Source organism: Callorhinchus milii, unplaced genomic scaffold (assembly GCF_018977255.1).
Source record: "Callorhinchus milii isolate IMCB2004 unplaced genomic scaffold, IMCB_Cmil_1.0 Scaffold4, whole genome shotgun sequence".
Classification (NCBI taxonomy): Eukaryota; Metazoa; Chordata; class Chondrichthyes; order Chimaeriformes; family Callorhinchidae; genus Callorhinchus; species Callorhinchus milii.
In genome coordinates, this window is record NW_024704745.1 from 63,262,382 (window position 1) to 63,509,697 (window position 247,316).

Here is a 247,316-nt window from a genome sequence, read left to right on the forward strand (position 1 = left end):
AGGGAAACATTCTCTGATTGGTGGGATGTGACAAGTGGTGTCCCCCAGAGGTCTGTACTGGGGCCTCAGCTTTTCACCATATATAATACATATATATACATATATATATAAATGACTTGGATGAAGGAATATATCCAAATTTACAGATGACACAAAGTTAGGAGGCATAGTAAATTGTGTAGATGGGAGCAGGAAGAAACAATGAGACTGAGATAGGTTGAGTGAATGGGCAAAAATGTGGCAGATGGAATTCAATGTGGGGAAGTGTGAGGTCATCCACTTTGTATCCAAAAATAGTAAAACAGAATATTTTCTGAAAGGGGAGAAACTAAGAACTGTGGAGGAGCAAAGAGATTTGAGTATCCACGAACACAAATCACTAAAAACAAGCTCACAGATGCAAAACGTTATCAAAAAAGCTAATGGGATGTTGGCCTTTATTTCAAGGAGTCTGGAATAGAAAGGAGAGGAAATATTGCTTCAACTATATAGAGCCTTGGTCAGACCGCATCTGGAGTACTGTGTTCAGTTTTGGGCACTGCACCTCAGGAAGGATATATTGGCTCTGGAGGGGGTGCAGTGCAGATTCACCAGAATGATACAAGGGTTTAAAGGGTTAAATTATCAGGTCTCTGTTCATTCCCTTGAATTCAGAAGGTTGAGGGGTGATCTGATTGAGGATTTTAAAATAATAAAAGGATTTGATAGGTAGATACAGAGAAACTATTTCCTCTGGTGGGGGAATCGAGAACAAGGGGGCATAACCTGAAAATTAGAGCTAGGCCATTTAGGAATGAAATTAGGAGGGAGTTTTTCACCCAAAGGGTAGTGGAAATCTGGAACTCTCTCCCAAAAGGCTGTGGATGCTGGATCCATTTTCAAGATGGAGGTAGATAAATATTTGTTACGTCAGGGTATTAAGGGATATGGGGCAAGGGCGGGTAACTGGACTACAGGTATAGATCAGCCATGATCTTATAAAATGACAGAACAGGCTTGAGCGGCTGAATAGCTTATTCCTGTTTCTATGTCTATGTAGATCAATGTGGTACACGCGGCAAGAGAAACTGTTTATTCCAGGTACCATTCTGAGAATTAGCAATATTGTAATTCTTCGCATTAGGAGTTTAGAAATTCGTCTGTAGAGAATAAACTTACTGAAACAGGTTCTTCACCCGCCTGGCACTGGGGACATGCTTGGCACATGCCTGTGGTCTGGTTTAAGTATTCATTTTCACCACACTGTAAAGTATAGTCGGCACGGATTGAAGACATCAAAGAAACCTAACATTAAAAGACACATACCAATTGTTAAGACATTTCCAATTGTGGTTAATATTCAAAATGTTAACATTAACTTAAATACACACCTGTATTACCAGATCAGAAAGCGTAGCATGTCTAGTCATCCTATTTTCTAAACATTGCTATATAATGCCATACCCCAAATCCCCATCAACATCTTAAACTTCTCTAAAGGAAGTAATAATAATAATCTTTGCATTTGATATAGCACTTTATCACGTCTTCATGACATCTCAAAGCGCTTCACAGAATATGAATATGAGTCCTGTAGCTCAGTGGTTAGAGCACTCGCTTGGCAAGCGAGAGCCCTGGGTTCAATTCCTGGCAGGGCGAAACCTTGGGCATGTTTCCTTACACCACACGCCTAATAATAATCCCTCCAAAAACCCAAAACAATAATAAATTGGTCATTTTCAATCTACGACTGTTTGGGGGACATTGCTGTGCGCAATTGGCTGCCGCGTTCGCCCACAAATATATAGTCAATTCACTTTACAGTATATTCTGTGAAGCGCTTTGGGACGTCCTCCCGACGTGAAAAGCGCTATATCAAATTCAAGGATTATTATTATTATTAATATGCTGTAAAATGAATTGACTGTATTTTGCGGGGGAAACATAGCAGCCAATTGCACAGAGCAGTGTCCCACAAACAGTCGTGGATTGAGGGAACCAAAGTATTATTAATTTTTTTTGAAAGAATTATTATCCCCAGAAAAGTGATCCACCAATCGACTAACAACAGGGTTCCTACTTACTGCTACATAAACAGAGGCATGTGTAGTAAGGAAACTTGCCCAATGTTTTGCACTGCATGGAATCAAACCCAGGTCCTCTTGCTTGTGAGGCGAATGCTCTAACCACTAAGCTACAGGACTTAGGAAAAATGTGCATTTTTATCATGCCTCAGTACATCAAAATGTCTCAAAGCCCTTCACAAATAAGTCCTGTCATTTGATGTGAATATTTTTTGCAAGCAATTGCATCTGCCCTTCTGCACAAAAGAAAACAGCAACAATTTATACTTACATAGCACTTTTCACATTGCAAGAATGTCTCAAAGTGCTTCACACAGTTAATTTGTGGCCCGACCTGGGGGAGAGGACAGGGATTGAGGAGGGGGAAATTGTGATCAAAAGTGTGGTCGACAAAATAAGATTTAAAGAGAATTGTGAGATGAATGTTCATTTCTACCTGGAGGATTGCTAATAATTCTCTCTTGAAATTCTCAATACTGTCATCCTTTGTTCCATTTCGGATGAGCTAAAATGTGCCAAAGGGCTTTCTTCATCTCTCATATGATCTTATTAACTGTTTCACATTCTCCCTGCCCTCTACTTCCACAAATAAATAAATGTCAGTATTAAAAGAAGAGACCTTGGCAAACAAACAGTGGTTTGCTGAATTAATAGTTCGAGCTATGTTCTCACTCGCCTAGACATCTGCTGACATAGAACTCCATTGGTTCGATCAGACATTCTCGAGACAAGTGTGGCCTTGGTAAGCACTCGCCTGGGGTCACAGACATCAATCCTAGCAGACGTAGAAGTAGGCTCATGCTGGAGTGGTATTCATCGTGTGACAATCATTTTTGGTATGAACGGTGAAATTCCTGTCAGCAATACCTCAATATCTTCCAAAGACTGCTGGCTGGTGTGGCAGCACTGAGTGGGTGGAGCCTGGATAACTTTTTATAAAAAAGGGCCCTAACTTCACGGATTGTAGTTCAGCAGAGCACTTTATTTGTAGAAACAAACAGCATCAGAAGCCCCCAATTCCACCTTAGTCTACGTCAGTAAGACTATTTAGTCTTAAAATTTAAGACTGTATAGAATTTACAAAGATTACAAAAAATGTACAGGCCATTTGGCCCAACCAGTCCATGCCAGGGTTTATATTGCCAATTAGTCCATACAAGGATGCATACTCCACCTGACTGAGTCAGTCAAGAACCTTGGTGTCTTGTTTGACCCTCAACTGGCCTTTCTACCCCACATCCGTGCTATGACCTGCTCTGCCTTCCCCCACCTCCACAACATCGCCCAACTCTGCCACTACCTCAGGTCACCAAAACCCTCATACACGCGTTCATGAAATGTAGGCTCAACTACGCCAACTCCCTGCTTGTTGGCCTCCCCAACTCTTCCCTCCACAAGCTGCAGATCATCCAGAACTCTGTAGCTCGTATCCTCTCCTGCATCCGTGATTCTATCATCCCCACCCTCGCCCAGCTCCACTGGCTCCCCATCCCCCAGAGGACAAAAGTTTGAAATCCTTGTCCTCACCTTCAAAGGATTCCACAGCCTTGCCCCACCCGACCTCTGTGACCTGCTAACATACCAACCTATTTTCTCCCCCCGCTCAGCCTGCTCCACGTCCCGCGCTTGGCCCGCTTCACCATCGGCAGTCAGGCCTTCAGCCTCTCTGCCCCCACACTTTGAAACTCATCCCTTAATCCCTCCCTTGCCTCCTTCAAGGCACCTCCTCTTCGACCACGCCTTTGGTCACCCACTGACCACTACCCCTACCCCTACCCTCCCTGCCCTCCACCCCCTGATCCCAACCCCCCCCAGGATTTATACCTCATTAGAAAGGTCTTCCATGGGCGAGTGTCATGGGGATATTTTTGGGGGAATCTCCTATCGTTCATGAACTATGACCTAAACAAGCTCATCACACATGTATGGCAGTTTTGCTTAGGGTGTACACACAGTGTTTATGGCATGTTAAATAATTTGTGAGTGGTATCACTGAAATCTGCCTTCCATATTGGATCCTTTGGTTGCAAGCTTTTCTGCAATGGGTACAGCTAGTCTTTATATAAGTGACGACTATATAAAGAATTATGGAATATTTTTAGTTTCAGTCTTGATTCAGAATTTCACAGAACTAATTTCCAAATAAAATTAATTATAATAATAGCGCCTTATCACATCTTTGAGACATCTAAAAGCTATTCACAGATTATACTGTAAAGCAAAGAGCTTTGAGACTTCTAAAGGATTTTCTGCAATTCAGCGTAATTTTAATATTGGACTATGGAAGTAATAATAATACCTTCACATCTTTGAGATGTCTCAAAGCGCTTCACAGAATATACTGTAAATTGAATTGACTTTATATTTTGTGGACAAAGTAATTGTTCTCTGACAAATACACAGTCACTACACTTCACAATATATCTGTGAGGTGCTTTGGGTCGTTCTTCGACGATTATTATTAATAATTGTTCTTTATGTTTCAAAAATGTCATTGTACGTCTGAGTGACAATGCTGACATGCCTCATCTTTCATCTCTCATGACAGGATTGAAACCACCAACATGACGCAGATAAAAAAAAATTCCTGGAAAATTGTGGGAAAGAAAAAAGTTTTAGAAGACATACAGGTTAAAAAAACACTGTGGCACAAATACAGAATTTGTTCTGTATTTGCAAGTCGGAGTTCTTTATTTAGATGCATTTTGCCTTTTGATTAGGTATGTCAAAAAAACACTAAGTAAAAATGAGGCTCTGAGTGTTTGTCAGCCGGATGTCTGACACATGTAGAAACTCATCACCATGCTTAAGAGTAATAACCCTTGCATTTGATATGGCATTTTTCACATTGGGACGACATCTCAAAGTGCTTCAAAGGAAGTTTAGTTGCTTTATATTTTGTAAGCAAACACAGGAGCCAATTTTCACCAAGTAATGTCCTATAAACAGCATGAAGTGAGTTCCCAATTTTATTTGGGTGAGCACCCAAAGCAGACAGAGTTCCGTATATTTGTGCCACTAATAGGTGGAAATTTCACATTCCCTACTTGGAGAGAGTGATAGACGAATATAATATGTCCCTTCTTAATGCTGAAGAAATCCCATTTCCTCTTGAAAGTGCAGATTGTAAAATGCTTTTTGTTTTTTCTTTGTACTTTTGCAAGGAAAATACATGATAACAGCAATAACTGGGCTATAGTGGCAACAATTTGACACACGGATAACGTGAACATTTAGCGAAACAGAAAAGAATGAAGTTATTTTTGTGTCTCTGTTTTCACAATACAGTAATTGTTGTAAAATGTTTCCAGCAGGACTTAAAGATATCAGGGACTTTTGAAGCACTTGCCTTTGATTAATGAAGATTTTCAAAATGACTCATGCTTTACAATGCACAATTACATAAGCGTATGTTTATTGTGCTGTCAATTACTATTTGTTTTCATCCCAGCCAAAGTCATTGCTTCAACGTTATTCCAGTGTTTTTACACTGTACACTTACCAACATAAAAGGAAAAACATGAATCCACACGCATTCTCCATGATATAACATCTTCCCGTGTTTTCCCCTGTAACATATTCAAAACACATACAGGATCAGCTTCTTTGCACATTTAACACGAAAACATTCTGAATCTTATTTGACGCACAACAACCCTACTATAACGTGATGTTTTGGATCCCAAAATTGTGTGTTATAAAGGGGGGATGCAAAATAAAAGACGCAACATGTTATTATCTTCTGGGTCATCAACTGACTGTTAATGTTACTTCTTGCACACCACTTGCATGTTCGTGATGTGCAGGAAACGCTGCTGAAATCACTTCCTGCTCACTGGACATGTACGCTTTGCCCACAATGCACTGCTGATGTCATTATGTTTCCAATAATCATCCAAAGAGAATAGTCATGCCCTTTAAGAGCAATATTTTTAAATAGCAGACGTGCAAAACTCTCAAAAACCTGGTGCCTCGCTTTTACTTAGCTTTTACTTTTACTTTTTACATCTATTTAAAGCCAAAACACCTTAAATACTATATAATATAGATAGATATTATGCTTACATTTGATATAGTGCCTTATCCTGTCGGACAAACACTTCACATGATTTTATTATAAAGTGTATTTAATATAATAATAATAATAATAATAATAATAATATTCCTTGCATTTGATATAGCGCTTTTCACATCTTCTAGACGTCTCAAAGTGTTTCACTAAATATGCTGTAAAGTGAATTGACTGTATATTTGTGGACGAAACAGGGCAGCCAATTGCAGACAGCAGTATCCCACAAACAGTCGTGGATTGAAAATGACCAATTTATTATTGTTTTGTTTTTTGGAGGGATTATTATTAGGCGTGTGGAGTAAGGAAACTTGCCCAAGGTTTCGCCCTGACTGGAATTGAACCCAGGTGTCTCGCTTGCAAGATGAGTGCTCCAACCACTGAGCTACAGGACTCCAACTGTAAAAAAAAACTGTATTTCTAGTCAGGATATCGCAACCAAAGGTCAACACTTCTGACAATGCTGCACACCCCAAGCATTGGAGCATTGGCCTTGACTATGAGCTCAAGTCCCAATGTTGGGGGTGAACCCACAAACTTCTTACTCAGAGATGAGAAAGCTACTAACTGAGCCAGGCTGACACCTAAAAAATGAACTATGCCATTAATTATATAATAAACCATGATTGCATGGCACTTATTTCATTGCAATATTTAATTTACATACATAGCGTAAATTAGTGTAAGCTCAAAGGAGAGACCTGGGTTCTATTCCTGGCAGAGTAAAATGTTGGGTAAGTTTTCTTACTCCACACGCCTCTGTTTACCTAGCAGTAAGTAGGAACCTAGTTGTTAGTCGATTGGCGGATCGCTTTTCCAGGGATAATAATCCCTCAAAAAGAACAATAATAATTTGGTCACTCAATTCATAACATTGCTGTGTGTAGTTGGCTTCTGAGATTCGCCCACAGATATAGTCAATTCACTTTACAGTATATTCTGTGAAGCGCTTTGAGACGTCCAGAAGACGTGAAAAGCGCTATATCAAATGCAAGGATTATTATTATAAGCCAAGTCGGAAAAATGGTTTTGTCATGAAAGGATAAGACTAGCCAACAATTGCCCATTACTGTTCAAAAACAGAAATTGCTCCTTATACAAACTGACACACAATTACCACAACATCATTGTACAGTGAAAGATTCTGTCAGCAATCTTGGCTGGCAAGTCACAGCTGCTTTCGCCACCTCAAAAGCATAATGCAGACCGACATTTTTAGCATAGCAATAAATACACACCTTTGTCTCACCTTTGTTTTGTAGAAGCATGCAAGCTTTGAATATGAGCAGAAAATTGGCAGAGTGGGGAACAGGAAATGCCTAAAGAGGTAATTTTGTGCTCACAGTTTTATTCATTTAATTATTTCTTTGATCCTACTTCCATTATTGGTATGCTTATTGTCCCTTCATGTGATTTTCCATAGCAATCCAAAACCAAACCCTATTTGGCACATGTGAAAATTACCAATAAATTAATAATAAAATCCTTGCATTTAACATAGCACTTTTCATGTCTTCTAGACATCTCAAAGCGCTTTGCAGAATATACTGTAAAGTGAATTGACTGTATATTTCTTGGGCGAAACGCGGCAGCCAATTACGCACAGCAGTGTCCCACAAACTGTCGTGGATTGAAGTGAACAATTTATTATTGGATTTTTTTCTGTAGGGATTATTATCAGGCGTGTGGAGTAAGAAAACTTGCCCAAGATTTCGCCCTGCCAGGAATTGAACCCAGGTCTCTCGCTTGCGAGGTGAATGCTCTAACCACTGAGCTACAGGACTGCACATTCACATTTCCTGGTAACTCCATGTTCCAAATATAGAGCGTACATCACGAAGATGGGCACCCTCACCAGAGGGGTTCAGATAATCTTGTCCTTTCAGAATACCCATCTTACCATCTTCACATTACTGCAACAACATCAACTTTTATTAGAGAGCCTTCACCTAGGGCAAGGTGGTCCGACCATATGGCTGCTGAATGCCTGATACCCTATTTGAGAAATGTTTGTGGGCCGCAAAAGCAATATTTTTCTGTTTACCTTACAGAAACATAGCAACATTTCTGGGTTAAGAAGGGAGCGGGCGAGTCAGATGAAATGGAGGTGGGGGTGGGGGGAGGGGTGCGATGGATGAAATCGTCCCATGGGTCGCTAGTTGGACCACTCTGACATGGGGTAACATTTCTGAGTGCTTGATAGGGATGGAGTTGGACACCGAGCAAGGAAGAGGGGCATTTGGCTACAAGCGTATTCAAAAAGGTAGGATTTGAATACTTCTCACATATAATAGAAGAGATTCCACCTGTGTCTAGATTTATGTAACATTCCAGGAGGGTGCAGAATTTGGCAAATTATTGAATTCAGTCTTAACTTTGAAGCTATTTTTTGTAGTTCTTAAAAGAATTTAACAGGATCCAAAAAACATTTGATGACTGACAAAAAGGAGACACATTTCCATATAACAGAACACAATGTCCTTAGTAACAATGAACATTTTACCACACATAATAAAAATTTATTGCGATTCTTAATACAAAGCTCTACAGAAATGAACTGACATTTCGTTTTGCAGTGATCAAACTACAGTATTTTATAAAAAAAATGATTTACTGTCGGTGCAAAAAATACCAATCCTTCAAAAGTAAAATGTGTATTTCCAAATATTAGGGACCATGTGAAATGTATTGAGCTTAGTCTAGGCTGACACTCCAACTTTACTGCAGATGCTGTCCTTCACGTGAGACATTATGATAATAATAGTAATAATAATAACTGTATTTGATATAGCACCTTATCACATCTTCAAGATGTCTCAAAGCGTTTCCCAGAATATACTGCAAAGTGAATTGACTGTATATTTTGTGGGCATTAATTCAAGGACCATTCTGTCTGTTCAAGCAAATGTTAAAAATCCCATTTCACTATTTGAATGTTGCAAAATATTGCAGGTTTCACCCAAATCCATTCACTTCATTTTCAAAACCTTTCCCTTTTTAGGTAATCTTAGAGTAAAGTCAATTGACCGTATGTTTTGTGGATGAAATTTAGAGGAATGCAGATGAAATATCATTCGAGAGGATTCCATCATTACATTATTCACTAAAAATAGCAATATTTACCCTACTTTTTTATAATTCCAACTCTCACACACATCTTGTGGAAAGACTAGAAGCTTAGTACAGAGGGTCAAAAATGGAAAAATGTTGCATTCTGTAGCTGAGAAGACAATTTTCATGTCCTACCACTGAGATCAAATAACTCAACACAAACCAAGAAGTACATATGAGACCTTTCTAATGCTTGTGGCTTAGTGATGTAACTCATGATGATGTACTGCTTGGTTTCCCCAAAAAGTCAATTTAATCCACCTGAACAGGTCTCTAGTTGAGCAATGCAGGGTGAAGTGAAATTATTTTACACAGCACTGAATCAAACCTGTGACATTCTGGTGTTCGTGATATGATGTCGGACTCAACAGGACCTTCATCTACTATGTCAGGCTCTCCTTTGGATCTTTCTAATTTGCTTTTTCATGTTTCTTTTTGGTGAAAGCTAAATGTTCCTAGCGTACTGCGCAATTCAGCCCGTTTTACAACCTCGAACTGGAGGACAATTCTCCACATATCCGGCTCAAGATCGCTAACCAGTGATCTATTGCTGTCAGCGGGTTTGTGTAGATATCAACAACAACAACTTGCATTTATACAGTGACTCTCGCTCAGGGTAGCATCCCAGAGCATTTGATAGTGGAGGAGCACTATGCTGAGCCAGGGTGAGGAGGAGATGACAGTAGGCACGGTTGAATAGGAAGGTCTTCAGGCATGACCTGAAGATGGAGAAGGAAGGGGCAAGGCAGAAGGGATAGAGGAAGAGTGTTCCAGACTTTCAGGGCATAGTGGCTGAAAGTGCAGCCATCAATTGTTATTAAAATTGTCAGGGAGGGAACAGTAAACGATCATCGTAGATCACTGTTCAGAACCAGGAATTATCCATTTTACAAATGGACACACAATTACCACAATAATATTGTACAGTGAAAGGTTCTATCTGCATCCTCGACTGACAAGTCATGGACCACTTTTACTGGGCCAATTCCAAACCTCTAGCATTAGTGTGATTGGCACTCATCCTTCAAGAGAATCTGTTTGATCTCATCCTTCCAGAATATCAACTCTATTGTCTTTCCAAATCAGCTTCACTGTCAAATAGTCAGGGCTTATATTTCAGCCTGGACACTATTTGGTGTTCAAACTAAAACATAAAACCAAGAGGTTTTGTAGGCAACCGTGGAACCAGACTTGAGTATATTGGACAGAAATAGCGACACTCCACAATTCTCTGCTCCTCAATTTCCTCTGAACATTGAAAACAAGGCTTGGATTGTCTGAAGAAGTGCAGTCAAATGTTTGACCACAATAACCACATTGGGCATTACATAGTCACATGGCTTAATTGTGCACATTACAAACAAACAAGTAAATTTAAAAATATCTTCAATAATTTACTGTACCTGGAAAATCTGAAACCAACATTGTAATTAACGGGAACATTCTATGATTGAAACAGACCAGAGTTTTTGCCAGAACCCAGTAATAACTCTACTAAACTAATCATGTCAGATCAATATGTTATTAATTTCAGTTCATACTGACCAAAATTTGGGAACATAATAAGAGTGTTTTAACCATTACACTCATCATAAGATTAAAATATCTTACTTATACTGTGGCATATAAAGAAGCACTGCAGCCCAAACCCACAAACTCTAAGTACAGGCATACTCTAAATGTTTAAAGGCTTCATCCGTTGAAGCTTTTAAAGCCACAAGCGACTATTAGAACTTGGGATTGTTCAACTTCAAAAATACACAGGCATTACACTTTGCAGTAAATCCTGCAAAGTGCTTTGAATCATCATCCTAATGTGAAAGGTGCTTTATTAAATGCAAGGATTACTTGTTTTAATGACATTTAAAATTGAATTGAATAAATACTCAATGAGGAAACTGTAAAAGGGTAGGGGAAAAACAGCAGGGAATTGGAATTTGAGAGGGTTGGCTCTTGTGAGTGTTGGAGCTGGCAAAAGCATTGCCTTAGCGGCCTCTTTGTACGCTATAATGTCCAAGTTTGTATGAGATCTATTGATATAGAAGTTTTAACTCAGCAAAATTTTGTCAAGAGCTGAGTTACCCAGGATGAAGTGAAGTAAAATGATTTAACTTAACACAAACCAGGAATCATACTTGTGACAATTCTGGTGTTTCTGATTGATGATTAAGGTAAGTGAACTTTGTCTGAATATAATTGGAAACCTTTGACACACACTATGGATTGGAGTCGAGTAGGTCAGTCAATCGACGACTGTTTGTGGGACACTGCTGTTCACAAGTGACTATTTCACCCACAAAATATACAGTCAATTCACTTTACAGTATATTCTGTGAAGCGTTTTGAGACGTCTCAAAGACATGATAAGGTGCTATAACAAACACAGGGATTATTATTAATATATCATGTATTATTATATTATCTATTATTATGGAGATATCACACATATGTAATGTAGAGAGACTTCCATTCCACTAATGTGGGCTTTATTTAAATACAGGTTTCAGACATGTAGTAGGGTTAGGTGACAACCTTATCAGCAATCTGTTCTCCAATAGTAGAGTTTTAAAGTCCAAGTACTTTGGGTTCCTCACTTAAGGAAATATGTTGAAGCCTTAGAGGAGTGCAGAGGAGGTTTGCAACAGTGATACCAGGGATAAAGGGCTACAGTTTGAGGAGAGATTAGAGTAACTGGGTTTGTTTCCATTGGAGCAGATAAGATCGAAGGGGGACTGAACAGAGACGTAGAAAATTATGAGGGGTTTTGACATGATAAGTAAGGAGAAGTTATTTCCATTGATAGGGGAGCCAGTGAATAGGGGACATATTTATTTATAAGATAGCCACAAGAGCAGCAAAGGGTGAACTGAGTAGGAATTTTTTCCCCTGGAGATTTGTGGAGATGTGGAACACCCTCTTGAGTAGGGTGGTGGGGGCAGAGTCTATTGTACCTTTCAAGAGAAAGTGGACAAGAAGGGGAGCTTGAAGGTTTATGGGGATGAGATGGGCCAAGCGATTAAACTGATTTCCTTGCGCTGTGAACCGCTGCGCACTCGATGGACTGAATGTCCTCCTGCTGTGCAGTAGATTTCTATGGTTTCTACCAATTCCAAATTAAATTACATGTGTGTCAGTACATTATAGTGACACCAAATGGTTAACTGTGCATTGGAAAATCTAAAACCATATGGCAGCTTTTTGAAGGCTATGCGCCAAACAAGAGAGCAATTTAGGACTTCGGTTACATCTCAAAGTTTTTCATTACTTCGTGATTTTACAATATCATGTAGACATACTGCCAAGGTCCTCCAACTAATAGAAAATCTTACAATGTGCAAAAAGCAACTACAGATGGCGCAGAATTCCTGCCAAAGAATGGAGTCAGTCAGATAAGCAGAACAAATTCTTAACACTTGAAAGAGATTCCAGGACCAAGTATATTGTCTGAGGATTCAATTGAAGAATGAGTAACGTTTTTACCAGAAAATCCACCTGACACTACCTCTTACTGCAACTGGACTGCTTGCAAGACTACGTTGGCCGTTGTCTGTTTGACCAGGGGCTGGGCAAGAATGTATTATTACTAAGCTATCAAATTCTTTCCACGAGGGGATCCCAAACGACAAGCAAACCATACAAATTTAGACAGTCTCCACCAGCAATGGCAAACAGAACAATTCTTTATCTCCGTGGGTGGTGCTTGTAAATGTAAGATGGTAGCAAGGCGATAGGAATAAAACAACACCTCTGAGCTGTAAGTGCAATGAACAACATTCACTGCCTGTGTGGCCTGCATGAATGAAAGGAATTCACACCTGGAGGAGTTTTTTCTCCAGTAGCTTGCAATACATCTAATTACTGTTTTTCTTCGAACAGAAGATGCATTTTCAAATCAGAGGTTCCTCATTGAAGTACAAGGAAGACTGGTGTGGGATATCTAAACCTTACACTAGTGCTGTCGTTGCTGAAACCCTGGTTCACGCCTTTGTCACCTCAAGGCTGGACTATGGGAACTCTCTCCTCGCCGGCCTTCCCGCCACCTCCCTCCACAAGCTGCAGGTCATTCAGAACTCTGCAGCTCGTGTACTGTCCCGCACCAGGCTTCGCGATCACATCACTCCCACCCTCGCTCGCCTCCACTGGCTCCCCATCCCCCAGAGGATTGATTTCAAGATCCTCATCCTCACCTACAAGGCCATTCACGGCCTTGCTCCCTCCTACCTCTCCAACCTACTATCCCCCTACCTACCTGCCCGTACCCTCCGTTCCTCTGGCTCCGGTCTGCTCCACGTCCCTCGCCCCAATCGCCCTACTATCGGTGGTCGGGCCTTCAGCCTCTCAGCCCCCAGGCTCTGGAACTCTATCCCCCAGTGCCTTCGCCTTGCTTCCTCCCTTTCCTCCTTCAAGGCCGGTCTCAAAACCTTTCTCTTTGACCGTGCCTTCAGCTCCCCTCTCGACTCTCTTCCTCCTCCTCGCTCCCTCCCTTCCCTCCCCTCACCCTGACCATTTCCCCCCTCCTCTCTCCCTCCCTTCCCTCCCCTCACCCTGACCATTTCCCCCCTGCTCGGGTCATGACCCAACTGTGCAGCGCCTTGGGACGTCCTCCTGACGTGAAAGGCGCTCTATAAATGGAATCTTGTTGTTGTTGTTGTTGTTGTTCGACTCAAAGTTCCACCTAGTCTTAGACTGTAACATATTTTTGTCTTAAAATTTCAAGATCATGGAGAATTGTGGAAAATTCTAAAAAATGACTCTAAATTTAGAAGCTGGTTCTTAATACAAAAACGGCAGAAACCAGCTTGCAAAATTGCACAACTTACGGATTTTCACAATTCACCATGTTCTTACATTTTCAAGCAACATGGTTTGACAGGCTCAACCTAGGTGCAAGTTGAAGCCTGTTATTTGGGTAGAACAGAGGGAGTCTACTCTTTGCTGACAGCTCATTCCTTTAACACCAGGGATAATCCATGTTGCTCTTCTCTGCACTGCCTGTATGGCCTGAGCAGCCCCTATATTCAAGATCCTCATCCTCACCTACAAGGCCATTCACGGCCTTGCTCCCTCCTACCTCTCCGACCTACTATCCCCCTACCTACCTGCCTGTACCCTCCGTTCCTCTGGCTCCGGTCTGTTCCACATCCCCTGCCCCAACCGCCCTACCATCGTTGGCCGGGCTTTCAGCCTCACAGCCCCCAGGCTCTGGAACTCCATCCCCCAGTGCCTTCGCCGCCTCCTCCCTTTCCTCCTTCAAGGCCGGTCTCAAGACCTTTGTCTTTGACGGTGCCTCAGCTCCCCTCTCGACTCTCTACCCCCTCCTCGCTCCCTCCCTTCCCTCCCCTCACCCTGACCATTTCCCCCTGCTCGGGTCCTGACCCAACTGTCCAGTGCCTTGGGACGTCCTCCCGACGTGAAAGGCGCTCTATAAATGAAATCTTGTTGTTGTTGTTGTAGTCAAGACAACCAGAACTGCACATTGGTCCTTACATTTAGTGACTGATTCTATTTAGGATAGATGACTTCAATGGAAGACAAAAATTATTTTTTTTAAAAATGTATCACTCCATCCACGACTGTTTGTGGAACACGTTGTGCACAACTGGCTAGCATATTTTGCCCACAAAACTCACAGTTACTCCACTTTAAAATATATTTGGTGAAGTGCTTTGAGACGTCTCAATGATGTGATAAGGTGCTGTATCAAATGCAAGGATTATTATTATTATAATCACCAATAGTGGACACGATGGATCTAATGGCCACCTACTGTGTCAAAGATTGTTATGGTTTCTATGGATATCTCCCCCCACCCTTCAGTACATTTACTAATTATTGGTAAATCTTCTCCTACGTGCCAACTCCTATGTACATTTTTTACTCTGATGAGCAAAGATCCACAAGACTGATTGCCACCCCTCCACCTATATTTCTGTCTCACTTCCTCTGGGACCTTTATCATTGCAATGATAGCCTGCAGTCAGATTTAGCCACTTTTCTTTTGTAAGTTAATATTTGTACTAACGTGACTTGTCTGAGGAGTGAGAACAGGCAATTGTGAACAAGCTGAAATTGTTGGAGAGAAAATGAATCGAACTGTTGTTCTGGCCATGTAAAGTAATTTCCTCCTTGGCAAACGCATTCTGGCAAAGTGATGTGAAAGATCAGAAATTAATTCCAACAATGCCTCCAAATGGCTGAGTGAGAAAAGTACCCTCTAGGCAATATAGATAAAGACATTGCAGGTTCAAATCTCAGTATGTGTTGTGATAACTATTCTCAATTTAGGTGCTACAATTGCCTTCAGTGTCCCTGAGTTGGCGGGTGGGTGGGGGGTGGGAATCAGAAATCAGCCAGGATTTCCATTCCTGAAGATCATCCGGAGTCCCCTGCAGAAGGTTTATGGATTTCAGATAAGTAATAATAAGACAGATAACGGAAAAGAAGTGAGAAGAGGGAGAAAAACAGGAACAAGGTAGCAAAATTAAAACATTTAAATGTATAAAAAATTGTGTCTTATGTGTGTATTTTTATAACTTAGGGACAATCTTACAGTAATTAAATATTCCTGAGATTTAAGTAAATATTACTGCAAAAGTACTGTTTAGTTCACCTACAAAATCCACAGTCAAATTCACACTTTATAAATAAAATAAATCTGGTGAAATAGTTTGAGATGTCCTCCCAGTGTTAAAGACACTATATCAAATGCAAGGATCATTATTATTATTTATTAGTTTAATGTCACAATTGTCACAGTATCCTAGTTGAAGATTTCACAGTGCTGACTGACTGGCTGTATCTGCCGGGAATTTAGGCATAGAAAGTACTCCTACGTGAGATGCAAGGAACGGGAAAAAAGCATTTGACTCATCACAAGATTGCAAGATTGGTTCAAATGAACAAGGCCCTTTGGCCCATTTGATCTCAACCTTCATTTGTATTTAAGCTAAGTGCCAGCTGTAAAACATGTCTTTGCATTTGAGTCTTTGGGATTGTAATTATTTTCCAAGTCAATTATTTGAGAATCAATTTCAGTTGGAAGATGGAATTCACATTAAGGCAATGACTTACAGTTTGCTTAAGCTAAATGTGAGTCCCTTATAAACAGCATTTATAAGAGATTTACATAGAATTACATTAAATAATGCAGCATGGAAATACGCCATTGGGCCCAAATAGTCAATGTTTGTGTTTATACTCTACACAAACCTCCACCTGTCCTGATCCCCTCTTGTACAAGCCTCTATTTCCTTCTCCCTCATGCATGTATGGAATTGGGTAGATACAGTATTTGAAAAGGAAGAATATAAAAGTGCTTAGGAAGAGAGCAAAGATTTGGCAATAGACTAGTTATCTCCAGTAAAGAAACTGATACCAGTTAATGCTTGATTTCTAAATAACCTCCTCATCGTCTGCAATTTCTATGATTCTATAATAACAATGGCAATGAAATTAGTATCTATTCTGGTGCCTATGAAACCTGAAGCTTCTTTTCAAGACTAAGTTTTTCTGCCCCAAAGCAATAAGTGAAAACCTTTGATGTCAAGGAAGCTCAAAGCTCACAAAAAAACTCTGTACAATTTGCCAATGTGGGCGGCGCTTATTAAAAGAAGTTTCTTTAATGTGTTGGGGAGATGTTGAAAAGCTTCAGCAAACAAGGAATAGGAAAACCTCAGGATTTCTTAAGAAAATCTGTATTCACCTCCAACTTTTTAAATAGATTTTTTGAAAAAAAACATTAAATATTTAATTCTTGATTTATATTTCATTTTCTTGATTGATTTTTGAAACAAGACAGTATTGTTTCCACCAAATACCACCCACAATGTATATATTTTATTTTTTAATCTGTTGGGTGTCCGATCCATGAGCAAACCCAACATCATACATAAGAGTTTTCAAGACAGAGTTCCACGTATCAAAAGATCACAAGAGAGGTTCAGATGAACAAGGCCTTTTGACTCATTTGATTTCATCTTTCCTACCCTACCATCCACCCAACCTTCTTCCCTTCACAGCATCAAGCTTTTTTTTAAATGAGTCTTGATCTCAATCAACCTTCCAGATAAGTTTTTCCAGTCGTTAATTACTCTCTGGGACAAGTAAATAAATAGTTCCCTGTGTCTGTATTGAAATTGACTTTTACAAGCCTATATCTATGTCACCTTTTTCTAATGTCTTGGTGCATCCAAAAGTATTTTTCTGGGCTTATTTTCCCAATCTTATTTAATACCTTGTACACCTCTATTATGTCGCTTCTGAGATACCTCCGTTCAAAACTGAAGAGCCCCAGCTTATTTAAACGTTGCTCATAGCTCATTCCTCTAACACTTGGGATCATCCTTATTGTTGTTTTCTGTTCTTCCTCTAGGGCCATAGAAGCCAGAACTTTCTGCTGGAATTGGGAGTGTTCACTCTCTCGCTGGAGGACAGGGTTTAGGTGCGTGTTGGGGCTTTGGATTCCAGAGTGTTCATGGTACATTGGGGTATTGCTGGAGTTTAATCATCGATAAGTGTGTAATTTGTTATCAGGATCAATGGTGAGGTTTCCATTCCTTGTCCTCTGTTGACAAGGAATGAAAACCTCACCATTTCTGGTGAGATGACGAACTTGTTAGGTCTTTGATTTGCAGAGTTAATAAAAATTGAATAGGAATAATCCCAGTTCTCAGTCACTGGTCTGGCCCTCCAAGTTCTGTTACTGGGCCAAGCTCACTGGTCCAACAACAACAGTGCGTGAAGTGCTGCAGTGCTGCTTGAACTATTGATACACTTGAGCAGAGAGCCCAGCAGCGTGAGGAGGGAACTAGGTGAGGTGGAACAGAGTGAGAATTCTGTTAAGGAATTTGGTGAAAATGGGAATTTGATGCAGAAGGGGAAAGAGGTGAATAATTACAAAATATATAATAGTTTTATTAAAATAATATAAAGCATGTCTGGGACTATGGTAGGGCAGCTGAAACCGGTTACATGCACAATGTGTGCCAGGATGCTTTGTGTGCCCTGGACAAACACGTGTGTAGTAAGTGCCTCCAGGTGCTCAAACTTGAGCTGAGGGTTTCTGAGCTTGAGGAGAGGCTAATGTCACTACATAGCATATGGGTGGCTGAAGAGTTCATGGATTGAATGTTCCAGGGCGTGGTCACCCCACAGCCATTGAGGGTTCAGAAGGAGAGTGAGTGGGAGACCACCTGGCATGGTAGGAAGAGGGGATGGGCAGTGCAGAAATTCCCTGAGAGTGTAGCACCCACAAATCGGTTCTCTGTACTGAATACTGGTGAGGGTGATGCCACCTCTGGGAAGGGGAGCCAAAAGCAAATGGATGCACCGAGGGACACAGGGAAGACTGTCAATGCAATTGTCATTGGGGACACAATGGTGAAAAGAGTAGACAGGCATTTCTGCAACCAAAGACATGACTCTCGCATAGTATGTTGCCTCCCTGGTGCCAGGGTTTAAGACATCACGGAAAACATTCTAAAGGCGGAAGGGAAACATCCAGAAGTCGTGGTCCATGTTGGGATCCATGACATAGGGAAAAAAGGGGCTGAGATCCTACAGGGAGAGTATCAGAAGGTAGGGCAAAAACTAAAGAATAGGACCTCAAAGGTGGTGATCTCTGGATTACTCCCAGTGCCTCGTGCAAGTGAGTATCAAAATAGCAGGATCAAACACATGGAGAAATGGTGCAGAAAAGAGGGCTTCAGGTTCCTGGATCAGTGGGACCAGTTCTGGGGCAGATGTGACCTGTACAAGGTGGACGGGTTACACCTGAACAGGGCTGGGACCAATGTTGACTAGTGCCATGGGGAAGGGTTTAAACTAATTTCGAAGATGGAAGGGAATCAGGATGTAGCATCAGGGAAGAGAAACATGGAGTTACGTGGAGGGCTGGGAAAGACAAATAGCAATGGAATAAGGAGTAGTCCAGAAAAAGGAAGAATTAGATGGGGGAGAAATGCAGAGCAAACTCAGTCGGTCTTGGAGTGCATGTACGAAAATGCACAGAGTGCGAAAAATAGGATTGGTGAGCTGCAGGCTCAAGTTGCCATATGGGGTTATGATATAATGGCAATAACGGAGACCTGGCTCAAACAAGGGCAGGAATGGGAACTGAATATTCCTGACTACAATGTATTCAGGAGGGATAGGAAAGGAAAAAAAGGAGTGTGTGTGGCAATATTGATTAAAGACATGTGCTAGAGGGATCAAAAGCAGAATCTATTTGGTTAGAGTTAAGAAGCTGTTACTCTGCTAGGTGTATACTGTAGACCACCAAATAGTGGGAAGGAGATAGATGAGCAAATCTGCAAGCAGATTTCAGAAAGATGCAAAACCAATAGAGTAGTGATAATGGGGGACTTCAATTATCCTAACATAAACTGGCAAAATAACAGTGTGAAGGAGGGGGTAGGATTCCTGAAATGTGTGCAGGATAACTTTCTGGATCAGTATGTTTCCAGCCCAACGAGGAAGGAAGCAGTGCTGGATCTAGTTCTGGGGAATGAAGTGGGGTAAGTGGAGCAGGTTTCAGTAGGAGAGCATCTGGACAAAAGTGATCACAGCATCATTAGGTTTAGAGTACTTATGGAAGGGACAAGGAACAATCAAAGGTGAAGATACTCAACTAGAAGATGACTAATTTCAGTGAGTTAAAAAGGGACATAGCCAAGCTAGACTGGAAAAAAAGATTGGCTGGTAAAACGGCTAATGAGCAAAGAGAAGCCTTCAAGGAGGAGATAGTTCGGGAACAGAACAAATACATTCCTACAAAGGGGAAAGATAGGGCATCCAAACCTCCCTGGAGATGACTAAGGAAATTGGGATTAAAATAAAACAGAAAAAGGAGGCATATGATAAATGTCAGGTCAAAATACAGAAGATAATCAAATAGAATATAGAAAGCATGGAGGAGAACTGAAAAAAAAATAAGAGGGGCAAAGATATTGTATGAGAAAAGATTAGTGGGTAATGTAAAAAGGGGACCCAAAGGTATTTTGTAAGTATATAAAGAATAAAAGGTTAGTCAAAGGCAGGGTGGGTCCAATTAGGAAATCTTCTTGTGGAGGCAGTGGGCATGGCTGATGTACTGAATGAATACTTTGCATCTGTCTTCACAAAAGAAGAGGATGCAGCCAATGCCACAGTATCGGAGAAGAAGGTAGAGAAATTGGGTAAGATAAGAATAAGCTGAGCGGAGATACTAAAAAGGTTGTTGGTGCTCAAGGTAGATAAGTCACCCGGTCCAGACAGGATGCATCCTAGGTAACTGAGGGAAGAAAGGGTGAAGATAAGTAAGGGTGGTTCTGGCCACAATCTTTCAATCCTCCTTGGACTCCGGGGTGGTGCCAGAGGACTGGAGGGTTGCAAATGTTACTCCCCTGTACAAAAGGGGGCAGAAGGATGAACCCAGGAACTACAGGCCAGTCAGCCTAATGTCAGTGGGGGGGAAATTTCTAGAGACTATAATCCGGGACAAAATAAATTTTCACTTAGAAAAATATGGGTTAATAAAGGACAACCAACATGGATTTGTTAAAGGCAAATCACGTCTAACAAATCTGACAGAGTTTTTTGATAATGTAACAGAGAGGGTGGATGAAGACAGTGCAGTTGATGTAGTTTATATGGATTTTCAAAGGGTGTTTGATAAAGTGCCACATAAGAGACTTGTAAGCAAAATAGAAGCCCACGGTATTAAAGGGACAGTGGCAGGATGGATACAGGACTGACTGGCAGACAGAAAGGACAGAGTGGTGGTGAACGGTTGTTTTTCTGACTGGAGGGAAGTGTGCAATGGTGTCCCCCAGGGGTTGGTATTGGGACCACTGCTGTTTTTGATCTATATAAATGACCTGGACTTGGGTATAGGTTGCACAATTTCCAAGTTTACAGATGATACTAAGCAAGGAAAAGTAGTAAACAGTGAGGAGGATAGTAGCAGACTGCAAGGGGATATAGACAGACTGGTAAAATGGGCAGATACGTGGCAGATGAAGTTTAATGTGGAGAAATGTGAAGTGATGCATTTTGGGAGGATGAATGAGGAGAGGCTATATAAGCTGATGGTAGAATCTTAAACGCGGGTGAAGGAACATTGTTAGGACATACCAGAGGAGTATTAAAGGTTGCTACATGTTATTTCTTTCCATCAGTTTGTCAAGTGAATTGGGTGTGGGTCAAAGGTTTGCTTAATAGCAGTAATACGTTAATTTGTTATTCAGACAGGCTGATCAGACAGATAGTTGGCCACAATGTCTGAAAGATGGTGATTAATAATAGTGTTTAGTTGTAATGCGGAACAGTTGGCCTAGTGGCCAGATAGAGAATAAACCGTAAGGTCTCAGGCAGGAGGCCAAGGTTGAATATGACAATAATAAGACCATATAAGGAACTGGTGGTCGCAAGGGGATAAGAAAGGTATCAGGCCTTGTGACTCTGAGAGAAGTCAGGTTGTTTTTATCCTATTATAACAGCTGTGCAGTAAAGGTCAAAACAAGATAAGGAACAAACACGTGAAGAACATCTTAATTGGGTGGGGTGGGGGGAAATACACGTGCTAAAGGAGTAATGCTTAAACACAGCAAAGAACGGTTCAACACTATAAAGGGTGAACCAAAAATCAGAATCAAAACAGTAGCTCGAGAAGGGACTACGTATAAGGAGAAGTAGTCCAGGCGCCATGTCATCTACAGTCTAGAGTCCAAGAACCGGGTAATATGGTTTCGATTCTGTAATTATTGCTTAAGATACATTTTGTATTGATGATTTTGCTTGTATTACAATAAACCTTAATTCCCACCCATTTGTGATTGTCACGTCCCGTTCATTAATTCAATGTTTATAAAGGGAAGCCTTTCCTAAATACCAATAGGGAGACCTGGAGGTTCATATAAGTAAATCATATAGTAAAGGACAGGTAGATAAAGCTGGTAAAAAGCACAAGGGGATACTAGGCTTTATAAATAGGGGCATAGAATACAAAAGTCAAGAAGTTATGATGAACCTTTATAAAACACAGGTTAGGCCGCAGCTAGAGTACTGCGTTCAGTTCTGTGCACCACACTTTAGGAAGGATGTCAAGGCATTGGAGAGGGTGCAAAGGAGATTTACCAGGAGGGTACCAGGAATGAGGGACTTCAGTTATCAGGAGAGGCTAGAGAAGCTTGGATTATTCTCATGGGAACAGAGAAGGTTAAGAGGAAACTTAATAGAAGTTTTCAAAATTATGAGGGGATTCGACAGGTTGAACAAGGAGAAACTATTTTCACTGGCTGATGAGTTGGTAACCCGAATACACCAATTCAAAATAGCTGTTAAAAGAATCACAGGGAAGGTGAGGAGAAATTTTTTCACACAGTGAGTTGTTCGGATCTGGAATGCATTACCTGAAAGGGTGGTGGAAACCGATTCGATAACAACTTTTAAGAGAGAAGTAGATAATTATTTGGGGAGGACAAGTTTACAGGGCTATGAGGAGAGAGCAGGGGAATGAGATTGATTTGGATAGCTCGTTTAAATGAGCCGGCACAATGGGCCGAATGGCCTCCTTCTGTGCTGTAGAATTCTATGGAGACAAACAAATAAATTACATTTATATAGCATCTTTCACATCGAGATGATATCCCAAGGTGCTGGACAGTGAAGGGTTTTCAACCCGAGCTGGGGGCTGGAATGAAGAGGGATGGAAGGCAATGGGGGTGGAGGTGTGAGGCACTGTTAAAAGTGAAGGTCGAGACGGGCCTTGAAGGATGCAAGGGAGGCGGTGAGGCAAAGGAACTCAGAGGGGGAGTTCCAGAGGATAGGGGCAGAAAAGGTGAAGGCACTATTGATGATGGTGGGGTTGGGTAGGATGGGCTATATGGAGCAGGCCAGTGCCTGTCGAGCGAGGGGTCAGGGAGGTTGGTAGGGTTCTAGGATTTCCCAGAGGTAGGAAGGGGCAAGACAGTGGGGTGGGTGGTGGGGGGGGTGGGCTTTAGAAGTGAGGACAAGGATTTTAAACTCAATCGCCTGGGGGATGGGGAGCCAGTGAAGCTGGGCGAGGATGGGGGTGATTGGCTAGCAGAGCTTAGTGTGGGACTGCCATATATATTTAAACTAACTAACCTTCCACAGAAAAGACATTGCCCAAGCAGAGGTAAGTAGTCTGTTTGTATCTCTACGTTGTTTGAACAGAATTATGGAAGAAATATGTGAAGACACATATATGAAATAAAACAAGTTGTCTATATTATTTGTGATTGTCATTAATTACAGCTTTGGCATAGGTGTACAAAAACACCCTGTTCTCTTTAAAGACTGAAATATCCCATTATTAAGCATCTTAAAATGAATCACATATTCTAAACAAAATGTATTTGTTTCCAAAAAAGAGTCATAGGAAATATGGATTTGTCCTGACTGCTTCACCATCAGCTTCATCCTCACTATCAACCATAGAGCATACAGCCATAGACTTTTATCATATTCCAACCTGAAAATTTATGTTGCAAAGGTAGAGCTTAACAAGTGTGGAATGTAACCCACTGTTTGAAGTTGGGAAGATTTATAGTTTCATAAACTTAGAGACTGACATGGTTGTTCAGCTATTTGCTGGGACATGTCTTTTTTTCCCTCAACCACAGATGAATTGCCTCTGGAAATAAAATTATAAAACAACCACAAGCTGGAAGATAAAGACCCAAAGTATTATTGACACTATAATTAATGGACATGAAATATTTACTCCCTAGGGAGATCTTAATGTCTCCCAACAAGATCAGCCACCATTGTACCAACAACAGTTTAAAAAACAGAGGCAGCAATTTCAAACAAATGCTCCACTGGTATTTAAAGCTGTGAAGATCTACTATCTGCAGATAATGACAGGCTTTTGGTCAAAATATTTCTTTTATTACTTCCTAAAATTACAGCATAGATGATAACCCCCATCCTAACGATGATTACGGAGTTGAAATGTTACGCTTTAGCATTCTAACTATTCACATGTTGTATTGACTGAAAATATTTGGGGAAATTGCTGCAATTTAACTTGACTGGTGATTCCTGTTTATCAAAATAGTACCTAACAGTGTTTCTGCCTGAAATCTTTTACTTCAAAATAACTGCTTAGAGTTACTGACAAGGCATGTCTACCTCTAACCACCCTGTCCTCCAGCCCTCCTGATCCCAACCCTCTGCTCAGGTCCAAATTTCTGACTGTCCAGCACCTTGACACATCTTGTGAAAGGCGCTATACAAATGTAATTTGTTTTTGCTGTTATTATTGTTGACAAAATAGAACCACAGAGGTTTACAGCAACAATGGAAGCCATTTTTGTTGTTGAGGCACAGCATATAACTTATAATAATAATAATAATCCTTGCATTTGATATAGCGCTTTTCACGTCTTCTAGACGTCTCAAAACGCTTCACAGATTATGCTGTAAAGTGAATTGACTTTATATTTGTGGGCGAAACACGCAGCCAGTTGTGCACAGCAGTGTCCCGCAAACAGTCATGGATTGAAAATGACCAATTTATTATTATTGTTTTTTTTTTGGAGGGACTATTATTAGGCGTGTGAGTAAGGAAACTTGCCCAAGGTTTCACCCTTCCTGGAATTGAACCCAGGTGTCTCGCTTGCAAAGCGAGTGCTCTAACCACTAAGCTATAGGGTTTACTGGTCTTGAAGCAGCGTACGCAGTGCTCCATGTGAGATAATCGGACAAACCTAAGTCCCAACCTACATGCAAATTTCCCGGCTGTAATACAGACGTACTGCATGTGCAGTACATAACAGTGAACAAGTACGATTGATAATTCAGTTACAGAGTTAATACTCTAGTCCTTTGGAAGAGTTTATATTCTATCAAAACTGTTGTTTCAAAACCTGGTTGGTTGTGCCATTCATTGTACAGCACATATTTTCGTCACATGAGGTGCAGTACTGTACATGGAAAGAATGAGCTACAATCGCTTTAATAAACATGGGTTAAACATACTACAGAAGCCTTACCTTACAGAAATATATATACTTATACTTATTTATGTGTAAGTCATGTAAAACCCGACTTAATAAATAAAACTTCTTTTATTACAGAATTAAATGCTTGTAAAAGACAAATATAAAAAGCTATGGGAAATGAGTAAGCGAATAGGATTAGACTCATGTCGAGACAAATATTAAATACCGTGTTTCTAACTCCAATGTTTTATGATTTTATGATTCAGCCCTTCCTTTCCATGCTGTTATTAGCTCCCATTCCCTGTTCTTCCCTATAACCTTTGATATTTTTCCTTCATCTTCAACAGTTATGGACTCATCTTCAACTGTAATTTGTGGTAAAGCAGTCCTCATTCTACAGCAAATTAGAGCCTTTCACTATGGGAGAACCTCACAGTGTTTTACACAGACTGAGTAGGAGCCTGAGCTGGGAGGGAACAGGGGAGAGGGAGGGGGAGGTGGGTGAAAGCACAGTCAAAGATGAAGGTGTTACATGGGATTTGAAAGCAGAGAGAGAATGAGGGATTAGGCGAGATAGTTCCAGAGGGAGGAGATAAAGTGACCGAAGGCTTGCCTCCAAGCACAGAACCCTCTGTGTAGAAAAACATTCTTCGAACGCCCACCTATTTTTGCCTGGCAATAATCCTCAATTTTTGGCCTTTTGTTATTCAGTTGCCAATCAGTTAGAAATCATTTTTTTAAAATTTATTTACCCTGCCAATATCATTCATAATATCAAAAACCTTTATTACCTTAACTTCCGGTGTCCCAGCCAAAATATTCCAAATGTTGAAATCTCTAAATACATAGAGATAACCTCTGAACCCTGGTGTCATCCAAGTGAACCTCTGCTGTGTCCTCTCCATGGTTGTGGTAACCATTATAATGGAGTCACCATACATTTAGCTCCCTTTCCCCCTCCATGACCAAAGCACAGTTGTAATCCCCAAAAGAATCTCAAACCAAATGACTGAATTGAGTAGATTCCTTTTCAGAATCATTCAAATATTTGTCTCCTCAACTTCAGACGCCGCTGGTGTTAGCACTGCAATTTTTTTGCGATAGTGCCGTGATGTTAGTAAAATTATAAGTCTTTATGTAGGTAAGCAGACGCCTTACCATAATAACTGAATGGTAACACATTTATGGCAATTCATAATACGTTCAATGTGATCATTATCAAACCCCACCAATTTAGCCCCATTCCCCTATTTCAATATTGACTGGATCATACAGTTGTATCCTAAAAAAAGACTGTCCTTGAGGCAGATTTGATCCCAGGAGTAGAAGAAACCTGCTTAATTCAGTTGGTTTCCTCTTCAGGGACATCAAAATGGCAATTTTTGGCATGAAAACAGTGTTGAAAACTTCATCATTGTGCCAAGGAGGAGGGGAGGAGTGGTATCCAACACAATGGTACAGTCCAAGGGAAGTTCCCATTTAAAACATTTTATTGTTGAAAACTGGCATTCAATGTCCTTAATTTCCTCCCCTTCCTCCGGTGAAAAACTAGCCCAAGAACAGCAGATTTAGGAAGAGCTGATTGCACAGAGTATCAAAGATAGAAGTTGTGCAGCCTGGGCGAAGTGCAGATGGAGGTGAGTCTATGTGGATTCAGCCTGTTATTAATTACAAACCTGCAGCGTTTCATAAAGCATTAACTGGATTAATTGGATAGGTATCTGGGGAAGACGGGTTTGCAGGGTTATGGGGAGAAAGCTGGTGATTGGGGTTAGTGAAAGTGAAAGTGAAAGTCTGTCAAAGAGCCGGCACAGACTCGATGGGCCGAATGGCCTCCTTCTGTGCCGTAACATTCTATGAATCGATGAATCTATGAAACTGTTAACTAACACAAACAGTAAATTATGAAGCGTCAAAAAATTTAGATACAACTTCAAATCATGCCTCATACAAATGTCATTGTCATTAATAAACATATAACAAGTAGTAAAGATGATGATTTTGCTTTTGCTTTTGCTATGATCTGATCAATATGACATTGCATGCTTGCCCTACGTAACATCTGTCAGTCTTTGATGGGAATGCATTATTGTGTTGATCAGTAAATCCTGTGATTTGATATAGCTAGCAGCAGTCATGCCTCTGATTCAGAAGGTTGTGTGTTCAAGCCCCATGTCTGGTAGTCTGTACCACTTTCTACAGTCAGTTGTGGATTCTCGGATTTTGCCCTTCCAGTTCAATAGTCAATGTACGGAGTTGTAATGTTGTTCTGCTCTATTAATCCCCTGATACTGATTCAAAGCTCTTTACACTTGCTCTCTAACAAAGTATGCAAATCACACTTTAGTACACCAACACTCCATCTGTGCAACGTCACATTGTCAGCCATCATCTTAACTCAGTTGGTGGCATTCTCGCCTTTGAGTCAGAAGGTTCCAAGTTCAAGCCCACATTGAAATTCTGAATTCATATAGGCTGAGGCTTGAATGCAGTGCAGGGGGTGTGGTGCATTGTCAGAGGTGCCGTCCTTCAGATGAGACGTTAAACTGAGGTCCTGTCCACCTTTTCAGGTGTTTTGAGACGTTCTCTAAATGTGAAAGCACTATATCAGTGCCTTTCACGTTTGATATAATGCCTTTCACATTTGGAGAACGTCTCAAAACATGTCATAGGATATACTGTGAAGTGAAGTACCTGTGTGTTTTTTAGCAACCACTGTTTGTTGGAAATTGCTGTCGTTACACTCATGTGAAGCGATTTGAAACATTCCCCTGATATGAAGTATCAAAAATACAAGATGTGTTATTGTTACTGCTAGGCACCACAAAATGTGTAAATGCTGTATTCGTGCGGGTTAAAAGTAACAGCCCCACTCAAGGGTGGATTTCGTGCCTGGACACATTTAAATACTTGGTATGAATTTCATTTCCAGTGCATGGAGAAGGCTGAAGTCAGCATACAGTTGTACGCATAAAAATAAAATAAAAATGTCTGTGTAAGCACTCCAGATTAGAAACAGTGCAATATACAGTATTTGGGATTTGATTTGTGAGGCTGGGCTTCAACACTGCGTCTCAAGATAAATACAGGAGAGGCCCATACAGCCTTTTGAGTGGTCTATATTATTAATCACATTTTATTTTCACCTAGCCTCAGCTCCCAGTAATCATAGCTTTGTGTAGAGCAAGCAGTAATGCAAGCCAACATTTACTGAGGCTATGTTTCCATATATATTCTGAAAATACCCCCAAGTGAGAGGCAGAATGGAGACATGAAGGGTGNTTTTTTTCCGGAAGAAAATCACATTGAAATAAATGTTTATTAAGTTATTAGATGTTATTCCCCTGCAATCTCAGCATTATTCACTAAAGTTGTGGTATCACTGTGTACTTAACAAATTTCCCTTTCTCACTAAATCATTTCTTCTGGCTGATCAACAAAGCCTTTGTCAGACAAGACTGATCATGACAAGTTACAAGTCAATGCTCTTAAAAAGAATTTGAGCACAAATAAAATGCTAAATAAAATCAGTTACTGAGTTTCACTGTTAAACATTGTTATTTTACCACTCAATTTTTCTTTCTCCAATTGCTTTTAACCTGATCCACAAAAGTGAAAACCTGTTGCAAAAAATTTGGAAATTATTTACGCTGATTTTTGTTGACTCAGCTTGGTGTCTACCACATGCAGAAACCTGTCAACATGTTAAAGAGTGTCCAAACCAAACTGAGAGTTCCATGCATCCCATCTACAACATAGAAATTCCCGAGACATTTATCGAAATGGAATGCACACTCTCCCTGAAAGAACTCATCCTGCTTACTTAATTACAGAGAGTACTAGGCACAGGTTGGCAATAGCCAAGGCTTGGGGACATCAGAGTGTGCATTTATTGATGCTGATTTTACTTCAGAATAAAGACTTCAGTTCCCTGCCCTAGATATTGGGAGTTATGTTGGGTAGCAGGGGAGAAACATGGTGATGGTTAGTGTAGCAAAAACTAATTTCCTATTGATTTGCCTGGGGATGAAAGACATGAGAAAGCATGTTATTCTGTCTAGATAATCCCTGATCTAAAATGGAAAATAATCCTTGTATTTGATAAAGTGCCTAAAACGCTGAAACATCTCAAAGTGCTTCCAAGGTAACTGTGAATTGCATGACTATATGAATAGGCAGCCCTCCCAAAAGTGTAATGTACTCTTGCACTTTCTGTGGTATGGACTCTCTCAAAGAGACATCAGGAAAAATCCCTGACACAAGAGAAATGTACAATTTTACAAGAACCTCGCCTCCCCTTGCAAGATCCAGTGGAGTCTTGCCAGACATGTTGGAGTGTGGTGAGCTGATCATAATGTAGTCAATAATAAATTCAAGGAGAAATAATGCTCTAACCCTCACAGTCCAGGCTGATGGTCAATAAAATGCTAATAAGTCCACTGCATTGTTGGAGGTGCCACCCCTTTGGAAACATTAAACCTGGGTCCCATCTGCATGTTCAGTTAGACGTTCACTTGTGAAACTCCAGCTTGGCGCTTAACCACATAATAATAATAATCCTTGCATTTGATATAACACTTTTCACGTCTTCAAAGCTCTTCACAGAATATACTGTAAAGTGAATTGACTGATATTGTGTGGGTGAAACACGGCAGCCAATTGCACACAGCAGTGTCTCACAAACAGTCGTGGATGAGTGACCAAATTATTATTGTTTTTTTTCTTGAGGGATTATTATCAGGCGTATGGAGTAAGGAAACTTGCCCAAGGTTTCACACTACCAGGAATCGAACCCAGGTCTCTCGCTTGCAAGGCGAGTGCTCTAACCACTGATCTACAGGACATTTCTGCGAGATGCTAATTGCATGAAGACGCTATATAAATGCAAGTTATTAACGTTGAAGAACCCATGGCATTATTCCAAAAGTGAAATTAGTTTTTCTCGGTGTCCTGACCAAGATTTCCACAAATTAAAATTGGTCATTCACTTTGTAACTATTTGTGGGATATTGCTGCGTGTACAAAATACAAAGGCCACAACACTTTACATGTATCCTGCAAAATACTTTCAGACACCTTCCTTAAGTGAAAGACACTATATTTTTATTGTTATCCTATCCCAGCCAAAAGTAAAACTGTATCTTTGCATTGTTTATGTAGAGGAACACAACAATGTGTAGGCACGATCGGAAAATCCCATTAGAAGCTGATGTTGCCAATGTTGCTCCTCTTAACAGTGGGAATTTTGGTAAATTTACGAGGGCAGCAGAGGGAATAGCATTTGCAGCAATTTGCGGAGGTGGAGGAACATAGACAAGTAGCTTTTCTGAAAGCTAATCTGAATCCAATCCAACGTCATTATCATAACTTCCAAAGATGATAAAGTGATACTCCAAGTGATCATGAAGAAGTCGATGTCCTCGCTCTCCCACCCTTGCAGGATAGATGTGGTGAACAGACTTGTATCTCAGAGGGCAAAACAGGCACAAGACAGTGAAACAGAAATACTTTGTTCTGGTGAATTTCCTTCTAAGTCCCTAATGTACAGCACCTCCCACTATTCTTCAAAGCAATAAAGATGCCTAAGGCAAGCATCTTGGCATTTATGCTTCAGAAATCGTTCGACCAATAATTTTATGCTTAGCTAATTTGTGTGGCTTCTGTACTGGATATTAAACTGTTTCTGATATAAATTTGTCTTGCAGTTACTCCAATTACCTGCACAATTTTACAGATGATCAAATAAATACAAAAATAAAACAAGTTTTAACATTCAATTTCACAATTGGGATATGTATTTACACAGTTTATACAATCCAAAGTGTGCCTGCTTAAATAATATTTAATGTCATAGAAAAATGATAAATCATTGAAGTGTCCACTTCCTCAAAATTCTTTCAACTGTGTTCTTCCCCAATTATTTTTTTCATATTTTAATTTTCAAAAATCCATAAGAAATGAAAGAGTTGCAAGAAAGTATTCAAATAACAATTTGGACTTAAATAGGATAGAACAATTCACATGGGAAAATGTCTTAAAGTGCATTGTAGAGACAGATTAGGATCTTGAGCAGGGCAAGAAAATAATAATAATAATCCTTGCATTTGATATTGCGCCTACTGACAACATTGAGACATCTCAAAGCGATTCACAGAATATACTGTAAAGTGGATTGACAACCTAATTAGTGGGCGAAACGCGACAGCCAATTGCGCACAGCAGTGTCTCCCAAACAATCGTAGATTGAGTGACCAAATTGTATATATTTTATAAGGGATTATCATCCCCAGAAAGGACCTGCCAATCGACTAATCAACAGGGTTCCTACTTACTGCTAGGTGAACAGAGGTGAGTGGAGTAAGGAAATCTCGCAGACTAAGTTGAAGCTCAAATTCAGTGCTGGGGGATTTCTGCATTGTTCACCTGTTCCTTGGGTGAAATGTTAAGCCAAGTTTCCAACAACGACGACTTGAATTTATATAGCACCCTTCTCATAAGGTAGTGTTTCAGAGTGCTCACACGTGCATATAAATTATATGCCCAGAAACTGTACTTGTAACATGTACAGCTTCTGTGCAAATCGATTTACACATGGATTTATACAGAGGATGGTTATTCAGTTCCAACACACCTGGAGTTCAGTTGATAAGTTAAGACATCCCCCGAAATGATACTTTTTTCAACGATTAGTTGGTTTTTGCTAAATGTGTTAATTAACATTTCACAGGGTTGCATATGATGATCAATACATCACCTGTTGCAATTTTCATCTAATATATTTCTGCTCTCCGTCAAGAGGGAACGTACTCTGAAAATAAAGTATTTCCTTTTGACTTTCCTTCCCCTTTAAGTCTGTTGAAATATTTGCATTTCAGTGCACTTTAAGTGGATCATTTAACCTTCCCCTTATTTTCATTCCTCTCATCTTCACATATGGTTGAGAGGAGGTACATGATTTGATCCAGACTTCCACTTATCCCACTCTCTAAATGGTGCCCAAGAATAACCCAGGAACAGCTCTTCTATTGACGTTCTCTCCTCCCACTTCCCAACCATTGCCTTCCCACTGGCACTTCTCACAACAACTCTGTTGAAATTGGTCAGTGAGGTGGGGGGTGTTGAATTTCCACTTCTAGCACTGCATGACCCACACATCAAAGCACTGAGCAGCTTAGCATTTGAGCAATTTTTAAAAAGTGCAATCCTAATAATATAAAAACCTCAAAACCAAGATCTCACAAGTAAAACAGTCCAATAGCTGGTTTCTAATTAACATTTGAACACTGTCGTCTTTGATGTCAACCAGAGGAGCTTTAGATCAAGACACTGCCTGTCTGTAAAGCTCCATCTAGTCTGAAAATACCACTTAATATTCTGGTGAAGTATTTAAACTTACTCTATATCCAATAATACACCTGTCAACATGTGTTTGTGAGTTTAAAAAAATGCACCCCCTCTCTGAATGAAAATCACTTTCTTTGGAAAAATTGCATTAAGTAACTTGTATAACCTTAATTTTCACAGTGTCTTTAATTTTTATAAATAAACTGTGCTCACGTGCTCAGAGGTGAGTTCTGAATAAAACCAAATTCTCCAATTTTAATTTAATTTGAAAAACTTTTGATATGTTTTGGAATTGGATCCACCTGTTATTATAACAACATCTTGGTAAACTTGTAGAATAGTTTTCCTCATTCTCTCCCCTCACTTCCCTTTTAGAAATAAAGTATTCATCAAATATTTGTGTATGCAGACTCCAAAAGTACCTGAAATTAAGCCGGAGTCACTAAGTAGCAAGACTGGTAACCTAAAATAATCACCAGGTTGAAAATTTAAAAAACAGTATAGCCATAATAGATAGTAAAGAAGGTATTTAAATTCATGTGTTAATGGGTTTATAAAAAAAACTTTGGGAACATGGTACAGTGAATTAGTAATTAACTAACTGGTCCTTCAGGTCAGTATACCTTCATCCTTGTACACTAACACATGAGCACTGTCTATTTTAGAACTAAAGACACTATGAAACTTAAGGTTAAACAAGCTACTGGGATCAATGCAATTCACATGGATAGGTGTGGGTCATGCAATAATACTGTATATAAAGCTCTATCTAGCGTCTGCTAATTCTGAGTCCTGCACTCAGGGTTCACAGGCATATTCACTTGAGTAGTAAAGTCTATCATTTGCTTGTCACACACCTGGTCTGAGGTGTGCAGCTGAGATAGCTATTTGTCTGATGGTGGAGTGGGGAAAAATATCCATGACTGTTGTGGGACACTGCAGTGCGCAATTGGCTGCTGAGTTTCGCTTTACAGTCAATTCACTTTACAGTATATTCTGGGAAGTGCTTTGAGACATCTAGAAGATCTAATAAGGCGCTATATCAAAATAATCCTTGCATTTGATATGCAACTTTACAGTATATATCAAAATGCAAGGAATATTATTATTTATGAGGAAGATATTGCCTTGGTAGCTTATTATAGTATCTCAGATAACTTTGATAATTCCATAAGGACTTTTCCATGATTGTATTTCCTTTGAAAAAATTAAAATCATCTACCACCATCATTTTCAAAGATAACTTTAAAGTCACTGAACTTTCACTGCCTTCATGGACTGTAAATGTTTAATTTTACTCTGTTTAACAACAGAGAAGTAGTTTTACACGTTCAGAGTCTGTTTCAAAAGAAGCTATTGTTAATTAAGCAACTCTTTATACATCAGTTATTTTGGTAGAGTAGTTAAAAATAAAACAAGACATTGTAATTTGTTTCAGAATAAAGCGTTAAAAAGAGTTCAAACGTTGCATGTCTGGGGTATGATCACAAACTAGAAAAAAAGTTATTGGAAAAGCAAAGTTTTGGGAGGGGAAAAAAAAGTATGGGTTTTATAAAGCTCTGTAAATAAAGGTATTCATGAACAGTTACCACAACACTTCCAACTCATAGCTTTAGACAAAAGAGCCAAACAGGTTAAGGTGTAACTAAGTGTGCACATCGTCTTAGAAAGTGAATAGAAAGTAGAATTAAATGCCTTTGCCTCTAAAGTCACTGTTAAGTGGTACTATTAAGAGCCACTGCATGCCCAGCTCTGCACGTTACAAACCTTTCTTAGCTCATCCTGAGCCACAGCATTCCAGCAATCGCACATGCGGATGAACGAACCCACAGTCTGACTTAAGACAAGAGACTAAGGCAGTTTTACCTGAAACAACACTTTGAAGTCGGCAGCTGTTTGTTGTTCACAGTATCACAGGTAAAAGCAGGCGAAGCAAAGTGTGGGACACTCAGAACAATGAATGGTGAGAAAGTCTCCCAGACAGCTTCTCTCCAGGGTTTTTGTTAACATGCATATATATATATATATATTATATATATGCACCGTGTTGCAAATCCGTCTCAGGGCTGCAATCCCTGTCTCTTCATCTCAGGCAAGTTCTGCTCCTTCTGTTGCCTGGGATCCTCCCACCCACCCTCCTTCCTCCCACTGAGCGTCACTTCACAGCATCTGGACACATCTGTGCAGCTGGTGAACAGTTACTAACCCACGCCCTCTGCAGGCAATGGCAGCCACACTCTGAAACAGCCCGGAGATTCACGATAATAATCCTTTCTTTACATTTGTTACAGCACCTTTATCACGCCGTCCAAGACATCTCAAAAGTCATTGCAGGAAATACTGTGAAGTGGAGTGACTGTGTATTTTGTAAGCGAACGTGGCAGCCAGTGCCTTGGGCGTCCTCCCGATGTGAAAGGCGCTGTACAAATGTAATTTTGTATTGTAATTTGGCGCATTATAATAATAATAATAATAAAATAATAATAATAATAGTATTATCCTACAAACAGCCATGATGAAGTGAATGACCAATTTTATCTGGAGGACTGTTGGCCAGGACACTGGAAGAACCTTCCTTCTCTTTTCAAAACGATCCTTGGGACGTGTTAGCCTGGCTCTATTAGTAGCACTCTTGATTCTTAAACAGAAGTTTGTGGGTTCAACCCTCACACCAAGACTTTGAACTCATAGCCTAGACCAACGCTCCAATCCAGCGCTGGGGGGGTGCTGCATTGTTGGAGGTGCTATACTTTTGATGAGATGTTAAACCAAAGTCCCAACTGCCTGTTCAGATGGACATTAAATATCCCATGACACTGTTTAAAAAGAAAATGGAGTGTCTCCTCGGGTCCAGGTCAACAATCCCCCAAATAAAAGTTGTTTCCCCAGTTCATGGCTGCTTGTGGGATGTTACTGGGTGCAAATTGGGCCATTTTCACTTACAAACCTACAAGGGGGAGGACAAATTTGCAGGGCGATGGAGAGAAATCAGGGAAGTGGGATTGATTTGGGCAGCTCTTTTCAAAGAGCCGGCACAGACATGATGGGCCAAATGGCTTTCTTCTGTGCTGTATATTTCTATGATTCTATGAAATATGCTGGTATTACATTTAACAGTAAAATCCTACAAATACTTTAAGATACCTCAATGACACGATAATGAGCTATATCAAATGCAAGGATTATTATTATTATTATTATTATTATTATTATTATTATATTCATGTGTATCTGTGGATCTGTATATCTGCATGTTATATTTCATAATTCATATATTTTATATTTCGCCCACAAAAGACAGTCAATCCAGTTTACAGTAAAACGCTTTGAGACAACTTGACGACGTGATAAGGCACTATATCAAATACAAGGATAATTATTACTATTATGTCTATATTTCTGTATGCATCTACTGTACATACATATTGGTGTATATATCTTTGTACCTACATCTTTATATGTGTCTGTGTATAAGTGTGAGCCTGTGTGTGTATACTATTTGCCTATTCAGCTCCCCTCTCGACTCTCTACCCCTCCTCGCTCCCTCCCTTCCCTCCCCTCACCCTGACCATTTCCCCCCTGCTCGGGTCCTGACCCAACTGTACAGCGCCTTGGGACGTCCTCCCGACGTGAAAGGCGCTCAATAAATGGAATCTTGTTGTTGTTGTTGTTGCCTACAAAATACATTGTTACTACACTTTATAATACAATTCTGTGAAGTGCTTTGAGATGTTCTCTTGAAATGAAAGGTAATAAATAATAATAATAATCCTTGCATTTGATATAGTGCTTTTCACGTCTTCTAGACGTCTCAAAGAGCTTCACAGAATATGCTGTAAAGTGAATTGACTGTATATTTGTGGGCGAACGCAGCAGCCAATTGCACACAGCAGTGTCCCACAAACAGTCGTGGATTGAAAATGACCAATTTATTATTGTTTTTGTTTTTTTGGAGGGATTATTATTAGGCGTGTGGAGTAAGGAAACTTGCCCAAGGTTTCGCTCTGCCTGGAATTGAACCCAGGTGTCTCGCTTGCAAGGCGAGTGCTCTAACCACTGAGCCACAGGACTCCACAGTATCAAATGCAAGGATTATTATTATTTGTGTATCTATGTATGTGTATGTAAGCTCTATGTATATCTCTGCACATATAACTGTTTGTGCCTGTGTGTGCCTGTGTGTATACTTGTGCATTTCTGTGTTAGTATGGTTCTCTCTCTCTAATTTCACACTACTACAAACAAATTCCTCACTCGATGGCATGGCATTTTAGCTGCAGTATTTATATTTGGATTTTACATTAAAAGATTCAAATTTTCATCATACAAAGGTACGCAAAGTCCCAGAAGATAAAAAATACAAAATTATTTGAACTTCAAAAGCTCACAGGCGAGGTTTAGAAGTTTCATGTGGCCCATTTGATCTCATACTTCCAGAACACTATTTCTACACAAATCTCTCCCCTTTCCCTCTAATTATTCTAGGGTAATGTTCATCTGTCCCACAGGATTTATTGGTTTTCAGATGCTTGATGTGTCAGCATTAAGCAGATTGTCTCCATCAATGAGGTTATAGAAACTATATGATTGAGCATTGGCAGATAACGAGTGTGCATGTTTTTTTCACAATGGTTATGTGGAGCAACATTTTTCCATTCACAGCATCATTTTCTAAATGCAGCATTCATCAAGTAGCTAAGCCAAAGAGGAGATGAGAAGCTAGGCCCATATCAGCAGTTCTTAAACAGCTCAACAATCCACTTAGCCATTGCAACCAGACAAAAGGAGGTGGCTGGTGCAGATCGGGATCGAAAGATAAAAGATCGAGAGGACCCAGGAACATTTGCTTTATGTTGGCATGGTTTGGCATAGGCATGCGTAAGTATTCACAGTGCTCCCTTGTACAAGCAGCATGTAACAAGCCTTTGGACATGCCTTTGTTGCTAACTCCAAATCTCACCCCATTCTATGTAAAGATGATATAGTTTTGTGCTGTCCAAAGATCTTTTATTACAAATAAAATCAAGGCAAATAATGACATGACATCAACTGTCATTGTGCTTAGTAACCTCACAAACACTGTACAAATACAGGATTTTCTAAAAGGTTAGGCATATTGGAAAACTCTACTAGTTAGTGAATACATAAATGCATAAGAGATTAAGGGTTTATTGGTTTATTGACATATTGGTATCTCAAAGACTAATTGTCACCAATCACAATTTCAGGACGCAGCATAGCAGCTACAGTAAATTTACACACACACACATATATATACCCATTAATGAGCTTCTTCCATGAGAATGAAGAATGGACCATTTGATCTCATCCTTCCAGAATATCAATTTATTGTTTTCCCATTGCAGCATCAAGCTTTTCTTAAGTGAGTCCAGTGTCCTAGTCTTACGTGGCTTGGTAATTGGTCAGGAGAAACAGAGAGTAGGGATAAAGGGAATATTTTCTAATTGGCGAGACGTGACAAGTGATGTCCCCCAGGGGTCTGTACTGGGACCTCAGCTATTCGCCATATATATAAATGACTCGGATGAAAGAATAGAAAGTTTTATATCCAAATTTGCAGACGACACTAAGCTGGAAGACTCAGTAAGTTGTGTAGATGGGAGTAGGAAGTTACAAAGGGACTTAGACAGATTAAGTGAGTGGACAAAGCTGTGGCAGATGGAGTTCAATATAGGGAAGTGCGAGGTCATCTACTATGGACCAAAAAAAGATAAAGCAGAATATTTTCGGAATGGGAAGAAATTAAGAACTGTGGAGGAGCAGAGAGATTTGGGTGTCCATATCCGCAAATCATTAAAAACTAGTTCCCAGGTGCAAAAAGCAATCAAAAAGGCGAACGGAATGTCGGCTTTTATCTCAAGGGGCCGGAAATACAAAGGGGAAGAAATGATGCTTCAGCTATACAGAGCATTAGTCAGACCCCATCTGGAGTACTGGGCACCACACCTCAGGAAAGGTATATTGACCCTGGAGTGGGTGCAGCGCAGGTTCACCAGAATGTTACCAGGCCTAAAAGGGTTAAGTTACAAGGCTGCATAAACTTGGATTGTATTCCCTTGACTTAATTGAGGTATTTAAGATAATAAAGGGATTTGATAGTGTAGTTACAGAGAAGCTATTTCCTCTGGTGGGAGAATCGAAAACAAAGGGGAATAGTCTTAAAATTAGAACCAGGCCATTCAAGAGTGAAATCAGGAACCATTTTTTCACTCAAAGGGTGGTAGAAATCTGAATTCTCTCCCTCAAAAGGCCGGGGATGCTGAATCCATCCACACCTTCAAGAGTGAGGTTGAGAGATTTTTGGTAGGTCAGGGTATTAAGGGATATGGGCAGAAAGCGGGAAATTGGAATGGAAGGATTAGTTGAGGTACAGATCAGCCATGATCTAATTAAATGGCGGAACAGGCTCAGAGGGTAGAATGGCCTACACGTGTTCCTATGTTCCTATGTCCCTAACCGTCCTTCCTGGCAATCTGTTCCAACTGTGATTAACTTTTGTGCAAAGAGTTTCTGTATGTCAATTGATCTTCTCTAAGTACATCATTGGAGCATCTGGATTTGTGCAGGATTATGAATATTGAATCCTGAACCAGTAACCAGATATGCATCACGCTGACTTCTGGAAACTCTATTCGTACACAATCTCTCTCCTTCTAGGTCTGTCAGAGTGAGGTTCGGTCAACGTGGAACACATCTGATTACCAGCAATTAGCCCATGCAATCCTGTGTAAATTCAGGTTTGGACTCTTACATTTTAGAGTCCAGTGTCTTCTCTCTAAGTACAAACTAAGATTTTCTATTTTAGGCACCAGTCATAAACATCTGGCACACCCACACCTTAGCAACAGTAAGAAATTATTACTAACAGTTGAGGAATGTGAATTGGGTGATTGAAGTCATGTTGTAGATTCTATTATACCAGGCACTTGAATGATCGGATATGAATTCAGGTATTTGTAGTCAAATCTTCAAGGCAAATGCATTTGTGTAATATCAAGCTATTCTCCGGAGAGTAGAATATTTGCACTATAACTGATTTCAAAGTTTCTACAATATTAAAGGATGTCTCTATATTCTGGCTCTATAATATTGGCTAAAAACAGCAATGCTTGACACCCAAAAGATATGACAATAGCAAAAAGGCAGAGCATTCCACACTGGTGAATAATTTAAACAATATATTGATTGCTTCATTATAATTTGTGTCTCATTGCATGCTGTCATTTCTAAAGCAAGAATAAAAGGTCCCAGGGAGGAAATATATTATCAGGAAGGCTATGGGGCTAATTTGCAATATTTGCAAAACAGAAATGTTATAATAATAATCTTTTTATTTTATATAGTGTCTTAAGTGTAGTAACTGTGTATTTGTAGGTGAACCTAATAGACCATTTGCATATAGCAATGTCCTACAAACAGCTATGAGGTGAATAATTTATTTTATCTGGAGGATTGTTGGTGATGGCAGGGATAATGCACATTTTTGATGTCCATTTAAACATGTAGGCAGCACCGCTCATCTTATCTGAAGATCGGCACGTCTGAGAAAACGGCAGTGCCCAAAGCAATGATTGGAGGAATTTTGAAGGAATAGATTCTGGCCGTTTTTTGGACTTTACTGACATATGGTTTTGTATGCCACGAATTTTAGTCGCAAAATAGAAGTTGTAATTAATACAAAGAATCACTTCAAGAATTGGAATTGGAACAGGAGAATCCATTCAAAGATCAAAATTATTCCACCATTTTATTAGTTCCATTTTTTAAAATCCTATTTACCCAACTTCTCTCCACATCCCTAAATATACTTAATTTCTAAATATCCATCTCTCTTTTAGATGTCACAATTAGTGGTGCTATCCCTGCAGAATTAGGTTACACAATAACAAAAAGCAGACTAGCAGAGGTGATTTTTAAACCTATCCTCAAAAAAGCTAAATTCTGCTCACTGAAGAAGATTTTAGTTGTTCAGATGATTGTACCAGTGTTTCCACAAATGTTATCATGCTAGTAGATTTCACAGCGAGTACAAGGCAGATTTATTCCTCAAAACTTGTTAAAAATCGACCAAAAGCATGTAACCTTGAAGATATATGTTTCCTCCTCTTCCATCCCTAATATAAAACAGATTAATCACGCAGGCTACTTCAACAAAACATATGGGTATAACAGTCCAATACTGCAATATTTCAATGACAGTCAGACCACATTCCTCTCCCCTCCACCTCTATGCAACAAAACCAAGCTTGAATCCAATTAATCACATATATTCAACACTCCGTTGGGATGGAAGAATCTACTAGTTCATTCTTAGATGGGTGGTGCTGGGGGGGGGTTTAGGCTTACAAAATACAGTTATTGCACCTTACAGAAAATCCTGTTAGTTGTTTGGAGATATCTTCCTGATGTGAGCGGAGCTATATCAAATGCAAGAATTATTATGCTATAAATGAACATTTGTAAATAGTTTAGAACTTGGGGGTGTCACACCTGTGTCTCTAAAATTTGGCATATGAGCTGATTTGATTTATGACCTAAGGCTTTAGATCTGAAGATTTTTAGTGTAAAGTATTCAGGCCCTGACAATCAAAGCTGTTGACCAAATCTTTAAAGCAGCTTTATTTGTATGATCTAAGGATTTAAGTACCAATTTACAGATGTTTAACATGCAGAAATTTGACTGTACAATGCTGATACAGTATTGGAAAATCATGGACTACTCATTGAGGGCATTCACCAACTTCAAATAGAAGAGACACAGCTTCTAAGCGAGCAGAACGTTCTCAAAAGACATTGTTTATCGCTCGAGGTCTTTTTAATGAAAACCACTTTAAGGAAAAATCACAAAGCAATTTGAGTCAAAAACAATCTGATGTAGGAACCCTCTACATCAGAATAATTCATCAGTTAGGCTCTCATCTGTCTATGTGGGAGCAAGTATTTAGCGACTGAATGAGCGCGCTGTCTTTTTGATCTATTAGACATAGGTTTGAATCCAACCCAGAGTAATATGGTGAGGACCTCCACTCTACACTGAACGTAAGGAACCTGCATTCAATTATATTTGACCAGGATCAATCCAATTCCTAGTGGGTGATGGCCCACTGCACAAACCTGCCCAATTTAGTGTTCAGTTGGCACCCTCACTCTGAAGTCCCATGAACATGGTTGAAATGAGAAATGGAAAAGTTCCAAAGTCGGAGGTTAAAATGTAATATTCATAACAGGAAATCCCAAATACTCTGAGATCTCTTGCCAGTAGCCAGATGTGCATCACACCAACCAGTGGGAACACCTCTCAAATGCTATCTTGTTCCTAGCAAATCAGAGTGAAGCTCAGAGTGATGAACATCCAGTTACCAACAGGAGGCAAGACTTGCAACATTCTGCTTCGATATAACATTTTCACCTGCAGTGGAGGCTCTTTTCTTGGTCGGAGGTTAAGATAACATTGTCATGGCAAAGTAGAGGGAGCTTTACTCTGTAGCTGGCTGTGTTATAGCTGCTTTTGGTAACATTTAATGCTGACCTGGGAAATGGGAAGATCTTTGATTCCCTCCCAGTAACATCTGGATGAGCACAACATTTCACTTAAAGAAAATGAGTATTCAATCTTAAATTACTCATTGATATTTTAAGGAAATAAAACTGCTAATACAATAAAAAAAAGGCCTTGTTTGTATTCTCCTGTATGAACACAATGGCAGAGGATTTACAGACAAATAGATTTCACTAAAGTTTACAATAAATCTTGTAAATCGCCAACATGATAAGGCGCTTTATCAAACGCAGAGATTAAAATGATTATTATTTTGCTTTCACAACTGTTGGCTGCTACTGAGGTCAGGTCACCATTATTCATCAAAGTTATTATACTGTATTGTAAACTAGCTCCAAAATTATCTATTAGCCTGCCTTGTCGCATGGAATACTGTGTAACAACAAACAATTCTCTGTAAATTGCATTACAATTCACTTATAGCGTTTGTGTGTCATGAAGAGAAAGGTGACAGATTTTTATGCAGCAACCAAAATAACATACATGATATGATTGTAAACCAGTTACAGTGAGGAATCAGTGTCATATTATTTACATAACCTGCTGATCTATATAATTTATTTGATGTAGATTTTACCACAGATCAATTCCATCAAATGAAAATAAATGTATTATAACATCATGTACACGGATCAACACCTGACTGCATAGTATCACAGCTCCAGACAGTGGGCTGTACCTTAACAGATTTGTTTATATGCTATGAAGGAACAAACATAGGAATTCCCTAACCATAAATAAACACTCCTATCAGTTGTGGCCAAGACATTTGTTCAGTAAACAGAAGCTGCTTAATGGTTCATGAGCACAGGCTTTTATAGGTTTATTACTTAATTAAACGTGTTACCTCACTAAGGTGCAGTGCATGGTGCAGTGGGGATGATGCTGCAACATTCAGTATAATATTGCCTTAACACGTGAGTAAAAACAACATGAACACACATAATATGATTTATTATATTTACATTTTACATAAACATAGTTACAGGTCTCACTGTAATGCCTGTAATTCCTACATGAATCTTATTTCTTAACATGATTCCTAAATTGTACAAATGGGGATTGATTCCTGTAACCGGAGGTACATTGCACTAACTCATAGGAAATTAGCTCTGAAGTGATGGACTTCCAGAGTAAAGTTCCCTTGGGAAGTTTGACAGAAATTTTTATTAAGAAAACCCCATTATGAAATACTGAGATATTAGACTCCACTGCTTGAGTTACTTTCCCATCAGAGCAGCATCTAGACAATTTTCCACAGGAATGTAAATGTGCAGAAATGTTATTCTGGACCTCTACTGAGGGAAACTATATAAAACGTGATATTTTGTTGTTCAATTCCTGCAAGACTTATCAAAATCTTTTTTTTAATACTTAGAAAGTGACTTAACAGAAACCCTAGCTCAAGAAACCCTAGCTCAAGAAACCCCAGCTTAATGTATTGGGGTGCAGTGAGTGCCAACACAATTTAAATCCCATCAACAATTCTGTCATGCTCCCCCTGCCCGAACATCACCCGTAGGGCCTTACAGCACTCACCTCTAATGCCGAGTAAATTAGAAAAAATAAAAAACATTTCCCTAGCCACTTGCCCTCGATTTGTAAGGTATATTTTGTGTCAATGAAAAGCTTCAGCAGCAGCATGACCACAGGTGAAATTTAAGTTCAGATGAAATTTGAGTCCAGAGATGCAATGCCATAGATTAGAATGGTTTAAACATAATCACGGTAGATGTGCTGTATTTGATCTTCCTTGGTTTGATGGATAGCTCCTCTTAAGGCTCTTTCACTCAAATCCTCCTAAAGCTTTAGACGCTACAGAAGCTTTTTATTACTTTTTCGTTGCTGAAGGCATTGGCTTCAATACAGCCCAGATACTTTCAGTGCTCTTCCAAAGTATTCTATAGTTTTCAGGAACTCCTTTGATATGCTGGCAATTTATGCTGGCAGTTTCAGAACTAACATGTCTTGCTTTGGGAAAGAGAGTCCCAGTAAGCATTGATGTGTAAGACAATGTTAGTTTGCTCCTCAATGCTCAATCAAGATAAGACTGTCGACAAGTTTATTTGGCGGTTAATAATGTTGCCTGTAATACAACAATTTTCACTTATCTTGTATTTTCACATAGTTAAACATCTCAAAGTGTTTTACAGAGATGGTGTGGCAGTCTGAGATGGGGGTACAGGGGTGTGAATAGGAGTGAGATGACTAAAGGTGCAGTGAAAGAGGTACATGTTTAAAAGGGTTTCGAAAATAGAGAGGGAAGATGCAAGGCAGAAGGATTTAGAGAGAGAGTTCCACAGGGCGGGGAGCAAAGTGAGTGAAGGCTTACTCATTAATGGTAGGGATTAGTTAATAGGAGTTGTGGAGTAGAATTGGCAGAGTGGAGAGAGTGGGTGGCGGAGATGGACTGCAGGAAGTCACAGTGTCTTACTCATTCTAAAATGTCTTTTTTTAATAAAAATATAGACTTTGATATCCTTTTTTAAAGTTGTAATAGTCCTGCTTGCATTTGATGTAGCTCTTCTCATGTCAGAAGGACGTCTCAAGTGCTTCACTGTATTTACTGTAAAGTGTAGTAATTGTGTATTTTTCAGGCAAACATGGCATTATGCTGGAATGTCAGTCTGGATTACGAGTTCAAAATCTTGACTCAGTGGTGAGTGTACTACAGATAAAGGCTGAAGCATGTCATGCTGACGTGGCAACTCTGATCTGACCCAATCTACATCTAATGTGTGCCATTGAAGATTTTAATAGAATTCATAATTAATAAATCTTATTAAGAAATATCACAAATTGGACTCCATTATTTCTTTAAAATATCACATTTGATGTGATATTATAATGTCGCAATTATATCACAAATCAATCAGAAATTATGGACAAAATATGTGATCTATTCAAAATTAACTACCTATCTTGTGTAATGATTACAGTTATCGTGAAATTTTCCATCCGAATTTTATTCAATGAAAGAAAATTTCTGTTACAGGATACAATTTAATAAGTTCTATGTTAGAATAGTAACAGAAGTTGCAATAAAGAAAAATGATACACTGAGGGAAACATCTTCAGAGCAAAGTATTAGCTCTTTTATGTGATCAGCAATTGTTTTTAAACAACTCTTCTGCTAAAATAATTCCTTGTTTTATTTACTTTGTAATTGTTTGTTTTGTTTGCTTGTTTCCCCTCAACCCTTTCAACATTGGTCATTTTGAGGCTAGGATGTCACTGGAGACAGTCAGTTTACATCAACCATGACTCGTTCAGCCAGCGTCTCCATTGACTTGACTGTTTTTCATTCCTGAAGTGTATTCGCTGAACAGTCACATTATTCTAATTTATAAACTGAACTTTATATAAGCATACTGGTATCTCTGCTGTTCAGTAAAGTTACCAACCTCAGCAATGTGGGGTTACATTGGAGAAATATGATTGAAAGCACACGCACACTTGTTAGTAACTATAGCAACTGACAAAATTTCACCCACTCAGTATCCGTCTTTTACATTTTGACTTTTAAACCCCAGTTTGCTACATGTCTGATTGCATTTTTTGGCTCAGCCCACATGGTTTGATCCACGTGAAAACCCTTCACCATACTTAAGAGTGTCCAAACCAGACTGAGAGCTCCACATGTACATGACACCAACACATGGACATTTGCGCTTGAATGAATCTGCCGATCTGTGCACTGGCTGAATGACCCAAGGTTGGCGTAAACTGATTGTTGCTCTCTGTTGTTGTTCTTCCAGTCTAAATTCTGTTAATGAGCCAGACTGGCTGATCTGTAATCAGCAATGATGTGAATAGAGGTTGAACTTAAGTACAGGTGACCTCTGTGCATTTACAGCTGAATGAATATGCACACACACCTCCACTAAATGGTGCTTAACACTGATTAATTTTTTTAAATGATTAAATCGCCTGCACTGTGACGGGTTCTCTAGTAATGTTGACCAGCCTAAGGCCATTCCAATTGAATCACTAAGAATTCTTAAACGTATTAGTTTGAAGTATTTTTTGCCTCTGTTGCAATAAACCTGGCAAGAAACTGCAGCTTTGCAAATCACTTCAGCTCTGAAATCTGCTGGTGGGTTTCAGGAGAAAGATTCTAATTGGAATCAATACTAGTTAAACTGGAGTTATACTATACCTTTAGAATTGATCGAGTGTAGGACCTTCATTGAATCTACCTTGTGCAGTAGAACAGAGACATTAGCTTGAGGCAGTTTGAGAGCAGACAATCTGTGTATCTATCCCCTGATGTGACATTATAAGTTCTGCTCTATTGAATAAGTTATGCTGGTCACGTCCCACTATTTGTATATGTCACATCATTAGAGCAGAACGCCATGGAAGAAAGAACTTGGAATTTTGTAGAGCTTTATTGTTTTGATATGTCTCAAGGTGTTTTATTGTTATTGGGGACAAGTTTATGGACTATTTTTGAAGATAGCCATTTTGCACACAGCGAAGTCCCACAGACAGAAAAGGAGCAACTAATCAATTTATCTGGGCGATGGTTGGCCAGGATATTGGGAGAACCTCTGTTCAATTAATAACAGTAAACCTTGCATTTGATGTAGCACCTTATCATATCGTTGAGATGTCTCAAAACGCTTCACAGAATATTCCATAAAGTGAATTGACTGTATATTGTGTGGGTGAAAATAATGGGTGGAAATAGTGCCATGGGATCTTTAACAGCCACTTGAATAAGGTTCTCAGTTTAACATCTCATCCAAAGGATGGGACCTTGGTCAATGCATCTTCCACCCCAACCTCCACCTCCCATCCACCCTCCCCCACTCTCACTTCCATATCGCACTGTACTGCAGAGTCAGTCAAGATTCTGAGCTCAAAAACCAATACCGGCCATGAGACCACAACTTTCTGACTCAGCAGCAGGAGGGATACTAAATGAGCTGGGCTACCAGCTATGGTTCTACAATTAATTTTCCAAGGTAATTCAAACAGTTAGTCTTAATCCATGGAATCAATAGATACAGAACGGCATTGGTAAATACACAATTATTCCCCTTTATAATATTTACAACAACAATAACAACAACTTGCATTTATATAGCGCCACTCAAGCAGGGTAGCATCCTACAGCGCTTGACAATGGCAGAGCACAACTGAGTCGGAGGGAGAGGGGAGATAACCTTAGGCATAGTCGAAGAGGAAGGTCTTCCTCTTTGACCTCTTTAGAATTAATTGTATGTAACAATTCTATAGAATTGTATACATTAGCACTCAACACTTCAGTTCACATAGATACACGGCAGTGATTAAAATAAAGAATTCATATTTTTACAGTTAAGACCTAATAGGTGGAATCAAACTATATTTTTAAGTATTCCCTCCCACAGCACAATTGCCCTTTGAAACAAAATAAGATCCACATTCCAGAACAGAATAATTGGGGGTTGGTTATTCTACATTGTGTTCTCTATGTAGGGCGTTCGTCCCTGTACTCTTATAAATAACTCTAATGCAATTTAAACTATAAATAACGTGACACTTAACTTTGGGAATAAAATAATACTTTTAAAATTGCATCATAATTAAGTGCACAGGGACAAATTAGTGAAAATTACCCAAAGAGAACAGTGCTTGATTCACATCAATGATGTGTTACATGGAGCAGAATAATTCACTTATAACAATACAGCTCTTAATAAGCAGCACAGTCCCTTTAAGAATACATTAAATACTGGCATTGGAACACAACTACACCTTTAGGCAGACCTTTAATAGTCTCAAGGGTAAAGGCACCAGCTGGTTCAGCACTTAGCCCAGTCGTGGCCAACCTGTGGCCCCTGGGCCGGAAGTGGCCCTTGGGGCCCTCAAGAAGCAATCCCCTGAACATTCTCACGAGTCTCTGTAAGTTTGTTTTCGATGTAAGTTGGTTTCAGTTTTTCTCTTGCTTAAAAATTCTTGATTTATGGCATTAATCAAGAAATATTCAATCCCCCAAAATATTTTCTTGGCCAACCATGAACATTGGCCACAGATTGGATGACTGCAGGATCAAATCTTGGTCTATGCTGAGTTAATTGATCTCAACAGGGACAGCAGTTGAGCTGTTACAATTGGCTTCAACAGCCAGGATTAGGAAGGATGAAATCAGCCAGGATTCCTGCTTATGATTGCTATCAGAGACTCCTGTTAAAGGTGCTCATGGGTTGGCATTGTAATGCCTCCCCTATTGATCATGCAAGGATTATTACTATTACACTCTATAGCCTTCCAACACACATGATACTTGGGACAGATACTGGGAGCATCCAATATCCTTGGAAATATATCAAGTAGAAAGAAAATAAGAGTCAAATGTCTTCAAAGGGAAAAAAGAATGAATTTATTGCTCACAATAAATTGCTAGCTGCCAACCAATTAGATTGCATAATTTTCAGATACTGTCCACTACTCCCTGTAGAGCAATTGAATAAATCTAAACACTGATATCACCTTTAACATTAGTAGATAGTTATGGCTATCGAGCAGTCACTTAGGCCCAATAGATTTGAAGATTTGGAATTCAGTTTAAATGTGTTTTGTGGATGTCAGCCAGGCTCAGTTGGTATCACTCTCCTCTGTGACAGAAAGTTGTGGTTTCAAATCCCACATTAGGACACATAGTCTGCAAATCTATGCAAATAGTCCCCCAGTACTCCAGTGAATACTGCATTGTCAGAGGTAATGTCCTTTGAATGAGACGTAATACTGAGATCCTCCTGTATCAGGAACGAAGAACTACTAGCAAACAAGCAATTCAACCTCAATTATAGGAACATGGCTATACATTTCTCAAGGCATTTGCCTGAAGACAGTTGTCATAAAATTTAGTGATGTGCAGGAATTAGGAAAATGTTTAAATTCTATAAAGATTTCCAAAAGAGAACTGCAGAAAATATGCTTCAAATTAAGACTACAAATAAGACTTTTCAGAATTCTGCACTGTATGACAGGGAAATTTCCATGTGTAAGTCACATACATATGTGGGATTCTCAGTCTGGATTTAAACTCTGAAGTATGGTAATGGGTTTCTGTATGTGTTGGAAACCCGGATGACCAGAAAAAAGACCATGAGCAATTTCAACATCAGAAAAATGAAAAAAAAATGATAACTCCCACTGCTTTGTCCCAACAATCCATCCTAACCTTGCCCTCAAAAGAAGATCTCTACCATGCAACAATGAAAACACAGTACAGTGGAATCTGCTTTTGCGGGACAGTGGTTAACCCTGGACGTCGAGTAAATCGACCAAAGCTCTATTTTCACTTTCCAGACTTCTAGCCTCTTTGGGTGAGGCAGGATGACAGAAATTAGTTTGTGTGCATCGACCTGTTGTGTACATTTTCAGCTCCTGTAGTATGAGAGATCTGAAGGCGTTGCTAATTCATCTATGGTTTTCTACAACAACAACAGCATTTATATAGCACCCTTCACACAGAGTAGCGTCCCTGAATGCCTAACTGTGCACAATCACTGATGGTGAAACAGAGGGCATGAGGGACAAATAGGAGGCCGGAGCCAGCCGAGCGAAGGCAGGGGGTGATGGAGTGGAGGTGATGGAGCGGGTCGGATAGATAGGGAGGTGCAAAGGCATGAAGTGATTTGAAAACGAGATTCTAAGAATATTAGACCACAGGAGTGACAATCCAATGTCTTCAGCTACTCTAACACCACGGTTCCTACTTTATAGTTTGTTTTCCAACAATTATGAGTATTCTTTATGGTGGCTCATGCTGAGTATGGTAGAAACAGTCTGGTATAGATGCTGTATTGAAAATGACAGTATTGGTGGATCCTAGATATATCACCATGGGAACACGACTATGATAATGCCATTTTATTACAACAGCAATGGGTACTAGAAAAAGGATATTAAAGCAACCTCTAATGTCATACCAAACATTGTTCACAACTATTGATTGCTTTAAAGAAAAAGAAAACATTTGGGAATACTGTACAGGAAAAAATGGAGTGTTTCCTGCCTCTCCTCATTCAAGGCACATCTCAAAACATCTTTGACTGCACTTTTGGTCATTTTGAACTACCTCTCCACCTCCCCTCGATTCCCACCTCAATCCAGGTCTGTCAAGCACTTTGTGATGTCCTTGCGACATGAAAGATGCTTTGCAAATGTAAATTGTATTGTACCTGTATTGCATTGCTGTATAATCCATCACATAGTGGCATGTGAATCACCAAATCAATCATTTTCCTATTCCTCCTAAGAACCGCAATGTTTGTGGGGGTGAGACTGTAGTGTGTGGGGATGTAGTGTCTATGTGACAGGTGTTGCAGTGTGTATAAGGGGTATTGTATTTGAGGAGTTTGTAGTGTTTGTGAGGACTACTGTGTGTGAGGGGATTACAGTATGTAATGTGGAGGGAGGTGCAGGGTGTGTGTATGGGGGGGGGGGGTGTAATGTGTGGGAGGTGTTGCAGTATTAATGCATGGGGGTAGGTGAGGGGGGGGTACAGTTTATGCGTGAGGAGGTGGTTGTGGTGTGTATATATGGGGGAGGGAGTCAATTACAGTCCAGCCCCTGCCACACTGGGGGGTGTGTGTGTGTGTGGGGAGGGGGGAGTTACAGACTGGCAGCAGTTAAAACATTTGAGACAGTGGTAACTGCATACCATTCAGCCTCACTTTCCCTTCCTCTGGTTTTACTTATGCTTCATTCTCACGGTTCCCAGGAGAACAGATCCAAATTCCTCAATCTTTGCTCATAACTTGGATTCCCAACGTAAGGAGCAGGAACAAGCCCCTGGTTCCCCAATTGCCGCATCCTCTCCAGGGCAATAATAATAGAAACAGCGTATAAACAGTGCAGAAACTGTTTACATCTCTCTCTCTCTCTCTCTCACACACACACACATACACACAAAGGATTTACCAGCTACTTTGCTGATGGTTTGTGACAACCCAGTTTGTGTGAGTGTGTGTGTGTGTGTGGGGGGGGGGGGGGGGGGGGGAGAGCTGCAATGCAGTGAGCACTTTCCTCCTTGAGAGGGCGATGCATTAAAACATTTCCCCAACACCCCCCCACTGGTTGCAAGTTTCATTGAGATGTAAGTCCATCCCTCTCTGACGTTGCCTGAGGGGCTGAAAACCACAGATCTACCTCCTCCCCCCCCCACCCCCACACCACCCACCCCCCCCCCCCCCACACACACACACAAAATGACATTTTGAAGGGAGTCAGGAGACATGGACTTGCAAAGCCACACTCACATCGTCCACAAGCGGCTCTGAGACTAACCAGCAAAGAGGGATCGCCATCAAACTGGCTCACCATTTGCTCAGGGACCAAACCAGAAGTGAAAGAGTTGTCCTGTTATTTTAATTGCAAGAGTTTGAAGCGTTGTGGAGGGGAGGGGGAGGGTGGTAGAGGAGGAGGAGGAGGAGGGGAGGGGGTTGGGGGGTGTCGGATCGCGGTGGGAATTTGCTGCTGGGGATCTGTTTCCAATTACATGGAAAGTTTATCGATATTCCTCCACAGTGAGGAAGGAGCTGCTGTGAAAAAATACAGCAGGAAAATGGAGCAGCGTGTTTAGCAATTTCCACAACACCAGGCACAGGATTGGCACTCAGTTACTTTGAGGTGGGCTCGTCTGTGTGTATATATATATATATATAGTGTATATATATATATAGTGCATCTATATATGGTGTGTATGTATATATATATATAGTGTGTGTGTGTGTGTGTGCATAAACCCCAGGATTATTGCATCTTCTTTTAAATTGAGGGCAATCCGGATGGGAACTGATTTGTTGCGTTGTTCACCATCATAAGTGCCTTGACGTTGGTCAGATTTGGTAGCAGATTGCATTTGAGAGAGAGAGAGAGAGAGAGAGAGGAGTGGGTAGGAGAGAGATTCTGAATATATATATATATATGTGTGTGTGTGTTTTGTGTGCTAAATGCAAGTAATAATCGTGTTTTATTAGAAAACGATTCTTGTGGAGTTCAAGCTCTTGGGGGGGAGGGGAGTGTCAAACCAGAATCGTGGTTGTGTTTGGACTGTGATTCTGTTCTGTTGTAGTATCAGATAATTCAGTGATCTGAAACCCATCAGCAAAAGCTACTTTGTGTTGTTGTTGTTGTTGTTGAGGCAAAATCGTCAAGGAGGTCTGGTTTGTGTGTTGAGAGGAGAGTGGGGGGGGGAGAGAGAGAGAGAGAGAGAGAGAGAAGAGAGAGAGAGAGAGATACATTTGTGTCTGTGCTGGATTTGCGGGGTTGGATGACTTGAAGTTGTTCAGTAAAGAGGAGTGTGTCTGGGAGTGAGCAGAGCAGAGCAGAGCAGAGCAGGTCAGTCAGTCAGTCAGGGAGTGTTGGGACTTTTCAGATGAATTAAATGCCTCAGAGCCAGCCCCCAGCCCCCAGCCCCCGGCAGGTTGTGTGCAACCCCTGGCCATTGCATTGACCTGTTTTATGCACGTCTACATATATATTATATATAAAAAAAATAAGAGAGGACGAGATTAGTTGAGCATGTCGGAAGAGAACCGAACCCATCGCCTGGGATTCTGCTCACTTCAGGGAGGGAGGGAGGGAGGAGGGGGTGTGATACAATGTAACGTCATGTAAGAAGCAATTACCCCCCACACACACACACACACCCCCAACACCCCCCCCCCCCCCCCCTCACACACACACACCCACACACCCACCCACCACCACCTCTTCTTAAAGAAAAAGAAAGATTAGGCGTTTGGACGATGGACGAATCTTCGCTGCTGGATCTGCTGGAGTGCTCCGTGTGTCTGGAGAGGTTGGACACCACCGCCAAGGTGCTGCCCTGCCAGCACACCTTCTGCAAGCGCTGCCTGGAGAAGATCCTCAGCTCCAGGAACGAGCTGAGGTGCCCCGAGTGCAGGATCCTGGTGGGCTGCGGGGTGGACGAGCTGCCGCCCAACATCCTGCTGGTCAGGTTGTTGGATGGGATTAAACAGAGACCCAGGAACGGCAGCAGGTCAGGGCCGATCTGTGCCCCAGGGTCAGCAGCAGCCTGCCCGGCTTCATCATCATCATCATCCCCCTCCTCCTCCTCCTCCTCCCCCTCCTCCTCTCTGGGGACAACTCTCAAGGATCACCCGGCAGCAGCGACCAGAGCATCCCCAGGAAAGGTATGTGTGGCTTATATAATCTCCATGTGTGTGTGTGTGTGTGTATTGTATTGCATGTGTGTGTGTGTCTCTCTCTCTCTCTGTGTATTGTATTGCATGTGTGTGTGTCTCTCTCTCTCTCTCTGTGTATTGTATTGCATGTGTGTGTGTCTCTCTGTGTGTGTGTGTATTGTATTGCATGTGTGTGTGTCTCTCTCTGTGTGTGTGTGTATTGTATTGCATGTGTGTGTGTCTCTCTCTGTGTGTGTATTGTATTGCATGTGTGTGTGTCTCTCTGTGTGTGTGTGTGTGTGTGTTTCATTTCAGATCTCTGCACTTAACGTTTCAGGGAATTGTGTGACCTGTGCCTTGAGGGGCTTGAGTCATTATTATTCCCTCTTGGGAAGGGCAAGGGAAAGGGGGGAGTTTGCACATTTTTGGAATATTTCACAATTTCGAACAGGCTCTACTGTTGAGCCTCCCCTTACAATTGATTGACTCATTCAAAGATGTTGGTTAAGCCCCTTGCTGTCAGCAGTGGATCTCATCTCTCTGCACTCCACCCTCATGTCGTCAGATATTCTCCCCTATCCCTTCACTCAATGTATTCACCTTCAGCCCGATAGTGTTTCAATACTGCGTTTCTTTTTATATATATATATACATACAAAGACTCGCCTGAGTTAAAGTGGCACCACTATCCCTTGTTAAATTGATATACTTGTCAGTACTGCAGTCTGTACAGATTTATACTCCGGTAACCACGTCTCTCTGGATTGATGTCGATTTTCTAGCAGGTCGAACGGAAAATTGCAATTTGGTGGATATTTTTTAAATTGATGAGAAGGTTTCAATGAACGGGTGCATTGGAGCTTCATACTGGATCATGATAAAGTGTTATGATTGACAGGGAAATGTGCGACTGAATACAGGTCATTGATCCCTTTCACTCGAGGGAACCCCAGATGTGTTCCAAAGAAACCTGGATGAAAGAAGAGAAATAGTCACAAGATAAAGTGTACACAGGATTGTGTGCAAAGGACTAATTTAACTTTGCACAAACCTTTATGTCCTTAAAATCAGCAACATTGTGTGCAATGAATTGCATTGGAGTGCACTGCATATGGTCTTATTAGTATCTGTGAACCAAGCTTTCAGAAATGCACAAACTAGAAGCCCTAAAACAGCTGAATGTCCACACCCTATGCTCTAACCCACATGATGCCCATCTGATTTTAACCTTATATATTCCTTGTTGTAGATCAGTAAAACATTGCTTTCCACTGTCAGCCAACTTGGTGTAGACTGCATGAGGTTAGGACATGGAGCATGGCTTGTAAACAGTCTTTTGGCTGTCTTAGGAATTTTAATTGGTGAAATTACTTACAAATTGATTCCTGTTTATGAATAAATGGGATTTAAAATTAACATGATAAGCTTCCACTATATATGAATATGTAAAAGTGTTTAAAATCTGATGTTCAGAGTCCATTTACACACCACACAACTCTCATTCTTGAATATTTATTTTTTGTTGAATATTTATTTTTTGACTATTAGAAGTAAGGAATCTCAGCAATATGAATGAAGCTGCACATCAATTTCATCCTTGAATTGCAGGGCGCGTAATTTTTGGTGACCGAGCTGAGAGCATCTGTTTCTAGAGCTTGTGATGTTTGGGCCATCCTGGCAACAGATGCATTTCATTGTACATGTCATCTGAGTCGTAGAGAGCAGATTGCCATGTCTGCAGGGATATTCAGACACCTGCCTTTGCTGTATTTAATTACTGAGCACTAATTTGATGTTTAATCTGATTTTACTCTTATATGTTTCTAACGGTGGACAGATGAGCATTTGCATTCCACTGTTTTTTCAAATTGTAGTTTGAAAATATATTCCTATTGCTGCCTTATTTGTTCCTTTCTACTCTATCATTGGCTGCTGCGATTCGCCTGCAATACAGTCAGTGCACTTTACAGTATATTCTGTGAAGCGCCTTTGAGATGTCTCAAAGATGTGATAAGGCGCTATATCAAAAGCAAAGATTATTATTATTATTTGTGTCTTCCAAATTCTTTTGAAAATTCTTTCTGCCATAGTCTGTGGTTTCCCTAACGTAAGGAAGGCGGGTTTAATTTGTTAAACTTATCCATGTTTATGTCTTGTGAGAAGATTAGCAGTTCTGTAATATGCAGTCTCAGTTGTTCATTGCTAGAATCATAGAAAGTGTACAACATAAAATAAGACCATTTGCCTGATTGTGTCTGTGCTCATCCTAGCTCCTCCACTGGAACTATCTACTGTAATCCCATGTTCCTGAATTTTCCCGATAACCTTCAAATATTTTTCTCCCAGGACTTACCAAATTCCCTTATAAATGTTGTTACAGTCATGACTTCAACATCCATTTGTGGTATTTTGTTTATATTCCACAAAAATGTCTTTGTTTACAATGTAATAACATGCCTTGCAAAATCGATGTACCATTGCAACACTACATTTCAGAGTATATTGATGGGCTGTATCTAATATCATCGCTCTTCTGCAAAGCAAGCCTTAGCTTACCATAATGGAGGGTGCAAATCAGTTCAGTACCATAAAATGCTAACATTCCTCAGCCCTTTTGTGAGAGAGATCTTTATTACCAGGATGGTTCATAGGTAAATTAACAGATAACTGTTACCAGTTCATCATCGCTACGAACATAAACAGTGGGATAAACTTGATCTTTACAAAGATGAGTAACCATGCCAAAGTTTTAATAAATACTTGTGTAATTCCATAACAGTTCTGTTTCCTTACTCAACCTTGATTTAAATGGTCACTTTACAGTATTTGAGACTGATACACTAAAGTGTTTTAACATCTACCCTTAGGGTATTAATGCTTACTTTTTCATCTACTGTATTAACAAGACACTTGTGACCAGACCAGCGTTACAGTGACTTTGTTGGTGAATCATTACCCATCAATTTGATTTTAATATCTGGATGCAACCAGCATCTCTGGGCCCCTTGTGGGTTGCTGGAATTAGTTCTGCAAAAGAAAATCATGAATGGCCTTCCGAAGGACTGTCTATTGATGACATGTCCTTTCAGCTGAGCAGAGAATCTTCCCATCCCCCACTCGCTCCCCCTCCCCCGATTCACATAACAGAAGAATTGCTTGTATTATGGATACATATAGAAGCTCTTCCTTACACAAAACTTCATCCTCTTCAGTATCACATACTGTTTTCTTTTGTCCTGTCTTGAATAACTTGGTCTAGTCACCCTATGCATTGATGCTTACCTATTCAATATGCCAATATGTAATATTTATCTGTAAATAATTCGACAGTTCTCTGATATGTCATCACCACTGTGTGACGCCCATCCCCCTCCTCCAGCAGGCTGTCTTGACTCTTAGACAAAGAGTGTCTCCTCATCAAATACTTCAGAGTGACTACTGCTTGTGATCCTCACACTGACCCCAGATACCCTCGAACAGCAGTGTGGGCTGGCTGACAGCAATGGTGTGTCTGTCTTGCACTGGTTTGATTCATCTGTCCACTGGTGAATTTCCTGAAATTAATGATCATAAATTCCACCTTCGTTTCTGTGTTTACAATTATTTGTTTGCAATTAATTCAAACCAAACAGACCGTGGATTAATTGTGATGTTGTCAGGAAATAGGATCTAGATTGTTCGAGGTTTTGAATTAATAAGATCATTATCCTGGGGCATATGTAGGTCAAGGCTTTAGGGGGTGAATATCAAGATGCTGGTGACAAAACAGGTTTTCTCACTTTGTGTATCATTTGCTTTGGAGCTACAGTTATATGATTCCATGTAGTTTTGTTAGGTTGTGATGATGCCTTCAGCAGCTAACAGAGCTTTTCAGGGCAGGGCAAGAAGGCCATATGTTAATTTAGAGTCCAGCAGAAATCAGTGCCAACATCCCAATTTTAAGCACAGGTTTATGTTTAATCAGTTTTCTTACCACCTTTGATGCAGTAAAAGATCAAATGGTGCTGAATAATCTGAGTAATGCAAGTGGATTCTGATCAAATTAAATGTGCAATGAATATTACAGAACTAATGCATTAAAATCGCATTCAATTCTGTCTGATGTCAGTCTGGCTCAGTTGGTGGAACTCTTGCCTCTGAGTCATAAGAGTATGTGTTACCATCCCTACTGCAAGACTTTGAACTCACAATGTAGACTACCACTCCAGTATAGCACTGGGAGAGCCCTGCATTGTTCGAGGTGCTATTCTTCAGATGTGATGTTAAACTAAAGTCCCATTTCCCTGTTTAGATGGACATTAAAGATCCCACAGCACTATTCAAAAAGAGAAGGGAGTTTCTTTCAGTGCCCTGACCAAGAGGATAAAATTGGTCTCTCAGTTCATGGGTGTTTGTGGGATGTTGATGTGTGTAAATTGGCTGCCACATTCTCTGACAAAATACACAATCACAACATTTTACAGTAAGTTTCTTTGAGACGTTCTCCTGAAGTGAGAGGTGCTATATCAAATGCAAGAATTATTATTGTTGTTATTATTGTTATTATTATTAACAACAAAGATTAATGTTATTGTTGTTATTGATGTTATTATTGTTATTGTTGTTATTATTTATTATTGTTATTATAATAATTATTATTATTATTGTACAGCATTGTATAAATCATCAAGGTATAACTTATTTTTTGTCCTTGCTGTTGAAGTCTGTAGTAGAGAACACAATACATCCTGCTGCAATTTTATTTTTTGAAGTCATTTCTGGTGCCAAAATGATTTAAAACCATTTTAACTGACCAAATATACTGTGACATTGATGCTGTTTTGCAGCTGAGCAGTGGTTGTACATGATGTGAAGAGACTTAAATCGATAACCATATCAAGGAACTACAGAGTGTGGACTTGGCTATGCTGTTCTGGGTGCCTGACTGTCATGTTGCTGGTTTTGTTTTTAATGCTATTCAGAACAATTTTGATGTCGAGGTTGTCTTAAAAAAGAATTTCTGTTATGTGTTAATCTGTCAGCAATTGTAATTGTGGGCAGCCCCTACTCCAACCCTCAAAAAGAGAACATGTAGATTAGATGCATGGATGTTAGCCATTCAGTCTGTACAGCCTTGGGCTGCTTTTTTAACAGAAAGTGCCTTAGAGTTTTGTCTGATTACCTTTGGGGATAAGGGAGTATTAATGATGAACATTCCCTCTAGCGATTAAACGGGAGGGTAGAATTCATGTTAAGGTAGATTGATTTGCAGAATGAAGGGGGTTTACGTGCTGCGTGGTCTTTTCTCATTCCATGCCTTCTTATTCAAGCTTTGGGCTTTTAGTTGTTTGAACTCCAATACACACTCTGGGGTCTCCAAGTCTGGGCATTTGCTAACCTGCACCGAATACTCTCCGGAATTAAGTAAGCAGGCTGCATCCCTCCAGGGAAAAAGTACGCATTGCATTCCAAACAGAGGGAAACTTTCATGTTTAGTTGGCATGTATTGGTGGGACTCTCAGTGTGGTATGGATGCTCTTAAGCATGGTGATGGGTTTCCACATGAGTTGGATGCCCGGCTGATCAAAATAGAGTACTTTCTTATATTCTTACGCACTTGAGGAGGAAGAACAAAACCTCTGAAGCTTGGAAGGAACTGGAGAGAAACGTTTGGAGGAGCAGTGACCATCATACTATTGATGAAATAGAGAGGGACAGACAGTAAAGGTAGTGGCTAAATGAGAGAGGCCAGCGATGAGGCAAGACCACTTGTCAGAAGCCAAGCCTTTCCTTGCATCTTGTGCAGCAGTGCAAGAAATGTGTTGGAAGAGCCTCACAAGATATGGGGGCAGCATTCAGATCTTGAATAGTAATAACAATCCCTGACTGTCCAGCGCCTTGGAACATCCTCCTGACATGAAAGGCACTATACAAATATAATTTATTGTTGTTGTTGAATGAACTTAGGCTTTATAGAGATTTAAGATGTGAGGAGAGAAATAATGTTTGACATGAATATATTTTAAGATTGCTTTGGCAATGTAAGGAGTAGGAAAATTCTAGTTAAGGCCAGAGGAAATAATGTATCCCAGAATGTTGACAGACATAGGTTTGAGGAAAAATGAATGAAGTCATTGATGTGGAGAAGAAACAAAGTGGAAACATCTCAAAGCGTTGGAGTTAACAATAATAGTAATCATCATTGCATATAATGCAACATCTGTGGATCAATCATCAACTACAACACCTACAGAACAATTTGATAGGAAACTAGATCGACACAACTATAGCTTTTCTCAGCTAAAAAGCTATAGATACAGTTTTATCCACAAATGTAACTTATTTTGTACTGCACAGTACCAGACTCTGTTAAAATCTTTGGAGTTGTCCAGGTCAGTGACAGATGAATCACTGAAGTATTCTGGAGCAACTCTGTAGAGGTGCAGAACAGATTATCAGTGAAGTGGCCACGCTGATAACCACCCTGGCAATCATGGATTAGGGTAGAGTTTGAGAGGTGATGGATAATTTGCATAGTTTTTTAATAGGTTTTAAAGATGGCCTATCTAGACTTATAAAATGAATATTGTCTGTAACAGGTTAGTGATGCGTATTCTTGAGGTGGATGTGAATCCCCCACCTTACTTGAATGGTAAATTTAACATTACGGTTGGATGACTGATATATAGTACAGAGTGTCTTGGTGAGGTTTGATACAATGGTGAATTTATACGATGTGCGATTTATTATTCACTTGAAACTTAATCATTCGAGGGAGATGGTCTCAAATCGTTTCACTGCTGCTATTACAGTATTGCCCTCTCCTGTGCTAATGACAGCCTGCCTCGACAGACAGTGTCCCACATGATTGGTTATTTCCCCTTTTGAAACGCGTATGGGGATCATGATTGGAATCAAAGCAAAATTCTTCATCCTTACCAGGTTCATTACAGCAAAAGAAAGTCTGTACTAATCTGCTTTTCCGAAGCAGCAGGGAAGAATAATCCTGTTTGGGAGCTGTTAGCACAGCTGTTAGCCAAGTGACCCCTTACATTTCTGTTGGGATCTCGCAAAATAATACTATTGAACGTCATACGCCCAATGTGAAGTTCTTTCAATTTATTTCAGTTTGTAGCTTTCCTGCCTCTGGGTTAGAAGATTATGGTAACAAGCCCCACTTTGGGTATTGAGTTTATATTCTGGGATAATGCTCCATTGCAGTACCACCAAAGGACTCGATTGTCTTTTAGATGAGATGTTAAAATCAAGTTTTTCTGTTTGCCTGTTCATTTGGATGTTAATGGTCTAATGACACTAGTTGAAAAGAGAAAGGAATTTCTCCCAGTTTCCTGGTCAACAATCCTTCAGGTAAATTGGTGTTTCACTTCAAAACTTCGAAACGAAATGACGTTTGCACAAGAAATCACTACGCTTGACAGTAATTGCTGTAAAACCCTTTGAGATATTTTGACTTAATAAGGTTCAACATTGGCTGTGAAATATCACTCTGATCAAATGTATTGTCTGAGTCATACCTGAAGAATAGTCGCATTGGCACCCAGCATGAGCTGTCCCCCAGAGAGAACGAAAGGCAATATTTATTGTAAACTGTGTTCTTCATCATTACAGGTTACAGAAACTCCCTGTGAAGAGCTTTGAGTATATTGACGTTATATAGCACTATTTCAAATGCAAAGTCTATTATTATTATTATCTTCCATACATTGTAATTGTAGCTGTTCATAAGCAACAAAAACATAATAATAATATTCCTTACATTTGATATAGTGCTTTATCATGTGTTCGAAGTCTCAAAGCACTTCAAAATATATACTGTAGAGTGAATTGACTGTATATTTGTGGGGAAAACATGGAAGCCAATTGCGCACAGCTGCGTTGGATTGAGTGTGGGGGGGAGGGGTGTGAAGGGGCGGTGGTAATCTGCAATGTTTGTTTAACAAAGGATGCTCTGTTTGCATTACCTGTCAGGCTAGACTTCACTCATTGATTGCAATGCACTCTAACCGTGACATTGTTGTCACATATAGTTATGTTTTTGATCGACTCACATGTGCCAACATGATCGATATTGTTACGAGCATTACATTGATGGTGAAGGTGTCAGACTCTCTTGCTGTGTGGACTATGAAAACTACATCCACCCAGTGAGGGCTCACAACTGCACTTGTCGCATGTCAAATACCCAACTAGTAACTATTCTTCGGGGGGGATGGTGGGAGGTCGGGTTTCCTTGGAGCTGAACTGGCTCCATGGTGACATGTTTGGCAACAGAATCGAGTGCACCCTCTGTGGCTTTCTCGGTAGTCTGGTTCTGAGTCCAGTTCAAGAGATCAGTGCCAACAAATGTTGTTGTTGTATTCCACAATGTTTAATTATGTGTTAGCTCAAATGCTATTTGTCTTCTACTGTATTGTATTGTAAATAGGCCTAGAGGCAACATTGATTTAAATATTTGGTCAGTATTTACATCTGACAAGTGGATAGAAGAATAAAATATTTCTTAGAACAATATAATGTTTCTTAAAGTGGTTTTGTCTTTTGACATTATTGGGACAATGAGGGAGGCACAGACAGAAATATTTATTTTATAATGACAGCTAAAAGTAGTGATCAGTTTCACTATAATTTATGATAGAAAATCAGTTTGAAGTAACTCTTTGTGCGAGCACTTTTACTGTGCTGTTAAACATATGGAGATGTCTAATTTGGGGTATTTTTTAACAAGAATCATTAGTAAGTAGATTGTGTCAGAGCGGAGTTCTCACAGGTCAGTGTGATGCATTTCCAATAACAAGGAAGAATCCTCATTTGTGCAATTCAGATTCTTTACTGTGGAGACCTGCTGTGAAATATTTTAAATTAGACTTATTTGGTACTAATATCTGTGACAATAAAAATGTGAGTCAGAATATTTTCTTATATATAAAAAACTAATTTTTTAAACAAAAATTATAAAGTGAGACGGTCACACACAACTGGTTTCAGTCTTGTACTGGTTGTCTTTTGAAAGAATCCAGAACATTTTTATTATGGATGGGAACTGAGTTTAGGTCTCAGGATTCTATCGTACATAAATCCTCCCTTCCCTGGTGCAGAACAATATCAATTGGAGACGGTCTGGAATCACACGAGGGAGTAAAATCTCCTCTCCCACAGCTCAGGTCTGTCTCACACCAAACTGATATGAATCTCTGACCCGGGTTGAATGTAATAAAACTATCAAGGGATACATTAGGTAGTAATTTAACACCTCCAGGCGCCTGAATGAGATTGTACGGTTATAGGCACAACCTACCCAGAGGGATGGGATGGGATTCTTATCAAGCACCCTAACATGTCAGGACTGAGACTGCAGTTACAGTATATACCAGTCTAAACTTATCCTACAGTTAATTATCACCTGGATTCCGTTAGTGTAAAGTGCCAATATACCCATTCTCACTCTGTTAGCAGTCACTGGCACCAGTACAGATATTGCTCTGTACACACATCAAAGAAGCTGAGATCACATGCCGTATTGTGAACAGCCGTATCGGGTGTATAATGTAGATGTGTATTCAAAATGAAACCTCTTCTGCTGGTAATTTTATTTCTGTTATTTTTCTTATTAGTAATATTTTGACCAGGAAAGTCCCAAGTTTGTTACTCAGTCAGTGTCTGATGAGCAGACACATTTATTGAGCGCCCCGCAATTGATCTCAACAACAAGAGCTTCCATTTACATAGCGTCCTTCAAATAGGATAATGTCTCAGAGTGCTTCACATTGGTGGGGTTGGATGCCTCAGTGTTCTTTGACTAAAAAGAAGGGGGAAAACCAATTAGGATTCTTGCTCCTAACTGCTATTTGGCAGCATACGTTTTCATGTGTGGATGTTACACAGGGGCAGGAATGCTGTAAAGGACTGAATGCTGATGCTAATTGAATAGCCTGCTGAGAGTCACACTTCTTCACAGATGAAGAATGAGTGAGTTACCGGATGACTGCTACTGCCACAGGGAACCATTTAACGTAACAACAACAACTTGCATTTATGTAGCATCCTTCACATAGAATTGGCCAACAATCCCCAAATAAAATTGGTCACCCACACCATGGCTGTTTGTGGGACATTGCTTTGTGCAATTGGCTGCCATATTGCGCCCACAAAATGCATGGTCAATCCAATTTACAGTATGTAAAAGGAGTCCTGTAGCTCAGTGGTTAGAGCACTCGCCTCGCAAGCGAGAGATCTGGGTTCGATTCCCAGCAGGGTGAAACCTTGGGCAAGTTCCCTTACTCCACACGCCTGATAATAATCCCTCAAGAAAAAAAATTTAAATATTAAATTGGTCACTTCAATCCACGACTGTTTGTGGAGCACTGCGGTGCGCAATTGGCTGCTGCATTTTGCCCACAAATAAACAGCTTAATTCACTTTACAGTATAATCTGTGAAGCACTTTGAGACATCTAGAAGATGTGAATGCATCAAATGCAAGGATTATTATTATGTCCTGTGAAGCGCTTTGAGATGTCTCATCGACATGATATGGTCTGATATTAAATGCAATGATTATTATCATTACTTAATAATAATTATTAAAATAACATTTCAGAGCACTTCACAGTCATTGCCTATAACGACATTCCTTGCCTTTGGGTGAGGAAGAAAAAGAAAGAATATTGAGGATGGGAAGGAAAAATAAAATTCTAATTTGACCACATTTTTCATCAAAATGTATTCAACTTCAGTGTGTTTACTGCAGGTATATTTTGTAAGAAGAGGTGCAGGCTTGGCTATTCTGAAAGCAGGTAGGTACTGGAGTGCAGAAGTATCATCATGTCCTTGTGAATGAGTGGATTCAAATGCTTCTTTTCAATTTGAAGTGAGTTCATTTTTTAAAAAATCCTAAATTCTATTAATACTCAAGAGTTGTGTGTATGTGTTTTTTATGTAAAAGGCATCTGAATGCACTAATATTTCAGAGTGGTTGATTTTGGACTGCGAGAATTAATCTGAAATTAACAAAGAGGTTTGTTGGGAAGGGAATACAGTAGCTTTAGTGCTTGTTTAAAGCCCCAGTTTGGAATAATGGATCATGTAAGCAGCAGTGCTCTTGCTAGGGCTTTAAAAGAGGTTACGTTGCAGGATTTAAAGGGAAATCCAGCAGTGCCAGGGATTTTAAGCAAGAACCTGCTGCAGGCAGACAGCGCTGCATAGAAGGTCCTGATCAGTTATACAGTGATGTGTTAGCCAAAATGCTATTAGACAGATCAAGTCTCCTCCAGTTTCACAAGACATTTCTCGATGAATAGACTCGGTTCAAGAATGTTCATTTAGCCATATCTGTTAAAAGATCCCTCTGTTGAGTCTGCTCCCAGTGTTACAGTATTTATTGTCAAATCACAGCAGGCTTGATCGGCAGCCATTTATTCAATGGCTCATGTTCAGACATTCAACTCCTACATATCCTATTTTGGTAGAAGTGAATTCCAGGTTTGTGTTCTCCAAAGTACCAATGGGTCCTTGCAGTAAGGGCTGCAGTCTCTCAGAGTCAGCAGCTAATGTACAATCTGGTTCCCAAGGCAGTCTTTGATGCAGACCTTGATCACCTTTGATCCTCAAAGTACAAATTATGTGCCAGTACCAGCAATGTTTTATCGCTCCAAATAAGAACTTAAGAAAACATGGATCCCTAGAGGCAAGCAGGCAAAACCTCAACTCTGTTTACCAATCCCTCACATCTCCCCAATTCAAACTGGCCTATTACCCTTTATTCCTATGGAGTATTTGTAAAATGCTTTTCACTGGTAAAACCCTGTTTTCTCCAGTAAAAGTTAATCGGTAAAGAAATATATTTTAACCAATGTTTTAGTTTTAAATGTTGAGTTTGTCAATCCCCCCACCACCACCAATGTCCATGATTTTGCTGCTGCCATGCTGGTCCTGGGAAAATACAGAGAAGCCAGTTTTTGATATTGCACATGTTGCCAGAAACAACAATTGGCATTTACACAGTGCCTTTCACATGGAATGGCACCTCGGAACATATACATCTACTTAGCTGCAGTGTTGATCCTGTAAATAAGGCCCCAAAGTATTCCTGAAACGAATTTTGTGCGTTATCATGGCACTGGCATTCGATGCAAACTGATTTTTTTTATTCTGAGAGTTAAGTGGATGGTCCAAATTAAATCACTGAACTTCCTTATTGAGTTATTGAGACCACCCATACTCCCTCCCGAAAAGTACCCAGATTTTTATTGTTTTAATAAAACATGACTTGAATCATCCTAAAGTACTGTATTTGCTTTCTCAGGCTGCTTCTATCCTTATAACTTTCAGTAGTATTCCCAATTAAGTACATATGTACAATATCATGATTTCTAAATCGCCAGTATGTATTATATTGTACAGATCCATTTCTTAATCGGAATAACATCAAATGCTTGTGTGGATAAAGTTATCCTAATTTCCAGTATTCTGAGACGAAAAACAAATCTAATATCCAGTCTTGCTTGAAGCATGTTAATTTTAAATCTATTCCCCCTGGAAATTACAAACCAAATAACCTTCTTATGGTTTACATCTTCTGTGCTTCTCAGGATTTTAAACACCTGGTTCATGTCTCTGTTCAATGTTTTTTCCAATGAAAACAAGTTCAGCTCTGTGATCCTTTTTATCCTCAGAACTTATCAGAATGTTTCTGGTCCCTCTCCAAAAATATTATTTTGAAGTAGAATGTCCCAAATTGCACAAAGTATTCCAAACGTGGTCTTGCCAGAATGCTTTCAACTTACAGTCAAATAGCCTTGAGGTGTAACTTAGTCTTTGATTTGTTGATAACTGCAACACTTGGAATATATCATTGCCAATCACTAAAAATAGTGGTCTTTTGTTACACTACTTGTTTATAATGGGACTGGAAACCTTCAGTATAAACATCTTTGTGCAATATTTGTGCTGTTTAAAGAACTTGCATTTTTTGTTTAAATCTTGAATATAGATTTGGATAATTTGGTCATATTTGATATGCAAGGCAGAGACGATGGCTGCTGAACCTAGACTAAACCTCAATGTTCTGCTTATATTGTACTTTCGGAAGTTTAAAAGCGAAATATTTCACTACATCAACTTGTTCAAGGTGACGGGTGTGGAGAGTGACTAGAAGCATTCTCGGTACCTACCAGTCCAACTCTGTTTGGGTGCACACGTGTGTCTTAGGAGCGACACCTCTGCATCGCAGCAACCTCTTCCATATCTGTTTAAATGTGATCTTCATGCAAAGGTATAACTACTATTACTACTAATAATAATACTTGCAGTTGATATTGCACCTTATCATGTCATCAAGTGGAGTGACTGTATTTTTATGGGCAAACCGCGGCAGCCAATTGCGCACAGCAATGTCCTATAAACAGACATGGAGTGACCAATTATATTTGGAGGATTGTTGGCCAGGACACGTGTGAAATTCCATTCTGTTTTTGAGCAGTCCCATGGGATCTTTATCATCCACCTTAATAGGCAGACGGAACCTCAGTTTAACGTTTCATCCGAAGGACGGCACCTCCGACAATGCAACGGCCCCTCCAGCACGACATTGAAGTGTCAGCTACGTGATTTCAAGTTCTAAAAACCTTCTAACTCAGGTGCAAGTACTACCACTGAGCCAGGCTGACTGCAATTTGACAATAAAAGTTGATAAAGGTGACCATCGTGCCACCTGATTGGTGTAGATAAACCATTTGGTTGGGTTAAAAGTAGAGTGAATGAGGAGCAAGTTCTTATTTTTTGGAAGTGCAATTGTTGCATCAATTATTCAGTGGCTGTGTCACTTTCTGAGATGAGGTAAGGTGCTATGGTACAGTGGAGCCAGGTGATTCACCTAAGGGTACACTTGACCCAGATTTATGCCACTGCTGGATTTGAGATTCTATTGGCACTCTGGAGAGGATGAATGAAGGCATCAGGAGAGAAAGAAATCTCTGCAGTTTACTTTCAGTGTCCTGGTCACTTTAAACATGTGGGATTTAGTGACAATTCGCCAATCATCTAGTGCAGTGCAGAAAACTAAATCTCCCACCGTTTGTGCCTTCACATTTATGTGGTCCAAAGCTAATTCTCAAACCCATTTCAAATGTCACTTCAAGAGAGAAACACTTTGAGATGATCTCCCAACGTGAAAGGAGCTGTATAAATGTAAATTGATATTACTGACAGTTATACAAGTGAATTCATAGGGAATTTATGAGTTCACTTTGACAATTGCATCATCTGCTAACACTTCCTTGGTCTTTTAAAATTGTAATCGGAAGCAACCTGAATAAACATGACGGAGTGATGTTTCACAATAGATTCAACATTACATCAAATAGGTGTGTGGTTTTCAGTCAATCAGTAACTGGGCTGCCAAACTTTCAGGCTGTTCTAGCAATCGATAAAACATTTGTACATTAATTGGATATATTTGCTTTGCACAGGTTCTGGGAAACTTATGAAACTGAGAAAGATTGTGGTTTCAAGCCCCATATCAGGACTTTGAATTCATATAGTCTAGGCTGACATGTCACTGCAGTGATGGGGCACAGGGTGCATTGTTATGAATGCTGTTCTTCAGATGATACATTAAACTGAGGTCCCATCTGCCTGTTCAGGTGGATATTAAAGATTGCATGGCACTGTTCAAAATAAGAAGGCAGGCCAACAATCCTCCAAATAAAAACTGGTCATTCACTTTATGGCTGTTTGGAGAACATTGCTGAGTGCAAATTGACTGCAGAGTTCACCTACAAAATACACAGTCACTGCACTTTTCAGTAAATACTGTGAAGTGCTATGAGATGTCCTGCTGACGTGAAAGGTGCAGCATCAAATTAAAAGATTATTATTATGTATTATTATCACAAAACATCCATCCATGCACACATTAGAGCAAATCTCACTGGACAGTGATTAGGAATCTTCTGTTAAGACTTCCTTGGTCTTTTCAACTTGTACAACCTAAATAAATATAATGGATTCGGAATGCTGAATGCTTCTTTACCCTTGTCTTTGTCCAAGGCCATAAGGTCAATATAACCCCGATAACAGTATTTGTTTTAAATGATGACTGGGAACACTTCTGTGGAAATTTAACCTGAATAGTGGATATTTCACTTCACAACATTTTCATGCCTTTGACAGTTCATAAGCCATGCCTTCATCACAAAGACAGAAGCCCAGTCTAGTCTGGCCTGACAAATGGGAGTCTCATTGAAGTAGCAATTCAGCTGTGCTCCAATGTCATTCCTCTGAGACCTGATTGAAGATTTCAGCAACACGTCAAAAATTAGACCAAGGCTCCTATTGTTAGAATTAACATTCCAGTGAGGGTTTGCTGCGATTGCAGATGATTTGATGAGGTCCTTCCATCAGTTTCAGATCCCCACTGCACCGCACCATAAGATCTGCCCAATCACTCACTGTGGCTGTCAGTAGTTTCAAAGTAAGCTGACAATTCAGCCGTGGCAGAGAAACCTATTCCAGGAATGTCCATGAGGTCACTGAGAGCGGAAAATATAGGATAATACCCCAGATTCATTCCCGTGACCAATGCAGAACGAAAATCTTTCTCAGTTTTATTTATCCTTTCACGCAGATTAAAAAAAATTATTTACAGTTATTACTGAAATTATATATATTTTGAAAACTGTTCAAAAGTCAAAACAGTTTTAAAATGGGAATGAAATTCCAATGGTAGCACTTATTTTAATTATATCTTAGAAGTATTAAAGGAATTCTCATCCTAATACGGTACCTGGGACCCACTTCTATCTGCCCTAGACTGAGAATTGATTTGGAGCAGCGTGATCCGGTAAAAATTCAGTAGTGGCGAGGATAAAACAATAATTATTGGATACTGTATTCCAGAGTCATTTTAAGGCACCACCAAAGCATTTTTTAGCGCCACCTATTTATCAGCTATTTTGCCAGATGACGGAGTTGAGGATGGTTGTTCTGGCACTTGACACCCTAGCACATTGTTTGTCTGAACTTCACCAATTCTTGCATTCACTGCCCATCGGTCATTGATGTAAAGCAGATCTTCAGCTTTCCTGTTCTAAGTGATGCAGCACTTTGATTTCAGGCAATGTAATCAGATAAGCACGGTCACAAATGCTTTCACCAAACGATACCAATGGGGTTCTCAAAGACCGCTGTGAAGTTGACAGTAGATAAATAAAAAGGGATTTCGAAAGGAGCCAAAGAGCATTAACTCACTTTGGTACAAATTCCAGTTTAATAAAAAATGTACATTAACTGACTTGGTGGTGCAGTGAATAAAGAATTGGATTTTGGCCTATTCTGAGACATGTCAAGCCGCCTTTGATGCTTTACTAAAATCATAAAGGATTACCTCTGCCTTTTAAAGACTTCTGAATGAAAATTTTGCATCTGAGAGGAGAAATCTCATAATACATTCTGCAAAAGAATGGAGTTTACCCAGATTGGCGTAGCAGACTGGGATAGTGGTTAGGACATTCGTTATGAATTGCAGTTTAAAGCTCCCTCTCTCTTTTAGAAAGATCTTATGGTTTCGATGAAACCCATTTCTGTCCAGCTGAGTTCCTAATCCAATTTCTGTACAATCCCATTAGATCTTATTACGGTGCTGAAGCCTGGTTGCTCCTGTGTGGACGGGCTCTATTAACAGCGATTAACTACAGAATGCTGTTATTGGAGTGATAAGATTTATCCTTCTGCTGTTGACTGGGTTTAGGCATTTTCCTTTTTCAAATTTATTTTAGTGGTGCCCAGAAAGCTTTGGAGTCACAGTTCACTGGCGAAGTTTATTATTGTGAAGAGAGACTATGTTGATAGAGGGTCAGAAAGAGCATTGAAATCAGCCTGCACTGAATCTCATTTACAATGTCCTGATGCATATGACACGCATAATTTGCATTGAGCTTCTTCCTGCCTTAACTCATTTCAGAGTCAAGTCCTTTATCTTTAGGAGCCTTCAAAAGGTAGAGGTACGAATTGAAAGATGCTTTTCACTCTTTTGGAATGAAAGCTGTAATAGTGTCATTTGTAACATGTCAGTGTGTGTCTCGGATCAGCATTCAGATGAGAGAGTGAGAGAGAGAGGTGGGTGCCACACCTGATGTCTCTTTGGTATGTTTGTATTCTGCTCAACTGTTTCATTCCTTTTAGCTTTCCAGCTTTCCTTTTAGATTGAACGTCTTCCAAGTATGCTGATTGTCTGGGAATTTCTAACTGTTATTATTGTAGCACGGAGAACGTGCACAATGCTGTAATTCTGGCAAAGCTGTTCTCACGTGTTCTGCCCTTTCTACAGGGCTTCACACTGAAAGGGCAAACAGGCACAATATCATTCTCCTCCCCTCTCTCCAACATGCCACAATCTGATCCTGCCAAATTTCCCTACTCACACAATGGGAGCCTCCGCCACACCCCTCTATTCCCTTCTCTCTCATGTATGCCTCCTCGTAGATAGGCTGCTTCTCCAGCAAGGAGGTCCATGGATGTCACCTTTCATGAGATCTTGGCTGTGACTTGAGATTATCACAGAGCTGAGATCCTGCGAGACGGTGTAAATCTACATAGAGTTTCTTTCTGGAGCTGCACTTTGGGTGACAAGATGCTTCTCCTGAGGGCAGTAAGTTTCCAGGAACACGACTGCTTTCTGAAGGAGTGTTTTTTTTCAGCTTCTTCTTGCTTCCTTGTAAAGGATCGAGATGAACATAAAGGTGTGTGTCTTTGCTCGCATGATCCGCGATGCTGCCTGACTGCTGCCTCTGGATAGCATCTTGTAGTTCATGGAAAAGTATCATTATGCAGTAGTTCTAAGTTGATGAGAATGTACAGGTGCTGAAAAAAAACACTCCTTCAGAAAGCAGTCGTGTTCCTGGAAACTCACTGCCCTCAGGAGGTGCTGTCATAGATGATGGATCTTTCTTGAAAGAAGTGTAATAGTAACAGCTGTCAATCTATTCCAGGATCAGACTGAAGCATCATAATGATCCAGGTTTAATTGTGGAACAGAAATAATCCTTTTGCCTTCAGATCATGAATGATCATCTCTCTGTTGTCCAATTTATCAGAAAGCTATTCTAAAAGGAAGGGGATTCCAGAAACAAAGGTAAAAATAATAAGCCCAATCTACAATGTAGAGATGAGATAAATAAGAGCAGGATAGTAGTAAGAAAAGTATTTGTAAGTCGTGCTGTACAGAAAGGAATGAGGGTGAATGGGGAGTAGCTGTGTATGGGTCAGAGAATGGACGAGGAGATTAACTCAGAGACTGAGGAATTTCATATTTAGGAGCCAGCAAAACACCATTAGAGGGTTTTGTTTTATCGAACAAAGACAAAAGGCAGGCTGTTTGAGGAGATTAAAGGAGCTGGAATGTACTTTATGAGGATGAATAAACAATGGCTTGTGTGCTTTTGAATTGTTCTGACATTCAGATTGTTTGACAGGCATGGGTCGATGGGCGTCACTGTGTTATTAAGGTTTCATTTTAGAATAATTGTTCAACAAGAGGAACTGGTTTGTCACGACGCATGGTCACATCATGACACAAAAGTGGCCATTGTATGACATTAAGGAATTGCAGCCTCTCTCTTTAAACTGAACTTGACTTTGTATCAGTCTGTAAGAAAGCAAGGATATCGCTGCCTATCTGGGAGCTGAACGATTTTATCTGCACCTAAAAAACTTTGTCCTCAGGAGTTCCCTTTAGACATGCTTCTGAGTAGCCCAGTGCGGCTGTGAGAAAAATTAGAAAGAAGGTCGGTCTTCATGGTGTTTGGCAGCTGTGAGTATAGGATCACAAAGCCATGCCATGCCATAGCCAACTGAACACAAGGTCTGGTGCATTCTGTCACTCACCCCTAATGTCATGGGTTCAATTGCAGGTAGAGCTGCCATATGCAGACATCTTTGACAGTCTGCTGTTTGGCTCTTTATTTGTAGTTGAGCGCTTCTATTTCTGGTACATTTAGAAATGAAAATGAAGTTAATGCAAATCAAATGGATTTTTGATGTGGCTGAAAATTGCTGACTGGCTGAAGGATGTCTCAGAAATGGGGAGGGGGCAATGAATCATTGAAAAGTTATTCCTGCCGGGTTATTAAATCAGTAAAAATGGGGCATACAATCAGTGTTATTGCTAGAATAGATAAGAGGGAGGTAAGAAGGTGTTTTTTGCACAGAGGGTTAGACAGTTATTAGAACATTGAGGGTGAGAAATTCTACCTGGATCTACATTAACTCTATTTATGTAGCATTTTTGAGCGTCCAGAATAGAGCAAAGTAGTGGAATTCTTAAAAGAATTTGACAGAAACCCAGTTTCAGCATTAAGGCTGCATTTAAGAATCTGCTGAATTACAAACAATGAAGATGTATATTTGTATTGCACTTTCACGTAGAAAGGGTGTTTCAAAACAGTTCACAGAAATGACTGGGCGGGGATGTGGGGGGTAAGAGTTGAGGTGGGGAGAGGTGTTTAAAAGCTTGTTTAAAGATATAGATCTTAATCTCTAATACTTTAAAACTCTAGATCCAGATGGGAATTCTTCCCAGGAATCCTTTGTTATGTGTGTCTTTCGAAGTTTTGACCAAAACAACATTTAAAAGAAAATTGGATCAATATTTGAAAAAGTTTTTAATAGGATACAGGGAAGGAGCACAGAACCAATGGTCTGAATGGCCTCCTTCTGTGCTGTAATGTTTGTTCAAGTAGTTTTATAGTTCTAGTTCATTATAATTTCAGTTGGTTTGTGGCAGTCATTTGGCGTAAATTAAGCTGTAGCAGTTTACTCTAAATTGTAGCTCAGAAGATGGTTTCAAACTACAACAACAACAACAAGATTAAATTTGTATAGCGCCTTTCACGTCGGGAGGACGTCCCAAGGCTCTGGACATTGTACAGCATTTCAGACCTGAACTGGGGTCAGTGGGGGAGAAGGGAGGGGAGGGGAAGGGGGGTGGCCGATGGCATGGTCGAAAAGGAGGGTCTCGAGGCGGGACTTGAAGGAGGCTAAGGAGGGGCGAGGCGGAGTGATTGGGGGATGGAATTCCAGAGCTTGGGAGCAGAGTGGCTGAAGACTCTCCCACCAATGGTGGGGCGGGCAGGTCTGTGCTGGCTGAGTGGAGCAAACGGGCGGGTTGGTAGGGTGTTTGGTGGTCGTAGAGGTAGGGTGGGGCAAGGCCACGGAGGGCTTTGTATATGAGGACCAGGATCTTGAACTGGATCCTCTGAAGGATAAGGAGTCAATGGAGTCAAGCAAGAGTGTGGGAGATGGGGTCACGGAGTTTGGTGCTGGAGAGGACACGGGCTGCAGAGTTCTGGATTATCTGCAGCCTGTGGAGGGAGGAGTTGGGAAGGCCGACAAGCAGGGTGTTTGCATAGTTGAGCCTGGAGGTGATGAAGGCATGAACAAGAGTTTCAGCAGCCTGAGGGGTGAGGTAGTGCAGAGTCGGGCGATGTTACGGAGGTGAGGGAAGCCAGAGCTGGGAATCCAGATCAAAGTTTGGATTAAGTTTGCTTTAGTTCTTCATTGATTGGACACTCTTTTAACTACATTATTTGCCTCTCCAACAATTGTTGGTAATGTTATTAACTTTGACATTGGGAGCCTAACTTGTTATAAATTCTCATTTTAACTGACAACCAGCGAATTAATTCTGGTACATGTGGGCACAGGGAGTGTGAGTGCATGTGTGTGCCTGAACAAATGATCGGATCTGTAAATCTAAACACCTCCTTGTTGAATTAAATGGTGAATTGGTGATAGTATGAATGGAGACACTGCAATTCCCACAACCAGTCATCTTCCACTGGTAAATTATTTGTAATGGTGATTTTTTGTGAAGCAAAAAGCCCTTGAAACTAGTAGAATATCATTAACTGCATTGATGTTTAGTGGAATATTGTTAACTATATTGATGTTTCAAATTTCCTTTCCATAAGTATTGGTTGGTGGCTAGTTTATTTGTAATGGGGTAATAAATACAATCAGTAGATGTTCTTTTCTTATGGAGGTCTCTGTGTATTGAACCTACATTTTCTCTTCATTGAAGTGATGTTCAATCTTCACACAGTGCTATTTAGAGCTGAATTTTAACTGTCCATGAGATTAATAGCCCGCCTTGGTTTCCTCTGCAATGTGCAATCCTGGTGTCCACTTGTTTAGCCTCCTGTAGGAACTAGCTACACATGATGTTTGCATCTTTCCTCTATGGAGATGGGGAACAGTGTTAAAGTAACATTTACTTTACATTTACTTCACCCCCCTTCCCCCCTCCCCACACACACAGATGCACAGACACTCACACATACTGTCGATTTGAATTGCTGCACTAATAGCGTGTTACCACAAATTAATGTGAATTAATTTGTAAGACACAGAAAACATTGATTCCTCTGCATTGATTTCTCCCCCCACCCATGCTTACGATTTTCCAGAGGCTCCAGGGTTATTTATTTATGCAGTTATTACTTTCACTGGGCATTCTCAGGGCAGGGTGACTCCTTTATCACTTTGTCTACTACCGCCTTTTCAGATTCTCTGATAGCGTTTATTACACAATTTATTCAATAATCTGTTGGATATTTATTTATCGCTGTGAAGCAGCACACTGTCATAAATACATTCACTAAACTTGACTGCAGTTCCTTCTGAAGCACTTTGAGATGTTTTGATGTTGTAGGAGCGATATCAAATGCATCGAAAATTTATAAAAAAGAGCTCCAAGAAATTGCGCTCTGAGACATTATCCTGTGTGAAGGGCGCTATATATATGCAACTTGTTGTGTTTGGATTGGATCATGCTTGGCATTAGTGCCCTCCTTCCTTCCCCTCCACACTCCCCCATCACCTAGCCACCCTGCTGTTCAATGTGCCACTGGCTAGGCTCATTCATTAAAAATGACCTATTGACAGAAGTACAACAGAGTATGCTTTGTAGTTAAATCCTGCGAAAATCTCTGAGACACGCTCCCAACCTGAAATATCAGATATAAGGATTATTATTACTAGACCGCAGCCATGAAACAGTAACCTAGCGGAAGAAAAATCCAATGATTTCCTCTTGCTTTCACGAGAGGAAGATTGGACAATATTTGGTGAGTAAAAAATATTCTGCCCAATGGCTGGTGCATAGAACATGGTTAAATGTTTTTTTCCCCCTATTTACTGGCCTTTTATAGTCTTACTTTCCACTTCTCCAGAGTCACATCCACTAGACCGGGACAGATGGCAGGCAGTTTGCCATCAAGTCTAGGGTGATCCCTCTCTCAGAGCAGTGGCTAGGAAGCCCCGGGGTCATTCATCCTCTGAATTTTCTAAGAAGCCCTGAAGGAGAAATGGCTCTTGCCCCCTTTGTGACTCTCACCCCACTCTTGCACAGATGAGATTGAAAACTTGCCATATGAAGAATTGAACGAGCAAAACCCAAGCCTTGTGCTGTTTAGTTCTGACACAAAAACCTTGTACCACTATGCAAAACACGTTAATTCCTCCAAGGAATATTGTGTAACATGTGCAATTGTTGCATTTAAAACATGGAGGCTGTGATAGTACAATATCTGTACTTTCCAAGATATACTCTACACTCTTATTACAGTACTGCATTAAGTGCTGCGTGAGTCAGAATGACCCATTGCCGACCTTTACCCTTCTGCGAATGAATCAACCTCTGAAATTGCACTTGATGAGGCCTTTGGTAACCCTGGCAACCTGCTGGGGCCACAAGATGTGCTGCTGAGTCCTGAAATTTGCAAGAACAAGGTTAGTATTGATTGTAACATAATCTTACAAGATCTTGTATAGTATTTTCACCAGGGATCATCAATTATGGAAATGTAGTATTGAACCCAACCTTACACAAGGAGTGGAGGAACAAAGAAGAGTAGATGTGCAATAAACAAGCACAGCGTCCTTTCACCTCTAGGAATGGGCAACATCCAGCCACAACACAAGGTTAAAATATATCTTTTTCAAACACAGTCCCAGCTGGACAAACAGCAGGAAAGCTTGCCAGTCAGCAAGTACTTAGCAAGACTTTTGCAAACAGTGCAAAATTAGTTTTCTAGTCTTTGTGGATATCTATTAGTAGCCATGTCCTGTGCTAATGTTTTTAGTCTCGCAAGTACCTAGCACGCACTGTACCGTGATGGGCCACAAGAGGCCTGACGAAAAACTTTGCGAAATTGATAGGGGAAGCAATTTGGAGCAGTTTCAGTAAGAAGTTGCTGGTGAGGGAATTGTTGATTATATCGTTAACAAAATACCTCATTTCCAGAAAAAATTGGAAAGGTTTGATTTGGCAAGAGCCAAGTATAATTCTGTTTCTTTACTGACATGTGAGGCTAAGCTGTATAATATTTGGATGTGAGATGTGATTCCATAATCCAGAATAGTTCTCTGAAAAGACGTCTTGCAAGTGGTTTGGTCCACTTTAGTATTGAAATGCCTGCTTAGCATGATTACTGGATTTGTGAAGATGTTTACAGCTCGCTAGTGAGGCCATTCTAAAATGAGATGCATTGCTTTATATTTGGAAAGGCTGTCGGAGTGATTTCCAATGCTCTGGCAAGTTCCTAAGTAACAGGATTTCTGCAATTTCTGAAGCAAGCAATGTGACCAATCAGAAAATTTTCATTTTCATTAAGAAGGTAAAATAGAGCCTCCAGTGCTTCATCCGACAATGGTTCTGAGAAGGTGATAGATGCTCATTGACCAGCTGCCTGTAACTGCAGGTAGCTGTGCAGGGCTTGTCAGAACCATTCAGTTTCTGATTGTAGATATAATAGCATACTTCAGTGCAGCTTTTAATGTCATTTCTCGCTGGGAATTATCTGCATGGAACTGAGTAAGAAAACATTTCCTGTTTACTAAAAATGGATTTTTTTTGGGAAGCAGTCACAGACTATTTAGTCTTTACAGACCAGTTCCTAGCATTATAATAATATTGATAATCCTTGCATTTGATATAGGGCCTTATCACATCTTCGAGAGGTCTGAAAGTGCTTCCACAAAATATACTGTAAAATAAATTGACTGTATATTTTGTGGGAGAAAAGCAGCAACCAATTACGCACAGCAATGTTGTGGATTGAGTGACCAAATTATTATTAAAATATTATTTTTGAAAGAGATTATTACCCCCAGAAAAGCAATCCACCGTTCGACTATCAACCAGGTTCCTACTTACTGCTAAGTAAACAGAGGCGTGTGGTGTAGGAAACATTGTCAGTGTCTATTTCAGACTTCTTTATCTAATCATTATCTATAATAAATTATAATAATCCTTCTATTTGATATAGCGCGTTATCACATCTTTGAGAGTCTCAAAGTGATTCACAGAACATACTGTAAAATGAATTGACTGTATATTTTGTGAGTGAAACGTGGTAGCCAATTGCGCACAGCAGTATCCCACAGACAGTTGAGGATTGAGGACCAAACTCTTATTATTTTATTTGAAGGGATTATTATCCCTGGAAAAGCGATCCTACTTACTGCTGGGTAAGCAGAAGTAAATATCTCATCATACACCTGTACTGTGCATGATTTGTACTGGCCTCACAGTGAGCTGTAAACATCCTTACAAATCCAGTAATCATGCTAAGCAGGCATTTCAATATTAAAATGGACCAAACCACTTGCAAAACGTCTTTTCAGAGAACTATTCTGTACATCTGTACTGCTAGTCACTAAACATCTATCACTTTCTCAGAACCATTGTCAGAACCATCACTGTGGGATCTATTTGGCTGCCTTAGCGAAATGAAAATTTTCTGATCAGTCACATTGCTTGTGCAGAAAGTATCAATGCAGAAATTTAATAACTTGCTGACTCTCTTGCTATATTCTTGTGTATGAAGACACAGTCTGGTGCCTCAAATCAGGTTGTGGGTTCAAACTCTGGGCTATGCTGAGTTAACTAATGCATTTAAAAATGTATTTGATGAATACATCAGGCAAAGGGAATCGAGGTCTATAAGAGAGGGGATTAGGAGGGCTAAAGGAGAAGAGTATAAACACCGGAACAAACTAGTTGAGCCGACCTGTAATTCTATGTCAGTTGTGGCTGTTAGGAGGGTTAAAATATGGCTTATGCCCCTGGGCTAGAGAGAGGAAACATCATCCACGATTCTTCTCATCCCTATTTGGTGACTCCTTGTAGACTTCTTGTCTGTGGGAGGATAGAGGAGAAAAGAGAAAAAAACTACTAATAATAAATTGGTCACTTCAATCCAAGACTGTTGGTGAGACCCTGCTGTGCGCAATTGGCTGTCGCGTTTCGCCCACAAAATATACAGTGAATTCAGTATATTCTGCATATTTTGTGAAGTGCTTTGAGATGTCTCAAAGACGTGATAAGGTGCTATATCAAATGCAAGGATTATTATTACATGGTTAATAACCTCCTGACACCCACACATGAAAATTGACCATTCAGATGAATACATTCAGCACCAAACCACAGCAAATCTCAGTGCTTTTTGGAGAAGAGAAAGGGAGAAAACAGAAAAAAAACATTCACCTGATGCAGATATTGATAGAGAAAGGTAAGCACAAGATAATAATAATAATAATAATAATAATAATCATCCTTCCAGTTGATATAGAGCCTTATCAGATCTTCGAGTCTTCTCAAAGCGCTTCACAGAATATACTGGAAAGTGAATTGACTGGATATTGGTTAGGTGATACGCGGCAGTCAATTCTGCACAGCAGTGTCCCACAAACAGTCGTGGATTGAGTGATCAATTTATTATTATTTTTTGAAGGAATTATTACCCCCGCAAAAGCGATCCTCCAATCGACTAACAACCGGGTTCCTACTTACTGCTGGGTAAATAGAGGCATGTGGAGTAAGGAAACTTGCCCAACATTTCATCCTGTCAGAAATCGAACCTAGGTCACTCGCTTGCGAGGTGAGTGCTCTAACCTCTGTAGAGTTCTTTAAAATTCAGATGTTACCAGCACACTTTTTAAATGTCTTTAAAGTGAGTAGAAACAATAAAACCTAATTGAATTGGAGTTAACGAATTGGATTGTGTGTCGCAGATTTAATCCAAACCTTTTTACAGTTCAGGGTCACGGAAATCCATAGTTAGTTGAACTAACTATCCAAGGATTAAAAGGAGGAGCACAAATGTTCAGAAGTGTGCTGTGCATGTCTGAGAGCTATGATGAATTTCAGTGATTTGTGTTAGAAATACTGCAGCCAAGAATTGAAGAAGCCCCTTTGAAGTGTTATCAACATTGTACAGGTGCAGTATCTGGGGATTCCACATTATTTTTCAGAAATAATAAGTTAGAAATACGTTCTAGTGACATTACAAGAGTAGATGTAATTAATTGATGTTTCTGAATTTCTGGTAAATGTTGTCTAAGGACCACCGTCGCAAAACGTATTGTGTGACTAAACTATAGTATATGAAATTGGGGTCTCTCATATAATAATAATAATCCTTGAATTTGATATAGCGCCTTATTAAGTTGCTGAGATGTCTCAAAACGCTTCACAGAATATATTGTAAAGTGAATTGACTGTATATCTTGGGGGTGAAAGGTGGCAGCCAATTGCACAAAGCAGTGTCCCATAAACAGTCGTGGATTGAGTGACCACATTTTTTTAATCATGCACAGATCACTGCGTGCTTTCAATTGGATGGACCGCCATGTCAGGCTTGTATAGACAATAATGTATGGCTATCTTTGGGTATATAGGGCTACACTATATGACAATGTTTGGATTGTGTAAAGGAACGATATAGGACAATATTGATACTTTTACTGGATCACTTTGCCACAAGTGCCTATTTGATCTGAAACCCAGCAACATTTCAAAGGACACGATTTCTACATGATGATGATTTTTGTGCTAATCATTTCAACCATGATGCTATGAGACTTGGCCACCAATTTCTCTTTCTTTAAAAAAAACATATCTACAATTATCATCCAAAATTAATATTGCCAACTCATGACTATGTGCTGGGATTTGGGGAAGGGTGGGGGGGGAGGCGGTGGGCTCAGGTGGGGAAGGGGGATAGAGGTAAGCAGAGTCTCATTAGGGCTGAGTTGGCTTCAAGGTGACGTGCCAGGCAATGGAATATCAGAAACAAATTGATTCTCAGTACTTTCTAAACCAGGCATGTCCATGGTACTCCAGGACATTGTTCATGATGACCAGCCTTCCTGGCTCATTGACAGAACCTGGACTGTCACTGAGGGCAGGAATTCCTCAAACCCAGCTCCTGTTAACCCTGCAAGGCAAAACTCTAATAGGTAAAATGATCATAGCTAGACAAACAACAGGAAGTTTATCAGACAGTTCTTGGAATGGGAAGCTATGTGTAACCTCTAGCAGTACCCAGAGATATAAACTCTGGGGTTCCCAAGCCTTGGCTCTTGCCCTCTGTGCCTAATACTCCAAAAATGACTCAATTCGAGAAAAAATATATTTCCATAAATAGGTGGAACTGTCAGAAATTTGGTTTGGATTCTCTTAAGCATCGCAATGGGTTTCTTTGTGAATCAGACACTAGGATGACCAAAACAATTCACTAATGTCTTAAAAATAAGATAATATTTGGGGAGGACAAGTTTGCAGGGCTATAGGGAGAGAGTGGGGAGTGGAATTGATTTGGATAGCTCTTTTCAAAGAGCCGGCACAGACACGATGGGCCGAATGGCCTCCTTCTATGCTGTATAATTCTATGATCCTATGATAAATCACCATCACCCTTACAGCCCAGCAATGGGATTTTTGTATTGGGGTCTGTGTATTGTCTATAGAGACTGTGGAAGGTCTACAGCCAGAATGCACCATTTCTGGTGTACATGCAGTTTTACTGTTGCCACTAGTGCTGTGTGCATGTGTAACAGGGCTGAATTCCACTGGGCTTCACCTCCAAACACACAGAGATGCTTCTTGTTAAAATGATCCTGGAATACAGTGGTCAGCACAAGAGCAACAATGACAGTCCACTTTTACTGGAGAGTGCTGTGTGTGGTTTTATGTGAATATGAGTGTGTGTGTGTAGAGGCGGTGGGGAGAGGGGGTTTGAAGAGCCTCAAATAGATAATAAAGGAAACAACGGGACAGTGGGTTTGGTTAATTTGGTGCAGCACCTCTACACAGTGAGGCTTTTGACTATTTCTTTCCCTACACATGACTGGTGCTGTCTTGATCTCATTCAGCTGGGATTTTATTTTATATTGGCCCATCTGGTGTTCTTTTGATCTTGACATTTGTTTATTATTCAGGTTAAGCTTCATGTGCGTTCTACACCCTTGTTTCCTGCTGTTCACATGTTCCAGGCACTGAACACTATATCGTCAGTCGATGACATTACAGGTTGAAAATATGACTTTACCACGGGCCAGAATAAAGGTGAACAGCAGAACCCTTTCACAGTTACATCAAGTGGCTCTGGAGAATGACCGTAACAAAGAGCAACCAGTGGAAGCATTAAACCTTCTGGCAACACCATGACTGCAATAGTGAGCAGATTCCATGACTGTGAAATTCTCCACAAAATACAATAATTGGAAGTAACTAAAGTAAATAAAAAGGTTTTTATAGTAAGGAAGTGAAGGATATTGATTTTTATAGAAAAATAAAATGCCCGAATAAAATTAAATTCTGGTTGAATTGATTTTATCCTCCTTAATATAGCAGTTTCCTGGGTTGTGTTTTCTGTAAGTGGGTCACTTGATAGATGTTATGGTTAAAAGGCAGTGCGTGGTCCCTCAAATTAGATTTGGACCATCCAGCTAGTGAGGGCACAAACCCGCACTTGTCGGATGTCAAATGACCAACTAGTGACTATCTTCCTGGGGGAGGGAGGGGAGTAAAGTAAGCAGGGTCTCCAAGGAGCTGAACTGGCTCCAAGATGACATATTTGGCAACAGAATGTCAGACCTGAACCAGTCCTGTGTAGCGGTCTCAGTAGTCCAGTTCCTGAGCCAAGTGGGTCCGCAGTATTCCAGGGCACTGCTGATAACAGCGCAGCCAGCCTGGCTCATCAGCAGAACTTGGAGTGGCAGATCAGTCAATGGGGCCAGAAACTTTGCCCGCTCAACTCCCATTATCCCTGCAGCCAAAGCCCTAACAGCTAGGGTGGTCCTTGCTGGACAAGCAGCATAAAAGTCTGCTGGACAGCAATATCAATGGCAAGCTATGTGGTTTTAGCTGCTTAGACTCCAGCAGTACCCTAAAGCACACTCTGGGGTCCCCCAGCCTTGGCTCTTGCCAACTTTCGCGTAATACTTTCCAGATGCATCCCTCCAGGGAGACAGTGCACATTCCATCCCCTAAAATATCTCTGAAATTTCCATGTATAGGTGGGATGCATGCAATTCCCTGTTTGGTTTGGATACTCTTGAGCTTCATGATGGGTTTCCCCATATGTCAGACACCCGGCTTTGGTCGTGAAAACTATGGTGTGAAAAATGCAATATGTGATGATTATCACATCATATACTGCTCATTTTTTTAATCCCTAAAAACCTTTCATAATCTGCAATGCACCTTCAGTTACAGAGTGGGCACCTACAGTACAAAGCAGAAGTGGCAATGCAGCCCTCCCTGTCATCTCAGCAGACACCGGCAGACACTGTCCTGCTTCAGGTCCCCTATATTTCCTGCCACACCATTGACGGTCAGGCATTCAGCTTCTCTGCCCCCACACTTTGGAACTCTGTCCCGCAAACCCTCCACCTTACTTCATCTCTTGCCTCTTTCAAGTCCCGTCTAAAGACCTTCCTGTTCGACTGTGCCTTCGGCCACCATGCCTCCCCCACCCACCCCTGCCTTCCACCCCTCCTGACCCCAACTCATAGCTCGGGTCCAATTCTCTGATTATCCAGTGCATTGGGACGTCTTTCCGACATGAAGGGCACTATACAATGCAATTTGTTGTTGTTGTTGGGTACTGCTATTGGATTTTATTTGTTGCTGATAATCAAAGCTACTATATTCATGATCAATTCTCTCCCAAGCTGTGGCCAGCTTCAAAATGAATGCAATATTTGTAGACAAAAAAATGAATGCTATTCATGTGGAACAAAGTGAATTGAGTTGCTCTCCAACCAACTTTCTGTGGTCTGTCAGAGAGCCGGATTCCCCACAGAGGCACTCTTTAACCGTTGCAATATGACTTGACTAGAAAGGTTCTTTTCCACCTTTCTGCCAAATCTCTTCTTACAATTAATTACCTGCTGGTGCCTGTATTTCTTTCCCAATTTAGCCTCAAGTCACTGCACAGCAAGAATTACCCAGCAAACATTGAGCGGCAGTGATAAACAATCTCTTCTAATTCTTCCATTCATCATCGACCTGATCCTCAAACCTAGCTGTGATTTTCACTTCCCGACCATCTGGGATTTAGGTTCTGTCTGCAGCCTGTCTGTATGGTTGTCTGACAGGAATATTTGAAGAGCACGGAGGACTTTGAGGGCAAATGTAAATATGACACTTACCGAAGTTTGGCAGATGCTGTTCGGGTTTCTTAATGGAACATATGACTTTCAGCATTGGAAGAACCTGGGGTTTCTTGATGTTTGTTGATCTTGAGGTGAGCCGCAAGGAAAGTGTAATGTTTAGTCTTGTCTTACGTAAACTTTAGATGTAGACCATGAACAAGCAATCTACATGACACACCATAAAACAACCAGAATCCTAACCCGCTGTCTTAACATTTAAAATTATGTAGAATTGTAAAATATTCTCCAATTTACTACATTTGAAAGCTGGTTTCTACCCCAAAAGATCCAAATTAAGACTGGATTTTAGGATTTACCAAACATTTTCACAATCTTAAATGTTACTGCAACAGTCTTAAACCTAAAATCATGAGTGTTTCAGGTTCAGATCAGCAAAGAAATTTTTTAAGGGCTCCGGGATGCTATCCCACGTGAAGGGCACTATATAAATGCAAGTTGTTGTTGATATCGAGGCAAAGATCTTCCAAGCGAACAGCACACTATTGGAGAGTTGATTTTTCATAGCTCAAGATATTTTGGGACGATGGTGTTTATGAACATCTTAATCTCCACTGGCCCTTAAAAGAATGGATCTTTCCAGCATACCTTTATAATCAGTATCTGTAAATTCATGGAGCTGTAGAGAATCACTTTGAGTGGCTTCACAGATGATCTTTTCAAGGTTAGAATCATTTCTTCTGACTTATAATCAAATGGACCAAAGACTGTTCATAGCTGTGTTGATTGCAGCTTCTTATTGATTGGATACCTTCAATAAATGCTCATTTATCACACCACAGTTTAATTTCCTTCTCTTCCACCTATGTCAATATCCCTTCATTCTGTACACACAGGTACAGATTCTTGTTCCATTTTGATTCCATAACTTTATTTGCCTAGAATTCTGTCACTAGAGAGATTGTAGAGATGGTTTTCTTGGGATGGGTGTTTTGAGCTATGGGCAGAGACTAAAGGAACTGGACCTATTTTTACTGGAACACAGATGATTTGGAAGAGATCTGATTGAGTTCTTTAAAATTATCAAGGGCTTTGATAGTGCTGATGTGGAGAAATTAGTTAGTAAGTAAGTAAACTGGATAAGAAAATAAGAAGAAAAATGGGCACAAGATTTGTCTATGCTCAGAGATTCAATACGGTTGGCAAAATACATTTTCAACATCCAAATACATCCAAATATAAAATTGACTTTGTAAACAATGAGATGGTGGAATGGTTGACCTTTTACTAGAAACTGGCCTAGTTGGCATCTGTCCACATTAGTTGGCGTCTATGCCCATTATTCTGATTAGCAGAAATGACGGAAAGAATACAATGTTTTTGTTTTGTTTGTTTTGGTTTTCAATTGGAAGTGTACAATAATTCCAAAAATATGTTTTTTTTAAACAAATCACACAATGTCACAGTGCTTATCCCACTCCGAACAGTAAGAAATACTCCATAAAATAATCTGTAATGGATAGAAATTTCCACAATGCATATCTTTTTGATAAATAACATTGTAATAAAGTTGCAGTGGCATTCCATCATTAAATAGAAAGGTTCCTCATATCCTGCAGGGAATTAGGCCAGCCACTTTCTTTACAAGTCAAATCCCCAATGAGTAGAGGGAGGGGTGGAATCCTAGTTGAACGAGCACCATTCTACTTTGTTACCATTCTTAATAATAATCTTTGCATTTGATATAACATGTATAACATCAAAATAAGAATAATAAATAATAATAATCCTTGTATTTGATATAGCACCACAGGATATTCTGTCAAGTCAATTGACTGTATTTTATGAGCGAAATGCGGCAGCCAGTCTCACAAACACCCATGGAGAGAGTGAACAATTGTATTTGGGAAATTTGTTGGCCAGGAACACCGGGAAAAAACTCTTCTCTTTTTGAGTAGTGCCAAGAGATTTTTATTAATCTCCACTTGAATAGGCAGACGGAACCTCGGTTTAACGTCTCATTTAAAGGACAGATAATTGATGAAAGCATAGTGATTATGTATTTTGGACAAACAAATTTACATACATTAACATCTCAAAAAATGGCCTTGAAGTGGACATTATTTATCTGGAAGATTTTTGGCCAGGGAAAACATCTTTTTCTTTATGAATAATATCATGGGGTTTTTAACAAGCCAATGCACCTCCGATTAATCAGTGCTCCTCATGTACTGTACTAAAATGCCAGAATGGATCATAAACTCAGACTGACGTGGGGCTTGAAGCTACAACTAGTTCACCCAGAAGTGCTACCAACTGAGCCAAGTTGATACCCTAAGTTATATTTTTCGAGAAATATATTTCTACATTTAATTGTATGTTTAATATTTGAAGCATTGGCTTAATATCCATCATAGTTCAGTGCTCAGGGTTGGCTTATCTGCAAAAAAAGTCATGTACAACATTTTAAATGGGATTGAAAAAGTAAACCCAGAACAAAACTTTAGAATGCACCAAGCCAATAGAACAAGAGGACAAGGATTACAGTTGCAATGGGCAGTTTCAGACAGACGCCAGGAAGTTTTTCTTTACCCTGAGAGAAATTAATGACTGGAACAGGTTGCCAGAAAGGGTGGTTGAGGCCGGGGCACCTGACTCATTCAAACGCTTTGATGGGAGGGTGAGATCAGAAGGGTCTTCTTAATCTGAACCAATCTTGTGAATTTGTAAATTTCTCAGAAAATCTAGCCTAGAGTTTACGGGAATAAAGAGAGGTTATAGGTGAGGTTGACATATTCTTCTGCGGTGTTGAATGATACTTAGTTTGTGTTACCAAGTGAATTCAATCCAGCCTCATTATTTCCGTTAAATCCTAACCAGCCTTATGGTGAAGCACAATAGTGGGTTTGACTAAGCAGAAAGTGCACCAATAGAAAAGATGGCTGACATCTGGGTCAACGAATCAGTCAAAGCTCACTTCCTGTTTTTTTACACACGTGCAGCAGGAAATTATGTTGGTGGTGACTTGATGACTTGGAAGGCTGCAGGGGGCTAAAATGATTGATGTCTGGCTCATTGTATTGCCATCGATGCCACTTCCTGTTTTGCATAGTAAAACAGGAAAGCGATGTCAATGGAGACCTAATGAACTGATGTCGGCCCATTGTGAAATGGGCCGACATCAGTTCTGCCTCCATCGAGGCAGAAGAGTGGACCGACTGAACACATTCACAATAAACAACATTCATAATACAATACCATTATATGTTATATAATCTATAGTGAAGTACATTATAGTGGGGCTGCACTGTATTTCTTCTTTGCTGAAAGGATAAGCAGCAGGTTCCATGTTTCTAGGTCTCAGCCATTCCAACCAGCACTTTGGTCTTCTCCACCCAATGTCACCCTCCTAATGTAAGGCTGCATTCCAACACATTAATGTGGGAGGTACAGCAGTTGGTGGAAGTTGCCCAGGAATAACCCACCTTTTGACTTTTCACGCCCCTCTCCATGCCTGTGAGGAAGTCCTTGACCCCTGCTCACAATCCCGACAGTAATGCCCGGATTAGGATCCTACTTTGTATTGAACTGCAGGCATGATAACTGTAACATTCTGAGGACTGACATACTGAAGCCCATTACAATGTTGCGAGTGCCATGACTGCCATCACGAGTTGCTCCAAAGTGGTTTCCCAGCCTTAAACTATTAAAAACAAATTGCATTTTTTTTTAAATCGGGCACAACTGAATACTGGCAGGAGGCCTACACAATCTGGTTTTACATTTCCACTTGCAGGACTGTCTACAAGGTTATGTTATAATTCTGCAATATGGTCATTTGAGTTGTGGGGTGGAAAGAAATCATATGATAAGGCTCTTCAAGACATATTGTCTGCCATGGCTATAGTTTGGTTCATATCGATGAGTTGCGTTAGGCTCCAACCGCACATTATGTGGCAAAACTGAACTCCAGTATAGCCTGATTATAGCCTTGGTCAATGTGCTGGGAAGGGTTTGTAACACTAAAACTTATTTTGCGGCTGTTCGTTATAGCTCATTCAGTGCTCCAAAAGGATTTTGGATTTAAGGCTAATTTTGTTGAATCTGACATGCTATGAGGTTATTAAACCATTTGAATTTTGCAAATGCACTTGGACTGTGAGTTGGCTAAGATCCAGCTCAGACTTGGGCTGAGATCCAAACCAGTTTGAAGTCTACTGAGTACTGCTTATTGAACATGGTCCCAGGCTTCGCACCCAGTTCCCACACCACTGCCTCCTCCACCCATTCTCATCCTCCTACAATCAGTTTGAATCTCAACATAATCATTTTCTATCCCGTCTATCCCAGTTTATCATGCATTTATCATTTATCAGTTTATCATGCAGGTTAAGAAATGTAGAGCATCAAACATTCAAAGACTTGCTATGCATACAAGGGGTACATATATGCATTCACACATTTGCATGAGCTGTTAGAAGGCATTATCTAGAGTCTGGGTGTGAGAACACACAATGATATATCCAGAGCTTGGTATCTACCTTGACCGATATGTAGAATAATAATCCCTCCAAAAAAAAACAATAACAAATTGGTCATTTTCAATCCACGACTGTTTGTGGGACACAGTGCGCAATTGGCTGCTGCATTTCGCCCACAAATATACAGTCAATTAACTTTACAGCATATTATGTGAAGCGCTTTGAGACGTCTAGAAGACATGAAAAAGCACTATATCAAATGCAAGGATTATTACATATGTAGTTCTATTGTGTATGTGTCTATGTGTCTATGTATTGGTATCTGTTATCTGTCATCTGTGGTTTCTGTGTATCGTAATATTGCTGCGTATGTGTCTATCTGTCATTGTCTATGGTTTCTGTGTGTAGTAACATTATTGTATATGTGTCGGTATCTGCTGTTGTCTGGTTTCTGTGTGTAGTAATAATATTGTGTGTGTATCTGTGCCTGTTGTTGACTATGGTTTCTGTGTGTAGTAATGTTATTTTCTGCCATTGGTTAAGAATGGAAGTTGAAAGCAGTGAACATAACCTGAAATAATGAATCCTGCCTGGTATTTCTCAAAGGACTAGAATGCTTTTATAAACATCTTTGTGCGGTGTGTAAAGCTGTGCTGATGGCTGATTAATGAATGTTAGGAATAGTTATAGAATGATGAGATGATAAGTGGGCTCTGCTGTGTGATCATTCAAAAGTGAATAAAAAATATTATAAACGGTTGTGTTCAAATTATCCACACGTGTATTCTAGGCAATTTCTTAACATTGTCACAAAGATATATTCTGTCACCTTGGTTTGTGCAATGCTTCATGCCCTAAGTGTTTTCTAATCATAACCCTGAAAAGCTCCATTTAGAATTGCCTATCAAGAGAACTTGCCAAACCTTTTTAGGCCTGTGCTATCAGATGAAAGGGGTGACATTTTTAATAATTTGTTTGAACATTTAGAACCTTTTTTTTGCAGCATCTAGTCTGCCTTTCTAATGGGTTTCACCTTTTATGTTTTTTTTAAAAAACGAAAAAAAATTCACTCACAGATTTACTCTGTTTACGCAGCATTTTAGAGCATCCAGAGTTCGACGAATTCTTCTAAGTTTTTTTAAGCATTCACCAGCTTCAAAGTTGAGATTAAATTTAAAAAAATGCTAAATCTGGACTCTCTAAATTGCCACATAAATTGCCACATAAATAAATAATTGTAGACATAGGACACAGAACATACACCCAGGTGGAATTTCTTCCCCAGCAGTGCTTTGCTAGTTTGAAAAATTCCAGTATACTTCAATCTGTTGTAGAGAGAAAGAAAATTTAAAGTAGGTGAATCATCACATCAAAGAGAAAAATAGCAATACCTTAAACGTGAACCCACTTGGGAAGCTGGGGGTTTGAAATAGATGAATCTAAAATTGGTACTGTGGGGTTTAAATGCAATATTTGTAACGTGTCGCATCATTACTCATGAGAAATCCACTCAGGATATAGATTGTGTTGAAGCAGAATTCTTGCGCGTTGGTGTGACTTATGTCCAGTTACCATCATGGTCATTATTTATGGCTCTCGTTAGATACACCATGCTTTAGACCCACTGTTCGGTTAGCAGAATCTTTGCAATACGTTCACCTTCAAATCACACTTTAGTCACGACACTTCACAGTAAATCCTGTGAACTCTTTGAGATGCCCTCCCAATGTGAAAGGATTATTATCGAATGCAAGGATTATTATTATTATAATCGGAATGGCACAAACCTAGGAACAAGCTGTTCAAATAAGGGGCAGCAGATAAGGTATTGCCTCAGAAATATTTTGTGAAGAAATTATCAACAAAATAAGGCAGTTCATCTTAAAAAAATACACAATAGGTTCTGGTCTGCCTTATACTGATATCCAAAATAGCAATCTTTTCATTATTGCTTAATACAGTCTGTGGGAGGGAGAGACCAAGCAGAGACCAGGTGCTTCCCTGCAAACAACTCAAATAAAAGGGAAGGAAGCTCAATCCAGTCTGACTTCTCTTGCACACGTCTCAATGATTAGATTGTTGATAGGGGCTCAAGGATAAAGTAGGGTTGGGAAGGCGGCACGGTGTGTTCATGACAGCATAGTTTAAAAGGTGGCACATCATTTTCCATTGAACAGAATGAGGGCGATTTGAATATTCAGAAGCTTGAGCAAAGAAGAATACGTTGCTATGGCAGTGGTCAGTATCAGTGCACACATATTCTGCGATTTGAGGGTTTGAGCCAAGTTGACAATCATACAATCATACGTAACATTTATCTTCATTGTGTCTGACTTAAGTGTGGAATGGAAATGGGTTTACAGGGTCTCCCATGCTGCTTGTAATTTTAAAGCTAGTTGTAGGTATGCAACATAGTACAGCATTTGAAGTAAATATGGCTCCTGAGCATGGAGTGACATTAGTATCAAATTGTACTTTTTATCAATTCAGCTGATGGGAAAAGAATGGAAGTAAAAGATCTAAAGTGGACAAATAAAAACATGGAATGGGAAGTAAAGCCATTTATTTTTTGACGCCCATCACCATGCTTGAGTTTTTATCCAAACCAAACTAAGAATTCTATGCATCCCACCTACGTAGGTGTCTAAATTGGTAATGGTATTAGTTGATTAAACTTACCTTGGTGAAAAATAGTTTACTCAAAGTAATCCTTCCATTTGATATATATTGCGACTGATCACTTTGTGCAGAATTTTACTGTAAAGTTTTTTTTTTGGAGGGGGGAGGTCAGCCAGATGTCTGACAAATGTGAACACTCATCACCATGCTTAAGAGTATCCAAACCAAGCTAAGATTTTCATTCATCGCCCCTATACATGGAAATCCCATAGTAGATTGTTGGAATGGAATTTGCACTCTCTCCCTGGAAGGACGCATCCTGCTTATCTAATTCCAGAAAGTACCACATAAGAACATAAGAATTAGGAGCAGGAGTAGTCCCTTTATCCACAAGAAATCCTTAATCCCTTTATCCACAAGAAATCTATCAATCTCAGTCTTGAATATGTTCATGGACTGAGCATCTACAGCCCTTTGAGGTAGAGAATTCCATATTAGGTGCAGGTTGGCAAGAGCCAAGGCTTGGGGACCCCAGAGTGTGTGTTGGGGTACTGCTGGAGTCTTACCAGCTAAAACTGCATAACTTGCCATTGATATCACTGTCTGGGAAACTTTTCCGCTGCTTGTCCAGCTGGGACCACCCTAACCATTAGGGCTTTGGCTTGCAGGGTTAACAGAAGTGGGATGACTCCCCACCCCCAGGGACTGGTCTGCCCTTCCAGGTCCTGCTGGGCTGTGCTGTCATCAGCTGTGCCCTGGAAGACTTGGACACTCCTGGCTCAGGAACCTGACTAACGAGAGCACCACAGAGCACTGGCTTGATTCCGATATTCCTTTGCCAGGCATGTCATCTTGGAGCCAGTTCAACTCCAAAGGAGACCTTGCTTACCTCCCCACTAGGAGTATAGTCACTAGTTGGTCATTCAACATCTGACAAGCACGGGTTTGAGCCCTCACTAAGTGGATGATAGGTACAAGGAACTCCCTGTGAGCTTCCCGGTGGGCAACAAATCTCAGCAGCAAATACGTGAGAGTATTACCACTGTCTTCTGGTCCGCAGCTAATGCCTTCCAGCAGTTGTCGCCCCAAGACTCAGAGTTTCCTGATCAGCTATCTGTGAAGTGTAGTAACTATGTTTTGTAGGCAATTCATCACATTGTCTGATAATTGCAGTCAAACCAGTGGTTACTGCTTGAGTTTGTCGGTATCATCATTGAGGTTTAGGAAAAGAGCTCTTGGGTATAGGCTGGCCTTGGCCACTGATGGTAGAGTGGGGAGCACAGGTAGAAGAGCAAAGGATATGGGCTGGAATCTACGTCTGTCGATTGCATTGGTTAGATGGGATGGGCTGAGGGATTTGAAGACGAGGTCAGGGATATTAATCTTGAACCACTGCACATCGTATGAATTCACCATTGTATCAAACCTCACCAAGACACTCTGTACTATATATCAGTCATCCAACCGTAATGTCAAATTTACCATTCAAGTAAGGTGGGGGATTCACATCCACCTCAAGAATACGCATCACTAACCTGTTACAGACAATATTCATTTTATAAGTCTAGATAGCCCATCTTTAACACCTATTAAAAAACTATGCAAATTATCCATCACCTCTCAAACTCTACCCTAATCCATGATTGCCAGGGTGGTTATCAGCGTGGCCACTTCACTGATAATCTGTTCTGCACCTCTACAGAGTTGCTCCAGAATACTTCAGTGATTCATCTGTCACTGACCTGGACAACTCCAAAGATTTTAACAGAGTCTGGTACTGTGCAGTACAAAATAAGTTACATTTGTGGATAAAACTGCATCTATAGCTTTTTAGCTGAGAAAAGCTATAGTTGTGTCTATCTAGTTTCCTATCAAATTGTTCTGTAGGTGTTGTAGTTGATGATTGATCCACAGATGTTGCATTATATGCAATGATGATTACTATTATTGTTAACTCCAACGCTTTGAGATGTTTCCACTTTGTTTCTTCTCCACATCAATGACTTCATTCATTTTTCCTCAAACCTATGTCTGTCAACATTCTGGGATACATTATTTCCTCTGGCCTTAACTAGAATTTTCCTACTCCGTACATTGCCAAAGCAATCTTAAAATATATTCATGTCAAACATTATTTCTCTCCTCACATCTTAAATCTCTATAAAGCCTAAGTTCATTCAACAACAACAATAAATTATATTTGTATAGTGCCTTTCACGTCAGGAGGATGTCCCAAGGCACTGGACAGTCAGGGATTTGGACCCGAGCAAGGGGTTGGAATCAGGAGGAATGGAGGGCAGGGCCAGTAGGGGTAGGAGAGTGGCTGAAGATGCGACTGAAGAGGTGGGTCTTGAAATATGTCTTGAAGGAGGCAGGGGAGGGAGCAAGGCAAAGGGACTGTGGGATGGAAAGTTCTTAATCTGTGATCTCTTGTCTTGGGTATGTTCCTTACCTCTCCGATCTGCACACCGCACTCCTCTACCCGCCACATTGCATTAGCTGGGCCTGCTGCATGTTCTTCGTCTCCACCGCTCCACAATTGACAGCAGTACTTTGAACCACTATATTGCGACATTGTGGAACTCCTTGCCTCGATTCTTCCATCTTTGCTCCTCTTTCCTCACACCTGAAGTCTTTCCTCTTCGACCGGCCTTTGGTCACCTTTCCCACCCCACCATTTTTAATTCGACATCAAACCACGTTAGAGCTCTGAGATGCTACCTGCGTAAATGTCGCTGTATAATTGCAACTTGTTATATTTTATATCTTAAAGTATTGTTCCTGGTTTATTTTCTCTATGCTTGTAAGTATCTGCTGTATCTCTGTAAGAACCCCATTGAGACATCTGCTTTCCAGGCTGAAGAGCCCTATCTTATCTTGTCGTTCCTCATAACTCATTCTTCTTAACACTGGGGATTATCCCCTTTGCTCTATAGCACACAGCCTCTAGCACCTGGATAGTCCCTTGTGTTCCAGAGACCAGATGGGTCTAAAATTAGTTCTTGGACCTTGGAGTGTAGCTCACTAACTATTGTGCATTGTTCTGACAGTTTCAGGCATTGTTTGTGCTCATGTTGAATCTAGTCACAGCCACAGATTGCTGTGGTGATATGTATGTCTGTGGGGCTGAGGTTAATATTCTGTTTCTTTCGGTGTGAGTCTCGATTCAGGAGCAAAGAGTTAGGAAGTTTGTCTTAGTCTTATTATAATAATAATATTCCTTGCATTTGATACAGTGCCTTATCACGTCTTTGAGACGTCTCAAGCACTTTACAGAATATACTTCAAAGTGAATTGACTGTATAATTTGTGGGCAAAACGCAGCAGTCAATTGCGCACAACAGTGTCGCACAAACAGTCATGGATTGAGTGACCAAATTATTATTTACATTCTTTTAAAGGGATTATTACCCCCGAAAAACAATCCACCGTTCGACTAACAACCGGGTTCCTACTTATTGCTAGGTAAACAGTAACAGTGTGGAGTAAGGAAATTTGCTTAATGTTTCACCCTACCCGGGGATCGAACTCCGGTCCTCTCGCTTGCAAGGCGATTGCTCTAACCAATACACTACAGGTCTTTCTAGCCCCCACAATCACTGTCCAGATGATTGGATAAAGGGCAGAAATTGTTATCATAGCCTCCGGTATCTAGTGCATATTATTTCATATCATGAATTCATAGAGTGGGCAGCTAGTTTATGCTGGCATGTCACTTTGAATCTCCATGAGCAGTCGCACCATTGTCGTTGCCAAGCAAGCCTTAACAGATTAATACCTACAGGGTCCACTTATGTAAGATACCAGCGGAGGGCTGACAAACCACTCACTTGTATGGCTGCACACACCAAGATTCCCTCTGCTGGGATTGCAGCCTACAACTATTGGATCAAAATGCTGCATATTTTCTTGTCAGTCACCACCTGTCAGTCTATTTCTGTGTAACTCTGTTTCCCTTCAAACTCACCTGCACTTTATACAGATGGGTCTTGTCTAGCTTATCCTTTTAAACTCAGATTTTTAAGTTGCTTGTATTATTAGACACTTTGATATCAAATTTATTCTATTGTCCATACTGTAATAAGTAACATCAAAAACAACAGCGACAGCATGCATTTATATACCGCCTTCACATGGGTTAGAGTCTCAGAGTACTTAACGGTGGAAAAGGATGACCTTTCACACATGATGAGCATTTCAAAGCATTTTTCAACAGGATCACCAAGCACAAAGGAAAGGAATTTGAGGGTTTTGCCCAAAGGCACAGTCACAGAGATAATAATAATAATCCTTGTATTTGATATAGCGTTTTATCACATCTTCGAGACATCTAAATGCATTTCACAGAATATACTGTAAAGTGAATTGACTGTATATTTTGTGGGCAAAACGTGAAATATGTTTTTAAGAGGGTTTTGAGGGCAGGGAGAGAAGGCTGAAAGGTAAAGGGATTTTAGGAGTTATAGAGAGAGAGCGGGGAGGGTCATTTCTTTGTTTCATCACTCCAGCTGCACAGTTCAGCCTGCGTTGCTTTGACATTTTTCTACCTCTATATGAAGATTGTACATCACTTGTTTCCGTTGGTACGTCTACCACAACATAAATTAAGTTGTGGTTAGGCGATTGCATCCTTCACTACAATGCATTTCTGTGCCGATACAGAGGTGTGTGCGTGTAGTGCGGATCCCTGACTGTCCAGGGCCTTGGGACGTCCTCCTGATTTGAAAGGCTCTATACAAATTTAATTTGTTGTTGTTCTGTGATCCTCTTTAAGTGGGGTGCTTTGCTTGTAACATAGCTGACCACATAGGGAGAAGCATGCTGTATGTAAAATCCTTCACCATATCAAACACATTGGTGGTCAACATGTCAAATTTAACAAGTCAATTCAGATGCTGAATTATCCTCAGGATTTTCCATCACATCTGTAGAGAGTCCTTTTGAGTTTAAATCTTTGCAAATAAGAGCCCGTCTGATTTGTAGCTTTAATAACCCAGTAGGCCTCGCAGTTCAAACTGCCGAGGTGACAACAGCTGTGAATTGTCACTCAGATCAGGGGAAGTTCACGAATGTCCTCAGGGAGTACGAATATTAACATACATCAGTCACTTTTAAGGCTGGAGCTGGGACTGCATGTGTCTGCAAAGGTGATGCCGAGCAATTGCTTATGAGTACAGAACAATTAGCTTTGAGGCTGCTGTATAGACTCATCTCGTTGATTCTGTCACTTGGTTGAATGTAAAGTCTCAGCACGTGGTTAAGCTGTGAACTTGGAACCTGATTCTAATCAGTGCTGAGCCACCTTAATCTGCCACATCCTATTGAAATTGAGTGTGATATGCCAATTTCAGACAGGTCAGCATTGCTCAGAGACGAGCTGTTTGTGTCCATAGAAACCTTATCTGATGTCAGACCTTACCTGTGACTTTGAACTAAACAATATCTAACTATTTCAAAGTCAATGCACTTTGCTTATTTTTTGGTACATAAGTTATTTTTATTACCTACCTACAGGAACATTAATCTTGGTTTGGAGTTTAAATAAATACCCATAAAAATGTTAGTACGTCTGTGTTTTAAAATTGAGGGATGAAAACAATGAATTCTGTGATGTGATAATGATCTAGTATAGTAGAAAAACTGTCAGAACAAAATAATAGAGTCTCATTCTAAAGACCTTGTGAAAGATTGCAATCAACGTAAGATAGAATCATATGAATAAATACATTTGGTCATCTAAGTGTCTGACACATGCAAAATCCATCACGCATTTATGCTACCCGCACATGGAAATTTTCCTATGTCTGGAATGGAATATGTACAGTATTAGGTGCAGGTTATATATAATATGTTATTATATATTAATGTTATATATAGTTTTTATTAATATATTGAATATACTAAACATTCCGATGACGCTATATAGATGCAAGTTGTTGTTGAATCATTTCTTCTTGGCTACCACTTTACTTTTAAATAGAATTAAGTTTTGATAGAAATCTAGGAGCCGTTGGACTTTTAAGTTATAAGTGTGACTTACCAACTTAGTTGTGCATGTGCAGTGTTTGTCTATCTATTCTGGTTTCAATCTTACCTTTCTCATTATCTCCACAAAATCTAAATGAGGCAATTTTCATAATACTGCCATTCAACTGTGTATAAGAGAGCCATTTCTGCCAGAAGCAATTCCTTAGTACTGCTACTGTATTTCTGCTTAGGAGAACGCTTACTGAAGAGACTTGAGCCTACAGCTTGCTTCACACTATCACATGAATGTGTTGATTGACTTGGCCTGCCTCAGAGTCTGAACACTGACCAGATTCCTGTGGTTCTAGAGGCACAGGGAACTTCCCCACTCTTGACAGTCAACCTAATTAGCCTGGTCTAAGATTCATCCGTGTGTTAACCATAAATGTTAGTTAAAAAGGTGATTACAATAAATTCACAAATTCCAGCACCAAATATGTTGAAATTTGACATCTGTTTAATCTGTTTATTGAGAGTGGGTGGTACGGGGGAGAAGCTTACAATATATTGTTGACTAAATACATTAAATTATTATTCTGATTGCTTCATTCTTTTTATTCTCATTGCCACCGTGTTCTTTTTTAAAATCACCATATTTTTACGTTGGTTCCTTTTATTTGCTTTTGAACTGTTTGAAACGTGCTCTTTTAGGGATGTTCACCTCCCTGCATGGTTTGTTGTCAGTTTCATATTCCTTCTGCCTTGCTTTTAAAAGCATTGCATTGTATATTTTCTTTTTTTATTAAACCAATGGACCCTAAATAATACTGCCATAGTCAAAGTGCTGCGATGCCTTGAGTTACAGGCTTTCAGTTTCCCCGAAGAATGCACACTGAGAAACATTATTATGGAATGTTCATCACTAAACCATACACAGTCCAGGGTGACATGTCTTCTTTCTTTCCTTCTCTAAGCAAAATTTTCCATACCTTTTTCTATTAAAACCTAGGTCAGCCTTTAGTTCTGAGCAACCGTTGAGGTCAGAGGAAGATGTTCTCTTTTGTTTCAGCAACTAGATCAGGTGCAACAACAACACATTACATTTGTATAGCACCTTTCACATTGGGAGGTGCAGAAAGCAATTGAAAAGGCTAATGCAATGCTGGGCTTTATACAAGTGGTTTGGAATGTAAAAGTAACAAAACCCTTTCATAATTGTAAGGAATGCTGGCCAGAAATCATTTGGAGTATTGTGTTCAGTTTTTGACACCCAACCATAGGAAGGATACATTGGCTTTGAAGACCATCTAGTGACGATTGGCCATATTTCGTAGAGCTGAGGAGGTCCAGCGATTATGTGATTGAGGTAATTTAATATAGTGGGGGAAAATGATAAACTAGATAGGGGACAATTATTCAGTCTGGTAGAGGAATACAAGACAGTGGAGTCTTAAAATTAGACTTAAATTAGAGAAGTGAGGTTACAAAACATTTCTTCACACAGCGGCTGTGAGAATGTGGCGCCCCCTCCCCCCACAGAACAGATTTGATTGGGATATTTTAAAGAGAGATAGCTACAGTACATGGTCGATCTGTTAGCACCTGCTCCAGGTTTGCCTAGAACCTGGATTTACAATGGATCTGCCCTAGACCGGAGCACAGTACCCTCAGTTTCCAATACTGACTAGCCAACTTCTTGCACAAAATAAAATCTGACTTCCAGGTTGTCAGGTCTCTGCTGATGTCACTTCCTGCTCGCAATGCACAGGAAGTGTCTCTGACATCACTTTGAAGTGACTCAGTGGTGCTTCCTGTGCATAGTGCTCAATGCACAGTAAATGATGACAGAAGCAACCTGATGACCGTAAATCAACAAATTTTTCTCACCCTCCATTATAAGGTGGCTTCTGAGATATTGGACCAGGACAACTGTATTCTAAAAGGGTTGCCCTGAATTTAGAAAGTAAGCATGTTCGGGGATAAGGAAAAAGGCAGGAAATTGGGATTAAAATATTTGATATGATCTAATAATCTATCAGAGAAGACTGAACAGTCTGAATGGCTTCCTGTTCCTAGATTCCTAATTCAGAACGGTTTCTTTCCTCACTTATGAACTCCTCTGAGTTCCATGTCTGGTGTAGTATTTTGATTTACTGCTTCAAGTTAATTTAATGACTATTTCCTGTGCACATTTTTGCTAGAATGACTCACAGTTGGAAACCTTTTATTACACACTAGTTTTCAGTAGCAGCACACTTTAAATTATTTAGTTTTCAAAACAAGACGTCCACTTTCCCCTCACAAACCCTCAGGGTCTCAACTTTCAATTTAATTTTAACCTGAATCAAAACATTTCCATTTGAGTGGTCCTCATCTCATCTTAGGTGAGAGTGGCATCCAAGGAAGACTTTGCTCTATAACAACAACAAGATTACATTTGTATAGTGCCTTTCACGTCAGGAGGACGTCCCAAGGCGCTGGACAAAGTACAGTATTTCAGACCCGAGCTGGGGTCAGGGTGGGGGGGGAAGGGAAGGGAGGGGAAGGGGGATGGCCGATGGCACGGTCGAAGAGGAGGGTCCTGAAGGAGGCTAAGGAGGGGGCGAGGTGGAGTGACTGGGGGATGGAATTCCAGAGATTGAGGGCAGAGTGGCTGAAGGCTCTCCTGCCAATGGTGGGGCGGGTGGGTCGGGGGAAGTGGAGCAGGCCAGAGCCGGCTGAGCGGAGGGAATGGGCGGTTTGGTAGGGGGTTAGGAGGTCGCAGAGGTAAGGTGGGGCGAGGCCATGGATAAGATCTTCCTTGGAGTTGAGAAAAGTGATTTTTTTAGGTTTTAGCCTAGAGAAGTTTCTTGCACAACAAGGAGGAGGATCTGTTGCCTTTACGCACTTGAGAAAAAGTATTAGCAGTCTAGAAAACATGAAGGTTTTTACTCCTGGTGCTTTGTAGTTAAAAATAAGTATGATTCCCACCTCCGAACATCACCGTCTCCTGCATGTTCAAAATAAATGCCTGTTAGCAATGTTTCTCTGATTGAAATGTCTACACATTTATATGGATGAGCTTCCCCCATAAAGCAACATGTACCTCCATCAAACAGGTACTGAACCTTTAACAGAGACTGAGCTTCTTCAATGATAGACATCACGGTGACCAATAGGCTTTTTTTAAAAAAATATATATTTTTGTATAAATATAATATTTAGTACAACAGAAATCTAAAACAAACACATCTTCTGTTACAATTTTTTCCTTATCCCAATACTAAAAGCATTCCAGTGTTTACAGTACATTCCTTCACCGCACACAGGTTGTGCACATGTTTTTTGGGATGCTTGCTCACTTTAAACCAGTCGGAAGTCGACCCTGTGTACACCACATCCATGTGCTCACCCTGATAAGGTGCACTTGCCGCTTTCGGAAGGTGCCCTGAAGTGCACCGTACATGCTCATGTTTACTGTCATGGTGACCATTAGGTAAGAAAGTTGATGAGACCCTCCACTTAGTATATATAGGTTATATACAAAGCCTATATAAAAGGCTTAGAATATATCCTGTCTTTTCACTCACCACTAAGAGCAAATGAAGACATCCAGATATATCTTGATTTAAGTGCTTAACACTGTACACTGCATGTTTGATGTGTCATTATTCCAAGCTTTGAAATGTAGCCCCACAAAACTCACCACCATTTCCTGCACGTCTTTGATCCTAATAGTATGTGGAATTTGAATGAATAGTCAGCCTGTGTCACCATGTATCATCATGGCGCAGTGGCAGCACTCTCGCCTCTGAGTCAGAAGGTTGTTTCGAGTCCAATGTCGGGACTTGGAACCACATTGTCTAAGATGACGCTGTGTTGGGGGTGTGTTCATTGTTGGAGGTGCCGAACGTTGGATGAGACTTTAATCCGAAGATCCATCTGCCTGTTCAAATGGATGTTAAAAATCCCACGACACTTTGAAAAGAAGGGAGTTTCTCCCGTGTCCTGGACAATAATCCGTCAAATATAACTGGTCACTCACTCCATGTGGACATTGCTGTGCGCAACTGGCTGCCGTATTTCACCTACAAAATATACAGTCAATCCACATTGCAATATAACTGAGAAAGTGCTTTGAAACAGTAAAGGTAGATATCTTGCCGTGTGCATGTGTTTATTTTGTATGAGTTAATGCATGTTTATATGCATACATGAGTGTGACTGTGTCTGTGGTGCTTATGTTTATGTAGTGCGTACGCGCATGGGTGTGTGATTGTGTGCATGTTGTGATGTGTATTGTGCAAAAATATGACCAGCAGAATAAAGACACTGCCAGTGTTTACATCCTACATTGTTTTTCCCCTTTTCTCGTTAATAATAGTATTGCATTTAATATAGCGCTTTTCACGTCTTCTTGAAGTCTCAAAGCGCTTCACAGAATATGCTGTAAAGTGAATTGACTGTATATTTATGGGCGAAATCCTAGTCACCACAAATTGCTGACATTATCACACACGCGAGTTTACAAGCAGTGAGTTCAATTCTCACTTGTTTTGATGTCAACAATTAGTGGTTTAAGTCATTTACTATGCATTCCAGATGCCAGCTAGAAATGGAGCCCTTGTCGTGCATTTTTTGTCTTGCAATTTCTCACCACGTGTTTCATGCCTGATCAATGCTTCATGAGCCAAATCCTGTCTGTTTCTTTACTTCCTTTTCTACATTAATGCCTGAGGTTTCTGTTCAAATGCTTCAGAGACAGGCAGTCAGTAAAATGCTGGTAGTACCACTTGCTGAAATATTACAGTGTAAACCTGCAGATCACAGCAAATGAGCTGAATAAGACTTGTAATCCAATGAAAGGCAAAAGGGCAAAGTAGATTGGTATTTTTAATATATATTTTACGTTAGTGGTTTGCTCAGGTAATATTGGAATCACAATTATAAACTCATTCAAGATGATTGGAATAACTTTAAAAATTGAGCTGGGAAACTCATGTATTACCTGATGATTGAGGTATTTAAATTAATAAAATAATGAAAGGTAATCACAGACTAGAGTTGGATAGCTCTGCTCTTTTGCAGAGGGATTCATTGCAAAGGGACTTAGACTTAAAATCAGAACCATCACTGTTGGAGCATGGCTTCATGCAGAGCATTGAGAAGATATGGACACTCTGCCCTAAAAGCTATAAAGGCAGAATCAATAGGGATGTTAAAAAGAGAGACAGTTACTTGAGTAGTAGATTAATAGGTTGGTTATGGTGAAAGGGTGTAACGTTGGGATTAAAAGATCTACCAAGAAACTAATAGACTGGTGGAACAGGCTCGATGGGCTGAATCGTTGCCTCCTGCTTTTATTTGAGATTTGTTTCCAAAAAATAAAAATTCAGATTTCTGGTTCTGAAGATAAATCGACAAGTTTTCAACTAATATAACAAAACCCCTTGCATTTTTAATTGCGCCAATAACAATGAAGCGTTTCAAATCAATTCACAGTAATTACTGTCAGGTGCAGTGAATTGGTTTTGTAGGCAAGCATGGCAGCCATTTTGAGCACAACAAAATCCCACAAATAGCCATGAGGTGAATGACCATTTTATCTTTGGTGGATTGAGATTCAGCTTCTGATCTTCCAGATGCTGGAATAATATACTGCATCTGGCAGGAGTGGTAGCCACAATGGATCACTGCAGATGCCGAGCAGTTTTATAGAGCAAAAAAGGGTTTAATGCTAAGCGCATAACCTATTAATGGCTTCAATTGCTATTTATTGCTGCGATTTAATGAAAATAACCAAACAAACCAGGTCTAAGCAGAATTAGAGTTAGGGCTGGAAAGGTCTCAGTTCCATATGCTGACTCTTAATTTACTCCCATTCCCCTGCATAGAATGTTAATGAATGCAGACAGGGTGATTTCCTGTTGCATACAGCAGCAGGTATTTTGAGTCACATAGAGTACCTGTTTTATTGCCTGTAGAATTGTGTAACATATTACAACATCCTGTTCCAAGGGCAGCTGCCATTCTGTTGCTGCCCTGCTTATGTTGGCTCTTTATCACATCGGCAATTTGTTTCGGAAAAATCCAATTCCCCTCAGAAACCTTCATGTTTAAACCAGCTCATTCATGCCTATCACATTTGAGAGAAAGCAGAAGTTTCTTACTTATTTGCTTTCGTTGGCCCTCGAGCCTCAATGTTTTCCTGCAACTTCTCTGAAGGGACTGACTCTGGCTGGAGTAGGGTTTGAGGGCTGACAGGTAGGTCATTTGATTGTCGGAAACATAATCCTTGTTTGAAAACACTGCTTTCGCAAGAAGGCAATGGTGGGGCAGAAGTCACTGAACAGTAATATGAAGTGGACACCCTGGCTAATATTTCCTTGTTCCTCTGTTCCTTCCTTGTCCAGAGACATCAACCAAATTAGAATAATTCGGTAATAATTTGCTTCAGAGTGATTTGCTATTGGGATGACACAGTGCCTTTCACATCAGGAGGATGTCTCAAAAGTTCTGCATAGGTTTTTATGATGAGATGTAGTGATTGAATATTTGTAGGTAAGCACAAATCCAATTTGTTCATAGCATATTGCCACAGAAAGCCATGAAGTAAATGAACAATTTTATATTCATAATCAAATAGTGAAATTATTCTTATAATAAATAATCCTTGGATTTAATATAGCACCTTATCATGTCATTGAGACATCTCAAAGCGCTTCACAGGATATACTGTAAAGTGTAGTGACTGTGTATTTTGTGGGCAAAATGCGGCAGCCAATTGCGAACAGCAGTGTCCCACAAACAGTCGTGGATTGAGTGATCACATTACTATTTTTTTGGAGGGTTTATTACCCCATGCAGGTAGATGAATCAGTAATTTGGGGGTATAAACTCTTTGGGATTGTGAGAGAGATTGGAAAAACTATTATATAAAATCTTTATAACTCAATCCCAAGAATGAGTTTTGGGGTGGGAGGGGCTCTGCTATGCATGCATGCATTGTGATATGAATCCTGTTTTTAAAAAATGAAGTGAGGGGAAAATTTGGGAGGTAAGTGTAGGTGAACATATTCCCAAAGGACCATAACCCTGGCAATAAATATGGTAATTACATCTCAATGCAATCATACTGCAGGAAGTGCATTTCCTACCAGACAGGAAATGTGACTCTGTGGAACAGTCGACTATCTGACTCAGGGTGTTCAAATACTGTACCTCCCTTCAACTCTGCCATTTCATATCTTTTTTTGAAGTTGGGGGCTTTCATTTTTATAATAATAATAATCCTTGCATTTGATATATCGCCTTATTGAGATATCTGTTGAGATATCTCAAAGCGCTCCACAGAATATACTGTAAAGTGAATTGACTGTATACTTTGTGGGCAAAATATATAGTTATCTTCATGTTTTGGGTATTTTCTCTCATTGTTCATGTTGCCCTGTCTGATCTACAAGTACCATTTGAGCAAAATTGCAAACAGCCTGCACCCAGGCCTCTGATAGAGCAGGCCTGTAGCTGAATGCCTCAACAATTCTCATGGTATTACTTATCTTACCTTATTGGGTGGAATTTTGGAAAATTCTTAATTTCAATCTGAACTTGGAAGCCGGCTTTTCATCATTATTTTTAAAGTTTGTAGCTAGGATCATGAGGCATTCCAGGTCTCAGCTGGGAGACTAGATTCCAAATTGAGACTGAAATTAAGAATTTCCCCGAATTCTATATGATCTTAAATTTTAAGACAATGGTCTTAAGTCTAAAATCATAAGTATTTTGAGCCTCCAATCTCTTTGATGTGTGGAAGAGAGCGAAGGACGAGTCTCATTGCCAATTTCTGTGAGGAAACCCTAGAGTATGAGCCTGCAGCCTACCACTCTGACTTGACCAGGTACCATGAGTTATAATAAATAATCCTTGCAAATGATTTAGCGCTTTTCTTGTTGGAAGGACATCTCGGGGCACTTCACAGGATATACTGTAAAGAGTAGTGACTGTGTATTTTATAGGTGAATGTTGCAGCAGTTTCTCATTGGTCCACTTCACCTAGCCCTTTTCTATATTCCCTTTTTTTCTCCCTCAAAATACACAGTCAATCCACTTCACAATATATTCCGTGAACATGAAAATCATTCTCAACGACGTGATAAGGCACTAGATCAAATACAAGGATTATTATTATACTAATAAAGGTGAAATGTCTGTGTGTGTGCGTGCGTTTTGTCTGCCAAGAACGCAATAACCGATTAACATAGAGACATGATTTATACCTCATCAGAAAGGATGGGGGAGTGTCACAGGCCANTTTTTTTCAGGGATATCCTATCGTTCATGAGCTATATTAAAAGATATATTAAAAAATGCTTTAATTAAGCCCCCATAACGGTATGCATGGTATTCTGCAATAAAGTAGCAACAGTGGTCACACACCTTTCTAGAGAGATACTATATCAGTAATGATGAAATGTTTGTCTGTGTGTCAGTCTAACCAATTGACGTAGCGACATCAACAGGAGACCTCCCTCAGGAGTTCTCCCACTGAGGCCTCCCAACAGGAGTCCTCTCAAAAGGATATGTGTTCAAATATGTAAACACAAGGGATGCTAACGAGTTCTAAAGCACATTTTCTTAATCTTAAGGGATAAAGATGCCTAAGAAGTGAACATCAACCCTATCAAGGACAAATAAAGAGGCCAGACAAAAGAGAGAAGGCCGATTAAACAAAACTGATTGCAAGCGTAGCCGCAATGGGTACAGCTAGTTATTAATAATAACAATTATTATCAAGCACAAAGCATTAGAATCACGTACAATACACAAAATGCCTGACTCACTCACTGTGTTTCTTGAAGAATGGTTCATGTTTCTGCTTGAGTTTCCCCTCATGCATTGTATACTTGGTAGTTTTTTGATTTGAAAAACCATTTGATTTTTCTCCTCTCTGTATCATATTACCAATGTAGTGAGTCCCAGAGGCGTTAATATTGTACATTAAAGTTGGTGCCATTTAGTTTTGTTGATTTACAGGCAATCTTTCAACCCAGCACCAGCCAAATGGAGTTTTTACTGCGCCTTAAGATCAGCCAGTCTCCGCTCTCTCCCCACCACCACCCCACCCCATTACTATAGGCAATTTTACTGTGGATAAGCTGTAAATTCAAACCCAAGACAGTTTTTACAGGCCTTGTGAATGAAGTTGGAGACCAGCCCCCGATGTAGAACAAAATGATAGAGTAATAGAATAGCTTTGTTGTAAACATAGAATTTCAGGGTATCCGTATAAGCTTGGGTCTCATCATTCAACTTATAGAGATAAAGCAACATTCGCAGACAGCATTCTGCCTTTGCATCTTATAATAATCTTTGCATTTGGAATAGCATCTTATCATGTTGTCAAAATGTCTCAAAGAACTCATGCAAATTTACTGAGACATGGAGTAACTGTATATTTTGTAGGTGAATGCAGCAGCCACCTTGCACACGACAATATCCCACAAACAGCCCCAAACTGGGTGACCAATTTTATCTGGGAGATTGTTGGCAGGACATCGTAGGAATTCCCTTCTCGTTTTGAATAGTGTCATAATGTCCACCTGAACAGACAAACAGTACCTTGGTTTAACACCTTAACATCTCACCTGAAGGGCAGCACTCCTAGCACTGCAGTGGATTGTCAGCTTAGACCGTGATATTAAATTCATGACATTTTCTGTATTGTTGGCACTGAAACCTGCTCTCAATAACACCATCAGTTCTCAGACATTTTGGGCTGAACCAAAGGGTGGGGGTGGGAGTTGGGGCTCACATCCAACCAGCCATTAATTAAAGACTTGTTGTGACTGCAATTTTTCCACGTTGTGATATTTGTGCTTTTCATTGTAGATTTATAGGATGGTAGAGAGAGTGAGTAATGCCAGTTGAAGGCAGAGTTTGACCATGGAGAGAGAGTGTTTTGTGGAAAGTGGATCGAAAGCTTAATAGAATTACAGGCAAGGGCAGGAATATGCAATGAATTAATGGCTGTCAGACAGAGAGGCAGAATAATAATAATCCTTGCATTTGATATAGCGCTTTTCACGTCTTCTAGACGTCTCAAAGCGCTTTACAGAATATACTGTAAAGTGAATTGACTGTATATTTGTGGGCGAACGCGGCAGCCAATTGCGCACAGCAATGTCCCACAAACAGTCATTGATTGAAAATGACCAATTTATTATTGTTTTGTTTTTTGGAGGGATTATTATTAGGTGTGTGGAGTAAGGAAACTTGCCCAAGGTTTCGCCCTGCCTGGAATAAAAACATGTAAAGGAAAAGAAACAAGTAGTCAACTGAAAAATGAAAATCTTTCCTGTTAATTATCTTTTTCCTTTTTCTGTTTGTGCCCCTCTGAAATTGTTTTTTAAATCACTTCGTTTTCATTCATTCTGCTTTCCAGTTCCTTACCCATTTCATTTCCTGTTCTAGAAATGGCCCCAGTTCCCTTTTTAATCATTACATCACAGGTGATTGGATAGTGATCAGCGGGAGTTGGAACCTGGTTGATTTTTATTTGAATGAAAAGCAGTGTCTCATAAATAAATGGAAAAGACTATTTAGAATAATAATAATCCTTGCATTTAATATAGCAGCTTTCATGTCGGGAGGATGTCTCAAAGCTCTTCCCAGAATATACTGCAATGTCTAGTGACTGTATTTTATAGGCAAATGTGGCAGCAAGTTTGCACACAGCAATGTTCCACAAATAGCCATGAAGTGAATGGCCCATTTTCATTTGGGTGAATGGTGTCCAGGACAAGATTATTGGCTCAACCTATTGATCAGTGACTCCGGTACAAGGGGATGGATGTAAATTGAGGACAAAAAAAGGGGAAGATTGTAAGAATCTTTTTACACAGAGGTTTGTTAGATTGTGGAGTGTCTCAAGAGAAATGGCTGTTGAAGCTACATCCACAGTAATATTTAATAGGAATTGGATAAATACCTGAAGAAAAATAATGCTTCAGGGGGTGAGGAAAGAGCATGGGAACAAAAATTGGAGTAGATGGCTCCAGTATAAGAGCAAGCATTAGCATAGACACATTGAGCTAAGTTCTCATTCTACAATGAAAATAACTCTTCCTCCAATGGGCTGGGCCTGGATTTGAATAATGCTGGGGACTAAAATGTGGTTGAGTAAATTAAAGGCTCCCATTGTGCATTTAATATGGTTAGACCATGGGTTATTACCCCATCTGAATATGATTCGCCATTGAGACTTGCAACCATCCATCACTGTTTATAGACTGTGGTTCATTAACAAGTTACAGGTTAGGGTTAGCAGGACAGTACCTGCTGTACTGTATTTGATAAACAAAAACAAATCTGTTGTTTGGATAGAAGGGAAAATTGTATTCTTTGGAATCAGGGCATTGCCAGCCTCACTTTAGTCATCTTGCAATGCTAATGAAGTTTTTTTTTGTATAACCCAGACCTCGGACTTAAAGGGTTGTGTTTGATTATCTGTGCAGCTCTGTTTAGTCTGTAGCAGCTCTTAAACAGTGTCTGCTTCCAGTGTCCTTAAAGTGTTCTGCGTTAAGTTTCAGATGTGCTCTCTGCAGATATATTTATAACATTTTTGACAAATCGTCAAGGACGTGAACTTCTTATTAGGGATGTTGTATGAAAGGTCACACCCATAAAATGTGGGAAGCAGTATAAGTCACAGTGTGTGGTGGAGCATTGATAAAACCTGAGCATTTCATTTATATTTTAATTAGCCACAAAGGTTCCTGAAGGTCAGATTATGACATTCAAAATCATAGACCTCTCAGTGCTGCAATTAATTCTCATTATCATGGAGAGGTACTGTGCATAGGTTAAAACCAGACCCACACCCTCCCCCTGATGTGGGCCCTTGCCTACCCTTTTATTGGCATTCAGTTCCCACTCAGCCTCTATTAACCCTGTAAGCTGAAGCACTAACGCGTGGACCACCCTAAACTGTAAAATTGCCTTGAAAATCTGCCCACGTACACAAACTTACCATGTGGGCAGTCACAGAAACCAACATATCAGTTTAATAGAGTAAATGATGATTGGTTTTAAAAGAATGTAACTCATAGACCAAAAAATTAAACTCATTGATGGGGTGAGAAATAAATAAAAGAAAATCAATTAATTAAAGGCTAACAGATACGCACATCACTTGTTTTATAGTAAGACAAAATAGCAACTAAAGCGTACATACAGATATGGAAAATTATTTTGGGAAAGGTGACTGGCCATTTATGTAAAGGATTGTGATTGCAGATACACAGTATTACTTTGTTTTTTGCCCTGTCGACAGAATAGCTCATGTGAGGAGCTGGGGGAAATCCTCTTGCACTGATGGCATTCAGTCACAGATATTCAGCTTCACTGGAAACTAAGCTGCATTTAACCTGGTGCGATTGATCGATGGATTGATAGTAGACTGCAGTGGATGACTAGTAATCAACTGGAGGCTGTGCTGAGTCCTGCACCTATCAATAGTACTGAGGACAAAGTTACTAGAGTTCAGTTAACACTTTCAGCAGACTTTCAATTGTACTGGAGCACAAAGCGATCAGCATTCAGCTAACCCTTTCAGGACATAGGGGAGCACAAAACAAACCAGTGTTGTTAACCCTTTCAGAGGACAGTTCAGTACAGTGCATTACACACATTCCACAGATCACAACAAACAGAAAGGGGAATTAAGCAATGTTATGACCCACATTCATGTCTTAATTTTTTTTTACCAGCGATCAGTTCTAGAAATTTTTTTGGGGAGTTGCAATATAAAATCACGTGCACTGTAAAAGGGAATGTTTCCACCTCAACAAATATTTGCTTGTTGCCAAAAAGCAATAATTTCACTGGGTAATGCATGATTTGATATCAGCTATCCATTGTTCATTGTCAGCATATGACCAAAATCTACACATTCTTGTCACCCATAAAAAAATTGTTTTGATACAAATAGCATAAGATCAATTTTGCTGTAAAAGTTGTTGTTTCTACAGTGTTGAAAGCGACAAAGAGTGATCAGGACACTGGAGGCCTGAAATTCAACCTGGTCTTAGCCTTTCAGACCATTTTCTTTAAAAATTTAAAATGCTGAACTGTGTGAAGTTCAGTCTTAATTTGGAAGGCGATTTCTTTTTAAGAACTGAAGAAAAGGGGCTTCGAAGTTAGGACTGAATTAAGAATGTTTCCCAATCCTGAGCAATCTTAAATTTTAAGACAAAATGATCTTGCAAGTTTGCTAAGAATGAGTGCCATTTCAGGCCCCAAGTTTGAATGGAAAGTAATTGGTTCAGTTCTGTACTTTCTGAGCCAAATACTATGTGCAAGTGCCTTTACATTGATTCCTGGGTCATCTTACAATGTCAGGAAAGATGGGAGTTTAACACCTGAGAGCTATAACATGACATTTAACTAATGGGAGCACAGAACCCAGCTCTAAAGGTTAAGATATGTGGATGCAGGCCAGCATGTATATGATTCTATCATATGTGCATTACTTGTTTTGGATTCTTCCTCTGTACTTATTCCAGTAGAAGATCTAATCTCGTCATGTTTTCCTAGAAGGAGCCAGGCCTTTTCTGAACTTGTATTATCTCCGGCAATCCTAGTGCGATCATGAAAGGTCTCCTCAGCTGGCGGGTATTATGTGGATGACAGCTAGGAATTGTTTTCAGATGAGTGGGGAAGCGCAGACAGCCTGTGTGTTGCCTGCAAATTGACTGTGCTCTGAGACAATGATAGAAGCATGAAACTAACCTAATCAATGAGAACAAAAGTGCTTTTCAACATTTGCTGTATTTTTCTCAACAGTAAAAGCCTGGTATGATCTCATACTCCAGACTATGTTTTATCTCACAGATTGCTTTCCATCACATTATCACATTCGAAGAGGTGAGGGGGTGGGGGCTGCGGAGTTTGTGTTCTGCTCTGTTTGCTGTGGGCATAATACATCTTTTGTTGAGCACTTATAATAGGAAATCCTATTACAATGACATATGAAACAATTTGCTACTTAATGAAAGGAGTGGAATAGTTACAATTGATTGGTGTTTTATAGCTCACACTTGTTTATATTCCACATCATATACTCGTTATATTATACAATGCTTTATAACACATATTGCTCTACAGAATACATGTTACTCATATAAAACTTTGCCTTATTTTATGCATCTTGCTTTACAGCGGGTTACTCTGAGTAGGCTGTTTATAGGCCATTTTGTGCACAAATTGGCTACCACGTTCACCTACAAAATACACAGTCACTACAGTTCTTAGTAATTCACGTGAAGCACTTTGAGATGTCCTTTTGATGTGAAAGGCGCTATATCAAATGCAAGTATTATTGTTATTGTCAATGTTTCAATTATCCAGCTTCTTGACTCAGAGTCATTTGGGACCCCAGTGGTGTACACAGGCAAAGTGTGAGACTAGTAGAATCTCCACTGTCCTCCAATTTCAATAACCAACGGGTATCTGCTTCAGTAAGTCTGGTAATTAACATTCTACTGTTTGCCACACATTTACACCGTGCTTCATACGTAGGGTAACCCACAATGGGAGATGAGGTATAAGGCAACAGTAGATCCAAGAATTAATGGACAAGAGCAAAGTTTAGTCGATTATTCAATAGTGTTATCTAATTATTGAGATTCCATTGCCACCTTCTTTCTCGATCAGCCATTTTTCTTTATTCTAAATTAATGTATATCGGGAAGTCCGGGTTGTTGTGGGAGGAGGGGCTACATGCTGTAACGGTTCATTGAAACTTCAAAAACAAAAAAAAATGAAACTTTAATGTCGTTGGACATCAATGGGCATCTAAGAATTATTACCGCAATAAAAACCCTTTCTTTCCAAGTGCTTAATGAAAGATGTAGAATAAAGGAATCCCAAACTTGCTTCACTTTCACAACCCATCCATCTCATTCAATGCTTCAACACCTCTACTCCTTTTTATGTCTGTGTTTCCCAATAGAGATGCATCTCTTCAAATTTGACTTGTGTTTCTGAAGATGTAAATCTCTTATTGACAGCCCATCTCCTCCAAAATGGTGATCCGCAGACATTCCCCCCAGGCAGTACGTTGGGAGCACAGAATTGTGTTTCCAGCAGTTAATGGAACTTATAATTAAAGAGCAATGTTTGGGCTTAGTACCACATACATAAACTGGATCTCCTGGTAAGTAATACAAAAGAGACAGCGGTACGTGTACACAATGGGAAAGGGCAGCTGAGGACTCTACACCAGCACTATATCACCTTGCTACACGTTGGCCAAAACACATTGTACAGTGCCTTGAAAGTGAAGGCGATTGTCCTTTTGAGCTCACATCACCTACACTCAAACAGTAAGCCTTATGTCACCTTCAGGTTTATTGATGGAGTTCTCACTTTGCAAAGGATTTTGCATATATAATTCAAAATCCCTGCTCTAAATAGGTGCACTTTGGAGAGGGGCGGGCTGGGGAAACCTCCAATTATCTATAATTGCTGAAGTGTAATCATTTAAGGATGCATTTTCATTTAATTCTAGAGGATCTCCAAAATAACTCCCAATTAAAGTTGAATTAGAGACTGTGTTTTAATTACTGAGAGATGGCTAGTCCAAGTTAAGGTTTCTTGGACCGGTATTGCTGTCAGACAGGAACATGTGATCCCAGAGTGGGTCTCTGATCTCAGTCAGAAACTTCTTGACAGACCCTCTCAGTTCGGAAGCCCAACAACATAGGGCATTAGCATTAGTAGCACATCCCTGGATTGAATCATTCATTGTGGCGGCCTGAGGAGTTGTCAATGCGTGAGAGTAATTAATGACTGGAACAAGTTGCAAGGTTGAGGCCAGGACATTAGACTCATTCACAATGTGCAAACAATGCATTTTTGTATTGTGATGGGAAAACTGTAGGGTGGACATTCTGGAGGGATGATATCAGATGGACTAAAGGAACTTCCTCATCCAAACCAATATTGTTTGGATAGTACAATAGAACTTTGCTCTTGTCCATTAATATTGTATAACAGGTTAGTACCCTTACCCCTCAGACCACCTGGGTATAGGGAAGGTTCTCATTGCTGATCGCTAACCGGTGGCCTCTGCTGGAAGACGCTTGTAAATGGTTGCTTAGTTAGGAGAGGAGTCAGCTTGGCTGTAATAGCCTCCATAATAATAATCTTTGCATTTGATGTCTTAAAGTGCTTCACAGAATATACTGTAAAGTGAATTGACTATATATTTTGTGGGTGAATCGCAGCAACCAATGGCACACAGCAGTGTCCCACAAACAGTGGGATTGAGTGGATTGAGTGACCAAATTATTATTATTTATTTATTTTTTTGGAAGGGATTATTACCCCCAGAAAAGCAATCAACCAATCGACTAACAACCGGGTTCCTACTTACTGCTAGGTGAACAGGGGCATGTGGAGTAAGGAAACTTGCCCAACATTTCCCATGCCTGGAATCGAACCTGGGTCCTCTTGCTTGCGAGGCGAGTGCTCTAACCACTACAGGACTCCACATGAGGCTTAACCTTCACTCATACAAAGGGACACTGACGTCAGGAATTGAATATTCATAGAAGGAAAAAATAGATCTAAGAGGGGAGAAAACATGACAAGATTTTTTTTAACAATAATGTGTAAGTACAGGGTGAACAAAAAGTCATGATATCTACCCTAGTATCTAAATGTATAAGTATATATATCATCATTTGTTTAAGACGTATTAAACAATGTAATGGTAACACGACTTTTTGGTCACCCTGTATGTTTTCCTGCACTTCACAAGTTACAAATAACCCGAAAAATGCATTGTTTGCACATTTTTGTGGTCAACTCCATAACTCAAGAAACATTTCACTAAGAAAAGTGTAGTTAATATTGCACTAGTGAACTTAGGAACGTAACATCAGGAATAGACCACTCAGCTTGTTTATACAGTATTATGAACTGGGATGGTTTGGGATTGTTTGTTCTGCAGTATTATTGACTGAAATATTCAATTTGCTTGTTAAACTGTTTAAGAATTTGTTGTTGTTCCTTCAAGACCCCCAGAAATAGTGATATACAGTGATAGTTTAACTTGTTTGTCCAGTAGCCAGAAGGAATCGAATACTTTTCATGGCCTTTTATGTTGGTCCTTGTAAACTTTTAGTTGTTGTAACCGAGTAGAGTTTTCCTGAGTTCGAGGGCAGCACAAATCACGCCTGTACTTCCTGACAAGCTAACTCTTTAAATAATTAAGTAAGTGTTAAAATCTGAATGACTGCATCCTGCTTAGGCCAGTTTGGCTTCAGACCATTTAGCAAACATGCCAGAGCACTAGAGCGTTAGCAAATCAGGCTGGCAGCTCATATGTTGACATTTTTATCCTCATCAGTTCTGTATAAACATAGTTTCTGACTGGAAGGGAGGGAGGGGTGGAGGGAGAGGGAGGAGGAATACAGAGTGTTATGTACTCCTAAATGACTCTTGCTTTGATTTTTCTTTGATGTACTAATAACTGTTTGCCTGCACTCGGTTGTTTCTATTTTTACTATTTTACTGAGTGTTTGATGTAAAAGTGCTTTAATACATTGCTGTCTACAGACATCTGTCTGGTCAGGGCCACGGCTGAGACAAATTGCTCTGGAGCAGCTGCAGTCTCTGGTGTCAGTAATGTGAAATATGGAGGAGATGACAGGAGCGGTCAGGAGAAAGTGGGAACAAGGGTCTTTACTAAATAACAATAATCATTGTATTTGATATAGCGTCTTATCACATCGGGAGGATATCTTGAATCGCTTTGCAGGATATACTGTAAAGTCTAGTGATTGTGTATTTTGTAGGCAAACATGGCTGCCGATTTACACACAGCAATGTCCCACAAACAGCCATGAAGTGAACGACCAAATTTATGTGGAGGAATGTTGGCCAGGACATTGGGAGAAACTCCCTTCCCTTTTGAAATAGTACTATAGGATCCCTAACGTCCATCTGAACAGGCAGGCAGACAGGTTTAACTTCTGATCAAAAGAACGTCAGCTCCAACAATGCAGCATGAGCATAGACTGTGAGTTCAAAGTCCTGTTATGGGTCACAACATGAAATTCCTTACTTCAATCAGTGTAGCCAATTCAATAATATGCATTAACACTAGTTGAATACTCTCCTCTCCCCTCCACCCCACCCCATGATATCAAACTATATCAATGTTGCTACACTTGGTAGTAGAAGAGGAAGAACTTGTATTTTTATTGCTTCTTAACATTTCACAGGTAATTACAGTCAAGTGCATTTGACTATTTGTGCAAATGCACAAAACTTTTTGACTTGAATGACCAATGTACTTGAAGAATTGTAGATCACTTGGACTCTTCTGTTTTTGAGTGGTGCCAGAGGATCTTTAATGTCCACTTACAGAACACACAGACTAGTAGTCCTGAGAGCTGTACCAGGTTGAATATTCTCACCCAATCGACAGTGATGTCCTATGCTTTAGTCTAAGGCCCTTCACCTAAATTTCTTACGAATAAAAAATATCATTACAGTTCTTCGACCTGCCAAATTTGGTTTCCTTGTAAAGTCTGTAGAAACCTATGGACCAAATAATGGCCAAATAAAAAAAATGGTCAGTCACTTCATGGTTGTTTGTACAACATTGCTGTGCACGTTCTGTGACGCATTTGGGACGTCCTCCTGATGAGAAGGGAGCTACATCAAATGTAGGATTATTATTTAAGAAAATAGAGCAACTCTAGACCAAAGTGGAATTTCTCCCCCAATATCTTCTCATTTGGTAGATATTAGTCGCTTGTCCTAGTAGCATGAATCATAAATGGTGCAATATTCTAAACTAACTATCAAAATTACATCTTTCATACTTCACATGGTAAATATTAACTTTAAATTTCTTCCATTTATCTTTTGATTGAGAATAACGTACACAGACACTTAATGCATCTGGGTGTCCTGACATGCCTCTGATGTCTTTCTGAGTGTGTGAAGATTGTACTATTGTGGTCTGTGTCTGGTATCTTTCTGACTGTGTGAAAATTGTACTGTGCACAGACGGGTACTTGATATGCAGGTCATTCTGTGTTATGTTCTTTTGTGGGATTTTCTGTGACGTCTGTTGGCACTGACGGATTGGCAATCCCTGCACTGCAGATAAGGACAACAAACAAAACATTCACCTTCACTCACAATTGAGCAAGCTGTCTTCGGTCATGGTCAGCAGTGGTTTCTGTTATTTCAAATGTGGCCAAGAGAAACTCCTTGTTGTAATCTGTTGTGTGTCCCAGTAATAGATTGTGAATTGTATAGAAAGGATTGTGATTGTGTGTGTATGTATGTGTGTGTATATAGATACATATATACCTGAAACCATTGTTGAGGCAGAATTCATATTAGATTTTAAGAAGGAGTTAGAGATAAAAAGTAATGGGAAAACGGCAGGAGAGTGGGACTAAACAGCTAGCTGTTTCAGAAAGCCAGAATAGGCAAGATGGGCCAAATGGCCTCCTTCTGTGCTATAAATTCCTACACTTCTATATTTCCCCTCTCTGACCTTTCATGTCACACACCCTTACGTAAGCAGCCAGGGATCTTGTGCCCAGCTCTCTGACAACGGTATATTGTGTACATGGCTGCTAGGAAGTGTATGTGAGTGTCTTGCATTTATGTTTCAGTTTGGTTCAGTTTGTAGCACTCTGAGCTCTGAGTCAGAAGGTTGTGGGTTCAAACCCTACCATGGGACCTGGGTTCATAGTCTATGTTGACACTTCAGTGGGAGGAATCTGGAGCAATGCTTTTATAACGTACAATAAAAACGCATATTCTCTTTTTTCTTCCTCTGTCAGTTTGTTTATTTTCTAGCCTCTGAAACTGGCAGTTGCTCTGTGAAAAATCCCAAGCATGAACACATAAACTAGCTAGCGAAACCAGTGGGAAGTGTCATTAGCCAGAAAATAGGTTGCAATTTGTGAACTTGAAAAAATAGGTGGTTTGCACAGTTGTTTCTATACAGTATATATGGAGTGAAGCTAAAGCACCAGCAGTCTTATGGTACTGCCGTAACAACAACAAGGTTCCATTAATAGAGCGCCTTTCACGTCGGGAGGACGTCCCAAGGCGCTGTAAGGTTGGGTCAGGACCCGAGCAAGGGGGAGATGGTCAAGGTGAGGGAAGGGGGAGCGAGGAGGGGGTAGAGAGTCAAGAGGGGAACTGAAGGCACGGTCAAAGAGAAAGGTCTTGAGATCGGCCTTGAAGGAGGAAAGGGAGGAGGCGGCGAAGGTACTGGGGGATGGAGTTCCAGAGCCTAGGGGCTGAGAGACTGAAGGCCCGGCCACTGATGGTAGGGCGGTTGGGGCGGGGGATGTGGAGGAGACTGGAGCCAGAGGAACGGAGGGTACGGGCAGGTAGGTAGGGGGATAGTAGGTCGGACATTACATTATAAACAACAGCCACAACTTGCATTTATGTAGAGCCCTTCGCATTGGGTAGTGTCTTGGAGCAATTGAATGTAGCATAAAACAGTGTGGAACAAGAGACAACCACTTTGCTTGCTTAGCCTATTCCCCCATGTACTAACTACACTACCAAGGTTTCTTCTCAGCTATTCAATCTCCTGAGAGAGGCGAACTCACAAGAGAAGCAAACCTCTGAGAAGGCAAAGTTCCCCAAATCCCTCAGGCAATCAAGCTGAAACTCCAGGATTTCAAGCCAGCACCACAGTTTACATTATTTATCTGGGACTGTGTTTAATCCCTAGATGAGCTTTTCATTATTTTAACCAACTCGGAACCACAAGTGCTTTGGACAGTATTTGATAACCTCTCCCTGTGCTCAGTCTCATAACCTACAATGTTGTTTTTAACCAGATAATAATAATAATAATCCTTGCATTTGATATAGTGGAGTCCTGTAGCTCAGTGGTTAGAGCACTCGCTTTGCAAGTGAGAGACCTGAGTTCAATTCCAGGCAGGGCGAAACCCTGGGCAAGTTTCCTTACTCCACACGCCTAATAATAATCCTTTCAAAAACCAAAAACAATAATTAATTGGTCATTTTCAATCTACGACTGTTTGTGGGACATTGCTGTGCGCAATTGGCTGCCGCGTTCGCCCACAAATATACAGTCAATTCACTTTGCAGTATGTTCTGTGAAGCGCTTTGGGACGTCCTCCCGACGTGAAAAGCGCTATATCAAATGCAAGGATTATTATTATTATTATTATTATTATTATTATTATTATAGTGCTTTTCACGTCGGGAGGACATCCCAAAGCGCTTCACAGAACACACTGTAAAGTGAATTGACTGTATATTTGTGGGCGAACGCGGCACAGCAATGTCCCACAAACAGTCGTGGATTGAAATGACCAATCTATTATTGTTTTGTTTTTGGAGGGATTATTATTAGGCGTGTGGAGTAAGGAAACTTGCCCAAGGTTTCGCCCTGCCTGGAATTGAACTCAGGTCTCTCGCTTGCAAAGCGAGTGCTCTAACCACTGAGCTACAGGACTGTTCAATTTCTGTTTAAAAGAATTAATGGCTCCAGCATTAGTGACGGCAGCCTATTTGCATATATACTGTACTACTCTGTGGGAAATCTCTTCTAATCTCTAGTCTCGTCGGGGCTTGTTAATTCTGCCCTCATGCCTCCTAATTCTGCAATCACAGTTTAAATTGAATAATCTAGCTACAACTGTATTTTCCACCTCTTTGAGTATTTTAAAGATCTGGTTCATGACCAGTGTTAATCTTCTTTTCTCCAGTGAAACATGTCCAGTCAGACTTGTAACTGTTAATCACTAAGTATAGCAATCTTTTTGTTTTGGTTTAAAATATGGCCTGTTTTAAATATTTTGTCATTCCCCAAAAAAATACATCTCATATGTTGAAATAGATATTCAAGTTACACCAACAACAAATTGCATTTGTGTAGCACCTTTCACGTCATGATGACAACCCAAGGCACTGGACAGTCGAGATTTTGCACCCCAGCTGGGGGTTGGCTGGATTGGGGGGATGAAGGCCGAGTGGGGTGGGGGGAAGATGACCAAAGGCACAGTCAAAGAGGAATGCCTTGATATGGACTTTGAAGGAGGTGAGGGAAGTGGCGAGTCGAAGGGACTGCCGATGGTTGGATAAAAAGGGCAGAGGACATAAAGCAGGCCAGTACATTGCCAGGTTTATTGATCATAAAACACACTCCAAAACATTGGTCCTATGTTTGTTTCTATTAGTCTTTCTGTGTATCTTGAATCTCAAGATTTTCCTTGTTGCTTTTTTCCCTAGCCTGTGCAGTTACATTGTGCCCATTTGAAGAATCTTAAAATTGTACAGATATTGCAAATCTGGCCCAAAGAGTTAATTTTACAAAATGAAAATAATCTGTTTAAAAATTCCCTTGTGATGTATTTCTTCTAGTTGATGGCTGTGATAGTCTTGTATTGATCGGAGTGTACGGCTAATAATAATAAAAATAATAAACATTGCATTTGATATAGAGCCTTTCACATCAGGAGGATGTCTCAAAGCACTTTACAGGATTTTCTATAAAGTGTATTGACTATATTTTGCAGCAAACTCAGTTGCCAATTTACACACAGCAATGTCCAACAAACTGCCACGACCAATTTTAGCTGGGGCATTGTTGGCCAAGCAACTGGAAAAACTCCTTTCTGTTTTCGAGTAATGCCATAGAATTTTTAACATCCATCTGAATAGGCAGACAGGACCTCAATTTAATAATAACAACTTGCACTTATATAGCACCCTCCACGCAGGGTAGCGTCTCGGAGCACTCAACATCTCATCTAAACATCACCTCCAACAATGCAGCACACCTCCCGTACTGTAGTGGAGTATCAGTCTAGACCATGTTCAAGATTCTGACATGGAATTTGAACCCACAACCTTCTGATTCAGTGGTGAGAGGGCTACCAACTGAGTGAGACTTACCTAAACCACTCTCACATCCTTTTTCCATTCAGTTTGGTGTTTGGAATTCAAAACAAAATGCTGGAAATGTACTGCAACTGCAGGACACTTCAGTAATTAACTATTCAGGCATGAACTTTCATCAGTAAAAATGGTACAAATGCAAAGGAGAATCCCCTTTCTAGCATTCAAAATGCCTTCCTCCATACTACCATACTCTGAAAGGATGTCCCCTGACCACCACTCCATTCCTGGTGAAGGGTTCTACCCAATCATTAAAAAAATTAAACAATATAACAAACATTATTCGTGGGACACTGCTGTGCACAATTGGCTGCCAAATTTCGCCCACAGACAATCCACTTTACAATATATATTCCGTGAAATGCTTTCAACAATGTGGTAACGCACTATAAGGATTATTATTAATTTTCTTTATTTTTAGGTGCTGTTTGACCTGGTATGCACATACTTCCTGTACTAATGTACATTACTTTACATTTATCCCCCATTACATTACATTTCGTTTTGCTCAGATCCCTCAGATCACACAGATGTATTGATTAATTTTTTAACTAATCTTCAGTTAGTACAGTACCTAACTTCAAATTATCCTGACATTGAGTGCATATATGTGAAGGGCAATTATTAATGCCTTAATCCATGGAAAACAAGCCTATGTGGTTTCCCTTCCTGAAGCATAAAATTATGACTTCAGTGTCTATGATCACATGTAGCATGCAAACCAAAACAACTTATTTTTTGATGGCTGTTACTTATCTTGCTACCCAGTGTTACTGTAGAGACAATTTGTATGTTTCAGAATGCCAGAATAGGCAAGATGTGCCAAATGGCCTCCTTCTGTGCTATAAACTCCTACAGTTCTATACTTCCCCTCTCTGACTTGTGCCCAGCTCTCTGACAAAGGTATATTGTGTACATGGTTGTATGTTTGATAAAATAACAATAACAGTTATCTAAAATGTTGGGCTCCACCATCATTTGAAGCTCTTTGAGACGTCTCGATGACGTGATAAGGCAATGCATGAAATTATACCATTTATTATTATCACAAAAGTGGGATATTTAGCTGTTAAAAGAAACCCAAAATTCCAGTGGAGTAGACCAAGGATATGCCCTTCACAAAAGCGGGACCCATGTAATGCAGCAGATACGGTAGAGTCATTTATTTTCTTTTAAGTTTCTGAGCGGACATAGACTGAGTCAGCTCAAACACTGCATATTTTTGGCCTGTATTACAGTATTCGTGGTCATATCTCCTAATTTCACTGTCTTCCTCTGCTGTCATTTCTCATGTCTGAGGTTGCGTGCCAGACAGTGGTTTTCTGGTGACTCAGCTACAATCTCTTGCCAGTGTGGCTGTGAGGAAAGGACAGATTTTTAAAGAAACCCACTGAACTTCCCCTTTATAGCAGTCAACACATAGAGTGTTCCAATCAATGTTTGTTTGTGAGGGAGAGAATAAGGCACCATATCCCAGGACTAAATTGTGAAGCAATTTGTACGACTGTGTGAATATCTGAACCCCGTAAGACAAACACATCTTAACACTGATGTGCACCATATGGCATCAGGATGAGTGAACCATTGGCTCTGACTGCCTCGGAGGCCATATGCCAAGTTAAGCTTGTCTTCATCTGCTTCAGGGCTGTAAAACACATGTTGATGTGGTGTTGGTATCTGTTTAAAGGGTTGAAATCTTGGCAATCCCTTTTTGTGCTGGAATGTCTGGGACTGAGACTGAACTTCCTGTATAGGTTTCGGGAGTAGTAGGAAAACGAGACACAATAAGTGACTCCATTCGGTTCTCCAATGACCCAGTGGTGAAGGCACTGCCTAGTATAACATTACGTCATTGTTTTAAAACTTAGAACCAACATGAAAGGCATAAGTGTGATACTTCTCCAAAGTTGAAAAGTCGAGAGGCTAAATAAAATGAGTGAAGAAAATTGGCTAGGTTTCACTAAACTTGGACTTCAAAAACCTATAGAGTGAGAGAGGTGAGGCATCCCATAGCCTCACGGTCCTGGGAAAGAATTAATTGGAAGAGGAGGAGGAGGTTTCAAGGAAGTGATTAGACATAAGAAAGATACGCAGAAAGCAACAAGTATTTCCTACAAAAATCACTGTCACTACACTCTACAGTAAATCCTGTGAAGCAGTTTGAGACTTCCTCCTGACTTGAAAGGTGCTATGTAATTTGTAAAGATTATCATTATTAATAATACGTATGATTAGTAATAATTAATAAGGAAGAAAAAGCTAGGGGTTTCTGCTCCTGGTCTCTATGCAAAGACCTCCTCTGGAAAGCTCATTTTTTCAGAGATTGAGTAACTAACTGACTTCATTACAGTACTGAAGGAGCGTTGAATTGGTGCAATTGCTGTCCTTTGAATGAGACGTTAAACCAAGGTGCTGCCTGTTCAGGTTGACGTTAAAGATCCCATGGCCCTATTCCAAAAATAAAGGTAGTTTCTCCTGCCCAGCAACCCGAGAGATACAAATTGTCATTCACGGCTGTATCCAAATTGGCATGTTCACCTACAAATACGCAGTCATTTCACCTTACAGTGAAATCCTGCAAAGCACTTTACAGATTTCGATGATGTAATAAGATGCCATATCAAATGCAAGGATTATCATTAAATGAGCCTGCAGTGGCATGAAAAGCACCAGCCAGCTGTCAGTGACTGCACTGGGCTACAGACCTCATAACACTGCAGTCATAAAGCAAACCCAACATGAGTGATGATGACTGCAGACATAGTCTCAAAGATTACCTTTTATGCAGACACGGTTCCAACAATACAAGCAGTCCGGGAGAATACATTAGGAACAGATTATATTACATTTGCATTTATTGATGTTCCTGTGGGTTTTGCAAGCCCTGAACCAGCTGAACCCCCTGACTAGTTTCTCACAGTTTGTCACTAAGTAAATGTCAATCAGCAGTTTTCCAGTTACCTACAGAACCTGCGAGTAGATAGTAAACTACAGCACTGTCAACAACCACCGAATAGTGGCATAAACCAACGACATTTAATTGTCGTAACTCCTCTGCGAGAATTGACATCAAAAAATCTAGCGGAAGAGATTAAGATCATTCAGTTCCTTTGTGATATAATTACGTTTCTGATTAAATGTGATTAAATGTAATTTCATGAAGGGGAAAAAAATATTTTAATTAATGAGTGTGAAACAGAACATGCAAGAGTTCTGTTGAGAGAATTGAGTAATGATTTGTAAATAACATTGCACTGAAGTGACCTACTGCTCAAGGTTTTGTTAATAAAGCCTTCAGTGGTGGTAAATCTGTGTGGGTGGTGAGATAAATGGGCCTAATATAAAGTCGATGGCCTGAGGTGAAACAACTGAAGGAAGGGAGCTCCCTGCTGTTACAGACAGACTTTGTCATAGACGTGACATGGTGTATGTGTATTTTGGGGTTAGATGGGGGAGGAAGGGGGGAGTGTCACATTGTCAAACTCTCATCTTGTAAAGAATCTGTCACAATTGCCACTGGGGAAAAGCTTTGCTATCACCTATTATGGAATTATTGAAGATTTCACCAAGGATTTTGAATATTTCCCTAATTTACTCGAAGGAGCACTCAGGGGATCCTAAGCACAGTCATTATATATTTCTAAGTCAGACATTTGAGTCTATATTTCCCTGTCATGCAAATTACATGTTCTCATTAAAGAGATGAAAAGTGGATCTGGACTGTTAGGTGGGAGGTCTTCAACACTGCTTACAATTTCAAGCTGGAGTCATACGGAAGTCACGTGATCTATGCGAAACTCTGGAACACTCTTCCTCTATCCCTCCTCCGTGCCCCTTCCTTCCCCATTTTCAGCTTGAGACCTTCCTATTCGGCCGTGCCTGTGGTCACCTACCCTCCCCCCGGAGCTCAGAGTCGTCCTCTGCCACTGCCAAGCACTCTGGGACGCTACCCTGAGTGAGGGGCACTATATAAATGCAAGTTGTTGTTGTTATGGGTTCTATGATTGGCCTTAGCACTCCTAGGTAATGAGAGGAAAGATGCTTCTGATAGTAAAGAAGATTCTCCCAAGATGTGTACTTTCTGACCCATAGGCACGATGCACAATTACTAATACAGAGTTTGAGCTGGGAATATAAACCAAATTGAGAGTCAAACCCAAGGAACAGACTTACATTGTTCAGTTTGATATAGCGCCTTATCACGTCTGCAAGACGTCTCAAAGCATTTCACAGAATATACTGTAAAGTTAATTGAATGTATATTTTGTGGGCGAAAGATCCTGTGATGCTATTCGTAAAGTAAAAAGGAGTTTCTCCTGATATCCTAGTCAGTCCTCCAGATTAATTAGTCATAGCTGTTGCAGGACCATACTAGAACAAATTTCATTTGTGTGGAATAGGCACCGCACTCAATAGTAATTACCTCTGATGCAAAATACTGCAGATGTTGGAAATCTGAAACAAAAACAGAAGTCACTGGGAACACTCAGCAGGTCAGGCAGCATGACCTGGACAGTTCTGATGAAGGGTCCTGGACCCGAAACGTTGACTCACTTTTCTTTTCTCCATAGATACTGCCTGACCTGCTGCGTTTTCCCAGCGACTTCTGTTTTTGTTTGTAATTACCTCTGAAATGTTTTGATGTGATGAGGCTCTATAAAAATGCAAATTTGGATTAATGTAAGTTTGAATTAAGATAATGAGTCACATTGAGGGTTAGAGCCAAAAAAAAGTTATCGGGTATTACCTGGCTTATTTGGTAGCACTCTTACTCAGAAGGTTGTTGGTTCCAGTCCACATTGGGGCTTTGAACTCACAGTCCAGGTACTTCAGTGGGACGTCCACCCGACGTGAAAGGCGCTATACAAATATAATTATGTTGTTGTGTTGGGGGAGCGAGGCATTGCCTTTCTTCAGATGAGATATGAAAATGAAGACCTGTCTGCCTGTTCAGATCCCATGTCACTACTCAAAAAGAGAAGAGATTTTCCCCCAGTGGCTCGGCCAACAATCCCTCAGATAAAATTAATTATTTCCATCATCACTGCTTGTGGGACATTGCTGTGCACAAATTGGCTACTATATTTGCCTATAAAATACGCAGTCAGTACATTAACAGTACATTTACAGTATACCCTGTGAAGTGCTTTGAGAAGTCCTCCTGGTGTGATGAAGCTCTATATCAGATGCAAGAATGATTTTTTATTGTTACAGAAATGTGGATTCAAATATCTAACATATTATGTTATGAGCAGCACAAATAATCCTTTAGCAACTGTGTATCAAAAACAAGGTGGTTTAATCTGCAGTTAGGGGTTGGGAGTTTATTTGACTCCTTGTTCAGGTCTGCACGTATCTTAAGTGATATGTCTCTTGTAGATAGTAGGACATTGCTGGGGGTTGAGGGATGGCCCATAATATTGTAAAATTTTAGCACATCCTGGGTAGGAATCATTCACAGAAGGAAATCTAAACACAGCAGGCAACACTGTGCAGAGAGTCTTCAGAGAGTCAAATCAATCCTGTGAGATGCTCATTGGCATTTTCCACACCAGTCTGCCAAGGAACATAATTTATTCAAGAACAAAAGATAGTACTTTCACTTTTACTGCATTATGGTGAGGGTTTCACACGGGAACAGGAGTGTGACATTTGGTCCTTCAAGCCTGTTCTGCCATTTTAATAGTTTGTGGTAGATATTTTATCTTTCAAATTGCAGTTCATTGAACTTTATCCCTTAATACCCTTACTTCCCATATCTGTGTGTTTATCGGTCTGTATATCTGTGTCTGTGTGTGTGTGTGTGTGTGCATTGTTGCCGACCAACTTTGCTCACACCTCTCCCTTTACTTCCTAACCGGAGCCTCAACCTCCCTGGCCTTTCCATAAGTCTTACCAAACCTGTACGTAACCTAGGTCTCCGGTTCCATCCCCAGCTGCCCTTCCTACTCCACATCTGGTCCCTGACTAGGTGTACTTTCCTCCACCTCCAACCGCACCTCACACTCAATGCAGCCAAAATCCTTGTCCACGGTTTCGTCACTTCCCGCCTCGACTCTTCCAATGCCCTCATGACTCTCCCCAGCTCCACTATCCACAAAATCTGAGGAATTCAAAACTTCAAAATCTTTACACTTGTTTACAAATTGTTTCTTGCTTTGCACCTCCCTACCTCTCCGATCTGCTTTTTCTCCACTCCACTACCAGCTGCCTCCTCTCGGCTGTCTCCAGCTTCCTCCATGTCCCTTGACAGCTCCGCTCCATCTTCGGCGACTGTGTTTTCAGCTGCTAAACTTCCTCAATGCCTCCACCTTGCCCCATCCTTCCCCATCTTCACATTCACATGACCTGCCTTTTCGACCGTGCCTACGGTCACCTCTCCCCTCCCCCGGGCTTGACATCAAATTCTGCTACTGTGCAGTACTCTGAGATGCTACCCATGTGAAGGGTGCTAGATAAATGCAAGTTGTTATTCTTATTGAAGGATGGCTTAATTTGTAAATTATTAATTTGTAATAATTTTAACTGAATTAAAGACTATGCCTGTTCTGGATTCGCCTTCAAGCCAGAAGACTTAACCACTCTCTACCTTGCCTATTTCTATTATTATTGTAAAGGCAAAACAGATCACCTCTTAACCTCCTCAGCCATGGGTGTGGGAGTGGGCACGGGGACTGTGTCTGTGCTGGGGCTAGTGAGTAATGTTGAGTGATGTTTTACAATGCTCTCCCCTGCTGAAGTGTTGGAGCTAATTAACCCCATTTCGTTGCTCTATTCAGTGGTCCTCATTAATAGAGGGGCAAGATTGGGTTATGTGCATTGCTGCTGCACGTGTCACAAGCACCTGGTTGAGCCCTACGGTGACTGTAGCTAATGTCAGTGGCTCCCTGACCACAATGCATGTGCAGGTATGAATGGGGAGGCGTCGGCTACAGGGTTTCAGATTATAAATAGACCGCAGAGACTGGCAGCTGGTCTAATAAAGATAATTGGCTTTCGTTCAAAATTCAGAAAGACTGATCATTGCTTTTGATCCTTTGAACACAGACTTCAAAGATCCAGCATCTAACAGATTCTGTTCGTGCCACACTTGGTGGTCTTGGCTGCTGTCAAAAACAGTGCGAAATGTCACTGATGCCCTTTCCTGGGCTTTTTTTGTGTTCAAATGCCCTCCAACTCGGGTATTAATCATGGCTTTCCACCTCTTTGACACAGCTTTCCTCCTTTTTAAATAATGTAAAATAAATTATTGATGCCGTGCAGCCCGGAGTGTTGTTGAGTAATGTTTTACAGGTTAAAAAATTGCTTGTGTGGAAATTGTTCAAAGTTCCATCGAGCCACAAAACCATGGAAACTAGACCCGTGTTTAATAATTACAGGAGTTTAAAACAACAAATACTCGTGTGACACACTTTGCTAAATTATTTCGCATTTTGCAATGTATCTCAGCAAAATCTCAGAAGCAACTGTGAAGGCTTAAGGTGTTCTGCATCTTTTGCTCAGAACAGACAGTGTTGCAGAGTGTTGGACATGTAGTTACTATTATTATTAATAAAAAATGTGGTTACTCAATCCACACCTGTTAGTGAGAGATTGCTCTGTGCAATTCGTTGTTGTATTTCACCCACAAAATAAACATCAATTCACTTTACAGTATATTCTGTGAAGCGCTTTGAGACATCTCAATGACGTGAAAAGGTGCTATATCAAATGCAAGGCTTATTATTATTATTTTTATTATTACTCAGGTGAGCATATCAGAAGTGGTAATGTGGCACTTGACCTGCCTGACATCTACATTCGATTTGAAAAGGTTCCTGCAGCTTTTAGCACCACTCTGCTTCAAGCTGCCTATAACAAACTTCAGAGTGAATATTGCAGTGTTTCATAACAGATTTGATGTAATATTTATAACATGAAATAATGCTAATGTGTAGGGTGGTCTTTGCTGGATAAACACCGGAAAGCCTGCCAGACAATGCTCTCAGTGACGAGCTGTGCATCTTTAGCTGGATAAACTCCAGCAGAATCCCAATACACACCGGAGCCCTTTGGTCTCGTCGGAATTAGATAACCAGCGTGCATCCCTCCAGGGAGAGAGTGCGCATTCCATTCCAGGCATGGGACATTTCCATGTGGCAAGTGCCATACATATTTGGAACTCTCATCTCAATCTGGTTTAGGTACCCTGTAAACATGGCAGTGGCTTTCCACATGTGTCAGACACACAGCTGACCAAGAAAAAATTCTGTTAAGAAACAAATTTCAATCTATAATTATTGACTTGCTTGAGGTTTGAACCCCCCCCCCCCCCCCCCCCCCCCCCCCCCCCATTCCAGTTTGGTGATCAGCCCTGAGGATTTTACTCCTCTCATTGCTGCCAGTGGTGTTTCCTCATGTCATTGAATCAGTCAGTATCCCATGAAGCAGCACTTCATGGGATATTGTTAACAATAATAATCCTACCATTTGATATAGTGCTTTATCACATCATTGTTAAGACGCCTCAAGTCGCTGCATCGAATATACTGTAAAGTGGATTGATTGTGTATTTTGTGAGCAAATTCCAGGATAGGGAAAAGAATCAGTCTCCCTGGTCACTCACTATAGATCATTCAACTCGTCACTCTCTATAGATCACTCAGCTCCTCTGTCATTCACAGTGTGTTTTATACAATTCAAAACTTTGAAGCTGTAGCACTGAGGAGTCATTTTTCCCATCTTCTCCCCTCGCCCCCACTGCCCACAACCCCACCCTCAGCTTGGATATCAAGTTTAGACTGGCTAGCGCCTTGGGACAGCATGCTATAAATGTAAATTTGTATTGTTGTATTGTGTTTCCTGTTATTTTGCTAAACATTACCTTCTGCCAAAACACACACATTGTAGAGCATCACACAATGTTCTTTTGGAGCCGCGTTGTAGATAGAAATTGTCATTTTCAAAAATATATTGAGGTTTCTTTTACCCAGAAAAATATACCATATGGTTAAAATGGTTTGTGATCTGCCTTATTCCTTCAAATCATAAATCTCACCAGTAGCATTGACAGCTCTCTACTCATATTGTTCGTAGGTGGGGTGGGGGGTTTAGCTCTGCTCTCTACCCTCCACCCCACTTACTCATTCTAAAGACCTGGAATTTCTTTTAGTTTTACTTTTAGGACCAGTATTTTGTTCTTAGGATCCAGTCCTTAAAAAGAAATGCAGAGAATAAGCTTTCAAATTAAAAACGGAATATAAGAATTTACAACATTTTGCAAAATCTGATATTTTAAGTCAGTGGTTTTAGAGCTAATTCTTTGGGAAATGTCAGGCCTCTGATACGCAACTCAGGTATTAGTAAAGTTATTGTGGCGTTTGGAGTGAAATTCCTACTTTTTCTAAATGTAATAACTTTGATGATATACCATAATAGAAATACTGCATTGTATTTCTGTCACAACTATACACTGAGAGGAATTTCCGGCTTCCCGACTTTAGTCTCTTAAAACCAAGTCCTGCTATGTTGTGACTACTGGGCCAGACTTTTGTTCTGTAAATTATTCAATGTGTCAGCAGCTTCCTCTTCTATAATCATAAAGCAAAATAAATCAAAGTCAGTTCTTTTAAGAGGATGTGCCTGTGGGCAGCCTCAGGGTTCATTCTGACTTTCAACAACAGTAGGTGGGATTCTGAGCACTTTGAGTAATTGACACTTCCAAATTATGTAATTTTACTTCTGTTAAAGGAGATAAAATTGGCTTGGCTTATATTTATTGTGTAATGTTACCACAGATGACAATCGCATCTTTGGCAACAACTCTATAAGGATAAGGTATAGCATTGCCTCCAGAGGTATAGAGCATGAATTCAAGAGCTGTTTCATCTCATCGATTCCGGAAGCAACAAGGTAAAAGTGACCCCACCTCACTAACTATAACCCACACAATATCACTGCTCTGTATCAACTTTCCCAGGGAATGAAGTCTTGATTCACAACATTGCAATATATTCTGTGAAGGGCTTTGAGACATTTCAACAGAACCCAGTTGTTGGTCGATTGGCAGATTGCTTTTCTACAGGTAATAATCCCTTAAACAAAATTTGGTCACTTACTCCACAACCGTTTGTGGGACACTGCTGTGCGCAATTGGCTGCTGTATTTCGCCCATAGAAAATGAATAGTCATTTCACTTTACAGTATATTCTGTTAAGCGCTTTGAGACGTCTCGAAGACGTGATAAGGCATTATATCAAATGCATGGATTATTATTATTATTATGTAACAGACATAATCAATAGTTAATAGAATTTCATTGGATCAAATTAGTTACATTTCAACCCCATTCACCCTTTCCACGGCCCCAACTATCTCATGCTGGGACACAGATCCACAATACTGACTGCTCTCCAAGAGCTTGCCTATTTTTGACAATGGAGTCAGAGGATAAACTGGAATTTATCACACAAGTCACTAAAAATAACTATTCTGTTTTGTTACATGTTTAGATACTGTGAAATCCTCTTATAAAGATGTAATAAACAGATTTTTACCTGTATTCATGTAATGGTTGGCATCTTATAGACTCTGATGATTGTTGACAGGCATTTTAGCAATGGGATGTCTTCACAACTATGCCTGATTCTGTTCTTATCTGAGATCCAGATACCACCCCCCCCATCCCCACTCATACACACAACACACACATACACACATGCTTATAGAATAGTTATTAGAAGCAGAAAAACGTTTGCTGCTTTTTTCCCTCCCTAGATTGGAGGTACAAAACCCATTTACTGTGGCCATCACGCAGGCAGAAATACCCTACCACAGGGATGAAACCAGCTTGGAGCCTGAAATGGTGTTAACCATAAGAACATATTAGGCCTAACCTTCTCGTAGTGAAGTTAGTGGTCCTAGTGAAGTTCATAATTTTTGTCTTACAATTTAATATTGTTTAGAATTGTAGACAATCTTTAAATTCTGTTTAAATAATAATAATAATCCTTGCATTTGATATAGCACTTTTCATGTCTTTTAGACATCTCAAAGTGCTTCACAGAATAGACTGTAAAGTGAATTGACTGTATATTTGTGGGCGAAATGTGGCAGCCAATTGCACACAGCAGTGTCCCACAAACAGTCGTGGATTGAAATGACCAATTTATTATTGTTTTTTTTGAGGGATTATTATCAGGTTTGTGGGGTAAGGAAACTTGCCCAAGGTTTCACCCTGCCGGGAATCGAACCTGGGTCTCTCACTTACAAAGCGAGTGCTCTAACCACTGAGCTACAGGACTCAGGAAGCGTAACACAACTGTCTGGATCTTCCAATCCCAGTGAAGAAGAGCCCTAAAGCTCTATCATTTATCTCAACTTTTAATGAAAACAGTCAAAACCTCTTGAAAATGCAGGTTATGATTAAGTTCTTTCTGCTCTTGTTTGTCAAGTTACTGAATGAATGATTTAGTGGGCTGTTGAACATAAGATTTGTGAATTGAGAATTTTTATCTGTCATTTGTAGAATTCCTTTCTCAGCATAACTTGCCAAACTACAGCAGTTCAGAATTTAACTTCTCTGCTTTTTATGATGAGTTTGCCGCTTTGGTTGGGTTATAAGTGTGCAATGTAACCAGATGTCTGATATAAACTGTTCACCTCTGTTCCACACAGAGTGTGAGTTTATACAGAGGGCGATTAGTTTACAGAGGGTAGTTGGAATGTGGGATTCTCTGCCGTAAAGCATAGTTGAATGATAGTCCCATCAATTCTTTTAAAAGCGAGTTCGATAAGACACTTGAAAAGGCAAAATTTAAAATGATTTGAGCAATGAGTAGGAGAGAGAGATTAGATTAGGTAACTTATATGGAGAAAACACCGTCAGAGTCATGATGGGCCAAAAAACTCTTTCTTCGGTGAGGAATAAGAAATCTTGGGACAAGAAAAGACAGTTTGGTCCATCAAATCAGCTTATTCCACACACTAAGTAGAACCGACACTATCATGGACTGTTTCCTGATACTCAACTGACACCATTTATTTCCACTTCTCCATTGCATAGTCCATGTGCTCCATAGACTGTACAGTTCCTCACTCAAGCAGTCCTGTAGGTTACTGTACTTGCTTGTGGGGTTGCTGCATCACCTGGCTGTAGGATCAGTATTATCATGCAATCTTCTTTCAATCCGGTCAATATTTGAAATATTGAACAGCCAGGCAGGATCTCAGTTTAATGTCTTATCTGAAAGGGCAGATGACAATGCAGTGCACCATTGGTACCACGTTGAAGAGATGAGGTGAATGTCTCCTCTCTTTTGACTCTAAAGAACCAATGTGAAACACTACAGATCATGTCTACCTGTTCAGATGGACCTTAAAGACCCCATGATGCTATTCGAATACAAATACAGTCACTCCACTTCACAGTAAATCCGTGAAGCACTTTGGGCCGTCCTCTGACATGAAAAACGCTATACCAAATGCAAGGATTATTATCATTATTATTAATACTGGGCCTGAGTTCCCATTCCAGAACTAAGAATAACAACAATGAGGTTTGACATCTCACAAGAACTCTTTGTAAGGAATCAGAATGGGGGCTCCTTTGGTAACCGGAAGTATGTCACATCGCCTCCCAGGAACTGAAAGCACAATTGTGTCAGAGCAGAACAGAATTCCTGTGAATCACCGTGATGAACTGCCGTCACCACTTGTCAGACCCTCGCAATGTGCATCAGTGACAACACCATTGTGCCTCCCCTATATACTTTACTGCGATGATACCGCTCTATTATTTACAGTCTTTTTGTTCTTTATTCTCACTTTGTTAAATATGCGTCCATCCTCTTCAGATATTTCCTTCAGTAAACAAAAAAAGTTTTTTTCCCCTCTCAGCACATGTATGGTTTTGGCTGTGGAGAGATTCTCTCATTATCCTTCCTTCCTTTCACCATTCCTCAGTTCAAAGAAGCCACATTTCAGACACGTCCCCTTTGTGCTTTCTTTTCAAAAATTCCTAAGGAACTTTATTCCCCCTTTGATTTACTGCCCTGCTGAAATGGTGACAGACTAAAGCTTCCTTTTGGTGCCCAGAGCAAACTGAACACGAATGCTTATTTTCTTTCGAGGTAAGCATGAAAGTAAATTTTAATCGGATTCTGTCAAATCCGTTTCACTTAAACTGAATCATATTTTTATATATTGAAAGTGTCACAGTTGTTTTTTAATTAAAGTCATTACAATCTTGTTTCTGCTTGAAGAATACAGATATTATTATTCTAGAAATGTTCAAATATGGTATATATTAAACTTTTAACAGCTCTTTTCATTTGATTCTTTTCAAACAATTCATATAAAATTGTATTGTTATAGGCACACTTGTAAATCTACAAAGGCTTGGATCTCAATAATAATCCTCAACTGGAACTGAACCAAAGCAGGTGCAAGTATTCAGCCAATGCTGTGCACTAACACAGGGACTAGGTGCACACATTCATAGAATCATAGAATTATACAGCACAGAAGGAAGCCATTCGGCCATCGTGCCTGTGCTGGCTGTTTGAAAAGAGCTATCCAAATCAATCCCATTCTCCCGCTCTCTCCCCATAGCCCTGCAAACTTGTCCTCCCCAAATTAATCTCCACAACAGGAGGTCTCTTACTTCCTATGGTCTTGGATAAATGTCTAGTCTTGCATTGACTTGACAAATACGATTGTCTTATTAAAAATAACAATATTTGCAAAATTCTCAAAGTGCTTTGCAGTAATTACTGTTGGATGGGGCCACTCCGTATTCGTAGTCAAATGTGTCAGGCAAACGAATGACCAATTCGTTGAATTGTTGACCAGGACACCAGAGAATCTCCCTTCTCTAAATCCTATCGCACTATCCAAAAAATAAAGTGTTTTTCTCAGTATTCCGACCAATAATGCTTCAGATAAATTGGTCCTTCACTTTATAGGGCTAAACGTTACATCTTGCTTTGCACAAAATTGGCTGCCATGTTTCACTAAAAAGACAAAATCACAACACTTGACAAGAATAACCTGCAAAGCCCATTCTTTTTTTCAGTGATAAACAGAGAGTGCTTCTTCTTATGTGAGAAATACTGTCAATTCTGTAATAAGGGCCCCCACCTCTTTCCTGGTATTATTATGGTCCAGTTCTGCTTATAACACTGGTATCCTGTGGATCTGCATTAACAAGAAACAAGTGACAGCGTTCTGGTACTGGGGTAGATGGTAGCTCTGAGTCAAAAGAATTGGGTTCACACTCCACATCAGGACTTTGAAATCACTGTCTTGCTGTCACTCCAATACAATGTACATGGAGTACTACATTTTTGGAGGTGCCATCCTTGTGTATATATAAGAAATGTAAATTGGCTTAAATTTTTCCCTTCTACAACTACAATTCCATAGGCACCCTTCATTACCTCACTTATTCCTCATGTACAAACTTTGATGGTGAGTCTCCTCAGTCTACTCGGTCACAAGGGTCTCCTAGTTGGGTTTGATTCTGACCTGACTCGATCCCTACAGTCATGCACCGTTGAGCAGAGGATGCCTAGGTGGCGTCACAGTCTAGACAGTGAGTTTGGTTTAATCTAGCCAAACCCTTCTCACTTACAACAACAACAACAAAATTACATTTATAAAGCCCCTTTCACGTCAGGAGGACGTCCCAAAGCGCTTACAGCCATCAAAGAAAGGGGTCTACTATTCCATCAGCCTAGCATGCATCTGAACTCAGGTTCCAGCAGTGAAAGAATCACATTCTAATACACTGATCTACCCAAACCCCACGTTGTTCGGTAACGTTCGATGGTGATCCAAATTTCAGTGGTGTATGCTTTCTCTCTGTGAATCTGCAACACAAGAGAATATAAACTATCACAGGATACCTGAGTGGTCAGAGGCAGACCTCTAACACATGGGAGAAGACACCAATAATATTTATTTTAACAAACATGCTGGCAGCAGTCTGCACTTTAAACAAAATCATGGACAACATTCCAAACCACTCCTGGAACAATCAGCATGATTGATAGTTTGCTTGCAGAAACATTACTGTTGTTTTAGTACTTTGAATTTAGGAAAAAATATGCAGTATATGTGAATCTAAATGAAAAGAGCATTCCACACTTTCTATAAAAAAAAGCTCTTAATGATTTGGGATATTTAGATATCAAATACCTTCAGTTATGGAGTGCAGAACAAAGCCTTGGGAAGGCACAAACACAATGCAGTGTCTGTCTTATACTTCAGAACATAAGAATGTGATAGCTGCAGAGGACTATTCATCCAGCCTGATCTGCCCTGTTGTGTAGATTAATAATAGGATCCACTTGGATCTTTCTGCAATTCCCATTAATTTGTTGCTGCTTTCAGACAAATAGCTCTTCTCAGGGAGTAAAGGCACATTGGTTGAGCAGCGATCAGAAGAGCTAGGGCTCTTCAGTCTTGAAAGAAGATATACAAAATATTAAAACCCAGACTTTTTGTGGCCATAGGTGGAGAAGTGCTGTATTGCTTTAGCTTAAATAAAGAACATCACTAGAAATACTGAAGTTAATCTTAGACTCCAATGAATAAATACTTAATATCCTATCCATTGGTCTCTCTTGAAAGGAGTCTATTTCCCTATCTCCTTTCTGAACCTCCTAGCTCTTTTCTTCTTAAGATAGGAGGAAATTCAATATGACTTTTGACTATTGAAACACAGTTTTACTTTCTCTCCAGTCCAAGTTCCGAAGTTAGGAGCTCACAAATTTCTCAGGCTCTCAGGCTTAAGACCGTCATGGAGTGGAGTCTGGTAGGTTAGCGGTTAGAACACTCACCTCGCAAACAAGAATGACCTGGGTTTGATTCCTGATTGTACGATGAAATGTTGGACAAGTTTCCTTACTCCACATGCCTCTCTTTACCAAGCAGTAAGTAGGACTCTGGTTGTTAGTCAATTGGCGGATCGCCTTTCCCTAAGGTAATAATCCCTTCCAATTTTTAAAAAAAATTATAATAATAATACGGTCATTCAATCCATGGCTGTTTGTGGGACACTTCTGTGCGCACGTGGCTGTTGCATTTCGCCCACAAAATATACAGTCAATTCACTTTATAGTGTATTCTGTGAAGCGCTGTGAGACATCTCAGAGACGTGATTACGGAGGTATATCAAATGTAAGGATTATTATTATCATCTTAAAAAGGAAGACTGTGTTAAATTTTAGAAAACAATTTGAATTGAGAGGACAATTTTCTGCAGTGCTGAAAAAGAACTGCAGAAAATCGGCTTCCAATTTAAGACTGTTCTGCAAATTTTCACACACTAATAATAATCCTTGCATTTGATATAGCGCCTCATCATATCATTGAGATGCCTCAATCTTAAATTGTAAGACAATAGTCTTAAGGCTAAGAACTTGATCAGTTTTGGTGCCCTGAACCTTTCCCAAAGTTCCACCAGATTGTTTGTATCAGAAGACAGTTCGCAGGAAATTGCTCCCATTTTCCTTACATTTGTAATTTTATTCTGGCAGTACATACTTGTTCAGGTAGATGTTAAAGATCTCATGTTACTTTTTGAAAAGAGAATGAAATTTCTCCCAGTGTGCTGAGCCAACAATCCTTTAGCTAAACACTCACTTAATATCTGTATGCGAGACCCTGCTGTGTGCAAATTGCTTGCTGCATTTATCTACAAATACAGTCACTAAATTTGGCAGCAGTTACCTGTGTGAAGCTCATTTCGACATTGCAGGTGTAGTTTCAAATGCAAGGATGTTTATTATTGCAAGTAATTTCAGTTTTTCTCCCTTCTCCCTTGCTCAGGATGTTTCTGGTTACAAGGCTGCATTTTGCTTCTGGACATATTTCATGAGTGATGATGTTTCTGATTTGCCAGGCATGTAGGTCTGATGAAAATGAAAGGCTGTGTCGGAACTGTGTGCATCCAGCCAATATTTTATCAATGTTTTTATTACTGGGGGTGAAGAGCATGTTGGGATAGCAGGTTTTGCTGGGGGTTATTTGGATTTCAATTTATCATTCAGGCTTCTGTCGGAAGACCCAACCCTCGGGAAGGTTGATTTAAGAACAAAGCCAGGAGTCTTTATGCATCACATTCTTTTTGCTTTTGCTGTTGTAAAGCCTGAAATTTCCCCCCAAGTCTTCGTCTTTGTCTTAATATTTCTCTTTGACCGTGCCTTCAGCTCCCCTCTCGACACTCTACCCCCTCTTCGCTCCCTCCCTCCCTCCCTTCCCTCCCCTCACCCTGACCATTTCCCCCTTGTTCGGGTCCTGACCCAACTGTACAGCGCCTTGGGACGTCCTCCCAACGTGAAAGGCGCTCTATAAATGGAATCTTGTTGTTGTTGTTGTTTAAGAATGTGCACAATTGTGGAAAAATCTTAAATTCAGTCTTAATTTGTTATTTTTTTTAAAGAACGGTGGAAAACCAGCTTCCAAATTACAAAATTTTCCACAATTCTGAGTGATCTTAAATTTTAAGACAAAATGGTCTCACAGGCTAAGAAATTTGTTGGAATTTCAGGCTTCCAGTCTGCAGGCAAGAGTTAATAAATCATAGAATCATAGAATCGTACAGCACAAAAAGAGGCCATTCGGCCCATCGAGTTTGTGCCGGCTCTTTGAGTAGAGCAGTTAACGTCAGTCCACTCCCCAGCTCTTTCCCCATAACCCAGCAAACCCATCCTCCTCAAATACCCGTCCACCGCGTTGTTAAAAGTAGTTACCGAATCGCCCTCCACCATCCTTTCAGGCAATGCATTCCAGATTCGAACAACTCGCTGCGTGAAAAAATTTCTTCTCACCTCCCCTCTGCTTCTTTTAGATACTATTTTGAATCTGTGACCTCGAGTCACTGACACACCCACCAGTGGAAACAGTTTTTCCCTTTCTAACCTATCAAATCCCCTCATGATTTTGAAGACCTCTATTAGATCTCCTCATAACCTTCTCTGCTCCAATGAGAATAATCCTAACCTCTCTAGCCTTTCCTCATAATCAAGGTCCCTCATTCCTGGTACCATCCTCGTAAATCTCCTCTTCACCCTTTCCAATGTCTTAATATCCTTCCTATAGTGTGGTGCCCAGAACTGGGCACAGTATTCTAACTGAGGCCTAACCAGTGTTATATAAAACATTTAATCATAACCTCCTGACTCTTGTACTCTATGCCCCTATTTATAAAGCCTAGTATTCCATAAGCCCTTTTTACGGCCCTTTTTATAAAGAAAGGTTGGGACAGGGAAAGCTGACAAAACTGGGAAGGATTTTATCCCAACTGAAAGATTGATAGTAATCTTTTTTTTATTTTTGAACAGTCCCTTTCCAGATACCTAATCTCAGTGATTATCCATTTGTGCTTGCACAAAGTGCATTAATATCTGGTTTGACACTTTGCACACTGCAATATTCATGGTAGACCAACCACATACTACTGCTAATTATTTACTGCTGTTTTGTTTGAATCCATCTGTCTCTGAGTTTCAGAATCAATCCTGCAAAACAGAGTGTTGGCCTGTGGCTTACGTTCTGGGTTTTATTAATTCAGGTCATGTCCTTTTCTATTTTTTTGACTTTTTTCTTCCCTTTACCCCTTCTCCCATCTTGTTCCAATCTCTACCTCAGGCTGATCACCAACTTTATCAAAAAGACCATGTGGTAGCTTAGTCCTTTGCTATTCTAAACTGCTGTGAAGTGTTAAAGAGTCATTCAGTGAGGAATCTCTTGCCCTATTCATATTGCAGCACTGCAGTGAGCAAGAAGAGGTGCTGCGATGTAAGAACATAGGGTTAGGAGCAGGATTTTCAGTTCCTGGAATCTGCTCCACCACTGAATCTTTGGCAAGTTTTTAAATTTCATTTCCCACCTTTTCTCCAAACCCTTCAATGTCTCTTAATAACAGCGAGTTGGAAACAGCTGCGAGTTTGTGTCAGCGTAGTTGTTTGTGAACCCATGAAATGAAACAGTAACCTCGTGGGATTGAATGAAACAGCTCTATGGCTCTCAGTAATATAAATGTTACATCTTTCTCTCTCATTCTTTCTCCATTCCCCTATCTATCTCTTTTTCTTGCTTACTCCTTCACCCTCACTCTCAGTGTGGGTCTCTCTCTTTCTCCTGTTCTCTGCCTCCTGCTTGTTTTATTTCTCTGTAGTTTTCCCTACTATCCTGGCCAACTGACTAGCTTTTGTTGGCTCCATATTGGCTTCATATCATAGTTGAGCTAAGATTGACAGCTCAGCAGCGTAAAGGATTGCAGGCATGTGTTAGGATCTCCAGCACACTGTACCAATATGCTGTCCTACGAACATAGGAACAGGAATAGACCATTCAGTTTCTCAAGCCTGTCCCACCATTTTAATAGATCGTGGCTGATCTATATCTTGCATTTGATATAGCGCCTTATGACGTCTTCGAGACGTCTCAAAGCACTTCACCGAATAAACTATAAAGTGAATTGACAGTACATTTTGTGGGCGAAACGCAGCAGCCAATTGCATACAGCAGTGTCCCAGAAACAGTTTTGGATTGAATGACCAATTTATTATTGTTTTATTATTTTTTTGAAGAGATTATTACCCCTGGAAAAGAGATCTGCCAATCGACTAACAACGAGGTTCCTACTTACTGTTAGGTAAACAGAGGCATGTGGAGTAAGGAAACTTGCCCAATGTTTCTCCGCTCCTGGGAATCGAACCCAGGTCTTCTCACTTGGATCCTCCCATCACACAGTTCAAGATCCTAGTTCTCACCTGCAAAGCCCTCCATGGCCTTGCTCCCCCCTACCTCTGCAACCTCCTAACCCTCTACCAACCTGTCCACCTCCTCCGCTCAGCAGTCTGCAGCCTGCTTCACCTCGCTCGCTCCACCATTGGTAGGTGGGCCTTCAGCCACTCTGCCTCCACCCTCTGGAACTGTATCCCGCAGTCCCTCCACCTCGCCCTCTCCTTTGCCTCCTTCAAGACCCGTCTCAAGACCCTCCTTCCTCTTCAACTGTGCTTTCCATCACCCTCCTTCCCCCACTGCCCTCCACCCTCCCTGATCCAGAACCACAATTCGGGTCCGAAACACTGATTGTCCAACTCCTTGGGATGCCCTCCCGATGTGAAGGGTGCTAAACAAATATAATTTTGTTGCTTTTGTTTTTATAATGTTACACATAATGTACTTTCCATGTTAGAATAGTTATACATGATTTACTCCCTGTATTAGAATATTTACATATAATATATTCCCCATGTTACAATATTTATACATGATTTACTCCACACGTTAAAATATTTACATGATTTATTCCTCTTGTTATGATGTTTATATGTGATTTACTCCCCGTTAGAACATTTATACATGATGTTATAATGTTTGCACATGATTTCTCCTTCATGTTATGTTTACACATGATTTACTCCTCATGTTATATTTACACGTGATTTATTCCCATGTTAAAATCTTTACACATGATTTACTCCCAATCTTATAATGTTTGAACTTGCCAGTGATCATAGTAGTTGTTAGCACTTGTAAGTTGGGTTAGCACTTTTCAATGAATCCAGCACTTTACAATGGCCCCTCTAGCTCAAGGTGATCTGTTCTTCGGTCACTTGTTTGCAGCCACAAATCAACCTGCTGTGCTGGCTGGTCTGCCTTTGATTTATGCCCGGCATTATGCAACCACATCGCATGTCTGAGTCTTTTTGTGGTAGGATAAAATAGCCTGAACTGTCCTATGAACCGGCCTTTTGTTTGCACCACTTAGACAATTGCGCGCTTATTCAGTGTGGAAGTAACTAGTGGGAGTGGATGAATCTGTGAAGTGAGGCATGACAAAGCAAGAGAGAGTATGGCAGTAACTCATCATTGGTTAGTCCTCCCACTGCTTGTTGTGGAAAAACCTTGTGATAACATTTATGATGCTATGCTGCTAATCTCAGCCTTTTCGGTACCACTTCAGCATAGTTTATTTGTCATTACATTTTAAAACTCGTGTCAGCTACACACCTCAATTGTTAAACAGGGGCGAAGTGGTGAACACACATAAGTTAATTATTGCTGGAAAGCAAATCTTCAACCCACTGCTATCTTTCTCTCTTTCCCTCTCCGCCTCCCCTTCCGTGGGCTTGGCTGTGTTTTAACTCTTTGTTTCTCAGTTTCTTCCACCTCCATTTCCTACTGCCCCTGGAAATAAATCTTCCCGTAATCCCTCTCTGCTGCCCTGGAGTCATCTGAACTCCTCCCCCTCTGGCCTACCTCCCACACTGATTTATCCTCCTTGCTCACTCTCCTCCACAACTCCCTCTTCGTCACGTTTGTTGTTCTTGCCCCCTTCACCTCCCAAACTGCCTCCTACTCACAAACCTCACCCTGGTACACCAGCCACCTCCACACCCTCAAGGGTCAGGTGCAGGCTGCCGAATGCACCTGGCTCAAGTCAGACTTAACGGTCCACCGGCAGTTCTGGCTGGACCACATCAAAATGTACCCCTCCGCCCTTGCCTCCAACAAATCATCCTTCTAGTCCAAGATAATCTTGGAAGTGAAGAACAACCCCAGGCTCCTATTCTCAACCACCAACCGGCTTCTCTGTCCACCCTCCCATGCCTCGCCCATTCTCTCCTCAAACCTGACTGTGAGGAGATGCTGAATTTCTTCAAATCTAAAATCGAGAGGATCCGTTCAACTGCTTCGGCCCTCCCAACTGACTCTCCCTTCCCATCTCCCCCCCACACTCTGACCCCTAACTATCCCTCCCTCCACATTTCGTACCTCTCTCCCCCTCCTCTCATCACCATTATATCCAGCATGAAGCACACGTTCCCTACCTGCTCCCTTGACCCCATCCCCACCCTTCTCCTTACTTCCCAGCTCCACCTCCTCGCCCCTCTAGCTCCGACACCATCAATCTCGCCCTTTCATCTGGCACCGTCCCATCCTCCTAAAAACAACTACAATCACCCCCATCCGGAAAAATCTTCCCTGGACCCATCCCTGTCTTCTAACTTCCGGCCCATCTCCAACCTCTCTTTTCTTTTGACGGTCCTTGGAAGAGTCATTGCTTGAGAGCTTCACTCATTCCTCTCCTACCACTCCCTTCACAAGCCCCTCCAATCGTGTTTCTATGCTGCTCACAGCACGGAAATTGCTCTGGTAAAACAACATTTTATCCATCTATGACCAGGGCTCCCTCTGCCTCCTCGTTCTCCTCAATCTCTGCTGCCTTCAATACCGTGGACCACTCTGTCCTCCTCCACCACCTCTCCTCTCACCTCAACCTTTGAGGTTCTATCCTTGAATTGTTCAAGTCTTATCTCTCACAACATCTCCAATTTGTCTCCACCAACAGTTTCTCTTCCAGCTCCTGTCTTGTATGGTGTTCCTCAGGACTCTGTCCTCGGTCAACTCCTCTTCAACCTCTACATGCTCCCGCTTGGTGACATCGTTCGCAGACATAGGGTCAACGTCCACATGTATTCGGATGACACCCAACTCTATCTCTCTGTCTCTACCCTCGATTCCACAATAACTGATGTCCTGACAGACTGTCTGTCTGACATCAAGTCCTGGATGAGAGCTAACTTTCTACAGCTGAATGTCAGCAAGACCGAGGCCTTCTTGATTGGCTCACGCCAGTGCCTCCACACTTCAGCCACTGGCAGCATCAGCATCCACGGTTGCACACTCCACCTCACCAAGCCAGTCGGGAACCTGGGCATCTTATTCGACTCTCAACTGTCCTTTCTCCCCCATATCCATGCCATGAATATGAACCATAAAATAAAAAAAAGAGACAAAAAAAAATTGGTCACTTCAATCCACGACTGTTTGTGGAACATTGCTGTACGCAATTGGCTGCCAGGTTTCGCCCACAAATATACGGTCAATTCGCTTTACAGTATATTCTGTGAAGCGCTTTGAGACGTCTACAAGATGTGAAAAGCGCTATATCAAATGCAAGAATTATTATTATTATTATTATAACCCGCTCTGACTTTCCCCTTCTGCAACCAAGTCCGACTCTACCACTGCCTCACCCCTCAGGCCGCGAAACCCTCATACACATATTCGCCACCTCAAGGCTCGATTATGGAAACTCCCTCCTTGTCGGCCTCCTAAACTCTTCCCTCCACAAGATCATCCAGAACTCTGCAGCTTGTGTCCTCTCATGCACCAGGCATCATGACCCTCATTATCTCCACCCTCGCCCGGCTCCACTGGCTCCCCATCCCTCAGAGGATAAAATTCTAAATCCTCGCCCTCACTTTCAAGGCCCTCCATAGTCTTGCCCCCTCCTACACCTCTGACCTGTTGACCCCCTATCAGCCTGCCCATTCCTCCGCCCAGCAGGCTGCAGCCTGCTCCAGGTTTCTCGTCCGACCCGCCCTACCATCGGCGGCTGGGCTTTCAGCCTCTCGGCTCCTACTCTTTGGAACTCCATCCCACAATCCCTTCACCTTGCTCCCTCTCTTGCTGAAATGGTGACGGCCTACAAGGTATGACTTAAGCCCTCCTACCCCCTCTGCTCTCCTTCATCCCAACCAAGACCCCACGCTCTGGTCCTGATCCCTGACTGTTCAATGCCATGGGATGTCCTCCCGATGTAAAAGACGCTTTACAAATGTAATTTTGTTGTTGTTTTTGTTATGTATATGAACATAAGCTGAAAGCAGCAGTGATTCACATGGGAAATATTTTACAAAATAGTCAAATGGATGGTGCCTGAAAACCTACAGACCCTGTGGATGAGGCTTTGTGGGTAGGTAAACACCCATGGGTTGGTCAGTTGTTGAATTAGGGATGGAATGGGTATATGGCTTCATGTCGCACTCTTCTTTTGACCTGTACGCTAGTTGTTGCTCTGTGATCTGCTGACACAAGGCGAGATTTGTAGGCAAACATGACAACTAATTTGCACGCAGCAACTTTTCACAACAGCTATGAAGTGAATGACCAATTTTATCTGGAAATTGTAGGTGGGCAACAACAACAACAGCAACTTGGATTTTTATAGGGCCCTGCACGCCGGATGGTGTCTCAGAGCGCTTTACAGTTTAGGATCCCGGGACTGAGCCAGGGGGAGGGGAGGGGAGGGAAGGTGACCAAAGGCATGGTCGAAAAGAAAGGTCACCGTTACAGCAAGAGAAGAACTATCACTGAATATGGTAATGGCACCACACAGGTGTATTCCTCTTAATATAACCCTACAACAACAGTAACAATTTAGATTTCTTAAGCACCTTTCAGTTTGGGAGGATGTCTCAAAGTGATTCACACAGCTGACCAAGAGCCCACCTGAGAAAATGAGAGGGGGAGGGGAGGGAGACAAGAGTAGGAACATGCATCACTACAGATTCAGAAGTGATTTTAATCTTGTCTCTCCTCTATGAGCTAGACTGGTCAGCGCTGCCTTGAAAGAACTCAAATTAGAAGCCTAAGAGATCTCACAGGGTACTGGGCCTGACACCAGAAAATCACACACTATTGATTGTGGTTGTCTGATGAAGTTGCCCTAATCTGACGTGACTTGTCAGTGACTGCCTGGCTCGATTCAAATGATATCAGTGAAACAGGAACACCGTGGAGATTTCTATTTAACTGTTTCCCTATAATGCCCAACCCAGTCTGAGTTCCTGGTAAGTTGTAGGCATTCCACGTGCTCGGGTGACAAGCGTCTGAGAGCATTTGAGTAAAGGGACGAGTCCCTGTGGGCATTTGTCTGTAGAATTGACCGCCTTTTGATGCAGGACCTTACGCCGTAGCCATTCACTGAGGGTGGAATTGAATGTGGAAATGATTTCTATTATTTTCCACTTCACGTTGCTCCAGAGTGTAAATCGATTCTCATTAGGGAATTACTGGGGAAAGGGGAGAAGGGAGAGAGAATATGATGCAAGCTGACTTACATTTTCTGTGCCTTGGCGTGCTCTGTACCATCTAGAATACTGCCTACACAATGCACAGTCGCTAAACTATACTTAATCCTCTAAAGTACTTTGAGACATCGCAACACTGTGATGAGGTGCTATTTGCAAGAATTCTTCTTATTATTATTATTAGCTATAATCACTGATTATTATCACCAATTTAAAATAGTTGTGAAAAGAAACAGAGGGCAGGTGAGGAGAAATTTTTTCACACGGTGAGTTTTTTGGATCTGGAATGCATTGCCTGAAAGGGTGGTGGAAACCGATTCGATAACAACTTTTAAGAGAGAAGTAGATCATTATATGGGGAGGACAAGTTTACTGCACTATGGGGAGAGCGCGGGGGAATGGGATTGATTTGGGTAGCTCTTTTCAAAGAGACGGCACAGATGTGATGGGCCAAATGGCCTCCTTCTGTGCTGTATAATTCTATGATTCTATCTTTTTATTCTGCCCGTAAAGGACTGCAGTTTTTCAATTTGACAGCAGTGGCTCCAAGAAAACTGTACCTGAATAGATTCACTGCAGTAATGACAAAACTTGTCACCCTCACAGTAATTTTGTGGAATTTACCTTTGACCTGTTCCAAGCTGCTGCACAGTTAGTCCTGAGCCAGTGAGGATTGACCAGACAGTTTAACTGGCTGGGTCTTGAATGATCATCATCAGTGCAACCATGCAATAAGCCTGTCAAATTAGGAAAATGTGAAAGAACGACATTTTATTTGTCTTTCTAAAAAAAAAGAAAATGGCCTTGATGTGCTGGTGAAAACAATTCATCATTGCTCCCAGCAGTAGATGGATTAACAGCAGGAAGGCTTAATTTAAACTTCACAATCCGACATTATTGTGTCAAAATTCCAACTGGATCCAGATTTATTCTATTTATGTAGCATCTTAGAGCATCCAGAATTTGGCAAGTTGTTGAACTCGTTTTTCTGTAGATCTTAAAAGGACTTACACAAAATGAACCTTGAAAATTTGCCAAATTCTGGACGTTATGAAATGTCCAGATATAGTACATGACTAAAGTAAATCTACTCCCAGGAGGAATTTCTCCCCAGATATTGCCTGGAGGCTGAGGATGTATACAGCTCCACCAGTTGGTGACAAATGCTGTTGTTCTTTTCTTAAATTTCATATTATAATATAATAATCCTTAAATTTGGTAAAGTGTCTTTTACATCAGAAGAATGTGAGTAACCCAAAGCGCTTCACAGGATATGCTGTAAAGTGTAGTGACTGAGAGTTTTATGGACAAACGTGGCAGCCAATTTGTGCACGGCAATGCATCACAAACAGCCATAAAGTGAATGCCATTTTTTTATTTGGGGGATTATTGGCCAGGCCACAAGGAGAAACTCCCTTCTCTGTTTGAATGGTGCAATGGGACCTTTGATGTCACATACATTAAATAGACAGATGGGGCCTCGGTTTAACGTGTTATCCAAAGGACGAATAAGGTTAAGTAACTAGCTCTTCAATAACATTAAAACATGGTCGCTTAAAAATGGTCAGAGTCTTGAAGAAGCACAAGCTTATGCTCTCTGATTTTTTTATTTAACATTATTTTCTTTGTTTATGACACTGTGGACGTTCAGGTGTCAGCGTGGCTCAGCACTCTTGCCACTGGGTCTGTTGTTATGTTTCATGCCCCACGTCAGGGCTTTCAGTTCATATAGAATAGACTGACACTCCAATACAGTGCCTGGGGTGTCCTGCACTTTCGGAGGTGCCATCCTTTGGATGAGATTAAATGCTAAAGTGAGGCCCCATCTGCCTGTTGAGATGGATGTTAAAGATCCCGTAGCACTATTCGAAAAGACAAGGGATTTTTCCCAGTGTCCTGCCCAACAATTTCCCAAATAAAAAATGTACGTCGCAATCATGGCTGTTCGTGGACTTTGCTTTGTGCAAATTGACTGCAGTGTTTGCCCATTCTTTACAGTAAAAACTCTAAAAGTGCTTTGAGACATTTTAATATGGGGCCTCAGTTTAACAACTTATCCAAAGGACAAATAAGGTAACTAGCTCTTCAATAATATTAAAACATGGTCCCTTAAAAATGCCCAGAGTCTCAAAGACTCTCCCTCGAAGATTCTGGGCTCTCCCTCATACTCATCGAGCCAATGCACAATCTAGGCGTCTAGTTCGACCCCCTCCAGCTGTCCTTCCTCCCCCACACCCAGTCTCCGGCGCGTCCCTCGCACCCTTCACCTCACCGTCATAAGTTGCGCTTTCAGTCACTATGCCCCGAAACTCTGGAACACTCTCACTCAATCCCTCCGCCTTGCCCCCTCTCTCCTCCCTTTCACGTCTCATCTGAACACCTTCCTCTTCGACTGTGCTTACAACCACCTACCCCCCACTCCCCCCCCCCCCCCCCCCCCCCCGGGTGGAGGGCGCTATATAAGTGCAAGTTGTTGTTGTTAATATGACAAGGCACTGTATCAAATGTAAGGATTATAACATTTGCACCTTTGTGATGCAATGATTGTCTTTCGCCCATGGATTGAGTGCTATTTTTGTGCCCAGTTAACACAGAATTTGCAGTAATGAGAGTTATGGTGACAACTCATACTTTATTTCAGAGAGACATTTCAACGCTTATTCAATAATTCATTTTTCTTACTGTTCATAACTAAATAAACCCCTATGCGGTTCTCTATCATGTCAAATAGATGGCTGGAAAATTGGACCATTTTTCTACCTTGAGATGCATGTTCTGGAAAATAAAATGTTTTCCAGGTCATGGAATAGAGCTGTTCATCTCTTAAATGGCTTTAATGCAGTGGAGACACAATTCATGCTTTGCTTGAGCTATTTTTTCTGAGTTGCCAGCATCTGACCTGAATTTTAATCAGCAAGAGTAATTAAAGTGCTTGTGTTGACTGGCGCTGGTGTGAAATTACCCCAATACTGTTCAGATAATCTGTTTTTGTGAAGAATTCTATGGGTGGCAGATGTCTCTGTCTCCCTGACAGAATGGCAATAGTAACTTGTTTTGTATCGAGTCCAATGGTAGGAAGTTTTTTTTGGGTCAGCCAGGTGTCTGACACATTCGGAAACCCATCACAAGTATTCAAAATAAACTGAGAGTTATAATAACTAATCCTTGCTCCTTGCATTTGATATAGTGCTTTTCACGTCTTCTAGACATCTCAAAGCGCTTCATACAATATACTGTAAAGTGAATTGACTATATTTGTGGGCGAAACGCGACAGCCAATTGCGAACAGCAGTGTCCCACAAACAGTCTTGGATTGAAGTGACCAATTTATTATTGTGTTTTTTTCTTGAGGGACTATTATCAGGCGTGTGGAGTAAGGAAATTTGCCCAAGGTTTCGCCCTGCCAGGAATTGAACCCAGGTCTCTCGCTTGCAAGGCAAGTGCTCCAACGACTGTGCTACAGGGCTCCGTTAGCTGCACGCTTGCCATTGATAGCACTGTCTGGCAAGCTTTTCTGCTGCTTGTCCAGCCAACACCACCAGACCTGTTAGGGCTTTGGGTTGCAGGATTGACAGGAGCTGAGTGGGAAGAGTCCCTGCCCCCAGTGACTAGTCAGCCCTTCCGGGTCCTGCTGATGAACCAGACTGGCAGGGCTGTCATCAGCAGTGTCACGTAACATTATGATAATCCTTGCATTTGATACAGCGCCTTATAAAAACGGTGAGACGTCTCAACAACAACAACAACAATAACAAGATTACATTTGTATAGCGCCTTTCATGTCGGGAGGACGTCCCAAGGCGCTTCACAGAATTTATTGTAAAGTGAATTGACTGTGTATTTTGTGGGTGAAATGCAGCAGCCAGTGTCCCAAAAGCAGACACAAAATCCCCATTTTTTTTTCGGGAGTATTACCCTGGAAGGCGACTTGCCAATCGACTAATAATCGGGTTCCTACTTACTGCCAGATAAACAGAGACGTCTGGAACAAGGAAACTTGCCTAAGGTTTTGGCCCATCGGGATTTGAACCAGGGACCTCTCACTTGCGAGGTGAGCGTGTTAACCACTGTGCTACAGGTCTCCATGCGGGTCGGTCTGGTTGAGGAATTTGACTACCGAGACTGCCGCAAAGGTTTGGCTCAATTTTGACATTCCATTGCAAAACATGTCATCTTGGAGCCAGTACACTTCCACAGAGACTTGCTTACTTACCCTTTATATAAATGCAAGTTGTTATTGTTGTAATGTGCTTATCCAAACATCACCCTTAGAATCAAACAACACAGTAACAACACCAAAATTACATTTGTATAGCGGCTTTCACATGGGGAGGATGTCCCAAGGTGCTGGACAGACAGTGTTTCGGACCTGAGCTGGGGGTCAGGATTCGGTTGGGTGGAGGGCAGGGAGGAAGCAGGGTGATCGAAGGCGCGGTCAAAGAGGAGGGTCTTGAGATGGGTCTTGAAGGAGGCAAGGGATGGGGCGAAGTGGAGGGATTGCGGGAAGGAATTCCAGAGGGTGAGGCAGAGTGGCAGAAGACCCACCCGCCAATGGTGAGGCGGGCAAGGTGGGGGACGTGAAGCAAGCCGGAGCCCGCTGAATGGAGCAGGAGTGTGGTAAGGGGTTAGGAGGTCGCAGTGGTAGAGGGGAGCTAGGCCCTGGAGGGCTTTGTAGGTGAGGACCAAGATCTTGAACTGTATCCTCTGTGTGATAGGAAGCTAGTGGAGTTGGGCGGGTGGGGGTGATAGGGTCATGGAGCCTGGTGCGGAAGAGGACACGAGCTGCAGAGCCCTGAGGAAAAACAGTGAAAACAGCGAAGAGCTCCTTGGGGGTTGATCTGCAGCCTATGGAGGGAGGAGTTGATGAGGCTGACAAGCAAGGAGTTTGCATAGTCATGCCTTGATGTTATGAATGCATGTTTGAGGGTTTCGGCGGCCTGCGGTGTGGGACAGTGGCGGAGCCGGCCAATGTTGCTGAAGTGGGGGAAGGCAGAGCAGGTCATGGCAAGGATGTGGGGTACAAAAAAATAGTTGAAGGTCAAACAAGACATCAAGATTCCGAGCAACAACAAAAACAACACCAACAAAATTACATTTATAGAGCGCCTTTCACGTCGAGAGGACGTCCCAAGGTGCTGGACAATGAGATGGAGTGTGCATCCATGGATGGTGATGCTGTCAGTACCTGAGGTGTGGAGGCGCTGACAGGAGCCAATCAGGAGAGCCTTGGTCTTGGTGATGTTCAACTGAAGAAAGTTGTTTCTCGTCCAGGACTCGATGTCTGACAAACATTCTGTCAGCACAGCAGTGGTCCTGGATCAAGGGCGGAGGCAGAGAAGTATTGGGTGTCATCTGCATACATGTGGAAGTTGATGAAGTCACCAAGAGGAAACATATCAACAACAACAACAACAAGATTCCATTTATTGAGCGCCTTTCACGTCGGGAGGACGTCCCAAGGCGCTGTACAGTTGGGTCAGGACCCGAGCAAGGGGGAAATGGTCAGGGTGAGGGGAGGAAAGGGAGGGAGCGAGGAAGGGTTAGAGAGTCGAGAGGGGAGCTGAAGGCACGGTCAAAGAGAAAGGTCTTGAAACCGGCCTTGAAGGAGGAAAGGGAGGAGGCGGCGAAGGCACTGGGGGATGGAGTTCCAGAGCCAAATGTTATAGATGTTGAAGATGCGGGGACCAAGGATGGAGTCCTGAGGAAGAGCAGTGAAAACAGTGTAGAGCTCCTTGGGGGTTGAATTCTATTTTGAGAGATTATTGAAAGGTTCTGTAAATAGCAGATCCTGGTTGTGTTGGGGACAATCCTGTAGAATTGTCTTTCAATGCCAATTTCATGAGATCGGTGGCTGATCAGAACTTTGGTGAGTCAGTCATGACATATCTGGGACTCACTTTTTTGCAAATCCTTCAGCATATCTCGCAATTTATACTTGAGTGCTGAAGTGGACTGTAATATAAATGAAGCAAATCTTTAACTAACCTCTGTAACACCCGTTGAATGAGACACTCATTCTCAAGACTTGCACTTTGCCCCAGTGGAAGGGAAAAGGAAGGGGAAAGGAAGCAAATACTAAACAGTACAACAACCCAATTTATGTTTATTCAACACCTTTCACGTCAGGAGGATGCCTCAAAGTGCTTGACAATGCTGGATCGGACAATACTTCCATGTGCTTGAAGCTGGAGGAGAAAAGTTTGGTAGAAAACACAGAACTGCCCACAGACATTTGTTTCAATGTTCGTACTGGTATCCTAGATCAACCCAGTAATAAACCTGGTGTAATCCAGGTATCAGCAATCTCAAGTTACCTGAGGTGCAGTTTTACTTGAACTGAATTCAGTTTCGGTGGGAGGTAAGTGGGCGACCAAGGATGGAGTCCTGAGGAAGAGCAGTGAAAAACTAATTATCAGCACAAAGGAGATAAAACTGAGTGTGAATTGGTGGAACAGGTGTTCTAACTGTTAATTGAGTGATAATAATACTTGATGTATGCATTGAGTGAAGCTGTAGACTCCTCCTGTGCACCCTTGGCATATAATCAGTCATTAATTGTCAAATCTGCTCACTTGCGTGGATCGTATTCACAACAAGATACAATTTAGGAAATGCCGGGATAACACATTCCTAGCTCTTGGCCCATCCCCTTTGCCCAGCTGGCATAGGCATACTGCCCACCCCCAACCCCTCTGATTCACCATTGCTTTCCAGCGCCTTGGGATATCCTCCCAACGTGAAAGGTGCCATACAAATGTAATCTTCTTGTTGTTAGCTCTGCTTTCAGCCATAACCTCCCTAACTCTGGAATTTCCAGCCTCAATCACTTCGCCTCGCAAACCTCTCTTTATCTCTCTTTAAGTCCAACCATAAGAATTTGACCGAGCCAATGGTCACCCCTCTTCCTTTGCTCAGTTTCCAACTGGGCATTGAGTGGCGCTCTGAGGCATGATCCTGCTTGAAGGGTGCAATTTAAATGTTTGTAAATGTTGATGTATTGTATAGGTGAGGAGAATAGGATGGGTGGGAGGAAGGTTAAGGTGTTTGACTGCTCATGCGGGCAAACTCGCTCCTTGCAAGCTGTCTGTTTTTTCCCTCTTAAAAGTACAATTGGCAAACTTCTGGGTCATCAGCTCACCCCCAATGACACTTTCTCGTTGCTGCACATGGACAAAGGAAATGACATTGGTGGCAGCCTATAACCTAGAACTTGGTCTTTCTATAGCACAGGAAGCTAAAATGGTCATCGGGACACCTCAGTGTCACTTCCTGTTTTGTGCACGCAGTGAATAGGGTTCACAGTGCTATTCCGTGTTAAATAAATTCCCTCTCTAGTAAAGCACTGTATGTAATCAAGTAAATCCAGTTCAATACATTCTTGATTTATGGCATAAATTGTTCTGTTACAATCACACTGACAATGGTAGAGCAGTCAGGGCTGCAGGTAGCAGTGAGTGCCGATGGGAAATGTGTTTATCCAGGGCGGATCATTGTCCTCACCACAGACCACACAAATGAAGCATTCTGTACAGTGCAGCCCTACATCCTGCAGCCTGGCCTCAAGCTGATAAAATGCCCTCGAGAGTTGATGTAAATCAAAGAGCCAAGGCAGACTGACTGTACTAGATTCAGTGCGGGAATAATTGATAAAAAAGGCTTCATTACGATCATTATTTCAAATCATAATTTTGTGCAAATGCTTTAAAGATTAGACGATCAATACTGTCTCTAGTACAATGGGGTGAGATGGGAAATTAATTTATCCCTGGGGTTTGTCATCCAGATCAAATATTGCCTGGCTGCTTCATATTGATTAACCTGCAGAAATATTTCCCAGTGTAATTTAATGCAATATTTAATGCAGTGCCGGGTAGTGAGAGCCATTTGTTCTTTCATGAGCACAAGCCTAGATTTGAACAAACTAGTCTAGGCAACGTTAACCTAGATTTAACATTCTATTCCTACCTTCTCCGGCAGGAATTTGTAATTTATATTTTGAGATATATTCTAAGCAGTATAACTTTGATATTACGAATTAAGGAAAAAATTTGTAGCCTTTTTTTCACGCAGAATGTTAAAAGACTAGAATACGGAATGTTTTGCCACAATTTGCCTTTGAAACTAGGCCCATTTAAAAGGGAATTCGATAAATATTTGAAGAACAATATAAAAGGGCATGGGGAAAGAGTAGATAATTGGGATTAGAGTGGATAGCTCCAGAGCATATGGACTCAATGGGCTAAAATGCTTCCTTCTATGATTCCATATTCTTCTGATGCTGTTCCAATGAAAGAGAATCTTGGTAACATTGTATATAAGAAGTGTTACTGCATTAAATATTGCATTAAATTACATTTCCCAATATAAGACAAACTGGAGCTTAAATGGCACCTTGTGTTGGAAAAAGTCCTTGCGGGTGTCCCAAGTTCAGCAGGGAATCCCATATACATCAGTTGACCTCAGATCTCGGCTCCAAGGCACATGGGGTCAAAGCCAAGGTCTTGCTAATCAGCATGATGTACTTTACCCCCAAGGTCCTTTTTTTCCAGTGTGAGATGCCTTTTATGTTGTGGTCAACTCCAATTAATGATAATGTCAGAAAGAAAAATGGAGTCTCATGCATCATGGTCATCCTGAGCTAGTTCAGCTGCCTGGGCATTATTCCATTGTCCTATATTCACAACAGCTTACAGAGAGGTTATAATGCCCTATATTTTTAGAAGTATATTTTGAAGTTTCAGTAAGAAGCATCTGGGGAAATGGATGCACAGAGGATAAATAAAATAAAAAGAAGTAGAATGTAAGAATAGTCCAGGAAGATTATGTGCTCATCCCTTTACAACTGCAATACCCAATACAGCAAGTGGCTTCTGGCCAACAATCCCACAGAGAGGCAGAAACATTAGCATTATCTGCCTCTCTCAACTGCTCTTCCGCCCCCTCCATGCTCCTCTTTTCCTAATTGTCCCAAATAGTTGGTTTAAAAAAATATATACAGTATTTTTGATTTTCTTAATACAATCCAAAAATGTCAAGAACAAAACTCAAAATGGGGAGAGCGGCTCCGTTGTGAGACTAGGATCTTACCTGGTCAAGATATATTAGCCACTAATTAAATGTAAAAAAATAAATGTAATATAAATGTATATTCAAGATCCTCATCATAACCTTTAAAACGTTGGCCATCCAGTGCTTGGAATCCACCTTGGATGGTTTGCAGAGAAGGAAGCAGCAAACTACTTAAGCTCCACCCCTCCAATTGCTGGAACCATCGCTCAATGGGAAGGGATGTATGTCCGAGCTGTGGGCAGGAAGATGAGAAGAATATTTATTTTCTCACAGCAAACCTGTTCCTGAGCTGCAAATAATGACTTCCATTAAAAAACAAAAACTGTGTAAATTGCAGATTTTCTCCTCCAGATCCCAAAATGAGTGTGTCAGCCTGGCTCGGTTGGTAGCACTCTCACTTCGGAGTCAAAAGGTCAAGGGTTTAAGCCTTGGATCAGGACTTGGAAGAGTTTATGTTGACTCTCTAATGCAGTGCAGGGAGTGTAGTGCATGGCATTGTTGGAGGTGCCATGTTTCAGAGGAGATGTTAAACTGAGGCCCCATCCCGACCAACAATCCCCCAAACAAAATTAGTCATTCACTTCATGGTTGTTTGTGAGACATTACTGTCCACAAATTGCCCTCCAAGACACTGCCCCGAATGAAGGATTCAAGTTGTTTTTGTTGTGCGCAAATTGGCTGCCTACAGTCACACCACTTTCCAGTATGTACTGTGAAGTGCTTTGAGACATTGCTACAATGTGAAAGCTGCTGTATGAAATCCAATGATTAATATTATATTATATAAAATCCATCAGCATCACACCTTCCGCCCGGGTTTTCAAAACCCTCCTACAAATCGTTATCTTGGGACATGGCTTCAGTCACCTCCTTCTGTCCACTTTGCTCAAGCGTCCATTTTTTAAAATACTGAAGACATTGTCCCACATGAAAGACACAAAATAAATGCAAGTTGTTGTCTTGTGTAGTACAGGTATTGCGGAATGGAACTCTTTCTACTCTGTGCCATCGATGTATTTAACTCTAAACTGCCATTTTCCATTTTCCACACTAGCCATGGTTCTGGCTTGTTTAACTGAGTATGTTTTGCATGCTGGCCCTGCTGAATTAGCACGGTTTTTAGTTTACATCTTAAGAACCCTCTGTGTGAAGTAATGGTTCCTGACCTCAGTTCTAACTGCCATGGTTCCGATTTTAAGGCTATGCTCCTCTTGTCAAGGGTCCTCTACCAAAGGGAAGAGCTGTCCATTATTTAACCTGTCAATTCCTTTTATTATTTTAAATACTTCAATCAAATTACCTCGGAATTTCCCCAACTCTAACGAATAGTCTGTCTTCCATTCTATCATAGTGTGCTTTGTTCCAGAGGTCTTGAAAAGACATTGTGCAACCCAATCTGCCAGGTTTAATGATTTATTTCTCAACATTTCAATTATTAATTCAAAGAAAGGCAAAAAAAAACTGTGAAGAATTTACTGCTATTTCTATTCTTGTAGCAGCCTTTTCCAAATACAGCATCAAATATTTGTGGGTTGATAAAAATGTCCTTTTGAACTTTGTAGTTGTCCAGTTTTTTACCAGTTGACATTTTTCTCTTGAAGCATTCTTGTGCACGTTTATAGAATGCAAACATTCCATTGCCTGGGTGGTGAGGATGATGATGTGTCCTTGTAACATTTCCTCTGTCTGGACTGGGAAATGACCATTACTGTGCATCTGGACTGTTCCAAATAACAAAACAGTTGACGCAACTCTTGACTCAACCCTCTTCAATCAATTTCTGTGCCAAATAGCAATCTAATTCCCCGCTGAATCTGCTGACACAATCTGCCTTCATTACTTCTCTAACTAGTCTGCTCCACATATTCACAACATTGATGTCGAAAGTAATTACATTTGAACTGTGTTTACTTTTCCTCTTCTGAAATTGACTGAGCAGCTCGTTGTTCTTATCTGGAATAGAGTGTGGTCAGTTCCTCTGCCAACTATCTCTTCAAATGAAATGATAAGGAAGGTCCTGTTTGACTCTTCAGGTGGACTTTAAAGATCCCATGGTACCATTCAACAAGAGAAGAGCCAACAATCCACCCTTTAATTGGCCATTCACCTCATTCTGGCTCAGCTGGTATCATTGTTGTGCGTTCAAGTCCCCATGTCATGACTTTGAACTCACAGTCCAGATTAACGTTGCATTGCAGAGTTGGAGAAGTGCTAAGTTGTCAGAAGTACTTGTCATCGGATGATATATTAAACTGAGGTCCTGTCTGTCTGTTCAGATGAACTTTAGAGACCCAATGGCACTATCTGAAAACAGAAGGGAATGTCTCCTTGAATCCTGGCCAATAATTCCCCTGATTAAAAAATGGTAATTCATGGCTATTTTTGGGACATCGTTGAGCGCAAATTGGCAGTTGGGAATGCATACAAATATACAATACAATTTACATTTATATGGTGCCTTTCACTTTGAGAGGACGTCTTCACAGTGCTGAATGGGCACCCGAGCTGGAGGTGGGAGCTGACTGGTGTGGGGAGGGGTAAGAGGACCAATAGCACGGTTAAAGAGGTACATTTTGAGACATGCCTTAAGAGGGGTGGGAGCAATATCTACACAGTTTTCACACTTTAAAGAAAAACTTTATGAATCAATTTGAGATGGTCTTGACGTAATAGGTACTTTATGAAATGCAAGGATCATTATTATGAACTGTTATTTGTGGATCATTACAGCCGCAAATGGCTGACTGGTAAGCCTTTTAATCCAGGAGCTCTATTTGATGGTAATTAACCATAAATTGCTTTGAGACGCTTCAGTGCGATCAGATACTATAATATAAATGAAATTCTTTCTTACCTGGTGAATTCCCTTTTATACCCAGCAGTGAATAGGAATTCACCATGTAGATAATAGGGAACAAAGATGCAGCACAGCTTTTTACTCATTCTACACCACATCTATACATTTTTTTCTACATTTACACAGTGGAAATGAAACCATTCTTCTCATGTCAGTAGAATGATGTACTGGAAAGCTTTGTGAATGTATTATTCTGGTCAGAAGTCCGGCCAACCTTGCTTGTAGAATAATGGAAAGCATATACCCTCCCCCTTACTACACTTTGGGGACCCCAACTATACACTTTGGGTTGGGGTCCCCAAATTTTGGCTCTTATCAACCTGCATTAAATACGCTCCAGAATTAGAAAAACAGAATGCATCTCTCAGGGGAGAGAGTACACATTCCATTCCAGACACAGGGAATTGTCCATGTGTAGGTGACAAATATATTTGGAACTCTCATTCTGGTTTTCATACCGTTAAACATGGTGATGGGTTTCCGCATGTGTCATACACCGAGCTGATCAAAAACATTTGATCTCACACACACGCACACACACATACATGTTTCGCTCAGAATCCTTTATGTTTGTAAATGAAAGCCATCATCAAGAAGTTATTGAAATTATTTTTGAATAGAATTCACTTAGAGTAAGATGAGTTAACATTAAGTGACTTATACATTTGGAATATCAAATATTCTGGTGCAGGTAGAGCTGGGTCAGACTTAACCAGTGCTGGTCCACAGGCAGGAGGAGAGATGACAGTTGTGAAGTCTCAAAGGTTATGTAGTAAGAAAAGAAAATGTACATCTGGTGCTTTGGGAACTCATTTGTACATGATTCTGCTACAAGCTCTCCAGGCCTGTCGCTGGTAAAATAATTGACCTGCTGACCTGTTCTTGCATCTTGGGTCACATGCATGTGCTGCCCACATGATACAGAATGTAATATTTATTCCTCATGTGGAAAAGGCAGAAAATAGAGCGAAATACAGTACTCCATTTGTAATGTATCAAAACATTCTGGGGTATTCAGTATTTACAGTATAGGTGTATATGTTGTAAGGTTTAGGCTCATTTGGTAGCACTGTCACCAGGCCTGCATGTCATCAGCACTTTGAGCTCATAGTTAAACTATCACTGCAGTGCAGTGCGAGAGGAGTGCTGGAAGAGGGTTGCATTGTCCTTCAGATGAGGCATTAAACCGAGGTCCTATCTGCCTGGTCAGGTGGGCATTAGAAATCCCATAGCACTATCCAAAAAAGGAAGAGAGCTCTCGCTATCCTGTCCAATAATTCTTCAGATAAATTGATTATTCACGTCATGCCTGTTTGTGGGAAATGGCCTACAAATACATAGTCGCTACCAGTAACAGAAACTTGCTTTGTATTAAATACAAGAATTCCCTCTATGAGATGAATTTGACATTGTGAGGCAGATTTTTTGAAGCCCTTGCCATTCACATTTTTTTTACATTCATGTGATATTTAAAGTAATTTCTTTAAATTATCTGTTCCTCTGAAATAATTTGCTGCTCCATGCTCAGACTTATTTCTAGCACACACAGTGACTATACTTAACAGTAACTCCTGTGAAGCACTTTGAGATGTCCTCCTGACATGAAAGCCACCATACCAAATGCAAGGATTATTATTATTATTTTAATTAAAATGATAGCATAACGTGAATCATGTCACAATTGTAGCACTACGACAAGTTAGATCAAAGTGCACGGAATTATCACTTTGCTTTGCAGTGTGGTTTTAATGCTAAAGGATATTTTTTATATACAGCACCTTATCAAGTCAAAACTTTCCAAAATACTTCAAAGATAATTGCTTGATTTAGCTGTTTGAAATGTTAGACTTTCCTTGTGACCTGTCCTCCTCTCATTTGTCTATCTGCCCAACTGAACTAGCAGACCTTATAAAATAGGCTGCAGGAAATGTGAGTTTGCGGGAACGTGGCACCCAGAATTTATTGACTTGAAATCTGTGCAATCTGTCAATGTAGTGGCAGACATTCTTTGAAATCTGTGCAGCAACACTAGATTGGTCCCTCGAGTCAGTGCTGAAATTTCAACAGCATTGCAGTGCACTTAAATTTTAATAAGGCACTTTCTCTCTCCGTCTCTCTCTGGGTAGCACCTCTTGCTACCATGCTTTCTTGGTAATCTTAGTTAACCGTTCTTAGCATGAAACATTGTAAGAGGTTTGGATTCTTGTCATTGCAGTGGCTGGTATGTATTGCAGCCTGGATGATTGATGAAAGCTTGACTTTACTAAACCTGGGTGTGGCCCTTCATGAATAAGTCATGTAGTTGCAAAAGCTCTTGTTGTGCATTCTATTTGAGCTTTCACAAACTAACTCTCTAAGGGCTGCATTTGAACTGCTGGATTTTGAATACCTAATATCTCGAGTCTGTAAAACAACAGAATTGAATGTTAACACGACCTTAGATAAATTAAACACTTACTACTGAGGGCTTCTGCGTTAAAATAAACAAAAATCCAGCTCTAGGCAACAGTCAGGATGAACAGTCAGTTGCTGCTAATCAGACTAGCAAATACAGTAACTAGAGTGAAACTGATGTAGAACACAAGCTTCCCCTCCTGTGCCATGTTCATAGAGCTCGTGCTGAGCTGCTAAATTGAAGTTTCTCATTGTCTTAGCTTTACAAAGGCCACTAAACATATAGTCACTGCACTTTACAATATCTCCTGTGGAGCCCTTTGGGATATCCTCCTGAAGTGAAAGGCACTGTACCAAATGTCAGGATAATAATGATAATAATAATAATAATTATATTAATAATTATTATTATTGAGGTCATTATACAATGTAAAATTGGTGAATTTTGGGAAAGCCTTAAATTCAGTTTAGTTTGGAAGCTAGTTACCGGCAGTTCTTAAAAAGAACCATGGAAAACTCCAGCTCCCAAATTAAAATAGAATTTTTTAAAAATTCAAAATTCTGTATTTTTATATTTTAAGAGAATTGTCTTAATAATAATCCTTAAATTTGATACAGTCGGAGTGCCTTCATGTCGTCAAAGTATTTGACGGGATTTACTGGAAGTGCAGGGACTAAATTTATAGGAAAATGCTAAGGCTCCAACTATGTCGTCCACAAAATACACTTTTACAGTATTTCCTGTGAAGTGCTTTGAGACATCTCAACGATGTGAAAGGAGCTAAATTAAATGCAAGGATTATTATTATTGAAGTTTCAGGTATGTGGTGCCCAGAATATTATTTTTTTTTTGTTACAGCAACATTGTGTCCCATGGAGTATTTGTAAATCTCAGTCTGCACCTATTCATATATCGTGTTGCTCTGAAGGAAGTACATATCCAGTTCTTTGGATGAGGTACAGATGGGTCACCGCAGAAGTGTACCTTACTATGAGTCAACATCTTTAGGAGAGGAGTTGAAAATATTCCTTTCCTCACCAATGGCCACACATTCACACTTTCCCAACAGTGGTCATCTCTAGCCTGTACCATATCACGTGATATCCTGACCTAACAAATATCTATCCAGCTCAATCTTGAAAATGTAAATGGATCCAACATCCACAGCCTTTTGGGGGAGGGAGAGAGTTCCAGATTTCCACTACCCTTTGTGTGGAAAAAAACGTCACCCAGTGCAATCTCCACTGGGAGGCTGAGTGTCTCAGTCCAAGCTGGTGTCCAGGATTCTGCAAGAACCCTTCTTCAATGTATCTGTTGCTGACTCTTCTGTGTGTGTGTGTGTGATTGATTTGGCTTTGTGTATATGTTTTATTTCTGAAATCCGGGGCTCTGGCTGTACCTAATCTCCGTGGAGTCCTGTAGCATAGTGATTAGAGTATTCACCTCGCAAGCAAGAGGACCTGGGTTCAATTCCTGAGCAGGTTGAAACATTGGGCAAGTTTCCTTAATCCACATGCCTCTGTTTACGTAGCATAATAGGAACCCGGTTGTTAGCCGATTGGTGGATCGCTTTTCCAGGGGTAATAATCGCTTCAAAAAACAATCATAATAATTTGGTCACTCATTCCACGACTGTTTGTGGGACACTGCTGTGCGCAATTGGCTGCCACATTTCGCCCACAAAGTATACAATCAATTCATTTTACAGTATATTCTGTGAAGCGCTTTGAGACATCTCGAAGATGTGATAAAGCTCTGTATCAAATGCAAAGATTATTATTACGAGACTGCAGTTCATTCTAACAGCCCCAATGCAACCTTGGTGGGGATCAGCTGGTATTCTAATTGAGCCAGTTTGGTGAGTTTGGCTCACTGCCAACTAGATGGTGCCTAACCCACTGGCCTGATGAGCGAGCCTTTTGTTTCTTTACTTAAAACGCAGTTTGCTGTGAACTGTTACAACTGTTGCTACCTGGAAAGACAGATGAGTCAACTTAATAGTGAGGCTCAAAAGGTCTGAAGTACAAAGATCGAAGTGCTGCACACAGTATGGGTTATGAATGTCCTCGAATATACTGAATGAATCATTATAATCATTATAATCAAAGGTGGAAATGGGTTATTTGACCTTGCACTGCACATAGTCACCCTGAGCTGTAAGTAATAGGCTGTGCCTTTCCTTGGTCTCTGCAGAGCACCTATTGCTAACCTGATTATGACCATCCAGGGCTGTGATAAATGATATTCCCAAGTTCATTGAAAGACTTGTCCTTCTGATATGAATGGAGTACATCTAGCAAGATCTTAAATTAGCTGTGCTGTGCCCTTTCTTGTCAGCACCAGATGCAATATATCTGTAAACACGAGCTTGCACTGTGGTGTACTTAGAACGAATGTGCTCAGCATCGCGATGATCGCTTTGTTTATAGATCTGTATTTCATTGTGACTCTCAACAACAATACACCAAGATGTAAGTCATCATTGCTTTTATAAACTACCCTAAAATCCAATGAGGAGGTCACGTTCACAAGGCCTTTATAATCTCCAGACCTTATTATCCCCCTCATACCTCATGACTCATATCTCCCGCTCTGCCTCTCTTCCCGTTGCTCTCTGTGCTGTTTCTTGTAGAGTGTGGTGACTCTGTACTTTGTAGGTGAACACGATAGGTAAATTACACAACAGTATGCTACAAACAGCCATGAAGTGAATGACAAATTTTATCTGGAGTATTGGAGACCAGCACTCTGGGAAATACTCCCTTCTCATTTAAATGCTATGGGATATTTTAACGTCTACCTGAACAGGCTTAATATTGCATCTGAAGGACAGTACCTCCCAACAATGTAGTGTATCCCAAGTACTGTATTAGAGTATCAGCCTAGAATATGAGCTCCATGTTCTGACATGGGACTTTAACCCAGAGCCTTCTGACTCAGAGGCAAGAATGCCACTATCTGAGCCACACTGACCCATACAAATGATTCAACTCTGGGGCTATAATTGGCTCCAAGCACCCTTGGGCTACGAAGGTGAACACATCAGCTAGTCTGCTTCTTATGTCTATTCAGTGAACTCCCAGCATCTCATCTCAGTATTATATAGGTTCTCTTGAGACACGAGTCTGAAAGAAAACAAACCATGATTGCAAACCTCTCTAATTTTTGCAGTTCAAATCAACGTAGTACAAAAATGTCAGTCGCCCTTCATTATACTTTACTGAAGTCAAGTGATGACACTGATACTGATTCCACATTACAACCCAGGTCTCAGTATAACTGAACAATACCATTAGTGTAAACAGCATGTCAACCAAATGCAATTCAAATAAAGAGGATCTAATTTGAAATTGATTGAAATGTAACAGGGCTTTAATCTTGTACAGACAACTGGCACGTAATCATACAATGATAAGCTTGAGCTTCTCAGATAGGCATTGGAGCATGCTGAATTGCAATGCTGGCATTATTTATTCCTCTGTTCACTTGGTATTCAGTGGGATCTGAAGTTGGAAAACATTTCAGCAATTGTTGACATGGTCCATTGTCCTGAAATTTGTGACTGTCTGTATGGAGATTGATCAGTGAGGAGCCAGGAATTGGAGGTGTCTGTGAAATTCTCTGGTGTCCACCTTCTAATGAGTCCCAGGGTTCCATACTCACCCATGGCTTAAGCAAACCACTAATATACTGTACTGCAGCACCAATTAACATACTGTGTTGTACTGTTAAAGCTAGTCTTGAAAACAGCTTCAGCAGATGATATGTCAAGTCCCGAGCGTAATGTGATGAATATGTCCACAAGCGACTTTAACCAGTGGGTTCTGGTCACTCTCATGAATGCAGTTGCTTATTACAGTACAACTCAGCCCCGGCCACGACATATTCAATTTATGGTATTATCCAGTGGGATTTTGTAGGCTAACAAAATAAATTGAAATTGCTTTGAGACCTACTACTAATGTTTGTGTGATGTTTATTTCCACTGATATTTTTTAACATGAGAGTTCTATTATTAAATATAAAAATAAGCAGGTGATTCGTCACAGTGAAGTATTGCAATAAAATTCATGGAAATGTTGAGGGGGCGGGTGACATTGGAAAGAGTTTATCTCTTCAGTTAACCTCATTTTCATGTGCTTTGTGATCCAGTCAAGTGGGAAATTAGGTGTTGAAGATTTATTGGAGGGAAGAAACCTGCAATTCCACCTTGTCTTAGGTGGCCTAACAAGATTGTGCATTCTTAAGAGTGAGGTGTGCTTCAGCCATTGCATCCCAGAGATATCCCCATTATTAGTATTCGGTGTTAGCCTTCTGAAACTAACAGTGATTAAACCTATAAGAACTGAATTCCCATGACAACTTTTGAAATGCCCATCTTGTCAAAAGACTCAATGGGCCGAATGGCCTCCCTCTGTACAGAGTATTATGATATTTTTAAGTCATTTCTACATACTGCATACAACAAATTCAAACCAAATTGGGAAGGGGGAAGTTGGACTGGGATAGGGAGGTAGCGAGATGAAATTTACATTTGAATAAGGCTTCCCAAAGTCTGTTTGAGGTGTTAGCCCAGGCTGACACCTCATTGTAATGTTTGGGTAGCTCTGCATTTTCAGGGGTGTCAAGTTTGGAATAAGATGTGAAATTGAGTCCCATCTGCCTGTTCAGGTGACATTAAAGATCCCACGGCTATGTTCAAAACAGAAGGGAGTTTCTCCCGGAGTATTGGACAACAATCCGCCAGGTAAAATTGCTCATTCACGTCATGACTGTTTGTGAATCAATGTCCTGCACAAATTGGCCGTTGTGATCACAACAACAACAACAAGATTACATTTGTATAGCGCCTTTCACGTCGGGAGGACATCCCAGAGTACAGCATTTCAGACCCGAGCTGGGGTTGAGGGGGGGAAAGGGAAGGGAGGGGAAAGGGGGTAGCCGATGGCGTGGTCGAAGAGGAGGGTCTTGAGGCAGGACTTGAAGGAGGCTAAGGAGGGGGTGAGGTGGAGTGACTGGGGGAGGGAATTCCAGAGGTTGGGGCCAGAGTGGCTGAAGGCTCTCCCGCCAATGGTGGGGTGGGTGGGTCGGGGGACCTGGAGCAGGCCAGAGCCGGCTGAGCGGAGGGAACGGGGGGGTTGGTAGGGGGTTAGGAGGTCACAGAGATAGGGTGGGGCGAGGTCATGGAGGGCTTTGTATGTGAGGACCAGGATCTTGAACTGGATCCTCTGAGAGATAGGGAGCCAATGGAGTTGGGCGAGAGTGGGGGAGATGGGGTCACGGAGTTTGGTACAGGAGAGAATACGGGCTGCAGGGTTCTGGATTATCTGCAGCCTGTGGAGGGAGGAATTGGGAAGGCCGATAAGCAGGGCGTTTGCATAGTCGAGCCTGGAGGTGATGAAGGCATGAACAAGAGTTTCAGTGGCCTTAGGGGTGAGGTAGTGGCGGAGTTGGGCGATGTTACGGAGGTGAGGGAAGGCAGAGCAGGTCATGGCTTGAATGTGGGGGAGAAAAGACAGTTGAGGGTCGATCACCTACAAAATACACTTTACAGTAATTCTTGTGAAGCGCTTTGAGATGTTTCAATGACATTACATGATAAAGTGCAATTTCAATTGCAAAGCTTGTTATTATTGTTAATATTACTCGGACAGCAGCAGCTGATTGGAGGCAGTTCCATTCTAAGATGTCAATAACATTAAAATTTAATAATCAACCTTCAAATTAAGATTGACTTTAAGACTGTTTTCCAAAATTCTGCACAAGCTGCAATTTATCTAAGCAATGTTCGTAAGCTTAAGAACATAAGAAATTTGGGGCCTTAGAATTAAAGAAGCACAGGGGGAGATTCCTTTAACTGGAGTAAATTTACTAGCTCGACCAGTTAGTGGACTTTATTCTGTGCATTGACCAGTAAAGGATCAGAGATCTTCTGATGTGTCAGAATGTGCCAATGATCAAACAATCCAACCAGTACGGGTTTATAAACCATTTTGATAGTTACAGTGGAGTCCTGTAGCATAGTGGTTAGAGCACTTGCCTCGCAAGCGAGAGGACCTGGGTTCGATTCCCAGTCTAAGGCAAGTTTTCTTACTCCAAACGACTCTGTTTACCTAGTAGTAAGTAGTAGTTAGTCGATTGGCAGGTTGCTTTCCGCGGATAATAATCCCTCCAAAAATTTGGTCACTCGATCCACGACAGTTTGTGGGACACTGCTGTGCGCAAATGACTGCCGCATTTTGCCAATAAATACAGTCAAATACATTTTACAATATGTTCTGTGAAGCGCTTTGAGACTTCTCAATGAAGTGATAAGGCAGTGTTGCCGTTTAATATGTGTATATTTCTAAAGAAATTCCTTAAGGCGCTTTATCAAATGCAAGGATTATTATTATTACAGTATTAATACATGCGTATTTCTAAAGAACTACTTTAAGGCGCTATATCAAATGCTAGATTATTATTGATAAGGAACTTGAGTTGGGATTCATTTTCGTAACCAAAAAAAAGTAGCTGCTTTCACTGATCGCGGGAACTCTGGTCTGAAAGTGGATTGTGTTGGAGTGGAGTTTCTGTTAGTCATTGCAACATTCTTCTGTTTTCCTCATTAAGGAATCCTGTTGGAGATCTCACAAGATTACACCACAGATATCTTAATAAAGTCAAAAAAAGCCTTTAGTTATCTCTGTTGTGAATACTGGTTGACCCTGTTATGACTGACCTCACGAGAGTCTCCCCGGTGGACCCACAGTTATTGAGAGTGCAGTGCTCTGATGGCTTCTGGCACTAACTGGCTGGCTTTCTGCACATCTGAGGAGGAAGCAGAAAGCAGTGCAGCCAGCCAGGACCACTCTAACGAATGTTTTCCGAGAAATGCCTGGAGAAGCGATTGCAGTTGACTAGCTTGCTCACTGTGCGTGCGCGCAGAGTGCAGTAAGCTATCCAGTTCACACCAGGAGCTGGAACAGGCGAACCAGAAGTGGAACCGTCCACTATATTGTCTTGTGCACTCGTTATAAATGTAAGACCTGGTAGCGTAGGTAGCGGTGAAGTCCTATAGTGTATTGGGTAGAGCTCTCACTTCTCAGGTCAGAGGACCTGGGTTCCATTCCCGGGCAGGGCGAAACATTAGACAAGTTTCTTTACTCCACTCACCTCTATTTACATAAGAATCCAGTTGTTAGTCAGTTGGCGGATTGCTTTTCCGGGGGTAATAATTCCTTCAAAAATAATAATAATTTGGTCACTCAATTTACTACTGTTTGAGGGACACTACTGTGCTCAATTGACTATCACGTTTCGCCCACAAAGTATAGTCAATTCACTTTACAGTATTTTCTGTGAAGAGCTTTGAGACATCTCGATAAGGCGCTATATCAAATGCAAGGATTATTATTATTAAGGTCTAATTTTATGAACCCAAAAGTGGTCCTTTGTATCAAAGCCATCACAGTAGTTCTCAAAGTGTTAAAAGTAAGCAGTGGTTTCAAGTATTCTGAATCTGTGGTGTGGCTTAAAGCTAAAGAAAAGCATTTGGTGAACCACCTGCATTTAATAACTTATAATGAATTGAATTGACTTTTTTAGAGGTTGCTTATCTTATCTCTCAGACGTTGCTGATAGGCCTGGAGCAGGCAGACAGACATAGCTGAGGTGTGGAGTCACACCAGCATCCCTTTGAGGTTTATCTGTGTTTTCTAGCAGACTCTTTAAGATTCATGACAGGATTGTGCCGATACTTCACTAAGGATATGAACTGTTGGCTGAAATCTTTAAGCTGACTGGCTTGTGTCTTTTTAAAACACTGGCAGTAGACCAAAACCTCCTTTGATTGCAAGCTCTGATAATGCCGATGGAATTTGGCAGCATAAACATGTATGGAACAGATCTGTATACAAATCAGAGGTTTACCAACATGAATGGGGCGGATCACTTGTACTTATCTTGATACAGAACTCTGCAACCCATTTTTTCTCCCGCACAAGGCTTTGCAAGCCCATTACCTCTATCGTCGTCAAGCTCCATGGATTCCCTATCGAGCTTAAGATCCTTATCACTTCAAATTCTCTCCTTGGTCTCATTCCCCCCCAAGCCTCACACCAATGCAGTGTTCTCTAGCAGATTCACCACCTGCACTGTTGACTCTAGTTATTACATGTCCTCGCTCACTACACTCCTCCTTTGGTAGTCAAGTTCGCAGTCAAGTGCGCTTTGGAATTAATTCAGACTCAGGAGGTTGTGGATTCAAACTCCATGTCAAGACTTTGAATTCACACTCCAGGCAGGGGAGTTCTGCATTGTCAAATGCCGATCTTTGGATGCGATGTTAAAGCAAGGTACTGCTGGCCTGTTCAGGTGAATGTTAAAGATCCCATGGCATTATTTGAACAGAGAAAGGAATTTCTCCTAGTGTCTTGGTCAACAATACTACAAATAAAATCAGTCATTCTCTTCATTGCTGTTTTTGGGACATTGCTCGCTCGGCACAGCTTACCTGCTGCGTTCACCTACAACTACACAGTCTCTGCACTTCAGAATAAAAATCCTGTGAAATGTTTTGAGACATCCTCCTGACAGGAAAGGTGCTATATCAAATGTAAGGATTATTATATTTATTTACTAACCAGCGAAAATCGCCCACTAGAAGTCTAAATGGTTCAGGTTTTATCTCTCACACTGTCTCCAATTTGTCTCCGGCAATGGTTTCTCTTCCAGCCCCCTCACAGTCTCATGTGGTGTTCCTCAGGGCTCTGCCCTCAGTTCCCTCTTCTTCAACCTCCACGTGCTCCCCCTTGGTGACATCATCTGCATGGGGTAAATTTCCACATGTATGCGGATGACAACTCTATCTCTCTGCCTCCACCCTGGATTCCACAACAACTGACGTCCTGACAGACTATCTGTGACATCAAGTCCTGGATGAGAGCTAACTTTCTACAGCTGAATGTCAGCAAGACCGAAGCCCTATTGATTGACTCGCGCCAGCGCCTCTGCACCTCAGGCACTGGCAGCATCAGCATCCACGGATGCACACTCCATCTCACCAAGCCAGTCGGGAACCTGGGCATCTTGTCCGACCCTCAACTGTCCTTTCTCCCCCATATCCATGCCATGACCCGTTCTGACTCTCCCCACCTCCACAACATTGCTCGACTCCACCACTGCCTCACCACTCAGGCTGCCAAAACCCTCATACACACATTCGTCGCCTCAAGGCTCGACCACGGAAACTCCCTCCTTGTCGACTTCTCCAACTCTTCGCTCCACAAGCTGCAGATCATCCAGAACTCTGCAGCTCGTGTCCTCTCCCGCTCGTGTCCAGGCGCCATGACTCCATCACCCCCACTCTTGCCCGGCTCCACTGGCTCCCCATCCCTCAGAGGATAGAATTCTAAATCTTCATCCTCACTTTGTAGGCCCCCCACAGCCTTGTCCTCTCCTACATCTCTGACCTGCTGACCCTTTATCAACCTGTCTGCTCCCTCCATTCAGCAGGCTCAGGCCTGCTCTATGTCTCTCGCCCGACCCGCCCTATCATCAGCAGCTGGGTTTCAGCCTCTCTGCCCCCACCCTTTGGAACTCCATCCCACAATCCCGCTCTTGCTTTCTTCAAGGCACGACTCAAAACCCTCCTTTTAGACTGTGCCTTCAGCCGCCCTCCTACCTCTCTGCCCTCCCTCATCCCAACCCTGCCCCCCCCCACCACACCCCCCCCCCCGCTCGTGTCCTGATCCCCAACTGTCCAGCAGCTTGCGACATCCTCCTGATGTGAAAGGCACTTTACAAATGAATATTTTGTTTTTGTTGGTGTTAAGACACTTATGTTTTCAGAATCATGTCCTATTTGGATCCTTTCACGTGCAGAATCCAGTCTGATGTGTTGACCTCAAGGTCCTTTCAAACAAAAACTTGCTTTATCTTTACAGTAATGATAATACTCCTTGAGTATTTTGTAGCCAAATTTGATTCTGGGGTGATCTTTCAGTTTAGCCTCAGATATATTGGAAGGGAGCTAGTTTCTTTGATAATATATAATGATGTATAGGGTAGGGTGACCATACTTTGTTAATCACATATAAAACAAATTGAACTCACCACAATTCCTGACACTAGCAGTACTGGAGAAGCTTGGTGGATTAATGCTAACAAAATAAACAGTCAATTCACTTTACAGTATATTCTGTGAAGCACTTTGAGACGTCTTAACGACGTGATAAGGCTCTACATCAAATGCAACGATTATTATTACGGCTGCATTTCTCTGATAAATGTATCTGTTTTAGAATTTGATTGATCTTGCTCAGTTTGTTGCTGAACGCAAGACAGGGCAAATTTGGCCAGGGACACAATACCTCATCCGGGGACTGTCCTCAGAAATCGGGGACTTACGGTCACCCTTGTACAGGGCAAGACCATAGTTGGACCATTCGCTTTCTTATTTAAGCAACATTCAATGGCTATCAGCAGGTGGCAGCACATCTGGTTTGTTCTGCCCAGGTTCCAGTGTCACCTGTTTGTTGTTTCTGAAGCAGCGCTTTTTATATTATGAATTTCAGGGGTACAGTGGGCTTTAAGGCATTTTATTTGTTGGATAGTTGAAAACTATAGTTGAAAAGACAGATAAATGGAACTGAAAGGATTGCACTTAAAAGAACCATGACAGACATGATGGGCCAACTGGCCTTCTTCTGTGCTGTAAGTTTCTGTAGTTCTATTTTGTGGCCCTGATAAGAGGTGCTGAAATTTTTCTCTTGTGTGTGACAAGATAAATATCAGTACCCAACAATACGACAGATTTCTGCAAACAAAAGGCCCTTATCAAATGCTGTGAGTATTTACTATGTGCTTTTCCAGCTCTGTATCTGGCGTTAGAATCTAACCCAGACTGGATGAAACTCTGCACAGGCAGCCCTGACTTTGTTCTTAATCAGTGGAAGTGCTGCCAATAATTCTGTTGGTTTGGCACTAACCTGGCAATCTCACTTAAAGGCCACAGAGGTGGCTGACGTGGGAACTGGAAGAATTCACTTTACAGGTGGCAGGAATGGACGTTAAAGTATATCCTCTACTCCAGAACTGCAGAAAACTGGCTTCCTAATTAATACTGAATTTTAGACCTGTTTTCCAATGTCCACACAATCTTAAAAACTCTGTTATAGAACTCCCTTGCAGAACGTTGCCTTGCTGTCTATTGTGAGCCTGCGCTAACCGGAGGCACAGTTACACTTGGCTTCTAGTGCTGATTAGTCAACCAACCATTTGTAGACCATGCAGGAAGCCAATCATATGATTTTTTACCAGGAAGGGATTATAATGAAGGGCAAAATTGATAAACTGAGCGTGATAATTCATTTCACTGCACTTTACAGTCAAATCCTATGTGTTTCTTTCCCGTCGGAAAAGGCACTATGCAAGGATTTTTCTTATTATTTGAAGTCATGTATTTTTTTAAAAAAGGGAACATTTTAATTATTAATGAGAAAAATCCCCAAATATCCAAAGAACCAGATGTGGAACTGGTTAAATCAGTTCCAGTCAAAAAGTCACCAAACAAGGACGAATCCATTCTGATTTATCCTGTAGTTGACCCAGGAGAGCTGCAGTAAATTGGGGATTAACTGAAGGCTTCACTAAACTATCTGTAGCAAAGCTTTGGTACACACTTACACTGCTTGATCTTGGCACTGAGCCTTAATCTATATGACTGGGCTATGAGCCTAGCAAGTCTTGCTATTTTATATTTGCTTTTGACTCATTAATTAATAGGCTGGGTTGGTAAGGTCACTGTCTAGGATGCACCTGAGACATACACAGAGTAGACAGCTTGCAGGGTGGATCCTCTGTCTGCACCACAGCAGAGGTAGAGGGCAACAATTGGCTTCAACACCAATATAATAATTCTTACATTTGATACAGCAGCTTAACACGTCATTGAGATATCTCAAAGCACTTCACAGAATGTACTGTAACAGTGTAACTTTGTGTATTTGTGGACAAATGTGGCAGCTAAGTTGCACACAGCAATGTCCCACAAACAATAATAATTGTATTTATAGACCCCTTTCACATGTGGATGACATCCCATGTCATCCCAAAGAGCCACGAATGGAATGGCCAATTTTATTTGGGGGATTCTGGCCAGGAAGCCATGAGGAATTCCCTTTTCTTTTTTGAATAGTGCCATAGGATCTTTAACTTCTACCTGTACAGGAAGATAGGACCTTGGTTTTAACATCTCATCCAAAGGATGGCACCTCCGACAATGCGGCACACCCCCAGCACTGCATTGGAGTGTCAGCATAGGCTACATATGACATGTGGCTTGAACCCACAACCTTCTGACTCAGAGGCGAGAGTGCTACCAACTGAGCCAGGCTGACACATAATACAATTAATTTACAGACAATACAATTCACAATAATATATAATAAAGCCAATAATTACTTTTGGTGCCAGTTATAACATTAAATGTCACATTTTTCACCCCATAAACTCAGGAGCCCATCATCCTGTTAGTGAACAAATGTAGTATAATCAAAATGAATTGAAACATGAGGCAGTTGGGCTGTGGAATTGGCTACGATATTGGAGCAAATAAAGATTTTTTTCTGAGTAGCCAGCCAGGCTGCATAGAGTGAGCCTGTGTGATAGCTGGATAAAATATCTGAACATCTCTGTGATCCATGTCATGCTACTCATTTGGACAGGCAGACTGATTCATTTGACTGCTTCAATTGAACCACTCAGATGAGCTGTTGATGACTCCTGAACATAACCAGATCAATAAAATATCATTTAAAATGGCGTACCATCTCAGATTAATGATGGACTGTTAATCATGGTGGAGAATTAATTGACCTGGTCCTGAAAATACAAAGGTGATAATAGCAACCACAGCTGTAATGAGCTAAATTAGTATTTTTAATGGTCTAATGAAGGAAGCCAGGCAGAGGGAGGGGTGGGGAGAGAACAGAACAGGATTTTGAGTCGTCCTGATTCAATGTATGCTGACAGATTACGTACAATATAATAGAATTTACATTTATATAGCTCCTTTCACATCAGGAGGACATCTCAAAGCGCTTTCCACAGCTGGCCTGTCACCCAAGCTGGGGGAGGGAGCTGAAGGGGATAGGAGTGGTAGGGAAGGTAACTGAAAGCATGGTCAAAGATAATTCCAATATATTTCAGAGGAAATCATACAGTACACAGTTAAATAAATAATAATCCTTGTATTTTGATATCGCCTTATCACGTCTTTGAGACGTCTGAAAGCGTTTCACAAAATATAGTGTAAAGTGAATTGACTGTATATTTTGTGGGTGAAACACTACACCTAATTGCCCACAGCAGTGTCCCACACACAGTCATGGATTGAGTGACCAAATTATTGTTATAAAAATATTTCCCCCAGAAAAGCGATCCGTCAATCGACTAACAACCGCATTCCTACTTGCTAGCAGAGGTGTGTGGAGTTAGGAAACTCGCCCAACGTTGCGTACTGCCCGGTAATTGAACCAAGGTCCTCTCGTTTATGAGGCAAGTGCTCTAATCACTGAGCTACAGGACTCCACAAGGTGAGGTTCCCTCTCCCCCCTCCTTTTGGTCAGGTCACCGGGGAAAACCAGTTTTTCTTTTCGATTAGTGCCACAGGATTTTTAATGTCCATCTGACAGGCTTGGTTTAACGTCTCATCCAAAGGATGGAACCTCTGACAGTGCAAAGCTCCCCCAGCGCTGCATTGGAATGTTTTCCTAGATTGTGAGTTCAAAGACCAGATGTGGGTCTGGAAACCATCACCTTCATGACCCAGAAGTAAGAGTGTTACCAATAGAGTTAGGCTGACACCAGGCTAACACCTAGTTTTTATCTTGTGTATATAGCACACACTGGGTATCAAACCAGTGAAACGATTGTACACCCACTGCGAGTAAACTCAAGGAGAGTAAACTCAATACAGATTTAGACAGAAGATGCTATGTGAAAGCATTGGCTTCATTCTTTTTTGATGCTCTTTACATCCAATTCTCCTAAGCACTTCTGCCAAAATCTGAAGTGCAAAAGTCTTCAGTGCAGGACACCACCAAGGTCGAATAGACTAGAAGAAAAAAATGAGTTAAGTCAGGAAGTGAGTTAGGTGATTTCAAATTTAAGATAAAATAATAATCCTTCCATTTGGTATAGCAACCTTTCATGTCGGGAAGACTTCACAGGATTTACTATGAAGGAGGGTGATTGTGTATTTGTAGTCCAATTGCTCATAGCAATGTCCCTCAAACAGCCACAAAATAAATGACCAATTTTATTTGGGGGATTGTTGGCCATAACACTTATATACTTTAAAACCTTCCCCACTTTCAAATCCTGCCTAAAGACCTTCCTTTTTGATCAAGCTTGGGGTCAGACTCTGTGCCACTGTCAATCGCTACCCCGCGTTGTTGTTGAGTTTCGAACAGGAATAATTAACTGTTTAGCAGCATTGCAGCACCAAAGTCCTGAGACTGTGGATGGTGCAACTCAGCTTAGACAACGCCTACATCTCATTCATGGCGTAAGGAAACCCCAAAAGTGGCTTGCCTCAGGGTGTTATTACCTGAATTCTAGCATCCAGTTATAGAGCAAGAATAGCAGAGGCTGTGGGTAACTCAAAGGGGGCATATATCTAAAAACATAATCTTTTAAAACTATCAAAGTTCTAGCATGAAGCTTGAGCCCATAACCTTCTGACTGAAGGATGAGAGTACTACCAACTGAGCCAGGCTGACAGGTTAATCATGATAATAATAATCCTTGCATTTGATATAGCGCCTTATCAGATCTTCGAGACGTCTCAAAGCGCTTCACAGAATATACTGTAAAGTAAATTGACTGTATATTTTGTGGGCGAAACGTAAGGTTAGTTGGTATCAGACAGGTGAGGTGCACACACCTAGAGTAGGGGTAACCGACTATTAGTTACTTTCAGCACCGAAGAAAATCCCAAACACTGAACTCCCAATGAATTAGACTGAGTGAGGACAAATGCTGCAATTGTGTATTTACTTTGGCTCCTCCTGGGCTGAGATCACTTACTGAGCTCGGGGCTTGAGTGCAAACCCAGCAATGTTTGCAGAAATTGCTTCCCATGCGGGTGGAAATGATTCGTCTTCATTACATTTCTCCCAGGATAGGGTGATTTGAGTATTTGGATGAAAAATGTTGCTTGCGAATATCTGCTTGTAGGTCTACATTAATTTAATCAGCTATATGCTTCTTACAGCACACACTTCAGTGCTGGGACAGCAAGAGGCCATACTTTATAACTAACATGACAGCTGAGACCTATCTTTTAGATCCAAGATAGTGAATCATTCAAATATGTATTGTAGTGCTGGCATCTAATGTTGATGTGCAGATCTTGAGCTGAACCATCCATTCATATTTTTACAACCTGCTACTGAATTAAGTTGTTGCAGGATATAAAGTTTTTTTCCGTAGATTTGCAAAACTAAAGAATAATAATCGTTGCATTTGATAAAGCACTTTTTGTGATGGGAGAATGTCTCAAAGCACTTCACAGAATTTACTGTAATGTGTAGTGACTGTATTTTGTAGGCAAATGTGGCAGCCAGTTTGTGCACAGCAACTTTCTACAAACAACTATGAAATGAATGACCAATTTTATTTGAGGGTTTGTTGGCCAAAATGCCAGGAGATACCAGGAAAACCTCTCTTCTCTTTTCTGCCACGGGATCCGTAACATCCATCTGAACAGGCAGATGAGACACGGTTTGACATCTCATATGAAGTACAACATCAACACTGCATTGAAGTGTCAGCCTAGTCCATAATCTCAAAGTTCCGATATGATGCTTGAACCCCCGACCTTCTGACTCAGAGGTGAGAGCTACCGACCGAGCAGGCTGACAATCAGATGAACAAAATAAAATGCGAACATGGAAAATCTAAAATTAAACAAAAATGTTGGAAGTGAAGTAGAGAAAATTGCACTGGAAGAGTTAACTTATCTTTCCCAATGAGTCGCTGATCAATCAGCTGGGCACTTTTGCTTCACAAACTTTCTCCTCTCCTGAATGTTCTAATGCTTCCTGTCCTCTGGTACATTGCCTCGGTGAAAATCCATGCTGTGTGAGTCTAGACAGTGGATGTTGGCAGCCTATTTAACTGTGGAGGGCATGATTACAATTCTGCTCTTGCCAGACTTCCACATTTACACACGTTATGCTGGATGAGGATCAAGAACTGGAATTGTGGCTGATTGTTACTCTTGCCCACCGGTGCTCAGGTCAATTGAAGGATCCTGGGTGAGTTCTGCTAACTCATCGCAGACAGGGGATAGAACCTGGAATTTTCAAGGTCAGATTGGCTTTGCACTGCAGGGTCTTCATTTCTGTTTTCACTGAAGTAAAGATTAAGCTGGTTGAAAGGATCATAGTTAGTATTTCCAATTTGTAAGTCAAGTGGCTTTTTAAACATCGTATTTAGTTTTAAACGTTCCATATCCATTTTTCAAAAGACATTGTCAGACTAAACTAGCTTGGAATACATTGAAAATTCAATCGTGCTTCTCATAATAAGTAGAATAGCCCTGCGAGGATGCTGATTATCTTTCATGTAACTGTGGAGCTACTAATTCTTAAAGCCTGCTAACGGGCTTGAACTCGGAAAGCAAGTCATTGCACCAACTGTGAAATAAAGTGTTACAAACTCCGCTGTTTACCTCTACAAGAAAGTGGAACAGCATTTTCTGGATTAAATCAAGTTGAATACTTTCTTAACACCGATAAATGTTCGGGAGGGAGCTTGCCAAGAATTCTTAATGTTGGATCAGGATTGCAGTTGGATCTGTATTTCTATAAAATGAAGACAAAAATAGTCTATTTACAAATCACGATGCCGCAGACTATTCAATCATCCATTTGGCAAATCCATCCAAATGAGAACAGAACACAATTAATAACATATTTATACACAAGTATCAGACTTGGAAATGGTTCGGCTGTCACGCTTTGACATTTGGCAGTTTTCTTGACCTTATGTAGTGTGCCGAGCATTATTGGAAACAGGATAATTGGAAACATTTTCTGGCTGGCTCAGGGATTTGTGTTTTAAGTGTTGACTTGGGTCATTAATTCTCTATAATGGCAAGGAATAGGAAGTGATGTGGTGGATTGGAATTCAACGCATGGATCAGCAATGTACTTGAATCAGGTGTGTGCTTTTCTGCACACGCAGCTATTTGATTTTGTGTTATCTGAGTGTGGATTTGCAAGGAATGTTGTAACTGATCTGTTGAGTTTAAAATAAAGTACTGTATTAAAATGATTTATGATTTAGTGAGTTGGCCGTTAACCATTTTATTGTGTTTCACTTCATTTAAAGGGGAGGTCCCTTCACTTATAACTATGAAGTACTTCCCTCATTAAATCTCCCATAACATAAATAAACAATATAATGCATTTGATATAGTGCCTCAAGACTGCAAAATGTCTCAAAAGCCTTCCTGCAATGTTAGTTTGAAGAATAGTGACTGTTGTTATGTAGGCAAACAGGGCAGCTAATCTGTACCAGCAACGTTCCACAAACAGTAATGCGAAAAATGCCTAGTTAATCTATTCTTCAGTGAATTTAAACTAGAGAGAAATACTGATCAGGAAAACGTGCAAAAAGAAACATTGGTCAAGTTTCCTTACTCCACATGCCTCTGTTTACTTAGCAGTAAGTAGGAACCTGGATGTTAGTCGATTGGCGGATCAGTCAATACACTTTACAGTATATTCTATGAAGCGCTTTGAGATATCTCGAAGATGTGATAAGGCGCTATATCAAAGCTTATTAATTTTATAACTTGCTCTTCTAAATGGTGCTAATGGATCTTCAATGTTTACCTTAACATGTAGATGGGATTGGTTTAATTTTTCATCTTTCATCTGAAAAGCAGCACCTCTGACAGTCTGACAACATCACACTGGATATGAGTGAGTGTTATCTTATGTGCTCAAATCTTGGTGATGGGGGATGAACCAATGTTGTTGGTAATAATATAAATAATCCTTGCAATTAATATAGTACCTTATCACGTAGTTGAAACATCTCAAAATATTTCACACTTTTACTGTAAAGTCTAGTAACCGTGTATTTTATAGATGAATGCAGTCAATTTTTGCACAGCAATGTCCCACAAAAAGCCTTGGGCACATGAGTCAGCATATCCTTTGCAGTTTGTCTGTGGCAATTGCCATTTTGTATAGAATATTAAATTTTATACAGAAGGAACCACAACAGACTTTTTTGGCTGCTCGCCATTGAATTTCATCTTTTCTTCCTTGCAATTTTCCCTATGTGTATTTGTCTGTGTGCATGTATCTTTGTCTGTGTGTGTCTTTCTGTCTGTGTTTGTGTGGTGAGAAAGTTGGTCACAGGTGAGCTTGATGACAGAGCTTGATGAGTTCCCTGACATCCATGAATAAACATGTTCCAGCAGGGGTCACTAGAATAATGATCAGAAATGATTCTTAACCCAAGTTGATTTTTCCTTTTCTATCTCAGGGACACTGAGACCATGTGTAACTGGTTCACCTGGCTTACCTTGTTGGTGATTGCTCAAGCTTGACGTTATATTACATGCAAGGATGTGTAATTGGCACAGTGCTAAACCAGGGTGTCCTATGAATGTTACCCTCTATCACCTCATATCCACAGAATAACAATCCCTTAAATAAGAGGAGAGCTAGTTGAAAACCAAAGCTGCCCCCATGGGAGCAGATATGCCACACAGCCCATAGGTCTGTTTCCGAAACTACCAAGACAAAACTTCAGACCCCTTGGAGAGGCTTGATTGAGGCATTCCACACATTATAAACGTTACTGACTCCAATAACCACCAATGCAGCACAAATTTACATATCTTTACCATATCATAAAATGGTAATGTTCTCCACCACGTAGATGCTCAGTGGGCAAATGAATGTTGGTTCTGCGACTTCCCTCTCCTCCCGAAAGTCCCTTAGGTTTTGTGTGTGAATCTATAGCGACATAGATTGAGACATTAAGAGTCTGTGTCATGAAATCACAAGAAGAGCTGAAAGTATGTGTAATGCTGTATTTGCAATGTACGTCACATGGAACTGGCTGGAGGCTTTTGTATGTCGAAAGCCGATTATCCTCCATCTGGATGTGAATGATTATATTGAATTTCAGTGCAGATCTCTGGAGGTTGCTTTCTGTACTTGTTTGGACCTCTTCCTTTTCAAATAGTTTAATCAAATTGGATTTATTGTTAAACATACACTGTTTATATATGTATGTTTATTCCACATATGGTATATACGTAAAGAGAGAGATTCTCTCAGAAGGAAATAAGGAGATCAGTGTAGCAATCTTCTATGCTGGACGTACTCATGTAAGTCTGATTTCCTGTGAGAATTCATGTCTGCTTTTGAAAACCAAAAATCTCATTGCCCAAAGAAATTATTTGCATTTAAAAGATACCAAATCCCTTTAGACACCAGCCTGTATTGGTTATTAAAAAAACATATAACTCTATCTGCAATAGTCTCACAATAGTATTTTGAAACCTCACAATAATATTTTGCAATGACATGTTAAAAAAAAGTTTTTTATAAAAAAAGCTTAATTTTTCAATTTCTGCCAATTGGAACTTTATTTAATACAAAGTAAACTTGTAACAGCACTTTGGGATGTCCTCCTGATGTGAATCTAATTTGTTATTTGTTATTGTTGTTGTTGGTAACTCATGATTCCAAGGGAAAAGGACTCAGCCACTTGTTATCTGCAGTGGCGATTTAGTTCTTGTGGGCCACAGGGGAGGTGCTGTGACCGGTTCAGGTGCACAGTAGATGTTGGGCGCACATGCTCAGATTTATACTAGAGGCCTCTGATCTATTGAAAGGCAACACCATGGCTGTCTGTGGTGGGAGGCCAGGTCGTGGCCCTTCAATAGACCAGAGGCCTCTGCAATGCATCTGAGTATCCAACCTCCGCCAAGCGCTCCCAGTGGTTGCAGGATAGGGCGGGAGGCCTCTATGATGCAATCTTATAGGATTAGTTATCCGATCAATTTTACAGTTTAAGCACTTGCCAAGAATGTTTAGAATGAAACATGTTAAGCGGAGTGACAAGTATAGCAGAGATTCTTATTAACATTTTGCACGAGAAGCGACTGAGATATTAACGACACGGCTACTTAAATGATAGTGACTAGTTAAGCCAGTGTCTTGTTATCAGCAGTTTACTGCAATAATAATAATGATAATCCTTGCATTTGATATAGCACTTTTCACGTTTTCTAGAGGCCTCAAAGCGCTTCACAGAATATACTGTAAAGTGAATTGACTATATTTTGTGGGCGAAACGCGGCAGCCAATTGCATACAGCAGTGTCCCACAAACAGTCGTTGATTGAGTGCCCAAATTTTTTTTTCTTGAGGGATAATTATCAGGCATGTGGAGTAAGGAAACTTGCCCAAGGTTTATAAATTGCAAGGATCAAAAGCAAAGTATTGCCTTTGTTGTGTTGTAATGCAGAGCCAATTAAGGAGATTGCTGTTAGATAATAATACTGTACATTTTACATATGATATTGTGCCATATCACATTGAATTGTCTCAAGTGCTTCACAGAGTTTTCTGTAAAGCATAGTGACGGTATTTTAGATGAACACAACAGCCAATTTGTGCCCAGCAATGCTCCCAAAACAATCATGAGGTGAATAACCAATTTGATGCAGTGTGAATGAGAAATTTGAAAATCTTAACTTTGCTCTATAACCTCTGAGATGCATTGGAATGGTGTTTCTTCTTATCTCAGTGCATTGTTCTTATCTGACCTCAGGAATCACTTATCAGAGCAGAGCTGATTACATCCTTCTGGGAGCACACAGTGGAATGAGTGGGTAGGGGAGGCTGCCAATTGCTATTGTCCGCAGGATTTGGAGATTAGAAAGTGTCTTTTAGTTGCTTATCTCAAGACAGCATTTGTCAGCCAGGAAAGCTCCACAGGTCCATGTAATCCAGTTACGCATTCACCCATCAAAAAAGTTCATGAACCCACATTTCTAAACAAATTAGACCATTGCTTATTTAATGAGCATTAAAATTTACAAAGTGTCATATTCCATGGATTTATCCCTTTCTTAAATTAGCATCACTGGAGAACTGAAACCTACTAATTAATTCATTCCTTTCATCTTTCAAAGTCCCTCACGCTGCTTATTTGCTGTGTGACTGCTTTCGTTCTGCTTTATTCATCTCTTCACAGCACCTGCTTATTTTGGCCACTTTGGTTTCCATGACTTTAGTTCCTGGTAAACATCATGCGTATTGCAATTCAGGACTTCTAGGGAACAAAATGCTGCCTCATCTTTGTCTGCATCCCTCCAGAAAGAGAGTGTGAATTCCATTCCAGACACAGGAAAATTTCCCTGTGTGGGTGCATATATATATGTGGAATTCTCAGTCTGGTTTGGATATTCTTAAGAATGATAATGGGTTTCTACATATGTCAGACACCTGACTGGCCAACAAAATGGCAAAGGTGTTGTGAATAGCACTATTGCAGAATAAACAAGGTGTTACATTTGTACCAACATGTTTACTCTGCAACATTACTATTTACAGGGAGCAAAATAAAGATGTGCTTTGAGTCAGAGGAGTCCCTGAATAGCACAGACGATGCCATCCATATGGAACGCAGATGTTATGTGTCATTTATGTTCTTGTGGAAAACAGGCCAGGGTCAGTTTAACAACTTGTTCAAGGTTAAGTCTAATGAAAATCTGTCCTCCCCTGCACTCCTGCAGCAGTAACCAGGAATCAAATTGAGTCCAGGTTGGATCAGGTTTGTACCAGTGACCTTTCGGTGTGCCTTACTTTTTATTCTTGCTCAGGCTGCAGGGAGCAAAAGGTGATGCACAGTTTAAATGAATGAGGCAGGTCAGTGTTCTAACCATGTGGAAACGATTCCACTCACAGCAACTGCTGTAGAACACAGAATGAAGGTGCCCTCCCCAGTATTTCTCCCCTCTTCCTGCTTGTATTGGCTAGGCCTAAAATTCCACTCAGTTTTGGTCAGCAAGATCATTTTAAATTGATGTTAGCAGTGCAGAATTGTAGAAACAAATCTTAAATTCAGTTGTAATTTGGAAGCTGTTTCTTCTGAAAAACTGTGAACAAACAGTTTGCAAATTAAGACTGAATATATTAAATATATTACATGTTAAGATGAAATAGGCTTTAAAGCTAAGATCAGGTTGAATTTTGCACCTTCTGGGTTTTATTCATCAGGCTCCAGGATGGAGTACAACTACTTTTGTGACATGGAAATACATGAGCCATTTTGGCCTTGCTGCTGCTAATGTAACTGATGAAAACAGTGGATGTTTCTCAGGAGGGGGAGGGAGAATGCAATTACAATCAAAGTCTCATAAGGGAACATGTGTACAGACTAATGCTGAGGCTCCACATTCAAGTTTCAATAACACAGGTGAAGACCTAAGTGCTGCAGTGTATTAGACCAACAAAGTTGAAGACATTGGAGAGAAAGCAAACTAAGTCAAGATGTTGTGGTTAAGAGGCACCAAGTTTGTGCTTTATATGTTTGTGGATCATACAAGGAAGGGAAGGCTATGAAAGGCAAGAAATTCCACAGGCTTGAGGTCCTGGGAAAGAATCATCTAAAGTATGAGACTGTGTAATAGGTCTTCATTTCAACACAGGAGGGATTTAGAGAGGAGAGGGAGGGGGAATACAGAGAATACAGGATTTTAGAACTTAATAATAATATTCATCCTTGCATATGATATAGCAACTTATCATATTGTTGAACATCTCACAATGCTTTACAGAATTTATTTTGAAGTGTAGTGACTGTGTATTTGCAGACGAACAAAGGGGGAAAGTTACCACGAACAATCATCTTGGCAGTGTTTATAAAATAACAATAGGTATAAAAACTTGTTGATGGATGGAGAGAGGGAAGAGTTAAGAGGTGTTGAGAGGAAACTTAAGTATTTGGCACAAAACAGAAACCAAGTTTCTTAAGGACAGAGTTAGCAATGCAGATGGTAATGTTTTATTTAAGATTAAACCATATACTGAGACCAAGAACGTGGCTAGATGAAAGAGGATTAATAGTGGAACCAGGTAAAAGGTTAGTTGTTGATTAGGCTTGAAACATGAAGCAACTAGATCTGAAACAAAGGAAAGATTTAATCCCCAATTGAAAGACAAGATGAAATCTAGGTTAAGTGATTCAACCATTGCTCTATTAGAGAGTGAAGATAATTTTTTGATCAACCAGGTGTCTTGACACATGGAGAAACTCATCACCATGCTTACGAGTATCCAAACCAAACTGAGAGTTCTATGCATCCCACCTAGACATTGAAGTTCCTGAGATATTTATTGGAATGTGTACTCTCTCATTATATCAGCCATGATCTAATAGAATGACGGAACAAGCTCGAGGGTCTGAATGGCCTACTCCTGTTCTTATGTTCCTAGGAGCTAATTGAGAGGATTCCCTGCCCCCAGTGACTGGTCTGCCCTTCCAAATCTTGCCAATGAGCCAGGCCGGCTGTGCTGTTATTAGTTGAATACTGCGGACCTGTCTGGCATTAACAAGACCACCACAGAGGTTGGCTCAATTCTGACATCCACAGAGAGTTGGCTCGATTCTGACATCCCGTTGCCTAGCATGTCACCTTGAAGCCAGTTCAACTCCAAAGAGACCCTGCTTACCTACCCTCTGCCCCCACCCCCAGCCCCAGGAAAATAGGTTGTTCATTTGACAACCAAAAGTGTAGGTTTGAGCCCTCACCAGGTGGATGGAAGGTTCCAGGAACTCACTGCGAGTTTCCAGTTGGACAACACAGCTAGCATGAAATGCATGAGAGAAATATAATAATAATAATAAAAATTGTCACTAACTTCCTTTCCACAGCTCAGACACACATCCCTTCCCATTGAGCAATGGGAAGATCATGTGTACTGAGTTAGTGATCAGTCACTGGATTGAAAGTGAAGAACAAGTGTCCTGAGGGTTTGTGTCAGAAGGAAGTTGATGAATGTGGAGTGAGGTAAAAAAGAGAAGAAAATCATTGATACAGAGAATGAACAAAGTCCTCTTTGATTCTGATTGAAAGACAACTCCAGTTAGACCACTGCTGGTGAGAAGACAGCAAAGCTGAGAACACAAAAGGTTAGAAACTCCTTCCCATTTGATTTGAAAGGCAAGTTTAAAATAATAATATACAATAATAATCCCTGCATTTGATATAGCGCCTTATAATGTCATTGGGACATCGCAGAATATACTGTAAAGTGAATTGACTGTATTTTGTGGGTGAAACACGACAGCCAATTTTGCACAGTAGTGTTCCACAAACTGTCGTAGATTGAGTGACCAAATTATTATTATTTTTTAAAGGGATTATTACCCCGTAAAGCAATCGGCCAATTGACTAAAAACTGGATTCCTACTTACTACTAGGTAAACAGAGGCGTGTGCAGTAAGGAAACTTGCCCAATGTTTCACCCTGCTTTGAATCAAACCCAGATCTCTCGCTTGCGAGGCGAGTGCTCTAACTACTGAACTTCAGGACTCTGGCCCCAATGATACTTCAGGGGGTTTTCTGGTCTAACAAATCCCACAGACCCTCACAGCACACATCTCCTGAAAGGTACAGGAGTCCTGGGTATAGGAACCTTATATTTTAAAATGAAGGAAACTCAGTTTCAAACTCATGCAATTCATAAAAAAGGCACAATAAATCTGTGATGTTTACGTCAATACTTGACATACGGCGAATATATTACTTAGATAGGACAGGTTGATGCCAGGACACTGGATTCATTTAAATAACTGATACTGTAGTAGGAGACCAGTAGGTGGGTATTCTGGAGAGATTAGATCAAATGACTTGAAGGGTCTTTTTAATCCAAACTTTTCTTATGATTCTTGTCATTTTCTCAAATGGATACAGTCTCCGTGAAGTGTCGGCATGGCCACTAACCTTTCTTCCTCTCTTCAGACAAGACTTGCTATACTTCCAAGGAACATATATTTTTTGCAAATACATTCTCTGCTGCACTCTCTGCCAAAACGGAGACTCTCTATAAACACATCTCAAATGTACTGCCTACTCGTTATTAAATAGTACACTTATCAAATTTGGTGAGTCTTGGATTCAGTGGACAACTTTCCTGGTTTAAATAAAACAACAACTTACATTTATATACTGCCATTCACTCATGATAGCATCTCAGAGTTCAAATTGATTTTTGCATTAATCAAATACCATGCATGATGTATGAACAATGCTTTTTTATAAGCACTATTCACCACTTGTAGCTGTGAGAGGAATCTTCTGTTTTAAACGATAAACTCTCCACACTGCTGAGACTCAGATTTTCCTCCAACTGCAAATCATGCACTCATTTTACTGAATGAGGGAAATTGTCTCCAAAATTCCTGCTTGAAATCCCCAATGAGAACTAATAGGAATTATAGGGAAAAGCACACACATTTGCCCTTACAAAATTATTGCTGCCTTTTTGGTGAATGAAGACCATTTTACTTTTCTGTACTATTTTTTGCATGTCTGGTATACAGTACTTCCTTCTTCTGACAGTTTTACTGCTTATTAAATGATTTACACAGTCTCTTTTATCAACACCTTTCCCAGCAGAGGAAGGGGTGTTTGTGGGTTTTACTCACATTTCTAGTTTGTGAATGTAACCCTTGTGCATCAGTCTTCCTAATTGTTACTTCAAATGTTCATCGCATATAGCTTGAATGAAAGTAAACTGCTTGTGGCTAAATCCATTGAAGCAGAGAGTTAAAGTGCACATTAACAGTATACTGCACAGGGCTCTAGTGGGGATTAATGAAGAGCTAGCCAGCTGGCTGGTATTAAAGAGTTTTTGAAAATGAAAATGTAATTCCACATTTAAATTAACATTGGCCCTTGCAAACATTGCTTCACGCTGTCAGACTGCCAACTTCAGATTCCTGTCTTCTCTCACTCTCCGAGGCGATTGCTGTGCCAGGACTGCATTGTGGTGGTGACACGGAATATGATCTCAGGAAATGTCGGGGGACATCATTGTTGTTTTGCAACCTTTAAGATAAAGATGTGAAATACTATCAGGTTTGAAAAGGAAGATTACCTAAAAAACACAATCTAAATGATGTGGACAAAAGGCTGAGATCTAGGTCCTGACATTGTACTTTGCAATGACCTCAGTTCAGCTGCAAGCCTGCAGGGGGCTAGATATTCCCATCCAGAGGCCTGACCCAATTAGTGCTTTGTTTAAAGGACAGCTCCACCCTACCCAAAGGAAGACTCAAAGGGATAAATTAAAAGGTCATTTACCATTATGGTGAGTTTTGAGAAAGCCCTCCAGTGTTAGAGATTGAAGATTTGAGAGACTCCAATAGTTGGATGGGTTTATGTTGCTTCAGAGTAAATGCTTTAGAGCAAAGCAAATATGATGTTCTTGGGGAGATGGAACTCTGAAGAAGGATCCAGTGTCTGAAAAGCCAAACTGACAGCTTTGATACTGACAGCTCAGTCCTGCAATACAAGAATATTTATGTGGCATTTCAATGTCCCTCTTGCCCCATTTATATGGACAAAGAAAGGTTGGATTTATCCAAATGTCCAAATATGAGTTCCACAAATTACTGGGGTACACTAGAGTGCAGTCAATTCTCAAGGATGTAATAAATTGCTTGTAAAGTAATAGCAGACTCCTGATCAAGGCATCTATGATTGCAGCATGATGGATTATGTGAGTACTATACTCTATTAGCCCATGAGAACTAATTAAGCGTTTAATGTTTAATAAAGCACATCTCTTTACTCATGTAAAATGGTTTATACAGTATAGTAATACCGCAAATGATTGCTGCAAAACACATTTGCCTGTTTTTTTTCCCTCGCCAACTTTATCCCCTCTTCCTCTTTCGTGAAAACAGTGAACTTTTATTCGATTCAACCCAGTATGGTTACACTGATCCCAGTGCCCTTTTGTTACCTTGCTCAAGTAGCTGTTATTGTGTGAGCCTTGAACATGAGCAGGCTGTTTGATGGTAAAGAGCAACCCAGCCTAGGATGATCCTGTCCTCACTACATGTTCACACACAAACGACCTTCTAGTAGAAAACGCAGTTAATGATCAAATAGAGCCGAATTTTCCCCACTGTACATCAGGATGCTGAGGCCAGTTGTAGTACTCCTATGGTGCGGGGTGGGGGGGGGGGAGGAATCTTTCTAAATATTTTCCATAACAGACAAAGTCAAAGTTGTCCTAAAACAATGTGAATCCTCGACGGCTCAGACTTGGGCCATCCTCCCGATGTGAAAGGCTGTCTATAAATGGAAATTTGTTATTGTTGTTGTTGTCAACCAAATAATGGCAGTTTCAATAATGCAGTATAGCCCCCAGCATTGCGTTAGAATACCGACATAGACTGTATAGGTTCCAAGTCCGCGAGTTTCAGCTTTACCCCAAAACCTTTTGACTCAGAGGCGAGGCTTGTTCCCCAAAAGGGCTCAGGATTTTTATGGAAAAAGGCGGGGCATTATGGGTGGGGGAGAGCATCAAAAAGCATATAACAACACAAAGTAGCAAGGCCCCGGCCTCCCCAGCTGGTATCATCTGACCCGGCGATGGTGTGGCTGGTGGTGGCAGCAGGTTTCTGTAAATTTGGAGCCATTTTCACGGGGGGCGCTCGGGAACCATTCGCAGAGGCACTTGGAAAATTTGCCGAATAGCCAGTCTGCCCCTGCTTCGAACTGAGCCAGGCTGTTATCTACACATTAGTAGTTTTACTGAATAGAGATCAGGAACAAAAAAACCTGACTTTTTTTTCACATTTTTTACATCTCCTCCCAAGCCCAAGGGGACTGAAATTCAATTGTAATGCTCATCTTGCATATTTTGTGCAATGAGAAATTAAGTGCTGTACAGCTGCTATAGGTTAGCTGCAATTTGGCTTGCAATTTGACTGTGTAGTCTTTGATGAAACCCAGGCCCCAATGACAACTATAATTGTTTTTTTGAAGAAGCTTTGCTCCTCACTGAAATGGAATGTGTGAGACCACAATGGATGTTTAAGACAAACTGATTGTTACAAATCAAAACTCGGCTACTGCTGATGGTCGATTTGGTAAAACCACATCCCCAGCATAAAACTGAGCCATATACACAAAGAGGGACCCAGATTTCATCTGTGCCAAGTTACATTAACTCACTCGATATTGAGACTCACAGTAGACTTCACCTTCCTTGATATAAGGTTGTGAAATATTTTCTGGGGTCAGCCAGGTGTCTGACACGTGTGGAAACTCATCATCATGCTTAAGAGCATCCAAACCTAGACAAGAATTCCATGCATCCCACCTACATCCCCCGTGAAAATGGCTTCAAATTTACCAAAACCTGCTGCCACCACCAGCCACACCACTGCCGGGTCAGAAATGCCAAAGATAGATTGTTGGAATGGAATGCACACTCTCTCCCTGGAAGGACACATCCTACTTACCTAATTCCAGAAAGTATTAAGTGGAGGTTGGCAAGTGTCAAGGCTTGGGGACTCCAGGTGTGTGTTGGAGGTAGTGCTGGAGTCTAACCAGCTTAAACTGTATAGCTTGCCAGTGATATTGCTGTCTGGCAATTTTTCCTGATGCTTTTCCAGCCCGTTAGATCTTTGGCTTGCAGGTTAACAGAAGCTAAGTGGAATGATTTTCTGCTCCCAGTGACTAGTCTGCCCTTCCAAGTCCTGCTGATGAGCCAGCCTGGCTGTGCTGTCATCAGCAGTGCCCTGGAGGACTGTGGACCTGCCTGGCTTAGGAACTGGACTACCGAGGGCTGGCTCGGTTCTGACACTCCGTTGCCAAGCATGTCACCTTGGAGCCAGTTCAGCAGATTGGAAATATGATCCCGTTATCGCTTCCGATCACCATCCATGACTCCTGCTGGAAAATATATATTAAGATATTTAGGAAAGATGGCTGGGAACATTGAATATGGGAATTTGGTTGCCATATCCACCTACAAAATACACAATCACGACACTTTATAGTAATCCTGTGAAGCAACTTGAGATGTCTCGCCATCGTGAAAGTCATTATATGAAATGTAAGGATAACTATTATTACTTTTAGGGTTACTTGATAGAGTAACCAGTTGTTATGTCCAGAATATTGAAGCACAGTTGGAATATTCCATTGGTTAGGACATGGGAAAATGTGAGAAGCTTTTGCACCTAAGGTATGGATCAATCAATATTAATAATCCTAGCATTTATTAGAGTGACTTTCACATTAGGAGGATGTTCCAAAGTGCTTCACGGGGCATACTGGAAAGTACGGTGAATGTATTTGTGGGTAAACACAGCAGCCAATTTGCACACAGCAATGTCCCACAAACAGCCAAGAAATGAATAACCAATTTTATTTTGGGGGATGTTGGTAAGTACACCAGGAGAAACTCCCTTCTCTTTTTGAATAGTACCATGGGATCTTTAACGTCCATCCGAACAGACAGATGGGACCTTGGTTTTCATTTCTCATCTGAAGGACAATGCATCACACCCACTAGCACTGCATTGGAGGGTTAGCATATACTATGTAAGTTCAAGTTCCAACATGGGGCTTGAACCCACAACCTTCTGACTCAGATGCAAGAGTTCTACCTCTGCGCCAGGCTGACAGACAATGAAGCCCTCAAGAGAAGATCATGAATGGAGAGTTAATTAAATACAGAGTAATGGGATTTCATAGTTCTATATGTCACAATGTTCAAAGAATACTTGGGTGGGCTCAATGCTCTGGTTACATTTTGTTGAATTTTTGGAAAGGATCGATTTTCGGTTTTGGCATTACTCATTTTGTATTCAAATATTAACTTGTTTTGCAGTATTGTGAAAAATTGCTGGCAATGTTTTTTGGGGGTGGGAGAGGAGGGAATTTAAGAATGTCATTGCCTGATATGAATCAGAAAGATCTGCAGCTGCTCTGTGTCAGGACCTGTAGAATTACATAGAACATCACAGCACGGAAACAGGCTATTCAATCCAACTAGTCCACATCAGGGTGAACACTCCACCCCTTCTAATGCTCACATACTCCTTTGTTCTCTTTTCTCCCATGTATGCACAATTGCTTAGGTACATTTATGTTGCTTAGTATTGAATTATATCAGTGAAGCAATGTGAAGCAACAGAGTACCTAAACTCTGTGTTCATCTGCAAGCACACCGGGACGCTATCCTGCATGAAGGGCGCTATATAAATGCAAGTTGTTGTTGTTTTTGGGTTACTGGGCCCTGTTTCAAAATAACCTTAACTGGAGTTCAATGAAAAGATGCTGTCTGATGTCTGTTTGACATTCAGGTAGTTACTAAAGTAAGGGCAGAGTTTTGGTGTCACTGATGCGTTACCTCATGTTACATGAAACTTTGGCATTGGCTGTGTGAGGACATGGTGTCTCTGTCAGACTCTGCCACTGTCAAGCGTTCCAGACGCTACCCTGCATATAAATGCAAGTTGTTGGTGGTGGTGATGAAGAGCATGCTGATCATCCTGTCCTATCAGAACAAGCTTCTGCCGAAAATATTCTAGTAGGAAGATGGGAGAGGAATGTAACGATGAAGGAACTTTTCATAGAGCTTTATCATGTTGAAAAACACTTCACCATTACGGCACTGTCGAGAGTGACTACATTAAAAAATAGTGTATTTTCTAGTTTCTGTAGAAACTATTTTCTACACTGGAAACTATTTTACTAGGCTATAGTCATTTTTGCACGCTGGAATCTACAAATGTCATGGGTATATGACCAGTTCATTTGGAGCATTATTGACCCAGGCACCAGGAGAACCTCTTCTCGTATTTTAAAGTGTTATTTTTTTTAATGTCCACATGAAAACAGGCAGGTTGGACCTCAGTTTAATATCTCAACAGAATGACAGCATATCTGACATTTTTGTGCACCCTCCAGTACTTCACTGGAGTCTCAGTCTGGCCCAGGAGCTTAATTCTGAACGGGGAGCTTGAGCTTGAGCTCAGGCCCTGAGACCAGTAAATAGGACTGAAATACATTCGATTGTTGGCTTGATATTTTGGTCTGGAAACTTGAAATATGCTTGTGATTGACAGTAAATCTTCAGTTATCGAATGAAGGATTTTGAATAGTTGTTCTGCATTGCTGTGCTGCACTTTCTGCCCAAGTATGCTATCTGGGACTTTATGCTTGGTATAAATGCTCTTCAGTAAAAGACATTTTTTTCAAGTCTATAACAGCATGAATATTGGAAGAAATGAATAAGAAACATCAATAGCAGACAGGACAGCATGATTACTGCAGGAAATCGGTTGGAGATCACTGATATCCCAAATAAACAAGAAAAAACCTGCTATGTTTCATCTGACAACACACTGGCATGTGCACTGTATATGGTGTTTGTGTAGAACATAAGGAGAGTCAGCGCCGTTGTGGTTGAATCCAGCCCAGATATGTGTTTGACCTCCTCCTCTCATTAATTACTGATAGGCACAGAATTGATGCATATTATACTCTCATTCAGGCTATCAGAAGGTTCATCTGATAATCTATCAACTTCATTGAGACATCTCAAAGTGCTCACTCTAGCAGATGAAAGTGACAGCCATTTTGCATGCAGTACTATGTTACAAATAGCCATTGGATTCTCTCTCAAAGAGATCATGGGGAATCGGGTGTCAGAAATGAAGAGGTTGTGCTGGTGTTGGGGTGCATGCTATTCTGGGGCTCATTGGTCATTCATTTCATGGCTGTTTGTCGGACATTGTTGTGCACAAATAAATTACCAGAATTTGTCACTAATTGTTACAGTAAATATTACAGCAAAGTCACTAAATGTTACAGTATAGCCTGTCAAGCACATTGAGTCATCCTCCTGGCATGAAAGCGGTATATCAAATGCAAGGATTATTATGGTTACAGTAAACCTGGTTTACCTGATTCTGGGTATCTGGAATTTGTCCCGAGTAGGACCAGGCCAGAAACCGAAGAAAATTATTTGCATTATTTGCGTGGGTAGACTCCTGCCAGCCCAACTCTCAAACACGCGCTAACATGTGCATCCCACAGCTTCCCACCTCACCGTCTTTCTCTGGCGTCTTTTTTCTGTGTCCGTCTAGGTGAGTGACTATGTTTTTTAGGTAGAAATGCATATGCAATATCGGAAAATACCGGTAAATCCATTACCTTCATTTTCCGGCACTATATAAGTATTTTTTGCATTACCGGCATTGTAATTAAATTTAGCCAGAAATTCCAGATGCAATAGAATACAAAATTACATTTGTATAGAGGGCCTTTCACGCCGGGAGGGCATCTTCCCCACTCCCCACCTCCCCGCGCCCCCCCATGGCTGTTTGCAACACTGCGTGCAAAATGGCTGTCACATTTGGCAAGCCAGGTCTTATATCTGTATGTTACTCTTCCCTTGCTCTACTCTTATTGGTCTGTAGAAGCGTTTCTCTACTTTCCAGGCAGTGTAGACATTGCTGGCCTGAAATGAAAACCTGAGATAGTTCAAAGTATTGAAGTGTTCAATTCTCCAGTACTCTCGTTGCTCACCTTGATGAACACATGCAAAAACAACTGATGCTTGAAGATCTTTTATTGTCTACCAGTTCTTTAAAATTGAGAGTAATGTACTGGACGGGGTACGATTCATTGGTTTTACAGCGCTCACTGCGGCATTACCTTAACTGACAGTAGCATGAATAAGAGAATTCTTGCTTTTAAAGCCTCCAGTTGTGTTCAAGTAAAATGCTCTTTAACAGAGTTTCTTAAACCTAATCTGGTTGTCTGAACCTAGATGTTACTGTAGCAGGCATTTCTTTTTAGTTATTTTTCCTGGTTTTACAGCAGTTCACAAAGAGTTCACTGGAGACTGGAAAGCAGATTTGGTTCTGATTTTGGAGCCTGTCTGGTTCTGCGTTGTGTGCAGTAGAGGCAGGATATAATTGCGCTTCTTTCTCTTAGTGCACAGAAGCTGTATGGCAACGCAGGTCACGATGGAGAAACCCAATTGAATTTATTTTTCTTGCTTGTTTGAAATGGAGCCAAATAACTTGCGTGGGAGATCCTCAATTCAGATCTAATCTTGTCCGTTCAAATGCAGAGCTTCTCAGATGGGATTATAATGTGATTTGAAATCATTGTTATTAATAAGAGATTCATAGCCGTTCGCTAAATAAAGCCCTGCCATTGAAGATAAGAGCCCTGGCCAAGGAGGACTGATTATTCTGTGATGTAAAGTTCAGTTTGTGATTTTTAAATTGGTGCTGAGATTTCAAATTCAGTCCCCAGTCGATCAATTTTACAGCAAAGCCATGTTTAAACCGACATTTCATTAAGTTGATTGATAATAATAATCCTTGCATTTGATATAGCGCCTTATCACATCAGAATATACTGTGAAGTGAATTGAATTGAATATACTGTGAAGTGAATTGAATATACTGTGAAGTGAATTGACCGTATATTTTGTGGGTTAAACACGGCCGCCAATTGCGTACAGCGATTAAGGCGCGTGGAAAGAAAAATAAGCAAACAAAACTGATCTAAATGTCGGAGGCATTCGCCATCCACATAAAAATGTGAAGTTGCACATAATGATTCACTATAAAGCTGCTGTTTAATCGTCGGTTTGTATGTTGCTCCCTGAATGTCTGAGGTGAAAGTTAATCTGTGCCATGGTTTGGGTTTCAGAGCATTCCGCAGTTGCCATGTGCTAAGGCCCTCTACAACTACGAGGGGAAGGAACCTGGCGATCTCAAATTCTGCAAAGGGGACATCATCATTCTGCGCCGTAAAGTGGATGAGAACTGGTACCACGGTGAGCTTAACGGCACCCATGGCTTTTTCCCAGCTACTTATATTCAGTGCATCAAGCCTCTTCCACAGCCGCCTCCTCAGGGCAAAGCACTTTACGACTTTGAAGTCAAGGATAAAGAGCAAGATAAAGACTGTTTGACTTTCACAAAGGTAAAGTAATTATGACTTTAACAGACCCACCAAATGTTTGTTTGTTTTCAACCCAGAGGTTTTCTGTGTTTAATCAGCTGGTGCTTGGGCTTCAGGGCAACTCTAGCATCTGAGTTTATGGAGAACACAATAAAACAAGATTGTTAATTCTTTAGTAGTTTGACAATATCATGCTATAATTCTGCAGCAGATTTTTTTTCATTTTCCGGAAACAGATAAGGATTTCCTTCTGATAGAAATAATAATGGTGATAGTGAAACTATCAACACATATCTCTACCATTTCATTCCATTCCATTCACAAAACATACATTCGCTCCACTTGAGAGTATGTCCTGTGAAGCACTTTGGGATGCCCTCCTGACGTGAAAGACGCTATACTAAATATAAGGATTATTGTAACAACAGCTTGCATTTATTTAGCATCCTTCACATGAGGTAGCATCTCAAAGTCTGTATTATTATTTAACAGCATCAATATCCTCCCCCAAAAAGAAATGTACCTAATGTTAACTTTATAGTACCAAATGCATGTTGTTCCCTCCGTTTGAAACTTGCATTTTTGTACTGTCTTATCATAACCGCATGTTTCAAAAGCAGTTTAACTACTGTCATGTCTAGTGACTTTTATTGGAGGTAGAAGCAACAGCAATTTTCCCTACCGGTGTATCACACACAACCACAAGGGGAATAGATTTCAGGAGAGAAGATTCCTTTTTCTTTACGAAATGTGCCATGGGATCTTTAGTGACCACCTGAAATAGGCAGATGCTTTAATGGCTCACCTGAAAGACGACATCTTGGACAGTGGAGGACCCTCCAGAACTGCTCTGGATTCTAAGACCAGATTGTGAGTTTTGTTCCGATGTGGGGATTGGGCCCAAAATCTTTTGACGTTGGGTGAGAGTACTGGCAACAGAGCCAATCTGCAATAATGTCCCCGTAGGGCAGGGCTGTGAAGTCTTCGTCAAAGAGCTCTATTGCTAGGAGGTGGATCAAACAAGAGTATTGTCATTTTTCTACAACGTTTGATCTGTGTTGCAAGTTGAAGCAGACTTAAAAATTAACTCAGTGAATTAATATGGTGCTTAACTAAAGGGGAAGAAAAAAACAATTACCCGAATATTAAAAATGAAATTTGAACGGGCCTGAGTTACCACAGAAACAGACTAATTCTGGCCAACAGTGCATATAAATACTCCGCATGTTCAGTGATTCCGTAAGGCAATGCTCCTGCAGGGAGTCAATGGCTTCCAACCAGTTCAGACCATTTGCTAAAACAGAACATGTTAATGTTATTATAACAAATAACAATAAGAAAAATTTGGTCACTCAATCCATAACTGTTTGTGGGACACTACTGTGCACGATTGACTGCCACGTTTCATCCACAAAATATAAATAAAGTATACAGTATATTCTGTGAGCACTTTGAGATGTCTCAACGACATGATAAGGCATAATATCAAATGCAAGGATTATTATTATTATGGTTAGTATTTCAGAAAGAAGCTAGTTTACTGAATCCAATATTCTTTTAGGATTCAATCCCTCTCGTCCTCGCCCCTTCCTTATTCTGTATCATCAATTTTGTTGTTGTTCTGTTGTGGCTTGGTTCTGAATTGGAAAATGACCTTGGGCTGAATGTCACAGAGCAGCTCAAAATTCAGGGCGGCCATGGATTTGGGGAGATCACTCACAAATACCTTGTGCCTAATAGCATGGCTGTAAAAATTAATCAAAACAGACGGTGGTATCATGTTTCGTGAGGTGATGTGCTGAGATATTAAGCTACTGACAATGGGCAGCAAAACAATTCTCCCATTGTTGGGTGCGCAGAAGGGAACAGCCATAAGTATCCCTGAAGTAACCAATGTTCAGATGAGATGTTATCGAGACCCCGTCCGTCTTTTCAGGTGGAAGTTAAAGATCCCGCGGCATTATTGGAAAAGAGTTTCTCCCCGTGTCCTGGTGAACAATCCCCTACGATTCCAAACTATGTGGTGCTCCCCATCTGGTGGGAGGGGAGGCGTGATGAGATTACTGGATAAGATTTTTATTTTACTTTACCCAAGTCGGGGCGGGAGGGAAGAACCCGACTGTGAGGAGAGGCCAGCTTTGGAGAACGGAGAAAAAAAGGAGAAAAGAGAAAATAAAACACCAGTTCGTCCTGTTCCATCTGGTTCAAATATCGGTCACTTACCAGCAGGGAACAGAGACCAAGGGGGAGATGAGTCCGTACCTCTCAAGGAACACACAAACATGGTGTTTTCTAGAAGGACAGTGGTTGTAGGGGATATTAATGTCTGAAGATGGAAGGGGTGGGTGGGTGGGGGTGTGGGGCGTAGTGTGAAAAGTTTGGAACCACTGCCTTAGATAAGAATTGGTCATTCACATCACCACTGTTTGTTGTGCACTACTTGTGGGTAAATTGGCTGCTACGTTCGCCTACAAATATGCCACACTACACCTTTCGGTAAATCCTGTCAAGCATTTGGATACATTTCAACGATGTGATAAGGAGCTAAATCCAATGCAAGGATTATAATTACCGCAGAACCTCACTACTTTCTCTACCTCTTCAGTAGCCTGCGGCTGCTCGTGCTACAGCTATTATCAAAGCTGCAAATCAGAACTTTAATCTCTGGGCTGATGAGTTAAGCAGTTAGTCCACTTACGGGCACAGAACAAAGGCAGCGGGAACTACTAGAGGCATGTTTATATTGACTGCTGGTGTTTATATTGGGATGTCCTCCCGATGTGAAAGGCGCTATATAAATGTAATCTATTGATGTTGGTGGTGGTGATGTTACTGTCTTAAGGGAGGGAGTGGGGTGCACATTGACTTCTGGTGTTATTGTCTCGGTGGTGAGGAATCTGAATTGGCTTATAACTAGAACGTGCATAAATCCTGAGTGAAACCAGCTGGTCCCTTGTGTTCAGCGCTATTTCAGAGGAACCGAAGCAATTACATTGCTCAAAACATTGCTAACAATATGGATTTATGTAATGATTGTCTCAAATCACTTCAAAAAGTGAAGGGGAATGACCGAGCAGGGCGGCAAAGGCGGATATTTGAGAGTATTAAACATTTTTAAGAGGGATTTGAGGGGTGGGACAGTGTTGCAAGGCGAAATAATTTTGGGAGAGAGTTCCAGAAATTGGGAAAGTAGTGGCTGATGACTTGGCCACAGGGAATGGGATAAAGGGAGTGAGGAGCAAGCAGTCAGTCAATTTAACATTTAAAAGCTGCTGAAATTGCTCTCTGAGGTTGACTTCCTCCCACTCCCCTGTAGGTTCTCCCCTGTCAGCTGCCTGGATGACTCCACTCACTCTGTGGGGAATCTCATGTGTAAACTGTCGTTCTGTTGTGCAAGACACAATCACAAGGAAGGTTTGGTTGACCAAAGTCCTTCCAACGCATTTCATCTCATCCTTCCAGAATATTCACCCTCACCATCTTTCCATTTCAGCATCAAGTTATTTCTTAGGAAATCCTTTCTATTACCATTTCTGGTAATCTTTTCCAAATATTGATTACCTTCTGTATAGGAAAATGCTTCCTGGTGCCTGTTCTAAAATTGCTCTTCGCACATCTGAACCTGTGACATTTGCCCTACTGATGTGGTTTACCTGAAACCCTCGCTCTGGATTTAATTCTCAAATCCTATTTAGAGTTTTGCATACAACAACAACAACAAATTACATTTATATGGCGCTTTTTACGTCAGCCTCTGCAAGTCTCCTATGAGACTTATCTTCGCAGATGAAGAACCCCCGGGTTATCTATAACAACAACATTTATATATAACGCCCTTCACATAGGATAATGTCTCAGAGTCTTATCTAATGTCTTATCTAATCATGCTTCACCCTTATTTAAAATGTGTATGTATCGCACATTCGGCTGGCAAGTTGGGTAAAAGATATAGACTTGCATTTACCGCTTCCCCGCTTATCTGGATAAATTGGAGTGGATTCACAGTGAAGCGAAACACATTTAAATCTCTGTTGTCACCAATGTGATGGAAACTGACACGTACTGTAAACAGGGCAGATTTGTCAGCATCAGAAGCCCACAATAACGCTCCGCTGCTCTCTGTAGAAATTCCACAATATAAATGAGGCATTGTTTGGTGTGTGTGTGTGTTTGTGGAGGATGCCCAATTAAACCATGTTTGGCCTGTCTGCCTTGTTAGGGGTTCACACAAAGACGGGAAGTACTCTGTACTTAGAGGTAAACAGTCAGTGCTACTCAAGGCAAAGATGAAAGCAACTTTAATTATAATGGAAGCAAATGTTGTGAGACTTGATTTGCAAAGTACAGATCACCATGCCTTTCCTTTGTACTCCAGCCTCAGTTACAAAGCACATGGATCCATTGTGAAGTTTCAGGTAACTTTGTTTCAAATATATTTTTGTCCTCTTTGTTTCAGGATGAAATTCTGACCGTCATCAGGCGAGTGGATGACAACTGGGCAGAGGGAATGTTGGGAGATAAGATAGGAATATTTCCTATCTTATACGTTGAGGTGAGTCTGGTTAAATCTTCACGCCCGGTACAGTGAGTCATTTGGGTCTATAAGATACACATGGCTAATTATAATCATCTTTTTATTTCTTTATTATGGGTCACAAAGATTGTGGTTTCAAGCCCCATATCAGAGCGGACAGTCCAGTGCAATGCTGGGGGTATGCTGTTTTGTTGGAAGTGCCATCCTTAGGTTGAAACGTTAGACCGAGGTCCTGATCACTGGTTCAGTGGAACATTAAAGATCCTATTGCACGTGTCTGGCTTGTGGAGTCCTGTAGCTCAGTGGTTAGAGTACTCGCTTTGCAAGCGAGAGACCTGAGTTCAATTCCAGGCAGGGCGGAACCTTGGGCAAGTTTCCTTACTCCACACGCCTAATAATAATACCTCCAAAACCAAAAACAATAATAAATTGGTCATTTTCAATCTACGACTGTTTGTGGGACATTGCTGTGCGCAATTGGCTGCTGCGTTCGCCCACAAATATACAGTCAATTCACTTTACAGTGTGTTCTGTGAAGCGCTTGGGACGTCCTCCCGACGTGAAAAGCACTATATCAAATGCAAGGATTATTATTATTATTATTACTAACTCCCGAAAAATGATGGTCACTCATTTCATGGTTGCTTGTGGGCCATTGCTATGTGCAAATTGGCTGCTGTGTTTCCCTACAAATAGACAGTCTGTACACTTCAGAGTAAAATCCTGTGAAGTGCTTTGAGACGTCTAGACGGTGTGATAAGGAGATATGTCAAATGCAAGAATTATTATAAGATTATTATTATTCCGACTTGCCTTCAGTGGCTTGAACTACAAGACAAATGAAGTGGCAACACCATCTCTGGAAGCATTGAATACTGAGTCCAGTTTTCTTCTTGCCTCTGGAGATAGCAAGGTAAATGGGGCCAGCAGTTTTTACATTGCATTGTTCGTCTCCTCACCAGAGAATTTAAGTTTACGTCAGTAAGTGGGGCAAGATCGCAGCATCAGCAGCCTCAGTGTACTCTACTTCAGAACCAATTCTATTTTAACCAGTTCTGAAGTAACCTGCAAAAAAAGTAGGGCATAATATATAACTTTGTTTTCTATTGGAATACAATATCGCTAGCCTTTTTTATTATTCCCATCTGCCTGTTCAGGTGGATGTTAAAGATCCCATGGCACTGTTCAAAAAGAGAAGGGAGTTTCTCCCGATGTCCTGGCCAACAATCTCCCAAATAAAATTGGTCTCTCACTTCATGGATATTGTCTGCCACATTTGCCGAAAAAAAATACACAGTCAAGACACTTCACAGTAAAATCCTGTGAAACGCTTTGAGACGTCTCAAAGGCGTTATACGGCTACATATCAAATGGAGGGATTATTTTTACATATTATTAGAACTTTCCATTTTGGTGGGATTGAATTTCCTATATTTACAAACAGGATTTGTTTTGTTAATTGCGACTACCACTTTGTGAATGTCAGATTGAGTATTTCATGATGAAATGTCAGTCTTTAATTTCGGCTGCTGGCTTTGATTCGCACTTTGCCAACTTGGGCTTTGCGACTTGCTGGTCACAAATCTGATATTCACGTACCAGAAGTTGCGATTTAAACACCAAATCCGGTTTCCCAATATCACAAGTCAGACCTTGGCACTGACATAGCAATGTAAAGACGGCGGGCCTAAGTATTGAACTGGAACAACTCAGGACAGCTGCTGAAGGTCTTAATTGTATTGTATTACCAGGTTATTGACTCCTATGTGTTTATTACGTGTGCAGTGCAAATGAATGGTTCAGAAAATTTCAGCAAATTTCAAGTAGGTGCTACGACAGATGGCTTTGTGTATCTAAGGTCAGCTGCATTTTGAAACTTTGATTGCAGTCTGGAATGATTCTGTAAAACCAGTTTTCCTGCATTAGACTGATTTCTGACACTGCAGTCCTTATCCCGCTCCCCCCACTACCTTGTGAATATTTTCAATATTCGACAGCTATGCTTTTCAGCCTTGCAAGCAGATGGGATCTTATGGAGGTCTATAGCATGCTGATGAGATAAATAACTAATAAATAAAAACAAGGCCATTGTGGTGGTGTTATTGCTGCGTCTTTCTAAATTAATCCCACTTTTTCATCTCTTTTCTAAGATTTCTTGATGTTTTTACTCTTCAACTACGTATTTAGTTTTCTTTTGATCTAGCCTCAGTAAGGATAGAGAATGTATAACTATAACAATACTTTTGGATGTACCAAAGCATCAGGGCAAGAGTACACAGGTTCAGGGTTGAGAAAAGCAATTTGGAGCAGGTACTTTCCATGTCATGTTGTGCAACATACAGGAAATTGCTCTTCCCACAGGGAGAAATCAGTAGCTAGAGTAGGAAAGAGGAGAGCATTTAAGATTCATTTAAGAATCTGTTTGACTCTGTATTGGGAGGGTGGAATATCTGAATGAATGAAATTAAAAAGAACAAAGAATCTCTCTTGTGGTCATATCTTCTCGGTTCTGCATTTAGCCCTATATGTGGAGTCCTATAGCTTAGTGGTTAGAACACTTGCCTTGCATGGTTTAATTCCTGGCAGGGTGAAATGTTGGGCAAGTTTCCTTACTCCACATGCTTCTGTTTACCTAGCAGTATGTAGGAACAGAGTTGTTAATCAATTGGCGGATCGCTTTTCCGGGGGTAAATAAATCCTTCAAAAAAAATAATAAAATGATCGCTTCAATCCATGACTGTTTGTGGGACACTGCTGTGCGCAATTGGTTGCTACATTTCGCCCACAAAACATACAGTCCATTCACTTCACAGTATATTCTGTGAAGCGCTTTGAGACATCTCGAAGACGTGATAAGGCGCTATACAAATGTAATCTTGTTGTTGTATATCAAATGCAAGGATTATTATTATTATCTGAATGTGTATGTTGGATAGCATCTTCAAAAAATAACTGGATTTTAATCAGTTTAGGATTACTTTTGGAGGATATACTAATAATAATCCTATTATTGTCCAAAATTATACAATAATTGTACAAACCATAGGGACACTCAGAGAGGAAAGGATTCAACATACAAATGAAACCAAAATAGCTGAGCCGGGGTAAGGTATTATACAAAGAGGTGCATGTGGCTAAATGTATAGTGATTGGGCCAAGGCCTGCTCAATTTTAGTTCATGACTTTTGTACTGGGAAAGGATGAAACCAATCCACTTGGCATGATATCAGCATGGCTAAATTGTATGCCAAAGGGCCCACTGCTGCTGCTGTACAGGGGTTTACAGTGCTCCTGTTACCGACTTTTCAGAGACTGGGAAATTCTGAAATATTGCAGAGTGTAAGTTGTGACAGGGGGAAGCTGACCATTCAAACTGGCGTATTTTAGATTAGAAATTGAAGAAATTAAAGCAGTCTTCATTTGCCTACTGTAGCAGCAGAGAAGCATGATTGAGTGTGTATGTGTGCGTGTGTGTGTGCGTGCGTGCATGTGTGTGTGCCCGCGAGCACGTGTGTCACCCTGGTCAGCAATCCCTCCAGCTTATAAAAAAAATTGTTCATTTTATTTCATGGTTGTTTGTGGGGACATTGCTCTGACCAAATTGGCTGTCACCTACAAATACACAGTTACTAAACTTCACAGTAACTCCAGTGAAAAGCTTTCAGATGCCCTCGATGATGGGTTAAAGCACAATACCCAGTGAGAGAGAGACCTGAGTTCAATTCCAGGCAGGGCGAAACCTTGGGCAAGTTTCCTTACTCCACACGCCTAATAATAATCCCTCCAAAAACAAAAAAAACAATAATAAAAATTGGTCATTTTCAATCTACGACTGTTTGTAGGACATTGCTGTGCGCAATTGGCTGCCGCGTTCGCCCACAAATATACAGTCAATTCACTTTACAGTGTGTTCTGTGAAGCACTTTGGGACGTCCTCCCGACGTGAAAAGCGCTATATCAAATGCAAGGATTATTATTATTATTATTATTATAATACATGGGTATGTGGTGTATGTGTCTGTGTGTGTGTATGTGGTTTGGCTCACTTGTGCTAATAGTGGGAAATATAAGTGCAGCTCCTTCCCAGTAAACTTTACTCCATGCCATGCAACAGTGTGCTGTATCCCTAATGAGCACAACTCAAGAAGGATGCTCTGAAGCATTGAGAACACAATAGTATGGGCATTGATGTCGGGACTGGATCCTGAATTGAATTCTGGCCATTCTTTCAAACTTTCCATGTGAGATGTATTCTATTTTTAATGCACTGCTGTGCATTAACCATGAGAGTGCTCCATGTCCTTGCTACATGATGATACTTGCACCCAATTGAATTTGACATCATTGCTGTGAACCTATTGACAGGTAAGCTCCTGCTAGTCACGTTTACATTCCATGCCCTGTACACACTGTATTGTACTTATTGTAATCTCCTACCCCAGTTTCCTTGTAAAGCTGTACAATGTCCACAGAGGAAAGAAAACAAGAAGCATTGAAAAATATGCTTGGCACTGATTCAAAGAGGAAGGGTGGGAGAGGTTGAGTATACTTCCTGCTCAAAATGATATGCATCAATGAAGGCCAGAGTGCTCTATTATCAACGTTTTGAAGTTTACGCCAAATTGTAACAATCCCACAGCAAATCACTTTCATGGAGCCGCCTCATTTCTGGATGTAAAATGCATAAACTCGTGATTTAGGTTCTCACCGTGCGCCACACAGTGTTTGTGAATGCAATCACACATGGGATTGGTCCCTCTCGAGTGTATGTTTCAGTCCTCTTGTTCAGTCGTTCAGTAAGTGGCAGCCACCATTTCTTCAGATGGTTCAGGATTCAGGCAGAAAGTGCATCAGCTGAATTTCTGTTCTATCTTTAATGCTTTGAAAATAGTATTTGAAGAGCGTTCCACCCAATGACCTTGGTATGTTGAGATGTAAATAATGGATGGATAGTGACTAGAGTAGTTGGTTCCAGTGGAGGAGGCAGCTACAGCACAGGCTCGATGGCCCTAATGCTTTCCTGTGCTGTACGTTCTTTGATTCTATGAATAGCACATAATTTCTGATATGGAAATCATCACTGTATGAGCCCTTTGCTGTCTTTTGTTGTAGCAGAGGATTTGTGGTCTAGAAATTCCTGCAGTTTGATGACTTGGGGCTACAACCGTAGAACTAAAAGACCATAAGACTTCGGAGCATGACGCAGCCATTTGGCCCCTCGAGTTTGCCCCGCCATTTAATAAAATCCTCTAATTCCATTTACACACCCTATCCTCATATCCCTTAATCCCTCTATCCTTTAGAAATCTGTCAACCTCAGTCTTGAATATGTTCAAGGACTGAGCATCCACAGCCTTCTGGAGTAGAGAATTCCACAAATTCACTACCCTCTGAGTGAAGAAGTGTTTCCTCAACTCAGTTTGAAAAGGCTAACCCTTAATCTTGAGACAATGACCCTGTCATAGTCTCAACTGTGAAGGTTTGACTGCTAGCCCCATGTTAAAATTCACCCATTTGCCTGAGTTTGTCTTCTTCTACTCCAGAATCATCCAAATCCTCCTGGTATGGGCCTGCCTCAGTTGGTAGCTCTCATGCACACTCCCCACCTTCCACACTTCTGACGCCAACTATCTCAATGATGTGATAAGGCGCTATATCAAATGCAAGGATTATTATTATTACTATTACCATCTCCTCTCCACCCTCATCTCCTGTATGAAACCCTTGACCCCCATCCCCACACAGCATCTGTCCACTCCGCCTCCACTTCTCAACTCATTTCTCTATCTGATGTCATCAATTTCTCCTTTTCCTCTGGTGCCCTCTCCCTTTGAAATCCCACTTTGTCACCTTCAGAGGGAATCCAGTCCCAGATTTTGATGAGTCACTTGTGAGAGCAAGTAAAGGATAAATCTGCACACATAGATCACAAGCTAGGTTTTCAGCAATGAATTTCCGAAATTCTCACAGCTTTAAAGCATAGGCTTAACGTTTAACATCAAGCAAAAGCTTGGAAAATTCTCTTTATTTGGAAGGTGTTTCCACAGACCCAGTGAAAAATAAATGAATACTGTAGTATTGTTCTCTCCTGTTACCAAATCCACTCCCCTCGAGTGTAAGACAAAACATAATGGTCCTTTCTGTCTCCATATCTCCAGCAAAGTAATTAATGGTGTTGAATTAACTGCAGAAAGGCTGCCCAAATTTTCTTGTCAAGAGTCCCTGGAGAAGAAATATCCTTCATTTTGAAGTCGGATTTGGGCAGACTTTGGCCTAGCTAGTCCCAGCACGGACTAATTGAACTGAATGGCCTATTTCCGCGCAGTATCATTTTATGTAATTCTAGATTAAAATCGAGTGGGCGACTGTGACACCTGTCATTTTTATAGAATAATCTGGTGGAATTGTGAGTGCTTTGGTCATCTTTTACCTCTAGACTGCCAGAGTAAACAAAAAGAAAAGAATTGGACATTAAAATGTAGAGCTGTAACCTAAACCTGGGAAATATCCACATGAGCAAGTGAAAAGCACACAAGGAGATTGTGGAGTGCACACAATTCCCTCACATACGTTGAAAGAACAAATCGCAGAGCTGACTTTAAGTGAAGCGATAATTCCCATAAATACCCGTGGGCCTTGTGAACAATAAAATAAATAATCAGAAACAGACGGCACAATGCAATTTAATTCCACTCCGAGCACCAACCAACGGTGTTATGAGAAAATCAACAAAGTTTGTTCACCTTGGGATCACTCACGGAAATTAATGTACTTTATTTTTTTAAAAAAAGTTTTGTTTCTTTTGGAATAAGGAGCCCTCCCCCCGATCACTCTGAATACTTTGCTTTATCTGCCCGTTTACAGAAATGTTTAGCTCTTCTGGACCCACCCTCTGGATCTCCATTCCACCTTTCCCCCTTCCTTACCTTTTTTAAGACCCATCTCAACACCTTCCTCTTTGTATAGCGCCTTTCAACCAGTCATCTTCCAACAACCCTTGCTCTCCACGACAACAACAATTTGTACAGCACCTTTCACATTGGGATGACTTCCCAAGGAGCTGGACAGTCAGGGATTTACACCTGAGCTGGGGTTTGGAATCAGAAGGTGTGGAGAGCAGGGAGGGTAGGGGTAGAAGGGTGACCGATGGTGCAATGGACGTGGGGGTTCTTGAACGAGGCAAGAGAGGGTGCGAGGCGAACATACTGTGGGATGGAGTTTCAAAGAGTGAGGGCAGAGAGGCTGAAGGCCCGACCGCCGATGGTGGAGCGGGTCAGGTAGGGGACATGATGCCCACTGAACAGAAGAAATGGACTGGTCTATATGGAGTTATCAGGTCACAGAGGTAGGGAGGGGAAAGGCCACCATTCTTGACTCTGGCCCATAGCTCGGGTGCAAACCATTCACTGTCCAGCACCTTGGGACGTCCCATCCTCCCAACATGAAAAGCTCTATGTAAATGCAATTTGTTGTTTTTGTTGTAGAAAGTGTTGTATTTACTGAGCCCATCTTACGTTTCTACAGTTTTTCCCACGTCCTGCAGTTCTGTCTGTCACTGAGTTCAGCACAGTTTTAAATTATTTCTTCTGCCTCTTGCAAATAGTGTTTAAATCGCTGTTAAAATATGCTGCAATATTTCCATAAGACCACATGCTACAACATTTCCGTAGGACCACATGCCGCAAAGCTTTTCTGACGTTAGTTATTCCGCTGGGTACTCTAACCTAATAAGCTGTAAAGTCTTTGCTGTTAAACTGGATTTGCTATTGCAGCAGTGTGGTGTGATCGTTGCTTCTGGCCTCACATCTGAGCTAATGTCCACCAAATCTCTTGGAGTCCTGGCACTCATTAGGCTGCCTGTAGGCACAGTTCAATTTTAACCTTATTGTCTGGAGCTCCCCTGATTGTAAACAGTGTGGGGTTTGGTAGTGAGCCACACAGACCAGCAGGGTCCCAAGATCAGTCTTTGGTTTTTGTTGCTGAGTTAGCTGATCTCCATTTGGTGGGAGGTGCACAATTGGTCGTAGAGTCACTGTTGAATCACCCAAAATCAGAGTCCTGTAGAGTATTGGTTAGAGCATTTGCCTCAAGAGGGTCTGCGTTCAACTCCCGGACAGGGTGAAACCTTAGGCAAGTATCCTTACTCCACACGCCTCTGTTTACCTAGTAGTAAATAAGAACCCTGTTGTTAAGTCAATTGGTGGATCGCTTTCATGGGGTTATAATAATAATAAATAATAATTTGTTTACTCAATCCACGACTGTTTGTGGGACACTACTGTAGTAATAATAATAATAACAATAATAGTAATCCTTGCATTTGATATAACACTTTTCACATCTTCTAGATGCCTCAAAGCGCTTCACAGAATATTCTGTAAAGTGAATTGACTGTAAATTTGTGGGCAAAACGCGGTAGCCAATTGCGCACAGCAGTGTCCCACAGACAGTCGTGGATTGAAATTTACCAATTTATTATTGTTTTTGTTTTTTGGAGGCATTATTATTAGGTGTGTGGAGTAAGGAAACTTGCCCAAGGTTTCGCCCTGTTACTGTTTGCAATTGGCTGCCGTGTTTCGCCCACATAATTTACAGGCAATTCACTTTACAGTATATTCTGCGAAGCGTTTTGAGAAGTCTCAATGACGTGCTAAGGCGCTATATCAAATACGAGGATTGTTGTTATAAAATCGCCAAAGGTTTTTGCTTCTGACCAGTATCCGGAGACACCACAGGTCATGTAGATGTGTTGAGTGAGCAATTCAAATAGCCCACCCACAATTCAATAATGTACTGGAGAGCTGCCATCACTTTACCTCACTATGACTTGCTACTTTCAGGAAAGAGGTAAAGAAAGAAAGTCAGAATAGTTAAAAACAACTTTAATAATAATAATAATAATCCTTGCATTTGATATAGCACCTTATCATGTCATTGAGACATTTCAAATAAAGTGGCAGAATAGGCTCGATCAGCTGAATGGCCTCCTTCTGTTCCTAGGTTATTTACTTGGACATCAGAGACCCAAATATCCAGCTGGTTTTAGCCATAAATAATGTGAGATTACGCAGAAGTTTGGAAATCTTCTAAATTCATTCTTCATTTGGAAACCGTTTTTCCACAGGTCTTTTTATGCACCATGGAAAAAACAACTTCCATATTAAGTATAAACACAGAAGCTAATGGGAACACGCAGCAGGAAAGGCAGCATCCATGGAGAAAGGAAAATGAGTTAATGTTTCAGGTCAATGACCTTTCGTCCAACTCTGACGAAAGGTCATTGATCTGAAACGTTAACTCAGTTTCCTTTCTCCATGGGTGCTGCATGTTCCCTGCGACTTCTGTGTTCATACCAGCTTTCCAGCATCTGTAGTACTTTGCCTTTAGCTTCCATATTAAAACTGATCTTCCTGAATTCTGCACAATCTTAAAATCCAGGACAAAGATCTTAAGGCTAATACCAGCTGTATTTTCAGGCCACTTCATTAGCAAGCATTAATGTCCAGTTTATGGAAGATCAACTGTCTGAATTATATTTGAACATCACCCGGGTCCCCCCCTTTCTTAACTCGGGCTTCCTGTCAGCTCTGCACTTTGAGATGTCTTCCTGATGTGAAAGGCGCTTTATAAATATAAAATTGTTGTTTTATTGTCCCTTCCGGTTGAGATCAGTAATTCAGCACAGCCCCAAAATCAGACATGGGATTCTGTGTCTGCGTTGCTCAGTTTCACACTGAAAAATTATTTCTTTTGCCAATTATTTGCCCAAGTGGTCACTGATCCTGTGTAAGCTTTCAGTCTTAGTAGGTTCTTTGACCATGGGGACATTATTTTTGCATCTTACATCATGGGTCTCTGGACAGTGATCATGACTCACATAGAGTGACACGACACAGAAACAGGCTATTAGGCCTAACTAGTCTGCATCAATGTTAATACTTCACACAAGTATCTCCAGGCCTCCTATTTCCTTCCCCTATACCCCTCTATTCCCTTTCTTCCCTTATCTACGCACCAAGTATAAAGGGGGCAATTGATTAGTGCTAGTTGATTTGCCTCTTCCTTACTCAGGGGATCTGAAGCCAATTGTATTGTTTCAACTCCTGCCTTGTCTGATATCAGCTACCTCAGCATAGACTGGGATTCGAATGTACAAATCTCTCATCTGTTCGGCTCAGTATTACTCCGTGGTGGTGGTTTAACAACAAGTCCATTTAAGATGCTCCAGGCAATTGATATAATCTTGGCCACTGCTGTCTAACAGCTGCACATTTTAAACCCGCACAAACCTCCAGCACATGTGACTGGTCAGTACAGCACTTCCCAGACCAACTCCATCCAGCACAGGCTCAGTCATTGGATGTTTCAGTGAAAGAAAAGTGAAGTGTTTTGACAGTAGAAGTGTTGCAATACAAAAAGGGGCCAGTTTTTTTTCTCTCTCTCTGGCAAATTTCCTAGGTTCAAAAGTAGATTAATATTTTCCATTGAGCCTTATAGTTGGCTCACACGCACGTCAAATCAACTCCAGGTCACACAGGAGAATAAACGCTGGAATTTAGCAGGCTTTCTTCTCTCTCAAATCGCACTTCCCAAAATGTGAGTGTGATACTTGTGGTAAACAATAACGGCATGTCACGCTTTCTTTCCTGCCTTTGAGTGAGATGTGTCATGAGGACAGAGAGTTACAGCTTGTGAGACATCTTTTCAGATCCATTAAATTTTTCCCTTTGACCAAACTGACAGAATCAGAACAGGAGGGGCTCTCCTCCACCACTCTCCCTCCCCCAACTTCAACCACTGTTTACCTTCTCCATCTCCTGGACAACCGGCTGACACTGGGAGAGCCTCAATTGGAAATCAAGAAATCAAGCAGTCAAGAATCTGTCATTCCACTGTTCCAAGCTTTGGGAGATCCCTTTATGGGAATTTATTGTTGGTCGGCCTTCCCTAGTTCCCTAGTTTATCACCTCTTCTCATGGATGGAGCATATTCTTTCTGGCTATAGTGTGTCAGTCTGGCTAAGCTGCTAGCACTCATGCCTCTGACGCAAAAAATTGTGGGTTCGAACCCCCCACTTCAGAACTTGAACTCATACTCTGGCTGACACTCCAGTGCAGTTCTGGGGGAGCACTGTTTTGTACAGCTGTTTGGATGAGACGTTAAAACAAGGAGGCAGGCAGACCTTAAAGATCCGATGGCACCATTTGAAAAGGAACAGAGTTTTCCTGGTGCCTGGCAAACAATCCACCTGATAAAATTGGTCATTCACTTCATGGCTGTTGTGTGGGACATTTCTATATACCGTGTACAAAGTGGCAGCCATATTCGCCTACAAAATACACAGCAACTAAACTTTACAGTATATCCTGTGAAGGGATTTGAGATGTCCTCCTGACATGAAATGCAAATGCATTTTTATGTAAGGATGCAGCTAAAAGGTGTCTACTTTTCGTGGTTGCCCCATGATACCTTCCAGCCAGTTTTGACAGACTTTTGAACTGTGGGGAAGGAAGACAGGTCACAGCAGACTTGCCTGACAACTGGAATTCCAGCTTATCTTAGCCTGTAAATCTAACTTGTCTTAAAATTCTGTACATATTTTACAATGAAGACAAGATGCTTTCTGACAGACACTGGTGTTGCTTTTACACACAAATTCACCTAAAATGCTCAGTTCAGCAGGTTTACTGTCAGTCTCAGCTTTCTGCTGATATTATTAGATATAACACCTTATCACCTTATCGTGTCATTGAGACATTTCTAAATGCTTCACAAGATTTTCCTGTAAAGTGTAGGTGCCGTGTATTTGCGAGTGAATGTGGCAGCCAATTTGTACACACCTGTACAATCTAATAATAATAATCCTTGCATTTGATATAGCGTCTTATCGTAACTTCAAAACATCTTAAAGTGCTTCACCGAATATACTGTAAAGTGAATTTACTGTATATTTTGTGGGCAGCCAATTGAGCTCAGCAGATATGTTCCCACATATTGCACATGTTGATATAATGCGCGAGGGAATGACGTGATGTAAGATGTGCAACATTGCCATCCATTAATGCATCCGTCCTCTACTCATGCAGCACATGATTAACCCATCCCAAAGACCCATTAACCCATTACAGGCATGACTGCAAAATAAAGTTGACAGTTGCAGGGAGAACAGCCTCTGAATATCCTCATTTCCACATAAAGTGCTCCAGCGGCATGCACAACTCCTCATTTAGGCTTATAACAATACGTCTTTGCAGCTCGTGTACTCTCGCGCACCAGCCTCCGTGACCCCATCACTCCCACCCTCACCCGACTCCACTGGGTCCCCATCCCTCAGAAGATCGAATTCAAGATCCTCGTCCTCACTTTCAAGGTCATTCACGGCCTTGCCCCCTCCTACCTCTCTGACCTGCTGACTTCCTACCAACCTGCCCGCTTCCTCTGTTCAGCGGGCTCTGGCCTGCTCCATGTCTCCCGCCCGACCCGCCCTATCATCAGTGGCCGGGCTTTCAACCTCTCTGCCCCCACACTCTGGAACTCCATCCCACGGTCCCTTCGCATCGCTTCCTCCATTGCCTTTTTCAAGGCTGGTCTCAAGACCCTCCTCTTTGATTGTGCCTTTGGTCACCCTCCCACTCCTCTGCCTTCCTTCACCCCTACACCACCACCCCTCCCCCATGCTCGGGTCCTGACCCCTGACTGTCCAGCGCCTTGGGACATCCTATCAATGTGAAAAGCGCTCTATAAATGTAATTTTGTTGTTGTTGTTGACTCCGCCAGCAACCCTGCAACACTTTGCTAGGTTGACATAGCATCAGAGGCCGTGGACAGCATCAGCCACAACAGACAATGCAGACTATTATAATTTGCTCCAGTGACCATGGTAATGACTTCATGTTGCAGACTCCAGCTGGTGTAAATAGGGCTTTAATTGAACATGAACTGGGTCTCACTGTAGTCTCCTTATGCATTCATGTGAGATGACTGATTGCAGGTGTCAGTTTGATGTGCAGGCTTCATATTGTTAGCATTTATCACAGTGATGAGTTGGGGGGAGTGGGTTACAGACAGCTCTCCCTGGATCTTTGCTAAACTAGGTTTCAGTAGAGCAATCTGTGAGATTTGCTGGCTAACTATAACATGACAAAAAAGAGCATTTGGACATCAACCCAGTCACTGAATTCCACTGGGTTGCGTTAATCAGATGGACACATAAATTGATAGGTAACTGGGGGCTAGGACTTAGTGCTGATGTGTCAATTGTTTTGTTTGGTCAGCCGGGTGTCTGACACATACGGGAACCCATCACGCTGCTTAAGATGATACAAACCAAACTGTGATTTCTGTACATCCCACCTACACATGGAAATCCCAGAAATAGTGTTGGATTGGAATGCACACTATCTCTCTGGAGGCACGCATCCTGCTTACCTAATTCCGGAACGTATTAGGCGATGGTTGGCAAGAGCCAAGGTTTGAGGACCCCAGAGTGTGCGTTGGGGTACTGCTGGAGTCTAACCAGCTAAAACCACATAGCTTGCCATTGATGTCACTGTCTGGCAAGCTTTCCTGCTGCTTGTCCCGCTTCGACCACCCTACCCTACTTGCAGGGCTAAAAGGAACAGAGTGGGATGACTCCCTGTCCGCAGTCATGACAATCATTTTATCTTAAAATTTAAGATTGTTCAGAATTTTGGAAAATGCTTAAATTCAACCTTGATTTGGAAGCCAGTTCATTTTGAAAACTGCACTATACCAGCTTCCAAATTAAAAGTGTATTTAAGAATTTCCTAAGATTCAGTTTTAAATTTTAAGATAAAATGATCTCCCAGAGTAACGCTACATAGAATTTCAGGCTACGATTCTTCAAATTGCAAAATTGGCTACTGTAGTTCACCCAGAAAATACACACAGCCACTTCACTTTACTGTACATCCTGTCAAGCACTTGGAGACATCTCGACAACATGATAAGGGACTAATTCAAATGCTAGCATTATTATTATTTATATTTTAAAGATATTTGAGGAATCTCATCAGTTCTCCTTAATTATCAATGTCACCTAGAGAAGTCACAGAATGTTTGATGTGGAAACTGAAAATGTTATGCTGAGGATGGGGTGAAACACTTTGCAGGGTATTTTGTGGGCAAATGTAACAGACAATTTTGTGCACAACAATGTCCCACAAACAGCCATGGAGTGAGTGACTAATTTTATTTGGGAGATTGATGGCCAGGACACCAGAAGAAACTCCCTTCTCTTTTTGAATAGTGTTGAAGGATTTATTGTCCAATGGACAGGCATACAGGAACTCAGTTTAACGTCTCATCAAAGGACAGCTCCTCCGACAATGCAGCAATCCCCCAGCACTGCATTGGAATGTCAGCATAGGCTATTTGCGTTCTAAATCCTGCGTGGGTTTTGAACCCACAACCTTCTAACTCATGAGACGAGAGTGCTACCAACTGAGGCAGGTCTTTAAAATATATACAGCATATTTTTAAATGTTCTCCAGTTTTTAAAAAAAAATGTAATTTGTTCCCCATGACAGGAAACCTGTTTTATTCTCTCCAGCCGTATTGTTGTTATTATGAATTAATAGCTAAAATAATAACAAAACAATAAAATCCGGAATAATATTTATATGGGATAGCAGATGGCTGGAAGCAATTCATTGACATGATTGCTGCTGTTGTAAACAGCTCCATCAGACGTAAACAGCAAAATCTGGCAATTGAACTACCATCTTACACTCATTATCAGTTCATTATCACTCTTTATTGCCTGTGTGTCATAGGGTTTGATTTAAAACAATGTTGTTGACTCTTTGCACCTGTATTGGGCTTGAACAGTAGAGCCAGTCTGATAAAGGTGAAAGGTTGGTTAGTGAAGGTAATCGGAAGAAAGATCTGAAGTTAAACAGTACCATTGGGGCTAGATGAAAACCTGGTTAAAATATAGGAAACAAAGAGTCAAAACAATTTTGAGAGGGGTTAATGTGATTATTATTGTATTATTACGATAATGTCAGATGAAACAAATACTTAGTGGAGCCTCACAAGATTCAGCGCTTGGACCCTGGTTTCTAATGTACATAGATTTCACCCAATTGTTCCAAGAACAGTCTTCACTGTACTCTAAAACTCCCTTCCTATCCCACCCACACTATATTCCCAGTCTATCCTGGGATGATTTGTGGTCTGAAGGGCCTCTGTGGCCCCTGTTAGCTCTGCCCCTAGAACTGTGGCTGATCAGCACTTACCTTAGGCCCTGCGAGCTACTTGAGCCCAAGGTACATTACAATACAAACAAGTCAAGTTAGAGCAGGAAGACTTAGAAAGGCACCTGGGAGTAATGGTAGCCATGCCATTGTCCTATTCCAAACAATGTGTTAAAGCAATTAGAGTTGGGGTATATATCTCCAGAGGAGCAAATTCCAATGCTGTGTTCTGACTGCGCTTTTCAAGTGGAATCACTGAGATTCTCAAAATGCAAGGATTATTATTATTTTTATTTGTTCCTGCGAAACAATGTGCAAATAATCTGCAAGTGGAAAATAAACTAATAAATTGGTATGTTGAGGAAAGCTTTTTTTTGATGTTTTGTTTATTTGTTCACACAGCTAAATCCTACTGCAAAACATCTGATCGAGATGGACAAGCCGTGTCTTCCAGTAGCACAGAGCAGTGATGGAACGCCCACTGCTGGTTCCAGTGCAGGAGCTGGTCCAGCAATAAGTTCCCCACTAAACAGTGTGGGGGCTATCAGCGCTGTCCACAGGCGCATCGATGGCAAGAAAAATGCCAAGAAACGTCATTCGTTTACCTCCTTCAGCATATCTCACAAGGCTTCCCAGGCCGTCAACAACAGACACTCGATGGAGATCAGCGCCCCGGTCCTCATCAGCTCCAGTGACCCCCGAGCTGTGGCCAGGATTGGGGAAGGACCACATCTTTCATCCAGTGCTCCTTCCCAGGTAAAGTATATTGGGAAAATATCCAGCTAACATTCCACCTGCAATGCAAAGGCAAACGCCGATTGCAGATGTGAGACTGTATTCAGACAAACTTAAGTTTTTATGTGTAGTCCAGAAAGTTGTTAAAACTATACCCCATCTAGCTGAACTAATGCCAAGGAGATCCGGTCCAGTGAGCTGGAATTTCTGACTAAGTGTAATTACAATGCTGATATTGGATTTGTAATTGTTTGAATCCTGTGAGCGGAAGATAGCAAATAAACTATAAAAATACCCTGATATAGTACTTAGTCATGTAACTTTCGTCTTTAATGGGTGTGCCCAACACCAAACTAAAATTGATCATTCACTTTATGACTGTTTGCTGGACATTGGTGTGCAAATTGGCTGCCGTCTTTGTCTACAAATACACAGTCATACATTTCATTGTCAAATCCTGCAAAGGGTTTTGAGACATCTTGTCGATGGGATAAGGCCCTATATTAAATGCAAGCATTATTATTATAATAAAATAGGATGCTTGGTTTTAATGTCATTAAAGAGTTGGTCATACAGCTCACCTGACAAGATATCTGAGGGATGGGCATTTTTTGATCATTTACAGCTATGAATCCCAAATTAGACACTGGAACAGCTTCAGTTTAAAACATTTTTGTGTCCAGAGGTCTCCCAGTGGTATGTATACTTTTTGTGCCTCCATGTTTTCTTTGCACTGGTCATCAGACTGGGTGTACTGGTGTGTTTGACTAGTAGGAAAGTGTGATCAACCCTCCCTGATAATAACTAATATCCGACAACCTGTTTTGAGCCACAAAGTTGCTTCCATTTGTTGCAAATAAATTTCAAAGTCAACAAGCAGGTTATACAACATTACAAGTCTCCCCAGAGACAGAAACCAAGATGCTGAAGTATCTGTTCCTTTTATATAATATTAATGAGGCTGAAGGTCACATGCCACCTAGAATATCTTTAACTAGCAGTGAGATAGAAAGAAAATCCAAAGTCCTCTGAAGACAGTGCTGCTATAGCAAAGAGACCGCTCCCCCACACCACCTGTGTGAGTTGCCTGAAATGCATTGTCTTAGTCTTTATGACCATTTTACCTTAAAATTTAAGATGGAAAATCATAATTGTGGAAAATCCTTAAACGCAGTCTTAATTCAGAACTTGGTCTTCTGCAGGTCTTAAAAATAACCAGAATTAAAATTACACTTAAGAATTCTTCGTAGTTCTGAGCGATCTTAAATTTTAAGACAAAATGATTATTATTATTATTATCTTACAAGCTCAGACTACATAGAATGTCAGGCTCCATATGAGGAACGTATTAGGACTCGAGTGCTATTGGCATATATTGGAGATTTTCCAGGATTTATTTTTAAAAAATAAGTTGATTTGATTCATTTCTAACTGCAGCACTGTTTATAGACATGAACACAGTCTTTTACATTTTTTTGCTCAACTCATAAATTGCTTTCTTGCTGTTGTCAAATATTACTAGAGACCCGTTCTTCATTACTGCAAAAGTGTGGTTTGTTTATTGTGTATCTGCCAGTGCACTGAAAGTAACAGTCTGATTAGTTTGGCACTGTGAATCAGGCCTGTCAAGTTTGTGGTGTTGGCTGTCAGGTTTTATTGCTAACTATGGAGAGAGCAGCTGTCCCACCATTTAGTGTTAATACATCAGTAAGATTATGTTAATACATCAGTAAGATTATTTTGTTAAAAATTAAAAGAACATACATAGACAATAGCTAAGTGCAATCCCTCTTNCCCCCTGTGTGCCACTGAACGACACAGACCAAGGAGATCCCAGGCTTATCCTTTCATTCTTGATCTGTATTTGCTCTACAAAATACACAGTCACTACACTTCACAGTGTACCCTATGAAGCACTTTGAGACATCTTCGCAATGTGACCTGTGTCATATGTAAGAATTATTATTATTTTTATTGCAGCCAAATGATACGACAACAACAACTTGTATTATATAATGCCCTTCACATAGGACAAAGTCTCGGACACTGAAATTGGCCTCAGTGCCCCTGGGTTGGGGAGGGAGAGGAAGAATAGATGGGGTTGGGGGGGTGGGTGGGGGGAAGGATTGTCTGCACCTAATTTACTGTTAAATTGTCCCTCAGAGAACACAATGAGTTGTGTGGAGATTTTAATTCTGAAATTGGGATTGAGAAGAGATAGACAGAAAATCAGACGAAAAGCAGAAACAAAGCCCCAAAAAATCTATAAATGCTGTTTTCACACTGCACTGAAGGATGCAGCACACCACATGCTTTGCTTTCACAACTGTGGAAGTAAAAGCTGCATGTGTACTGGTTGTGTCGTGAATTTGATGAATCAAGTACCCAGTGTCCTGCACAGAATGCTGCTCAAACCTCCCAACAATAGTTTGATTTTTGATGACTGACAGTTAGCTTTTTCCAGTCATTAAAATCTGACCAATTGTACAGTAGATTCCAGTGTGAGTTTTTAATGGTTGCACATATTGGTGGGTGCATATGTACCAGGAGTGTGGGACCAAGTGTGCAAGCACAGGACTAAACACAATAATAATAATAATAATAATAATACTTGCATTGATATAGTGCCTTATCACGCTATTGAGACATCTCAAAGGGCTTCAAAGAATATACTGTATTTTTTGTGGGCACAACTCCCTGATGCACTCCACAATCTCCCCGAAGCAGTTTGTTAATCTCCGTGAAAGCTCCTGTTTGAAGGTTGTCAGGTTGTAGGTTGGATGCCAAAATTTGGGGAAATGTTGCATTTCCAAGGCTTTGCCCAATATGGATAAAACATTAATTAAGTGGTACAGTGGTGCAACCTGCTGGTCTTCCAACGTACTACAGCAGTGTCAACTGGGAGAAGAGTTTCCACTCACATGTCAATGTTGCAACCAGAAGAAATGATGAAGCACAAACTAAGACCTTCCATCCTGAGGGTGTTCAAGGTCACATGGTCACCTTGATCATTTTACTGCACTTTTCAACACCCCGATTGTTGTGTATAATAATAAAATAATAATAATCCTTGCATTTGGTATTGGGCCTTACCACGTTGTGAAGCATCTCAAAGCTCTTCACAGAATATACAGTAAAGTAGATTGACTGTATATTTTGTGGGCGAAAAATAGTAGATTGTGTGGGTTGGCATGGTAAGACACTGGAAGAGCTGCTCAAGATGTAGGAAGCTTAGGGCATGGGGTGGGGGGAGGAGGGCTACCCTTTTAGATGATATATATATTTACGAAGCATGGCTAAGGGGGTGCCAGTAGCAAGGTCTCAGCTGTTCAACCTCTTTTCATTTACCCCTCTATGACTTATTTGCATTAAAACAAATGCAAAGGTCAAGTGTCAGGCTTGTCTCAAATTCCCAGAATTTGGCTCATGAATTGTTAAAATACGTTTTGAACCAATTTTCACTAAAGTGATGTTCATTGAGGATGGAAGGATTGCAGCGTGTATGATGTAGGCAGAGATGCAGGTGGCACTTGCCATTAAGAAATTGGCTTTGGCACTTTAGAGATACAAATAGATCGCTTGCAAATTGGTATTCAAATTACATGTTGCAGCTACATTGTCTGAAGGAGACAATATTTGAGCTTGTCAGTTTTGCTCAATTTCTGTCACATTTTTCTCTGAGTCAGAAGGTTGTGGGTTTGAGATTTTGAACTCATAATCTCAGCCCACACTCCAACAACAACAACTTGCATTTATACAGCCCCCTTCATGCAGGACAACGTCTCAGAGCATCGCAGTGTAGGAGGAGCACTGCATTGTCATCGGGTCATCAAGTCAATTGGTGCTTTTCTCCACACGCGGTATAATCTAATCCCACTCTCCTTATTCCTCAAACTTTTAATATTCGCCTTTTCAATAATTTTGTGTGGGGTGGGGGGTGGTCAGCTGGGTGTCTGCACATGCGGAAACCCACCCCCATGATTAAGAGTATCCAAACCAGCCCAAGAATTCCATACATCCCATCTACATGTGGAAATTCTCATGTTTTGGAATGGAATATGCCAAAATATGGCATCTTTTCAAGGGATGCCTAGACAATGATTGTATGTGCTACATCTACCTTTTCAGAAAACATAGTATTATTTCTGAGGTGTAACCAAACATATGTTTGTATGTTTTTTAGGATTCGTCCTCTATAATCGCTAGCACAACTGTTGGTGCTGTGGGACCAAGATTAGGAATTACCCTAGGAGACCAGGGCGTAGCAACAAAAGCACAGCTCCCACTCAACATGTAAGTGATCATTGCAATCAATGCACTGTGTTCCTCCAGGTAAGCTTCACCCACTGTGAAATCTGGTGGCAGTGAAGTGATGTGACAAAGCAGATTTGCATATCAATATTGGGAAACGTGTTGAAGGAAATTTTGTCTTTGTTACAATTGCAACAGGTCCTTACGATAGTAAAATGATTGGTTTTTTGTTACAATTTACAGAAATAGCTGCCTTTGTGTCTGTCGTAGCTTTATCTCTTTCAATTAAGTCATGTCCCACAGGGGTTCTGGAACTATCAGCTGTGAAGAACAGAATAGTTATCACCCGTGATTACTGTTATTTGTGGATGTCAACAATGGTTCTGTGATGTTAACTATGCCAGAATGGGCCATCAAAGTAAAGGAAGTAGATAAATTACAATGGACAGTGGTATGAACATCGCCTCTTCCATCAGTGAAACTTATGCTCAATTACACCTGTAAAATAACACCAATTCCTTCCTCAGTCTTTACTTCGCCCTCTAATTTTCTCCCCTCTTCTCCTGAAGGCAGTGACTGATGCTAAGATATGGCTCTGCAAGAACTGTTCTCTCTCCAGTACCTCATCCCATTGCTCAAGGGTGAACCCCTGTCAGTGATAGTTAGTAGACCATTCGACCATAGGAGTACTGATCTGAATGTTGAATGAGTGGATTCTATAGTAGAGGGAATGTGAACCCTGTAGACATATCGATTGGCGCAAGTGCAAGCTTTCTTTACCCTTATACATATTGAACGAACAGAAACAGACCCTAGAGTCATTGCTGAGGAAAGCAACAACAAAGCTGATGCCTGGTGTTAGAGGCTAAGCTATAAAGACGACTTGATAAGGTAGGGCTCTTCAGCCTTGAAAAACAACATGTCAGAGAAGACCTTATTGAGGTATATAAGGCAGCGTATTAGATACAAATGAGTTAAAGATAATCCAGCACAGGCCTTCAGTTGCACCAAGCGAGCAGGACAAGAGGTCACAGGTACAAGGTTGTGAAGGGCAATCTTAGCAGAAATACCAGAAAGTATTTCTTTAAACAAAGATAATCAACAGCTGGGATGAATTATCAGGAAAGGCGTTAGAAGGCTGTGTTCTGTTTTCCTTCAGGAAATAGATTGATGCTGCAATGGGTGTATATCCTGGAAGAAAGAGATCAAATGGCCTGAAAGGTCTTCTTCATTTGAACCTCTTGTGATCTTGTAATGTGTGTTGCCTGCCACAGCCTCCACTCTAGATGTACTGGGCTGTAGCAAAACAAGCACAAAGTATGAAATATTTTTAGGACAGGTTTACAATTTCTTTTTACAAACAAAAACAGTGTTCATGTGGAAGATGAACATAATATTAGGAGTGGGGAAATGTAATCTTATTTCACGACAGATTACTTTATCAGCATAGAGCACCCGGTTGTATAACGTTTATGTGTATAGTTGCCAATCAAACATAATTGGGTTTTATTGCATATACATGGCATGATGAATCACACTGAAGCACCACAAACTAAGCATACCCACAGGGACTGTGAAAATCATTCTGCTTTCATAATATATAGGGATGAGGATCTGAAGAAAAACTAAGTCCAATTGCAAAATCCCTCAGGAGCAGCTGGGATATAACACTACGAATCTTCTCTCTCTGATGTCAGTCATGTTCATCAGATTATGTTTTGCCCAGAAGCAGTATAGTCCAGCCCTATTGTCTGTAGTCGGGTTCCATAAAATTAAGCTGTGTTATAACCAGAACACTGTTCGCACACACTTCCCAGGTTTTTTCTTTTTTTCAAACGTTCTCAGTTTGGTTTGGATATTCTTAAACATGATGATGGGTGTCAGACACCCACACGACCAAAAAAAAAACACATTTACGGAGTTGCCAGGGTGGTCCTGATGTGATCAATCCCGGCTGCTTATGGAGTGTGGGAAGCCAACCAGGCAGCGTCAACTCCTCTTCACAATCATTCCTTCAGGCAGCCGGTGGAAGTCAATGTCCCACTTTTTACTGTGTCACCTCCAAATTGTACCACATTATATTATGAGCCACTCTGTAATATGTCGGGACTGTACTATTAGTTAGCACCACTAACCAGTAATGTTGGTGTGAAAATGGTGACATGTGTGGGTAAAATTTCCCCCAAGATCTGCTGTTTGGACCAAAGGTGTAATGGCTGCTGACAAATTCGACCATTGCCAAGTGTCGGAGTCACAGACATCGGTAGAGGGTGAATTTTCTGTGATGTGATACTTATCACTGGTGATGTCCCTACACTGACACTCTAAACAATTAACACCCAGTGAGTTGACTTATGGCCAATTGTTTTCCTTCCCACTACGTGAACAAATTTCTCAAGATCCTCACCTGTGCTAGAGCTCCATGGGCACTGGTTACTTTCCACTAACTCACTCACATGACTTTCTGTTGAGCCAGCACAGTGAGTGTCAGAGTGAACCAGACTGAAAAAAAGGTGTTTGGAATGGAACGTGCTTTCTCCCTAGAGGGATGCATCCCACTTACCTAACTCCGGAGAGTTTTACAATACAGTTTGCATTCGTATTGCGCCTTTCACGTTGGAAGGACGTACCAATTAGGGGTCTGCGTATTAGGTGCTAGTTGCCAACAGCAAAGGTTCGTGAACCCCCAGAATGACTATTTGGGTACTACTGGAAGTTAACTTGCTAAAACCACATAGCTTGCTACTGGAAGCACAGTCTGCCAAGCTTTCTGCTGTGGGTGCATCTAGGACCACTTTATCCATTATCGCTTTGGTTTGCAGGGTTAACAGGAGCTGAGTGAGAAGAATCCCAACCCTCAGTAATCATATCCCATCTCAGTGAAATGAAGCACGAGCTGTTTTAAGAAACATTCTCCACTCCCACATCACCCTTCTCTCGCAAAATATAGACATATTTAAAAGTACATTAGCAGTCTTTTACATTGGATTTTTTTTGGAAGCGCGGTTTGTATTTTAGTCTTCCCAGCTGCTAAAACAATAAAGAAGAGCGATGGAGCGAAAAAAAAACACAGACAAAAAGCAGCATGTCTCCCTTTGCTGAGGTTTTATTTTCAAAGCGCTCAGCAGCTTTAATGGTTATGGCATGGCACTCCCAACTCCCGAGGGTTGTGAGTTCAAATCCCAGTCTCAATTCACTTTTGACCTTGCCTCCCCATCTTTTCTGTCTATTCTCCATCAGGCTACTAACTGAGCCATTACTCAGCAGGAGAGTGCTTCAATTTTGAGAAGCAGTAGAGAGAGGAAAGAGGAAGAGAAGCAAGAATTAGTCCAGTCCTTAGAGACAGTACAGACACACACCTAATAGCATTGATTTGCTACTGAGCAGAGTTCTGTGGTTTAGACAATCCAACCTCCTGGTTTGAAGCAGGAATCTAGGTGAACTAAACTTTCAAAAGCATTTACAAACTTCTGGCTTGCTTTTAAACTCCAGATATATGGCCCTGTATGCTTACAAGCCTCAAAAGACAGATGAGCTGGAACTGCGGAAAGGAGAGATGTACCGTGTCATTGAAAAATGCCAAGACGGGTGGTTTAAAGGCACTTCCCTGAGGAATGGAACGTTGGGCGTCTTTCCTGGAAATTATGTTACTCCTGTTTCCCGGTATGTGAATAATTATCATTAATAATAAAAACATTTTGAATTTTTATTATTATTGAAATGACAAAACACTTCAGCATTTTAGGTTTTCGTGCCTTCTCTCCCCTATGGTCCTGAGTCCTTTGCCGTAGGTCCAGAAGAAAAGAGTAAAACCATAAGGAAGTATGTTAAATTTATATAAACCCTTGGTTAGATCACATTTGAAATACATTGTACAGTTCCGGTCACCATACTACAGGAAGGATATTGTAGCATTGGTGAGAGTACATCGTAGATTGACAAAGATGTTACAAGGGATGAGAGGATATTGTTATCAAGAAAGATTGTACAGGTTGGAGTTTTTCTCTCTAGAATTGAGACTATAATAAATAGGGTCAGGAATTGCTTATCAATGCTGACTGTGACTTTGACTGTCCCATTGTTCTGGCTGTAGGGGGCAGCAATGAAATACAAGTAAAATTAAAGTGAGTTACTTTGCTCTCTTTCAATAAACTTTGAAATCCATTGATTTATTTCAATATCTTCACCAAAAATCTTGGCTTAAATACAGGAGTGAAAAATGCCAATGTTGTTATCGCTGTCTGTTTCAGGGCTCCCTTTGGAGTGGCTCAGTCGAGGAACGCCGTATTAGGAGGTGCTGTACAGACAGTGAAAGGAAACTCCACATCTGGTCATTCAGCAGTAATTGGTCTTGTGAATAACGGAGTAAAACCCGTTCCTCCTGTTGTCATTCCTCCTGCTCAGCCACAGCTTCATACAGCCAGTCCTCAGATCAATAACTGTTTGCGCTATTCGGGCCAACAAACGGTCAACCAAGCCCGGAGCGCAATGCAGATGGGTAAGTGAGGTGTAAACTTCCTATTAAGGCTGTCAATAGAATGAGCTATATGGCCCCTGTTGGTGACATGCCCTCATTAGTGAGTTTAGATTTTAGTCATCATTAGTTTCAAATAGGGTATTAGACTGACTCAGTTGGTAGTGCCTTCACCTCAGGTTTGAAGGTTGGGTTCAATTATTGCATCAAGACATGAGCTCATAGTCTAGGCCAACACTTTTCTCATCTGCCTTTCAGGGGGCCCTTAAAGCCCATGAAGCCTGTTCCACAGTTTATTAGATTCTGACATTAATCCCAATGCTCCGTCCTTTTGTCAATACCCCTTAATACCTTTGCTGCCAAAGTATCTATCTGCCTTTTAAACATAGCTATTGATTCCGTCTCCACAGATTTCTAGCAGAGCATTCCATATCTTCACAACCCTCTACGGGAAGAATTACCTGATTTCATTCTAACAATTCTTCCAGAGAAATTGTTCATTCACGTTATGGGTATTTCACTGTCACGAATAGCTGTTGCTATCTATAAATAGTCAATACAGCAATTACCTGTGAAGCATTTCAAGATATTTTGATGCGATGAACTGCTATAAGAAATGAAAATGCATATTAATAAAATGATTATAATTCTTACATTTAGTATAGGGCCTTTCAGCTTTTCAATTCAGGAGGATGTCCCAAAGTGCCTCACAGGATGTACCATAGCGCAGTGACTGTGTGTTTTGTGGTGAATGCAGCAGCTGATTTACACTCGGCAATGACCCACAAACAGCCATGAAGTGAGTGACCAAGTTTATTTGGGCAATTGTTGGTCAGGACACCGGGAGAAATTCTCTTCGCTTTTCGACCTGAACAGGCAGACGGAAACTCGGTTTAATGGCTCAACCGAAGTACAGCACCCCCAAACAATGCACTGCTCTGGCTGCACTGCACTTGAGTGACAGCCCAGATTATGAATTCGAAGTCCCAACTCTGAACCCACAACTTTCTGACTTAGAGAGTGCAACCAACTGAGCCCATCTGATACTCAGACAGATCTATCAAGAATAGGGAAGTCCAAAGGTTAACCTGAATCCTATGTCTATGTATATTCTCTCACTGTTAAACGCTCTGAGATGCTACCCTGAATGGAGGGCACTATATAAGTGCCAGCTGTTGTTGTTGTATGTTCTGGGCACCAATACTCCAGAACTCTGGTTTAATAATTGACTGAGCTGAGCAGTATACTGGATAACCAATTACACAACTGAGTGCTGCTTTGTCTCAGTGAGCCACCTAACCCTTGTGCTACCTTCCCCATTTTATTTTTGCAGTCCATCCCGCTGTTCAAGTGCTTGACCGTCCTACGGCAACCGTGCCACCATTAAGAACGCAAAGCCCTCCCTCCCGTGTTCCAGCCACCATGGTGCGACCACAGCCAATGACCTCACCCCAACACATTCATCAGTGCAATGTGTCGGGAACCTCCGGGGTTCCTGGTTGCAGACCAGCCATTTCACTCACCTCTGCAGCTGTAGCAATTACCCCACCGAACGTTAACGCAGCCAACTTGAATGGAGACGCCATGGGCGGCCCAGCCAGTACCTCAGTGACGTCTAGTCCTTCAAATTCCGCACCTGCATTGGCCAAGTTGGAAGAGAGAAAAAGTGAGAAGGTGAGACCTGCTCATCACAGTAATATTCACTCATTTATTTCCTTTCCTTCACCACTCTGAATCCGTCATACCAGGAATTTAGGGATTGTACCTGTGCAATCTATCAAGAATGGGCAGCAGACCATATGAGAATCTCTATAAGTCAGGCTGATCCACAGAGAGTGAGGGCAATACAACAACAACTTGCATTTATTTAGCCCCTTCCCGCGTGGTAGCATCGTGTACCGCTTCACAGAGGCAAAGTCTGACAATGAGCCAGTGGGTGAGGGAAGGGGCAGGTGACCGGAAGTCACGATCGAAAAGGCAAGGTCTTCAGACAGGAATTGAAGGTGGGGAAGGAAGAGCCAGGCGGAGGGACTGAGAGAGAGAGATCTAGAGTTTCGGGGCATAGTAGCTGAAGGCATGGTCACTGATAGTGGATTGGAGGGGACGAGGAAGAAACAGGAGGCCGGAGCCAACTGAGCGGAGGCAGCGGGTGGTGGAGGGAATGAAGTGATTTGAAAATGAGTGAGAGGATCTTGAAATCGATCTATTCTGTGATTAGGAACCAGTGGAGCCTGGCAGGGACAGTTGTGATGGGGGTACGGAGTTTCCCCCAGTGAGTATCTGGGCTGCAGAGTTTTGAATCAATATCTCACCCATTCTTTATGTGTGAGCCTGAACAAGCCTACGTAGACATACAGTCTTAAATTAGGAGCCCTCAGTCTAAATTGTTTATACACATGCATCTTGAAAGGTGGTATGTTTGCAGCAAATAAACCAAGGCGCAGGATCTGTATCTCAGTCTTTTAATCAGCAGGTTATTTCCTATATAATGCAGTACTACCCTGGTGTACAATAACAACAACCTTCACATCAATATGTGATGTTGTTTGTTCATGCTACATGTTTTGACTTTTGGGAGAGTTGATGACCTTATGCTCTTAACACGGCACAATGGTTACCGGTAGCATTTAGGAAATAAATATTGGGCACGGAAAACTACTCATTTTTCAGTGTTACATGAAGCTCCTTTCGAACGTTACACTGACTGGAATTTCAGCCCAATTATGCTTGAAAACCCTCATGCGGTGAGTGAGTAATTTCAAGGCCACCACATTCTGGAGATAGATTGTGTTGCAGCGATGTTCCTCAAGTCAGCACCACAAATTTCTGGATTTCTTAATACGAAATCTGTTAAGAAATGTGGCAAAATTGACCTCGAAATCGTACTAACTACACCAAATAATCCTTCTGATTCTATTTAATTAAAATGAAAACAGAAATCATGCCTCATTAAATACATTTAATGACATTCAATGTCCATTTACAGACTAGTTATATCAAGCAAATACCAGTTTGCTTCACTTGAAATAAGTTGTATTCTTTACTCAGAATAACATCTAACCAGTTCACATAGTTTCCAAGACACACTCATAATCCAGAAAACAAGTAACAACTGTAAATACGATTGTTAATTTGGAAACATCCCAATAAATTGTCAGCCACCAACATCAGTTGCTTTTGTGAAAGAACAGTCCTACTCATTGGATTATACGGCAATGAAATCAGACCGCAGACAGTTATTCTGATTAGATACAAATCCTATTAACTGCATTCCAATTAAGTCTCTTCTATTGTAGAATAATTGTAAACGAGTGCAACACTTTGGGTGTAATTGTTGCTTATAAATAATTATGACATTTTATATTTTATCCTTTCATTTTTGGATTTTTAATGATGTTTTATTTGAATGATTTAAACTGGGAATACAGTCATCTGTTAATGCAGAGTGACAGATTCAGTAAAATTTAGCAAATAGAGCAGAATGGCCCCTGTTGTCTTTTTAAGAGATTAAAAAAATTGAAAGGAAAAAAAACAGGATGCCCTGTGCTCCTTGTGATAATTAATTGAAGACTAGCATAGGCCAGAAGCTTCTGAGCAGAATCTGCCCTCTCACTCAGGAAATTTCCCCTAACATAGGGAAACGCAGTGATGAGAAAATATACCAGAAAGTTCAATAAAATATATTGCAGATAACATAACATTAGCACAGACACAATTCAAAAATTGTAGACCTCTCAGGTCAGTAAGCAAACTCTGGCTTTCCCCTACTCCCAGTACAGTATGCCTGGACCCAGTGAGAAAACACTGTTCAAACTTTTAGCCGCCTTCTGGTTAACTTGTTGGAAAGATGCCAGCACTGCAGTGCATTTGCCATATGTCTGAGTTTTCCACACAACCTCTGAGGACCCCAGGGATTATTTCTGAGCTAAATCTACCTTAAGATGAATTTGCACATACTTTTAAATTGCTCTCAGTGCAGCTTTCAAGATCGAGCTATAGAGAGTCAACATCTGTGCTCAGCTCTCTTACTCACAGAATACTTAAGATGATGAAAATCTGGAAAAGTAAATAAGCTTATTGCTTAGAATATATTTTTGTGACTTTTGTTTTGAATCTAATAATAATATAGTGCCTTATCACTTTGTTGAGACTCCCAAATCGCTTCACAGGATATATTGTAAAGTGAATTAACTGTATATTTTGTGGATGAGATCCGACAGCCAGTTTGTGCACAACAATGTCCCACAAACATGTCTCAATGACATGATCAGATGCTATTTCAAATGAATTTTAAAATTATAAATAGGCCTGCTACAATGGCTTTAGTGCCTTATGGTTAGGGGGGGAAAACGCTAGGCAGAGTTTCCAGTGTCCTCTGCTGGAAAGTGCATGTGGAAATTGGATGAGGACAGAGTTAAGCTTGTCTGTGATGTTCTCCATTGCTGAATAGTCTGCTAGATGTATACCTGGGTTTTGAAAGCTGAGAGGGAAGAGGTGACATGAAGGGATTTCAGAAGAGAGTTCCAGAAGATGGGGGCAAGGTGGCAATCCCACTGAGCCTAGCAGTCAACAATTTAAATACCCAGCATGGAAACTGACATATTGGTGTATAGCGATATTTAGATCTTAGAGGAGGTTGACATTGAGACTCATGAAAGTCTTTCAAGCAACCTCAAAACTAGACTTCAGTTAACTTCCTGACAATGATTTACAATAATGAGTCCCCACCCATCACCTGGTGTCATATGCACTGGTTGAGGTAAGTTTCACCAGTCGCCACAAGCCGAGGAAAACATCAGATACCGGTTGAATCACACCACCCATTAGCTAATCACACCACTGCCAATGACAGCCTCTAACCTATCCCAGACCATGCGGAAAGAGAGAGTGGAATAAAAGACTCTCTGAAAACAACTGATGTGAGTAAGTGTGAAAGAGTGGGCAGGCTAGTCATTACCTGTTACAGACAGTACTGAAACTTGGCCTGTGCTGACCGGCTAAAATCTGAAAGAAAAGGCTACAAATGTTATCAAACTTTAACTCGATTCCATCGCTGGTCTTCTGTTTCCAGGGATGAAATGCTCTTTCTCAATGTGCTGTTATACTCCTGATGAGTATGGAATGTAATTAGCCATGTCTCCCAGGGCTGAGTCCAATAAGGGTACCTGATGTGTGCAAACATGCCCATCAATCGTCTCAATTTCATTACAAAAGTAGCACATTACCTCTGTGATGGATGGATGGACAGATGGAGTACAGGTCACTTTTAGCTAATGACAGGGGGACCCAATCAGTGACAGGAGCAAATCTCTGATCTTTTACTGCAGATGGTAAGGGACAGTGGAGTATTGTGCATTACTGGATCACTAATAGAGGGGGAAGCTAAGCCCAGAATTTTTGTCACTTTTGGGAGAACGAGAATTAAATTACTTAGTTCTAGAAGAGGCGAGCAACATCATTTTATAATGGTGTCATGCGCAAGCAATGTGAACATAAAATAAAATTCATAAACGGCTGTGAAGCTCTCCCTACTATATACAGATGAGGATACACATTTCAAAAAAAATCTGTGTAAATCCATCATCTTCATTTACCCTACATAAATTCTTACATTTGAAACCACTACAACCCAGTGCAATGCATTAAGACCATTGCATCGTGAAAGATAGAGAATATTGTTGAAAAACACAATCTAATACTTTTTATCACTCTTCCTTCCTGTTCATATAATTTACATTGGGATAAGAATCTCTCTTTTCTGCCAAGTGATATGAAGCTGGCTGACAAAATTCAATGACCACAACAAGATTCAACAACAAGATTCCATTTATAAAGCGCCTTTCACGTCAGGAGGACGTCCCAAGGCGCTGGGACCAGAAAGACCAGAAAGTATCTGGCTGTGTTTATACACAATGTGAACTTTTAAGAGAAACATGTGAACGGAAAGGAAACACTACTGAAAGGGAATTGAGACCTGGGTTCAAATCCTGGCAGGGCAAAACCTTAGGCAAGTTTCCCAATTTTTTAAATTATTTTTATAATAATAAAATTGGTCACTTTAATCCAAGACTGTTTGTGGGGGACTGCTGTGTGCAATTGGCTGCTGCGTTTTCCCCACAAATATACAGTCAATTCACTTTACAGTATATTCTGTTAAGCATTTTGAGACGTCTAGAAGATGTAAAAAGTGCTTCATCAAATCTAAGGATTATTATTATTAAGACAATAACAATTTTTTGGGTGTCAGCCTGGCTCAGTTGATAGCATTCTTGCCTCAAGTCAGCAACTGCAGGTTCTCACATCTAAATCTAGGCTAATACTCCAATGCTGTGATTGGAGTGTGCTGCACTGTTGGAGGTGCCATCCTTCGAATGAAATGTTAAACTGAGGCCCCATCTCTATCTATGGACTTCAATGATCCCATGGAACTATTCAAAAAGAGGAGAAAGTTTCTCTCAGTGCCCTTGCCAACAATCTCCCAAATAAAATTGATCATTCACTTCTTGGCTATGTGTAGGACATTGCTGTGTGCCAATGGCAGCTGTTGTTGTCCACAAAATACACAGTGACTACACTTTACAGTAAATCTTGTGAAGTGCTTGGAGGTGACCTTCCAATGTGAAAGGCACTATATAAATACATATTAAATGCAAGGATTATTATTATCTGTATAATTAAACTAAGCAGTGTTACAATCTTGCGGCTTGTAACACTGCCAAGCATCTTATTTTTTTAGTTTCATATCTCTTATGCTGACACTTGGTAGAGATTGAAACTAAAACCCACCAGCCAATACTTGAGTCTATGTTGAGGTGGGCTGAGATGAAGCCATATAAATATCAGGGTGAAGCTGCTTCACATATATTTGTAATACAGCACCACTAAATACATGTCATTTATAGTTGGTATTTTTAGTAAAAAGCTGTGTACATTGTGTCACTGTCCATGCTGTATATGAGCACAAGATTCTAAGCATGTTTTATTTGACTCTTTGATGTGGTTTGGGATTGCAGTGGTAGAAGGAGAATTACACTGGAGATTCAGGCAGTGTGTTCTCCTGCAAGTCCATGCTGGCAATGTGTGATACAATAGAGGTTCAGTTTGTGGCAAGATCAATGTCTGCCTGCCACTCAGGGTGTAAAAATGACTCCAAGGGACAGAGATTTGTATACAGTAAAACTCACATAAGTCTGATCTGTATAAATCGTATAATCGCCTCAGTCATACATCTGCCCAAATCCCATTTGAGAGTTTATATTCTATGCAAGTTTGACATAATTCATACTTTGCATAAGTCATATTAAATGTATAGTTAAAACAATAATAAAATTGGTCACTTCAATCCACGACTGTTTGTGGAACCCTGTTGTGCGCAATTGGCTGCCACATTTCGCCCATAAATATAGTCAATTCGTGAGCAATTTGAGACATCTAGAAAACGTGAAAAAGTGCTATATCAAATGCAAGGATTATTATTATTATTAAAGTTCCAACTGTTACGACTTATTGACTTATTGACAGATTGATTGAAGAATTTACTGTATAATATTTAATTTGTTGTAAATAATCCCTGTTTAGCTTTGCACTGTTATGGCTGAGTTGATATTTACAGCACGCTACACATAGCAGATTGCATAGTCTGCTTTAACGGAATTGCTGCAAAAGCTAATGCAGCAGAAGATTGGACATACCATGGCTGCCTGGGATATATTTCATACTGAATGCACTGTATAGACAATAGCTTGGGCTACTTGATAGAACTCTTGCCTCTTGATCAGAAGGTTGTAAGCCCTTTGTCAGGTCTTTGTGCTCATAGTCCAGGCTGCCATCCAATACAGTACCTTCAGATGAGATATTAAACCGAGGTCCAGTCTGCCTGTTCAGGTGAACTTTAAAGATATCATTGCACTATTCGAAAGGAGCAGGGAGTTTTTCCTTCTATCCTGACCATCAATCCCCAAATAAAATTGGTCACTCACTTCTGGTTATGGTACATTGCTCAGTGCAGATTGACTGCTGAGTTTGCTTACAAGTTACACACCCACTGCACCCGATAGCAATTTGAGACATTTTGACGTTATTGGAGATGTAATCAAGTGCGTGGATTATTAATTTTAATGAAACATGATTGACTGAGGAGAAGGAAGAGTAACAGAGAGGCGGGTTTAGAAACAGTTAACCATTTGTCAAAAAAAAACGGTGTTTTCTTTGTTGTCCACAGAAAGAGAAGAAAAGCAGCCTCTTGAAACTTCTGTCAGGCGCATCAGCAAAAAAGAAGTCTCGCTCCCCACCATCTGTATCTCCAACACATGACTCGCAGCAGGCGGCAGCAGCAGCAACAGCAGGTAGTTCCTTGCAAGGTGCTGTGGGCCCTGAAATTCTTCCGGTCTCGAGCCATGGCAGGGCTGGATCTTGCCCATTAGAAAGTGAAATGCAAGGAGCGATGGGGATGGAGCCACTGCACAGAAAAACTGGCTCCTTGGATTCCAACTTTTCCATTTCTCCACCCACACGGCAGATCTGTTCGTCCATGGCTGCAGTCCGTCCAGAACTGAAACCACTGCCTTGTGAAAGGTAGGTGACAAATGAAAGGGACTGGCGCAGGCACGATTAAGCGCTGATTGTTTACCGTTACCAAATATTTTATTGTGCTAATTTTTTTTCAGAATGGGTTAGGAAGATCAGACATAACAAGACTGCCCTGGGATGTATTTCAGACTGTATAATAATAATAAACAATAATATCCCTTGTATTTGTTATAGTGCTTTATCACATCTTCTAGACATCTCAAAGCACTTCAAAGAATATACTGTAAAGTGAATTAACTGTATATTTTGTGGGCGAAACGCAGCAGCCAATTGCGTAGAGCAGTGTCCCACAAACAGCCGTGGATTAAGCGACCAAATTTTTTTTAAGGCATTATTACCTCCGGCAAAGCAATCCGCCAATCAACTACCAACCAGGTTCCTACTTACTGCTAGGTAAACAGAGGCGTGTGGAGTAAGGAAATTTGCCCAAAATTTCGCCCTGCCTGGGAATCAAACCCAGGTCCTCTTGCTTGCGAGGTGAGTGCTTTAACTACAGAGCTACAGTATGCCCTGTATAGACATCAGTTTGGGTTACTTAGTAACGCTCCTGCCTCTCAATTGGAAGATTGTGAGCCCTTTGTCAGGTCTTTCCACTCATAATCCAGGCTACCACCCGATTTAAACTGGGGAAATAAATCCCATTTATGTTGCGTGCATGTATCTGTCTCTGCTTTTGTCATCCATCTGACTCTGAGTTAAAGTTAATCACTGGCATTAATGTTCAGCAATTTTAAAAAGGACTGGATTGCCGGGGTTCTTCTGCTGCTCAGAGGCAAGTGTAGCTTTGAGCCTTCAGACCAGCAAAGTGATAGCTTCAATCCCTGGACTATTGCTGACCTCAGCTGGTTGGCAGTAGGAGCAGTGCAGTTGGCTGCACTTTGGAATCTGAGAGATAAATGCTGCCCTCCATTTCACTTGTATTTTTAAATCTAGTCTGTACACATAATTATTAAAGGTTTACAACACTGAAGAAAAGACTGTTTAGCCCATCAAGTCTGTGTGGCATTAACTCCGCCAGTTGGATTTCTACAGTCCTACCCATTTACCTCAACCTGTTTATGTTGCCACTTATATCGACAAAAAAGTGAAGTCCAGGTCCCTTCCCTTCCCTGCACATTAATGCTAAAACTTACCTTCTATGTCAACATTAACATAAACTCTGGCACATTTATACCACCAAGTGGTTTAGGTCCGAAACAGTATTAAAGGCATTGTTTTATTACCAATTTTTTAAAACTTTTTTGGGAAATAAGTTAAAGAAAATACATGTAAATAAATGGTTCAGGAATTTTAATTAAATGCATGACTTTTTTAAATGAATCAAAGAAGATACATGCAAATGCATGGTACTGAAATTTTAATCACAGAATACCTATTGTCCACTTGTGACAGCCTATATTGACAAACTGCCCTATATCACCTAAAACTTGAATGGTCCCTGATATTTGGACATAAGTGGGTAGGACTGTATTTCATTCCCATTCACTTGCACTTTCCCCAAATCCTTTAATATTATATTGCTTCAAGTATTTATCCAATTCCGCATTAAACGCTCTTAGGAATTGGCATAACTCCCATTTGTGATAAATCATTTAGTATTCTAACAACACTCTGAGGTAAACAGAATCTTCCAACCTCCCCTTTTTTGCATCCTGTGATAATCATCAGTAAAAATAGTCTCTAAGGATGAAAAAGCACTTGCCAGTAAAACAGCAATATTAAGTTGATTTGTGCCAGATTTGCACCACCTCAGTATGCAATGCGTCTCTTCCAGAACCCACAGATGTCACACTGACCTGGGAGTACTCTGCTCTGATGAGATCTCAGATCACAGTTCCCAGGAGCTGACATGACATTGGCATCCCCTGCATGAAACACTGTATGTCCCAAAGAACCTATTATGTTGCCATTTTTCTGTCTGGTGCTTTTTCAACCTCATTTTCTTCATTCTATTTACCCTGCTGAAACCATTCATAATTTTGGAAACATATTTACCTGCTAACATAGAAATATGGTGAAGGGATTGCTTCAATTTAGATCAAGTCTCAATGATGCACTAGAGGGCTCAGGACTACATTTTGTACTTTAGGTTAACATTCCAAGTATATGCATTTGCCTCTTAATTTCTGCAGGCCCTTTCTTCATATGGAGCTGCTTTTGTGGGGCCCACTTCCTCACCGCTTCCTATTGTATTTTTATCACTCAAAATAAAGTTCCTCACAAGTTATACCTGGGTATCACTCAGTGCCAATCATATTCAGTGATTCGTGCTGCGGAACAGAACTGATTGAAAGAAACAGCAAGGCTCCTGGGCCATTAGGCAGCTTTACTTGTGCTGAAATGTGTTTGTTTTAAAATTCCCAATTCAGTTTTCCCAAAAAACCTCAAAAGGCTCATTAAAGGTGAGTAACACTATAGAATACTCTTGCACACCACCAGATGGACTCAGCTATTTCAAAGAGCCCATCGTTCATCTGTGGACCCAGGCATTGATTGCTTACAGGCTATTTAAAAAAGCACATAAAAAATTTGATTTTTTTGACCTTGCAAAATGCCCAAACATGAACTTACCAGCAGGGGTTGTTGGTGGTGATCAGACGCAGGGACCTTAGCTGATTGTTTCCCTTAGGAAACCAAGCTGATTGGAGCCCGCATGCACCCCCTGGCTAAGGTCAGCAAACTCAGCATAGATTGGGCTCACAGAACCCAAGTCTGAAAAAAAACCTAATCTTAGCCTGTAAGACCATTTGTCTTAAAATTTTAAAATGTGCAGAATTGTGGAAAATTCTTAAATTCAGTGTTAATTTGCAAACAGATATTTAGCAGTTCTTAATGCATACATGAGCCAGAAGGGAATAAAGAGCATAAGGAAAGAGGTTTAAGCGGGGTGGAATCTCATGTGGACTAGAAACACTGGTATGCATTAGTTGGGCCGAATGGACTGTTTCCTTGTTGTAATTTCGGTCATCTTTTTCATCTCCACCAACTTTGGCCTCTAACTACAGCTCAGGTGTCCAGACATTACTGTTAAATGCTTTGGGATGTCCTCCCAATGTGAAAGGCACTATATAAATGTACATTGTATTATACTGTAATTCTATATAACTGACTCCCAAATTAAGACTGAATTTAAGAACTTTCCATGGTGATGCACAATCTTAAAATGGCTGGGAATAGGTTGAATTTCTGGCCTCTGGAATTCTCTCTGTCAGATCCACGTCAGGCAATGCTTCTACCTACTGAGCCATCAGAAGAACTGCATCTAATTCTGGATATAGTCACATCTTCTGTTTCTGACATACACATTATTCTTTGTGGGCTTTAATAAAGTGTCATCTCACGCTGTTGCCATCACTTTCCAATTACACACAGTTTACCAAAAGCAGCACATCAGAAATGTTGTCAGCAAGTTGTAAATTATGCAGAGGCTGAAGGCCAAATGTATGTGAGGTTCAAGTTACAGTAACCGCAAATGTAATTAGAAATACTTATCCTGTTTTAGTCAGGGATTCGGTTGACCCTGATAGTAATTGCTTTGCGCTGTCTCACAAGCTAACCTCACTTTAATCCTGATTTACATAATTAATATAATTGTTGTCGTCTGGACAGTCTTTCATTAGAATAAGAATGAACGGCTGTCAGACAGGGTCTGACAAGAGGCCGAATGTTCCCACTGTTGGCAGCTGGCCTTGTATTCCAAGCTCTGCTTCTTTTCTGTGGATTAAGAAGATGCAACTCGCTTCACGGTGGCCGTGATCGATTTCTATCTGGCTTTGATGTACAATCTGCAAACGTGAAGCAGAACAGGGCAGTAGCATCGAATTGATAATCCCTAGTGCAAAGACATTGCCACATCTTTGCCCTGGTTACATTGTGTAACCCAAAACTATAATGATTATATGGGTGAAAAATGCAACATTCAATAGTAATAATAATTGAAATAGTACCATTCACATCAGGAGGATATCTTAATGTGGTTCGCAGGATATATTGGGTAGTTTAGTAATTAGGTATACTGCAGGCAAAATGTCAATATTATCACTCGTACTAATTATCAACTGTCAAGAATTAAGATCAAACTGATTTCAGTTCAATGGATTTGCCGCAAATCTTTTTTTTAATATTGTTCCATATTCCACCTTGGATTCCAACTTAGTGGACCCCAAGCACTTATTATGGATCCTGGAAGCAGTGTATAAGTACTGTTTCATAGGACACTGGTTGAGTTAAACTGGAATCCTATTTTTAGCTGCAGAAAAATACCATTACCAGAGGCAACAAATTGGAGGATGGAAATCTTCGCACTCCTGAAAATTTTGTCGAGACCTCAATTGTAGTTTCTGTGTGTAGAAATCGGCCTTTGAAGGTTTATTCACAGATTATTCCCAACTCACATTGAGGCAGTCATTATCCCCTGAATAAATTTGGAAAGCCTATTTTCGGCACTTTAAAATAATCACAACTGAACTGGAGTGCTTTTCAGCTGGATTTAGTGCTGCTATTATTTAGAAGTTTTGTGGGAGTGGGATATACTTACATTTAAGGAATGGAATATGTTTAGGAATACTCCCAGTTCTGAAGCCAATATTTTGATGTATGGGGAAAGGAGTTTACCCATTATTGGTGAACAAGGAAGTGTTTTCCCTTCTTTAACTCTGATGAAAGCACATAACATTTATTATGGCGTTAGGCATATAGTGTTGATTCCCTCCACATTTACCTAAAATATAGTTTGGATTGATTTTGCAGTATTTCTTAATTAAAAGAAATAGATTTGTTAATTAAGCAATCTGAGTGAGGACTCTTTCTTTTAATATCATTCAAATAATTCTGACTCAAGCAATGTGTATTCCAAAAATAGATTGTTTGAGTTGGAGTAGGTTTCCTCTGAGTTGGTATCATGGACTTTCAGATACTTTAATCNAAAAATCTGTTAAGAAATCCACAAATCCGGTTGATCAGTTCTAATTTAAGAAGATTATGCTTTTCTAAAAAAAATGCAACTTTACACTTTATTTCTTCTTCTTTTATTCCTTAGTTCTTTCATTCCTGGCTGCCCACATGAGACAGATAGATTGGTAGCACTGTGCTGAATATCCAACCTGCTTTCGGCTTTAGATTCATATTTTCTGGATTGCCTTGCCCTCCTTTGATTCTGTCTCATTGCACGCTGTCAGCGGGGACATGATCTCTTGTGCAGTGACTGGATTATTACCCCAAGTTACAAAAGTAAAGCAATCCGTGCCACCAAAATCCATTCTCCAAGCATTGAAATTATGTCAAAATAGTGAACGTGTGTTTGTGCCCACTGCCTTTTTTTCCAGTCATTTGACTTTTATTTTGCTGGTTGGTCTACTTTAAAAAATCTGTTCAGAAACAACTTTGGGAAGAGTCTGTTGATGATTTTGTGTGTTTCAAGTTAATTTACACAATTGTGAAAAATGACATTATTCTCCTGTGAGCTCATTATGGCGTCTGGAAGCTAAAGTTGTTGTGACATTGGGGGAGGGTTCATTGAAAATGGTAGTTAATTACTGATGGTCGCCTTTGTAAACCATTGTAGTCAAATTTCATTAATTTTGTAGTTGAAATCATAAAAACAGAGGGCCAGAAGCAGGCTATTTGAGCCTATAGTCCTTCAGATGAGACATTGGACCCAGGCACCATCTGTCTATTCAGGTATATGTTAATGATCCCATGACACTATTCGAAAAGAAATGGAAGTTTCTCCCGATAGCCTGGCCAACAATCCCCCAAATAAAATTGGTCACTGGCTGTTTATGGGACATTGCTGTGTGCAAACTGTTGCAATGTTTGCCCACAAAACCCATAGGGAATATAATGATGTAGTTTATATGAGTTTGTGTAAAATGTTCTGTGTTTTAATATTATTTCAGAGTATATTTCTCCCACAAAATACACAGTCTTCACTTTATAGTATATCCTGTGAAACACTTTGTGATGTCCTCCCAATATTAAAGATGCTATACCAAATCTAAGGATTATATTATTATATTGGTGCTACCTCCTCCATTGGCGTTTCTACTCTAATTCCGGTTCTCCACGCTCTTTTACGTGGAGTTACATAGAATAAGGTAATGTGCCAGTCGAGCCTCCGGTCTGGAATACTCTCCCTCAATCACTCCGCCTTGTCCCCTCTCTCCCCTTTTTCAAGTCGCACCTGAAAACCTCTCTCTTCGACCGTGCTTACGGCCATCTCCCCCACCCCCCCAAACCCCCAAACCCCCAATCAGAGTTAGGCACCGCCACTGTTGAGTGCTCTGAGACGCTACCCTGCATGGAGGGCAAGTTGTTGTTATAATAGGGCAAGTTGTTGTTATAATAAGGCCAAACCATTTGGCTCAATAGGACTGAGTTGGTGTTCATGCTTCACATGAGTCCCCACCCCTCCTATTCATCTCACCTATATCCCTGTGTTCTCATTTCACATTCTAATATCAAAAAAACATAATAATTTGGTCACTCAATCCTCAACTTTGTGGGACACTGCTGTGTGCAATTGGCTGCAGAGTTTCACCCACAAAATACATAGTCACTATACTTTACAGCTGTGAAGCGCTTTGAGACGTCTCAGCTGCATGATAAGGCGCTATATCAAATGCAAGGATTATTATTATTATCTTCTGCATGTAAATGTTCTAATTTTTCAGTGTGTCTATTTGTTTTAGTATTTTATCTCCACATTGCTCTATGCTTCTCTAATTCTGATTCCCAAACTCCTCAGACTGGCATGAGGTTCCACCAGCACTGGGGTGAGGTTCCATCAATCCTGACCACCCTCTGATACCCAAATGGGCATTGTTCATATGCGAGCCTTGGCAGTGAGTGGTGGTGGGACACTTAATTATAGAGGGCATCACAGGCACTTGCCTCACTGCAGGGTAACTGGCAAGCACATACACTCGTGTTAATAGGAAGGTGCTGAAGAGGGATGAGGAGCAGGAACCCGGCTGGCATTCCCTCCCTAACCCCAGAAAGGCCAGGACAAGTTGTTTAATCCCATGCTGCCCTACTGAGACCAACAGCAGGGCTCCATAAACTGCAGCTCTGTCCACTGCATAGTAGTTCAGTGGTTAGAGCACTCGCCTCGCAAGCGAGAGACCTGGGTTTGATTCCCAGCAGGGTGAAACCTTGGGCAAGTTTCCTTACTCCACACGACTGATAATAATCCCTCAAGAAAAAATAGAGCCCTTTAACCTTCAAGTCAAAGCCCCTAATTAGTAGGGTAGTCCTAGCTGGAATGCAGCAGGAAGCTTGTCTGTTTACAAAGGCAAAAAAAGTGCTGTCAATGGCAAGCTATGTGGTTTTAACTGGTTGAGCTTCAGCAGTATCCCATTGCTAAATAGTATTAAATAATGTAATATTTTGGTCACACAATCCACGACTGCTTGTGGGACACTGCTGTGCGTAATTGGCTGCCATTTTTCGCCCACAAATATACAGTCAATTCACTTTACAGTATATTCTGTGAAGTGCTTTGAGACGTCTAGAAGACTTGAAGAACGCTATATCAAATGCAAGGAATATTATTATTTTTATAAGGGCTGCCCCAAAAAGGTTACTTCTTATCTCCCACGTTAACTCTTCTAGGAACAATCCAGACCTTATACACCACTTATTCACAAACCAACAAGAATAACCATTCACTATTTATCTATTCAAAACCTTACAGAATTTTGAAGATGTCTATTTGGATGGATTCTTAATCTTCTCTGTTCCAATGAAAACAGCCCAAGTTATTGAAGCTTTTTCTCATAACTGGATCTCATTTGCGTGAAGCTGTTTCAACAGGGTTAAGCTAATAGAACGAATATTGGTCCTTTTCTATTCATCAACTGTAAGGGATTGATGCTTATCTTTTATTTTCTGCTTTGACAGGTATCGAGTGGTTGTCCCCTATCCACCTCAGAGTGAAGCCGAGATTGAACTCAAAGAAGGTGATGTTGTGTTTGTTCACAAGAAGCGGGAAGATGGATGGTTCAAAGGCACGTTACAGCGGAATGGAAAAACAGGCCTATTTCCAGGAAGTTTCGTGGAAAGCTTCTAAGAAGCTTAATGCTAGCAAGGAGCTGGTGTTTTATCACTTGAAGATCATGGCGGCTGGACATTAAATACAAGTGGATAAATAACAAAGCACAAAGACGTGGGAATCAATAATTCATATTCACTGCCATTGTCACTTCCAAAGAAATCCAAAAGACCTGTCTACTATAATGGCTTTTCATAAATGATGCTGTTCCTCTATAAATGTGTACATACAAAAGTATCTTGAAGCAGTGCCTTCCCATGAAGCCACAGACTCAGAGAAGTACATTTGCATTTTAACCAGAATGAAGTACATTTATTCTCCACTATGTAAATGATAAATTTGAACATTTTTTAAGAAAAAACAAAAAAGAATTTTGATATATCATCATAAGTTATTTGATAAGATAACACAAATGGTGACTGATTGCACGTGAGGTGATTTCACTGGTAGGTCAGAGTAATTCTTTATTCAGTCGGATAGTGGGAAAGTAGAAAACAACTGGATTAAATAGAAGCTGGGAGGCTCTATTCAACAAGGGTTAGTTACCATCGGGAATAATTCACTGCAGTTTCATTCTAACATTCAGATGTCTTTCTGTCCAATTCCCAATTTCTGTGATCCAGAGCACCTAAGAAGAACTACAGTAAAGGTACAAACATTAACAAAACCATCATATCATTGAGCTAAACATTGAGTTGATTGTATTAATAAATGATTAATTGGCCTCAATGTATAGAAAGCAGCTCACTTGAAGGCAAGTTCACAAGGCTAAGGAGAAGACGAATAGTCTAAATCCAATATTTGTGCATTAAAGAGAATCTGTCTTCTCTTCATTAATTATCAAGTGTTGATTGCAACCTCCAGCTCTTCCATAATTAATTGAAAGCAAGTAACTATATTCTGTGTGAATAATTGCATTGGAGAATAGAATGCAAATAATGGCCTGGTTGCCAAAGAGTAATTCATCCTAATTATGTCTGAAAATTAACAAATGCAGCATGTGTCAGCTGATTGCTATGACAGATGACTGGGACAAATAGATTCCCTACAAATCAGTTTGCTATCCAGTAATTTTTCCAAATGTTCTTCACAATGCTGATAGATTGAATTTGAGATTTGCCTGGGAGAATCCTTCTATCGAGTAATGAATAAGAATGTGCCGTGTACTGAATCTGATTGTTCAACTAGATGGACTTGTTCACTTAACCATTCTTCAGTGACTACAGTACCAAATTCGACAGATTAGGCATATTAACTTAAATCACATTCCAGAACCAGGAAGCTTTTGTGCTGAGAATGCGTTTCAAATGTACAATTTACTTTGGAGGACACAGGGTCGATTCCTGTTGGCTACACAAAAAAATGGTTCTGATCATATGAAATATTCAAAAAAATCGGGGTTTAAATGTTGGTGTGCTGATAAATGGGCAGTTCGCTCAGTTGAATTAGAACCAAATGAAGAGAATGGATTACAATCCCAGAAGGTCATCATGGGTTCCTTCACCTGATGTCAATTAAACAATGAGTGCCTGTCCGTAAAAAACATATCCTCTTGTGGCTTTAGCAGTCTCCCTAGGAACATTTTTTCAAATCTTTTTATCATACATGGCTGAAGAACTGTTCTGCATTTGCATTTACGCTATATCAAATGTACGGATTATTATTATATAGTGCCCTTCATGTGGGGTAACATCTCAGAGCGCTTAACAGTGGCAGAGCTTGACTTTGAGCCAGATTGGAAGTGCTGGCCTTAATCACAGTTTTGTGAGTCAGGGAAATGTTTTTCAACGATACCAAAAGTAAGGCTAGTCTTTCTAGGCTTATCTCTTCTGTTGATAACAGTGACGAGAAATAAAATCAGTGGGCCTACAGTTCCGTCCCCTTCTCTGAAGCTCAGTGGAAACTTCCAACCACGAACATTTGAAAATAGAGGGAAATCTGAAAGCTGGCTGAGTCGTGAAAGTGAAGTGTTAGGTTAACTACAGCCTGATCTTGTTAATGGGAAACTTGTATCCTTGGAGACAAGGAGCACTGGGAAGGTTGAGAAGCACTTTACAGTAAATCCTGTGAAGTACTTTGAGACATCCTCCTGATGTGAAAGGTACTAAATCAGTATACAAATTATTGCTCATCAAGGAAATAGTGGGATAGGTTGCTGTAATCAAGCATTAACATGGGTCGAGGTCGAGGTTTAATACCTTCCAAGACTGCAAATGGAAGCTCAGATGTGCCCAGCTTGGTTGGGTAAAGGTCGTTCACGAATCATAGATAGCACAAAAATCCTAGAATTAATCAATGGTCCACAGTGACTTAGCTGAATCCAACTGGGATGGTGTTGGGAGTGTCAAAACTGGCCTCAGTTTAGCTCAGCTGAGTTCAGCTGTTCCTGACCTCGGGAAAGGAAACGTCAGCCAAAGTTTGCTTTCCTGATCACTTTCCAGTGACCTTTGCTTGTCTGCATGGACTCCAGAGAACTGAAATCCTTCTTGGCCTTAAGAGCAGTAGCACTGATAATGTCGGCTTCTAATGGGATTTTTACATTCCAGCCGCACATTGCTAATCTAGCCACCTGGAATGTCAGAAAGAACATCAATTCTGGGAAAAGGACGATGGCTATGATGTACCTAACCACCCCTCTCTCTCTCTCTCTCTCTCTCCTCACCCCCAAGTTCTCCAGTCAAGTATGATCTTGATAGATCACTGGGGAGATAGTGATATCCTATCTGTCGTGGACCCAACATTAATCAATCTGCATGAGCTTCTACACAGAATTGAAACAAACCGAGCAACCATTTCACTGCCAATCACCTGGATCCTTGAAATGTATGAATGTGCTGACAGAAAAAGTTCAGATGTCCTCTGCTGTCCCCCGTTCTCCAAAATGAAACCACCCAACACCACAAAAGAAAAAATGTTCCTTACTTTATTCTTTCTTACCTGCGTTATACATGTCCACATTGCCTTTATAAATGATTTACATTTGCCCTATATGCCAACTAAGTGAACAAGTCCCAGTAACTTGAGTATTGTCCAGTCTGTAGGCAGTGTGATGTATGTAGTGAGGAAGGTCAGTGTGAACCATTTTAAATGAATAACCTGTTACTTAAGCGATGTTATACACATTTGAGAGGAAGGCCTGTTTTATGAACTAAAGGTTTGACTTGACTTGTTTTCCTTCCAAGACTAATACGTCCATTAGTCACAAAAAAAGCCTTATTCTTCTTTCAAAAATAGCCATTACCCTTCAAAACAAAAAAAATGAATTAACAATGTTATATTGGCCACAGTGCCCCAGTGTAAGGAAGGGAATATAAACCGGGTTTCCTGATCAATACTGTATCTATCGACCCCTTGCGGCACATGCAAGTGAGGGCAGGATAGGGCTCAGCTTTGATGTCTCCTGCAATGAAATAGCCTGGTGATACTCATTGTCAAGGCCGTAGCAAAAATATGCTATGGGTTGATATACTGGAGGACACTTATGAAACTGAACAGTAGAAGGGAACAAAATGAATCAAATGCTACAGAAGAGGAGTGGAACAAAGAAAATTGGTAAAAAGAAAACAGGTTTTTTTAAAAAATACTTTTGTTTATACAGAAAGTTGCAGTGACATAATCATCGAGCTGACTCAGGGAAGTTTCTGAGTCAAATAATGTGAGAGAGCTGATGAGCATCAGTGGAGATCGCATTGATTAGACCACAGATGGTTCACTGATCTCACCTCATCTGTACATGTTAATCCAGCTTCTTTTCTGCTGGCCGCATAAGAATTCCACGTTAGCTCCTCCTGTATTTCAAAACTCACCAGTAATCATTTCTACAAAGAGAAACAAAGTTAAGCTTTCTTCCAGCAGGTTGATTTTTGTTTATAAGGGCTACTGATTGCGAGATTCTTACATTTTGTGAAAGTCAAAACTTAAACCAGCTGTTAGATTGGTAAATGGAGAAACGTTCCAGTATTAAATTGCCTTTGCTTGGTGCGCTGTGGCAATGTACTTTTTCCGTTGAACTGTAGTATAACTGGCACAGATAGAATCACGTTCTGCCAAGGTAGACAAAACACTGCATAACATAGCAACCTTTTCCATTGCTGTTGAATGTCTTGCACACAGCCCTTTGGAATGATGAACCACAGCAGAATAGAACTTGTCTTTCTGTTTCAGTACCACTAAAAAGGAAACAAAATACATATCATAATTATAGCTGAGGACCAGCTGAGCATTGTAAGTACTGTACGCACGCTAAGGGTGCAACGATTATCCATTCAGAAATTCCCTCCTTGTACGAACTATTTAAATTATCTTATTTTGCTCAACCCTTTGTAAAATTCCAGTGTCTGTTAACTGACAAAGTCTTGATGTGTTTGTAAATATACTTTCAAAAATGTTGCCTATAAAAAATGATATAAAGATTCCTTGGAGTCACTTTATGACTTACAGCTAATTCTTACCAGTTAATCTTTGCTAACTCTTGCTGCTGAGCAAAGACATGTCCCATAATCGTTGCACTCTTACTTGATAGGAAAGACATTTACACATTTTTACAAAATGTTTTGACTTTTTGCATTCATCTGTGTGACTCTTTGTCCAGCAGTAATAAAAGTATTAAATATGATTAAATCATCCTTGGATGTTGTTTAGATTATGTGGGTTTGTGTGCAGTATTTCTTTCTGTTATTTGTGGAGTACAAGGCTGGCTGATCAAGTCAAGACTGCAAAAAATGTATCAATCCTCAAATTCAAGAAGTGAAGTAATACGGCGATGTGTTTTAACAATGGGAAAGTGGGGGAGACTCTGGCAATGCACAGTTGAAGCTGCTAACAGATGTTCAGTAACTATGCTATTAATTTGGTTGCCACCTGCCAGGAAACAGACTGTACCTTACTAAATGAATAACTTCTGCATCCTATAGACCAATTTAGCTTCTCGCCTAATCCTTACAAAAGCATCGGCCGTGTTGAATTCCACATTTGTTAATTAACAAATGCTCAAGCAGCTCTCATTCATTTGAAAATTTTTCATCTTCCTGTCAAAAAATTTTGAAGATAGATTTTACATAAATTATATTCATACCCCATGACTAGCATGTCATGGCTATATTCTCTAAGCCGGGGAAGTCCAACCTTTTGGTTGCTGAGGGCCCTGTTTGAGAGTTGCCCGCAGGCCGTATAAGCAATATTTTGGTGTTTCCCTTCCAGAAACATAAAACTTGTGGGTTATGCAATGAGCGGGTGGGACAGATGACATGGTGGGGTGGGGGGGTGGGGGAGGCGGTTGAGTTGGACGACCTTGCTCAGTCCATTAGTTTTCCGCCAATATTGAATCATGGCAGTTCGTCTAATCCCATTGCCCTACCTTTTCTCCATATCTTTTAATATAGTTACTTCACAAGTATTTATGAATCTCCCTTGATCAGTATCTCAATCAGTTTTGTACCTATGGAATTCAGGGGCACCTGCCTTATATGAATGAAAGGGATCGACCCTCTTAACACCTGCTTCCTACAGATCAAGCCTAATCCTTACAAAAGCACTGGCTATGTTGAACTCCACCATTGTTAATTAAGTTGGCTCAACCTTCTCATTAACCTTTGTGTCTTCTGATTTCACGGTCTTACTGGAATAACTCTAATTTTAAGACTGTCAGTCAGGTTCAGTTGGTGTTTCATCCTGCCTCAATTGGTAGCACTCGCTTCTTGGTGAGGAGGTTGTGGATTAAAGTCATCCCTATTTTGGGACTGAACTGATAGTCAAGGCTGACTATAATGCACTGTTAAAGATGTGATCCCTTGGATGAGACATTGAACCGAGATCCAGGCCAACAATCCCTCAAATGGAATTGCCCATTCATTTCATGGCTGTTTGGAAATTTGCCATCTTGCACTACAAAATACAGTCACTACACTTTACTGTATATCCTGTGAGGGCTTTGTCATGTTCTCCTGACTTGAAAGATGCTACATCAAATGATTTTAAAAAAATATTTAAGACTCTATTCCCTTGGATTTGGATCTGCTAGAGTGAAGAATTGTTCCCTATTTCGCTTGTCAATTTCCCTTATTATTTTAAATGTTTAACCTCCTCAGCTCTAAGGATATAACCCAAGGTTATCCAGTCTCCTGGTGACAGTCATAGTCACAGTCATAGGGTGTTTCCTTTGCCACGTGACAAACCTATTGTTCCAATACTGTGACATCTGCAAAATCATAGGAGTCCTTTAGCTCAGTGGTTAGATCGCTCGCCTTGCAAGCGAGAGACCTGGGTTTGATTCCCAGCAGTATGAAACATTGGGCAAGTTTCCTTACTCCACACGTCTCTGTTTACCTAGCAGTAAGTAGGAAGCCGGTTGTTAGTCGATTGATGGATCACTTTTTCAAGAGGAATAATTCTTTTGAAAACATTAAAAAAATCACGACTGTTTGTGGGACACTGTTGGCTGCTGCGTTTTGCCCACAAAATATACAGTCAATTCACTTTACAGTATATTCTGTGAAGCGCTTTGATACGTCTCAAAGACATAATAAGGCGCTATATCAAATGCAAGAATTATTAGTATTTATTATTATTTGTGCCACAAAAAAATACTTTTTCCCATCTTGCCCAGTTGAGAAATTGACACTTTGCTAAAGATAGTCAAATGGTTCTGAAACTAAGATTGATGAGTACCATTTGTAAATCATCTCTCTGTCTGGACAATGCTTTTCTATACTTAACATATCTGGAGCAACCTATTCCATGCACTAAATGAATTATCGATCATTTGAGCTCTTTTCGCAAAGTGAACTTCAATAAGCTTGAGGCAAGTTTATCCTCCCTGGCGTGTTACTCAAGGGTACATCCCTTTAAATGGACACCTAACGGATTAGATATGACAAGAGTTGAAATTTCCTTCACAACTGAATGTTTTGCAGATGGTTCCCTAGGCATCATGTTCTGCATCAAGGAAGAGCTCTATCTAGTTCTCTCCAGTTACTGGGCAGTTCAATCAGTCTAATGAAGATTCCTCCACTGCCTCCTAATAAATGTTATCAGTACCCCTTCACAGGATGGTTATTAATCTTAAACACAGTGTGCTTTAAAATAGCTAATTTAAACCTAGTTAAAATGTCCACTGGGCAGTGTAGATCTACAAAATAGTTTCTTTTGCACAAGAGCAACAAATTGTAGCAGCCCATTTGATCTCATTCTTCCAGATTACCCACCCTAGCGCTTTATATAACAGCATTAAGTAGCATCAAGCTGAATGATAGAGGTTAAAAATGCTCCTGCCTATTTTGTGAAAACTGCAAAACCTGTCCCTAAGGCTGATCTGAAGTTAATGCTTTTCCTATTTTTAGTGACTGGAACGTGTTCTGCAGATATTCATGCATATTGTTGCATCTCGTTCTCGGCGAATCCAAATCATTCCTTAGAGAATTAGGTAATAATAATAATCCTTGCATTTGATGTAGCGCCTTTTCATGTCGTCGAGACATCACAAAGCGCTTCACAGAATATATTATAAAGTATATATAAAATAGATAGGTCTGGGAGAACCGCTTCTATTTTGAGAAAGAAGGGTTTTACAGATCTCTTCATAATGAGATTTTGGAGTCCTCGCACCAGTTAAGGTTAGGGTTTGATTATACAGCTGTGCTTCTGCTGAGATCAAACCTACTATTCTCCTAAAAAAATTAAATTCTTACATTTAATACAGCTCCTTTCAGATCAGAAGGCACTTCACTGGAATTGCTAATAAGTGTAATAACTGTGTATTTTGTAAGCAAATAAAATAACCCCTAATTTTTTAACCCCTGCAAATTTTGATATCTCCCTTTTGAAACAGCTAAATTAAGGGAATACCTCTATAAGTATAAGGCAACATATAAACATAGTCACAATTATCTGCTTCATTGACTTCCAATAACAATTCTACTCAGAATCACTAATCAGAATGCACTTCTGGTTTGCTTTAGAGTCAGTCTGATTCACAACATACAAGCTTGTGTGTTTTTTTAATACTTTTTGAATGTTAATGTGTGGCTGGTAGTAGGAACCGAAGCACATTGGCAGATTGGGGCATCCAACACATTCTATGCATTCCTGGAGTGCTGTTGTGTTTCCATCTATATAAATGATTTGAACATGGGCTAAGGAGAAATTTTGAAATTTGCAGATGGTCCACATTAGGGGATATGGCAAATGCGAGGAAGAATACTGAAGAATATAAGGGGGCATAGGAATTAGTACTTTGAGCAGAAATGTAGTGAATTAAATTGAAAGTTACAATAGTCCTTTGAGAACATTTGGGAAGAAATGCGAGTCAGAGGTAAGTCTTTAAATGGGCTTTAAAAGTGGGGAAGGAGGTAGCAAATTAGGGATGATGGGATTGAATTCCACGGAGCAGGGGCAGAATGGCTGAAAGCTCACCCGCCAATGGTGTGACAGATCAAGCAGGACACAGGAAACAGGCTGGTTTTCCCTGAGCATTGGGAGCAGCT

General features: G+C 40.7%; 2 protein-coding genes and 2 non-coding genes across 4 annotated transcripts in view; 2 read left to right on the forward strand and 2 right to left on the reverse strand.

The window, feature by feature from the left end:
• edar (ectodysplasin A receptor) overlaps positions 1–5,616 on the reverse strand; it is a 25,380-nt gene extending 19,764 nt beyond the window's left edge. The window contains exons 1-2 of the mRNA XM_007904448.2: positions 5,566–5,616; positions 1,159–1,284 (exon numbers count right to left, since the gene is read on the reverse strand). Coding sequence (XP_007902639.1) covers positions 1,159–1,284; positions 5,566–5,616 — 177 coding nt within the window. The remainder of the gene's footprint in view (positions 1–1,158; positions 1,285–5,565) is intronic.
• Positions 1,567–1,638, forward strand: trnaa-ggc. The gene has a single exon. It is a non-coding gene; the product is annotated as a tRNA-Ala (tRNA).
• Positions 5,617–52,811: 47,195 nt separating the features above from the next.
• Positions 52,812–243,459, forward strand: LOC103185760 (E3 ubiquitin-protein ligase SH3RF3). The gene is made up of 10 exons (XM_007904424.2): positions 52,812–53,270; positions 192,731–193,006; positions 197,442–197,537; positions 213,140–213,493; positions 217,656–217,765; positions 221,216–221,386; positions 221,974–222,221; positions 223,531–223,871; positions 230,419–230,771; positions 238,686–243,459. Exons 1-10 carry the CDS (start codon positions 52,863–52,865, stop codon positions 238,852–238,854), a joined length of 2,526 nt encoding a protein of 841 aa, XP_007902615.1. The 5' UTR covers positions 52,812–52,862; the 3' UTR covers positions 238,855–243,459.
• Positions 130,956–131,027, reverse strand: trnat-ugu. The gene has a single exon. It is a non-coding gene; the product is annotated as a tRNA-Thr (tRNA).
• Positions 243,460–247,316: the final 3,857 nt, after the last annotated feature.

Coding starts and splice junctions, on each gene's coding strand:
- LOC103185760 (XM_007904424.2), top strand. CDS start 52,863: ATGGACGAATCTTCGCTGCTGGATCTGCTGGAGTGCTCCGTGTGTCTG. Junction 193,007..197,441: donor ACTGTTTGACTTTCACAAAG/GTAAAGTAATTA, acceptor TCTTTGTTTCAG/GATGAAATTCTGACCGTCAT. Junction 197,538..213,139: donor TTCCTATCTTATACGTTGAG/GTGAGTCTGGTT, acceptor TTGTTCACACAG/CTAAATCCTACTGCAAAACA.